This window comes from Oncorhynchus tshawytscha, linkage group LG16 (genome assembly GCF_018296145.1).
Source record: "Oncorhynchus tshawytscha isolate Ot180627B linkage group LG16, Otsh_v2.0, whole genome shotgun sequence".
Classification (NCBI taxonomy): domain Eukaryota; kingdom Metazoa; phylum Chordata; class Actinopteri; order Salmoniformes; family Salmonidae; genus Oncorhynchus; species Oncorhynchus tshawytscha.
Genome location: NC_056444.1, coordinates 77,995,314 through 78,269,617, shown reverse-complemented (window position 1 = coordinate 78,269,617; position 274,304 = coordinate 77,995,314). Strand labels below are relative to the sequence as shown.

At 42.5% G+C, this 274,304-nt stretch overlaps 7 protein-coding genes across 17 annotated transcripts; 4 read left to right on the top strand and 3 right to left on the bottom strand.

The window, feature by feature from the left end:
• Positions 1–19,603: 19,603 nt before the first annotated feature.
• LOC112235079 (SRSF protein kinase 3) lies at positions 19,604–32,951 on the top strand. Its single transcript, XM_024403473.2, has 13 exons — positions 19,604–19,636; positions 24,351–24,454; positions 26,049–26,157; positions 26,259–26,346; positions 26,633–26,720; positions 26,859–26,965; positions 27,098–27,257; positions 29,034–29,110; positions 29,583–29,690; positions 30,086–30,155; positions 30,266–30,358; positions 32,041–32,061; positions 32,406–32,951. The coding sequence occupies exons 2-13, from the start codon at positions 24,403–24,405 to the stop codon at positions 32,588–32,590; spliced, it is 1,158 nt and encodes a 385-aa protein (XP_024259241.2). The 5' UTR covers positions 19,604–19,636; positions 24,351–24,402; the 3' UTR covers positions 32,591–32,951.
• An 824-nt stretch (positions 32,952–33,775) lies between these two features.
• LOC112235078 (cytochrome P450 2K1) lies at positions 33,776–44,374 on the bottom strand. 3 transcript variants are annotated; one of them, XM_042299706.1, is made up of 8 exons: positions 44,069–44,374; positions 41,041–41,203; positions 39,170–39,319; positions 38,924–39,084; positions 38,620–38,799; positions 38,372–38,513; positions 36,255–36,581; positions 33,776–35,242 (listed from the first exon to the last, which is right to left on the bottom strand). In XM_042299706.1, exons 1-8 carry the CDS (start codon positions 44,273–44,275, stop codon positions 35,055–35,057), a joined length of 1,518 nt encoding a protein of 505 aa, XP_042155640.1. In that variant the 5' UTR covers positions 44,276–44,374; the 3' UTR covers positions 33,776–35,054. The 3 variants fall into 3 exon arrangements, with proteins under 3 accessions (XP_042155640.1, XP_042155641.1, XP_042155642.1); XM_042299707.1 differs by lacking the exon at positions 33,776–35,242 and adding an exon at positions 35,290–35,426; XM_042299708.1 differs by lacking the exon at positions 33,776–35,242 and adding an exon at positions 35,575–35,702.
• A 20,447-nt stretch (positions 44,375–64,821) lies between these two features.
• LOC112235069 (cytochrome P450 2K1) lies at positions 64,822–77,823 on the top strand. 3 transcript variants are annotated; one of them, XM_042299703.1, is made up of 8 exons: positions 64,822–65,115; positions 69,790–69,952; positions 71,735–71,884; positions 71,978–72,138; positions 72,263–72,442; positions 72,569–72,710; positions 74,466–74,792; positions 76,349–77,823. In XM_042299703.1, the coding sequence occupies exons 1-8, from the start codon at positions 64,909–64,911 to the stop codon at positions 76,534–76,536; spliced, it is 1,518 nt and encodes a 505-aa protein (XP_042155637.1). In that variant the 5' UTR covers positions 64,822–64,908; the 3' UTR covers positions 76,537–77,823. The 3 variants fall into 3 exon arrangements, with proteins under 3 accessions (XP_042155637.1, XP_042155638.1, XP_042155639.1); XM_042299704.1 differs by lacking the exon at positions 76,349–77,823 and adding an exon at positions 75,889–76,331; XM_042299705.1 differs by lacking the exon at positions 76,349–77,823 and adding an exon at positions 75,705–75,868.
• A 12,150-nt stretch (positions 77,824–89,973) lies between these two features.
• On the bottom strand, positions 89,974–108,085 carry LOC112235068 (LHFPL tetraspan subfamily member 4 protein). Of its 2 annotated transcripts, none has more exons than XM_024403459.2 (4): positions 106,924–108,085; positions 94,790–95,029; positions 93,999–94,027; positions 89,974–93,724 (listed from the first exon to the last, which is right to left on the bottom strand). In XM_024403459.2, exons 1-4 carry the CDS (start codon positions 107,327–107,329, stop codon positions 93,665–93,667), a joined length of 735 nt encoding a protein of 244 aa, XP_024259227.1. In that variant the 5' UTR covers positions 107,330–108,085; the 3' UTR covers positions 89,974–93,664. The 2 variants fall into 2 exon arrangements, with proteins under 2 accessions (XP_024259227.1, XP_024259228.1); XM_024403460.2 differs by having other exon boundaries at positions 94,011–94,027; positions 106,924–108,083.
• A 17,925-nt stretch (positions 108,086–126,010) lies between these two features.
• On the top strand, positions 126,011–202,469 carry LOC112235066 (copine-9). Of its 5 annotated transcripts, none has more exons than XR_006079120.1 (22): positions 126,011–126,343; positions 128,746–128,786; positions 141,842–141,888; positions 147,119–147,222; positions 149,036–149,075; positions 149,283–149,285; positions 150,297–150,373; positions 168,098–168,161; positions 181,263–181,366; positions 181,596–181,700; positions 182,447–182,488; positions 182,576–182,651; positions 184,461–184,514; positions 185,243–185,304; positions 185,568–185,614; positions 187,141–187,322; positions 193,003–193,130; positions 196,963–197,065; positions 197,188–197,245; positions 198,121–198,194; positions 198,414–200,627; positions 200,659–202,469. XR_006079120.1 is itself a non-coding variant. In XM_024403458.2 (21 exons), exons 1-21 carry the CDS (start codon positions 126,264–126,266, stop codon positions 198,594–198,596), a joined length of 1,674 nt encoding a protein of 557 aa, XP_024259226.1. In that variant the 5' UTR covers positions 126,011–126,263; the 3' UTR covers positions 198,597–202,469. The 5 variants fall into 5 exon arrangements, 2 of the variants coding, with proteins under 2 accessions (XP_024259226.1, XP_042155636.1); XR_006079122.1 differs by having other exon boundaries at positions 198,414–200,787; positions 200,933–202,469; XR_006079121.1 differs by having other exon boundaries at positions 198,414–200,906; positions 201,005–202,469.
• LOC112235077 (cilia- and flagella-associated protein 100-like) lies at positions 202,435–216,684 on the bottom strand. The gene is made up of 13 exons (XM_024403471.2): positions 216,613–216,684; positions 216,234–216,420; positions 213,570–213,634; positions 211,994–212,157; positions 211,721–211,801; positions 211,353–211,534; positions 211,156–211,249; positions 206,642–206,690; positions 206,393–206,544; positions 205,823–205,958; positions 205,380–205,582; positions 203,012–203,105; positions 202,435–202,862 (listed from the first exon to the last, which is right to left on the bottom strand). Exons 1-13 carry the CDS (start codon positions 216,682–216,684, stop codon positions 202,749–202,751), a joined length of 1,593 nt encoding a protein of 530 aa, XP_024259239.1. The 3' UTR covers positions 202,435–202,748.
• An 8,168-nt stretch (positions 216,685–224,852) lies between these two features.
• Positions 224,853–267,889, top strand: LOC112235065 (Krueppel-like factor 15). 2 transcript variants are annotated; one of them, XM_042299701.1, is made up of 3 exons: positions 224,853–225,018; positions 227,414–228,692; positions 265,006–267,889. In XM_042299701.1, the coding sequence occupies exons 2-3, from the start codon at positions 227,512–227,514 to the stop codon at positions 265,172–265,174; spliced, it is 1,350 nt and encodes a 449-aa protein (XP_042155635.1). In that variant the 5' UTR covers positions 224,853–225,018; positions 227,414–227,511; the 3' UTR covers positions 265,175–267,889. The 2 variants fall into 2 exon arrangements, with proteins under 2 accessions (XP_042155635.1, XP_042155634.1); XM_042299700.1 differs by having other exon boundaries at positions 224,853–225,051.
• The last annotated feature ends 6,415 nt before the right edge of the window (positions 267,890–274,304 follow it).

Sequence of the window (274,304 nt, the reverse complement as noted above, 5' to 3'; positions counted from 1 at the left end):
TCAGAGTGAAATTATGTTTTTCGAAAGCTGAAATGTCTTGAGTCGATAATTATTGAACCCCTTTGTTATGGCAAGCCTACATTTTCAGAAGAAAGTTCAGAAGTAAACATTTACTTATAAAAGTCACTCTGTGTCTCTCTGTACCCCACACATCTCTCTGTATCTCTGTACCCCACACATACAATTATCTGTAAGGTCCCTCAATCAACCACAAAGACCAGGGAGGTTTTCACAAAGAAGGGCACCTATTGGTAGATGGGTAAAAAAAATAGACATTGAATATCCCTTTGAGCATGGTGAGGTTATTAATTACATTTTGGATGTTCTTTCAATACATCCAGTCACTACAAAGATACAAGTGTCCTTACTTACTGAGTTGCCAGAGAGGAAGGAAACTGCTCAAGGGTTTTACGATGAGGCAAATAGTTACAGAGTTGAAATAATTGCTATGATTGGAGAAAACAGAGGATGGTTCAACAACATTGTAGTTACTCCACAATACTAACCTAATTGACAGAGTGAAAAGATGGAAGTCTGTACAGAATAAAAATATTCCAAAACATGCATCCTGTTTGCAACAAGGTACTAAAGTAATACTGTAAAGAATGTGGCAAAGCAATTAACTTTTTATCCTTAATACAAAGTTGTATGTTTGAGGCAAATCCAAAGCAATACATTCCTGAGTACCACTCTGTATTTTAAAGCATGGTGGTGGCTGCATCATATTATGGGTATGCATGTAATGGTTAACGACTTGGGAGTTTTTCAGGATAAAAACGAAACAGAATGGAGCTAAGCACAGACTAAGTCCTAGAGGAAAACCTGGTTCAGTCTGCTTTCCACCAGACACTGGGAGATTAATTCATCGTTCAGCAGGAAAATAACCTAAAACGCAAGTCCAAATCTACACTGAAGACAGTGAATGTTCCTGAGTGGGTGAGTTACAGTTTTGACTTATCTGCTTGAAAGACCTGAAAATGGTTATCTAGCAATGATCTACATACAGTTTGACAGAACTTGAAGAAGTTTGAAAAGAATAATGGGCAAATGTTGCACAATCCAGGTGTGTAAAGCTCTTAGAGACTTACCCAAACATACTCACAGCTGTAATCACTGCCAACGGTGCTTCTACAAAGCATGTGTAAATAGTTACACTACCACTCAAAAGTTTGGACACACATACTCATTCAAGGGTTGATATTTATTTTTACTATTTTCTACATTGTACAATAATAGAGAAGACGTCAAAACTATTAAATAACACATATGGAATAATGTAGTAACCAAAACGTATTAAACAAATTAAAATATATATTTTATATTTGAGATTCTTCAAAGTAGCCAACCTTTGCCTTGATGACAGCTTTGTACACTCTTGGCATTCTCTCAACCAGCTTCATGAGGTAGTCACCTGGTAAACATTTCAAATAACAGATGTGCCTTGTTAAAAGTTAATTGTGGAATTTCTATCATTCTTAATGCGTTTGAGTCAGTCAGTTGTGTTGTGACAAGGAAGTGGTGGTATACAGAAGATAGCCCTATTTGGTAAAAGACCAAGTCCATATTATGTCAAGAACATCTCAAATTAGCAAAGAGAAATGACAGTCCATCCTTTCTTTAAGACATGAAGGTCAGTCAATGCGGAACATTTCAAGAACTTTGAAAGTTTCTTCAAGTGCAGTCACAAAAACCATCTAGCGCTAGGATGAAACTGGCTCTCATGAGAACCGGCACAGGAAAGGAAGACCCAGAGTTACTGCAGAGGATAAGTTCATTAACGTTTGACTGCACCTCAGATTGCAGCCAAATAAATGCTTCACAGATTTCAAGTAACAGACACATCTCAACATAAACTGTTCAGGGGAGACTGCGTGAATCAGGCCGTCATCAAATCAAATCAAATGTATTTATATAGACCTTCGTACATCAGCTGATATCTCAAAATGCTATACAGAAACCCAGCCTAAAACCCCAAACAGCAAGCAATGCAGGTGTAGAAGCACGGTGGCTAGGAAAAACTCCAGAGAAAGGCCAAAACCTAGGAAGGAACCTAGAGAGGAACCAGGCTATGAGGGGTGGCCAGTCCTCATAGCCTGGAGATTATAACAGAACATGGCCAAGATGTTCAAATGTTCATAAATGAGCAGCATGATCAAATAATAATAATCACAGGCAGAACAGTTGAAACTGGAGCAGCAGCACGGCCAGGTGGACTGGGGACAGCAAGGAGTCATCATGCCAGGTAGTCCTGAGGCATGGTCCTAGGGCTCAGGTCCTACGAGAGAGAGAAAGAAAGAGAGAATTAGAGAGAGCATACTTGAATTCACACAGGACACCAGATAAGACAGGAGAAGTACTCCAGATATAACAAACTGACCATAGCCCCCCGACACAAACTACTGCAGCATAAATACTGGAGGCTGAGACAGGAGGGGTCAGGAGACACTGTGGCCCCATCCGATGACACCCCCGGACAGGGCCAAACAGGAAGGATATAACCCCACCCACTTTGCCAAAGCACAGGCCCCACACCACTGGAGGGATATCTTCAACCACCAACTTACCATCCTGAGACAAGGCCGAGTATAGCCCACAAAGATCTCCGCTACGGCACAACCTAAGGGGGGGCGCCAACTCAAATTGCTGCAAAGAAACCACTACTAAAGGACAACAATAAGAAGAAAAGACTTGCTTGGGCCAAGCAACATGAGCAATGGACATTAGACTGGTGAATATCTGTTCTTGGATCTGATGGGTCCAAATTTGAGATATTTGGTTCCAACCGCCGTGTCTCTGTGAGACGCAGAGTAGGGAAACGAATGATCTCCGCATGTGTGGTTCCCACCATGAAGCATTGAGAAGGAGGTGTGATGGTGTGGGGCTGCTTTGCTCGTGACAGTGTCAGTGATTTATTTAGAATTCACGGCCCACTTAACCAGCATGGCTACCACAGCAGCGATACGTCCTCCCATCTGGTTTGCACTTAGTCCCACTATCATTTGTTTTTCAACAGGACAATGTCCCAAAACCTCCAGGCTGTTTAAGGGCTATTTGATCAAGAAGGAGAGTGATGGAGTACTGCATCAGATGACCTGGCCTACACAATCACCCAGCCTCAACCCAATTGAGATGGTTTGAGATGAGTAGGACCGCATAGGGAAGGAAAAGCAGCCAACAAGTGCTCAGCATATGTGGGAACTCCTTCAAGACTGTTGGAAAAGCATTCCTCATGAAGCTGGTTGAGAGAATGACAAGAGTGTGCAAACCTCACGCCACAACGTCTCTCCCCCGTGTGACCTACTTGTTGTGTGTATGTACTGACATGTATGTGTAACTGATAGATGCAGACACAAGACATGTTCATGTTTTTAAATGTATGTAAATTATCAAGTATTTTGTCTGTAATGTCTTTTCGTTATTTGTCAGACCCCACTAAGACTAGCTGTCACATTTGAAAATAAGAGTAGCAAGGCTATATACAGACACCGGTTAGTCAGGCTTATTGACGTAGTATGTACATGTGGGTATGGTTAAAGTGACTATGCATATATGATGAATAGAGAGTAGCAGTAGCGTAAAAGAGGTGTTGGCGGGTGGTGGGACACAATGCAGACAGCCTGGTTAGCCAATGTGCGGGAGCACTGGTTGGTCAGGCCAATTGAGGTACTATGTACATGAATGTATAGTTAAAGTGACTATGCTTATAAGATAAACAGAGAGTATCAGCAGCGTAAAAGAGTGGTTGGGGGGGGGGGACACAATGCAAATAGTCCGGGTAACCATTTAGTTACCTGTTCAGGAGTCTTATGGCTTGGGGGTAAAAACTGTTGAGAATACTTTTTGTCCTAGACTTGGCACTCCAGTACCGCTTGCCATGCGGTTGTAGAGAGAACAGTCTATGACTGGGGTGGCTGGGGTCTTTGACAATTTTCAGGGCCTTCCTCTGACACCGCCTGTTGTAGAGGTCCTGGATGGCATGCAGCTTTGCCCCAGTGATGTACTGGGTCGTACGCACTACCCTCTGAAGTGCCTTGCGGTCGGAGGCCGAGCAATTGCCGTTCCAGGCAGTGATGCAACCAGTCAGGATGCTCTTGGTGCTGCAGCTGTAGAACCTTTTGAGGATCTCAGGGCTCGTGCCAAATCTTTTTAGTTTCCTGAGGGGGAATAGGCTTTGTCGTGCCCTCTTCACGACTGTGTTGGTGTGTTTGGACCATTCTTGGTAGATGTGGACACCAAGGAATTTGAAGCTCTCAACCTGCTCCACTACAGCCCCGTCGATGAGAATGGGGACGTGCTCGGTGCTCCTTTTCCTGTAGTCCACAATCATCTCCTTAGTCTTGATCATGTTGAGGGATAGGTTGTTATTCTGGCACCACCCGGCCAGGTCTCTGACCTCCTCCTATAGGCTGTCTCGTCGTTGTCCGTGATCAGGCCTACCACTGTTATGTCATCAGCAAACTTAGTGATGGTGTTGGAGTCGTGCCTAGCCATGCAGTCATGGATGAACAGGGAGAGCAGGAGGGGACTGAGCACGCACCCCTGGGGAGCTCCAGTGTTGAGGATCAGCGTGGCAGATGTGTTGCTACCTACTCTCACCACCTGGGGGCGGCCCGTCAGGAAGTCCAGGATCCAGTTGCAGAGGGAGGGGTTTAGTCCCAGGTTCCTTAGCTTAGTGATGAGCTTTGAGGGCACTATGGTGTTGAACGCTGAGCTGTAGTCAATGAATAGCATTCTCACATAGGTGTTCCTTTTGTCCAGGTGGGAAAGGGCAGTGTGGAGTGCAATAGAGATTGCATCATCTGTGGATCTGTTTGGGCAATATGCAAATTGGAGTGGGTCTAGGGTTTCTGGGATAATGGTGTTGATGTGAGCCATTACCAATCTTTCAAAGCACTTCATGGCTACGGACGTGAGTGCCACGGGTCTGTAGTCATTTAGGCAGTTTGCCTTTGTGTTCCTGGGCACAGGGACTATGGCGGTCTGCTTGAAGCATGTTGGTATTACAGACTCAATCAGGGACATGTTGAAAATGTCAGTGAAGACACCTGCCAGTTGGTCAGCATATGCCCGGAGCACACGTCCTGGTAATCCACCTGGCCCCGCAGCCTTGTGAATGTTGACCTGTTTAAAGGTTTTACTCAAGTCGGCTACGGAGAGCGTGATCACACAGTCGTCCGGAACAGCTGATGCTCTCATGCATGCCTCAGTGTTGCTTGCCTCGAAGCGAGCATAGAAGTGATTTAGCTCGTCTGGTAGGCTCGTGTCACTGGGCAGCTCGCGGCTGTGCTTCCCTTTGTAGTCTGTAACAGTTTGCAATCCCTGCCACATCCAACGAGCGTCGGAGCCGGTGTAGTATGATTCAATCTTAGCCCTGTATTGACGCTTTGCCTGTAATCCATGGCTTCTGGTTGGGGTATATACGTACAGTCACTGTGGGGACGACGTCCTCAATGCACTTGTTGATAAAGCCAGTGACGGATGTGGTGTATTCCTCAATGTCATCGAAAGAATCCTGGAACATGTTCCAGTCTGTGATAGCAAAACAGTCCTGTAGTTTAGCATCTGCTTCATCTGACCATTTTTTATAGACCCGAGTCACTGGTGCTTCCTGCTTTTAATTTTTGCATGTAAGCAGGAATCAGGAGGATCAAGTTGTGGTCGGATTTACCAAATTGGAGGGCGAGGGAGAGCTCTGTACGCATCTCTGTGTGTCGAGTACAGGTGATCTAGAATTTTTTTCCCTCTGGTTGCACATTTAACATGTTGATAGAGATTTGGTAGAACTGATTTAAGTTACCCTGCATTAAAGTCTCCGGCCACTAGGAGCGCCACCTCTGGGTGAGTGGTTTCCTGTTTGCTTATTTCCTTATACAGCTGGCTGAGTTCGGTCTTAGTGCTGGCATCTGTCTGTGGTGGTAAATAAGCAGCCACGAAAAGTATAGCTGAAAACTCTAGGCAAGTAGTGTGGCCTGCAATTTATCATAATATACTCTACTTCAGGCTAGCAAAATCGAGAGGCTTCCTTAGATTCCGTGCACCAGCTGTTGTTTACAAATATGCACAGACCGCCCCCCCTCGTCTTACGGAGTGTGCTGTTCTATCCTGCCGGTGCAGCGTGTATCCCGCTAGCTGAATATCCATGTCGTCATTCAGCCACGATTCCGTGAAACATAGGATATTACAGTTTTTGATGTCCCGTTGGTAGGATATTCGGGATCGTACCTCGTCTAGTTTATTGTCCAATGATTGCACGTTGGCGAGTAATATTGACGGTAACGGCAGCTTTCCTAGTTGCCTTCTGCAGGTCTGGACGAGGCATCCGGCTCTTCTTCCTCTGCGTCGCTTCCTTTTGTGAATAATTGGGATGTCTGCCCTGTGGGTTGTTTGGAGAATATCGTGTGAGTCCTGCTTGCTGCTGTTGTTGTTGTTGAAAAAATCTTTGTCTAATCCGAGGTGAGTGATCGCTGTCCTGATATCTAGAAGCTCTTTGTCTAGTCCGAGGTGAGTGATCGCTGTCCTGATATCCAGAAGCTCTTTGTCTAGTCCGAGGTAGTGATCTCTGTCCTGATATCCAGAAGCTCTTTGTCTAATCCGAGGTGAGTGATCGCTGTCCTGATATCCAGAAGCTCTTTGTCTAATCCGTGGTGACTGATCGCTGTCCTGATATCTAGAAGCTCTTTGTCTAATCCTAGGTGAGTGATCGCTGTCCTGATATCTAGAAGCTCTTTGTCTAATCCGAGGTGAGTGATCGCTGTCCTGATATCCAGAAGCTCTTTGTCTAATCCGAGGTGAGTGATCGCTGTCCTGAGTTCTAGAAGCTCTTTGTCTAATCCGTAGTGACTGATCGCTGTCCTGAGTTCTAGAAGCTCTTTGTCTAATCCGTGGTGACTGATCGCTGTCCTGAGTTCTAGAAGCTCTTTGTCTAATCCGAGGTGAGTGATCGCTGTCCTGAGTTCTAGAAGCTCTTTGTCTAATCCGTGGTGACTGATCGCTGTCCTGAGTTCTAGAAGCTCTTTGTCTAATCCGAGGTGACTGATCGCTGTCCTGAGATCTAGAAGCTCTTTGTCTAATCCGAGGTGACTGATCGCTGTCCTGATATCCAGAAGCTCTTTGTCTAATCCGAGGTGACTGATCGCTGTCCTGAGTTCTAGAAGCTGTTTGTCTAATCCGTGGTGACTGATCGCTGTCCTGAGATCTAGAAGCACTTTGTCTAATCCGTGGTGACTGATCGCTGTCCTGAGTTCTAGAAGCTCTTTGTCTAATCCGAGGTGAGTGATCGCTGTCCTGATATCCAGAAGCTCTTTGTCTAATCCGAGGTGAGTGATCGCTGTCCTGAGATCTAGAAGCTCTTTTTCTAATCCGAGGTGAGTGATCGCTGTCCTGAGTTCTAGAAGCTCTTTGTCTAATCTGAGGTGAGTGATTGCTGTCCTGAGTTCTAGAAGCTCTTTGTCTAATCCGTGGTGACTGATCGCTGTCCTGAGTTCTAGAAGCTCTTTGTCTAATCCGTGGTGACTGATCGCTGTCCTGAGTTCTAGAAGCTCTTTGTCTAATCCGAGGTGACTGATCGCTGTCCTGATATCCAGAAGCTCTTTGTCTAGTCCGAGGTAGTGATCTCTGTCCTGATATCCAGAAGCTCTTTGTCTAATCCGAGGTGAGTGATCGCTGTCCTGATATCCAGAAGCTCTTTGTCTAATCCGTGGTGACTGATCGCTGTCCTGATATCTAGAAGCTCTTTGTCTAATCCTAGGTGAGTGATCGCTGTCCTGATATCTAGAAGCTCTTTGTCTAATCCGAGGTGAGTGATCGCTGTCCTGATATCCAGAAGCTCTTTGTCTAATCCGTGGTGACTGATCGCTGTCCTGAGATCTAGAAGCTCTTTGTCTAATCCGTGGTGAGTGATCGCTGTCCTGATATCTAGAAGCTCTTTGTCTAATCCGAGGTGAGTGATCGCTGTCCTGATATCTAGAAGCTCTTTGTCTAATCCGTGGTGACTGATCGCTGTCCTGAGTTCTAGAAGCTCTTTGTCTAATCCGTAGTGACTGATCGCTGTCCTGAGATCTAGAAGCTCTTTGTCTAATCTGAGGTGAGTGATTGCTGTCCTGAGTTCTAGAAGCTCTTTGTCTAATCCGTGGTGACTGATCGCTGTCCTGAGTTCTAGAAGCTCTTTGTCTAATCCGTGGTGACTGATCGCTGTCCTGAGTTCTAGAAGCTCTTTGTCTAATCCGAGGTGACTGATTGCTGTCCTGAGTTCTAGAAGCTCTTTGTCTAATCCGAGGTGACTGATCGCTGTCCTGATATCCAGAAGCTCTTTGTCTAATCCGAGGTGAGTGATCGCTGTCCTGAGTTCTAGAAGCTCTTTGTCTAATCCGTGGTGACTGATCGCTGTCCTGAGATCTAGAAGCACTTTGTCTAATCCGTGGTGACTGATCGCTGTCCTGAGTTCTAGAAGCTCTTTGTCTAATCCGAGGTGAGTGATCGCTGTCCTGAGTTCTAGAAGCTCTTTGTCTAATCCGAGGTGAGTGATCGCTGTCCTGAGATCTAGAAGCTCTTTGTCTAATCCGAGGTGAGTGATCGCTGTCCTGAGTTCTAGAAGCTCTTTGTCTAATCCGAGGTGAGTGATCGCTGTCCTGAGTTCTAGAAGCTCTTTGTCTAATCCGTGGTGACTGATCGCTGTCCTGAGTTCTAGAAGCTCTTTGTCTAATCCGTGGTGACTGATCGCTGTCCTGAGTTCTAGAAGCTCTTTGTCTAATCCGAGGTGACTGATCGCTGTCCTGATATCCAGAAGCTCTTTGTCTAGTCCGAGGTAGTGATCTCTGTCCTGATATCCAGAAGCTCTTTGTCTAATCCGAGGTGAGTGATCGCTGTCCTGATATCTAGAAGCGCTTTGTCTAATCCGAGGTGAGTGATCGCTGTCCTGATATCTAGAAGCTCTTTGTCTAATCCGTGGTGACTGATCGCTGTCCTGAGTTCTAGAAGCTCTTTGTCTAATCCGAGGTGAGTGATCGCTGTCCTGATATCTAGAAGCTCTTTGTCTAATCCGTGGTGACTGATCGCTGTCCTGAGTTCTAGAAGCTCTTTGTCTAATCCGAGGTGAGTGATCGCTGTCCTGAGTTCTAGAAGCTCTTTGTCTAATCCGTGGTGACTGATCGCTGTCCTGAGATCTAGAAGCTCTTTGTCTAATCTGTGGTGACTGATCGCTGTCCTGAGTTCTAGAAGCTCTTTGTCTAATCCGAGGTGAGTGATCGCTGTCCTGAGTTCTAGAAGCTCTTTGTCTAATCCGTGGTGACTGATCGCTGTCCTGAGTTCTAGAAGCTCTTTGTCTAATCCGAGGTGACTGATCGCTGTCCTGAGATCTAGAAGCTCTTTGACTAATCCGAGGTGACTGATCGCTGTCCTGATATCCAGAAGCTCTTTGTCTAATCCGAGGTGAGTGATCGCTGTCCTGAGTTCTAGAAGCTCTTTGTCTAATCCGTGGTGACTGATCGCTGTCCTGAGATCTAGAAGCTCTTTGTCTAATCCGTGGTGACTGATCGCTGTCCTGAGTTCTAGAAGCTCTTTGTCTAATCCGAGGTGAGTGATCGCTGTCCTGAGTTCTAGAAGCTCTTTGTCTAATCCGAGGTGAGTGATCGCTGTCCTGAGATCTAGAAGCTCTTTGTCTAGTCCGAGGTAGTGATCTCTGTCCTGATATCCAGAAGCTCTTTGTCTAATCCGAGGTGAGTGATCGCTGTCCTGATATCCAGAAGCTCTTTGTCTAATCCGTGGTGACTGATCGCTGTCCTGATATCTAGAAGCTCTTTGTCTAATCCTAGGTGAGTGATCGCTGTCCTGATATCTAGAAGCTCTTTGTCTAATCCGAGGTGAGTGATCGCTGTCCTGATATCCAGAAGCTCTTTGTCTAATCCGTGGTGACTGATCGCTGTCCTGAGATCTAGAAGCTCTTTGTCTAATCCGAGGTGAGTGATCGCTGTCCTGATATCTAGAAGCTCTTTGTCTAATCCGAGGTGAGTGATCGCTGTCCTGATATCCAGAAGCTCTTTGTCTAATCCGAGGTGAGTGATCGCTGTCCTGAGTTCTAGAAGCTCTTTGTCTAATCCGTGGTGACTGATCGCTGTCCTGAGATCTAGAAGCTCTTTGTCTAATCCGTGGTGACTGATCGCTGTCCTGAGTTCTAGAAGCTCTTTGTCTAATCCGAGGTGAGTGATCGCTGTCCTGAGTTCTAGAAGCTCTTTGTCTAATCCGTGGTGACTGATCGCTGTCCTGAGTTCTAGAAGCTCTTTGTCTAATCCGAGGTGACTGATCGCTGTCCTGAGATCTAGAAGCTCTTTGACTAATCCGAGGTGACTGATCGCTGTCCTGATATCCAGAAGCTCTTTGTCTAATCCGAGGTGAGTGATCGCTGTCCTGAGTTCTAGAAGCTCTTTGTCTAATCCGTGGTGACTGATCGCTGTCCTGAGATCTAGAAGCTCTTTGTCTAATCCGTGGTGACTGATCGCTGTCCTGAGTTCTAGAAGCTCTTTGTCTAATCCGAGGTGAGTGATCGCTGTCCTGAGTTCTAGAAGCTCTTTGTCTAATCCGAGGTGAGTGATCGCTGTCCTGAGATCTAGAAGCTCTTTGTCTAATCCGAGGTGAGTGATCGCTGTCCTGAGTTCTAGAAGCTCTTTGTCTAATCCGAGGTGAGTGATCGCTGTCCTGAGTTCTAGAAGCTCTTTGTCTAATCCGAGGTGACTGATCGCTGTCCTGATATCCAGAAGCTCTTTGTCTAATCCGAGGTGAGTGATCGCTGTCCTGAGTTCTAGAAGCTCTTTGTCTAATCCGTGGTGACTGATCGCTGTCCTGAGTTCTAGAAGCTCTTTGTCTAATCCGAGGTGACTGATCGCTGTCCTGATATCCAGAAGCTCTTTGTCTAATCCGAGGTGAGTGATCGCTGTCCTGAGTTCTAGAAGCTCTTTGTCTAATCCGTGGTGACTGATCGCTGTCCTGAGTTCTAGAAGCTCTTTGTCTAATCCGAGGTGACTGATCGCTGTCCTGAGTTCTAGAAGCTCTTTGTCTAATCCGAGGTGAGTGATCTCTGTCCTGAGATCTAGAAGCTCTTTGTCTAATCCGTGGTGACTGATCGCTGTCCTGAGTTCTAGAAGCTCTTTGTCTAATCCGAGGTGAGTGATCGCTGTCCTGATATCTAGAAGCGCTTTGTCTAATCCGAGGTGAGTGATCGCTGTCCTGATATCTAGAAGCTCTTTGTCTAATCCGTGGTGACTGATCGCTGTCCTGAGTTCTAGAAGCTCTTTGTCTAATCCGTGGTGACTGATCGCTGTCCTGATATCTAGAAGCTCTTTGTCTAATCCGAGGTGAGTGATCGCTGTCCTGATATCTAGAAGCTCTTTGTCTAATCCGTGGTGACTGATCGCTGTCCTGAGTTCTAGAAGCTCTTTGTCTAATCCGAGGTGAGTGATCGCTGTCCTGAGATCTAGAAGCTCTTTGTCTAATCCGAGGTGAGTGATCGCTGTCCTGATATCTAGAAGCTCTTTGTCTAATCCGAGGTGAGTGATCGCTGTCCTGAGATCCAGAAGCTCTTTGTCTAATCCGAGGTGAGTGATCGCTATCCTGATATCCAGAAGCTCTTTGTCTAATCCGAGGTGAGTGATCGCTGTCCTGAGTTCTAGAAGCTCTTTGTCTAATCCGTGGTGACTGATCGCTGTCCTGAGTTCTAGAAGCTCTTTGTCTAATCCGAGGTGACTGATCGCTGTCCTGAGATCTAGAAGCTCTTTGTCTAATCCGAGGTGACTGATCGCTGTCCTGATATCCAGAAGCTCTTTGTCTAATCCGAGGTGAGTGATCGCTGTCCTGAGTTCTAGAAGCTCTTTGTCTAATCCGTGGTGACTGATCGCTGTCCTGAGATCTAGAAGCTCTTTGTCTAATCCGTGGTGACTGATCGCTGTCCTGAGTTCTAGAAGCTCTTTGTCTAATCCGAGGTGAGTGATCGCTGTCCTGAGTTCTAGAAGCTCTTTGTCTAATCCGTGGTGACTGATCGCTGTCCTGAGTTCTAGAAGCTCTTTGTCTAATCCGTGGTGACTGATCGCTGTCCTGAGTTCTAGACGCTCTTTGTCTAATCCGAGGTGAGTGATCGCTGTCCTGAGATCTAGAAGCTCTTTGTCTAATCCGTGGTGACTGATCGCTGTCCTGAGTTCTAGAAGCTCTTTGTCTAATCCGAGGTGAGTGATCGCTGTCCTGAGATCTAGAAGCTCTTTGTCTAATCCGAGGTGAGTGATCGCTGTCCTGATATCTAGAAGCTCTTTGTCTAATCCGAGGTGAGTGATCGCTGTCCTGAGATCCAGAAGCTCTTTGTCTAATCCGAGGTGAGTGATCGCTGTCCTGATATCCAGAAGCTCTTTGTCTAATCCGAGGTGAGTGATCGCTGTCCTGAGTTCTAGAAGCTCTTTGTCTAATCCGAGGTGACTGGTCGCTGTCCTGATATCCAGAAGCTCTTTGTCTAATCCGAGGTGAGTGATCGCTGTCCTGAGTTCTAGAAGCTCTTTGTCTAATCCGAGGTGAGTGATCGCTGTCCTGATATCCAGAAGCTCTTTGTCTAATCCGAGGTGAGTGATCGCTGTCCTGATATCCAGAAGCTCTTTTCTGTCGTAAGATACGGTTACAGAAACATTATGTACAAAATAATTTACAACTATCACGAAAAAAAGAAACATAATAGCACGATTGGTTACGAGACCGTAAAACGGGGGCCATCTCCTCCGGCGCCATTTTCAAAGGCCACCTGTCACTCACTCAATCGGTCATGAGAGTGGCTCTAATGTTCATAAGAAGCATCATCACATCATTAAGGGCCAATTTCTCTTACAGATTTTCCATTGGGCCTGCTAATTACTCCAGGAGCTGGCTTAATGTAAGTTTTGGAAAGTTGTTTCCCGGAGTGGATATGTTTGATGAAGGGAACCACAGGGTACGGCAGCACACTCCTTCTGCCGTTCTCTCAAAATGTGAAGTTTGTGGCTTCATGTGTTTTTTCAATAGCTTTCTGTTTTCTGATTGCTCTATTTGTCGTGCTGTACTTCCAGCCAATCAATCAGCTGTTGAAGCAAAGGTATTGTGACATATTCCATACCAGATGGCCTTTCAGTATGCCTGTCTGCTGACTGCTGTAATGAGGTGGTCTAAGCGGAGCTCATGAAAACCAGATAGCCTTGGCAGCATGTCCTCAGTGGCATGTGCTTCACTCCCCTCTAACAAGGGCCAGCAGGTTCATTGTGTTCAAAAGTGGAAAGGTCACATCAAATGAATGCAAGTAAGTGAGGTTGTGCTAATGAAGATTCTGGGTTATAGAGGGGAAGGTTGGTGGGTCTGGGTCGGATAAGTGAAAGTCAAGGGGTCCTGTCCTGTTGTTGCTGAGTGTTCAACTCCCTGCTGAGGTGTATGACAAGTAACCTTGACGTTCTGTTTTCTCTATGGTTGTCATAGCGTTTTTGGATTTAGTTCAGTTAGCATTTATAATGCAGTTACAGTACAGTAGCTGTGTTTATTTTTGGATTTAGTTCAGTTAGCATTTATAATGCAGTTACAGTACAGTAGCTGTGTTCATTTTTGCTTTTGCAATTGGCATACAGAAAGGCAGAAATTAGTTGAAATATGAAACGATTTTACCAGATATGAACCTTAAGTAAGTTTTAAATTGTAGTTACAGTATGTAGCCTGCCTATCTCAATGTCTACAGGGAACATTTTGGTTCCTGCTAAGTATTGAGGATCCCTCTCCTATCTTCATGGGAGATTCCTAGCAAACAGGGGATGTCTTGAGGACATTCGGTGATGTTCCTATTAGGTACCTTAAGGTTTTCGACTCCAGGTTATCCCATTGGCGTTCTGAGAATGCTCTAAGAACGTTGCTTGATGGTCCCAAGGGATCGTCCTCTGTCGGAACATTGTCTTGTTCCCTGTATGTTCCCAGGATGTCACTGAGGACCATGTCAGGACCTTTTTAGGATGTTCTCAGCACTTTCATTTTACTAGCCCCTAGGACGTTGCATGATGGTCCCAAGGGAATGTTCTCTGGGGGACAAAGGTCCCTCAGATGTCCCATGGTCGTCCCCTATGATGTTTTTAGGACATTCTTTGACAAGGAGGTTTTGTCTAGTTCCCGATGAGTTCCGGGGACGTCCCAAGGAAATGTTTAGGACTTTTCTTCAGATGTTGTGTCATGGTCCCGTGGAGGTTTTGTCTAGATCCCAGTTTGTCCCGAGGAAGTTTTTAGGACATTTCTTCAGATGTTGTGTCATGGTCCCATGGAGGTTTTGTCTAGATCCCAGTTTGTCCCGAGGAAGTTTTTAGGACATTTCTTCAGATGTTGTGTCATGGTCCCATGGAGGTTTTGTCTAGATCCCAGTTTGTCCCGAGGAAGTTTTTAGGACATTCTTGGAATGTTGTGTCATGGTCCCCTGAAGGACCCTGAATGTTCTTGGGAGATTGCATCATGGTCCCCTGGAAGTTTGTCACGTGATGGATCCAGGTGTCCCATACCATTATAGGTAAAGCAATGAAATGGTAAAGGGGTTTTAAAGCAATACTTCGGGATTTTGGCAGTATGAAGGAAGTTAGAGGTCATTTTGCCAGCCAATGCTAACTAGCGCTAGCGCAATGACTGGAAGTCCATGGGTATCTACTAGCATACTAGGGGTATCTACTAGGAGGCAAACATTTTGGGATGTCCCAGGGAATGTCTTAATGATTCATTATTGTTTGCAGGGTTCACATTTATCTCTGTTTATTTGTATCTTTTAACATGGCTAGTAAAGAGATTTATGTGATACCATGACACCCAACCAATATTTGATATGCTTCTGACCCAGTTTTCAAACACTCTGCATCACGCTTGGGTCTCAGTCAACATAGGCAGCTGAGTCCTGTGGGGCTGCTCCTCGTGTTACCACACATTGGAACAGCAGTCAGCTAATGACTGACTGAGGCTTAACAGCTGTATTCTGTGCCAAGATTAACCCGTAACTCACTCATACGGGCCACTGCTGGCCATAAATGAAGGCCAAAACTGTGGTAGCTGGTCTTTATAAAGACTGCATCAGAGGTTCATTGTATTTACAGTAGAACAATAATATTTAGCCTAAAGAAAATCCACCCTTAGTAACAGAATGCAACAAGATGATATGATGAACTCTCAAACAACTGAACAACTCTGTGTGGAGCTAAAAAGATTGTTCCTCAACTTAAAATTCCATCTATGTCCCTTGGCTGAAGGGCAACGTGAAACAATAACATTATCTTTAACTACTGCCTGGGAACCCTGAAGGCTCCGAACACTGTCAACAGGCCTGAGAAACCCACTCATCTTCCCAGCTAGCTGTCCTCCACCTCAACCACAAAAACACAAACTGCCGAAGGTGTCCATTCAACACCTTGTCGCGCATTGTGACTCTAGAGCACATTTTCTCCTATGCAAACTCTTTTTCAAGTTGCCTAAGACAGTCGGACATTTACACTTTATGCACTTCACTGAAAACATTTTGTAGAGTGTTTTCAGATGTTTGTTGCCCATAATGTCTAGTTGATTACGTGGATTTTGCAAAAGCGTTTGAAAGGCTTGGGAATGAGCGTATCCATTGTAGCCGCGGCAGTTTACTTTTGAGAAGAGTTTGTAATTCTCATAATACTTTTTATTGTCATGTTCTCTTTCCCTGATACATAACTGTTATCATTCAGGCACACATCTATGTATTGAGTCGTTTTCCCTGACAGTTATCAGTCAGGCACACATCTATGTATTGAGTCGTTTTCCCTGACAGTTATCAGTCAGGCACACATCTATGTATTGAGTCGTTTTCCCTGACAGTTATCATTCAGGCACACATCTATGTATTGAGTCGTTTTCCCTGACAGTTATCATTCAGGCACACATCTATGTATTGAGTCGTTTTCCCTGACAGTTATCATTCAGGCACACATCTATGTATTGAGTCGTTTTCCCTGACAGTTATCAGTCAGGCACACATCTATGTATTGAGTCGTTTTCCCTGACAGTTATCATTCAGGCACACATCTATGTATTGAGTCGTTTTCCCTGACAGTTATCATTCAGGCACACATCTATGTATTGAGTCGTTTTCCCTGACAGTTATCATTCAGGCACACATCTATGTATTGAGTCGTTTTCCCTGACAGTTATCAGTCAGGCACACATCTATGTATTGAGTCGTTTTCCCTGACAGTTATCATTCAGGCACACATCCAGGTAATGAGTCGTTTTCACTGACTGTTGTCATTCAGGCACACATCCAGGTAATGAGTCGTTTTCACTGACTGTTGTCATTCAGGCACACATCCAGGTAATGAGTCGTTTTCCCTGACTGTTATCATTCAGGCACACATCCATGTATTGAGTCGTTTTGTGACAACATGGTAATGTTAAAGGAAAGTGGGGATAACATAGGCCTACCTACCTGAATCCACCTGTTTATATAAGGGGGTAGTATGTTCCACTAGCGCAGGTTTCCTGACACAGAGGGTATTTAAATCATTTGGTTTCAGTCTTTCGGGTCGAGACTTAGGAGATGAGGGTATCAAGAGAAAGAAGAAGAAATTCGGCTTGTCACCAAAAGCACTCACAAACTTCTACAGATGCACAATCGAGAGCATCCTGTCGGGCTGTATCACCGCCTGGTATGGCAACTGCACCGCCCTCAACCGTAAGGCTCTCCAGAGGGTAGTGAGGTCTGCACAACGCATCACCGGGGGCAAACTACCTGCCCTCCAGGACACCTACACCACCCGATGCTACAGGAAGGCCATAAAGATCATCAAGGACATCAACCACCCGAGCCACTGCCTGTTCACCCCGCTGTCATCCAGAAGGCGAGGTCAGTACAGGTGCATCAAAGCTGGGACCGAGAGACTGAAAAACAGCTTCTATCTCAAGGCCATCAGACTGTTAAACAGCCACCACTAACATTGAGTGGCTACTGCCAACACACTGTCAATGACACTGACTCTACTCCAGCCACTTTAATCATGGGAATTGATGGGAAATGATGTAAATATATCACTAGCCACTTTAAACAATGCTACCTTATATAGTGTTGCTTACCCTACATTATTCATCTCATATGCATACGTAGATACTGTGCTCTATATCATCGACTGCATCCTTATGTAATACATGTATCACTAGCCACTTTAACTATGCCACTTGGTTTACATACTCATCTCATATGTATATACTGTACTCAATATCATCTACTGTATCTTGCCTATGCTGCTCTGTACCATCACTCATTCATATATCCTTATGTACATATTCTTTATCCCCTTACACTGTGTATAAGACAGTAGTTTTTTTGGGGGGGGGGGAATTGTTAGTTAGATTACTTGTTCGTTATTACTGCATTGTCGGAACTAGAAGCACAAGCATTTCGCTACACTCGCATTAACATCTGCTAACCATGTGTATGTGACAAATAAAATTTGATTTGATTTGATTTGATTTATCAGACCTGTGTGTGGGAGAGGAGGGTATCAGACCTGTGTGTGGGAGAGGAGGGTATCAGACCTGTGTGTGGGAGAGGAGGGTATCAGACCTGTGTGTGGGAGAGGAGGGTATCAGACCTGTGTGTGGGAGAGAAGGGTATCAGACCTGTGTGTGGGAGAGGAGGGTATCAGACCTGTGTGTGGGAGAGGAGGGTACCAGACCTGTGTGTGGGAGAGGAGGGTACCAGACCTGTGTGGGAGAGGAGGGTACCAGACCTGTGTGGGAGAGGAGGGTATCAGACGTGTGTATGGGATAGGAGGGTATCAGACGTGTGTATGGGAGAGGAGGGTATCAGACGTGTGGGGGAGAGGAGGGTACCAGACGTGTGGGGGAGAGGAGGGTACCAGATGTGTATATGGGAGAGGAGGGTACCAGACGTGTGTATGGGAGAGGAGGGTACCAGACGTGTGTATGGGAGAGGAGGGTATCAGACGTGTGGGGGGAGAGGAGGGTACCAGACGTGTGTGTGGGAGAGGAGGGTACCAGACGTGTGTATGGGAGAGGAGGGTATCAGACGTGTGGGGGAGAGGAGGGTACCAGACGTGTGTATGGGAGAGGAGGGTACCAGACGTGTGTATGGGAGAGGAGGGTATCAGACATGTTTGGGAGAGGAGGGTACCAGACGTATGGGGAGAGGAGGGTACCAGACGTGTGGGGGAGAGGAGGGTACCAAACGTATGGGGGAGAGGAGGGTACCAGACGTGTGGGGGAGAGGAGGGTACCACACGTATGGGGGAGAGGAGGGTACCAGACGTATGTATGTGAGAGGAGGGTATCAGATGTATGTGTGGGGAGAGGAGGGTACCAGACGTATGTGGGAGAGGAGGGTACCAGATGTGTGGGGGGGAGAGGAGGGTACCAGATGTATGTATGGGAAAGGAGGGTACCAGATGTGTGTGTGGGAGAGGAGGGTACCAGACGTGTGGGGAGAGGAGGGTACCAGACGTGTGGGGAGAGGAGGGTACCAGGCGTGTGGGGAGAGGAGGGTACCAGACGTATGTATGGGAGAGGAGGGTACCAGACGTGTGTGTGGGAGAGGAGGGTACCAGACGTGTGTGTGGGAGAGGAGGGTATCAGACGTGTGTGTGGGAGAGGAGGGTACCAAACGTATGGGGGAGAGGAGGGTACCAGACGTATGTATGGGAGAGGAGGGTATCAGACGTATGTATGGGAGAGGAGGGTATCAGACGTGTATATGGGAGAGGAGGGTATCAGACGTGTGTATGGGAGAGGAGGGTACCAAATGTATGGGGGAGAGGAGGGTACCAGACCTATGTATGGGAGAGGAGGGTATCAGACGTATGTATGGGAGAGGAGGGTATCAGACGTGTGTATGGGAGAGGAGGGTACCAAACGTATGGGGGAGAGGAGGGTACCAGACGTATGTATGGGAGAGGAGGGTATCAGACGTATGTATGGGAGAGGAGGGTATCAGACGTGTGTATGGGAGAGGAGGGTACCAGACGTGTATATGGGAGAGGAGGGTACCAGACGTATGTATTTGAGAGGAGGGTACCAGACGTGTATATGGGAGAGGAGGGTACCAAACGTATATGGGAGAGGAGGGTATCAGACGTGTGTATAGGAGAGGAGGGTATTAGACGTGTATGGGAGAGGAGGGTACCAAACGTATGGGGGAGAGGAGGGTATCAGACGTATGTATGGGAGAGGAGGGTATCAGACGTGTGTATGGGAGAGGAGGGTACCAGACGTGTGTATGGGAGAGGAGTGTACCAGACGTGTGTGTGGAAGAGGAGGGTACCAGACGTGTATGGGAGAGGACATGTGCAGTATAGCCTATGTTATGACCACAGAGATTATATTGACAATGCCTTTTGTTCAATCGTTTTTTATTTGGTCTTGAGTACATGGATGCAGTTGTCAGTCATTGCTCTCTGCACCTTTTTTAAGAAGTCCTCCGTCTATTAATTATCTCACCTGTGCTTATAATGTCTTGGCTAGGCCTATTGCAGTATTTTTAAGCTTATCTCACCCTAAGCCTGTTGCCCTGTTCTGATCTTGGCATACAGCAGAAGGAGACAGAAATGTCCCAGTAATGTCATCTGCGGACTTCTGTACAGGCAGCCCAGAAACCGTAAGTATAATTTATTCTCAACACTTTACACATGCTCCTTTCATAACAGTCCATTTGAATTACACTTGTTATGATCCATAGACTACAGATTGTAGAGGGACATTCTGTGCACAGATTATGACTTGTTCAAAGGTGCGTCTCTCTGATGCAGTGTCCTCATAATGGATTGAGCCTGTTACCTATTCACCACTCTGGATTGTGATTGATACTCACATGTATATACAGTTTTTGTCACAGAATACCTCCCTCCTGTATTATACTATTTTTTGATGCAGCATTGAGATTTAACCCTGTGGTTGAGCCTGCCTCAGTAAAAGGAAACAAAATTATATTTTTGCTTTAATCTTAAACTGACAATCCCCGAAATCGGGCGCTATAATTATTTATGTACCGTTGAAGTCAGAAATTTACATGCACCTTAACCAAAGAAATTTAAACTCAGTTTTTCACAATTCCTGATATTTAATTGTGGAAAGATTCCCTGTCTTAGGTCAGTTAGGATCACCACTTTATTTTAAGAATGTAAAATGTCAGCAGAGAGAATTATTTATTTCAGCTTTTATTTCTTTCAACAAATTCCCAGTGGGTCAGATGGCCACTCCAATACCTTGACTTTGTTGTCCTTAAGCCATTTTGACACAAATTCGGAAGTATGCTTGGGGTCATTGTCCATTTGGAAGACCCATTTGCGACCAAGCTTTAACTTCCTTACTGATGTCTTGAGATGTTGCTTCAATATATCCACATAATTTTCATGCCTCATGATGCTATCTATATTGTGAAGTGCACCAGTCCCTCCTGCAGCAAAAAAAAAACACAACATGATGCTGCCACCCCCGTGCAGCAAACCTGCAAAATCGGCAGTGTATCAAATACTTGTTCTCCCCACTGTATATATATATAGGGAGTGAGTAGGAGAATTAGAGGGAGAATACTTAAGTTCACACAGGACATCAAATAAGACAGGATAATTTCACCAGATCGGACAGACTGACCCTAGCCCCCTGGCACATATACTATTGCAGAATATATACTGGAGGCTGAGGACAGAGGGGGTCGGGGTAACTGTGGCCCTGTCCGTCAATACCCCTGGACAGGGCCAACCGGGCAGGGCCAACCAGGTAGGATATAACACCACCCACTTTGCCAAAGTACAGCCCCCTTGAGGGATATCAATAGACCACCAACTTACTGCCCTGAGTATAGCTGAGTTTAGCCCAAGAAAATCTCCTCCACCGAATGAGGCCGAGGGGGCGCAAAATCAGATAGGAAGATCACATCAGTGACTCAACCCACTCAAGTAACACACCTCTCTTAGGGACGGCATGGAAGAGCACTAGTAAGCCCCCGTAATAGGGCAGAGAATCCGAGTGGAGAGAGGGGAGCCGGCCAGGCAGAGACAGCAGAGGTGGTTCGTCACTCCAGTGCCTTTCCGTTCACCTTCACACCCCTTTGCCAGACTACACTCAATCATAGGACCGACATTCAGTAAAGACGTAAAAGTCAAGCCCATGTCTGCGTCTCTCACATGGATAGGCAGACCATTCCATAAAAATAAAGCTCTATAGGAAAAAACGCTGCCTCCAGCTGTTTGCTGTAGGGACAATAAGGAGGCCTGCATCTTGTGACTGTAGTGTACGTTTAGGTATGTATGGCAGGACCAAATCAGAGAGATAGGTAGGAGAAAGTCCATGTAATGCTTCGTAGGTTAGTAGTAAAACCTTGAAATCAGCCCTAGCCTTAACAGGAACCCAGGCTGGCACTGGAGTAATATGATACATTTTGGGGGTTTTAGTCAAGAAACACTACTACATTAATAAAATATTGCCCTCTTGCTAGATTGATGACTTAAACCATAGCGAAACAGTGCAAAATGGCTGTCAGCCAACTGATAACGTTTGTTTCCATGGCCATATAGGCAGGAGGTCCATGTTTATCTCGCCTGGCACACATTGGGAATATGTGGATTATTTTAGTGCCTGTGGAGGTGACGTTATTTCACTGGGTCTGTCACCGGGTCGAGGACCTGGGCCGATATCATCGCTCTAAACTGGAGCCAAAACATGCTGAGAGACAGTCCTGAAGAAGATAGTTGACTGTAAATAAATCTTTCAGAAAAGCTGTGATTTTTATAGATAGATCTGCACAAGACACACACCAAGGCAATATTTATAGTACACCAGTGGAGGCTGCTGAAGGGAGGACGGCTCATAATAATGGCTGTAATGGAGTCAATGGAGTGGTATCAACCACATAGAAACCACGTGTTTGATACCATTCCAGACATTATTATGAGCCGTCCTCCCCTTAGCAGCCTCCACGGTAGAACACTCACCTGATACAGCATATCCTGTTGAATTATTTATAGAACACCAACCTGATACAACATATCCTGTTGAAATATTTATAGAACACTAACCTGATACAGCATATCCTGTTGAATTATTTATAGAACACTAACCTGATACAGCATATCCTGTTGAATTATTTATAGAACACTCACCTGATACAACATATCCTGTTGAAATATTTATAGAACACTCACCTGATACAACATATCCTGTTTAATTATTTATAGAACACTCACCTGATACAGCATATCCTGTTGAATTATTTATAGAACACTCACCTGATACAACATATCCTGTTGAAATATTTATAGAACACTCACCTGATACAACATATCCTGTTGAAATATTTATAGAACACTAACCTGATACAGCATATCCTGTTGAATTATTTATAGAACACTAACCTGATACAGCATATCCTGTTGAATTATTTATAGAACACTCACCTGATACAACATATCCTGTTGAATTATTTATAGAACACTCACCTGATACAACATATCTTGTTGAATTATTTATAGAACACTTATTTGATACAACATATCCTGTTGAAATATTTATAGAACACTAACCTGATACAGCATATCCTGTTGAATTATTTATAGAACACTCACCTGATACAACATATCCTGTTTAATTATTTATAGAACACTCACCTGATACAGCATATCCTGTTGAATTATTTATAGAACACTCACCTGATACAACATATCCTGTTGAAATATTTATAGAACACTCACCTGATACAACATATCCTGTTTAATTATTTATAGAACACTCACCTGATACAGCATATCCTGTTGAATTATTTATAGAACACTCACCTGATACAGCATATCCTGTTGAATTATTTATAGAACACTAACCTGATACAACATATCCTGTTGAATTATTTATAGAACACTCACCTGATACAACATTTCCTGTTGAATTATTTATAGAACACTAACCTGATACAACATTTCCTGTTGAATTATTTATAGAACACTCACCTGATACAACATATCCTGTTGAATTATTTATAGAACACTAACCTGATACAACATATCCTGTTTAATTATTTATAGAACACCAACCTGATACAACATTTCCTGTTGAATTATTTATAGAACACTAACCTGATACAACATATCCTGTTGAATTATTTATAGAACACTTACCTGATACAGCATATCCTGTTGAATTATTTATAGAACACCAACCTGATACAACATATCCTGTTTAATTATTTATAGAACACTCACCTGATACAACATATCCTGTTTAATTATTTATAGAACACTCACCTGATACAACATATCCTGTTTAATTATTTATAGAACACCAACCTGATACAACATTTCCTGTTGAATTATTTATAGAACACTAACCTGATACAACATATCCTGTTGAATTATTTATAGAACACTTACCTGATACAGCATATCCTGTTGAATTATTTATAGAACACTAACCTGATACAGCATATCCTGTTGAAATATTTATAGAACACTAACCTGATACAGCATATCCTGTTGAATTATTTATAGAACACTTACCTGATACAGCATATCCTGTTGAATTATTTATAGAACACTAACCTGATACAGCATATCCTGTTGAAATATTTATAGAACACTAACCTGATACAACATATCCTGTTTACTTATTTATAGAACACTCACCTGATACAGCATATCTTGTTGAATTATTTATAGAACACTTATTTGATACAGCATATCCTGTTGAATTTTACCTCTGGCTGAAGACTATAGTTTAATGTCCAAATCCCATTCCGAGTCCTGCCGTCTCCCTGTGAACAGCCAGGGAAGTGTTCCTGTCTGCTCCCAGCAACCAGACTTTGACAGAGGGGTCACATCTCTGCCCTGTGTAGGATCAGACAGGCTGACAGAGGGGTCACATCTCTGCCCTGTGTAGGATCAGACAGGCTGACAGAGGGGTCACATCTCTGCCCTTTGTAGGATCAGACAGGCTGACAGAGGGGTCACATCTCTGCCCTGTGTAGGATCAGACAGGCTGACAGAGGGGTCACATCTCTGCCCTGTGTAGGATCAGACAGGCTGACAGAGGGGTCACATCTCTGCCTTGTGTAGGATCAGACAGGCTGACAGAGGGGTCACATCTCTGCCCTGTGTAGGATCAGACAGGCTGACAGAGGGGTCACATCTCTGCCCTGTGTAGGATCAGACAGGCTGACAGAGGGGTCACATCTCTACTCTGTGTAGGATCAGACAGGCTGACAGAGGAGTCATATCTCTGGCTGACAGTGCGTGTGTACAGTATTATGTGTACAGTATTGTGCGTACAGTATTGTGTGTACAGTAAGTTTGTACAGTATGTGTATTGGCATGTGTGTGTTACAGCAGTAAACCTGGGACATCGAATGGACTTAATAAGCTGAGTCGTTTGGAACAGATGGAGCAAGAGGAGTCACTGGACAGAGAGGACCCCAGAGAATACTGCCATGGTCCGTTATGGCTGTACATTTACATTTTGGTCATATAGCAGATGCTCTTATCCAGAGGGACTTACAGGAGCAATTAGGGTTAAGTGCTATTCTCAAGGGTATAGACAGATTTGTCACCTAGTCGGCTCAGGGATTCAAACCACCTTTCGTTTACTGGCCCAATGCTCTCATGAGCTAGGCTACCTGCTGCCCTACCGACCGCCATACTAACTCTGTTACTGGCCCAAAGCTCTTAAGAGCTAGGCTACCTACCTACCGCTATACTAACTCTGCTACTGGCCCAAAGCTCTTAAGAGCTAGGCTACCTACCTACCGCTATACTAACTCCGCTACTGGCCCAAAGCTCTTAAGAGCTAGGCTACCTACCTACCGCTATACTAACTCTGCTACTGGCCCAAAGCTCTTAAAACCTGTTTGGGAAAGGCGTGCCGCTAGCGGGACACCTCGACAACATCCGGTGAAATTGCAGAGCGCCATATTCAAATTAAATTACTATAAATATTTAACTTTCATAAAATCACAAGTGTAATAGATTAAAATAAAGCTGAACTTGTTGTTAATCCAGGCTCCATGTCAGATTTCACAAATACTTTACGGCGAAAGAATACCATGCGATTATCTGAGGACAGAGCCCCGCATACCAACACATGAAAAACATATTTCAACCAGGCAGGTGCGACACGAAAGTCAGAAATAGTGATGTAAAAAAATGCCTTACCTTTGATGATCTTCTTCTGTTGGCACTCCAAAAGGTCCTTTTGTTGGATAATGTCTTTCTTTATATCAATAAAAACTCAGTTTAGCTGGCACGCTTCAGTCAATAACATATCCAGATCCACTCAGTCAAAATGCATACAAAATGTATCCCAAACGTTACAAATAAACTTTTACAAAAAAGTCAAACAATGTTTATAATCAAACCTTAGGTATCCTAATACGCAAATAAAATTTACTCAAATAAAATTTAAGACGGAGAATAGTATGTTCATTACCGGAGATAAATGAGAAAGAATATGCTTTCTTCCAAGCGCTTGGAAACACTACAGCCAAAATGGGAGCCACCTAGAAAAAATACAATTTCTGGGTCATTTTTCCAAAAATCAGCCTGAAACGCTTTCTAAAGACTGTTGACATCTAGTGGAAGCCCTAGGAACTGCAATTTGGGAGGACTTATAATTATAATAAAGTACTATAATTATAATTATAGTACTAGCCATTGAAAATAATGGTACAATTTATTTTATTTTATGGTTTGTCCTCGGGGTTTCACCTGCCATATCAGCTCTGTTATACTCACAGACATAAGTTTAACAGTTTTATAAACTTTAGAGTGTTTTCTATCTAAATCCAAGTATATGCATATCATAGCTTCTGGGCCTGAGTAACAGGCAGTTTACTTTGGGCACGTGAAAATACTGCCCCATATCCCATGAGCTAGGCTACCTACCTACCGCTATACTAACTCTGTCTTTCTCCTTACATGTCTTTCTGTCCTATTCATTCCATTCCAGCATAGACATAGTCTGTTACCAGACAGGAAATACAGCAGTTGGAGGTATAACATCTATTGTTCTCATCCTGCATGTTTCAATAGGGGGGTACCATCCTGTTCACATTGGAGACACCTTCAACAGGAGATACCAGGTTGTGTCTAAGTTGGGCTGGGGATATTTCGCCACTGTTTGGCTCTGCTTGGATCTCAGGTACATTCACTATGTTGCAGTGTCAGCATATACTCAAATCTCCCCTTCTTGGCCTACAGTGAAAGCTGCAGTGTGATTAAAAGTCAACTCTATGTGTACAGGTTGGGCAGGCGAGTGGCCGTGAAGGTTTTGAAGAGTGGAGAAGGATTCACACAGGCTGGTCAAGATGAACTGACTCTGCTACGTTGTGTGAGTCTCTTCTTCTCTCTGATTTCTCACTTTAGGTTATTTATTGCTTCCTCAATCTCTTTCTCGTCCTCAACCCCTAAGGACAAACAGTAGTAACTATTTTTACTCTTAGTCCACCTCATGTTATTTATCTTTCTCTGACAGACTTATTCACAGCCATCCCATGTTTTCAAGGTTCATTATTTTTCTCCCTTGTCTCATACAGACCCATCTTTATCTTTCTATTTAAACAAGTTCTTGTCAGTATAGTCCGGACTCTAAAGTCTCCCCCCCTCTCCCCCCTCAGGCCAGTGGTCCCACGGCTCGTCACCCACACAGCCGGAGAATAGTCCAACTGCTGGATGAGTTTAAGATAGCTGGGGTCAACGGAGTCCGTATCCTTCCCTAGAATGCACAGTCATCACACACACACACACACACACACACACCTGTAGCAAAATCTGACAGTCTCACAATGAGGAGTCAAAGTTCAGAGTTCAGATGTGTTTGGTTCCTTGACCTCCTGTGTGCAGATGTATGCTTAGTGCTGGAGCTGTTAGGACCAGACCTCTGCTGTTGGCAGGTCTGTTTTGGGAGCCCAGGACTATCGCTTTCCTGGGTCAAACAGGTCATTGCTCAGGTCAGAGAGTGACGGAGTTCATAGAAGATGAGTAGAAACGGCATTATCGAAATCACCACACTGTCTGGATGCGTCTTTAGTTTGATGCAGGAGCTGTTTTGTGTTAACAGTGCCATCACCCTCTCCCTGTAGGTTCTTCAGGCGTTGGACTACCTGCACACTCAATGTAAAATCATCCACACAGACATCAAGCCTGAAAATATACTGCTTTGTTTGGAGGAGCAGAACCCAAAACAGACAGCAGGGGGCAGTGCATGTCCTCCATTCCCTGGGAAGTCGATGAGTAGAGCAGGTAGTGTTCACTGTTCAGCTACATAATAGAACCTCGCATTGGAGGTGTCATAATACCCATCAAACCTAGCGGTCAAACAGGGAAATGGTTCCAATCGTTTTTCCACCATTCATTATTCCCATGGGAGATTTTAGGAACACTTAAATTAAGGGCTGTGATTCGAGTAGGTTTACCCTGACGTGACGTTTTGCTACGCATGTAAATCTCCATCGTACAAAGTGACTTTATTAAATATTAGTGGCTCTGTAAGGTCAAATGACTGTTTAGCTACAGATGATCCAGAACTCTGTAAGGTCATATGACTGTTTTGCTTCAGATTTTCTAGAATTCTGTAAGGTCATATGATTGAGTACTGTTCAGGTAAAGATATTCTAGAACTCTGTAAGGTCATGTGACTGTTCAGCTGCAGATATTCTAGGACTCTAATGTCATGACTGTATAGCTACAGATATTCTAGACCTCTGTAAGGTCATATAACTGTTCAGCTACAGATATTCTAGAACTCTGTAAGGTCATGACTATTCAGTAACAGATATTCTAGAACTCTGTAAGGTCATGACTGTTCAGCTACAGATATTCTAGAACTATGTAATGTCATTTGACTGTTAAGCTACAGGTGTTCTAGAAGTCTGTAAGGTCATGTGACTGTTCATCTACAGTTACTCTAGAACTCTGTATAGTCATGAATGTTCAGCTACAGATATTCTAGAACTCTGTAAGATCATGACTGTTCAGCTACAGATATTCTTGAACTCTAAGGTCATGTGACTGTTCAGCTACAGATATTCTAGAACTCTGTAAGGTCATGTGACTGTTCAGCTACATATATTCTAGAACTCTGTAAGATCATGACTGTTCAGCTACAGATATTATAGAACTCTGTAAGGTCATGTGACTGATCAGCTACAGATATTCTAGAACTCTGTAAGGTCATGTGACTGATCAGCTACAGATATTCTAGAACTCTGTAAGGTCATGTGACTGTTCAGCTACATATATTCTTGATCTCTGAAAGGTCATGTGACTTCAGCTGCAGATATTGTAGAACTCTGTAAGATCATGACTGTATAGCTACAGATATTCTAGAACTCTGTAAGGTCATATAACTGTTCAGCTACAGATATTCTAGAACTCTGTAAGGTCATGTGACTGTTCAGCTACAGATATTCTAGAACTCTGTAAGATCATGACTGTTCAGCTACAGATATTATAGAACTCTGTAAGGTCATGTGACTGATCAGCTACAGATATTCTAGAACTCTGTAAGGTCATGTGACTGTTCAGCTACATATATTCTTGATCTCTGAAAGGTCATGTGACTTCAGCTGCAGATATTGTAGAACTCTGTAAGGTCATGACTGTTAAGCTGCAGATATTCTGGAACTATGTAATGTCATTTGACTGTTAAGCTACAGATGTTCTAGAACTCTGTAAGATCATGACTGTTCAGCTACAGATATTCTTGAACTCTGTAAGGTCATGTGACTGTTCATCTACAGTTACTCTAGAACTCTTTATAGTCATGACTGTTCAGCTACAGATATTCTAGAACTCTGTGATGTCATCACTGAGCGCACCAGATGATACATCTGTTTACTGCACATGACACTTTACTGAAGGCTAGTATTCTGTTTCTTTGTCACCTTTAGATGTAGATGTAATGTCTATTCTGCCAGTTTGTCACTTCAGATTGACTGTGTCCAGTATGCTGTTGAAGTGTTTCAATCAGATCATAACCCTCTACTGTTTGTTGTTCATCTCTTACTGTCTATCCAGAGAAGGACCTGGTGACTCCCAACAGTCTGGAGGAGGTCACAGTAAAGATTGCTGACCTGGGAAGCTCCTGTTGGGTGGTGGGTATTGATCAGTCAGTCAGCAATAGTGGAGGTGCATAAAATTGAGGGGCCCCATGTATTTATCACAAATACGTTTTTTTTTTTAAGTTTGCCGTATTTTACATTGATCAGTAGTTGTTTTTTTATTTATTTTTTATTTATTTATTTCACCTTTATTTAACCAGGTAGGCTAGTTGAGAACAAGTTCTCATTTACAACTGCGACCTGGCCAAGATAAAGCATAGCAGTGTGAACAGACAACAACACAGAGTTACACACGGAGTAAACAATAAACAAGTCAATAACACAGTAGAAAGAAATAAAGAGTCTATATACATTGTGTGCAAAAGGCATGAGGAGGTAGGCGGATAATTACAATTTTGCAGATTAACACTGGAGTGATTGCAAAATAAGAGGGACTATTGTGGAATACTGCGCTGGGATCAGAACCGTATTTTACTCTGTGCCTTTGCTCTGTGTGACATTCCAGTACAAACATTTCTGTGAGGAGATCCAGACCTGTCAGTACCGCTCACTAGAGGTTCTACTGGGCTCTGACTACGGCCCACCAGCAGACATCTGGAGTGTAGCCTGCTTGGTGAGAGAGTCAACGTCCACTCAACCACCATACAACCACCATACAACCACTATGCAACCACCATACAACCACTATACAACCACTATACAACCACCATACAACCACCATAAAAAACCCATACAACCACCATACAACCACCATACAACCACTATACAACCACTATACAACCACCATACAACCACCATACAACCACCATCACCAACAACACTTATGTCTGCATATGTTTGCAGCTTCACTGAAGTACAACCATGATCTCTCCGGTGCCCTCTGATTCACTTGGATCATTTAACTCCTGCTGTTAGGTTACTCTTCCAGTTCACCCCCCCCCCCCAAGCTAACTAGGTGCCGCTGCAGAATAGTTCCTGGCCATTCAACTTCTCTTCTTTTTATTCTAGGCGTTTGAGTTGGTCACTGGAGATTCATTGTTTGAGCCCAAAGCTGGGAAGACATTTTCCTTAGAGGAAGGTAGGCGTGGAAAATATTGACACAGGATTCGATGGAGATAACATTGTGTCCACTTTGTGACTTTTGCTTAGTTGTTTTATCCAGTGGGATTTTGGTTCTGTTCCCTCCAGACCACATCGCTCATATAATTGAACTCCTTGGCAAAATCCCAGCAGCAGTAGCCTTGTCTGGGAAATATTCAGTGGAGTACTTCAATCGCAGAGGTGAGTGAAGGACATTGCATTGAAAACAGTCAAATTGTTTGAACTTAGAGAAAGGACTTTTTGATGTGACAAATTATTGTGTTTAATTTAAGAAAAAACTACATCAAATACTTTTTCTCTCCAAGTCAAAAAGCTTCCTTCTATTCACCTCTCTCTTTCCCCTCCTCCCTCTGTTTCACCTCTACTCTCCTTCCTCTCCCTCCTCTCTGTTTCACCTCTACTCTCCTTCCTCTCCCTCCTCTCTGTTTCACCTCTACTCTCCTTCCTCTCCCTCCTCTCTGTTTCACCTCTACTCTCTTTCCCCTCCTCCCTCTGTTTCACCTCTACTCTCTTTCCCCTCCTCCCTCTGTTTCACCTCTACTCTCTTTCCCCTCCTCCCTCTGTTTCACCTCTACTCTCTTTCCCCTCCTCCCTCTGTTTCACCTCTACTCTCTTTCCCCTCCTCCCTCTGTTTCACCTCTACTCTCCTTCCTCTCCCTCCTCTCTGTTTCACCTCTACTCTCTTTCCCCTCCTCCCTCTGTTTCACCTCTACTCTCCTTCCTCTCCCTCCTCTCTGTTTCACCTCTACTCTCCTTCCTCTCCCTCCTCTCTTTCCTTTCCCTCCTCTCTCTTTCCTCTACTTCCTCTCCCCTCTACTTCCTCTCCCTCCTCTCTTTCCTCTCTTTCCTCTCCCTCCTCTCTTTCCTCTCCCTCCTCTCTTTCCTCTCTTTCCTCTCCCTCCTCTCTTTCCTCTCCCTCCTCTCTTTCCTTTACCTCCTCTCTCTTTCCTCTACCTCCTCTCCTTCCTCTCTCTTTAATCTCCCTCCTCTCTCTTTCCTCTACCTCCTCTCTCCTTACTCTCCCTCCTCTGTCTGTCCTCTACCTCCTATATGTTTTCACCCTCTCTCTTTTCTCTCCCTCCTCTCTGTTTCACCTCTTCTCTCCTTCCTCTCCTTCCTCTCTTTCCTCTCCTTCCTCTCTCTTTCCTCTCCCTCCCCTCTCCTTCCTCTCTCTGTCCTCTCCCTCCTCTCTCTTTCCTCTCCCTCTTCTCTGTTTCACCTCCTCTCTCTACTCTCCCTCCTCTGTCCTCTACCTCCTATATGTTTTCACCCTCTCTCTTTTCTCTCCCTCCTCTCTGTTTCACCTCTTCTCTCCTTCCTCTCCTTCCTCTCTTTCCTCTCCTTCCTCTCTCTTTCCTCTCCCTCCCCTCTCCTTCCTCTCATTCCTCTCTCTTACCTCTCCCTCCTCTCTCTTTCCTCTCCCTCCCCTCTCCTTCCTCTCATTCCTCTCTCTTACCTCTCCCTCCTCTCTCCTTCCTCTCTCTTTCCTCTCCCTCCCCTCTCCTTCCTCTCATTCCTCTCTCTTACCTCTCCCTCCTCTCTCCTTCCTCTCTCTTTCCTCTTCCTCCCCTCTCCTTCCTCTCCCTCCTCTCACTTTCCTCTCCCTCCTCTCTTTTTCACGTCTTCTCTCTGTCCTCTCCGTCTTTTTCATCTCCCTCCTTTCTGTTTTACCACCCCATCTCTTTCCTCTCCTCATCTCTGTTTCACCTCCTCTTTCTTTCATCTCCCTCCTCTCTTTCCTCTCCCTCCTCTCTTTCTTCTCCATCCTCTGTTTCACAATCTCTCTTTCCTCTCTCTCCCCTCTTTCCCCACGCTCCTCTCTGTTTCACCCTCTCTCTTTCTTCTTCCGGCTGTCCCCATAGGAGAACCCTTTCCGATTTCAGGTAGATCCCTTGTGGAAAGAGTTTTACATGGAACCAAAAAGGGTTCACCTCCTCTCTCTTTCCTCTCCGTCCTCTCTGTTTCACCTCCCCTCTCTTTCCTCTCCCTCCTCTCTCTTTCCTCTCCCTCCTCTCTGTTTCACCTCCCCTCTCTTTCCTCTCCCTCCTCTCTCCTTCCTCTCCTTCCTCTGTTTCACCTCCCCTCTCTTTCCTCTCCCTCCTCTCTCTTTCCTCTCCCTCCTCTCTGTTTCACCTCCTCTCTCCTTCCTCTCTGTTTCACCTCCTCTCTCCTTCCTCTCTGTTTTACCATCTCTCTTTCTTATCCCTCCTGTTGCGTGGTCTCCCAGGTGAAATGAATCGTATCGGGGTGCTGCGGTCCTGGGGTTTGTATGAGGTGCTAGTGGAGAAATACAACTTCCTGCTGAAGGAGGCCTCTCTGTTCTCTGACTTCCTGTTGTGCATGTTGGACTTCCAGCCCAAGAGGAGGGCCAATGCTGCCCAGTGTCTCCTGCACCCATGGCTTAGCTCCTGAGCCCTGGCCTTGGAGACCTGATAGCCCCTCCCGTGAGCCCCCCTCCCCCACCCCCCGTTGAGCCAAATTGATACGTAGTTAGTAGATACATGTGTTACAAGCATTTTGCTACACTCGCATTAACATCTGCTAACCATGTGTATGCAACAAATAAAATTTGATTTGATTCGTTAGTGTACCTGCAGAAACAAACTGAATGGTGCTCAGTCGCTAAGACTAGGAGAGGATATACGTAATCGTAGTAGGAATGGTTGTTGCAAATACATAAAGGGAACATAAAGGGAATTTAAATATTTAATATGTATATGCTTGTAAATTCAAAGTTATTATTATTTTTCCATTAAAAGTTCCCTCTGACATAGCCCTGAGGTTCATCTTCCATACCTAATACTGTCATCTAACATAACCTCTAGCTCAGGGGTGGGCAAACGTTATGGCTCGAGGGCCACATCGGGATTTTGAAATTCAACAGAGGGACGCATTTTTGGGGGGACCAATGTTTGTTAAGATAAATTTGTGGGGGCATCCTGAGTGGTGCAGCGGTCTAAGGCACTGCATTGCATTGCTTGAGCCATCATTACAGACCCAGGTTCGATCCCAGGCTGTGTCACAGCTGGCCGTGACTGGGAGACCCTTGAGGTGGCGCACAATTGGTCCAGCGTCGTCCGGGTTAGGAGAGGGTTTGGCAGGCAGAGATTTCCTTGTCCCATTGCGCTCTAGCGACTCCTGTGGCGGGCTGGGTGCATGCACGCTGACATTGTTGCCAGGTGTACGGTGTTTCCTCCGATACATTGGTGCGGCTGGCTTCCGGGTTAAGCGGGCGTTGTGTCAAGAAACAGTGGGGCTTGGCTGGGATGTGTTTCGGAGGATGAAACAGCTCTCAACCTTCACCTCTCCTTAGTTCGTATGGGAGATGCAGCGATGGGACAAGACTGTAACTACCAATTGGATACCACCAATTTGGGGAGAACTTTGCCCCTCCTGCTCAAGAATGACGTGCAAACCTATTCTGTCTTCCCTTTGAAGAACGCTTTTGGGTTCCAGGTAGAACCCCCATTTTGGGTTCCATGTAAAACTCTTTCCACAAGAGATCTACCTGAAATTGGAAAGGGTTCTCCTATGGGGACAGCCGAAGAAACCTTTTGGCACCCTTTTTTCTAAGAGTGCATAACATTTGAAATAAAGAAGATTTTCATGTATTTATTTATTTGATATTTGTATTGGATTTCTTTTCCTCCAGATAAATATACAGTAACAGCAATTGATTAGGTACTTTAAAAAACATACAGCTATTACATATATATATTTATATATTATAATATAATACAGTTTTCTGTGAATGATGGGGGAACGGGTGTGTAAGTATTTAAACTGGTTAATATATATCTCACATGAGAATGATGAGTGTAGGATGGCTCATAGTGATGACCGGAATGGGACAACTGGAACGACACCAAACACCTGGTTTCCCATGTTTGGATGTGATTGACACTGTTTCACCCACCCCACCCGAGCCCGTCCCTGATTGAAGTGACAAGTGACACTACTGATACATGAACAATCATCTGCATATACATCTACATAGCTACCTATTTTCATATTTTTAGAAAAGCTTTCAAAAAGTGCCAATGTGTCTACCTTTCCTTCACTAACACTTAGTATTTGTCATTCAATAAATTAATGACAGCACTAAAAAGTAAAAGAATATTAAACATTTGCATAATTTCCCCCTGATTGGTAAAACAAAATTGAAATGTCTGAGTTTCTTTGGTTAGAAGGACCTGTGGAAAAACACTGAGCTATAGGTCATACAGTTGTCCTGTAAAAAAGTGCCAAGTGTTGACGGTACAACTAGCAGTATAGAGGGCACTAGATTAGAGTTTACACTTTTTATTCATTTAGATGACAATTTTAGGCCATATTTTGGGGACTTTCAGATTACAAATGTGACTGTTCTTAGGACTATATTCTTGAATTCTTGAATTACAAACCAAGAATATTTTCCCTGGAGTGGTGGGTAAGGATATGACTTCTATGGACCTCAGTGGGGATAAGGGCACTTGCAGTCTAAGAAAAAGTTCCTAACGTCCAAGTTTGGACTCTCAATCATAACGTACACTTCCTGCGGACATTGACATTTTACTGAGGACCCCACCCAGGGTATCCCTAAAAGGTTGTTTGAGTGTTTGTCTCTAGATCAACATTGATGGTTTTAAACAAATGCCCTCAGACATCATAAAGGTGTCAGCATCTAGGACAGCAAAACCCCTCCGAATGGTTTACAAAAGCTGCTTCAGTTCATTTTGGTCCAATCAGCTTTAAACCTCAGATCCCTGTAGCCAGGTATATATTCATATCATTCATGTCCATGGGCAGTGACATAGTTTTTCAGCATATTCCTGCAGTATGTTTGTCTAAAGTTGAGAGTTTAGTGTGTAATATACATTGGACCCAGACTTTCATCTCAGACCCTGCTCACAGCACACAACTGGTGAGGTGAAGGACTGAGGGTGAACCCCAGGGATGGTGTGAGGTCCAGATCCTCCTCTCCTACCCCGGGAGGAGGAGAGAAACAAAAGCGCTGCAGGAGGGAGGTGAAGAAAAGGAAGAGCTCCATCCTGGCCAGACTCTCTCCTAGACACACCCTACGACCTGGAAGAGGAAGATGAGGAAGACAGCATGAGGACAATAGAAATGGAAGAGCTCCATCCTGGCCAGACTCTCTCCTAGACACAACATACGACCTGGAAGAGGAAGATGAGGAAGACAGCATGAGGACAATAGAAATGGAAGAGCTCCATCCTGGCCAGACTCTCTCCTAGACACACCCTACGACCTGGAAGAGGAAGATGAGGAAGACAGCATGAGGACAATAGAAATGGAAGAGCTCCATCCTGACCAGACTCTCTCCTAGACACAACATACGACCTGGAAGAGGAAGATGAGGAAGACAGCATGAGGACAATAGAAATGGAAGAGCTCCATCCTGACCAGACTCTCTCCTAGACACACCCTACGACCTGGAAGAGGAAGATGAGGAAGACAGCATGAGGACAATAGAAAGGGAAGAGCTCCATCCTGACCAGACTCTCTCCTAGACACACCCTACGACCTGTAAGAGGAAGATGAAGACAACATGAAGACAATAGATGTGTAGGTTCCTGTAATTGACAAATATCAATATTCCCACTGGGCACAGACGTCAATTCAATGTCTATTCCACATTGCTTCAATGTAATTTCCATCCCCTCAACTCTCTTTGAGCCAAAGCAATGAGGATATCAGATTTAGTTAATTGAGCACCATGGAAGGATATCAGATTTAGTTAATTCAGCAGCATAGAATTATATCAGAATTAGTTAATTGGCCAACATAGAAGGATATCAAAATGTGTTAATTGACCAACATAGAATGATATCAGAATTAGTTAATTGACCACCATAGAAGGATATCACAATTAGTTAATTGACCACCATAGAAGGATATCACAATTAGTTAATTGACCACCATAGAAGGATATCACAATTAGTTAATTGACCACCATAGAAGGATATCACAATTAGTTAATTGACCACCATAGAAGGATATCACAATTAGTTAATTGACCACCATAGAAGGATGTCAGAATGATAGTGTTAATAAGGAAACACACAGTGGGACTCACCTGCAGAGAAAGGCATGAAGGCATCCTTCTTGACGAATCGACCTTCCTCATCCAGAAAGTGGTCGGGGTTAAAGGTGTGAGGGCTCTTCCATTCGCTCTCATCTCGCAGGACAGACGTCAGCAGAGGTAACACACCAGTCCCCTTTTTGATGAAGTATCCCTGGAAGGTGACGTCTTGGCTGGTGGTGTGAGGGATGGACATGGGTACAATGTTGGCCAGTCTTTGGGTCTCATGGATCACTGCATCAGTGTAGGGCAGGTTCTTCCTGTCCTCTACCAAGGCCTGACGACTTCCTATGACTCTGCTTATCTCCTCCTGGACCCGGTCTGGAATAAAAAGGAAGAGGAGGGATAAAGTTACTATAAAATCTGAATGATCTTCAGTCTGTTTCTGTTAATTCACTTGGATTCAATTCAAAGACCTGTGGTTCAAGTGGGACATTTGCCAATGTTTACAGCGAGTAAAACCGTAATTGTCTTACATAACTGCAATCATACACTTTCTGTACAAAGGTCCTTCAAATCAGAATCACCTTTATTTGCCAAGTACATTTACAGATACTCAGAACTTTAATATGATGCTGCTAGTGACAGACAACATTTAGAGACAGAATACAGATAGAGGAGTTTGCACACATTATGCAAGTGAGCTATAAGGGGTTGAGTTGTGGATATACAGTGTATTCGGAAAGTATTCAGACCCCTTAACTTTTCCCACATTTTGTTACATTACAGCCTTATTCTAAAATTGATTAAATAAAAACATGTCCTCAATGTCCTCAATCTACACACAATACCCCATAATGACAAAGTGAAAACAGGTTTATAGATTTTTTTAATAAATGTATTAAAAAAAAAACAGGAATATCTTATTTACATAAGTAATCAGACCCTTTACTATGAGACTCGCAATTGAGCTCAGGTGCATCCTGTTTCACCCTTGAGATGTTTTTACAACTTGATTGGAGTCCACCTATGGTAAATTCAATTAATTGGACATAATTTGGAAAGGCACACACCTGTATATATAAGGTTCCACAGTTGACAGTGCATGTCAGAGCAAATACCAAGCCATGAGGTTAAAGGAATTGTCAGGGAGGTGACCAAGAACTGATGGTCACTCTGACAGAGCTCCAGAGTACCTCTGTGTAGATGGGAGAATGTTCCAGAAGGACAACCATATCTGCAACACTCCACCAATTCGGTCTTTATGGTAGAGTGGGCAGACGGAATCCACTCCTCGGTAAAAGGCACATGACAGCCTGCTTGGAGTTTGCCAAAAATGCACCTAAAGGACTCTCAGACCATGAGAAAAAAGATTCTCTGGTCTGATGAAACCAATAACTCTTTGACCTGAATGTGAAGTGTCACGTCTGGAGGAAAACAGACACCTCTCATCACCTGGCCAAAACCATCCCTACAGTGAAGCATGGTGGTGGCAGCGCCATGCTCTGGGGATGTTTTTGAGCGGCCGGGAAATTAGTCAGGATCGAGGCAAAGATGAATGGAGCAAAGTACAGAGAGATCCTTGATGAAAACCTGCTCCAGGGTGCTCAGGACCTCAGACTGGGGGCGAAGGTTCACCTTCCAACAGGACAACGGCCCAAAGCAGATAGCCAAGACAATGCAGATGTGGCTTCGCGACAAGTCTCTGAAAGTCCTTGATTGGCCCAGCCAGAGCCCGCACTTGAGGCCGATAGAACATCTCTGGAGAGACCTGAAAATAGCTGTGCACCGACGCTCCCCATCCAACCTGGCAGAGCTTGAGAGGATCTGCAGAGAAGAATGGAAGAAACTCCCAAAATACAGGTGTGCCAAGCTTGTAGCGTCATGCCCAAGAAGACTCAAGGCTGTAGCCACTGCCAAAGGTGCTTCAACTAAGTACAGAGCATAGTCTGTTATATTTCAGTTTTTTGCAATAATGTCTAAAAACCTGTTTTTGCTTTGTGATTATGGGGTATTTTGTGTAGATTGATGAGAAATAAAAACAATTTTATCAATTGTATAATAAGGTTGTAACGTAACAGAATGTGGAAAAAGTGAAGGGGTCTGAATACTTTCCAAATGCACTGTATGAGGTGTGTTTGTCAGGTGAGTGTGTGAGTATCAACCCTTACCTTGTATATCGGGGTACTTGGCCATGAGCAGCAGACCCCAGCGCAGGGTTGTCCCCGTGGTGTCGGTACCAGCAGCAAACAGGTTGGCCACAGTCTGTATGAGATTCTCAGTGTGGTAATGAGAGTTCATGTTGCCTGATTCCTTTTAATACATAAACAAACATGTTTCAGTAAACAAGAGTAGTTATTTCTAAATCATCTCCCACTCCAAGAAATGACATGCTTATAACTGTAATAACGCTTTATACCTCCAGGGTCTGTTTTCGGACAAGGAACGAGTCCACAAAGCCTCTACACATCTGCGGGTTGAGAGTCTCCTTCAGCCCCCTCACCAGCTCCTTCATCTCCCCCTTGTTGTCGGCAATATTTTTCAAGATAAGTGTCTTGTTCTTCAGCAAGGGGCCCAACCATGGGAACATGTTGTACAACTTTAAATAAAAAGCAAAGCAAAAATTAGCTTCTATTATGTCTGTATATATTATACTTGGACTAATTTAATCTAGTGTGTCTGTCATTGTTCTCAAAGTAAACATGATTAGCACGGTATCGTACCTGTATTGAAATAGATCCTCCGAGTCGGATGGACTCATTGGCTTGATCCACCGAGCGTCGGAACCGTGGATCAGAGTAGTCAAACCTGCTGCCGTACACAATGCAGCAGATGATATTGGAGACAGCGTAATTCATTGCCTGGGTTGTGTCAAATGCTTTACCTGTGACAAAGAACAAAAAACACAACCGAAATGAGAAAAACAGAAAGGACTTATTTTGATTGTGTTATTGATATAATAACTTTACCCTTGTGTTCTTCAAACACTTCAATCAAGTAGTGAACTTCCTCAATGATCTTCTCCTCGCTCGCTTTCTTGCCCATTCCAAAGTCCCTAAGGTTTGTCAGGGCAAAGCGTCTCATCTCTTTCCATGAATCTCCATTTGCAAATAGAATACCTGTTAAAAAGTACAGTAGAACAATATTGTTCTGATGTAGTAGTTGAGTGAAATTCATAAAGGAATACAAATCCATTTTAAGAAGCACAGATTAATGGAAGTAGGAGGTTTCAAACAAAATCAGGAGAAAATAAAATATTTGTAAGAAATTTGGGGTTGTTAGAGTCGGTTGAACACAGAGGAGCATCATGTACAGAACCAGTCAAAAGTTTGGACACACCTACTCATTCAACGTTTTTTCTTTATTTGTACTATTTTCGACATTGTAGAATAATAGTGAAGACATCAGAACTGTGAAATAACACATATGGAATCATGTAGTATCAAAAAAAGCGTTAAACAAATTAAAATACATTTTATATTTGAGATTCTTCAAAGTAGCCACCCTTTGCCTTGCTGACAGCTTTGCACACTCTTGGCATTCTCTCAACCAGCTTCATGAGGTAGTCACCTGGAATGCAATTCAATTAACAAGTGTGCCTTGTTAAAAGTTCATTTGTAGAATTTCTTTCCTTCTTAAAAAGTTTGAGCCAATCAGTTGTGTTGTGACATGGTATGGGTGGTATACAGAAGACAGCCCTATTTGGTGAAATACAGAGTCCTTATTATGGCAGGAACAGCTAAAATAAGCAAGGACAAATGACAGTCAATACGAAAACCATCAAGTGCTATGATCAAGTGCTATGATGAAACGGTCTCTCATAAGGACCGCCACAGGAAAGGAAGACCTAGAGTTACCACTGCTGCAGAGGTACCAGCCTCAGAAATTGCAGACCAAATAAATGCTCCACAGAGTTTATGTAACAGACACATCTAAACAGCAACTGTTCAGAGGAGACTGCCTGAATCAGCCCTTCATGGTTGAATTGCTGCAAAGAAACCACTACTAAAGGACACCAATAAGAAGAAGAGACTTGCTTGGGACAAGAAACACGAGCAATGGACATTAAACCAGTAGAAATCATTTCTTTGGTCTGATTCCAAATTTGAGATGTTTGGTTCCAGGTGAATGGATGATTTTCCACATGTCTGGTTCCCACTGTGAAGCATGGAGGAGGAGGTGTGAGTGTGTGTGGGTGCTTTGCTGGTGACACTGTCAGTGATTTATTTAGAATTCAAGGCACACGTAAACAGCATGGCTACCACAGCATTCTGCAGCGATACACCATCCCATCTGGTTTAAGCTTAGCGGGACTATCATTTGTTTTTCAACAGGACAATGACAAAACCCACTTCCAGGCTGTGTAAGCAGCCTCCACAGGCACCCGACCTCAACTCAATTGAGATGGTTTGGGATGAGTTGGACCGAAGAGTGAAGGAAAAGCAGCCAACAATTGCTCAACATATGTGGGAACTCCTTCAAGACTGTTGGAAAAGCATTCCAGGTGAAGCTGGTTGAGAGAATGCAAAGAATATGCAAAGCTGTCATCAAGGAAAAGGGTGGCTACTTTGAATAATCTCTTATATAAAATATATTTTGATTTTTTTGTAACACTTCTTTGGTTACTACATGATTCCATATGTGTTATTTCATAGTTTTGATGTCTTCACTACTATTCTACAATGTAGAACATAGTAAAAGAAATTAAGGAAAACTGTTGAAAGACTGGTACTGTTTACTGTTGTTGGTTTTTACAGTATGGCACCAAGCATGCCTGCTTAACTGTCCATTGTCAAGGTTTGCAACGTAGCAGGCCTGAGAATCAGTTATCTGACATTACCGTGTCCTTTGTTTAATTCACTAAACAAATGATCGATGCCCCTGTCCCCAAACTCCTCTGCATGGTTGACCAGTGCTTGCTTGACAGTCTTGTATCCTGCGAGAACGACCACTTTTCTGGGTCCAATGTGAACTGTGAAAACCGAGCCATATTTCTTGGACAGCTGTAGAACATAAAATAAGCCAAAAGACCAGGTTTAGACAGATCAAATCTTTTCCATTCAAATAAAAATGCCTCGTAAAATGTGAGCCTATGAACTTCTGAGGTCAGTGTTTGACAAACAAGATTATTGTGTTAACTTCCGGAAATGAATGACTGATCATGTAAATACCCAGCTAGCACATAATGTTCTGAGAACCATAGAGCTTGGTGAGAGCGTGGTTGTCATATGGTCATTTTTAAAACAACCTTCCACATATGTCTGGCAATGGTGCTGTATAGTTCCTTGGCTTTGGAACACTCTAAGCCCATTTAAGAAATGAGTTCCATGTTGGTAGTGTTCTAGGACCGTTCTCAAACTGGTTTAACATTGGGAATGTTCTCAAATAGTTTAGAGAACATTAAAGGAATAACATTCTTCATGGGAATTTCAGTACTTCAGCATAACATTTCCCATAGATATCCTCATGGTTCTATTAAAAATCATGTTCTTAAATTGTTCAAAGAGCGATAAGAAACAACGTTCTTCTGTGGGAATTTCAGTACTTCATCATATTGATTCGTACAGGTTTCCTCGTGGTTTTATTTAAAGTCATGTTCTCAAAATGTTCTGAGAACGTTTAGAAAACTTTCCATAAAAACCACAAGAAAACTTTAATAACATTCAGAGAAAGTTCTAAGAATGTTATTTAAAAACATACATTTAATTCTCAGCATCAACAAAACTCTCTCTATCCTCTATCTTGTTAAGTGTGTTCAGGTGTGATGGCTGCACCCACTAATTGACCACACCTGATCTTAATGAGTGCTTGTTTCCTTTGAAATGGGGTTTGTTTGAATACGCTACAATTAACAGATTTGTATGATTTTTAAAAACATGGCATGCTAGTGATGCTGTGAACTAATTCCATTGATTGAGAGCAGAGGGTTACAGGTTTGAATCTCACTGATGCTGTCACAATAAAAAATAAATGTGTTTCATTATTAATTAATGCCTTATGAAATGAAATTCCATGTGTCCTGTCTGTGCTCAAAAAGTTCAAGAAAGCAACAAAGTCTTATTGAAACTTTTAGCGAAATTTATACGAAAGTTATTAAAAAAACTAAAAATATTTTCTGCAAAATGTTCACTTCTCTTCTCAGGACGTTTAACCCTGTGTCGTCTTAAGGGTACAAAATGACCTGCCACTATGTTTAACAACAGAGAAAACTCCAACTTGAAATGTGATGACTTTTCCTAAAGTGATCCCAACATTAGAAAAATTGAAACATTGCTTTTGTTAATATTTCCATGATAGCTGTACACCACCTGGGCACAAAGATTGTCTTAGGGTCATTTTTGACCTGGCAGATATAAAATCATTTACACACCACAAAACCAACAAAGACAAACACAATGAGAAATTGAGATGATGTGTGCTACTGATTGAACTCAGCCAGCAGCTCCTGAAGAGGAAGATCACCATGGTTGGCACAGTTAGAAAGAACAAGCCTAAGCTCCACCCTGCACTTCTCGCAACAAGGGGAGGAGAGGCCTTCTACAAGCCTAAGCTCCACCCTGCACTTCTCGCAACAAGGGGAGGAGAGGCCTTCTACAAGCCTATTCTCCACCCTGCACTTCTCGCAACAAGGGGAGGAGAGGCCTTCTCATCAAAGTTTGCCTTCACCCCACCACCACTCTAGTTTCTTACCTCCCAAAGAGGAACAAGAATGTGGTCATCCTGAGCACAATGCACAAAACTGCTGAGATCAGTGATGGTGAGGACAGGAAGCCAGCCATCATCCTGGACTACAACTACAACAAAACTGCTGAGATCAGTGATCGTGAGGACAGGAAGCCAGCCATCATCCTGGACTACAACTACAACAAAGGAGGCGTGGACAACCTGGACAAGGTGATTGGAACTTACAGCTGCAGGAGGAGGACTGCCCGCTGGCCCCTGGTCTTCTTCCATAACATCATTGATGTGTCCTCATACAATGCCTTCGTGATATGAACAAGATCAACCCTTCCTGGATGCCTGATAAGCAGAACAAGAGGCGGGTGCTCCTGGAGCAGTTAGAGTTGATTGATTTATGTTCCTCATGTTTTTGTTTTGCATCTATGATATTATTTTGTTATTTATAATTGTTGTTGTTTATACACCTTGTGGGTGGGGGCAATGGTTAAACAAATGGGAGAAGACTAGTATTTTGTAGTTGAACTCCTCATTGTACAGAATATAAGAATATATCACTATGTTTCCAAAACAGTTCAAGACTGTTGTTGTTTCCCTTCAATAAAATGCATTCAAATCTACTTTCTGCACATTTCTGCTACTTTCTTAGACTATACAAGTTCTATCTCTTGCTAAACAAAATAAGTTAACACCTATGCAGTACCTTTAGCAAATAATAATAATAAAGCTCTACTTTAGTAAAGAAAACAATGATGACAGGTGTGTTGTAATAAAAATGAGTGGTGTCCACTGATCAGTCTTTCTGCATTGAGAAGAGGAAGAACCCAGATGTTCACAAAGTTTATGACGAATGACAGCTTGTTTCATCATGCAAAATAGATTTATGGTATAACATTTAATTGATCTGCTTTATTTTAGAGGTTTAGTGAAGATGGGTCCTTTTTTACCTTTAGGATAAGGGGAGTATACAGAATGTTAAGACTACACAAGGGTTAAAAAAACCCATTATTTTTACCAGTCAGGAAACGTATGGCTTCATTCCCACAAATAATGTGAAACAACAAACATACTTTCCACAACTTCCAATAAACCAAACGTGCTAGCTGGGTACTGTGAGTCAATATCTTGAAAGGAGGTACTTGAAATGGAATAGTTCAAGCAAGCAAACCTTTGACTTATTAATATCTCACCTCACAGAGGGTCTGGTAGGGCCTTTTGAGATCCAGCTGGAGCATGTTACCAAGCAGGGGCAGCGGCCTGGGTCCTGGAGGCTCCTTCCCATGTTCCTCAGAGCTGGAACTAGAGGAGAGGAGGTAGAGGATGAGCAGAAACAGCACAGCCCCCAGCAGTGTCACCGTGCTTGGAGCCTGGAGGAGAAGACCTTCCATAAGAGACATCTTCGATCGGAGCTCTTACACCTTACCCTGGGCTAAAAAGAGAGACCGCTTGTGCTCATACACAACAGTCACTCAACAGAGCTACCTGCCTATGGAGCTCTTCTTATGTAGAGGACAGGACCGCCTTGGGGGAGGAGCTAGGCATCTTGAGAAACAGAAGAATAGTAGCGCCAAGCCTGCACAACACATTCCCTGCAGATCATTGACTAAATTATAGCAAGGTCTGATCATAATTTAATTAAGGTCACTATGCCTGTCCTCATCCTGAGATATGTTCCTCTTTATTACACCCTCGTTATAACACTGAATAGAACTGCAGGCAAGGAGATAAAGAATGAGGAACAACCTGTTGGGGGGATTAGGCAATAGCTCTGTGTGTTTGCTTCGTCTGTAACAAGGTGCCTCCTACACCACTCTATGTGAATGCCAATGAGTATAGAAAGCTCTGAGCCAAACTAGTAGAGGCAGACCACAGTTTCCAAGCAAATGTTTTATTAAGGCGAGGCTGAGTGTTTTATTAAGGCGGGGCTGAGTGTTTTATTAAGGCGGGGCTGAGTGTTTTATTAAGGCGGGGCTGAGTGTGGTTTACCATTGTCACGCCCTGGTCGAAGTATTTTGTGTTTATCTTCATTTATTTGGTCAGGCCAGGGTGTGGCATGGGTTTTTGTATGTGGTGTGTATGTATTGGGATTGTAGCTTAGTGGGGTGTTCTAGTTAAGTCTATGGCTGTCTGAAGTGGTTCTCAATCAGAGGCAGGTGTTTATCGTTGTCTCTGATTGGGAACCATATTTAGGCAGCCATATTCTTTGAGTGTTTCGTGGGTGATTGTCCTTAGTGTCTTGATGTCCTTGTTCTGTGTGTATGTGCACCAGTATTAGGCTGTTTCGGTTTTCGTTACGTTTATTGTTTTGTAGTGTTTGTATTTAGATTCGTGTTACTTCAGTTTAATAAACATGGATCGCAATCTACACGCCGCATTTTGGTCCGACTCTCCTTCACCACAAGAGAACCGTTACAACCATAAATAATTCAGTTTCACCAGTTCAGTTAAATCATTTCCCATTCAATTAATTAATAGTGATCTGTTGATGAGGTTTAAAACAAAGTCAGCAAAGACCCAACACAGGAAGAGAGATAATCTGAATGATCTTTAGTCTGTGCCTTATACACTTGTGTGTATAAGGCAGTTGTTGTGAAATTGTTAGATTACTTGTTAGATATTACTGCATGGTTGGAACTAGAAGCACGAGCATTTCGCTACACTCGCATTAACATCTGCTAACTGTGTGTATGTGACCATTAAAATTTGATTTGGTATGAAGAACACAAATGTCAAAGTCTTCAATTAGAAACACAAATCTCAATCGCAATCCACAGTGCCCTTTCCTACCTGGACAAAAGCAACACCTACTGTATGTGAGAATGCTGTTCATTGACTTAAGCTCAGCGTTCAACACCATGGTGCCCACAAGACTCATCATTAAGCTAAGGACCCTGGGACTAAACACCTCCCAGCTGCCACGCTGATCCTCAACATGGGGGCCTCTCAGGGGTGCGTGCTCAGTCCCCTCCTGGACTTCCTGTTCACCCACGACTGCATGGCCAAGCACGACTCCAACACTGTCATTAGTTTGCTGATGACACAACGGTGGTAGGCCTGATCACGATGAGACAGCCACGTCAGAGACTTGGAAGTGTGGTGTCAGAACAACAACCTCTCCCTCAACGTAAGCAAGACAAAGGAGATGATTGCGGACTACAGGAAAAGTAAGGCCGATCACACCCCATTCACATCGAAGGGGCTGTAGTGGAGTGGGTCGAGAGTTTCAAGTTCTTTGGTGTCCACATCACCAACAAACTATCATGGTCCAAACACACCAAGAAAGTTGTGAAGTATGCATGACAACGCCTTTTCCCCCTCAGGAGACTGAAAAGATGTGGCATGGGTCCTCAGATCCTCAAAAAGTTCTACAGCTGCACCATCGAGAGCATCCTGACCGGTTGCATCACTGCCTGGTATAGCAACTGCTCCGCATCCGACCGTAGTACATCACTTGGGCCAAGCTTCCTGCCATCCAGGACCTATATACTAGGTGGTGTCAGAGGAAGGCCCAAAAAATTGTCAAAGACTTCAGTCACCTAAGTCATTGACTGTTCTCTCTAATACCACATGGCAAGTCTAGGTCCTAAAAGGCTCCTTAACAGCTTCTACCACCAAGAAATAAGACTGCTGAAGGATTAATCAAATGGTCCCCTGGACTATTTGCTTTGACCCCCCCCCCCATACACACCTTTGTTTTTACACCGCTGCAACTCACTGGTTATTATCTATGCATAGTCACTTACCTTACTCACCCCTACCTACATGTACAAATTACCTCGACTAACCGGTACCCCCGCACATTGACTCGGTACCGGTGCCCCGTTTATATAGTCTCATTCTTCTTTATTTTTGTTGTCTTACTTTAAGAAAAAAATTACTTTAGTTGATTTAGTCAATATTTTCATGAATCAATTTTCTTTAAACAGCATTGTTGGTTAAGGGCTTGTAAGAAAGCTTTTCATGTTAAGGTCTAAAAATGCAAACCTCTTGCATTCTATGCAAGTGACAAATAAAATGTGATTTGATGTGAAAACGGCATACATATTTAGAACATGATGGAGGTAATATATGCCATTTAGCAGATGCTGTTATCCAAAGTGACTTACAGCTCATTCACATATGTTATTCAAAAAACACTGTATCAATCTGCAATAACACATTTTTTTAAATGCAAACTCTTATAACACATAACATCAAAAGGGAACCGTTATGGTCAAAGATTCAGTATTGCCTTGGAAGATGACGTCTCGGCTGGTGGTGTGAAGGATGGACATGGGTACAATGTTGGCAAGTCTATGGGTCTCATTATATTAGATTAGATTCAACTTGACTCTCATTGAACAAGTACAGTATAACGAAATGTACTTAGCATCTGACCAGAAGTGCAAATAAAAGAGCACAACAAAATGGACAAGTGAAACAAGTAAGTACAATGTATGTTATTAAGTGGGATGTGTGAATGTGCATTGAAGGCAAATGGCAAGTACAAATGTCAAGTCTAAATGTTCAATGAAGGCTAATTGAAATTACAAGGAGGCATGGAACTGAAATGTAGGGATAGCAGCAATGAGGTTACCGAGGTAGACATGTATATACATGTACAACTGAAATGTAGGGATAGCAGCAATGAGGTTACCAAGGTAGACATGTATGTACATGTACAACTGAAATGCAGGGATAGCAGCAATGAGGTTACCACGGTAGACATGTATGTACATGTACAACTGAATAATGTCCTTACCAGACTTTGCAAAGCACTTTGCAAAGCAATGGATCACTGCATCAGTGTAGGGCAGGTTCTTCCTGTCCTTTACCAAGGCCTCGCTTTCTTGCCCATGCCAAAGTCCCTAAGGTCTGTAAGGGCAAAGCGTCTCATACCTTTCCATGAATCTCATTGGCAAATACAATACCTATTAAAAAGTACAGTAGAACAATATTGTTCTGATGTACTAGTTGAGTGAAATTCTCAAAGGAATACAAATCCATTTTAAGAAGCATAGATTAATGGAAGTAGGAGGTTTCAAACTAAATCTGTTTTTTTCTTCATATTTTTATGAAGTCAGGAGAAAATAAAATATTTGTAAGATATTTGGGGTTGTTAGAGTCGGTTGAACACAGAAGAGCATCATGTACAGAACCAGTCAAAAGTTTGGACACACCTACTCATTCAACGGTTTTTCTTTATTTGTACTATTTTCTACATTGTAGAATAATAGTGAAGACATCAAAACTGTGAAATAACACCAATGGAATCATGTAGGATCCAAAAAAGCGTGAAACAAATCAAAATACATTTTATATTTGGCCTCCACAATCACCCGACCTCAACTCAATTGAGATGGTTTGGGATGAGTTGGACCGAAGACTGAAGGAAAAGCAGCCAACAAGTGCTCAGCATATGTGGGAACTCCTTCAAGACTGTTGGAAAAGCATTCCAGGTGAAGCTGGTTGAGAGAATGCAAAGAATATGCAAAGCTGTCATCAAGGGAAAGGGTGGCTACTTTGAAGAATCTCTTATATAAAATATATTTGGATTTTTTTAAACACTTTTTTGGTTACTACATGATTCCATATGTGTTATTTCATAATTTTGATGTCTTCATTATTATTCTACAATGTAGAACATAGTAAAAAAAATAAGGAAACTGTTGAAAGACTGGTACTGTATACTGTTGTTGGTTTTTACAGTATGGCACCAAGCATGCCTGCTTAAATGTCCATTGTCAAGATTTGCAACGTAATAGGCCTGAGAATCAGTTATCTGACATTACCGTGTCCTTTGTTTAATAATTCACTAAACAAATGATTGATGCCCCTGTCCCCAAACTCCTCTGCATGGTTGACCAGTGCTTGCTTGACTGTCTTGTATCCTGTGAGAATGACTACTTTTCTGGGTCCAATGTGAACTGTGAACACCGAGCCATATTTCTTGGACAGCTGTAGAACATAAAATAAGCCAAAAGACCAGGTTTAGACAGATCAAATCCTTCCCATTCAAATAAAAATGCCTCGTAAAATGTGAGCCTATGAACTTCTGAGGTCAGTGTTTGACAAATAAGATTATTGTGTTACCTTCCAGAAATGAATGACTGATCATGTAAATACCCAGCTAGCACATAATGTTCTGAGAAACAGAGCTTGGTGAGAGCGTGGTTGTCATATGGTTATTTTTAAAACAACCTTCCACATATGTCTGGCAATGGTGCTGTATAGTTCCTTGGCTTTGGAACACTCTAAGCCCATTTAAGAAATGAGTTCCATGTTGGTAGTGTTCTAGGACCGTTCTCAAACTGGTTTAACATTGGGAATGTTCTCAAATAGTTTAGAGAACATTAAAGGAATAACGTTCTTCATGGGAATTTCAGTACTTCAGCATAACATTTCCCATAGATATCCTCATGGTTCTATTAAAAATCATGTTCTTAAATTGTTCAAAGAGCGATAAGAAACAACGTTCTTCTGTGGGAATTTCAGTACTTCAGCATAACATTTCCCATAGATATCCTCATGGTTCTATTAAAAATCATGTTCTCAAATTGTTCAAAGAGCATTAAGAAACAACGTTCTTCTGTGGGAATTTCAGTACTTCATCATATTGATTCGTACAGGTTTCCTCGTGGTTTTATTTAAAGTCATGTTCTCAAAATGTTCTGAGAACGTTTAGAAAACTTTCCATAAAAACCACAAGAAAACTTTAATAACATTCAGAGAAAGTTCTAAGAATGTTATTTAAAAACATACATTTAATTCTCAGCATCAACAAAACTCTCTCTATCCTCTATCTTGTTAAGTGTGTTCAGGTGTGATGGCTGCACCCACTAATTGGCTACACCTGATCTTAATGAGTGCTTGTTTCCTTTGAAATGGGGTTTGTTTGAATACGCTACAATTAACAGATTTGTATGATTTTTAAAAACATGGCATGCTAGTGATGCTGTGAACTAATTCCATTGATAGAGAGCAGAGGATTACAGGTTTGAATCTCACTGATGCTGTCACAATAAAAAATAAATGTGTTTCATTATTAATTAATGCCTTATGAAATGAAATTCCATGTGTCCTGTCTGTGCTCAAAAAGTTCAAGAAAGCAACAAAGTCTTATTGAAACTTTCAGCTAAATTTATATTAAAAAAACTAAAAATAACCAACATTTTCTGCAAAATGTCCACGTCTCTTCTCAGAACGTTTAACCCTGTGTCGTCTTAAGGGTAAAAAATGACCCTCCACTATGTTTAACAACAGAGAAAACTCCCTGAATGATGTTTTTTCAACTTGAAATGTGATGACTTTTCCTAAAGTGACCCCAACATTAGAAAAATTGAAACATTGCCTTTGTTAATATTTCCATGATAGCTGTACACCACCTGGGTACAAAGATTGTCTTAGGGTCATTTTTGACCAGGCAGATATAAAATAATTTACACACCACAAAACCAACAAAGACAAACACAATGACAAATTGAGATGATGTGTGCTACTGATTGAACTCAGCCAGCAGCTCCTGAAGAGGAAGATCACCATGGTTGGCACAGTTAGAAAGAACAAGCCTAAGCTCCACCCTGCACTCCTCACAACAAGGGGAGGAGAGGCCTTCTACAAGCCTAAGCTCCACCCTGCACTCCTCACAACAAGGGGGAGAGAGGCCTTCTACAAGCCTAAGCTCCACCCTGCACTCCTCACAACAAGAGGTAGAGAGGCCTTCTACAAGCCTAAGCTCCACCCTGCACTCCTCACAACAAGAGGTAGAGAGGCCTTCTACAAGCCTGAGTTCCCCCTGCACTCCTCACAACAAGGGGGAGAGAGGCCTTCTACAAGCCTAAGCTCCACCCTGCACTTCTCGCAACAAGGGGAGGAGAGGCCTTCTACAAGCCTAAGCTCCACCCTGCACTCCTCACAACAAGGGGGAGAGAGGCCTTCTACAAGCCTAAGCTCCACCCTGCACTCCTCACAACAAGGGGGAGAGAGGCCTTCTACAAGCCTAAGCTCCACCCTGCACTCCTCACAACAAGCGGAGGAGAGGCCTTCTACAAGCCTAAGCTCCACCCTGCACTCCTCACAACAAGGGGGAGAGAGGCCTTCTACAAGCCTAAGCTCCACCCTGCACTCCTCACAACAAGAGGTAGAGAGGCCTTCTACAAGCCTAAGCTCCACCCTGCACTCCTCACAACAAGAGGTAGAGGCCTTCTACAAGCCTGAGTTCCCCCCCCTGCACTCCTCACAACAAGGGGGAGAGAGGCCTTCTACAAGCCTAAGCTCCACCCTGCACTTCTCGCAACAAGGGGAGGAGAGGCCTTCTACAAGCCTAAGCTCCACCCTGCACTCCTCACAACAAGGGGGAGAGAGGCCTTCTACAAGCCTAAGCTCCACCCTGCACTCCTCACAACAAGGGGGAGAGAGGCCTTCTACAAGCCTAAGCTCCACCCTGCACTCCTCACAACAAGGGGGAGAGAGGCCTTCTACAAGCCTAAGCTCCACCCTGCACTTCTCGCAACAAGGGGAGGAGAGGCCTTCTACAAGCCTAAGCTCCACCCTACACTCCTCGCAACAAGGGGGAGAGAGGCCTTCTCATCAAAGTTTGCCTTCACCCCACCACCACTCTAGTTTCTTACCTCCAAAAGAGGAACAAGAATGTGGTCGTCCTGAGCATACTGCACAAAACTGCTGAGATCAGTGATCGTGAGGACAGGAAGCCAGCCATCATCCTGGACTACAACCACATCAAAGGAGGCGTGGACAACCTGGACAAGGTGATTGGAACTTACAGCTGCAGGAGGAGGACTGCCCGCTGGCCCCTGGTCTTCTTCCATAACATCATTGATGTGTCCTCATACAATGCCTTTGTGATATGGAACAAGATCAACCCTACCTGGATGCCTGATAAGCAGAACAAGAGGCGGGTGCTCCTGGAGCAGTTAGAGTTGATTGATTTATGTTCCTCATGTTTTTGTTTTGTATCTATTGTTGTTGTTTATACACCTTGTGGGTGGGGGCAATGGTTAAACAAATGGGAGAAGACTAGTATTTTGTAGTTGAACTCCTCATTGTACAGAATATAAGAATATATCACTATGTTTCCAAAATAGTTTGAGACTGTTGTTGTTTCCCTTCAATAAAATTCATTTAAAACTACATTCTGCACATTTCTGCTACTTTCTTAGACTATACAAGTTCTATCTCTTGCTAAACAAAATAAGTTAACACCTATGCAGTACCTTTAGCTAATAATAATAATAATAAAGCTCTACTTTAGTAAAGAAAACAATGATGACAGGTGTGTTGTAATAAAAATGAGTGGTGTCCACTGATCAGTCTTTCTGCATTGTGAAGAGGAAGAACCCAGATGTTCACAAAGTTTATGATGAATGACAGCTTGTTTCTTCATGCAAAATAGATTTATGGTATAACATTTTATATTTTACCTTTATTTTACTAGGCAAGTCAGTTAAGAACAAATTCTTATTTTCAATAACGGCCTAGGAACAGTGGGTTAACTGCCTGTTCAGGGGCAGAACGACAGATTTGTACCTTGTCAGCTCGGGGATTTGAACTTGCAACCTTTCGGTTACTAGTCCAACACTCTAACTCTAGGCTACTAGGCCGCCCCTGCTTTATTTTAGAGGTTTAGTGAAGATGGGTCCTTTTTTACCTTTAGGATAAGGGGAGTATACAGAATGTTTTAGACTACACAAGGGTTAATAAAAAAACATTATTTTTACCGGTCAGGAAACGTATGGCTTCATTCCCACAAATAATGTGAAACAACAAACATACTTTCCACAACTTCCAATAAACCAAACGTGCTAGCTGGGTACTGTGAGTCAATATCTTGAAAGGAGGTACTTGAAATGGAATAGTTCAAGCAAGCAAGCCTTTGACTTACTGATATAGATTTTTTCCGGATGCCCCAAACAATCGCAAAGGGTATTCATCAGAGAAAATGACTTTACCCCAGTCCTCAGCAGTCCAATCCCTGTACCTTTTGCACAATATCAGTCTGTCCCTGATGTTTTTCCAGGAGAGAAGTGGCTTCTTTGCTGCCCTTCCTTGACACCAGGCCATCCATTTTTGTTTCACTGTTTGTGCAGATTCATTCACACCTGCCTGCTACCATTCCTGAGCAAACTCTGTACTGGGGGTGCCCCAATCTCGCAGCTGAATCAACTTTAGGAGATGGTCCTGGGGCTTGCTGGACTTTCTTCGGTGCCCTGAAGTTTTCTTCACAACAATTGAACCGCTCTCCTTCAAGTTCTTGATGATCCGATAAATGGTTGATTTAGGTGCAATCTTACTAGCAGCATTATCCTTGCCTGTGAAGCCGTTTATGTGCAAAGCAATGATATAGCACGTGTTTCCTTGCAGGTAACCATGCTTGACAGAGGAAAAACAATGATTCCAAGCACCACCCTCCTTTTGAAGTTCCCAGTCTGTTATTCAAACTCAATCAGCATGACAGAGTGATCTCCAGCCTTGTCCTCGTCAACACACACCTGTGTTAATGAGAGAATCACTGACATGATGTCAACTGGTCCTTTTGTGGCAGGGCTGAAATGCAGTGAAAATGTTTTTGGGGGATTCAGTTAATTTTCATGGCAAAGAGGGACTTTGCAATTAATTGCATTTCATCTGATCACTCTTCATAACATTCTGGAGTATATGCAAATTGCCATCATACAAACTGAGGCAGCAGACTTTGTGAAAATTTATATTTGTGTCATTCTCAAAACCTTTGGCCACGACTGTACAACATGTTTCCATGGTTGGGCCCGTGGATAAACAGTCAAAAGCTTTATGCTGAAAAATGTTTATAGCAACCAGAAGAATGTAAAGGAGTTGGTTAGTGGAATGATGGAGACTCCCAACCAGAAGGATGTAAAGGAGTTGGTTAGTGGAATGATGGAGACTCCCAACCAGAAGGATGTAAAGGAGTTGATTAGTGGAATGATGGAGACTCCCAACCAGAAGGATGTAAAGGAGTTGGTTAGTGGAATGATGGAGACTCCCAACCAGAAGGATGTAAAGGAGTTGGTTAGTGGAATGATGGAGACTCCCAACCAGAAGGATGTAAAGGAGTTGGTTAGTGGAATGATGGAGACTCCCAACCAGAAGGATGTAAAGGAGTTGGTTAGTGGAATGATGGAGACTCCCAACCAGAAGGATGTAAAGGAGTTGATTAGTGGAATGATGGAGACTCCCAACCAGAAGGATGTAAAGGAGTTGGTTAGTGGAATGATGGAGACTCCCAACCAGAAGGATGTAAAGGAGTTGATTAGTGGAATGATGGAGACTCCCAACCAGAAGGATGTAAAGGAGTTGGTTAGTGGAATGATGGAGACTCCCAACCAGAAGGATGTAAAGGAGTTGGTTAGTGGAATGATGGAGACTCCCAACCAGAAGGATGTAAAGGAGTTGGTTAGTGGAATGATGGAGACTCCCAACCAGAAGGATGTAAAGGAGTTGATTAGTGGAATGATGGAGACTCCCAACCAGAAGGATGTAAAGGAGTTGGTTAGTGGAATGATGGAGACTCCCAACCAGAAGGATGTAAAGGAGTTGATTAGTGGAATGATGGAGACTCCCAACCAGAAGGATGTAAAGGAGTTGGTTAGTGGAATGATGGAGACTCCCAACCAGAAGGATGTAAAGGAGTTGATTAGTGGAATGATGGAGACTCCCAACCAGAAGGATGTAAAGGAGTTGGTTAGTGGAATGATGGAGACTCCCAACCAGAAGGATGTAAAGGAGTTGGTTAGTGGAATGATGGAGACTCCCAACCAGAAGGATGTAAAGGAGTTGATTAGTGGAATGATCATGACTCTCAACCTTCACATATAGAGGCACGTATAGAGGCTTTGTTCCTTGTTCAAAAGCAGAACGCAAAGGTATGACAAGGTATGAATTTCACCACTTATCAAACCTCATAGTCATTATCTCCAGCATCACAATAGTCTACTGATGAACTCGTGAATACCATTTTTATGTCTCTGTGTCACGTATGAAGGAAGTTCGAGGAAGTGTCGTGAGCCAATGCTAACTAGCATTAGCGCAATGACTGGAAGTCTATGGGTATCTATCGAGGCTTAACAGCTGTATGCTGTGCCAAGGTTAGGCCTTAACTTACTCATACAGGCCATTGCTGGACATAAATGAAGGCCAAAACTGTGGTAGCTGGAGTAATATCTACCTAGTGAGATATTAGGTGATATTAGGGATATCCAGGTGAAGCGGTAGGCAGTGCTCGTAAATGTGAAAGCTGCATAACGGAGGCCAAGGAAATAGGAATCTGCTCTTTAGTGCTTTCTAGACAGGATGCAAAACTCCGGAGTGGAGTTTGCCAAAATAAAGCAGATTCCTATTTCCTCTGCCTCCACTAGGTGTCATTCACATGCAGATATTTGTAAGCAAATACCCATAGACTTCCAGTCATTGAGCTAACGCTAGTTATCATTGGCTTGCAAAACTACCTCTGACTTCCTTCAAGTATGGAAATATGTAGCTATGATACGTCCCTACATGATTTCCTGAATTCACTGACAGACCACTTAGAAGTTAAATCATAGCTACAAATACATTTTTTACCCACTGATAGAACAGGCTTTCACCAAATTGACAGGAGTTTCATGGTTTTTATTTCTGGGGGTGGATTATCCCTTTAGGTACTTATATGTTACCCATGAGTCTGTGTCTTTCAGGAATCAGGAAATATGGACACTCACTATCAAGAAAACAACCTGATATCTTCTGTAACCTACCTGTTTGCTGCCGGTACTGACACCACAAGGACAACCCTTCGATGGGGTCTGATGCTTATGGACAAGTGTAACCATACATTGTAAGTTCACGTAGGGACCTTCATTTTACTTGACACCCAGTGTCATAACACATTAAGACACGATCATGACCTGTCATTATATGGTAATAACACTGTAATGACCCATATATTTACACCTGTTGTGACATATGCTGTGTTATTTTATGACTGGTTAACCCAAAATGACACTTTATATACATTATAGAAGGCTGAAATATAACAAAACCATTTGACATAAAAACACTGGACTTTCTGCGGATTTAAAAAAAATCCTATTTATTAATTATGAAATCATGAAAAATATTAAAAACATTCCAACCATGAGGCCACTAGGTCATTTGACTGCAGGAAAGGTCTACACTGCATGAAAACTGATCAAGACCTGTTACATAGTGACACAAAACACAGAGACACTTAAGGGGTTGTTATCCGTAAACATTGGCAAGAGGCCGACCTGTAACACAGGTCACTGAACAGATACCAGGGCAAAGACCATTCAGATTAATGTTTCACCTCTGGGTTATAGTAACATTGGCACTTCCTGTCTTTTTTCCAGACAGGTTCCCAAATGAGATGAGCAGGGTCATAAGAAGTCATCAGGCCTTCGTAGAACACAGGAAGAACCTGCCCTACACTGATGCAGTTATCCATGAGACCCAGAGACCGGCCAACATTGTACCCTTGTCCATCCCTCACACCACCAGCCGAGACATCACCTTCCAAGGCTCCATCAGGAAGTCCTGGTTGTCCATATTTTGGTCTGATTAGTCACCTATAGGGTACAGACATCCTGAATCAGCTTAAAGGTATAAACACAGAGAACAGAGAATTGTTTACCTTAACGGTTCCCTTCAGATGTTCAGTTATTTGAGTTGCATGCACTAGCATCACAGAGAAAAACCTTGGACCTGACAAAAAGCTGTCAGAGGTGATTACTGTTATTCTGAATAAACAAGTAACAGCTTCTGCAGAGGATGACTGAGATTCCTCTATGCCTTTTATGCAGGTGCACTGATTTTAACATGTTTTTGTTGCATGGAGTAGGGAAATTTAGGACAGCTTTCATATTATTAGAATATATTTTTTAAATTAATATAGAATTATTACATATTTTTTTCTAACTGGGGTCACCCTCGCATGTCGTATGTTGTGTCTAGGAGAGAGTCTGGCCAGGATGGAGCTCTTCCTTTTCTATTGTCCTCATGCTGTCTTCCTCATCTTCCTCTTCCAGGTCATAGGGTGTGTCTAGGAGAGAGTCTGGCCAGGATGGAGCTCTTCCCTTTCTATTGTCCTCATGCTGTCTTCCTCATCTTCCTCTTCCAGGTCGTAGGGTGTGTCTAGGAGAGAGTCTGGCCAGGATGGAGCTCTTCCCTTTCTATTGTCCTCATGCTGTCTTCCTCATCTTCCTCTTCCAGGTCGTAGGGTGTGTCTAGGAGAGAGTCTGGCCAGGATGGAGCTCTTCCCTTTCTATTGTCCTCATGCTGTCTTCCTCATCTTCCTCTTCCAGGTCGTAGGGTGTGTCTAGGAGAGAGTCTGGCCAGGATGGAGCTCTTCCATTTCTATTGTCCTCATGCTGTCTTCCTCATCTTCCTCTTACAGGTCGTAGGGTGTGTCTAGGAGAGAGTCTGGCCAGGATGGAGCTCTTCCCTTTCTTCACCTCCCTCCTGCAGCACTTTTGTTTCTCTCCTCCTCCCGGGGTAGGAGAGGAGGATCTGGACCTCACACCATCCCTGGGGTTTTCCCTCAGTCCTTCACCTCACCGGTAGTGTTCTGTCTGAGATGAGAGTCTGTGTCCAGTGTATATTACACATGGCTTTAGACCAACATAAAATGTTATTGTTATTGCAGATTGATACAGTGTTTTTTGAATAACATCTGTGAATGAGCTGCAAGTCCCATTGGATTAAAGCATCTGCTAAATGGCATATATTACCTCAGTCAAGTTGTACATATTAGGGGTAAAAATGTATGCCGTTTGATTTGTGCATTTAATTGTGATAATGTGCTCATATATGATTTTATGTGATGATATTTGCCTTGTACATATAATTGTTATAAAATACTGGTATGTGATTTTATGTGATTTTCAATTGGTTATGTATTTATTTATTTTATTTCCTTTTGTTTCTATAAAAGCCCATCAAGGAATGGGTGTTGAAAAATTGCATTTGCTAGAAACACTATAGTGCAGTTCATTGGATGATTGTTTGCTCAATGTGTCAATGTGGTTGTACTTGTCCCTATCTAAATAAACCAACAAACACATTGCATTCGGAAAGTATTCAGACCCCTTGACTTTTGCCGTCACATGTCGTCACATGTTGTCACATGAATTAGTCCTCCAGCCGCTAGAGAGTGTCTGAATTTAGGGGGTGTCCGATGTTTAGGGAAAATGAGCAATAACCCAGTGTTGAAACATTCATCTGAATGGTCTTTACCCTGGTATCTGTTCAGTGACCTGTGTTTCAGGTTGGCCTCCTGCCAATGTTTATTGCTAACAACACCTTAAGTGTCTCTGTGTTTTGTGTCACTATGTAACAGGTCTCGGGCGGGTTTTTATCAGTGCTGATCAGTGTCATTTAAGAGGAGGATGGCTGACTTTCTTAAATTCAAGTTTACAACATAGGTGCACACAGGTTGAGATACAATTTTGAGGTGACAGACCGTGACACATGGACAGACAGTGACACATTCAATACTGCATTGCACACTCTGATCTAGCGTGTAATCATTAGTCCAACAGTTGTAAACCAGAGTTTCTATTGGACAAATTCAGGTATGTTTATCCCCGTTTCATTCTGTTTGCTTCTGTTTAAGAAATGTTTTTGAACAGAATCGGGGGAATGAATACACCCCGGATCATGCTAAACACAGTTCACTTTCATAGCAGTCACGTTGTATTCTTTATCGCATCTATGTGCTCCCCTAATCTCAAATGTTCTCTTCGCTTGTGGACGTCAATGCACAACATATCAGCTGTATGTGACCAGGTGAAGAAAAAAATCCAAGCCAAACCATTTCATAACTGCTACACACAGCCTACATCGTTGTCACTATTTTAGCTAAAGTAACGTCATAGTCAAAATAGCTAATAGAACGAACGTGTTAGTAAACATGCTACAATCAAGCAGTAACGTGTAAGTGTAGCACTTACACCGGCGGTGTAAAACCAAAAGCTTTCCTTGACTTTAAAGAGTTTCAGTGTTGTGTTGGATAGTCATAGCCAGCTAGCTAATATAGCATCCTTCTGTTTGAGCAGCGTGTTTGAGTAGGCTAAACTAGCTAGCTGCATTAGCTAGCTACGGTAAGTAGCTAAGTGAAACTGAAAGTTTAAAAAAAAGACAATCTCACTATCTCTCTCTTTTTTCTTCGTTTTGGAAGAAATTAATTTGTTCTAAAATGTTGAACTATTGTCTTTTGCTTTCTTTGAGTCAACTACTTACCACAATTTATACACTGCAGTGCTAGCTAGCTGTAGCTTATGCTTTCTGGGTTATTGCTCATTTTCCGCCATCATCGGACACCCCCTAAATTCGGACACTCTCTAGCGGTTGGAGGACTAAATCACCTCGAGCTCAACATTTAAATGGACTGGAAAATAATGGTAAGATTTGCCACTAAAGACACCCTTCTAGCTAGCTGACCACCGATTTTCACTGCAATTTATGAAAGTTCTCAAAAAAGTAATATACATGCACATTTTGTGGGACATGGTGTATATTACGCGACAGACCACATATACTTGTTTACCTCTGAAATATAGCTAACCGATTTCAGGCAAGTAATTTTTGTTTTAACCCAAAGGCTAGCCAACTAGTCAACTATCTAGTAAACACTTCAGACATGAGGTTGGAGTCTGTTTTTTGAACAAAATTAAACGGATTTATCTTGCATTCGAACAAAATAGTAAGGTGGCAAATAACTGGGGACCGTATGCCTACAACATGGGACGCATTTCTTTTGCTAAACCGCTTATCAAAAAGCTGATACTAGTATATTTCCACTGAAATGTCAAGCATGCTAATCGGTAACCCGTTAGCTAACATTTTTACGACACCAATAATCACAAAACATTGACAGTTTCAGGGGACCATTTGATTAATCCTTCAGCAGTCTTCTTGCTTGGTGGTAGAAGCTGTTAAGGAGCCTTTTAGGACCTAGACTTGCCATGTGGTATTAGAGAGAACAGTCAATGACTTGGGTGACTGTGGTCTTTAACAATTATTTTGGCCTTCCTCTGACACCACCTAGTATATAGGTCCTGGATGGCAGGAAGCTTGGCCCAAGTGATGTACTACGGTCAGATGCGGAGCAGTTGCTATACCAGGCAGTGATGCAACCGGTCAGGATGCTCTCGATGGTGCAGCTGTAGAACTTTTTGAGGATCTGAGGACCCATGCCACATCTTTTCAGTCTCCTGAGGGGGAAAAGGCGTTGTCATGCATACTTCACAACTTTCTTGGTGTGTTTAGACCATGATAGTTTGTTGGTGATGTGGACACCAAAGAACTTGAAACTCTCGACCCACTCCACTACAGCCCCTTCGATGTGAATGGGGTGTGATTGGCCTTACTTTTCCTGTAGTCCGTAATCATCTCCTTTGTCTTGCTTAAGTTGAGGGAGAGGTTGTTGTTCTGACACCACACTTCCAAGTCTCTGACCTGGCTGTCTCATCGTGATCACGCCTACCACCGTTGTGTCATCAGCAAACTTAATGACGGTGTTGGAGCCGTGCTTGGCCATGCAGTCGTGGGTGAACAGGGAGTCCAGGAGAGGACTGAGCACGCACCCCTGAGAGGCCCCCATGTTGAGGATCAGCGTGGCAGCTGGGAGGTGTTTAGTCCCAGGGTCCTTAGCTTAATGATGAGCCTTGTGGGCACCATAGTGTTGAACACTGAGCTTAAGTCAATGAACAGCATTCTCACATACAGTAGGTTTTGCTTTTGTCTAGGTGGGAAAGGGCACTGTGGATTGCGATTGAGATTTGTGTCTCTAATTGAAGACTATGACATTTGTGTTGTTCATACCACATCAAATAAAATTTTAATGGTCACATACACACAGTTAGCAGATGTTAATGCGAGTGTAGCGAAATGCTTGTGCTTCTAGTTCCAACCATACAGTAATAGCATAAACATTATATAAGGTTGCATTGTTTAAAGTGACTAGTGATACATTTATTACATACAAATTATAATTATTAAAGTGGCTAGAGATGAGTCAGTATGTTGGCAGCAGCCACTCAATGTTAGTGGCTGTTTAACAGTCTGATGGCCTTGAGATAGAAGCTGTTTTTCAGTCCCAGCTTTGATGCACCTGTACTGAACTCGCCTTCTGGATGATAGCGGGGTGAATAGGCAGTGGCTCGGGTGGTTGTTGTCCGTGATGATCTTTTTGTTCTTCCTGTGACATCGGGTGGTGTAGGTGTCCTGGAGGGCAGGTAGTTTGACCCCGGGGAACTGCCTGTTCAGGGGCAGAACGACAGATTTGTACCTTGTCAGCTCGGGGGTTTGAACTTACAACCTAGTCCAACACTCTAACCACTAAGCTACCCTGCCACGCAGTCATGGGTGAACAGGGAGTACAGGAGAGGGCTGAGAAAGCAACTTTTTAGGGCCCCAGTGTTGAGGATCAGCAGGGTGGAGATGTTGTTTCCTACCCTCACGACCTGGGGGCGTCCCGTCAGAAAGTCCAGGGCCCAGTTGCACAGGGCGTGGTCGAGACCCAGGGTACTACCAGCTTAATGACGAGTGTTAAATGCTGTTAAATACTGAGCTGTAGTCAATGAATATCATTCTTACATTGGTATTCCTCTTGTCCAGATGGGTTAGGGTATTGTGCAGTGTGATTGTGAATGCGATTGCGTCATCAGTGGACTTATTGGGGCGGTAAGCGAATTGGAGTGGGTCTAGGGTGTCAGGTAGGGTGGAGGTGACATTATCCTTGACTAGTCTCTCAAAGCACTTCATGATGACAGAAGTGAGTGCTACGGGGTGATAGTCGTTTAGATCAGTCACCTTAGCTTTCTTGGGAACAGGAACCATGGTGATCCTCTTGAAGCATGTTGGAACAGCAGACTGGGATAGAGATTGATTGTATATGTCCATAAACACACCAGCCAGCTGGTCTGAGCATGCACTGAGGACGCAGCTAGGGATGCCATCTGGGCCGGCAGCCTTGCGAGGGTTAACACGTTTACATTTTTTACTTGCATTGGCTGCAGTGAAGGAGAGCCCACAGGTTTTGTCGGTGGCACTGTATTGTCCTCAAAGCGAGCAAAGAAGCTGTTTAGTTTGTCTGGGAGCAAGACATCGGGGTCTGCGACAGGGCTAGGTTTTTTTTGTAGTCCGTGATTGACTGGAGACCCTGCCACATACCTCTCATGTCTGAGCCGTAGAATTGCGACTCTACTTTGTCTCTATACTGACACTTAGTTTGTTTGATTGCCTTGCGGAGGGAATAGCTACACTATTTGTATTCGGTCATGTTTCCGGTCGCCTTGCACTGATTAAAAGCAGTGGTTCGCGCTTTCAGTTTTGCGCGAATGCTGCCATCAATCCACGGTTTCTGGTTGGGGAAGGTTTTAATATTCACCGTGGGTACAACATTACCAATGCATTTGCTAATAAACAAGCTCACTGAATCAGTGTATACATCAATGTTGTTGTTCAATGCTATCCGGAACATATCCCAGTCCACGTGATCGAAGCAATCTTAAAGCGTGGATTCAGATTGGTCGGACCAGACCTGAGCACGGGCGTTTCCTGTTTTAGTTTCTGTCTATAGGCTGGGAGCAACAAAATGGAGTCGTGGTCAGATTTGCCGAAAGGAGGGCGAGGGAGGGCTTTGTATGCGTCGCGGAAGTTAGAGTAACAATGATCCAGGATGCTGTCAGCCCGGGTCTCGCATTTGAAATGCTGATCAAATTTAGGGAGCCTTGTTTTCAAATTAGCCATGTTAATATCCCCAGCTACAATAAATGCAGCCTCGGGATGTGTGGTTTCCAGTTTACATAGAGTCCAATGAAGTTCTTTCAGGGCCGTCGAAGTGTCTGATTTGGAGAGATATACACGACTGTGATTATAATCGAACAGAATTCTCTTGGTAGATAATGCGGTAGGCATTTGATTGTAAGGAATTCTAGGTTAGGTGAACAAAAGGACTTGAGTTCCTGTATGTTGTTATGATCACACCACGACTCGTTAATCATAAGGCAAACACCCCAGCCCTTCTTCTTACCAGAGAGATGTTTGTTTCTGTCGGCGCGATGTGTGAAGATACCAGGTGGCTGTACTGTCTGTACCGATAACATATCCCGAGTGAGCCATGTTTCCGTGGAGCAGAGAATGTTACAATCACTGATGTTTCTCTGGAAGGCAACCCTTGCTCGGATTTTGTCTACCTTGTTGTCAAGAGACTGGACATTGGCGAGTAGTATACTTGCGAGCGGTGGGCGATGTGCCCGTCTACGCAGCCTGACCAGCTCCGTCTGCCCCTTCTGCGGCGCCATTGTTTTGGGTCGCCTGCTGGGATCCGATCCACTGTCCTGTGTGGTGGACCAAACAGAGGATCCGCTTCGGGAAAGTCGTATTCCTGGTCATAATGTTGGTAAGTTGACATTGCACTTATATCCAATAGTTTCTCTTGGCTGTATGTAATAAGACTCAAGATTTCCTGGGGTAACAGTGTATGAAATAATACATTTTAAAAAACGAACGCAAAGCGAGGCGGTCATCTCTGTCGGCGCCGGATGTAACAATACTATCAATTGTGATAATGTGCTCATATAAGTATGAATTCCTGCATATAGCAATGAACTATACATTTTTACAGTGTTTTGTCTTGCGTTACAACACAAGAGAGGAAATGTATGTCAGTTGAAGAGAACAAACCACTGACTCATTGGTTTAAATGTCAAATGTGCAGTTCAATGCTTTTTGCAGGAATGAAAACTTTATAGTGTAACGGTTTTCTTGAGTCGAAGGAGAGGCGCACCAAAACGCAGCGTGGTTATTATTCATGGTTCTTTAATAAAGAAACTATACATGAATAGACTAACAAAACAAGAAATGTGAAAAACCAAAACAGCCCTATCTGGTGCAAACACAGAGACAGGAACAATCACCCACAAAACCCAACACCAAACAGGCTACCTAAATATGGTTCCCAATCAGAGACAATGACTAACACCTGCCTCTGATTGAGAACCATATCAGGCCAAACATAGAAATAGACAAACTAGACATGTAACATCGAATGCCCACCCAGATCACACCCTGACCAAACAAAACATAGAAACATACAAAGCAAACTATGGTCAGGGTGTGACATATAGGGTATTGGCCAGTACGTGGGGAAGGACCAATAGAAACACGAAGCCTTTATGTAGTGAACATTACACTGCATAAAACTGTCCAAGACCTTTTGTACAGTGACACAAAACACAGTTACAGGTGTTGCCTACTGTAAACATTGGCAAGAGGCCAATCTGAAGCACAGGTCATTGAACCGATACCAGGCTAAAGATCATTCAGATTATCTCTCTGTTCCTGTGTTGGGTCTTTGCTGACTTTGTTTTAAATCTCATCAACAGATCAATATTAATTCATTGAATGGGAAATTATTTAACTGAACTGGTGAAACTGAATTATTTATGGTAAACCACACTCAGCCCCGCCTTAATAAAACACTCAGCCCCGCCTTAATAAAACACTCAGCCTCGCCTTAATAAAACATTTGCTTGGAAACTGTGGTCTGCCTCTACTAGTTTGGCTCAGAGCTTTCTATACTCATTGGCATTCACATAGAGTGGTGTAGGAGGCACCTTGTTACAGACGAAGCAAACACACAGAGCTATTGCCTAATCCCCCCAACAGGTTGTTCCTCATTCTTTATCTCCTTGCCTGCAGTTCTATTCAGTGTTATAACGAGGGTGTAATAAAGAGGAACATATCTCAGGATGAGGACAGGCATAGTGACCTTAATTAAATTATGATCAGACCATGCTATAATTTAGTCAATGATCTGCAGGGAATGTGTTGTGCAGGCTTGGCGCTACTATTCTTCTGTTTCTCAAGATGCCTAGCTCCTCCCCCAAGGCGGTCCTGTCCTCTACATAAGAAGAGCTCCATAGGCAGTTAGCTCTGTTGAGTGACTGTTGTGTATGAGCACAAGCGGTCTCTCTTTTTAGCCCAGGGTAAGGTGTAAGAGCTCCGATCGAAGATGTCTCTTATGGAAGGTCTTCTCCTCCAGGCTCCAAGCACGGTGACACTGCTGGGGGCTGTGCTGTTTCTGCTCGTCCTCTACCTCCTCTCCTCTAGTTCCAGCTCTGAGGAACATGGGAAGGAGCCTCCAGGACCCAGGCCGCTGCCCCTGCTTGGTAACATGCTCCAGCTGGATCTCAAAAGGCCCTACCAGACCCTCTGTGAGGTGAGATATTAATAAGTCAAAGGCTTGCTTGCTTGAACTATTCCATTTCAAGTACCTCCTTTCAAGATATTGACTCACAGTACCCAGCTAGCACGTTTGGTTTATTGGAAGTTGTGGAAAGTATGTTTGTTGTTTCACATTATTTGTGGGAATGAAGCCATACGTTTCCTGACCGGTAAAAATAATGTTTTTTTTAAACCCTTGTGTAGTCTAAAACATTCTGTATACTCCCCTTATCCTAAAGGTAAAAAAGGACCCATCTTCACTAAACCTCTAAAATAGAGCAGATCAATTAAATGTTATACCATAAATCTATTTTGCATGAAGAAACAAGCTGTCATTCGTCATAAACTTTGTGAACATCTGGGTTCTTCCTCTTCACAATGCAGAAAGACTGATCAGTGGACACCACTCATTTTTATTACAACACACCTGTCATCATTGTTTTCTTTACTAAAGTAGAGCTTTATTATTATTATTTGCTAAAGGTACTGCATAGGTGTTAACTTATTTTGTTTGGCAAGAGATAGAACTTGTATAGTCTAAGAAAGTAGCAGAAATGTGCAGAAAGTAGATTTGAATGCATTTTATTGAAGGGAAACAACAACAGTCTTGAACTGTTTTGGAAACATAGTGATATATTCTTATATTCTGTACAATGAGGAGTTCAACTACAAAATACTAGTCTTCTCCCATTTGTTTAACCATTGCCCCCACCCACAAGGTGTATAAACAACAACAATGATATAAAAAATAATAATAATAATATAATAGATACAAAACAAATACACTGCTCAAAAAAATAAAGGAAACACTTAAACAACACAATGTAACTCCAAGTCAATCACACTTCTGTGAAATCAAACTGTCCACTTAGGGAGCAACACTGATTGACAATAAATTTCACATGCTGTTGTGCAAATGGAACAGACAACAGGTGGAAATTATAGGCAATTAGCAAGACACCCCCAATAAAGTAGTGGTTCTGCAGGGGGTGATCACAGACCACTACTCAGTTCCTATGCTTCCTGGCTGATGTTTTGGTCACTTTTGAATGCTGGCGGTGCTTTCACTCTAGTGGTAGTATGAGACGGAGTCTACAACCCACACAAGTGCTCAGGTAGTGCAGCTCATCAAGGATGACACATCAATGCGAGCTGTGGCAAGGTTTTCTGTGTCTGTCAACGTAGTGTCCAGAGCATGGAGGCGCTACCAGGAGACAGGCCAGTACATCAGGAGACGTGGAGGAGGCCGTAGGAGGGCAACAACCCAGCAGCAGAACAGCTACCTCCGCCTTTGTGCAAGGAGGAGCAGGAGGAGCACTGCCAGAGCCCTGCAAAATGACCTCCAGCAGGCCACAAATGTGCATGTGTCTACTCAAATGGTCAGAAACAGACTCCATGAGGGTGGTATGAGGGCCCGACGTCCACAGGTGGGGGTTGTGCTTACAGCCCAGCACCGTGCAGGACGTTTGGCATTTGCCAGAGAACACCGAGGTTGGCAAATTCACCATTGGCGCCCTGTGCTCTTCACAGATGAAAGCAGGTTCACACTGAGCACATGTGACAGACGTGACAGAGTCTGGAGACGCCGTGGAGAACGTTCTGCTGCCTGCAACATCCTCCAGCATGACCGGTTTAGCGGTGGGTCAGTCATGGTGTGGGGTGGCATTTCTTTGGGGGGCCGCACAGCCCTCCATGTGCTCGCCAGAGGAAGCCTGACTGCCATTAGGTACCGAGATGAGATCCTCAGACCCCTTGTGAGACCATATGCTGGTGAGGTTGGCCCTGGGTTCCTCCTAATGCAAGACAATGCTAGACCTCATGTGGCTGAAGTGTGTCAGCAGTTCCTGCAAGAAGAAGGCATTGATGCTATGGACTGGCCCGCCCGTTACCCAGACCTGAATCCAATTGAGCACATCTGGGACATCATGTCTCGCTCCATCCACCAACGCCACGTTGCACCACAGACTGTCCAGGAGTTGGCAGATGCTTTAGTCCAGGTCTGAGAGGAGATCCCTCAGGAGACCTTCCGCCACCTCATCAGGAGCATGCCCAGGCATTGTAGGGAGGTCATACAGGCACGTGGAGGCCGCACACACTACTGAGCCTCATTTTGACTTGTTTTACGGACATTACATCAAAGTTGGATCAGCCTGTAGTGTGGTTTTCCACTTTAATTTTGAGTGTGACTCCAAATCCAGACCTCCATGGGTTGATACATTTGATTTCCATTGATCATTTTTATGTGATTTTGTTGTCAGCACATTCAACTATGTAAAGAAAAAAGTATTTAATAAGAATATTTCATTCATTCAGATCTAGGATGTGTTATTTTAGTGTTCCCTTTATTCTTTTGAGCAGTGTACATGAGGAACATAAATCAATCAACTCTAACTGCTCCAGGAGCACCCGCCTCTTGTTCTGCTTATCAGGCATCCAGGAAGGGTTGATCTTGTTCATATCACGAAGGCATTGTATGAGGACACATCAATGATGTTATGGAAGAAGACCAGGGGCCAGCGGGCAGTCCTCCTCCTGCAGCTGTAAGTTCCAATCACCTTGTCCAGGTTGTCCACGCCTCCTTTGTTGTAGTTGTAGTCCAGGATGATGGCTGGCTTCCTGTCCTTACGATCACTGATCTCAGCAGTTTTGTGCAGTATGCTCAGGACGACCACATTCTTGTTCCTCTTTGGGAGGTAAGAAACTAGAGTGGTGGTGGGGGTGAAGGCAAACTTTGATGAGAAGGCCTCTCCTCCCCTTGTTGCGAGGAGTGTAGGGTGGAGCTTAGGCTTGTAGAAGGCCTCTCCTCCCCTTGTTGTGAGGAGTGCAGGGTGGAGCTTAGGCTTGTAGAAGGCCTCTCTACCCCTTGTTGTGAGGAGTGCAGGGTGGAGCTTAGGCTTGTAGAAGGCCTCTCCTCCCCTTGTTGCGAGAAGTGCAGGGTGGAGCTTAGGCTTGTAGAAGGCCTCTCTCCCCCTTGTTGTGAGGAGTGCAGGGTGGAGCTTAGGCTTGTAGAAGGCCTCTCCTCCCCTTGTTGCGAGAAGTGCAGGGTGGAGCTTAGGCTTGTAGAAGGCCTCTCTCCCCCTTGTTGTGAGGAGTGCAGGGTGGAGCTTAGGCTTGTAGAAGGCCTCTCTCCCCCTTGTTGTGAGGAGTGCAGGGTGGAGCTTAGGCTTGTTCTTTCTAACTGTGCCAACCATGGTGATCTTCCTCTTCAGGAGCTGCTGGCTGAGTTCAATCAGTAGCACACATCATCTCAATTTCTCATTGTGTTTGTCTTTGTTGGTTTTGTGGTGTGTAAATTATTTTATATCTGCCGGGTCAAAAATGACCCTAAGACAATCTTTGTGCCCAGGTGGTGTACACCTTTCATGGAAATATTAACAAAGGCAATGTTTCAATTTTTCTAATGTTGGGGTCACTTTAGGAAAAGTCATCACATTTCAAGTTGAAAGAATATCATTCAGGGAGTTTTCTCTGTTGTTAAACATAGTGGAGGGTCATTTTGTACCCTTAAGACGACACAGGGTTAAACGTTCTGAGAAGAGAAGTGAACATTTTGCGGAAAATGTTGGTTATTTTTAGTTTTTTGAATAACTTCCGTATAAATTTAGTTGAATGTTTCAATAAGACTTTGTTGCTTTCTTGAACTTTTTGAGCACAGACAGGACACATGGAATTTCATTTCATAAGGCATTAATAATGAAACACATTTATTTTTTATTGTGACAGCATCAGTGAGATTTAAACCTGTAATCCTCTGCTCTCTATCAATGGAATTAGTTCACAGCATCACTAGCATGACATGTTTTTAAAAATCATACAAATCTGTTAATTGTAGCGTATTCAAACAAACCCCATTTCAAAGGAAACAAGCACTCATTAAGATCAGGTGTAGCCAATTAGTGGGTGCAGCCATCACACCTGAACACACTTAACAAGATAGAGGATAGAGAGAGTTTTGTTGATGCTGAGAATTAAATGTATGTTTTTAAATAACATTCTTAGAACATTCTCTGAATGTTATTAAAGTTTTCTTGTGGTTTTTATGGAAAGTTTTCTAAACGTTCTCAGAACATTTTGAGAACATGACTTTAAATAAAACCACGAGGAAACCTGTACGAATCAATATGATGAAGTACTGAAATTCCCACAGAAGAACGTTGTTTCTTAATGCTCTTTGAACAATTTAAGAACATGATTTTTAATAGAACCATGAGGATATCTATGGGAAATGTAATGCTGAAGTACTGAAATTCCCATGAAGAACGTTATTCCTTTAATGTTCTCTAAACTATTTGAGAACATTCCCAATGTTAAACCAGTTTGAGAACGGTCCTAGAACACTACCAACATGGAACTCATTTCTTAAATGGGCTTAGAGTGTTCCAAAGCCAAGGAACTATACAGCACCATTGCCAGACATATGTGGAAGGTTGTTTTAAAAATGACCATATGACAACCACGCTCTCACCAAGCTCTGTTTCTCAGAACATTATGTGCTAGCTGGGTATTTACATGATCAGTCATTCATTTCCAGAAGTTAACACAACAATCTTGTTTGTCAAACACTGACCTCAGAAGTTCATAGGCTCACATTTTACGAGGCATTTTTATTTGAATGGAAAGGATTTTATCTGTCTAAACCTGGTCTTTTGGCTTATTTTATGTTCTACAGCTGTCCAAGAAATATGGCTCGGTGTTCACAGTTCACATTGGACCCAGAAAAGTGGTCGTTCTCGCAGGATACAAGACTGTCAAGCAAGCACTGGTCAACCATGCAGAGGAGTTTGGGGACAGGGGCATCAATCATTTGTTTAGTGAATTAAACAAAGGACACGGTAATGTCAGATAACTGATTCTCAGGCCTACTACGTTGCAAACCTTGACAATGGACAGTTAAGCAGGCATGCTTGGTGCCATACTGTAAAAACCAACAACAGTATACAGTACCAGTCTTTCAACGTTTTTCCTTAATTTATTTTACTATGTTCTACATTGTAGAATAATAGTGAAGACATCAAAACTATGAAATAACACATATGGAATCATGTAGTAACCAAAAAAGTGTTTAAAAATCCTAATATATTTTTAGCCACCCTTTTCCTTGATGACAGCTTTGCATATTCTTTGCATTCTCTCAACCAGCTTCACCTGGAATGCTTTTCCAACAGTCTTGAAGGAGTTCCCACATATGCTGAGCAATTGTTGGCTGCTTTTCCTTCACTCTTCGGTCCAACTCATCCCAAACCATCTCAATTGAGTTGAGGTCGGGTGCCTGTGGAGGCCATGTGATGCGGCACTCCATCACTCTCCTTTTTGGTCAAATAGCCCTTACACAGCCTGGAAGTGGGTTTTGTCATTGTCCTGTTGAAAAACAAATGATAGTCCCGCTAAGCTTAAACCAGATGGGATGGCGTATCGCTGCAGAATGCTGTGGTAGCCATGCTGGTTAAGTGTGCCTTGAATTCTAAATAAATCACTGACAGTGTCACCAGCAAAGCATCCACACACACTCACACCTCCTCCTCCATGCTTCACGGTGGGAACCACACATGCGGAAAATCATCCATTCACCTGGATCCAAACATCTCAAATTTGGAATCAGACCAAAGAAATTATTTATACTGGTTTAATGTCCATTGCTCGTGTTTCTTGGCCCAAGCAAGTCTCTTCTTGTTATTGGTGTCCTTTAGTAGTGGTTTCTTTTCAGCAAATCGACCATGAAGGGCTGATTCAGGCAGTCTTCTCTGAACAGTTGATGTTTAGATGTGTCTGTTACATAAACTCTGTGGAGCATTTATTTGGTCTGCAATTTCTGCGGCTGGTACCTCTGCAGCAGTGGTAACTCTAGGTCTTCCTTTCCTGTGGCGGTCCTTATGAGAGACAGTTTCATCATAGCACTTGATGGTTTTTGCGACTGCACTTGAAGAAATTTTTCGTATTGACTGTCATTTCTCCTTTCTTATTTGAGCTGTTCCTGCCATAATAAGGACTCTGTATTTCACCAAATAGGGCTGTCTTCTGTATACCACCCATACCATGTCACAACACAACTGATTGGCTCAAACTTATTAAGAAGGAAAGAAATTCTACAAATGAACTTTTAACAAGGCACACTTGTTAATTGAATTGCATTCCAGGTGACTACCTCATGAAGCTGGTTGAGAGAATGCCAACAGTGTGCAAAGCTGTCAGCAAGGCAAAGGGTGGCTACTTTGAAGAATCTCAAATATAAAATTTATTTTGATTTGTTTAACACTTTTTTGGATCCTACATGATTCCATATGTGTTATTTCACAGTTTTGATGTCTTCACTATTATTCTACAATGTAGAAAATAGTACAAATAAAGAAAAACCGTTGAATGAGTAGGTGTGTCCAAACTTTTGACTGGTTCTGTACATGATGCTCTTCTGTGTTCAACCGACTCTAACAACCCCAAATATCTTACAAATATTTTATTTTCTCCTGACTTCATTAAAATATGAAGAGAAAAAACGATTTTGTTTGAAACCTCCTACTTCCATTAATCTGTGCTTCTTAAAATTGATTTCTATTCCTTTAAGAATTTCACTCAACTACTACATCAGAACAATATTGTTCTACTGTACTTTTTAATAGGTATTGTATTTGCCAATGGAGATTCATGGAAAGAGATGAGACGCTTTGCCCTGACAAACCTTAGGGACTTTGGAATGGGCAAGAAAGCAAGCGAGGAGAAGATCATTGAGGAAGTTCACTACTTGATTGAAGTGTTTGAAGAACACAAGGGTAAAGTTATTATATCAATAACACAATCAAAATAAGTCTTAATCTTTTCTCAGTTTTTCTCATTTCGGTTCTGTTCTTTGTTCTTTGTCACAGGTAAAGCATTTGACACAACCCAGGCAATGAATTACGCTGTCTCCAACATCATCTGCAGCATTGTGTACGGCAGCAGGTTTGACTACTCTGATCCACGGTTCCGACGCTCGGTGGATCAAGCCAATGAGTCCATCCGACTCGGAGGATCTATTTCAATACAGGTACGATACCGTGCTAATCATGTTTACTTTGAGAACAATGACAGACACACTAGATTAAATTAGTCCAAGTATAATATATACAGACAAAATAGAAGCTAATTTTTGCTTTGCTTTTTATTTAAAGTTGTACAACATGTTCCCATGGTTGGGCCCCTTGCTGAAGAACAAGACACTTATCTTGAAAAATATTGCCGACAACAAGGGGGAGATGAAGGAGCTGGTGAGGGGGCTGAAGGAGACTCTCAACCCGCAGATGTGTAGAGGCTTTGTGGACTCGTTCCTTGTCCGAAAACAGACCCTGGAGGTATAAAGCGTTATTACAGTTATTAGCATGTCATTTCTTGGAGTGAATAACTAGGGGGTCCAGGGGGAGATGATTTAGAAATAACTGCTCTTGTTTACTGAAACATGTTTGTTTATGTATTAAAAGGAATCAGGCAACATGAACTCTCATTACCACACTGAGAATCTCATACAGACTGTGGCCAACCTGTTTGCTGCTGGTACCGACACCACGGGGACAACCCTGCGCTGGGGTCTGCTGCTCATGGCCAAGTACCCCGATATACAGGGTAAGGGTTGATACTCACACACTCACCTGACAAACACACCTCATACAGTGCATTTGGAAAGTATTCAGACCCCTTCACTTTTTAAACATTTTGTTACGTTACAGCCTTATTATAAAATTGATTCAATTGTTTTTATTTCTCATCAATCTACACACAATACCCCATAATCACAAAGCAAGAACAGGTTTTTAGAAATTTTTGCAAAAAAATGAAATATCACAGACTATGCTCTGTACTTAGTTGAAGCACCTTTGGCAGCGGCTACAGCCTTGATTCTTCTTGGGTATGACGCTACAAGCTTGGCACACCTGTATTTTGGGAGTTTCTCCCATTCTTCTCTGCAGATCCTCTCAAGCTCTGCCAGGTTGGATGGGGAGCGTCGGTGCACAGCTATTTTCAGGTCTCTCCAGAGATGTTCTATCGGCCTCAAGTGCGGGCTCTGGCTGGGCCAATCAAGGACTTTCAGAGACTTGTCGCGAAGCCACATCTGCATTGTCTTGGCTGTCTGCTTTGGGCCGTTGTCCTGTTGGAAGGTGAACCTTCGCCCCCAGTCTGAGGTCCTGAGCACTCTGGAGCAGGTTTTCATCAAGGATCTCTCTGTACTTTGCTCCATTGCTCTTTTCCTCGATCCTGACTAATTTCCCGGCCGCTCAAAAACATCCCCACAGCATGGCGCTGCCACCACCATGCTTCACTGTAGGGATGGTTTTGGCCAGGTGATGAGAGGTTTCTGTTTTCCTCCAGACGTGACACTTCGCATTCAAGCCAAAGAGTTATTGGTTTCATCAGACCAGAGAATCTTGTTTCTCATGGTCTGAGAGTCCTTTAGGTGCATTTTTGGCAAACTCCAAGTCGGCTGCCACTCTACCATAAAGGCCGAATTGGTGGAGTGTTGTAGACATGGTTATCCTTCTGGAACGTTCTCCCATCTACACAGAGGTACTCTGGAGCTCTGTCAGAGTGACCATCAGTTCTTGGTCACCTCCCTGACAATTCCTTCAACCTCATGGCTTGGTATTTGCTCTGACATGCACTGTCAACTGTGGAACCTTATATATACAGGTGTGTGCCTTTCCAAATTATGTCCAATTAATTGAATTTACCATAGGTGGACCCCAATCAAGTTGTAAAAACATCTCAAGGGTGAAACAGGATGCACCTGAGCTCAATTGCGAGTCTCATAGTAAAGGGTCTGATTACTTATGTAAATGAGATATTCCTGTTGTAAATTTTTAATACATTTACAAAAAAATCTATAAACCTGTTTTCACTTTGTCATTATGGGGTATTGTGTGTAGATTGAGGACATTGAGGACATGTTTTTATTTAATCAATTTTAGAATAAGGCTGTAATGTAACAAAATGTGGAAAAAGTTAAGGGGTCTGAATACTTTCCGAATGCACTGTATATCCACAACTCAACCCATTATAGCTCACTTGCATAATGTGTGCAAACTCCTCTATCTGTATTCTGTCTCTAAATGTTGTTTGTCACTAGCAGCATCATATTAAAGTTCTGAGTATCTGTAAATGTACTTGGCAAATAAAGGTGATTCTGATTTGAAGGACCTTTGTACAGAAAGTGTATGATTACAGTTATGTAAGACAATTACGGTTTTACTCGCTGTAAACATTGGCAAATGTCCCACTTGAACCACAGGTCTTTGAATTGAATCCAAGTGAATTAACAGAAACAGACTGAAGATCATTCAGATTTTATAGTAACTTTATCCCTCCTCTTCCTTTTTATTCCAGACCGGGTCCAGGAGGAGATAAGCAGAGTCATAGGAAGTCGTCAGGCCTTGGTAGAGGACAGGAAGAACCTGCCCTACACTGATGCAGTGATCCATGAGACCCAAAGACTGGCCAACATTGTACCCATGTCCATCCCTCACACCACCAGCCAAGACGTCACCTTCCAGGGATACTTCATCAAAAAGGGGACTGATGTGTTACCTCTACTGACGTCTGTCCTGCGAGATGAGAGCGAATGGAAGAGCCCTCACACCTTTAACCCCGACCACTTTCTGGATGAGGAAGGTCGATTCGTCAAGAAGGATGCCTTCATGCCCTTCTCTGCAGGTGAGTCCCACTGTGTGTTTCCTTATTAACACTATCATTCTGACATCCTTCTATGGTGGTCAATTAACTAATTGTGATATCCTTCTATGGTGGTCAATTAACTAATTGTGATATCCTTCTATGGTGGTCAATTAACTAATTGTGATATCCTTCTATGGTGGTCAATTAACTAATTGTGATATCCTTCTATGGTGGTCAATTAACTAATTGTGATATCCTTCTATGGTGGTCAATTAACTAATTGTGATATCCTTCTATGGTGGTCAATTAACTAATTGTGATATCCTTCTATGGTGGTCAATTAACTAATTCTGATATCCTTCTATGGTGGTCAATTAACTAATTCGGATATCATTCTATGGTGGTCAATTAACTAATTCTGATATCCTTCTATGGTGGTCAATTAACTAATTCTGATATCCTTCTATGGTGCTCAATGAACTAAATCTGATATCCTTCTATGGTGGTCAATTAACTAAATCTGATATCCTTCTATGGTGGTCAATTAACTAAATCTGATATCCTTCTATGGTGGTCAATTAACTAAATCTGATATCATTCTATGGTGGTCAATTAACTAATTCTGATATAATTCTATGGTGCTGAATTAACTAAATCTGATGTCCTTCTATGGTGCTGAATTAACTAAATCTGATGTCCTTCTATGTTGATCAATTAACTAAATCTGATATGCTCATTGCTTTGGCTCAAAGAAAGTTGAGGGGATGGAAATGACGTTGAAGCAATGTGGAATAGACATTGAATTGATGTCTTTGCCCAGTGGGAATATTTATATTTGTCAATTATAGGAACCTACAGTCACACATCCATTGTCTAGGAGAGAGTCTGGCCAGGATGGAGCTCTTCCATTTCTATTGTCCTCATGCTGTCTTCCTCATCTTCCTCTTTCAGGTCGTAGGGTGTGTCTAGGAGAGAGTCTGGTCAGGATGGAGCTCTTCCTTTTCTATTGTCCTCATGCTGTCTTCCTCATCTTCCTCTTCCAGGTCGTAGGGTGTGTCTAGGAGAGAGTCTGGTCAGGATGGAGCTCTTCCTTTTCTATTGTCCTCATGCTGTCTTCCTCATCTTCCTCTTCCAGGTCGTAGGGTGTGTCTAGGAGAGAGTCTGGCCAGGATGGAGCTCTTCCCTTTCTATTGTCCTCATGCTGTCTTCCTCATCTTCCTCTTACAGGTCGTAGGGTGTGTCTAGGAGAGAGTCTGGTCAGGATGGAGCTCTTCCCTTTCTATTGTCCTCATGCTGTCTTCCTCATCTTCCTCTTACAGGTCGTAGGGTGTGTCTAGGAGAGAGTCTGGCCAGGATGGAGCTCTTCCCTTTCTATTGTCCTCATGCTGTCTTCCTCATCTTCCTCTTACAGGTCGTAGGGTGTGTCTAGGAGAGAGTCTGGTCAGGATGGAGCTCTTCCTTTTCTATTGTCCTCATGCTGTCTTCCTCATCTTCCTCTTCCAGGTCGTAGGGTGTGTCTAGGAGAGAGTCTGGTCAGGATGGAGCTCTTCCTTTTCTATTGTCCTCATGCTGTCTTCCTCATCTTCCTCTTCCAGGTCGTAGGGTGTGTCTAGGAGAGAGTCTGGCCAGGATGGAGCTCTTCCTTTTCTTCACCTCCCTCCTGCAGCGCTTTTGTTTCTCTCCTCCTCCCGGGGTAGGAGAGGAGGATCTGGACCTCACACCATCCCTGGGGTTCACCCTCAGTCCTTCACCTCACCAGTTGTGTGCTGTGAGCAGAGTCTGAGATGAAAGTCTGGGTCCAATGTATATTACACACTAAACTCTCAACTTTAGACAAACATACTGCAGGAATATGCTGAAAAACTATGTTGTCACTGCCCATGGACATGAATGATATGAATATATACCTGGCTACAGGGATCTGAGGTTTAAAGCTGATTGGACCAAAATGAACTGAAGCAGCTTTTGTAAACCATTCGGAGGGGTTTTGCTGTCCTAGATGCTGACACCTTTATGATGTCTGAGGGGCATTTGTTTAAAACCATCAATGTTGATCTAGAGACAAACACTCAAACAACCTTTTAGGGATACCCTGGGTGGGGTCCTCAGTAAAATGTCAATGTCCGCAGGAAGTGTACGTTATGATTGAGAGTCCAAACTTGGACGTTAGGAACTTTTTCTTAGACTGCAAGTGCCCTTATCCCCACTGAGGTCCATAGAAGTCATATCCTTACCCACCACTCCAGGAAAAATATTCTTGGTTTGTAATTCAAGAATTCAAGAATACAGTCCTAAGAACAGTCACATTTGTAATCTGAAAGTCCCCAAAATATGGCCTAAAATTGTCATCTAAATGAATAAAAAGTGTAAACTCTAATCTAGTGCCCTCTATACTGCTAGTTGTACCGTCAACACTTGGCACTTTTTTACAGGACAACTGTATGACCTATAGCTCAGTGTTTTTCCACAGGTCCTTCTGACCAAAGAAACTCAGACATTTCAATTTTGTTTTACCAATCAGGGGGAAATTATGCAAATGTTTAATATTCTTTTACTTTTTGTGCTGTCATTAATTTATTGAACGACAAATACTAAGTGCTAGTGAAGGAAAGGTAGACACATTGGCACTTTTTGAAAGCTTTTCTAAAAATATGAAAATAGGTAGCTATGTAGATGTATATGCAGATGATTGTTCATGTATCAGTAGTGTCACTTGTCACTTCAATCAGGGAAGGGCTGGGGTGGGGTGGGTGAAACAGTGTCAATCACATCCAAACATGGGAAACCAGGTGTTTGGTGTCGTTCCAGTTGTCCCATTCCGGTCATCACTATGAGCCATCCTACACTCATCATTCTCATGTGAGATATATATTAACCAGTTTAAATACTTACACACCCGTTCCCCCATCATTCACAGAAAACTGTATTATATTATAATATATAAATATATATGTGTAATAGCTATATGTTTTTTAAAGTACCTACTCCATTGCTGATGCTGTCTATTCATCTGGAGGAAAAGAAATCCAATACAAATATCAAATAAATAAATACATGAAAATCTTCTTTATTTCAAATGTTATGCACTCTTAGAAAAAAGGGTGCCAAAAGGTTTCTTCGGCTGTCCCCATAGGAGAACCCTTTCCAATTTCAGGTAGATCTCTTGTGGAAAGAGTTTTACATGGAACCCAAAATGGGGGTTCTACCTGGAACCCAAAAGCGTTCTTCAAAGGGAAGACAGAATAGGTTTGAATGTCATTCTTGAGCAGGAGGGGCAAAGTTCTCCCCAAATTGGTGGTATCCAATTGGTAGTTACAGTCTTGTCCCATCGCTGCATCTCCCATACGAACTAAGGAGAGGCGAAGGTTGAGAGCCGTTTCATCCTCCGAAACACATCCCAGCCAAGCCCCACTGTTTCTTGACACAATGCCCGCTTAACCCGGAAGCCAGCCGCACCAATGTATCGGAGGAAACACCGTACACCTGGCAACCGTGTCAGCGTGCATGCACCCAGCCCGCCGCAGGAGTCGCTAGAGCACGATGGGACAAGGAAATCTCTGCCTGCCAAACCCTCTCCTATCCCGGACGACGCTGGGCCAATTGTGGGCCGCCTTATGGGTCTCCCAGTCACGGCCAGCTGTGACACAGCCTGGGATCGAACCTGGGTCTGTAGGGACGCCTCAAGCAATGCAATGCAGTGCCTTAGACCACTGCACCACTCAGGATGCCCCCACAAATTGATTTTAACAAACATTGGTCCCCCCAAAAATGCGTCCCTCTGTTGAATTTCAAATTCCCGATGTAGCCCTCGAGCCATAACGTTTGCCCACCCCTGAGCTAGAGGTTATGTTAGATGACAGTAGTAGGTATGGAAGATGAACCTCAGGGCTATGTCAGAGGGAACTTTTAATGGAAAAATAATCATAACTTTGAATTTACACGCATATATATATATATATATATATATATTAAATATTTTATTCCCTTTATGTATTTGCAACAACCATTCAATAGCAATCTCATTATTGAGTGAGCATTAATAATTGAACAAAGCCTTTGGGTGTGAACATCAGAACAGATAAGATCACTATCTAAATAAACTTACTCGATATTGAACACAATATACGGGAACTGAATGCAAGTACAGCATTTAAATAGGTTGAGGAAGAAAATAAATATCTGACACTTATTTAATTAGGAAAATATCAATGCGAAGCTGTACCGTAGATTGTCCATCTCTAAAGTGATAATGACAGTTCTTGCTGGCTATATCCTTTTACTGCAGTGGGCTAAATCAGGGTCACATGGTCACTCCGAGTGTTCCTTGGTAGTCTTAAACAAATCTACTTTGCAATAAAAGTATACACCTCACACACATGGTTATGGCTTTTTAAAAAATAAGACACTTGTACCATGTCAGATATAGAGTTGAAATGTATTACATTTAGAGTTTGCATCCCAATATTACACTTTTTATACATCACAGAACACTGATATATATATATATATATATATATATATATATATATATATATATATATATATATATATATATATATATATATATATATATATATAACAAAACTGTTTGACATAGAAACCCCAGATTTTCAAAATATTTTAAATGTGTTTTTATTAATTATGAAACTTTGACAAATATGAATAACATTCCAACCATGAAGCCACTTTGGTCATTCGACAGCAGGAAAGGGCTACATTGTGCAGACAGAGGCATAGAGGTGCCGACACTAGCTCTGGGTTGTGCTGGTAGACCATCCTGCCGCTGACACTTACTAGGCCACGACATGGACTTATTACAGACCAGACACAAGAGACATGAGGTCTTTATGCAACAATAACATGCTGGTGTGATAAACAATTTTTCAAAATTATTGATCCCTTCAAATGGACAATTATGACCACATTTTAATGATTTGGCACAGTTTTACTCACGAAAAGCAGAAGATGTACTGTAATGTACTGTATTAGGCATTGAAATGTCGCTTTGGCGCTATTCCTTTGGCTGTCCTTCTCATGGCATACTATGGTTCAACATAGAGACTATTTCCATTATGGGAATTATTGGTCTTTCTGTCTGTTTTTCTCTACCTCTCGGTCTTTCTGTCTGTTTTTCTCTTTCGCTCTGTCTTTCTGTCTGTCTGTCTTTCCCTACTGTCTTTCTCTTTGTCTTCCTCTCGGTCTTTCTTTCTCTTCCTCTCTGTCTTTCTGTCTTTCTTTCTCTTCCTCTCTGTCTTTCTGTCTGTTTTTCTCTTCCTCTCTGTCTTTCTGTCTGTTTTTCTCTTCCTCTCTGTCTTTCTGTCTGTTTTTCTCTTCCTCTCTGTCTTTCTGTCTGTTTTTCTCTTCCTCTCTGTCTTTCTGTCTGTTTTTCTCTTCCTCTCTGTCTTTCTGTCTGTTTTTCTCTTTCGCTCTGTCTTTCTGTCTGTCTGTCTTTCCCTACTGTCTTTCTCTTTGTCTTCCTCTCTGTCTTTCTGTCTGTTTTTCTCTTCCTCTCTGTCTTTCTGTCTGTTTTTCTCTTCCTCTCTGTCTTTCTGTCTGTCTGTCTTTCCCTACTGTCTTTCTGTCTGTTTTTCTCTTCCTCTCTGTCTTTCTGTCTGTCTGTCTTTCCCTACTGTCTTTCTCTTTGTCTTCCTCTCTGTCTTTCTTTCTCTTCCTCTGTCTTTCTGTCTGTTTTTCTCTTTCGCTCTGTCTTTCTGTCTGTCTGTCTTTCCCTACTGTCTTTCTCTTTGTCTTCCTCTCTGTCTTTCTGTCTGTTTTTCTCTTCCTCTCTGTCTTTCTGTCTGTTTTTCTCTTCCTCTCTGTCTTTCTGTCTGTTTTTCTCTTCCTCTCTGTCTTTCTGTCTGTTTTTCTCTTCCTCTCTGTCTTTCTGTCTGTTTTTCTCTTCCTCTCTGTCTTTCTGTCTGTTTTTCTCTTCCTCTCTGTCTTTCTGTCTGTTTTTCTCTTCCTCTCTGTCTTTCTGTCTGTTTTTCTCTTCCTCTCTGTCTTTCTGTCTGTTTTTCTCTTTCGCTCTGTCTTTCTGTCTGTCTGTCTTTCCCTACTGTCTTTCTCTTTGTCTTCCTCTCTGTCTTTCTTTGTCTTCCTCTCTGTCTTTCTGTCTGTTTTTCTCTTTCGCTCTGTCTTTCTGTCTGTCTGTCTTTCCCTAATGTCTTTCTCTTTGTCTTCCTCTCTGTCTTTCTTTCTCTTCCTCTCTGTCTTTCTGTCTGTTTTTCTCTTTCGCTCTGTCTTTCTGTCTGTCTGTCTTTCCCTACTGTCTTTCTCTTTGTCTTCCTCTCTGTCTTTCTGTCTGTTTTTCTCTTCCTCTCTGTCTTTCTGTCTGTTTTTCTCTTCTCTCTTTCTCTCTGTCTTTCTGTCTGTTTTTCTCTTCCTCTCTGTCTTTCTGTCTGTTTTTCTCTTCCTCTCTGTCTTTCTGTCTGTTTTTCTCTTCCTCTCTGTCTTTCTGTCTGTTTTTCTCTTCCTCTCTGTCTTTCTGTCTGTTTTTCTCTTCCTCTCTGTCTTTCTGTCTGTTTTTCTCTTCCTCTCTGTCTTTCTGTCTGTTTTTCTCTTCCTCTCTGTCTTTCTGTCTGTTTTTCTCTTCCTCTCTGTCTTTCTGTCTGTTTTCTCTTCCTCTCTGTCTTTCTGTCTGTTTTTCTCTTCCTCTCTGTCTTTCTGTCTGTTTTTCTCTTTCGCTCTGTCTTTCTGTCTGTCTGTCTTTCCCTACTGTCTTTCTCTTTGTCTTCCTCTCTGTCTTTCTGTCTGTTTTTCTCTTTCGCTCTGTCTTTCTGTCTGTCTGTCTTTCCCTAATGTCTTTCTCTTTGTCTTCCTCTCTGTCTTTCTTTCTCTTCCTCTCTGTCTTTCTGTCTGTTTTTCTCTTTCGCTCTGTCTTTCTGTTGGTCTGTCTTTCCCTACTGTCTTTCTCTTTCTCTCCGTCTTTCTCGTTTACTCTGTCTTTCTTTCTGTCTGTCTTTATCTCTCTTTCTTTCTTTCTTTGTCTGTCTTGCTTTCTCTCTGTCTTTCATTCTTTCTGTCAAACTTTCTCTTTCTGTCTGTCTGTCTGTCTCTCTTTCTTGGTATTTCTGTCTGTCTGTCTTCCTGTCTTTTTCTCTCTCTTTCCCTCTCTCTTGTACACACACAGCACACACAAACCACACAAATAGACAAATACACACACACAGCACACACATTACACCCACACTGTAGGTAAATCATTATGACTTGGTGACAGAGGCAGCCTGCATAGGTCATTCTCAATGAGAATGTCTCGAGTCATTATGTTTAATTACACAGACAAGATGTCTGGGAGTGAAGTCAGGACTTTGTTGAGGAGAGACTGGGTTATGTTGTTGAGGGAAACGAATCAATGGTCATGGATTCTGAGGGTGTTTAGTCACATTTAAGAAATGGGTGCTATGTGAAACAGTTCAACTGTCAGGAAGTCATAGAGCTGAGTTGAACTTATTACAGTAATTGTACTGTAATTGTACTGTTCCTGGAGTGCCACAGGTACAGCTAGGTACCACACTTGGCCACACTTGTTCCAGCTAGGTACCACACTTGAACAACTGAGCTAATTGATCAGTTCAGTTCAGCACACCTTATCTTCCAGGTCGATTTAAATCAAAAACATGAAGTGCCTGCGGCACTCCAGGACCAGAGTTACCTACCTCTACGGCACTCCAGGACCAGAGTTACCTACCTCTACGGCACTCCAGGACCAGAGTTACCTACCTCTACGGCACTCCAGGACCAGAGTTACCTACCTCTACGGCACTCCAGGACCAGAGTTACCTACCTCTACGGCACTCCAGGACCAGAGTTACCTACCTCTACGGCACTCCAGGACCAGAGTTACCTACCTCTACGGCACTCCAGGACCAGAGTTACCTACCTCTACGGCACTCCAGGACCAGAGTTACCTACCTCTACGGCACTCCAGGACCAGTTACCTACCTCTACGGCACCACTCCAGGACCAGAGTTACCTACCTCTACGGCACTCCAGGACCAGAGTTACCTACCTCTACGGCACTCCAGGACCAGAGTTACCTACCTCTACGGCACTCCAGGACCAGGGTCCTCTGGCATGCCTCACCCCTGACCAACCCACCCCTTATCCCAGACAAACTCACTCCTCATCCCCAGACCAACCCACCCCTCATCCCAGACAAACCCACCCCTCATCCCAGACAAACCCACCCCTCATCCCAGACAAACCCACTCCTCATCCCAGACAAACCCACCCCTTACCCAAGACCCACCCACCTCTCACCACCAGACACCCCTTAACCCAGACCAACCCACCCCTCATCCCAGACAAACCCACCCCTCATCCCAGACAAACCCACCCCTCATCCCAGACAAACCCACCTCTCGCCACCAGACACCCCTTAACCCAAACCAACCCACCCCTCATCCCAGACAAACCCACCCCTCATCCCAGACAAACCCACCCCTTACCCAAGACCCACCCACCTCTCACCACCAGACACCCCTTAACCCAGACCAACCCACCACACAACCGCTAAGACAACTGCTGTGGTCACATCAACATCAGGTTGGTGTTTTTTGTCATCAGATCATGCTGGAATGTGAGGCAAACATAGTGTTGTTCTTGCCCATGGATGTACATTTGAAGTCAGAAATGTACATACACCTTCGTCAAATACATTTAAACTCAGTTTTTCACAATTCCTGACATTTAATCCTAGTACAAATTCCCTGTCTTAGGTATAAGAATGTAAAATGTCAGAATAATATTAGAGAGAATGATTTATTTCAGATTTGAATTCTTTCATCACATTCCCAGTGGGTCAGAAGTTTACATACTCTCAATTCGTATTTGGTAGCATTGTCTTTAAATTGTTTAACTTGGGTCAAACTTTTCGGGCAGCCATCCACAAGCTTCCCACAAAGAGTTGGGTGAATTTTGGCCCATTCCTCCTGACAGAGCTGGTGTAACTGAGTCAGTATTGAAGACCTCCTTGCTCGCACACGCTTTTTCAGTTCTGCCCACAAATTTTCTATAGGATTGAGGCCAGGGCTTTGTGATGGCCACTCTTAATACCATGATGTTGTTGTCCTTAAGCCCTTTTGCCACAACTTTGGAAGTATGCTTGGGGTCATTGTCCATTTGGAAGACCCACCAAGCTTTAACTTCCTGACTGATGTCTTGAGATGTTGCTTCAATATATCCACAGAATTTTCCTGCCTCATGATGCCATATATTTTGTGATGTGCACCAGTCCCTCCTGCAGCAAAGCACCCCCACAACATGATGCTGCCACCCCCGTGCTTCACGGTTGGGATGTGGTTCTTCGGCTTGCAAGCCTCCCACTTTTTCCTCCAACCATAACAATGGTCATTATGGCCAAACAATTCTATTTTTGTTTCATAAGACAAGAGGACATTTCTCCAAAAAGTACAATCTTTGTCCCCATGTGCAGTTGCAAACCGTAGTCTGGCTTTTTTATGGCGATTTTGGAGCAGTGGCTTCTTCCTTACTGAGCGGCGTTTCAGGTTATGTCGATATAGGACTCGTTTTACTGTGGATATAGATACTTCTGTACCTGTTTCCATCAGCATCGTCACAAGGTCCTTTGCTGTTGTTCTGGGATTGATTTGCACTTTTCGCACCAAAGTACATTCATCTCTAGGAAACAGAACGCGTCTCCTTCCTGAGCGGTATAACAGCTGCGTGGTCCCATGGTGTTTATACTTGCGTACTATTGTTTGTACAGATGAACGTGGTACCTTCAGGCGTTTGGAAATTGCTCCCAAGGATGAACCAGACTTGTGGAGGTCTACAATTTCTTTCTGGGGTCTTGGCTGATTTCTTTTGATTTACCCATGATGTCAAGCAAAGAGGCACTTAGTTTGAAAGTAGGCCTTGAAATACATCTGCAGGTACACCTCCAATTGACTCAAATGATGTCAATAAGCCTATCAGATGCTTCTAAAGCCATGACATCATTTTCTGGAATTTTCCAAGCTGTTTAAAGGCACAGTCAATTAAGTGAATGTAAACTTCTGACCCGCTGGAATTGTGATACAGTGAATTATAAGTGAAATAATCTGTCTGTAAACAATTCTTGGAAAAATGACTTGTGTCATGCACAAAGTAGATGTCCTAACCGACTTGCCAAAACTGTAGTTTGTTAACAAGACATTTGTGGATTGGTTGGAAAACGAGTTTTAACTGTAACTACAATTCCTCTGCTTCCATCTTTTTGTAATTTACGCTTTGGTTATGATAATCTACCTGTTTATCATTCGAATGGAATGTCAATCTGGTACAAACCTTTATTCCCTTAAAACATAGCTCTTCTTGTGTGTAATTGCCAATATTGATGGGAGGAGGTGAAAGAAACGACCACACATTGAAGCGCAAACTGATGTGACAGAGTGACCATTTATGAGGCTTTCTTCCTATTGCCGCACTTCTCCATGGCCTTGACTTACTCCTTGGTGACTCACTTCCTGTTGGAGTGGCACAGGCTGCTCTATACACTGTCCCTGTCTAACACTGTCCCTGTCCAACATTGTCCCTGTCCAAAGCATGTCATCAGGATAAGGATTACCAGCTCCACTATATACTCCAAAACTTTAAAACAGTCAGATGGTGAATTTGATCTACAGGTAACTGCCAAAAAAAGGAAAAACTTGAGTAAATGAGGGATAAAAAGTATGTTGAAAGCAGCTGCTTCCACACAGGTGTGATTCCTCAGTTAATTAAGTGATTAATACTGAACAAAAATATAAACGCAACATGTGAAGTGTTGGTCCCATGTTTCATGAGCTGAAGTAAAATATCTCAGAAATGTTCAATTTGCAGAAAAAGCTTATTTCTCAACATCAAAACATTGCACACATTTCTTTGCATCCCTGTTAGTGAGCATTTCTTCTTTGCCAAGATAATCCATCCACCTGACAGGTGTGGCATATCAAGACGCTGATTAAACAGTATGATCATTATATGGTGGCAGGAAGCCTAGTGGTTAGAGCGTTGGTCAAGGTTGCAAGATCGAATCCCCGAGCTGACAAGGTAAAAATCTGTTGTTCTGCCCCTGAACAAGGCAGTTAAACCACTGTTCCTAGGCCGTCATTGAAAATAAGAATTTGTTCTTAACTGACTTGCCTAGTAAAATAAGCAGGTGCATCTTGTGCTGGGGACAATAAAAGGCCCCTCTAAAATGTGCAGTTTTTTCATGCCACATATGTCTAAGGTTTTGAGGGAGCCCACAATTTGCATGCTGACTACAGGAATGCCCACCAGAGCTGTTGCCAGAGAATTGAATGTTCACTTCTCTACCATTTTATTTGAACTTTATTTAACTAGGCAAGTCAGTTAAGAACCAATTCTTATTTTCAATGACAGCCTAGGAACAGTGGGTTAACTGCCTGTTCAGGGGCAGAACGACAGATTTGTACCTTGTCAGCTTGGGGGTTTGAACTTGCAACCTTCCAGTTACTAGTACAACACTCTAACTTGACTTGGCAACCGGTCAGGATGCTTTCGATGGTGCAGCTATAGAACACATGCCAAATCTTTTCAGTCACCTGAGGGGGAAAAGGTGTTGTCGTGGCCTCGTCACGACTGTCTTGGTGTCTTTGGACCATGATAGTTTGTTAGTGATGTGGCCACCAAGGAACTTGAAGCTCTCGATCCGCTCCATAAGAGGCCCATGTTAATGGGGGATTGTTCGGCACCCTTTTCCTGTAGTTCACAATCAGTTCCTTTGTCTTGCTCACATTGAGGGGGAGGTTGTTGTCCTGGTACCACACTGCCAGGTCTCTGACCTGCTCCCTATAGACCTGCTCCCTAAAGTCTCATCATTGTCGGTGATCAGGCCTAACACTGTTTTGTCATCAACAAACTTAATGATGGTGTTTGAGTCGTGCTTGGCCATGCAGTCATGGGTGAACAGGGAGTACCTGAGGGGACTAAGCACTCACCCCTGAGGGGCCCCAGTGTTGTGTTGTTGCCTACCCTTACCACCTGAGGGTGGCCCATCAGGAAGTCCAGTTGCAGAGGGAGGTGTTTAGTCCCAGGATCCTTAGCTTAGTGATGAGCTTTGTGGGCACTATGGTGTTGAATGCTGAGCTGTAGTCAATGAATAGCATTCTCACATAGGATTTCCTTTCGTCCAGGTGGGAAAGAGCAGTATGGAGTGCAATTGAGATTGCTTCATCTGTGGATCTGTTGGGGCGGTATACGAATTGGAGTGGGTCTAGGGTTTCCGGGATGATGATGCTGATGTAAGTCATGACCAGCCTTTCAAAACACTTCATGGCTACCGATGTGAGTGCTACAGGGCAGTAGTCATTTAGGCAGGTTGCCTTTGCTTCCTTGGGCACAGGGACTATTGTGGTCTGCTTGAAACATGTAGATATTACAGACTCAGTCAGGGAGAGGTTGAAAATGCCAGTTGTTCTGTGCATCCTGGTAATCTGTCTGGCCCCGTGGCCTTGTGAATATTGACCTGTTTAAAGGTCTTGATCACACAGCCATCTCCTCATGTTTCAGCATGATAATGCATGGCCCCATGTCACAAGGATCTGTACATAATTACTGGAAGCTGAAAATGTCCTAGTTCTTCCATGGCCTGCATACTTACCAGACATGTCACCCATTGAGCATGTTTGGGATGCTCTGGATCAATGTGTACGACAGCGTGTTCCAGTTCCCGCCAATATCCAGCAACTTCGCATAGCCATTCAAGAGGAGTGGGACAACATTCCACAGGCCACAATCAACAGCCTGATCAACTCTATGCGAAGGAGATGTATCATGCTGCATGAGGCAAATGGTGGTCACACCAGATACTGACTGCTTTTCTGATCCACACCCTACTTTTTTTAAGGTATCTGTGACCAACAGATGCATATCTGTCTCAGGTATGTGAAATCTATAGATTAAGGCCTAATGCATTTATTTCAATTAACTGATTTCCTTATAAACTGTAACTCAGTAAATCTTTGAAATTGTTGTATGTTGCATTTATATTTTTTATTCAGTGTACATCCCATCATGATTAGGGTATTGTATAAAAATGCCCAGTTGCCCATTATTTGGGCTAGCATGGCTAGAAGAAGAGCTCTCTGACTTTTTAAGAGGAGTCTCAAAGAAGCAGAGGGGGTTTAAAGGGTGTGTTTGTGTAGTAGTGTGTGTGCGTGCGTGTACGTGTCCGTGTGTGCGCACGTGCGTGTGTGTCTCAGTCACTTATGGGAGATTCTAGAGAGGTGCCTGAGACAGCATTTTCCACCACCATCAACAAACATTAGACAATGGAATTTCTCATGAAAGAATGGTGTCAAATCTTTCCAGTAGAGTTCCAGACACTTCCAGACAGTCAAATCTAGGACTGTTCTGGTGGCTCGTGGTGGCCCAACTCCTATAAATACACTTTATGTTGCCATTTTCATTATTATACAGTTACCTGTATATTCACACATTTGACTTGAACATTTCAGAGAATCCTCAATAAACGTCAACACAGTCAGAAAATGGTACAACATTTGGACACGTTTATGTCTTTGGACACACATTAAACAATGGTAAAATGTTACTTGATTAGTTGATATTGTTGTTGTTTTGTTGTAGTTGCTGAACCAACACTCTTACCAATTCATTTAGCCTTTGTAGGTTTAAGACATTTTACAAAGTGAGAGAATGAATGATCATCATTACACTTCCAGTGAAAATCTCACAATACATTACTGCTTCATTCCATAACACAGACAACTAAAATGTCATCAGAAAATCTCAACAATATTGTATACGGTCAGGTATTCCCAAACTGGGGTATGCAATGCCGTCGCCAAATAGAAATGTGATTCAGATTTATTTTCCAACAGGGCTATACATCTGGGTGTTTTTCTCTCTCACCTGTGTAGCCTTGTTTCACTGCCAAAAATAAAATGAAACCATCTAGTGTTCAGCAAAATAACAACACAATATCAAATACAGGTAGTGTAGTCGAATAATGAACTTCCAATCAAATTAACTGTTACTCTCTCGCGGGACGTAGCTGCTGCTCATGTTGGTATCTGTACTGATGGCGCAGAAGTCATGACAGGGACAGTGTTGTGGTAATGTACGTACAAGCAGTTGGCTACACTGCAGCATCCACCGAGAGGCTCTTGCTGCCAAGTGAACGCCTGACAGCTTGAAAGATGTTTTGGACATTACAGTGAAAATTGTTAACTTTGTTTTCTGCATTATGTAATGCAGCGACCATGTAACACTTTTACAACATACAGAGAAGTGCGCTGGTTATCAAGGGGCAAAGTATTGACACGTTTTTTTTGAGTTGAGAAACGAGCTTAAAGTTTTCTTTACTGACCATAATTTTCACTTGTTTGACCGCTTGCATGAGGATGAGTTTCTCACACGACTGGCCTATCTGGGTGAGAGAGACCTCAAGCTTACGGACAAAGTCAAATGTGAAAAAGCGAAGCATCTGAGTGAGTTGAGTGTGCAATTACGCAGGTACTTTCCCGAAACAAATGACACAAACAACTGGATTCGTTATCCCTTTCATGCCCTGCCTCCAGTCCACTTACCGATATCTGAACAATGAGCCTCATCAAAATTGCAACAAGCCGTTCTGTGTAAATTTAATTGAATTAGAAGCCACTGACAGATTTCTGGATTGGGCTGCGCTCAGAGATCCCTGCCTTGCCAAATCGCGCTGTTAAAACACTGATTTCCTTTACAACCAAGTAGGTATGTGAGAGTGGAATCTCGGCCCTCACTAGCATGAAAACTAAATACAGGCACAGACTGTGTGTGGAAATTGATTTAAGACTGAGACTCTCTCCAATTACAACCCAACATTGCAGAGTTATGTGCATCCTTTCAAGCACACCCTTCTCATTAACCTGTGGTAAGTTATTCACAATTTTCGATGAAAAAATAAGGTTTTATATGTAAGATGGTTAAATAAAGAGAAAAATTATTATTATTATTTGTTCCCTGGTCTTATAAGAGCTTCCCATGAGCCGGGTTGTGACAAACACTCATTCTTATGTTTAATAAATGTATTGTATAGTGTGTGTGTGGGGCAGGCTTACAATAATGGCAAAAAACAACATTTGAGAGTGCGCTGACCCTGGTGCTAGAGGGGGTACAGCTGACCCTGGTGCTAGAGGGGGTACTATACTATACTAACTAGCACCAGGGTCAGCGCACTCTCAAATGTTGTTTTTTGCCATTATTGTAAGCCTGCCACACACGCACTATACGATACAATACGATGCAGCTGGAGGTTGAACGTTTGAAGGGGTACGGGACTATAAAAAGTTTGGGAACCACTGGTATACAGTATTATAGTTCAATATACAACAAATCCACAGATTGTCATTAATACATTTTTCAGATGATGCCAACATATTGTCAACATTTTTGTTGGTAAGATATATTTTAAAAAGTACAAACTGATATCTAAAATATCGTAAGAATTTTTGGGGTTGAAATGATATATCTGTAATATACACTCACCGGCCAGTATATTAGACACCACCCTTTTCACCAAAATTGATTGCTCCTACACACAGTGAGTCACGTTGCCGTGGCTTGTTATATAAAGCAGGTAGACAGGCATCGAGGCATTCAGGTACTGTTCAGTTGAACGTTAGAATTGGCAAAACTAGTGACCTAAGCAACTTTGAATGTGGTATGATCATCGGTGCCAGGCGCACCGGATCCAGTATAATAGAAATGACCGCACTCCTGGGCTTTTCATGCATGACAGTGTCTATGGTTTATCGAGAATAGTAGCGATTAAAAAAAATAACATCTAGTCAGCGGCAGTCCTGTTGGCGAAGACAGCTCGTTGATGAGAGGTCGAAGGAGAATGGCAAGAATCGTGCAAGCTAACAGGCGGGCCACAAACAGACAAATAACGGTGCAGTACAACAGTGGGGTGCAGAGCGGCATCTCAAAATGCCCAACTCGTTGATCCTTGTCATGGATGGGCTATTGCAGACGATCACACCGGGTTCCACTCCTATCAGCTGAAAACAAGGAGAAGCGGCTCCATTTGGCACTTGATCACTAACACTGGACAATTGAGGAGTGTAAAAATATGGCCTGGAACATGACAGTGAGTTCAGTTTGAGTGGCCTGGTCACTCAGTCCCCAGACCTCCACCCAATAGAGCAGAATATCCTTGGGATGAGATGGAATTAACGTATCGCCGTCCAATCCGCAGCAACTGCGTGATGCCATCACGTCTGCAAGGACAAACATCCCTGTGGAACTCTTCTGACGCCATGTAGAATGCCCCAAATAATTCAGGCCATTCTGGATCCAAAGGGGGTGTCCGACCCGGTACTAGATGGTAAATAATAGACTGGCCAGTGACTGTATATTCCAGTGTTTCTTTATGTGTGCTTGTGTTGAAGCCCACTGTTCTCCTTGACTCTGTTAATTGACTGTAATTCAAAGAGGCCTCCCACTGAGTTGAGTGATGGGGCAAAGACAGCACTCAGAGCTCAACCTTACTTTGGAGCCAGAAGAAAAAAAAGAGTTGTTGTTTATGTAACCCATCTATGGTTATGTAAACCGTCTCTGGTTGTGTAACCCATCTGTAGGTACAGTAGTGTGCTCATTAAGTTAAGGAAAACAAGTTGTCAAGCTCTCAAAATAACAACACAAAGGAGAGAAACAGATATTTACAAAAGCAATGTTTTGTCCAATCAGACCAAAGGCTCTATTCTGGAGTAACAGTAGTGTTTGATTTAGTGTCTTACAGTAGTGGAGAGCGGGGTATGTTGGGATCTTTTACATTTAACATCACTACGTCAAATGAAATATTGTTTTTTTATTTCTAATAAAGATATATGCATATATTTCCAGATGTTGTGACATAATCAGAATTCACGTAGCCATAATAATTTTGAAAACATAGCTTGTCCTAAAACAGTGTTCTCTTGGTATGGCGTAAACAGAGCATAGGAACAGGGTAAGCATAGGGACATATTTCTTGGTATGACACTTGGTACTTTTTAAAGCACTTTTAACATAGGCTCAGACCCTGGTGTAACCTCATATGCCTTGCATTACGTCTGAGAAGAAAACACTTCAATTGTGGCCTAGAGGTGGCCGAACCCAACTGATGAAGGCATTTTTCATCATTTGAAAATCACATGAATATGAAGTCTCTTCAAAATACTATGTATATTATGCATAAAACTTACAAAATGTAATCATCATTTGTATTGGCTCAACTTACCCCTGGTAAAATGGCACAATTTACCCCAAAGCAACACTTTTTACTATATTAGCTCACATTGCTACAAAGATGCACTTTCATGCAAAATTTAGGACCACATATTGTAGCTTCTATGGACCCCAACTGATGTATAAAACAGTTTTAAAATGACCTACTTTGGTTTAGATACAAGCATCATGAAACCTGTAAGACAATACATTTATTTGACTTTGTGAAAATCTGTAATTTTTTGGGACCTAACTTGCTTACCATTTTTTCCATGTGGTTTCTTCCTTCACACAGACTTCCTACATATTTAGTAACATGATTTATTTTGTGTATGGTTTCCTAGACATACCTCACTCTCCCCTACAGTACAGCTTCCTGGGAATTGGCTGCCACCTAATAACATAGCATTTAGCTTCTCAATTTACAACAACTCTGTACAGTGTAGCAAGGATTATGAACAAGAAGTAAACATGTAGTTCTTCACTAGATGCTATTTGATATATATATATTTTTTTAAGTTGGTAGAAATACTGCCTCTACATAGATGATGATTTTTCCCAGTATTCTTTCCCCATTGTGGGGTTAACAGGTTAAATCCACACAGGCCCAGTGCGTGTTGGTCACTGCAATGTGCAGTAGAAAGCCTGCTAGGATGGTGTGGTGGAGACATGTGGCCCCAGTGTCTCGGTGCTGAGGGACCTGAGGGGAATGCAGCAGACAGGGCTTCCTTCTGAGAGGACTAATATCTCAAATATGTTTTCCTGACATCTACTGTATCTAGTGTACCAGATCATTTCTTTAGCTTACCCTGTTTCAGATGAATCATTTATTTAGTCTACCCTGTTTCTTTAGTCTACACTGTTTCTCTATTCTACCCTGTTTCAGATGAATCATTTCTTTAGTCGACCCTGTTTCGGGTTAATCATTTATTTAGTCTACCCTGTTTCTTTAGTCTACACTGTTTCTCTATTCTACCCTGTTTCAGATGAATCATTTCTTTAGCCTACCCTGTTTCAGATGAATCATTTCTTTAGCCTACCCTGTTTCAGATGAATCATTTCTTTAGCCTACCCTGTTTCAGATGAATCATTTCAGAAAATATTCTCTACTTTTAATTGCTTGACAGTAAATACCTTTAAAAAGACTCCAAACGCTTCAGATTTATGGGGTCTATTAAATGTTTACAAAATGTTTGTTTTGTTCTGCTTTATTCTACTTTTTGTACTCAAATCATTTTGCCAAGGGTAGAAATACACTGAACACATTTCCATTGAAGGGTTATATAGTTTGCTGCTCATTGTATCGTTCCAAATATATACATTGCCTTGTATGTACAGTATCTAAATTCCCAGAGGTCTATTTCTGTAAAGCTGCAAAGTATAGTTCCATTTGGACACATTTTATATGCAAATATAGTCTTTTTTTTATAGTAGTGTTAATGAACTTTACAACATAATACTATGTAAAATATAGTTTCTCCCAGTTTTATATTACAGAATGTTGTACATGTGGTCTGCACATGGAGCCAGGTTGGATATTAGCCTGATGACTGGATGAGAGGGAGTAGAGGAGAGGGGGGTCATCCAAGGCAAGGATCCCCTCACAGGGGGGTCATCCAAGGCAGGGATCCTCTAAGAGGGGGGTCACCCAAGGCAAGGAGGCTCTCAGGGTGCGGTCATCCAAGGCAAGGAGCTCCTCAGTGGAACCTCTGGACTGCAACATACCTTGGGTCACGTCTTCTGTCCCGGACCTCAATCTAAAGGCAAGAAAAAAGTATCCCAGCAGTACATCATGTAAGGATATTGAAATAATACACATTATATATAAACCTTTTACAATAAACAACAAGATAGTGCTTGGAGCTTATTCTGACAAACATATATTGTACAAGATGGGAGTAATGGGGCTAACACACTTATCCATAGAGACAAACACTGCCAAGGATACCTCTACAACACTACACAACAGCCCTGCACAACAACCAAAGACCACGGTGTACAAAGTCATGACACTGTTAACTGTTTACTTACAAAGTCACTTACCTTGGACACAGCGAAATCTGCAAGAACAAAGTCAAATATTATTGTACGCAGGATGTAATTAATTGTACAGAACTCAACATATTACACATGGTATAATCTCTATCAGTGAGTTAGTGCAAGGTTAATCAGATGAGCGATGAGAGAGACACGGCAGAGTAGGCTATATCCCACTGGAGTCTGGTGAGTAACCATGGAAACCACTCCAGAGAGCATGGTACAAAGAAATCCTATTTTCCAACCAAATGATGTAATCCTCTGATCTGACAGTTGACAACATCATGAGGGGTCTATTACATTTCTGTAAGAATGAGTTAGAAGACTTCTAACAATGTTCTGACGTCAGTCTCTTCAAAAGTCCCCTGAATGAACATCTCCCTGTTCTGATCAGTCAATATGGACAGACCAGTCTGATGCAATCCTGTGCAAACAGTGAGAACAGACTTTGGGTGGACATTCCTACCCTCTTTCATGCAGTTCCATGGTGAGTGCAATAGGCTACACTAACTGAATTACAATACCAGATCCTATTTTATCATTACGACAATATGTCAACTACGAGGGCTGGTTGTGCAATCTCTTGTCTATATAGAGGAAAACACATCTGACTTTGGAAATCAACGTCCATTTAGTGTTGATTAATTATAGATGGGTTTTGGTGATTGCTTGTGTGTGTCTGAAATGACACCATATTCCTGAGTGCACTACTTTTGACAAGAACCCAATGTATAGAGAAAAGAGAGCCATTTCACACATAGACTTGGTCTAAAACCATCCTTCACCTTTATTGTTGTCAGCCTTGAGTTCCTCCAGGAACATGTCGTTCTGCCTGTTCCCCAAAACGAAGGCCAGGAAGGACAGGATCAGGGCGTCCAGGATGCCCATAATAGCCAGGATATAAGCCCAGCGGACAGAGCAGTTACCCAGCGTATACTTCCCCGTCTCCTCCCCACACAGGTCCCGCACCACCTCCGCATCCCAGCCGCTCGGAAAGATTATACAGCCCAACACCAGGCATACAGCTGGGGGAGACAGAAGAGAGAGAGAGAGAGAGAGAGTACGTTGGAAGCTGTAGTCTATGGAAAACAAAGATACATGATTCAAATTAAGGTAAGTTAAACTTTATTCTATAATTGAAATCAAAAGGCCAGTCACAGCAAGTACAAATACAGCGTAGGCAATGGGTGTTGGATAACAAAACGCAACTGTAATTGCAATAATGTTTTATAACAGACATGGTGGAGACATAGTGGAGACATGGTGGAGACATAGTGGAGACATGGTGGAGACATAGTGGAGACATGGTGGAGACATGGTGGAGACATGGTGGAGACATGGTGGAGGTGGAGACATGGTGGAGACATGGTGGGGACATGGTGGAGACATAGTGGAGACATGGTGGAGACATAGTGGAGACATGGTGGAGACATGGTGGAGACATGGTGGGGACATGGTGGAGACATGGTGGGGACATGGTGGAGACATGGTGGGGACATGGTGGAGACATAGTGGAGACATGGTGGAGACATGGTGGGGACATAGTGGAGACATAGTGGAGACATGGTGGAGACATGGTGGAGACATAGTGGAGACATGGTGGAGACATGGTGGAGACATAGTGGAGACATGGTGGGGACATGGTGGAGACATAGTGGAGACATGGTGGAGACATGGTGGGGACATGGTGGAGACATGGTGGAGACATGGTGGAGACATAGTGGAGACATGGTGGAGACATGGTGGAGACATGGTGGAGACATGGTGGAGACATGGTGGGGACATGGTGGAGACATGGTGGGGACATGGTGGAGACATAGTGGAGACATGGTGGAGACATAGTGGAGACATGGTGGAGACATGGTGGAGACATGGTGGAGACATGGTGGAGGTGGAGACATGGTGGAGACATGGTGGGGACATGGTGGAGACATACATGGAGACATGGTGGAGACATGGTGGAGACATGGTGGAGACATGGTGGAGACATGGTGGAGGTGGAGACATAGTGGAGACATGGTGGAGACATAGTGGAGACATAGTGGGGACATGGTGGAGGTGGAGACATGGTGGAGACATAGTGGAGACATGGTGGAGACATGGTGGAGGTGGAGACATAGTGGAGACATGGTGGAGGTGGAGACATGGTGGAGACATGGTGGAGACATAGTGGAGACATGGTGGAGACATAGTGGAGACATGGTGGAGACATGGTGGAGACATGGTGGAGACATGGTGGAGGTGGAGACATGGTGGATACATGGTGGAGACATGTTGGAGACATAGTGGAGACATGGTGGAGACATGGTGGAGACATATTGGAGATATAGTGGAGACATGGTGGAGACATAGTGGGGACATGGTGGAGGTGGAGACATAGTGGGGACATGGTGGAGGTGGAGACATAGTGGAGACATGGTGGAGACATGGTGGAGACATATTGGAGACATGGTGGAGACATGATGGAGACATAATGGAGACATAGTGGAGACATGGTGGAGACATGGTGGAGACATGGTGGAGACATGGTGGAGACATGGTGGAGACATAGTGGAGACATGGTGGAGACATGGTGGAGACATGGTGGAAACATAGTGGACACATAGTGGAGACATAGTGGAGACATGGTGGAGACATGGTGGAGACATGGTGGAGACATGGTGGAGATATAGTGGAGACATGGTGGAGACATGGTGGAGACATGGTGGAGATATAGTGGAGACATGGTGGAGACATGGTAGAGACATGGTGGAGACATAATGGAGACATGGTGGAAACATAACCATCCACATCGCTCCAGCCAAATGCCAAGCCCACTATCATTTCTTCTCCACCATGATTCTGGATTTGCCTCCTTCCCTGACGACTTCTAAAATGCGAACACATTCTGACCATTCTGATTGGTCCCAGAAACCGATGACGTTATCAGCTTCAAAACTCTTCAAAACTTCAAAATCGCTGATTAATTTGTGTTGTACAACGCCTGTAATTTTGATGTCACGCAAACGACTTCTAAGAAAACAGATTTAGACTGAATGTATGCATCTATCGACAGAGCAGCAGATTCAGGATATATTCAGGATGAGTCGTCAGAAAAGAAGACATAAGCCTTGACATTATGAAGCCATGAGTCACTATTCCTTGAGTGAGAGAGTAAGTAAGATCCCTGTTCTTGGCTCTCAGGGAGTTGGTGGGGTGGAACAGGATATTTTCTGCTGATGTTCCTACTGCTTTTTATCTTTCAGCTCTGGGTCTCTGAGTCCCCACCTCTCTCTCATTCTCCTGTCCCTCAGTCCCTGAATCGCCCGCCCCTGCCTTGCTGCTGCTGCTTCCACTGCTGAGCTCACTCCAATCTCTCTGCTGATGTCATAGTAGTGAGCCTGTAAGACAGCCTCTTATATGCACAATACTGCTGAGCAGAGCCAAACACTGGGCCTCCCATCATTACCAAACACACAGCCTCCCATATGCACAATACTGCTGAGCAGAGCCAAACACTGGGCCTCCCATCATTATCAAACACTGGGCCTCCCATCATTACCAAACACACAGCTTCCCATATGCAAAATACTGCTGAGCAGAGCCAAACACTGGGCCTCCCATCATTACCAAACACTGCGCCTCCCATATGCACAATACTGCTGAGCAGAGCCAAATACTGGGCCTCCCATCATTACCAAACACTGGGCCTCCCATCATTACCAAACACACGGCCTCCCGTCATTACCAAACACACGCCCTCCCGTCATTACCAAACACTGGGCCTCCCATATGCACAATACTGCTGAGCAGAGACAAACATTACCAAACACACGGCCTCCCGTCATTACCAAACACAAGGCCTCCCGTCATTACCAAACACACGGCCTCCCATCATTACCAAATACAAGGCCTCCCGTCATTACCAAACACAAGGCCTCCCGTCATTACCAAACACACGGCCTCCCGTTATTACCAAATACAAGGCCTCCCGTCATTACCAAACACTGGGCCTCCCGTCATTACCAAACACTGGGCCTCCCATCATTACCAAATACACAGCCTCCCATCATTACCAAATACACAGCCTCCCGTCATTACCAAACACACGGCCTCCTGTCATTAGCTCCCATCATTAGCTCCCGAGTGGTGCAGTAGTCTAAGACAATGCATCTCAGTGCAAGAGGCGTCACTGCAGTACCTGGTTTGAATCAAGACTGCATCACATCTGGCTGTGATTGGGAGTCCCATAGGGTGGCGCACAATTGGCCCAGCGTCGTCTGAGTTTGACCGGGGTAGGCCGTCATTGTGAATAAGAATTTGTTCTTAACTGACTTGCCTGGTTAAATAAAATTACCAAACAGCTCATCCATCAATGGAAAATTCTGGTTGATAAAGATGGCATTATGCAACCGCAGACAAATGCACAGAAAGACAGACAGACAGAGAGATGAAAAGACACGACTGAAACTCTCCAATAATAACTTTGCTAAATGTAGACAAGCCTGTACTAAATTTTGACTATAATAGATATTCTAATTTACACCCCCTCCCCTCTCCCGGTGTGCATTCTCAAGGGCTCTTCTTTTCCCAACATGTTTGGATAACAGTCATTTGCTGCCTGTAGAGAGGATGCCTTTGAGGTGAAACAATACCCTTTTTCTCTGATGCTGTTGTGTTACTAGGACTTGGTGTGTTTCTGGGACTTGGGGTGTTTCTAGGGCTTGGTGTGTTTCTGGGGCTTGGGGTGTTTCTGGGACTTGGTGTGTTTCTGGGGCTTGGGGTGTTTCTAGGGCTTGGTGTGTTTCTGGGGCTTGGTGTGTTTCTGGGGCTTGGTGTGTTTCTGGGGCTTGGGGTGTTTCTAGGGCTTGGTGTGTTTCTGGGGCTTGGGGTGTTTCTAGGGCTTGGTGTGTTTCTAGGGCTTGGTGTGTTTCTAGGGCTTGGTGTGTTTCTAGGGCTTTGTGTGTTTCTGGGGCTTGGTGTGTTTCTGGGACTTGGTGTGTTTCTGGGGCTTGGGGTGTTTCTAGGGCTTGGTGTGTTTCTGGGGCTTGGTGTGTTTCTGGGGCTTGGTGTGTTTCTGGGGCTTGGTGTGTTTCTGGGGCTTGGGGTGTTTCTAGGGCTTGGTGTGTTTCTAGGGCTTGGTGTGTTTCTGGGACTTGGGTGTTTCTAGGGCTTGGGATGTTTTTGGGGCTTGGGGTGTTTTGGGGGCTTGGTGTGTTTCTAGGGCTTGGTGTGTTTCTAGGGCTTGGTGTGTTTCTGGGGCTTGGTGTGTTTCTAGGGCTTGGTGTGTTTCTGGGGCTTGGTGTGTTTTTGGGGCTTGGTGTGTTTTTGGGGCATGGTGTGTTTTTGGGGCTTGGTGTGTTTCTAGGGCTTGGGATGTTTTTGGGGCTTGGGGTGTTTTGGGGGCTTGGTGTGTTTCTAGGGCTTGGTGTGTTTCTAGGGCTTGGTGTGTTTCTGGGGCTTGGTGTGTTTTTGGGGCTTGGTGTGTTTTTGGGGCATGGTGTGTTTTTGGGGCTTCTGTGTTTCTAGGGCTTGGTGTGTTTCTGGGGCTTGGTGTGTTTCTGGGGCTTGGGGTGTTTTTGGGGCTTGGGGTGTTTTTGGGGCTTGGTGGGTTACTAGGGCTTGGTGTGTTTCTAGAGCTTGGTGTGTTTTGGGGCATGGTGTGTTTTTGGGGCTCTGTTCTATAGGAATTGTCTTTCTCCTCCTCGGTCAGCCCTGTAAAGCTTCTCCTGAGGTTTGGTTCACTAGTGAGTAACACTTAGCAGTGTACTAGATCCCTCCCTAGCCTCACCAGGCTGGCTCCCTGGCCTCACGAGCCTCCCTGGCCTCCCCAGCCCCCACCGGCCACTCTGGCCTCCCCAGCCACTCTGGCCTCCCCAGCCCCTCCAGCCCCTTTGGCCTCCCTAGCTCCCCCAGCCTTCATGGCATGCTGGTCTCCACAGTCTCCCTGGCCTACGAGGTCTACCCTGGTCTCCCCAGCCTCCCTGGGAAATGTTGAGTGATTTGAATGTTAAGTAAACGAGCTACAGTTTTGACTTAAATCAGCTTAAAAATCAATGGCAAGATTTTAAAATGGCTTGTATAATTTAAGAATAATGTGCAAGTATTGAACAATCCAGGTGTGCAAAGCTCTTAAGAGACTTACCCAGAAAGATTCACAACTGTAATCACTGCCAAAGGTGATTCTAACAGGTAATGACTCAGGGGTGAGATATGAGATATTTCTGTATTTCATTTTCAATAAAAATGCAAACATTTCTAAAAACATGTTTTCACTTTGTCATTATGGGGTATTGTGTGTAGAGGAGTATGAATAATTTCTAAATGCATTGTAAGTTGCTCTGGATAAGAGCATCTGCAAAATGACTCTAATTTAAATGTAATCCCCCGGCATAAACTCTCCTCTTTTTATTTCTATGTAAACTAACTCTTACAACACCTCCCTTTGCAACCTTATGGAAAACACTTTCACCTGCATGCACTTATACAGAGCAAACCTTCCATAACAAAACCATCAGCTAAAGAGAGATGAACCTGGAGAAGAGTCCCCTAAGTAAGCTGGTGCTGGGGCTCTGTTTACAAACACAAAACAGACCGCCGTAGGCAGACTTGGCTCTCAAGAGAAGACAGGTTATGTGCACACTGCCCACAAAATGCGGTGGAAACTGAGCTGCACTTCCTAACCTCCTGCCAAATGTACGACCATATTAGAAACACATATTTCCTCAGATTACACAGACCCACAAAGAATTAGAAAACAAATCCAATTTTGAGAAACTCCTATACCTATTGGGTGAAATACCTTCACAGCAGCAAGACTGGTGACCTGTCGCCACAAGAAAAGAGCAACCAGTATTTATTTTCCCTTTTGCACTTTAACTACTTACGGATAATATGATATTTGAAATGTATTTATTCTTTTGGAACTTCTGTGAGTGTAATACTTACTTTTAATTGTTTTATTCTTTATTTCACTTTGTTTATTATCTACTTCACTTGCTTAGCCAATGTAAACATGTGTCCCATGCTAATAGAGCCTTAAATGGAAATTGAAAGAGAGCAAGAGAGAGGGAAAGAAAAAGAGAGATAGATGGGGAGAGCGAGAGCGAGAGGAACAGGGGGAACGGGAGATACACATGGGCTATGTTGCTAACGCAGTGGTACAGCGCCATTCTCAAACACACACCCCTTGGGAGCATCCAGCTCTTGTCCATGAAGGGTCCACTGGTGAAGGGAATCCCATTGTACAACAAGCTCTGTTGGTTCAGAGCTTCTCCTCTCATTCAGGCTATGTGAAAGCTGATCCACATTTAGTTTCATTCTATTCCATTCCCCATTGTGTCGACTTGGACTTGTTTTCTATCTGATTAGAGGTCAACCCAAACATGAAACAATTTTCACAGCTCTGCTACCTTCGCCTTAAAGTTTGATCATCCCCTGTCTATTGTCAGGCCTTGTGTGATCAATAAAATACTACAATATACACATCCTGTAGAAACTGCTGCTTCCTTTTCTCTTCTCTCTCTGAAGGCCATGATATATTGGCAACTTTGAGAGGAAATATTGCTGAGTAATTTTGCCAGCAATGGTCAACAGTGTGCAACTGCAGCCCACAATTCGTGGCATTCCTGCATGTGGGCATTCCTGCATCTTCAGGAACACAACCCCCTAAAGCATCCCATTGTTTTCTTCACGAACAATCCCTCCTCGAGAATCCCATTGGTTCCTGCATGAACGACCCCTCGAGCACCCCGTTGGTTCCTATATGAACGCTAGTTAGCGACTCCGCAAGCTAGCACAAGCTAGCACAAGCTAGCACACGGTGTCGACCACAGCCTTCCATCTGTTGTGTCCCGGAGAACTCCTCAGGACTAGATGGCTAAGCTAGCACACAGTGTGCTTTACTCCCACCCTATCCCTTGTATAAGTCTACCAATAATCACTATGTGTGATCCTGATTTAGCCCACTGCAGTAAAATGTTATTTACTGCCGAAAATATCCGTGGTGGTGCGCATGCTAATCTATTACCATGCTAGCCACAACCTATGCTAAGTCAATGGGACAAATAGGCTAATTCGCTAGCTAGCTAGCCATGATTTACAATTAGTTTTAGATTGTTTTTGTATGTTTAACTAGCTGGCTAGCCTGACGAATACCATTTATACTTCCTAGATTAGATTTGTGATGTAAAACGTTTTCTTAATCTAGTTATCTTTATGTCTGCGTTGCCATTGACTTGACTGGCAGTAGGTTGAATGGATGCCCAGGGCAGCGGCAACACCTCTTTGTTGCTTGTTTGCTAGCTGATACATTTCAGTACCGATGTGTCAGTCAACTGGCAACAACAAGCTATAGTAGATTAGTAAATAAATAGGGAAATTGATATGTGCTTCTTCATATGAAATCTATTATTCATGTCCATGTGTACATTGCTCATCATTGCTACAGTGTCTCACCTCACTCCGTTGCCAGCAATATTGCTCATCAATATTACCGCAATGAATTGCCAGTGTATCATGGCCTTAGATGTCAGTTTCAGGACCTTGTTCAGTGCCAGAAACAGGAGTAAGACCCTGAAGTAACTGAACAGGCATATGGTATGCTGCTACATGAATAGCTAGTAGTACACCGAGCAGAGTTCAATTTTTTAGAGAAACAGGGTCAGGAAATCAGTGGAGGGATGAGTTGATGGAGGGAGATGGGAAATAGAGTTGGAAACCACCAGCCCATAGAAATCAGGCTATCCTTTTGTAATTATGTACTGTAGTGGAAATATTACTTCTACTACGCTATTTTTTACTACACTTTCATGGCTCTATGATTTTGTCTGTTTCTATTTTTGTCCGTATGCTCTCCATCCCTGTCGATGTGTTTGGAATGGAATGTGTGATTTCTCCTGCTGCCATCTAACACAGTTGCAGGGCACCCGTGGAAAGACTTAAGGGAGCGGTTGCCGGCTCTGCTGTTCTAGAGCGCTGCTCGGAGAGCGAGAGAGTGGAGCAGGACAGACAGTGCAGAGATCATGTCATATCAACTCACTGAGAAAGAGAGAAAGAAAAGCTGAGTCATTATGTTCTGTCTTGTCGTCTAACTTCTCTGTCCACGATGTAGCTGCAAAGGGAGAATGGGAGAACAGTACAGTTTATGGTTTTGTATATATAACATTGACCTCTCCTGACTAAAGAGGAGAACCATGGGGTATGATGGTAGTCTCAATGGGCACTGGGAGGAGAATCATGGGGTATGATGGTAGTCTCAATGGGCACTGGGAGGAGAATCATGGGGTATGATGGTAGTCTCAATGGGCACTGGGAGGAGAACCATGGGGTATGATGATAGTCCCAATGGGCACTGGGAGGAGAACCATGGGGTATGATGGTAGTCTCAATGGGCACTGGGAGGAGAATCATGGGGTATGATGGTAGTCTCAATGGGCACTGGGAGGAGAACCATGGGGTATGATGGTAGTCTCAATGGGCACTGGGAGGAGAATCATGGGGTATGATGGTAGTCTCAATGGGAACTGGGAGGAGAATCATGGGGTATGATGGTAGTCCCCATGCACATTGGGAGGAGAACCATGGGGTATGATGGTAGTCTCAATGGGAACTGGGAGGAGAATCATGGGGTATGATGGTAGTCCCCATGCACATTGGGAGGAGAATCATGGGGTATGATGGTAGTCTCAATGGGAACTGGGAGGAGAATCATGGGGTATGATGGTAGTCTCAATGGGAACTGGGAGGAGAATCATGGGGTATGATGGTAGTCCCCATGCACATTGGGAGGAGAATCATGGGGTATGATGGTAGTCTCAATGGGAACTGGGAGGAGAATCATGGGGTATGATGGTAGTCTCAATGGGAACTGGGAGGAGAATCATGGGGTATGATGGTAGTCCCCATGCACATTGGGAGGAGAATCATGGGGTATGATGGTAGTCCCCATGCACATTGGGAGGAGAATCATGGGGTATGATGGTAGTCCCAATGGGAACTGGGAGGAGAATCATGGGGTATGATGGTAGTCTCAATGGGAACTGGGAGGAGAATCATGGGGTATGATGGTAGTCCCCATGCACATTGGGAGGAGAATCATGGGGTATGATGGTAGTCCCCATGCACATTGGGAGGAGAACCATGGGGTATGATGGTAGTCCCAATGGGCACTGGGAGGAGAATCATGGGGTATGATGGTAGTCCCAATGGGAACTGGGAGGAGAATCATGGGGTATGATGGTAGTCCCAATGGGCACTGGGAGGAGAATCATGGGGTATGATGGTAGTCCCAATGGGAACTGGGAGGAGAATCATGGGGTATGATGGTAGTCCCAATGGGCACTGGGAGGAGAATCATGGGGTATGATGGTAGTCCCAATGGGAACTGGGAGGAGAATCATGGGGTATGATGGTAGTCCCAATGGGAACTGGGAGGAGAATCATGGGGTATGATGGTAGTCCCCATGCACATTGGGAGGAGAATCATGGGGTATGATGGTAGTCCCCATGCACATTGGGAGGAGAATCATGGGGTATGATGGTAGTCCCCATGCACATTGGGAGGAGAATCATGGGGTATGATGGTAGTCTCAATGGGAACTGGGAGGAGAATCATGGGGTATGATGGTAGTCCCCATGCACATTGGGAGGAGAATCATGGGGTATGATGGTAGTCCCAATGGGCACTGGGAGAAGCAGGTGATCCTCTTATTCCTCTGCCCAGCTCCAGCCCGCTGTTGGCACCACACACTGCCACGGCCCAAACAGCTTATTAAACTAGCATCTCCTCAGTAGTGAGAGAGCATTAGGCCCATAACCAACATTATCAGGCCTCCCATAAGCAACACTATGAGGGCTCTCATAGCCAACACCATCAGGCGTCTCATAGCCAATACCGTCAGGTCTCTCATAGCAAACACTATCAAGCCTCTCATAGCCAACAGTATCAGGCCTTTCATAGCCAACACCATCAGGCCTCTCATAGCCAATACCGTCAGGTCTCTCATAGCAAACACTATCAAACCTCTCATAGCCAACAGTATCAGGCCTTTCATAGCCAACACCATCAGGCCTCCCATAGCCAACAGTATCAGGCCTTTCATAGCCAACACCATCAGGCCTCCCATAGCCAACAGTACCAGGCCTTTCATAGCCAACACCATCAGGCCTCCCATAGCAAACAGTATCAGGCCTTTCATAGCCAACACCATCAGGCCTCCCATTGCCAACAGTATCAGGCCTTTCATAGCCAACACCATCAGGCCTCCCATAGCAAACAGTATCAGGCCTTTCATAGCCAACACCATCAGGCCTCCCATTGCCAACAGTACCAGGCCTTTCATAGCCAACACCATCAGGCCTCCCATAGCAAACAGTATCAGGCCTTTCATAGCCAACACCATCAGGCCTCCCATAGCCAACAGTACCAGGCCTTTCATAGCCAACACCATCAGGCCTCCCATAGCAAACAGTATCAGGCCTTTCATAGCCAACGCCACCAGGCCTCCCATTGCCAACAGTATCAGGCCTCTCATAGCCAACACCATCAGGCCTCTCACCTGTACACAAGGCAGCCTCATCACAAGGCTATACACTGTACCGAAATAGAGTTGATCCATCAGAAAATGGGAATGGGAAAGGGACTCAATGGCAAACACAGAGATGGTCAGATAAATAGACCCAGGAGTGTGCACTTGCTTTGTGACTCCCAGCATTGATGTCTTCATGCATGTTTTTGGTCTCATTTCATAAGAGTGCATACAGTGAGTGTTCCGGCATCCTAAGAGAAAAGAGTATGTCATGGAAACTGTTTCTCCATCTTGCTGATTGATCGTTGTTCCAACCTGCGAAACTGACTCTGCAGATCAGAAAGGAGAGTGGGCAGATAAAGAAAACAACAATAGAAAGTGAATAAACTGCTGATATTTCTCTTCTCTCAGTTTGCTGACTGTTGTGGTAATCTTACTCCCACACGTTGGTGTATATCACACTGATCAAGTTATACCTGCCCTGGAAGCTCCTAGATGTATAGATCTGAGTGGGAGTGAGTGAATTTAGTTCCATATAGACACACCCAATTTTCATATCCCGGAAAATGATAACTCTCATTTAGTTTTTTTCCTTCTATTTATGAGAAGGGCAGCTCTCTGTGGTTAGGTTCTGTTTGAAGGAATACATCTACCCCAACACAAGGAGGCCTTTTGTTGTGTGTTGCCTGTTTTTGAGATCGATTTGTTGAGCAAATGAATGCTTCATCTGCAATCTCATGAGCTCAATGTGGATGATTGTAGCAGCCTATAGGAATTCTGTCTTCCTCCCACAGCTCCATGACTCATGACTGAGAGACAATGGTACCGCAGACGGATTCTACATGATGAGACACAACTTCCAGTAAGCCAGCTGAGCCTGGATCTGTGTAGAAATGTGAAGTAACATTTTCTTTTTGTGGCAAGGTGAATCTAATCTGCCTCTAGATCCAACCCAACATCCTTAGCAATAGTAACAGTACAAGCAGTATGTTTTGACAAGGTTGTTTGCATGTAACATGTAACCAGTGTTGCAGATCCATGTGTTTTCAGTCATCTGTGGACATACCAGTGAAAATCATATCCCCAAATATAATTTAAAAACACATTAACACATTGTAATCTCATCAACCCAAATCCCCCACAATCCAATAGGTCACCTGGAGATTTGGCACTAGAACACTATCTAACTGATTGAATTGATGAATGAATCAAACATAGCCTACATCCTATCTGCAGATACAGATAATCCTCTTTAGAATGCAACGAGAATGTGATAAATATCCAATTGCAGGGGCAGTTTATCATCAGGCAATGATATTTCCTTAAATTAAATCAGTGCCTGCATGAACGTCTGTGATTAAATGCGCTGGAACAAGATTGTGTAACTGAATTTCCATTGGTTTTATACATACCACATAGGAGCTGCATCCAGGCACAGGTCTTGTAGACGCTGGCGGTGTTGCAGAAGAAGAAGAGCGCCATACAGGCGATGCAGCCCAGAATCAGAATCATGGACATCAGTACAAAGAACGAGGCCGCTTTGAAGGCACCGGAGGGGATGGAGCTGAACTCAGTAAAGCTGCCCGTGCAGTCGAGCTCTCGGTTGGGCGGTCCACTCCCAACGCACTGGTGAAACAAACCGAAGTAACCCACCTGCGGCGTGCTCACGCTGTCCCCGATCCAGTAGGGCTGAATGAAGACCACCACGTTGATGATGGCAAAGCATATGGTGAATATCGCCCAGAGTACTCCGATGGCACGGGAGTTCCGCATGTAGTTGTCATGGTAAATCTTGGCCGCTTCTTGTGAAGGCAACATGTTTTCCACTATAGGTTTCTTTAGTTTATTTCAGTGACTCACTCACAGTTTTTGCTCGTCTCTGGTTGTTTCCACGAGTTCCCAAAGGTGTGCTTGTCATTTGGTAGCAATGTAGCTTTTCAGAAGAAATCCATTTCAAAGACGTTGATTTATTATTATTATTATTGTTGTTATTATTATTAACTAGCCTTTATTTTAATTTACCAAAACATTGTACATTCAACCTGCGAACCTACATGGTTACACATTGTTGAAATGAGACATGAATAGATATACTGTTAATTAATCATTTATAATGCCTAACATTTCCTTTTTGGAAAAAACAAGTGGAGTCCAAAATACAATATTTCACAGTAAAACGGTCAATGGTTTTGTAATCTACTCAACCAATGCTACCTTCAAAATATGTCCTTTAGTATTCTAATTCAAGCCCACCAGAATTGATAAACCGTTGCCTAGTGCCAGTGGTGGATCCCCCGTTTACATGTAGCATTTGCTGCATCTGTGGAGGGCTTCTTGAGCTAGGTGAGCTAGGCTACTGGAGATATCGGCGCACAGCCCGTTAAAACAGAATTTAGATTCAATTTACAGAAAATGTAAATGTCAAATATGAAGAGTCCGAGCTCGCGAAACCAACCTCTTCCGCCGCCACTCCATTATTGTGATTTCCCCTGTTTGTCTTGCGCCCTTTCCCCGTCTCTCCCCCTCTTCCTCCTCTTCTCTCCCTCGCGCAGCTCTCAGAAGATGCTGAGCACTGTTGATGACGGCGCGTGCACTGTACCGCACAATATATGGATTTGCATGAAAAACATTCCCCACTCCTACTTATTATTTTAATATAATTGTAAGTATGTTGTTAGTATGCAGAAAGAAGCGTAATTTTATTTTATTTCAGGTTTAGGTTGACCATTTTTGATTAGACAAAGGCCGGACTACAGAAGGCAGAATATGTATTTTTCTAATGATGGTAATCAAGACGATCCATTGTCAGGTGTCCATCAGCAAGTAGAATGGGAAGTGGTTGGATTTAATATGTTGTTTGAATCTTGTTAAGTATTGTTAGGGAGAGGGGAAAGGGGGATAACCAGGTCAGTTGTACAACTGAATGCATTCAACTGAAATGTGTCATTTAACCCAACCACTGAATCCTTAATAGCTCTCAAAGCTATTAAGGAAAATTCATCTGGCACTGCCATTGCCATGAATATCTAGGACAAGAGGTCATGCCTCAGTAGGCCTACATATTGTTTTACGAATGGAGGCATGCTTCATATATGTTGATAAGAGAATAACAGGAGGATCAGAATCATCTGTGCATTAGGAAAAGCCTAGAATGTCTAAAATTGGTCAGAGGCTTCTACCTGAGACTGCACACACGTTTTATCCACATGGTTTAACAAACAAACAGGACATAGCCAATGGAGTTCCACTGCACCCCCACCATGTTGTCTGACACACACACAGAGAGAGAGGCTATACATACACAGAGACACATGTACACAGACACTCTCTCATTCTCTCTCTCACACACACACACACAGAGAGAGAGAGGCTATACATACACAGAGACACATGTACATAGACACTCTCTCATTCTCTCTCTCACACACACACACAGAGAGAGAGGCTATACATACACAGAGACACATGTACATAGACACTCTCTCATTCTCTCTCACACACACACACACAGAGAGAGAGGCTATACATACACAGAGACACATGTACACAGACACTCTCTCATTCTCTCTCACACACACACACACAGAGAGAGAGGCTATACATACACACAGACACATGTACATAGACACTCTCTCATTCTCTCTCTCACACACACACACACAGAGAGAGAGGCTATACATACACAGAGACACATGTACACAGACACTCTCTCATTCTCTCTCTCACACACACACACACAGAGAGAGAGGCTATACATACACACAGACACATGTACATAGACACTCTCTCATTCTCTCTCTCACACACACACACACAGAGAGAGAGGCTATACATACACACAGACACATGTACATAGACACTCTCTCATTCTCTCTCTCACACACACAGAGAGAGAGGCTATACATACACACAGACACATGTACATAGACACTCTCTCATTCTCTCTCTCACACACACAGAGAGAGAGGCTATACATACACACAGACACATGTACATAGACACTCTCTCATTCTCTCTCTCACACACACAGAGAGAGAGGCTATACATACACACAGACACATGTACACAGACACTCTCTCATTCTCTCTCTCACACACACACAGAGAGAGGCTATACATACACACAGACACATGTACATAGACACTCTCTCATTCTCTCTCTCACACACACATAGAGAGAGGCTATACATACACACAGACACATGTACATAGACACTCTCTCATTCTCTCTCTCACACACACACACATAGAGAGGGGCTATACATACACACAGACACATGTACATAGACACTCTCTCATTCTCTCTCTCACACACACACAGAGAGAGGCTATACATACACAGAGACACATGTACACAGACACTCTCTCATTCTCTCTCTCACACACACACACACAGAGAGGGGCTATACATACACACAGACACATGTACATAGACACTCTCTCATTCTCTCTCTCACACACACACAGAGAGAGGCTATACATACACAGAGACACATGTACACAGACACTCTCTCATTCTCTCTCTCACACACACACACACAGAGAGGGGCTATACATACACAGAGACACATGTACACAGACACTCTCTCATTCTCTCTCTCACACACATAGAGAGAGGCTATACATACACACAGACACATGTACATAGACACTCTCTCATTCTCTCTCTCACACACACAGAGAGAGGCTATACATACACACAGACACATGTACACAGACACTCTCTCATTCTCTCTCTCACACACACAGAGAGGGGCTATACATACACACAGACACATGTACATAGACACTCTCTCATTCTCTCTCTCACACACACACACACAGAGAGAGGCTATACATACACACAGACACATGTACATAGACACTCTCTCATTCTCTCTCTCACACACACAGAGAGGGGCTATACATACACAGAGACACATGCACACAGACACTCTCTCATTCTCTCTCTCTCACACACACACACAGAGAGATGCTATACATACACAGAGACACATGTACACAGACACTCTCATTCTCTCTCTCACACACACATAGAGAGAGAGAGGCTATACATACACACAGACACATGTACAGAGACACATGCACACAGACACTCTCTCATTCTCTCTCTCACACACACACACACACAACTTTGATTTGATTTGACACACACCACACACACACAAACAAACACACTGGGGAATAGCAGGGGAGTTTCCAGCGTGATGCAGCACAGTCAGTTTGAGAGAGGCATGCAGTGCAGCAGTTGACATATGGACAGGATACATACAGTGGTGGGATGCCTTCAGCCTTCAGCTTTCACAGACACATACAGTAGTGGGATACCTTCAGCCTTCACAGATACATACAGCCGTGGGATGCCTTCAGCCTTCAGCTTTCACAGACACATACAGTAGTGGGATACCTTCAGCCTTCACAGATACATACAGCCGTGGGATGCCTTCAGCCTTCAGCTTTCACAGACACATACAGTAGTGGGATACCTTCAGCCTTCACAGATACATACAGCCGTGGGATGCCTTCAGCCTTCACAGACACATACAGTGGTGGGATGCCTCCATCCTTCACAGACACATACAGTGGTGGGATGCCTCCATCCTTCACAGACACATACAGTGGTGGGATGCCTCCATCCTTCACAGACACAGACAGTGGTGGGATGCCTTCAGCCTTAACAGACACATTCAGTGGTGGAATGCCTTCAGCCTTCACAGACACATTCAGTGGTGGAATGCCTTCAGCCTTCACAGACACATTCAGTGGTGGAATGCCTTCACAGACACATACAGTGGTGGGATGTCTTCAGCCTTAACAGACACATTCAGTGGTGGAATGCCTTCAGCCTTCACAGACACATTCAGTGGTGGAATGCCTTCAGCCTTCACAGACACATACAGTGTTGGGATACATTCAGCCTTCACAGAGGTTGTTACTATTTCTGTGCTCAGCATGCACCGAGAGATGCAACCGCAACACCCACTTGTGTTTCTATGCCACAGAGTGTATATCTCTGTATGTTGTGCTCAGGTTTCTGTCTAGTGTTAGTGTTAAATAATATGTATCTGTCAGTGTTAATATGTCTGTGTTAGTGTTAATATGTCTGTGTTAGTGTTAATATGTCTGTGTTAGTGTTAATATGTGTTAATATGTATGTGTTTGTGTTAATATGTATGTGCACAGTTATGCTTGACCCTTTTGAGTGGCTTTATGATTGTCTGGTCTGTCGCTACTCTAGGGACTAATTCTCAACATATTTTCGTGCTAAAACTAGCTACATCTGAAACAACGGTTCCCTCTGTGTGAATTCACACTAGTCTTATCATATGCTTCCACCTGCTGGATGGAGAAGGAACTGCAAGAATATTGTGCCTGCTAGAGATACAAAAAAGGGGCACTTCTGTTTAGTAAAACCAGGGGGCAGTATTTCATTACATCTATTTCAGGCCATGTCTGGAAACAAGTTGTCTAATCTCAGCACAAAGAACCAAATCAGCAACTCGGGCAGTGGTAGAATAAGTGCCAAATTGTCATACTTGAGTAAAAGTAAAGATACCTTAGTAGACTCAAGTAAAAGTCAGTCACCAAGTGAAATACTACTGTGTAAAAGTCTCAAAGTATCTGGTTTTAAATATACTTAAGTATCAAAATTCATATTAAATGTTAAAATATACTTAAGTATCCCAACTAAATGCTATAAATCAGTAAGTACATCAGAAAGCATGATTTCCTTGTTTATTTATTGACGGTATAGCCATGGGCACGATTTAACACTAAGGCATCAATTCAAACAATACCTTTGTGTTGAAGACACCCTCCAGCGTTGTTTTTACTTTTAATGTTGGAAAGCGACATCCCAAGTATAAACAGAGTAAAGTACATATTCTTTTTTAGACACAACTGCACACTTCAAGCAGTTGGTTTGATGGGAATTTGTGATGTCATCGTTCTCCCCTCTTGCATGAGGAGCAACAGAGAACAAAAGAGTAATGGCCCCTTCCCCACTTGTGCTATGTCATAACATACCTGGACCACCTATTGAGATGTCCGTTTTGTTAAGTAAATCAGGTGTTAAATGAGGTGTAAAGGAGACTGGAGTACCACTTTAAGTGGGTCCACCAGATCAGAAGGGAAGACCACAAGTGTGTGAAATGGGCCATTTTTTCCTGTCCTGCTAAGCATTCAAAATGTAACAAGTACTTTTGGGTGTCAGGGAAAATGTATGGAGTATAAAGTACATATTTTCTTAAGGAATGTAGTGGAGTAAAAGTAAAATAGTAAAGAAAAGTACAGACACCCCAAAAAACTACTAAATTCCTTTGAGTCTTAGACGTTATTTGATAAAATATTGATTTTGGCCTTGAATACTAATCCTATTGAAACACATTGAAAAACACATTCATAAATGGCAAAATGGAAAGTAAAAAAATGTATCATATGTTTTGAAGTTTCTGTCCTAAATCTAGAGATATAAAAAAAAACATGTACACATATTTAACCCCTTTTTTTCCCGGTAGGCATAAAACTACCTTCATACATCCATTATTAAATAAAAAAAACCTGTACAGATTACCTTCAGACGAGGCCCAACACTTGTGGGGGTCGTAACCATCAGACCGTTTTTGTGAGAAGACCGAATTTGGAGATGTCTTATGGTCTGACAAACACCGCTCTAGCTCTGCCACCTTTCACCGCAGATGCGGAGGTGCGACCCTGGTGGAGGTGCGACCCTGGCGGAGGTGCGACCCTGGCGGAGGTTCGACCCTGGCGGAGGTGAGACCCTGCGGAGGTTCGACCCTGGCGGAGGTGCGACCCTGGCGGAGGTGCGACCCTGGCGGAGGTTCGACCCTGGCAGAGGTGCGACCCTGGCGGAGGTGCGACCCTGGCGGAGGTGCGACCCTGGCGGAGGTGGGACCCTGGCGGAGGTGCGACCCTGGCGGAGGTGCTGGATTGAAACGCATCCAATTCATATAGACAGATATCAGTAGCTTAAACTGATGGATTTGTTGTTGTTGTTGTTGTTGTTATGTAACAGAGATTGATGCACAAGTGCATCAATCGACTTTAGGGGTTAAGTAGTACTTGAAAGGCCCAGAGCAGTATTTATATTTAGTTACACACGATAAGGTTGGATAATATTGTGAAATGATGATAATGCCCTTTTAGTGTAGGAGCTGTTTGAAAAGACTCAGCTCAATTTCAGCCTGTTTTGGTGGGATGGTGTTTTGGCCTGCCTGGTGACATCAACAGGCAGTACATTAGTTAATAGACCAATAATAAGAGTTCCAAACCTCTCTGCCAATAAAAAGAGTACCAAACCTCTTAGCCAACCAGAAATAATTTGATATTGAGGTAAAAACGGTTGCATTGGACCTTTAAAGGTATTTTTACTAAGTCAGGCTACTTTACACTGTCACATCTGCTCCAACTATGCCCTCTGGTGTCAACCTAACCTGTATTTCTCTCTCTCTCTCTCTCTCTCTCTCTCTCTCTCTCTCTCTCTGTGATTGTGTGGTTGGAGACAGGTGTGCTGGAGTCAGAGCCGATCCCTACCAGCTGTAAATCGTCCCATAAATCAAAACCTCTATATATACTCATTCCTTCCACCTCCACTCTGCCAGATCGTAATATCTGCTCAGTCAGTTGTTATCCTAGCCTTTTGTCAGTTCTCAAGAACCTGAACCCTGCTGTGCTGTTTTCCTGCTTTACACCGTTTTGTCCTCTCGTTGCAGTACTGCTCCCTGGTTCCTGTCTCCTGTACCACGTCTCACTTACCCAACCACCTTGCTCTGGACTTCACTCACCACCACCACCTTGGATTCCCCTCAGGACCTGTTTACCCTGTTCAACTCAGTCAACTACAACCTCACTCTACACTTTTTCTGCAACTCATCTGAGCTACCCCGGTTCTGCACTCCATATCTCTCTGTGTACAATAAACATTTTGGTTCATTCATCCCTGCTTCTGCATCTGAGTCCGCTCTTGGGTTCCCCTGTGTTCGCTCCGCGTAACATATACCACTAACTCAGTTTTGTTAAGACTGTGACCAGAGACTACAATTTTTTAGGTGTCTTTGAGACTGAACTACATTTGGATATTCCATCTCTTCCATCTCAGCTCTAAAAACTATCAGTGACATTTCAACTACAGTTGAAGTCGGAAGTTTTCATACATTTAGGTTGGAGTCATTAACTTGTTTTTCAACCACTCCACAAATGTATTGTTAACAAACTATAGATTTGGCAAGTTGGTTAGAACATCTACTTTGTGCATGACAAGTCATTGTTCCAACAATTGTTTACAGACAGATTATTTCACTTATCATTCACTGTATCACAATTCCAGTGGGTCAGAAGTTTACATACACTAAGTTGACTGCCTTTAAACAGCTTGGAAAATTCCAGAAAATTATGTCATGGCTTTAGAAGCTTCTGATAGGCTATTTGACATCATTTGAGTCAATTGGAGGTGTGGATGTATTTCAAGGCCTACCTTCGTGCCTCCTTGCTTGACATCATTGGAAAATCAAAAGAAATTCTCAAGGTACCACGTTCATCTGTACAAACAATAGTACGCAAGAATAAACACCATGGGACCACGCAGTCATCATACCGTTCAGGAATGAGACACGTTCTGTCTCCTGGAGATGAACGTACTTTGGTGCGAAAAGTGCAAATCAATCCCAGAACAACAGGACCTTGTGAAGATGCTGGAGGAAACGAGTACAAAAGTATCTATATCCACAGTAAACCGAGTCCTATATCGACATAACCTGAAAGGCCGCTCAGCAAGGAAGAAGCCACTGCTCTAAAACCGCCATAAAAAATACAGACTATGGTTTGCAACTGCACATGGGGACAAAGATTGTACTTTTTGGATGTCTTCTGGTCTGATGAAACAAAAATGGAACTGTTTGGCCATAATGACCATCATGTTTGGAGGAAAAAGGGGGAGTCTTGCAAGCCGAAGAACACCATCTCAACCGTGAAGCACGGGCGTGGCAGCATCATGTTGTGGGGGTGCTTTGCTGCAGGAGGGACTGGTGCACTTCACAAAATAGATGGCATCATGAGGCTGGGAAAATTATGTGGATATATTCAAGCAACATCTCAAAACATCAGTCAGGAAGTTAAAGCTTGGTCAGAGTAGTGGTTAGAGTAGGTTGCAAGTTCAAACCCCTGAGCTGACAAGGTACAAATCTGTCGTTCTACCCTTGAACAGGCAGTTAACCCACTGTTCTTAGGCTGTCATGGAAAATAAGAATTTGTTCTTAACTGACTTGCCTAAAGGTAAAATAAGAAATGGGTTGGGCTGGGCCAATTAAGTTTGTCGATTTTCTAAATAGAAATAAAATATAAAGGTGATTCTGGAAGTAGTCTTAGGGGATGTTTATTAGGTTGCATAAACATGAGGAGTACTCCCCCGGACACACACACAATTTTGTCCAGATGTTTTTTTTTGTTGTAAACGTCAATAAGGATAATAGGTTGCTGCTGCTGGTCAGTCTGTGAGAGAGGCATGCTGCCTCTGACTGGGGAGAGTAACAGGCTGCCTGAGATTCAGAGAAACAGCCTTTCTCTAATTCCTTGCCCTGCTACAAATCAGTTGGTGCAAAGTTTACATACTACCAAAGTTGTCTTTGAACTCACAAAATTGAGCCCAGTATAACCGTTACCATAGATACCACTTACACGCGAGATGCAGGTCACACTTTACTTGACACACCACGGTCATAACCATGTCATAATATGGCATAACAGCTGACATAACCTGTCATAATATGGTCATAACACTGTCATGACATATATTTAGACCTGTTGTGACATATATTATGTTATTTTATGGCTGGTTATGACACCTACATAAGGGTGTCAAAACCCCCAAAACCTACCACACAAGGCAAAACATTCCATTACACCGTAGCCTCCGTGTCAACAGTATGTTTGTTATAAAACATTTTCTGTTCATTGACCATATAAAATTTTCATTGTAATTGCACACACATTGATGTCAGTCATACACCTACCCCAATGTTCTGTTACTGATGACTGGGATGAATGCAGGAGCAGATTTCAGGAACAGGACAAGACACCCTCTTTTTGTCTGATGACTGACATAAGGGTCATGTATGTACGTGATGGTTATGATGGTCATAATGCTTCTTCACAGTGTCATAAAGTCTATTTTCGATAAGTTATTTAAAATATGATGAAAAAAACGTGTCAATAATTCATTACAACAACAAAGTTTTTTTAAGAAACAAACTTTGAAACGAAAGGAAACATCTTGTGGGTTTTGACACTGTTATGTAGGTGTCATAACCAGCTATAAAATAACAATACATGTCACAATAGGTGTAAACATAAGGGTCATGACAGTGTTATGACAGTGTTTTGACCATATTATGACAGGTTATGACAAGAATGTCAGATGTTATGACATATTATGACTGTGTCATAACAGGGTGTCAAGTAAAGTGTTACCGAGATACGCATATCCTCACTTTGAAAAACATTCATTTCTATATAATTCTTATTCTTTGATGAATTGACCATGTTAAATGTGACTACTTCTTTATTTGTTACAAGTTAGCTCACAGAATGAAGTGTTTATTATGAAGAGAGAGGAGAGAAAGACAGAAGCTATTGCTTCGTTCTCCTTACAAGCCTTGCACAACTTTTTTTCCCTCCACAAACCACGGCCTCTGAGGACCGGGCCAAACCAAAATCATAATTGGCGGCGGGTGGATCAAATCATAAAATGAGGAATTTAATAGACATGTGTAGTTTAAAGCCACATGAAGCCAGTAGCTACGGTTGGAAAATAATTTCTAATCCCTCAAATTCATCATGGTATATTATTGAGGGGGTAAAATTGGCCTCTCTTTTCCCCTGAAAGTTGCACGCCTGCATCATACACTGCCAACTTTCCTCAAAATCACAGTGAATTTTTAAAGTTTGCCCTAAAGGAGCCATGGTAATTCTTTGTTATCCTTGTGTTTGACTTTGCCAGTCCAGGGCAAGTATCCACAAGGCATAACATAGTAGGAGTTCTGATCTAGAATCAGTTTAGTCTTAAAACATAATGAATAAGATTATATGGACAGATCCTAGATCAGCAATCCTACTCTGAGAGGCTTTGTGGATACGAGCCCAGGTGTTGTCTGTGAGGATGTTGATGCTGGTGATAAAGAATCTGAAGATGTAAGCACACTATCAGAGACGTATTTTATTATTTTGATGTATTATTTCTTACATTGTTAGCCTAGAAAATCTTAAGCGTTATGACATACAGCTGTGAAGAACTATTGGATATCAGAGCGACGTCAATTTACCAGCACTACATCCAGGAATACGACTTCCCCGAAGCGGATCCTTTGTCTGCACCACCCAGGGCATTTGAACTGATCCCAGAGGCCGACCAAAAACAACGCCGCTGGTGAAGAGGTAGATGGAGCGGTCTTCTGGTCAGGCTTTTGAGGCTCGCACACCACCCACCGCTTCTGAGTATATTACTCGCTAATGTCCAGTCCCTAGATAACAAGGTCGACGAAATTAGGGCAAGGGTTGCTTTCCAGAGAGACATCAGGGATACTCTGACATACTCTGATTCACAGAAACATGGCCTCTCGGGATATGCTGTCGGAGTCGGTAAAGCCACCCGGATTCTTGGTGCGTCGCACCGACAGGAATACACATCTCCCCGGGAAGAAGAAGGGCGGGGTTGTATATTTCATGATTAATGACTCATGTTGTAATTGTAACAAAATACAGGAACTCAAGTCCTTTTGTTCACCTGACCTTGAAATCCTCACAATCAAATGCCGACCGTATTTTCTATTCTAAGAGAATTCTCTTCCCTTATTGTCACAGCCGTGCATATCCCCCCTCAAAGCGATACCACAACGGCTCTCAATGAACTTCACTGGACTTTATGCAAACTGGAAACCATATATCCTGAGGCTGCATTTATTGTAGCTGGGGACTTCAACAAAGCTAATTTGAGAACAAGGCTACCTAAATTCTATCAGCATATTGTCTGTAGTACTCACACTGGAAAAACACTGGACCACTATTACCTCCCCCGCCCTCCTTTCGACAAATCTGACCACGACTCCATTTTGCTCCTCCCTTCCTATAGGCAGAAACTCAAACAGGTAGCACCCATTCTAAGGACTATTCAATGCTGGTCTGACCAATCAGAATCAACACTTCAAGATACTAATATCATAGTATGAGGAGTATAGAGACTGGTTTTTACATCAGAAGTTAATGGTTATCTGTAGGAGCCAGATGGCTTTGGAATGTGCTGGGTAGAGGTGAGGCAGTCATGGGAGTGCTATAGGTGATACGGGTGGAGAGCTTTTGATTAGGCACCTTAACGGAGGAGGAGCGGTTTATTAACCATCACTTCATCTCGAAGTGTGGTGTCAGGAACTTAACCTCTCACTGAATGTCAACAAATCAAAGAAGATGATTGTGGACTTCAGGAAACAGCTAAGGGAGCACCCCCCCCCCCTCCTTATCCACATCGACGGGACAGCAGTGGAGAAGGTGGAAAATTTCAAGTTCCTCGGGGCACACATCACGGACAAACTGAAATGGTCCACCCACACAGACAGTGTGGTGAAGAAGGCGCAACAGTACCTCTTCAACCTCAGGAGGCTGAAGAAAGTTGGCTTGTCACCTAAAACCCTCACACACTTTTACAGATGCACAATTGAGAGCATCCTGTATCACTGCCTGGTACGGCAACTCTCCAAGGTGTGGGGGGAGGGGGATTACAGCCTTGAGTCTTCTTGGGTATGATGCTACAAGCTTGGCACACCTGTATTTGGAGAATTTCTCCCATTCTTCGCTGCAGATTCTCTCAAGCTCTGTCAGGTTTTGTTATTGGCCAAATACTTATTTTCTACCATTATTTGCAAATAAATTTATGAAAAATCCTACAATGTGATTTTCTGGATTTTTTTTCTCATTTTGTCTGTCATCGTTGAAGTGTACCTATGATGAAAATTACAGGCCTCTCTCATCTTTTTAAGTGGGAGAACTTGCACAATTGGTGGCTGACTAAATACTTTTTTGCCCCACTGTATATGTATATATTCTTATTCCATTCCTTTACTTAGATGTGTGTGTATTAGGTATCTGTTGTGGAATTGTTAGTACTTATTAGATATTGCTGCACTGTCAAATCAAATCAAATGTATTCATGAAGCCCTTCTTACATCAGCTGATATTTCAAAGTGCTGTACAGAAACCCAGCCTAAAACCCCATACAGCAAGCAATGCAGGTGTAGAAGCATGAGTTGTGAGACTCTGCTGGAGAGCTCGTCACTCTGTCGGAACTAGAAGCACAAGCATTTCGCTACACTCGCAATAACATCTGATAAACATGTGTATGTGGCCAATAACATTGGATTTGATTTGTCTTGTCGGCTCATTCCCATGCAGTCCCCTCCAGCTCTTCTGTGTCCTAGAACTGGTGCCTTCATAAGCAACCCACAGTAGATCTGAGATCTTCTAGACCCCTGGGCTGTCTGAACTCCTCCCCAGAGATGTGCAGTGCTTGCATGGAATGGAACACCAATGTAAAAAAAAAAAGTATTTGATTATACAGTGCATTTGGAAAGTTTTCAGACACCTTGACTTTTTCCACATTTTGTTACATTACTAAATTGGATTACAATTTTTTAAAATCATAAATCTGTCAGGTTGGATGGGGAGCATCGCTGCACAGCTATTTTCAGGCCTCCCCAGTGATGTTTGATCAGGTTCATGTCTGGGCTCTGGCTGGACCAACTCAAGGAAATTCAGAGACTTGTTCCAAAGCCACTCCTGCGTTGTCTTGGCTGTGTGGCTAGTGTTGTTGTCCTTTTGGAGGACCCCAGTCTGAGGTCCTGAGCAGGTTTTCATCAAAATATTTCTGTACTTTGCTCCGTTCATCTTTCCTTCGATCCTGACTAGTCTCCCAGTCACTGCCGCTGAAAAGCATCCGTACAGAATGATGCTGGCACCACCATGCTTCACCGTAGGTATGGTGCCAGGTTTCCTCCAGACGCAACGCTTGGCATTCGGGCCAAAGAGTTCAATCTTGGTTTCATCAGACCCGAGAATCTTGTTTTTCTTGGTCTGAGAGTTCTTTAGGTGCCTTTTGGCAAATTCCAAGCGGCCTGTCACATACCTTTTACTGAGAAGTGGCTACCCTCTGGCCACTCTACCATAAAGGCTTGATTTGTGGAGTGCTGCAGAGATGGTTGTCCTTCTGGAAGGTTCTCCCATCTCCACAAAGGAACTCTGGAGCTCTGTCAGAGTGATCATCGGGTTCTTGGTCACGTCCCTGACCAAGGCCCTTCTCCCCCAATTGCTCAGTTTGGCCGGGCGGCCAGCTGTAGGAAGAGTCTTGGTGGTTCCAAACTTCTTCCATTTAAGAATGATGGAGGCCATCATGTTCTTCGGGACCTTCAATACTGCAGACATTTTTTTTTACCCTTCCCCAGATCTGTGCCCCGACACAATCCTGTCTCGGAGTTCTACGGATAATTCCTTCAACCCCATGGCTTGGTTTTTGCTCTGACTTGCACTGTCAACTGTGGGATCTTATATAGACAGGTGTGTGCCTTTCGAAATCAGGTCCAATCAATTGAATTTACCACAGGTGAACATCAAACAAGTTGCAGAAACATCGCAAAGATGATGAATGGAAACAGGATGCACCTGAGCTCAATATTGAGTTTCATAGCAAATGGTCTGAATACTTATGTAAATATGGTATTTCTGTTTTTATTTTTAATACATTTGTAAACATGTCTAAAAACCTATTTTCACTTTGTCATTATGTGGTATTGTGTGTAGATTGATGAGGATTAAAAAAAAATTTAATCCATTTTAGAATAAGGCTGTAACGTAACATTACAGCCTTATAATGTGGAAAAAGGTAAGAGGTCTGAATAATTTCTGAATGCACTGTAGATAGATATACCATCAAAGGTTTCACACTCCAGTATCATGCTGTGAATGGCATCAAATCATTATAATGCAATAAATTGCTAACTTATTTCAGCATAGAATACTTGAAAATGTGGGTGTGTGTGGGATTGACACTTGATTTAGGAATCGGCGCTAGTTTTGCTTTGCTAAACGCACACAATGTTGTCAGTGATGGGGGTGGGGGTGGGTGGGGGGGGTTGAGACGGTTCTTAAAGGATTATGGAATCTAGGTTCTGTGTGGGAGTGCCTGTCCCTCTGGGCACAGATGTAATTTCAACATCTAATTTAGGTTTACATTTGGTTGAGATGTCAACTAACGTGAATTCAACCAACAAATGTCACTGCGTCATTGGATTTAGGTTAACAGTTGGGAGAAAAGCGTAATATTTGTTGTTGAAATTATGTGGAAACTATGATGATGCAACCAGTTTTTGCCTAGTGGGGTGGCACTATCTTATGAATAACTAGAGTAAGCCAGAAATACCCCCGCCCACCAATAGAACTCAGTGCAGCCAATAGAACTCAGTGCAGCCAATAGAACCCAGTGCAGCCAACAGAACCCAGTGCAGCCAACAGAACCCAGTGCAGCCAACAGAACCCAGTGCAGCCAACAGAACCCAGTGCAGCCAACAGAACCCAGTGCAGCCAACAGAACCCAGTGCAGCCAACAGAACCCAGTGCAGCCAACAGAACCCAGTGCAGCCAATAGAACCCAGTGCAGCCAACAGAACCCAGTGCAGCCAACAGAACCCAGTGCAGCCAACAGAACCCAGTGCAGCCAATAGAACTTTGCAGTTGTACATTGCTTCATTAATTCTGACTCACAAGCTCCACTCTCTATCTCAGTCCTGCCCATTATACACTTCATGCCTGATTGCACCTTACCTTGTTGTGTGGGGGTGTGTGTGTGGGGGGGGTGTACTTCAGTATCTACCCTGTGGAGATTGTAGTGGAGTGCCCTATTTTGAGCATCCAAACTGGCCTAATCGGTACTAGACATTTAGCTGGATTGAAGCCTTAAAATATCTGTGGGTTGGTGTTTGGGAACAGATATATGATATAACGTGATGAATAGTGACTTTAACTGATGAGAACTCCAGGCTATTCTCTGAGCTGACAACTGCCCATGTGGCCAGTATGAATTTGACTCCAGCAAGACTTCTGTTATGGATGCGGTTGCATTGTAAGAGTGCATAGGATGATGAGGACAATAAGGACCAGGGATAGTCTTTCTCCCTGCAGTGTTCATAGGGAATTAGGCCACTGTGGAACATTGTTTACCTCCTCTGTCAGGGCTAAGAACTAGCTGGTGCACTGGCATCTCAAGGGTATAAGAACCCCACCAGCCCTTTGTTGGCAGGTGTACTGACAATAACTTAACGCCTGGGTTCTCTCTTCCCTTGCTAGCCCCTGGTCTGTGAGAGGAAACAGGAATCCACCCAGAGGACAATTAAATCTCCCAGCAGACAGATGTAGCCAGTGAGGCCAAAGCAGAGTTTATCATTCTGTCACCCTGCAAGATATAGATGCTCCCAAAAAAGAGAAAAGTGGAAAATGGGCAGGTAACTATGTCCTCTCCCTCTTTTACTACCCTACCGTAATCTGTCGTTCTCTCTCTCCCCCTCTCTCTTTCTCTCTTTCTCCCTCAGTTAATTTTTTTGGCGTGAAGAATTTCAATTTTTGCATGATCAGCTGCCAAATTGAGTGTGCACACAGCCAGCAGGTATAAATAACATCTATCCGTCTTCATTTACTCACGTCAGCGACCGGAGCAAAGATACCATCACATTCACTGTCAATTAGAGCTGAAGTGGACTAAGGATGAGGGAGTGTATTATTATTCTATTCAATATAACAATATGTCATCTTGTTTGTGTATGTCATTAAATGGGTCCGGGTGGTCAGAGGTTTATCTTCCGTCTCGTATTTTCCTATTTTAGTGAAGTCTAATTGATTATGTCTGTCTGATTGCTTGTAGCAGTGAATCATCTCAACAACACTGCTCACTACACCTCTCTGTAATTGATTAAGTGAGAACTAAATTGTTTTCGTGTTCCTTGTTTGAACACTCGGCTACTTCAAAAATAAATAACTCATACAGGGAAACGCATCATCTCTAATGATGGATGTGATTAGTTTTTTCCCCCTACTGCAGCCAGTGCTTCTGGAAAACTTTATTTTCATCCTCAAACCTTCCCTTTATCTTTGGGGTGGCAGGTAGCCTAGTGGTTAGAGTGTTGGGCCAATAACCAAAAGAGTTGTTGGATTGACTCCCCGAGCTGACACAGATAAAAATCTGTCGTTCTGCCCCTGAACAAGGCAGAAAACCCACTGGTCCCCAGTGGGCCGTCATTGTAAATAAGAATTTGTTCTTAACCAACTTTCCTAGTTAAAAAAAATGATCCTGAGACTTACCATTTATTTTCATCCTCAAACCTTCCCTTTACCTTCATCCTCAAAACCCATTTTAGCTGGGGTGGCAGGTAGCCTGGTGGTTAGAGCATTGGACTAGTAATCAATAGTTTACAAGCTCAAATCCCTGAACTGCCAAGGTAAAATCTGTTGTTCTGCCCCTGAACAAGGCAGTTAACCCACTGTTCCAAGGCCATAATTGAAAATAATAATTTGTTCTTAACTGACTTGCCAAGTTAAATAAAAGGTTAAAAAATAATAATCCTCAGACTTACCCTTTATTTTCACCCTCAAACCTTCCCTTAATTTTCATCCTCAAACCTTCCCTTTATTTTCATCCTCAAACCTTCCCTTTACCTTCATCCTCAAACCTTCCCTTTATCTTCATCCTCAAACCTTCCATTAATCTTCATCCTCAAACCTTCCCTTTATCTTCATCCTCAAACCTTCCCTTTATCTTCATCCTCAAATCTTCCCTTTATTTTCATCCTCAAACCTTCCCTTTATTTTCATCCTCAAACCTTCCCTTTACCTTCATCCTCAAACCTTCCCTTTATCTTCATCCTCAAACCTTCCCTTTTGGGTTCCATTGGGGAAAAGGATGTGGTAAGAAGAGAACACACACAACTGGGCCTTCTCTCTGCCTCTCTCAGTTGAAGCTCCATCCCCTCCCAGTGTCAGTACTTATAATGGACCCCAAGTCAGGTGGGTTTCCATTCTAAAGGTTTGCTGTCCCTGAAGCAATCTTACCCGATTATCAAAACAACCTACTTTCAAAAAAGTGGCTGGATTCAATTAAACCGTCTTACATGTTTATGTATTTGTTTATCAACAATTTGGTGTAAGCAGAAAAAAGGCAAACATGATCATAGTAAATTCCACTGTGATCCATAACTCTAACTACCTCTGAGACTAGGTTGCCTTAGCCCCAGAATGTACTCTGAAGGAATTTAGGCAAGCCTTCTGTTCATTCACAAGGTCCAATGACTTTATATCCCACTGGGCACAGATGTCAATTCAACGTCTATTCCACGTTGGTTCAACTCAAATTTGTTCAAATGATGTGGAAACAACATTGATTCAACCAGTGTGTGCCCAGTGGGATGTTATTTTCAGAGTTAGACTGGCTCTGGGAGTCAAAACAGCCAAATACTCCATCTAAACGCAAATCGATTCTCAATTGTGATATGGTTCTAGAAACATACTTTCATATCACATCAAAATAATTTCACAAATGCAAAATAAACATTTACTGTAGACTGTTTTAACAGGTGTTTGGAGCATGCTAGATAGCTAATTAGCACAGGTAGTCAATCACCTCTGTCTTCCGTGTGTCTTCTGTCTGTCTTCGGTAAACACACAATGTAACATGGAGATATGGCCGTGAGTGAACACTAACCCTATACAAACAACCCACTGGGCACCGACATCCATTCAACGTCTATTTCACGTTGGTTCAACCTAATTTAATTGAAATGACGTGGAAACAACATTGATTCAACCAGTGTGTGCCCAGTGGGAAAACGCACAGTCTGCATTACTGGGGCTACATTTACACAGGCAGCCCAATTCTGATTTTTTTTCGTTCACTAGTTGGTCTTTTGACCAACCAGATCAGCTCTGTAAAGGATCTCAAGTGAAAAGATCTGATGTGATTGGTTAAAAGACCAATTAGTGGGAATAAGATCAGAACAGGGCTTGCCTGTATAAACACAGACTAGGTGGCCTGTTTTGGTAGAGGGAAATTATAAATTATTCATGCTACTAAATAATAAGTTCTCAGATGAACAAATGTGTTTCAGAATTAGACTTATTTTAGTTCTGTATCCAGGACAAAAATAACCAACATTTGAATATGCCTTTGTTGCTTAATTATACAGGATACAATGACGACTGTCTGTTCGTGTCAATCAACGCAATAATTTTAAAATGTGTGAAACAACAAATATATCAAATAAACAAACCATTCAAGGTTGAAATGATATCAGCGAAAGAAACAAATACAATATTTTCCAAAGAAATACCTTGAGCAAAAGTGCATACCGTGCTTCTAACACCACCTGTCGAAAGCACTGGAGGAATATAAATTGAGGGGAATCCATCGGTACCGAGAGGCACGCGCTTCAGTCCTCCTCTAAACTACACGGTGGCGTAAAGGATAAATTGCTTTTCTCTCCAATGCAATGTCTTTAATCTACGACGCGCTTCTTTCCAAAACTCAATGAAGACAGATATGTCTCTACCGCTAACTTGTGGTCTGATTTAAAGTTAATGGTCGATAATATTCTTGAGATATTTCACCAGAATAGCTTGACACGTGCAAATTTAAAGAGATAAACTTCAGAGTCGCGATGATGGCATCAATAGGGGAGTTCGATCCGCTGAACAACATCGTTCCTGCTACTAAAATAGAAGTTACCGTGTCATGCAGGTAAGGACATGAATGTATGATGAAATGTAAAATTACAGGACGATGTCTTCTATACAGTGAAAGGTCTTGTATCGAAATTATTTCACAACATGCAGATGAGATGTGTGCTAATATTTGATTATCATTATTTAGAGCACATTTTCTGTGTTAACAAGTTACTTAAGTTTGCATACCAAGTTAGATATCGCTTAATTTAGTCAACATTTTTAGAATCTCAAGCATCCAGTAGAAGTATGATAAAACTATTGTTTCACCTCTTGCATACCTATTAACCTCTTTCCTGATACACCTTCGAAGGTGTGCCAAGATGTGACTGACTGTACATCAGCCCTGTGTAGTCAGTGATAGAGGTGCCAGGCACCAAGACTGGATAATGTTGTGGTGTGGCCATTGATTAATCACCTCAAGCAGGTATAGCCTAAAACCATAAATACAATAGAGCTTGGCTACTCTACATGTGTGGAATGTATATACCCACATTTTGCACCTAATTGTCTTCATGAACATGTCTGCCATTATATCCTCTAAATACAGTACCTCAATAATAAGCAAGCTCCTCTACATACCTCTGCACACGGCCCGCAATAGCATATTTTGCCTGTTGCCCCCTTGGCATCCTTTTCACAGTAAAATGTTTAATCACATCAGTTTGCAGTGTGCATTAGTGCCCTGGCACTGTATATAATCTGAAAATCGTTGGGTTATTTATCAATCGATTTAGAAATAAATTCATACAATGGCAGGTCCAATATGATCTATACAGGTAAGTACCGTATGTTATAGCTCAGGAAACAAATGGACTAACTGTTTTTGGGAGACAAAATGTGAAAAATGTTCAGCTCTCTAGGTCTCAGCCGTTCCAGTGTTTTCCACAGTAGTACGTGTTTGTTTTCAGACATGTTATTTCCCGGAAAGGTCAGTGGCGAATCACACTGAGACAGATAAATGTTGATGTTGCGTAACCTACAGTACTACTGTACAAAACCAACAGCACATATAGAGGTTTCACAAGGCATCTGACAAACTAACTTGAGTTTACAAGGGGCCTCTAACACTATGACCAGTGCCGTGTGTTCATGAACTGTCAAGTAAGTCTATATCCTACATGAAAAAAGAGATGTAGACTGTTAGCAGGTATCTATACTGTATTGTCCCTTCAGGCTGTTCAATGGTCCCTGAGACCCCTGTCACTAACCTGTAGCAACTCATCCTACTGGCCAGGTTACATTCCTCATATCTAATACAGACAGAGAATGTCATACTGTAGTAGTATTTCAAGTCTCACATTTGTTGATCAAAATTGAGAATGTGGATCTGGGATTGTGGTGGCTGTCCGTTTCTCTGTTGGAGAGCGAATTAAGAACATTTCCTCATATCCTGTGCGATTATACACTATTGGCTGAGTGGTCTTTGTGTCGTCTGTCCTAAAAAAAAATATGTCTCTGATGGTCAGAAATCCATGGTCACAACCCCAGCCACCACTGGCACCAAACAATAATCCTCCCTGACCCTGAATAATGAATGGATCGGCTGCTGGTGCCTCCTAGGAGATTACTAAGCCTTAATTTTGGATTTCCTCCATGCTTAGAAACAAGGATCGTTCTCTGTGAGACACATCTGCAACGTCTCCTCTTATCATATCTAATAGAACATTGCTAGGAGAATACACAATCAGGCACAGCATTGATTTAATTTGTCTGCCTCTCAACAACCCATTTCCTTTATGTGTTTTTTGCACCTGGCAAACTGCCAACCTAAAAGGAAGACCTTTGGAAAACATGCCAGCTGTGGGGCAAATGTACCTTAGCTCACTGGTCCAGAGCTCAACAGAGACCCTGTGTCTTTGTCATTTCTTTCATGGGGAATAGTTGTTTCCCCCTTTGATATAATATGAACCATGAACCCAATGGCAGTCACTCAAATAACGACTATATAGAAATTGTCCCAGGAGGCTGTCCTCATCTGCGGAGGAAAGAGTTGGTTACTATGACTGATAATGTTACAAAACACCAAATGATGGAATTTCTCGTGGGAGAATGGTGTCGCATCCCTCCAATAGAGTTCCAGACACTTGGAGAATCTATGATGCCAAGGTGCATTGAGGCTGTTCTGGCGGATCGTGGTGGCCCAATGTCCTATTACGACTCTGTATGTTGGTTTTTCCATTATTTTGGCAGTTACCTGTATGTAATACATTTTGTTTTGATGAGGGAAAATAACAGGTGTTTAATGTCAAGGTGTTTTCCATGAGAAATGATGTACTAACAAGCAAACAAAGTCTTCATAGAAAAATGTTCAAGTGGATGCTGTAGTGACATTGAATAGATTTTATGAGAAAGAAATGTCTGATTTAATAGTTATTTCCCCCCCTCTTCTCTTTCCCCTGTATGTTATTTCCATAGGGATCTTCTGCATGTGGACACATTCTCCAAGTCTGATCCTGGTATGTGTCCTTCCACTTCATCTTTTTGAGTGAATGTTGATAAGACTGTGTGGAATTCCATGCGTATGTTCTGTCTTTCCAGAATATACTCAAGTAAATTGATTTGGTTTTGTTCAGAGTTAGTTCAGGGACTGGATGTTATGAACATTCCATTAAGCACATTCTTTTATAAAGCCGTTTGTTTTATCCAGATACAGGGCTTGTACAGTTACTGTATTTCTGTGTAACTGTGTAACCAACAGTTCTAGATGAAGACTGTCATGAAAATAAAACTCCCATCATAACCATTTAAAACAGCTGATTGAAGACTGAGGAGCAGAGAACATTTGCGTCTTTTGCTATTCGAATGGTTACACACGTCATTTCTGAGATTTGAAATATGACATTGGAAAAATGACAGAGATTACACGTCACAGGTTCATAGTCAGTTTTAACATCTGTTTTACTCATCATTCACTCCTATCTGTTGGTCTTCAAAGTCAGATAGGTTAACTGTAATGGGTTGCGTGTTGGTGGCAGGGAAGTCAGGCGCAGGAGAACGAACTTAGTATAAACGGAGTTGTTTAATCAGTGCTTCACAAAACTCCAAAACCCAATTGACAAAATAATAAAAAAGTGAGTACAAAACCCGTCGCGCATCAACACATAATACACAAAACGTACAATCAAACAATCTCCGACAAGGACATGACGGGAAACAGAGGGTTAAATACACAACATGTCATTGATGGGATTGGAACCAGGTGTGTAGGAAGACAAGACAAAACCAATGGAAAATGAAAAATGGATCTGTGATGGCTAGAAGGTCGGTGACGTCGACCGCAAAAACACCGCCCGAACAAGGAGAGGGACCGACTTTGGCGGAAGTCGACGACATTACCTTATCTGTTCCCTACATCTCAGTTTTTCACTAGTTTCTGCTTGACTCAAAGATGTGGTCTCAGAAACACAACCACAGTTGCAGTGTTATCTGTTTGACTGAAGAGTTTCTGATCAAGAGCCATGTATTTAGAGAGTTGGGACCATAGCGATCCTATTGAATTACAATTATTCTGGTTAGGACATTGGTGTTTCTGCATTATAATGGATTTACATGACACTACAACATTCTATGGCAGCCATGTTAGCTCCACTAACATTACATGGGGGATATTTAAACAATGCTATGTAACTAAATGTCTAAAATTAGAACAATATTCAAAATTCTACAAGTTGGCCCAACTCTATAATTACATGGCTGTGATCTATTTCATGTTTAAACATTTGTTTTTACTCCTGTTCATGGCCTATCATTTCACTTTGTTTTGAGTGTCGGATTGCTCTTTGCGGTGGGACTCGACTTAAACTGTACAGGTCACTTTGGAACTCAGGAATGAAATAACCCTCTACTTGGCCTATATTTTGTTCGGTTTTTCAAATGCTTGATACAATGCAGAAATTATTCCTGCTCTAGTGTTGCTTGGTGAACGCTACTATATGTTGGTCAACAGTCTGTCAGGTTGGGGTCAGAACAGGGTGACGGCTTTGAGCTGACAGGACAGGGCTCATGGGGCTGGATGTCACCACAGCAATCCCACAGAATCAGAGACACCATGGGGCTCTGATGAAGGTGCACATTAGCAACAGGAACAGCCCCGCCAAGGTACTCAGAGATTGGGGTCTTTGATTATGAGTTTAGTGGTCCTTAATTGATTTAGGCCGCTGGTGCAGGTGCTCTGCCTAATCTCCAACTAGTTGAGAATGTGAAATGTGATATGGATGTTTTTCCTCTTCTAGTTTGTGCTATCAACAAACCAATCACATAGATTACACTTGCTGTGTGTTTGTGCATGTGTGCATGTGTGTTTGTGTGCATGTGTGTTTGTGTGCATGCTTTGTGTAAATAGAAGAATATGCTCTGAACTCATAGTAATAGATGGCTCAGACATAATAACTTTGTTCTTGTACCAATTCTTTGCCGGGGCTCTCTTTGCTATGAGAAGTTAAATAGATTGTTGCCTGCGTGTGTGTCCATGATTGAATTACCTTATGCTTTGTCTATGTACCTGTGCAATTACCCATGTGTGTCTAAGTGCTTTATGTTGTGTGTGTGTGTGTGTGTGTGTTTTATGCTATTTAAATTTTATGTTAATTTTTGGCTGACCCCAATTATTTGAATGGTCGATTGTTTGGTCGACAGCCTGTTCATCGATCAAGATTTCTTTTAGTCGAGCAGTAGCATATCTACAGTGCATTGGGAAAGTATTCAGACCTCTTGAGGTTTTGTTATGTTGCAGCCCTATTCTAAAATGGATTAAATAAAACATTTCCTCAGCAATCTACACACAAAACCCCATAATGACAAAGCAAAACAAAATTTAGGGAAATTTTTGCAAATGTATAAAAAAAAACATAAATATCTTATTTACTTAAGTATTCAGACCCCTTGCTATGAGACTCGAAATTGAGCTCAGGTGCATCTTGTTTCCATTGATCATCCTTGAAATGTTTCTATAACTTAATTGGAGTCACTTGTGGTAAATTCAATTGACTGGACATGATTTGGAATGGCACACACCTATCTATATAAGGTCCCACAGTTGACAGTGCATGTCAGAGCAAAAGCCATGAGGTTGAAGAAATTGTCCGTAGAGCTCCAAGACAGGATTATGCTGAGGCACAGATCTGGGGAAGGGTACCTGACAGTTCTTAACTATGTTGACACCATTTAGCAGAATGCAGAAGCCACTACTCTCTTGATGCTGTCTACCATAGCTTTATTACAGGTGACAAATATTTGTATTTTACTTTTGTTGGTACCTTCTACCCCTTTTTCTCCCCAATTTCCTGATGTCCAATTGGTAGTTAGTCTTGTCCTAACGCTGAAACACCTGTACGGACATAGGAGAGGCAGAGATCCATGCATCCTCCAAAACACGACCCTGCCAAGCCGCACTGCTTCTTGACACACTGCTCACTTAACCCGGAAGCCTCGCACACCAATGTCTCAGAAGAAACAACATATATTTGGCGACTGAAGTCAGCGTGCGTGTGCCCAGCAACCACAATGAGTCACTAGAGCGCGATGGTACAAGGACATCCTGGCCGGCCAAACCCTCCCCTAACCTGGACGATGCTGGGCAAGTTGTGCGTCGCCTCATGGGTCTCCCAGTCACGGCCAGCTGCGACACAGCCTGGGATCAAACCTGGGTGTGTAGTGTATCCTCTAGCATTGCGATGCAGTACTTTAGACTGCTGCACCACTCGGGAGGCCTGTGCAGATGTTTTTCATCGGCAGGAACTGGGGGACTAGTCAGGGTTGAGGGAAAGATGAATGGAGCAAAGTACAGAGATCCTTGATGAAACCTGCTCCAGAGCGCCCAGGACCTCGGACTTGGGCGAAGGTTCACCTTCCAACAGAGCAACGACCTTAAGCACACAGCCATGACAACACAGGAGTGGCTTCGGGAAATATCTCTGAATGTCCTTGAGTGGCCCAGCCAAACCCCAGACTTGAACCCAATTGAACATCTCTGGATAGACCTGATGAAAGTTGTGCAGCAATGCACCCATCCAACCTGACAGAGCTTGAGAGGATCTGCAGTGAAGAATGGAAGAAACTTCCCAAATACAGGTGGGCCAAGCTTGTAGCATCATACCCAAGAAGACTTGAGGTTGTAATCGCTACCAAAGGTGCTTCAACAAGTACTAAGAAAAGGGTCTGAATACTTATGTAAATGTGATATTCCAGTTTTTTATTTTTAATACATTTAATAAACCTGTTTTTTGTTTTGTCATTGGGGGTATTGTGGGTAGATTGATGAGGATTTAAACAAATCAATTTTAGAATAAGGCTGTAACGTAGCAAAATGTGGAAAAAGTCAAGGGTCTGAATAGTTTCCGAAAGCCCTGTAAATTGGCATTCCACACGAGGTTGCCAAATCATCGCCTATTACCAGCAACTTCAGGAGAGCAACGGTAGAATCTGCTAAAGCCAGCAGGAGCGAGAGGAGGACGGTCGGGTCAGGTTAAGGTTTTTCTCTTCTGGTTATCTTGGTCTCTGCCTTCCTCTTGAGTCCTTTGCGTCTTATTTCATCAGTGTGCTTTAAGCATCAGACAAGCTCAATACATATATTTTATTTTTATTATAACACAACAAAAAAACACACCTTATGGGAAAAAAATACAAATTTAAAAATGTTGACCAATCGATTTGTCGAAAGAATAGACGACTTTCGGTTGACCTTTTTTCTTTTAGTCGGGGACAGCCCTAGTGTTCATGAATCTATTTTAGAAACCAGAAATTGTTTCAGTTATTGAGAATACAGTATGTTATTGGCCATGGCCTTTTTTTTGTCATGGACTTTAGTCTGTCATGGACAGTGCTGTCAAAGTGTTGTATGAATTCCACCAAGATGCTCATGAATTTGTATGGAGGTTGATTAACTTAACTAGGGGTTTGGTGGAGAGGACGTTTCCCATTGACTCATAGTCACTCTTTATATCCGTATGATCCAGGCTAACCTAAATATATTCTAGGCATGTGTGACCTTTAACCCAAGCATGGACTACCCTTGAGGAGAAACTGCTCTCACAAATTCGTCTCGCTGAAATCCATTCCGTATTGTGATTGCTTCTTAGAGTTGCATCCTGAAAAGAAAATTTGAGTTCCGAGCATAATCTCTTTGATTGGCATGCGATATACATAATGTGATGTATGAGATATGTCCTTTGTTTTAGAGCACTTCACTGTTCTGTATACTGCACTTCTTTGCAGTTTGGAGGTCCTTGTGTGGCTCAGTTGGTAGAGCATGTTGCTTGCAACTCTAGAGTTGTGGGTTCGATTCCAATAGGGGACTAGTACAAAAATGTATGTACTCATTACTGTAAGTCGCTGTAGATAAGAGTATCTACTAAATGTAAAAAATTATAATGCTTTAATCTCTCTAAAATAGTTAAACGTCAGTCTCATTTTGCATAATAGTACATTTGTCAGAATGAGACAATTGCTTTCCATAGCTTACAATAGCTGATCTGTATGACTCAAGTAGTTGAACTCCCACACCGATGCAGAACCACCAGACTACTCAATATGAAGTAGTAAGTGGTTAAGAGCATTGAGTCAATAACCGAACGGTCGTTGGTTCAAATCCCCGAACCGATTAGTTAACTAATCTGTCAATGTGACCTTAAGCAAGGCATGTAACTGTAAGTTGCTCTGGATAAGAGAAAAATGTAGGCAGTGTGGAAAAAAACTATTTCCTCCGATGTGCATAACCTTCTCAGTCTATTTTAGAAAGGAAGGTACTCAAGGACTGCTTCCCTGCTGAGATTATTCCCCGAAAAGTAATTTAAGCAGGTCTAATACCTACCACAAACCTATTATTCCATCCATTAAGTTATACTCCCTGATTGAGGCTTGGAAACGCCAGTCCCTGCCGTGGGTGTAATTAAGATCCTAATGTTGTACGTTCGTTTATTAAATCTTATTAAGCCACTCAAGGAGCTTTTCAAAAAGGTCATATTTTAATAGGAGTTGTATAGGTCTCCCCAGCAGATTAATATAAAAGCTGCAATTTCACCCACACTGACTATCATTAATCATTGTTTACCATGGCTCTTTTAAGTAAGAATTTCTCCTCTTTTAGAATCATGACACAGCTAAAATGTACCCTTTCTAGCTACCTAAGCCACCATCTCATTGGCAGCCGTATATATGCATACTACACACAGAACTACCTAACAGGTGACACACAACATTACTGCCATCAGCAATGTGGTTTATGATATAAAAGAAGTTGGGCTACTGGTTATTTTACTGGTCCTTTACAACACATGTTATCTAACAGGTTTTAAAGAACTGACATTGACTGTAGACCAAGATATCCGTCTATACTCCCAGTCCATTTCCAACACGATGCCTTGACCTGGGATATTGACGTCGATGTATCTTCTCAGTTGCGCATTTGTTATAAAATTATATAATTTTTTATTAGTGTTTGTTTACGTAATATAACCATATACAATTTCAGTAGCACATGTCTTAGACTGATGGGGTGTGCCATACCCACAGCCTCCACAATGGATCAGTCCACTCAGACAGGTCTCCACAATGGATCAGTCCACTCAGACAGGTCTCCACAATGGATCAGTCCACTCAGACAGGTCTCCACAATGGATCAGTCCACTCAGACAGGCCTCCACAATGGATCAGTCCACTCAGACAGGCCTCCACAATGGATCAGTCCACTCAGACAGGCCTCCACAATGGATCAGTCCACTCAGACAGGCCTCCACAATGGATCAGTCCACTCAGACAGGCCTCCACAATGAATCAGTCCACTCAGACAGGCCTCCACAATGGATCAGTCCACTCAGACAGGAGCCACATCAGACAGGTCTTGTACACTGTGATTTTTATTTTATGCTACTGCTCGACTAAAGAAATCTCAGTCGACCAACAGCCTATCGAACAAACAATGGACCAGTCAACTAAATGGAGTCAGCCCTAGTGTGTGTCTCCTCTGTTTCAAGGTTGTGATGTGTCAACTATAAGGACTCAGAAGTGTCACTCATAGCTGCCATTGTCCCTATGTGTGCAGACTGGTGGTGTTTCTATGTGACCTTGTTAAAACAGACCCTGCTAGGGTTTAGGGGGTTCCACACTTGATTCATTCAGGGTCAGCCCACCCCCCCTCTCCCCAATAGATTAGCCGGGATCTAAACCCTATCCTCCCTCCTAAATTGCTGTGAGAGAGATTTAGGGGGGATTTCTCACAGTCGAGTCCTGAAACCTGCAGCGTAGCCCTCAATCCGTGACCGGCTTGATGTGTTTGAGTGAATAATTTCTCCCTCTGTCTGCCAAGCAAACATATTCCTCCTCTCTTTGGTTCCTCACTCCATCTTCCTGTGTTCCTCATAGCAAGCAGCTTTTATGCAATGCCCACAAGCAAGGAGGTTTTAGGCCTGATCCAGTGTGATTATTTTTGCAAGGCAAATCCAAAACCCAGCCTATGGCAATCAACAGTGTAATAAAACATCCATGTGACTATGTAAGATCATTCATCATAGACCACAAAAGTACCCTCTGCTTACTTCAACTTGATTCACACTCTGATAAATTAACAGTGTGAAGAATATTGTCTGGTATTTTGCCCTTTTGCATGCATTTTAGACAGGATGATGTAATGCACTGTCCAGCCTAATGTAATGCACTGTCAGCCTAATGTAATGCACTGTCAGCCGAATGTAATGCACTGTCCAGCCTAATGTAATGCACTGTCCTGCCTAATGTAATGCACTGTCCTGCCTAATGTAATGCACTGTCAGCCTAATGTAATGCACTGTCCTGCCTAATGTAATGCACTGTCCAGCCTAATGTAATGCACTGTCCAGCCTAATGTAATGCACTGTCCAGCCTAATGTAATGCACCGTCCAGCCTAATGTAATGCACCGTCCAGCCTAATGTAATGCACCGTCCAGCCTAATGTAATGCACCGTCCAGCCTAATGTAATGCACCGTCCTGCCTAATGTAATGCACCGTCCAGCCTAATGTAATGCACCGTCCAGCCTAATGTAATGCACTGTCCAGCCTAATGTAATGCACTGTCCAGCCTAATGTAATGCACTGTCCAGCCTAATGTAATGCACTGTCCTGCCTAATGTAATGCACTGTCCTGCCTAATGTAATGCACTGTCCTGCCTAATGTAATGCACTGTCCAGCCTAATGTAATGCACTGTCCAGCCTAATGTAATGCACTGTCCAGCCTAATGTAATGCACTGTCCAGCCTAATGTAATGCACTGTCCAGCCTAATGTAATGCACTGTCCAGCCTAATGTAATGCACTGTCCAGCCTAATGTAATGCACTGTCCAGCCTAATGTAATGCACTGTCCAGCCTAATGTAATGCACTGTCCAGCCTAATGTTATGCACTGTCCAGCCTAATGTTATGCACTGTCCAGCCTAATGTAATGCACTGTCCAGCCTAATGTAATGCACTGTCCTGCCTAATGTAATGCACTGTCCTGCCTAATGTAATGCACTGTCCTGCCTAATGTAATGCACTGTCCAGCCTAATGTAATGCACTGTCCAGCCTAATGTAATGCACTGTCCAGCCTAATGTAATGCACTGTCCTGCCTAATGTAATGCACTGTCCTGCCTAATGTAATGCACTGTCCTGCCTAATGTAATGCACTGTCTGCCTAATGTAATGCACTGTCCAGCCTAATGTAATGCACTGTCAGCCTAATGTAATGCACTGTCAGCTAGACTTGTGATGGGTGTCTTTTCAGATCTAATAGGAAGTCTGCATGTCTGCATGTATTTTTGTATTACTTTGCCAACCTATTTTCTACACGACAATAAGCTCTGTTGTACAATAGATAGAATTGTGAACTTTTCAATTTTTTTTTTATTGGCTACCTCAACACTCAGCATAATGGATTCAATAGTAAGGCTGATTGAATTGAAGTTCTGTTCACCTGGTTACCTGATCCTGAAGCCAAAGGAAAAAAGTTGGCATGCAGCTCCTTTGGATTTGGCTCTGCTGTATCCCACCAGATGGGCTGTCCTCTCCCAGTCACCTTCCATAAAGCAAACAATCAATCTGCTGCTGGGAGTTAGGTTAAGGGTTGGGCGATATCCAGATGTTCATACCGTTTCTGTACCTACCGGCGGTATACGGTATAAACGATATATCGTCCAAGCCTACTTAGGCTGTGGGCTTCTCTCATCTTTCCTCAAAAGTAGAATAATCTAAAGGAGTACTAGTTTCTGGAATCCTACTGTATATCACAGTACATATTCTTTATCCCCTTACACTGTGTATAAGACAGTAGTTTTTTTGGAATTGTTAGTTAGATTACTTGTTCGTTATTACTGCATTGTCGGAACTAGAAGCACAAGCATTTCGCTACACTCGCATTAACATCTGCTAACCATGTGTATGTGACAAATAAAATTTGATTTGATTTGAGGTCAAGGAAGCACTTCTTATCTCCTTTGAATGATTCGCTCCATGCTGTTGTTCAAATGCTGTTTCTGCAAGGCACCCCCGATAGCTGTTTACTTTGTTGACCAACCAGAGTTCCATATTTTAATGGGCTGCACTGCTAGGAGCTAACTATGGCTCCAGCACACCCTGTTAGCTTTTAGAATTAGACTACAGGGCACTACTGTGAGCTCTCATAGCTCTGCCTTGACTAAATCTGTCTCAATCTCACTTACTGTCCTCTGACATACTTACAAACACAGAGGCAACTTGGGTAGACAGATTATTCTTTGCATCTTGACTGTCTGGATCAACCCTTGGTATGGAAAATGCACCGCCCTTGGCCACAAAGCGCTACAGAGGGTGGTGCGGACGGCACAGTACATCACTGGGGCAGAGCTCGCTGCCATCCAGGACCTCTGTATCAGGCGGTGTTTAAGGAAGGCTCAAAAAATCGGCAAAGACTCCAGCCACGCAGGTCATAGACTGTTCACTCTGCCAAGGTCTGACAAACCGTACTGGCGCATAGGCTCTCAGACCAACAGGCTCTGAGACAGCTTCGACCCCCAAGCCATAGACTGTTCACTCTGCCAAGCTCTGACAAACCGTACTGGTGCATTGGCTCTCAGACCAACAGGCTCTGAGACAGCTTCGACTCCCAAGCCATAAGACTGCTAAATAGCCAGACCGTTAAATAGTCAATTATGGGACCCAAACCATCTGTACCAACTATCTTGCACTGACCCTACGCACACTCACTAGACTTTATAGACACCATGCACACACACACAGACACACGCGCGCACACACACATACACACATACATACATACATAGACGGTCCCATACAAAACCAACAAACATTCACATTTACCACACACACACACACACCGACATGACACACACATGCGCGCGCACACACAAACACACACACACTTACACTCATCATATGCTGGTGCTACTCTTATTATTATCTAACCTGATGTCTAGTTATTTTACCCTGCCTTCATGTTCATACAGTTGAAGTCAGGAGTTTACATAAAACTCAGTTGTGCACAATTCCTGACATTTAATCCTAGTAAAAAATCCCTGTCTTAGGTCAGTTAGGATCACCACTTTATTTTAAGAATGTCAAATGTCAGAATAATAGTAGAGAATTATTTATTAAGATTTTATTTCCTTCATCACATTCCCAGTGGTTCAGAAGTTTACTTTCACTCTATTAGTATTTGGTAGCATTGCCTTTAAATTGTTTAACTTGGGTCAAACATTTCGGGTAGTCTTCCACGAGCTTCCCACAAAAAGTTAGGAAAATTTTGTCTCATTCCTCCTGACAGAGCTGGTGTAACTGAGTCAGGTTTGTAGGCCTCGTGGCTCGCACACGCTTTTTCAGTTCTGCCCTCAAATTGTCTATAGGATTGAGGTCAGGGCTTTGATGGCCACTTCAATACCTTGACATTGTTGTCCTTAAGCCGTTTTGCCACAACTTTGGAAGTATGCTTGGGGTCATTGTCCATTTGGAAGACCCATTTGCGACCAAGCTTTAACTTCCTGACTGATGTCTTGAGATGTTGCTTCAATATATCCACATAATTGTCCTGCCTCATGATGCCATCTATTTTGTGAAGAGCACCAGTCCCTCCTGCAGCAAAGCAACCACACAACATGATGCTGCCACCCCGTGCTTCACGGTTGGGATGGTGTTCTTTGGCTTGCAAGTCTCCCCCTTTTTCCTCCAAACATTGCGCTGGGCGTTATCAGACCAGAGGACATTTATCCAAAAAGTACAATCTTTGTCCCCATGTGTAGTTGCAAACTGCAGTCTGGCTTTTTTTATGGCAGTTTTGGAGCAGTGGCTTCTTCCTTTGCCGAGCGGCCTTTTAGGTTATATCGATATAGGACTTGTTTTACTGTGGATATAGATACTTTTGTACCTGTTTCCTCCAGCATCTTCACAAGGTCCTTTGCTGTTGTGCTGGGATTGATTTGCGCTTTTCGCCCCAAAGTACATTCATCTCTAGGAGACAGAACGCTTCTCCTTCCTGAGCGGTATGATGGCTGCGTGGTCCCATGGTGTTTATATTTACGTACTATTGTTTGTACAGATGAATGTGGTACCTTCAGGAGTTTGGAAATTGCTCCCAAAGATGAACCAGATTTGTGGAGGTCTACAAAATGTTTTCTGAGGTCTTGGCTGATTTCTTTTGAATTTCCCATGATGTCAAGCAAAGAGGCACTGAGTTTGAAGGTAGTCCTTAAAATACATCCACAGGTACACCTCCATTTGACTCAAATTTTTTCAATTAGCCTATCAGAAGCTTCTAGAGCCATGACATCATTTTCTGGAATTTTCCAAGCTGTTTAAAGGCACATTCAATTTTGTGTATGCAAACTTTGACCCACTGGAATAGAGATACAATGAATTATAAGTGAAATAATCTGTCTGTAAACAATTGTTGGAAAAATGACTTATGTCATGCACAAAGTAGATGTCCTAACCAACTTGCCAAAACTATAGTTTGTTAACAAGAAATTTGTGGAGTGGTTGAAAAGAGTTTTAATGACTCCAACCTAAGTGTATACCTTTTTATCTATCCTGATGCCTAGTCACTTGGCCCAGCCTTCATGTACATATCTACCTCAAATACCTTATTATTATCTATCCTGATGCCTAGTCACTTTACCCAGCCTTCATGTATATATCTACCTCAAATACCTTATTATTATTATCTATCCTGATGCCTAGTCACTTTACCAGGCCTTCATGTGCATATCTACCTCAAATGCCTTGTACCTCTGTACATTGATCTGGTACTGGTACTCCCTGTATATAGCTCCACAATGATCTGGTACTGGTACTCCCTGTATATAGCTCCACATTGATCTGGTACTGGTACTCCCTGTATATAGCTCCACATTGATCTGGTACTGGTACTCCCTGTATATAGCTCCACATTGATCTGGTACTGGTACTCCCTGTATATAGCTCCACATTGATCTGGTACTGGTACTCCTGTATATAGCTCCACATTGATCTGGTACTGGTACTCCCTGTATATAGCTCCACATTGATCTGATCTGGTGATCTGGTACTCCCTGTATATAGCTCCACATTGATCTGGTACTCCCTGTGTATAGCTCCACATTGATCTGGTACTGGTACTCCCTGTATATAGCTCCACATTGATCTGGTACTGGTACTCCCTGTATATAGCTCCACATTGATCTGGTACTGGTACTCCCTGTATATAGCTCCACATTGATCTGGTACTCCCTGTGTATAGCTCCACATTGATCTGGTACTCCCTGTATATAGCTCCACATTGATCTGGTACTCCCTGTGTATAGCTCCACATTGATCTGGTACTGGTACTCCCTGTATATAGCTCCACATTGATCTGGTACTGGTACTCCCTGTATATAGCTCCACATTGATCTGGTACTGGTACTCCCTGTATATAGCTCCACATTGATCTGGTACTGGTACTCCCTGTGTATAGCTCCACATTGATCTGGTACTGGTACTCCCTGTGTATAGCTCCACATTGATCTGGGACTTGTTCTCCCTGTATATAGCTCCATTCTTGTGTTACTATTTTAGATCTGCTATGAGCAGCAATTGCCAATGCAGTAATGTTGCCAAGGTGCCCAGACACTTGCTCCAATGCTGTTTTCTCAACGTTCCTAATTGGTCTTTAGAAGAGAGAACATATTTTTAATTGCCTGCACGAAGCCAGAGTGAAGTGCATTACTGCTGATGCCCAACATTCAACCGTTGTGTTTAAATGGCTGTGTCAACGGTTGACCAACCTGAACTGAATCAACAAGTGTTTTTTTTTCTGAATACTTATTAGAGAAATATGTTTTCAGGGAGAATTTAATGACTGTCATATACTATGCTACCAAATTAGATCTCTATTAGTTTCAATGTTGTGACCTTTTTAAAGCATTTTTATTTTAATAGTTGCTCTACAATGTAGAGAGCTTTGTGATTTTATGTCTGTAAATGAAAAACACTCTACAAATGCAATTGGCCCCATGTTCTATAGCCTTCTGTCTTCTCTCTTTGTCTCTCTGCAGTGGTTGTGCTGTATGTGCAGGGTATCGGCACCAAAGAGTGGAGGGAGGTGAGTTGAAAATGAAATTCTGTTTTCAGCCTTTTTTTCATTTGCGTCTTGACTCGCTGTTCTGTTAAAGGTACTTATTCATACGATTCGGGGAAACGTAAGAACCTTCCAGACTGAGACTCATGTTGTTCCATCTTCTTCTTTGGTTTTTGGAGCTTATCCACCATCACTGAAATTAAGGGGCTGTGACGGTCATGGAATTTTGGATGACGGTTGTTGGCCAGCCAAATGACCGCAGTCACTTTAATAACCGTTCAAATAACCTTTTTTTTTTAAAGACGCACATGTTCTCTTCTCCTCTTCTGCTGACTGCATGTGCTGCCATAGAAATAGAATGGTCATCCCCATTCAAGTCAATGATAGCAGGATGTAAAAGCAGGAAATGTCCCCAACAATATGTGCTGTTATTGTTACAATTCAACTCAATTGAGAGGGAACAAGACAGGATAAGATAGGTTCAGGTAGTAAGATGGTGAACAAGATGAGCCAAAGTTTCCCCAGAGGTCTACATTAATCCCAGAGGGATTCATTAAATATTCACACCTACACCATAGCTGATGGGAGACCTCTCTCTTTCTGTCTCTCTTTCTCTCGGCCTACCCGATATTGTCCTTTTCTAGTCTGTCGGCTTTCTGCCCTTCTCTGTCGGCTATCGGCCCTTCTCTGTCGGCTATCGGCCCTTCTCTGTCGGCTATCGGCTCCTCTCTGTCGGCTATCGGCTCCTCTCTGTCGGCTATCGGCTCCTCTCTGTCGGCTATCGGCTCCTCTCTGTCGGCTATCGGCTCCTCTCTGTCGGCTATCGGCTCCTCTCTGTCGGCTATCGGCTCCTCTCTGTCGGCTATCGGCTCCTCTCTGTCGGCTATCGGCTCCTCTCTGTCGGCTATCGGCCCTTCTCTGTCGGCTATCGGCCCTTCTCTGTCGACTTTGCCGATAGTCCCTCTACATAGCAAAACTGCTGCTATGCCAGCCGCCACAGCCTAAGCCATGAGCACTGCACAATGCAGAGGAATGTCTAGCTGGGAATATCATCATCAGCAGCAAGCTAGCTCATTCTCAAAGTGCTCTCTCTCTTTCTCTCTCAATCTGTATCTCTATCTTTGTCTTTTTCTCTCCCTCTATCTCTCTCAATCTCTATCGCTCCCTCTACCTCTCTTGAATATCCTCTTCTTGCATTTCTTTTGAGAGAACCTTTATCCTAAAGTGCAGAACCAATTTAATCTCTGCCACAGTGCTGACGGTTTTTGTTTGTTTATATATTTAATAAGTCAACACTGCTTGACTAAAGAATGTCATTAAGGGCTTTGTCTGAGTCGATCCCCTTACAGCAAGACGTCTTCCACTACCTTTTTCATTGCGACAGGGCTAATCAAAGAGAGGGCATAATTATAGGGTGGTAGGTAGCCTAGCGGTCAGTGTTGGGCCAGAAACTGCTGGTTCGAAGACCCGAGCCGACTAGGTGAAAAATCGATATGCTCTTGAACAAGGCACTTAACCCTAATTTGCTCCAGGGGCACTGTCCTATGGCTGACCCTGTAAAACAACACATTGCACAGCAGCTATCCGGTGTATGTGCCAAATAAAATACAGTACCAGTCAAAAGGTTGGACACACCTACTCATTCAAGGGTTTCTCTTTATTTTTACTATTTTCTACATTGTAGAAAAATAGTGAAGACATCTACTATGAAATAACACATATGGAATCATGTAGTAACCAAAAAAGTGTTAAACAAATCAAAATATATTTTCAATTGAGATTCTTCAAAGCAGCCACCCTTTGCCTTGATGACAGCTTTGCAGACTCTTGGCATTCTCTCAACCAGCTTCATGAGGTAGTCACATGGAATGCATTTCAATTAACAGTTGTGATAATTTGTGAAATGTCTTTCCTTCTTAATGCGTTTGAGCCAAACAGTTGTGTTGGGATAAAGTAGGGTGGTATACGAAAGCCCTATTTGGTAAAAGACCAAGTCCATATTATGGCAAGAACAGCTCAAATAAACAAAAAGAAACGACAGTCCATCATTACTTTAAGACATGAAGGTCAGTCAATCCGGAACATTTCAAGAACTTTGAAAGTTTCTTCAAGTGCAGTTGCAAAAACCATCAAGCACTATGATGAAACTGGATCTCGTGAGGACCGCTACAGGAAAGTTCAAAGTTCATTAGAGTTAACTGCTCCTCAGAAATTGCAGCCCAAATAAATGCTTCACAGAGTTCAAGTAACCGACACATCTCAACATCAACTGTTCAGAGGAGACTGAGGGTATCAAGCCTTCATGGTCGAATTGCTACAAAAAAAAAACTACTAAAGGACACCAATAAGAAGAGACTTGCTTGGGCCAAGAAACACGACCAATGGACATTAGACTGCTGGAAATCTGTCCTTTGGCCCAATTTTTTTATTTTTGGTTCTGTTTCTTTGTGAGACGCAGAGTAGCTGAACGGATGATCTCCGCATGTGTGGTTCCCACAGTGAAGCATGGAGGAGGAGGTGTGATGGTGTGCGAGTGCTTTTCAGGTGACTTATTTAGAATTCAAGGCTCCCTTAACCAGCATGGCTACCACAGCATTCTGCAGCGATATGCCATCCCATCTGGTTTGCGCTTAGTGGAACTGTCATTTGTTTTTCAACAAGACAATGACAAAACACACCTCCAGGCTGTGTAAGGGCTATTTGACCAAGAAGAAGAGTGATGGAGTACTGCATCAGATGCCCTGGCCTCCACAATCACCCGACCTCAACCCAATTGAAATGGTTTGGAATGAGTTGGACCGCAGAGTGAAGGAAAAGCAGCCAACAAGTGCTCAGTGTATGTAGGAACTCCTTCAAGACTGTTGGAAAAGCATTCCTCATGAAGCTGGTTGAGAGAATGCCAAGAGTGTGCAAAGCTGTCATCAAGGCAAAGGGTGACTACTTTGAAGATGATATATTTTGATTTGTTTAACACTTTTTTGGGGGGGGTTACTACAGGATTCCTGTAACGGTCGTCGTTGCATGAAGGATCGGACCAAAGCACAGCATGGTAAGTGTTCATGCTTTTTATTTAAACTGAACACTATAACAAAATAACAAAGAGAATAAACTCATCCGAAACAGTCCTGTCAGGTGCAGAAAACACTAAACATAAAATAACTACCACAAAACATAGGTAGCTTTTTCCCACCTGAGTATGGTTCCCAATCAGAGACAACGATAGTCAGCTGTCCCTGATTGAGAACCATACCCGGCCAAAACAAAGAAATACAAAACATAGAAAAAAGAACATAGAATGCCCACCCCAAATCACACCCTGACCAAACCAAAATAGAGACATAAAAAGGGCGTGACAGGGTGTGACAATTCCATATGTGTTATTTCATAGTTTTGATGTCTTCACTATTATTCTATAATGTAGAAAAAAGTAAGAAACCCATGAATGAGTAAGTGTGTCCCAACTTTTAACTGGTGCTGTATATATTTTATATAATCAGCACAGTTAACTTTCAATCCCCAACTACAGACATACGTATGTGTACCATTCATTGAGTGAAGACTCACAAGCCAAATCATATTCCCTCACTTCCCATCTCTCTATTTCTGATCACCACCACATACACTGAGACAAGGGTTGATAAACAATATACACTTATGTGTTGGTGTAAACTAAAAGTAAAATGTTAAGAGTAAATCTAACTGTAACATTGACACACTATAGTGCTGTGCCCTCTTAGTTTCAGTCACTTCACAGCAATTTCAATCTCTTTACGTTTTATACACAAACATTCCCCACAACGCTCCACTACCCATTAACTAATCGTATCTCAGAAAACAATGCCCCAAAATAGAACAGGTGGAAGTGTCTCAGGTGACGACAGATGGTTCCTTAGTCGATGGATGCCAGGTAGGTAGGGTTCCAATAAACTCCCCTCCCAGGCCGGATAATGGATTGGGAGGGACAGAGTTGATAGCTGGGATTATGTGCGCTGGGCGCTAAGGTCATGAGCCGGGTATTAAAGCAGTGCAGGGATCAATAGCTCATTACTCTGTGCTGTTGGACCATACCAGCCAGGCCCTCTGCCCAATGGGGAATCGTGTCTGGTAGATACAAATGGAGCTCCAGCCCTGGGGCCGGCCGGCTGAGACAGAATCACTCAGACACTCTCACTCCGTTGGTTTTGTTCTGTCTGAGGAGCCAGCCATTAGAACACAACACTCCCTTGGTTTTGTTCTGATTAGAACACAACACTCCCTTGGTTCTGTTCTGTCTGAGTAGCCAGCCATTAGAACACAACACTCCCTTGGTTATGTTCTGTCTGAGTAGCCAGCAATTAGAACACAACACTCCCTTGGTTCGGTTCTGGCTGAGGAGCCAGCCATTAGAACACAACACTCGCTTGGTTCTGTTCTGTCTGAGGAGCCAGCCATTAGAACACAACACAACCTTGGTTCTGTTCTGTCTGAGGAGCCAGCCATTAGAACACAACACTCCCTTGGTTCTGTTCTGGCTGAGGAGCCAGCCATTAGAACACAACACTCCATTGGTTTAAACCCAGTGGTGATTCTAACTTACTAAGGATGTAGATTAGATCACAGGCTGTATTGGTAATGGCTGTGGCTCTGTGCTGATTATTTCATTTAGAGTACTCGGGATTTGCTGATCATTGTTTTTGAGTTGATCCCAATGTTACGGTTGATGTATGTGGATAATATTGCTAGTGATGTTAAACTTTCATATACTTAGATTTAGAGTGACATTGTGTCATTGATTATCTTATGGCTCATACTGATATCAATTATGGAGTTGATGTTTCCATAGAGGTTCTGTTAGATGAAGTATCACTCTGTAACCCGTGTTTCCATAGAGGTTCTGTTAGATGAAGTATCACTCTGTAACCCGTGTTTCCATAGAGGTTCTGTTAGATGAAGTATCACTCTGTAACCCGTGTTTCCATAGAGGTTCTGTTAGATGAAGTATCACTCTGTAACCCGTGTTTCCATAGAGGTTCTGTTAGATGAAGTATCACTCTGTAACCCGTGTTTCCATAGAGGTTCTGTTAGATGGAGTATCACTCTGTAACCCGTGTTTCCATAGAGGTTCTGTTAGATGAAGTATCACTCTGTAACCCGTGTTTCCATAGAGGTTCTGTTAGATGAAGTATCACTCTGTAACCCGTGTTTCCATAGAGGTTCTGTTAGATGAAGTATCACTCTGTAACCCGTGTTTTCCTTTTCCTGTCTACTGTTTCAGTTTGGCAGAACAGAGGTTATTGACAACACACTGAATCCAAACTTTGTGCGGAAGTTTTTCCTGGACTTCTTCTTCGAAGAGAAGCAGAACCTCCGCTTTGACGTGTAAGTGACCAACCTATCTGTCTCCAACTGGGAAATACCTACCGCTAGGCTAAAAGCCTAAATAAACATTTTTAGTTTTATACATAGGACCAATTTCTAAGTAGTTTCAAGAATTTTCTTTGCTCCCTTGTTAGTATTTCGGGTCGCAGAGCAGGCCTTCACTCACGGAAGAGTGAGGGGGCCACCAAGAGTGAGGGGGCCACCACCAACTTTTTGTCACTATTGGCCTCATGGTGAAATCCCTGAGTGGTTTCCTTCCTCTCCTGGCAACTGAGTTAGAAAGTACTCCTGTATCTTTTTTAGAAACTGGGTGTATTGGTACACCATCCAAAGTGTAATTTATAACATCAACATGTTCAAAAGGATATTCAATATCTGCTTTTGACATTTTTACCCATCTACCAATAGGTGCCCTTCTTTGCAAGGCATTGGAAAACCTCCTGGCCTCTGTGGTTAAATCTGTGTTTGAAATGCACTGCTCGACTGAGAGACCTGACAGATAATTGTATGTGTGGGGTACAGAGATGAGGTAGTCATTCAAAAATCATGTTAAACACATGCAACTTATTATGTTACTTTTTTACTCCTGAACTTATTTAGGCTTTTCCATAACAAAAGGGTTGAATACTTATTGACTAAAGACATTTCAGCTTTTCATTTGTAATTCATTTGTAAAAATTTGGAAAAACATAATTCCACTTTGACATTCGGATATTGTGTGTAGACCAGTGACACAAAATCTATGTTAAATCAATTTTAAATTCAGGCTGTAACACAACAAAATGTGTAAAAAAGTCAAGGGGTGTAAATACTTTCTGAAGAACAAGCCTTTTCATTTATCACTGTGATTTAAGTGCTATCTCTATGTCCACTTGGTTATTCTGGTCAGCCACCACACCTCTTAGTCCAGATCAATACCAGAGAAAGATCAGTATAGCTTTTTAATGTAGTCAGTGATACACAGTAGGTTTGGTTGAGCAGTCTTATTCATTATAGACTGTTCTATCTGCTCTTCAAAGTCAGGTAATATGCAACTGCAAAATTCTAGTGTTAAACTGCGAAAAGTATTTTATTTTAATAACTATTTGTGGCTACATGTTAGACGTTTGTATCATAGGGATGTGGGAAGAAAATAACGTTTTACATAACTACTGTTAAAGATTGAATTATGCCCTTTAAATAGGTTGTTATCAAGCTATTACTGTGTAGAGCCCTTGCTCCGACTGTTTCAGGTGCTATTATTTAAGCTCTGGAAAATCAATCAAGAATCAATTGCAATGGTTTTGCACTGTGACAAAGCTCTTAGAAACAATCAGTGTGGTTCAGGTGTTAGCAAGGCCAATATTCATTTTTAACAAACTGCAAATAATCAATCAGTCTACTCCAGCATAACAGACACCCTACAGACAGACAGAACTCCCAAATGATGAGACAAAATACATGTTATGAACCAATGAGCTATTTGACCAAGGAAAAAGTTAAGCAAGCATCACAGCCCTGAGGCCCGAGGTAGAGGATTGGCTTCATATCCACAGTGAATAGGACTCAGAGACAGTCTGTCAGCAGTATAGTCCAACAGTCAGTGGATGTTCTAATGTTAGCAAACAGGGAGTATATTCTCAACCCTTCTACCCTGTTTCCCTCCTCCCTCCTGCAGAAACATCCCTGTTCAATTCAAGGTTATTTTAGAGATAATTAGATTTGCCCATTTAGTTCGTAAGGCGCAAACTTATCTAATACCTGAACTGGCTATTCACACTGATATAGTTTGTCATTTGGAGTGATTTATACCTAACTGTTTGGTTTCTTGCAGATACAATGTGGACTCCAGAAGTTCAAATATTTCCAAATTTGTAAGTGTCTCCCATCAGTATATAATGCATCATGTTGTTAATGTTATGTTGTTAATTATGCAATGTTATGCCAATACTGACAGTACAGAGGAAGGATAGTTATCAGAAGGAAGCTTGTTGTCTTTGGATGAATGCAATATTGTATTTTAGATTTGACCTCTGACTGTGTTCTCTTCCCTTTGACCTCAACCAAATACGGGAGAGCAGAAGGTTAGTATCGATGCACCTAGTAAAGACATTTATTGTTGTAATGTCAGTCATTATGGCATGTCATGTAACGTCTACTGATTTGTATTTCACCACACACATTCATGATGTGAGGTGTGTTTTTTTGCACTCCTGTTTTCACTTGTCCAATGTGATGTCTGTGGGGTGTTTTTTCTGTTGGCTCAAAACCAAGCAGTCATGTCAACCATAGTCTCATTCAGACATTCCCACTATATCAAAATCTCAGGTAAAGCACTTTGAGAGGAGACTTCAAAGCCAGAGCTACAGTAGGCTAGTTGTTTTTTTAAACAGAATAATGTAGTGCAGGGCTCTCCTACCCTGTTCCTGGAGAGCTACCGTCCTGTGGGTTTTCACTCCAGCCCTGTTCCTGGAGAGCTCACTATACTGAGAGTATAAAAGGATGTATTTTAATGTTTTTGTAACATTTGCTAATATTTTATCATTGCCCCGATACTGCAGAATGAGCCTGAGGAAGTATATTTCTGGTACGTTTCTCACAACTAAGTGAAATCAAGAAAAAAGTGTCTGGACACTTCTATAAGATGGCATTTACATTTAAAAAAAATAGAGATTTGGTTTAAAAGAAATAAGTGATCTTGTTCTTTTAGCCTTTTTGATAACGTACCGTATGTCCAGATTATAAAATGAATAGTTTTTATTGTCACAATGGCTCCCAATGTCTTCAACCACTTTGAATAACTTCGGTTTCAACATGGCATGTGGGATGTCCTAGCTGTATTACATCTTACTCACCACCATCTGAAAGCACTGCACGTACTGTGAACTGCCTTGCTGTTAGAAACAGGGTTGGGGTCAATTCCATTTCCACTCAGGAAGAACACTGAAGTTCTACCTCAAATTCCAATTCTCTTCAATGCTTTTCAATTAGGAAAATTTGGAATTGGAATTTGGTTTACTTCATGAATTTAAATGGATTTGACCCCAAACCTGATCAGACGGGTCATAAGACTGACCCCAGGCTCTCTCCACCAGGACTTCCTGGGTCAGACCTTCTGCACTCTGGGGGAGATCATTGGATCCACTGGCGGGCGGCTGGAGAACAGCTTATCGTAAGTCAAACCCTCTCCCCCATTATCCATCACACCATTACAGGCCTAATGAAGGGACAACTCTGGAATGAGTCTGACCCGTAGTTGACTCTCAATTTAGAGCAATGGTACCTCTCTGGCTGGCTGGAAGTGATGGGTCATGTGAATGGTAAAAGGAGCTCGGTCTTGAGGAGGACTATCTGTTTGTGGATTGGAAATGGAGCACAGCAATTTAGATTAACTGTAAATGAAACAACGTTGAGATTTTAATATGCTAATCATCCAAGCCTATTGCATCACTAAGAGACAGAAGCGTGGATTCCCGATGTTCCCCCCGTGCTCAACATCAAATCATCTTGTAATCAACTTCTTGATAGGGTAATTTGGCATTTTCTAATACTTTCAGCAATCAACAATAAGGTGCCGTTTGTGCAGAGTGCATTTATTTTATGAGTTAATCAGATGGAAAAATGGTAATTGCAGAGTAGAAGCTAAGTTGTTCAGTGCACATTTCTTTCAGACTTAGCGTTTCTCAGCTCTTTGTCTGTGTAGTCATGTAGATGTTCTGTATTTTTGGAGGCATTTGGAGAGACACATACACAACATGTGTAAATACCAATCATGTTTTCTTCATCAGGAACAGACCTCTTAAAAACAGAGGCCAGTCATTGACTTCACTCCATCACAATGAAAGGTCTCTCTGGCCGTCTTGACCCAATTCTCTATGTATTTGTTTCAAGCTGATCAAAAAAACACAAACCACTGTTTTCACATGTTGAGTTTAAATTTAGCATGTGAAACAATTTTTTCACATATGTTCAATTCAGTAGCGGTGCGTGGATAAAATCACTGAGGAAGACCAGCCAAGCCAGTAAAAGAAAAGCCATATTACAACCTGTGTTTTGATAATTGTGTTGTTTGCTCTATAACCTGTTAGTTCATACAACACCGTGGCCAAAAGTTTTGAGAATGACACAAATATGAATTTTCACAGTCTGCTGCCCCAGTTTGTATGATGGCAATTTACATATACTCCAGAATGTTATGAAAAGTGATCAGATGGATTGCAATTAATTGCCCCTCTGAGTCCCTCTTTGCCATGCAAATCAACTGAATCCCCAAAAAACATTTCAACTGCATTTCAGCCCTGCCACAAAAGGACCAGCTGACATCATCTCAGTGATTCTCTCGTTAACACAGGTGTGAGTGTTGACGAGGACAAGGCTGGAGATCACTCTGTCATGCTGATTGAGTTTGAATAACAGACTGGAAGCTTCAAAAGAAGGGTGGTGCTTGAAATCATTGTTCTTCCTTTGTCAACCATGGTTACCTGCAAGGAAACACGTGCTGTCATCATTACTTTACACAAAAAGGGCTTCACAGGCAAGGATATTGCTGCCAGTAAGATTTCACCTAAATCAACCATTTATCGGATTCTCAAGAACTTCAAGGAGAGCGGTTCAATTGTTGTAAAGAAGGCTTCAGGGTGCCCAAGAAAGTCCAGAAAGCGCCAGGACCGTCGCCTAAAGTTGATTCAGCTGCGGGATCTGGGCACCACCAGTACAGAGCTTGCTCAGGAATGGCAGCAGGCAGGTGTGAGTGCATCTGCATGCACAGTGAGGCATAGACTTTTGGAGGATGGCCTGGTGTCAAGAAGGGAAGCAAAGAAGCCACTTCTCTCCAGGAAAAACATCAGGGACAGACTGATATTCTGCAAAAGGTACAGGGATTGGACTGCTGAGGACTGGGGTATTTTCTCTGAATCCCCTTTCCGATTGTTTGGGGCATCCGGAAAAAAGCTTGTCCGGAGAAGACAAGGTGAGCATCCTGAGACCATTCATGTGTGGGGTTGCTTCTCAGCCAAGGGAATGGGCTCACTCACAATTTTGCCTAAGAACACAGCCATGAATAAAAAATGGTACCAACACATCCTCCGAGAGCAACTTCTCCCAACCATCCAGGAACAGTTTGGTGACGAACAATGCCTTTTCCAACATGATGGAGCACCTTGCCATAAGGCAAAAGTGATAATTAAGTGGCTCGGGGAGCAAAACATCGATATTTTGTGTCCATGGCCAGGAAACTCCCCAGACGTTAATCCCATTGAGAACTTGTGGTCAATCCTCAAGAGGCGGGTGGACAAACAAAAACCCACAAATTCTGACAAACTCCAAGCATTGATTATGCAAGAATGGACTGCCATCAGTCAGGATGTTGCCCAGAAGTTAATTGACAGCATGCCAGGGCGGATTGCAGAGGTCTTGAAAAAGAAGGGTCAACACTGCAAATATTGACTCTTTGCATCAACTTCATGTAATTGTCACAAAAGCCTTTGACACTTGTGAAATGCTTGTAATTATACTTCAGTATTCCATTGTAACATCTGACAAAAATATCTAAAGACACTGATGCAGCAAACTTTGTGGAAATTAATATTTGTGTCATTCTCAACTTTTGGCCACGACTGTACAATAAGGCCATGACAACAAAAAGACAACAGTCACACAGTGGCAGAGTAAATTGAACTACAAATGCGTTTCTTTCATAAAAGAAAACTGAGAACAACATCTGTCCGGTGAAGTCCACGAAGCAAATATTGCAAGTAAAATAAGAAATGTTGACTTGCGCTACTTGTAGACTAGTTGAACGCCAATGCCATCCTCCTCTCTTTCATTTTGGCATAACAGTCCATGGCTCTGTCATACAGTACTAGGCTACTTATTGAACTTCAGTCATCTCAGGCCAGTGGCACAATATATACATTTATGGCTATAACAAATCACCATCATAATCCTTGGCCTGTACAGAGAATTAAGTCAAAACCACAAGTCCAAATCCCCATCTCCATCCATGTCTTAGGAAAAGTCAGATTTAGCCAGCTAGCTACTGCACGATATCAACACAAGTACACTACAGACATGTTTTCTGACAACAATGACATTTTGCTTAGGATGGGATTGATTGGTGTGAAGCCAAAATCCATTTTGTTGCAACAGGACAAGCCACAGTTGAGCTAAGCTCAACGCTGATTGGATATATATTTTATAATTTTGTTTATCATGGGAGGCTGGCATCAATCAGTCAAATGAAACATGCCATACTCTTTTGGTCCAGACATGTTCCAATACATGGGCAACACGTACTGAGACAGCTCTGATACGTGGGCAACGCGTACTGAGACAGCTCTGATACGTGGGCAACGCGTACTGAGACAGCTCTGATACGTGGGCAACGCGTACTGAGACAGCTCTGATACGTGGGCAACGCGTACTGAGACAGCTCTGATACGTGGGCAACGCGTACTGAGACAGCTCTGATACGTGGGCAACGCGTACTGAGACAGCTCTGATACGTGGGCAACGCGTACTGAGAGCTCTGATACGTGGGCAACGCGTACTGAGACAGCTCTGATACGTGGGCAACGCGTACTGAGACAGCTCTGATACGTGGGCAACGCGTACTGAGACAGCTCTGATACGTGGGCAACGCGTACTGAGACAGCTCTGATACGTGGGCAACGCGTACTGAGACAGCTCTGATACGTGGGCAACGCGTACTGCGACAGCTCTGATACGTGGGCAACGCGTACTGAGACAGCTCTGATACGTGGGCAACACGTACTGAGACAGCTCTGATACGTGGGCAACGCGTACTGAGACAGCTCTGATTATTTCTCCAGTGAGATTCAGCCACTTGCGAATTGACAGAAAATTATGATAACACAGAGAGAGACAAAATAAACAATTTGATCATTATTATTGGTAAAATATTTGGGGAACCCTGGCTTCCTTTGGCACAATGAATACACACTGCTGATTTAAATTTAGAGTTCACATGTTAACACATCCTTTTGGTCACCAATTATTAAGGAACTCTCCTCAGCTGGTTGTCTAGGTCTTAATTGAAGCCACTAGGCCCACTGTGGAATGAATATGGTTTTGTAATATACTTTTTGTATTAAGATTCCTTTCCAGCAGCATAGCACCCTGCATCCCACTGCTGGTTTACCTCTGAAGTTAAACAGGGTTGGTTCTGGTTGGTCCCTGGATGGGAGACCAGATGTAGCTGAAAGTAGTGAACAAAAAACATGTGAAACTTCATGTGTCCAAAAACCATGTCTGTCTGTCTTAAATAAGGGATTCCCATACAGCCATCGTGTGTGTGTGTGTGTGTGTGTGTGTGTGTGTGTGTGTGTGTGTGTGTGTGTGTGTGTGTGTGTGTGTGTTTTACATGTCTGTTAAAACAGCCTCAAACACACATCCTCTCAGTGTTGACTTTATGCCACACACTCCCCTCAGTGAGAGGAGGAGAAGAGCCTGGCCATGGCCTCTGCGCGGCAGTGGGCGTATGTTTGTAGGTCACTGTTTTTAGAACGGGGTAGCACGCTGTGGAGGAAGAAGCACTTCTCTACCACTTACCTGTTGGTTTCTATGGTAACCGAGGGTGACTGTTAGCTTCCCTAAAAGGATGATTGGGCAAATACACCTCATTTTCCCATTTTAGAAGATAAGTGCTTTACAGGTCAATGCAAACTGGTTGTATTTTTATTTGTAAAATGTGGTGTGGAGAGCATACCCCATGCTTCACACCTGCTGTGAGTTTGCATCCACGTGATCACTCGCTCTCGCACACACAATTTTGGAGATAATTGCACGCCAATGCAGACGCATTAGATTAGTGGATATGATGCAGTCCATATATAGCTAAATAATAATATCCTAATCATGTAGGTGCAGACCTGACCACTGTAATTGAGGTATCGCTGTGGATTATTATTTATATATTTTACACTTTACACCAAGAATAACACTCCCCTATGTATTCATTTGGACAGTGAAACTAAAATGTATAATTTGCCTCAACTTCAGCATTTGGGATTTTGAGATTATTAAAATGTTTTCATTTGAGGCAACAGTACAGAATGTCACCTTTTTTAATTGAGGGTATTTTCGTACATATCTGTTTTACTGTTTAGCACTTATGTATCTAGTGAAGGTGTGTAGGTGAAGATGTCATAAGTATTTGGACAAATTCACTTATTTGTATTAATGTAGTCAATAGTTTAGTATTTTGCTTGTGTCAATACAAACTTGTTGGTTGCATTTGCAGTTTGTTTTGATTGTGTTTCAGATTATTTTGTGCCCAATAGAAATTCATGATAAATATTGTATTGCGTCATTTTGGAGTCACTGTTATTGTAAATAAGAATATAATATGTTTCTGAACACATGAATGTGGATGCTACAATGATTACAGATAATCACGCATTGTGGAACGGGTATAGGGGGTATGTGAAGTGTGGAGGGGGTATGTGAAGTGTGGAGGGGGTATGTGAAGTGTGGAGGGGGTATGTGAAGTGTGGAGGGGGATAGGAGGCATTGGATGATAAGGGCCGCCACTTGTTACTAAGAGGACACCACCTGTCTGTCTCATGCACAAACATGCTGAGTCATGCCAGCCAAGTTATTATGTCTACAGCTCGTCTTTGTGGCTTACTTTAACTACAGCTCGTCTTTGTGACTTACTTTAACTACAGCTCATCTTTGTGACGTACTTTAACTACAGCTCATCTTTGTGGCTTACTTTAACTACAGCTCATCTTTGTGACTTACTTTAACTACAGCTCATCTTTGTGACTTACTTTAACTACAGCTCGTCTTTGTGGCGTACTTTAACTACAGCTCATCTTTGTGGCTTACTTTAACTACAGCTCATCTTTGTGGCTTACTTTAACTACAGCTCATCTTTGTGACGCACTTTAACTACAGCTCGTCTTTGTGACTTACTTTAACTACAGCTCGTCTTTGTGGCGTACTTTAACTACAGCTCATCTTTGTGGCGTACTTTAACTACAGCTCGTCTTTGTGGCGTACTTTAACTACAGCTCATCTTTGTGACTTACTTTAACTACAGCTCGTCTTTGGCGTACTTTAACTACAGCTCATCTTTGTGGCTTACTTTAACTACAGCTCATCTTTGTGACGTACTTTAACTACAGCTCGTCTTTGTGACTTACTTTAACTACAGCTCGTCTTTGTGGCGTACTTTAACTACAGCTCGTCTTTGGCGTACTTTAACTACAGCTCATCTTTGTGGCTTACTTTAACTACAGCTCATCTTTGTGACGTACTTTAACTACAGCTCGTCTTTGTGACTTACTTTAACTACAGCTCGTCTTTGTGGCGTACTTTAACTACAGCTCATCTTTGTGGCGTACTTTAACTACAGCTCGTCTTTGTGGCGTACTTTAACTACAGCTCATCTTTGTGGCTTACTTTAACTACAGCTCGTCTTTGTGGCGTACTTTAACTACAGCTCATCTTTGTGGCTTACTTTAACTACAGCTCGTCTTTGTGGCGTACTTTAACTACAGCTCATCTTTGTGGCTTACTTTAACTACAGCTCGTCTTTGTGGCGTACTTTAACTACAGCTCATCTTTGTGGCTTACTTTAACTACAGCTCGTCTTTGTGGCGTACTTTAACTACAGCTCATCTTTGTGGCTTACTTTAACTACAGCTCGTCTTTGTGGCGTACTTTAACTACAGCTCATCTTTGTGGCTTACTTTAACTACAGCTCGTCTTTGTGGCGTACTTTAACTACAGCTCATCTTTGTGGCTTACTTTAACTACAGCTCGTCTTTGTGACGTACTTTAACTACAGCTCGTCTTTGTGGCGTACTTTAACTACAGCTCATCTTTGTCTAATTACTTTGGACATTTTTGGGGATTTCATTTTCAACATTTACGTGGCAGACTTTTCAGGACCGTAAGTCCAGTCTATAAATGCAGACCGTACAATAGTGCTAGGTAAAGTTGGATTGACTTTTCTCATAAATCATTCCTCAGTTGTTAATGTGCCATGTACATGGAAGTTAGGGAACTCTGTTCTCCCTAAGTGCGCCACAGACATCCCACTGTCTCCTTGTCAGCCACAGAATGCAGGGACCATCTCTGATTCAGTTGGCAGAGAAAAGAGCAGTCTCATAAAGATGTGCCAGTATTCTGCTTCATCCCACCGTCTGAATCTGGGGCATGGTCCTGAAATATTGAGGACTGTTGACTCTAGACGGGCTCACACATCCTAAAGTTTGTATTCGACTCCTTTGGGTAAGGCCAGCTGCAAAGATGGAACAAGGCAGGCAAATACATGCATAATGAACTAGGTGTTCTTTCATCTTTTAATGGCTACCTTGTAATGCGTCCACATATGTCATTCTCTACTTCTTGTGGAATGCAATTCAAAATACATAGGGTTTTGTTTCGCCATAATTGTAAGTGTATTGTTAATACAAATACATGTTTTGGACTTTGATCTGCGTAGTACAGTGTAGACAATACGTTGCAATAGAAACAGCTCAGACATAGATATCTATGGGATCAGCTTAAGAGTATACAGAAGCTCAGAGAGGACATGAATTAAAAAAAGAATTCCCTCGTTATGTCGATCACAACTTTCTACCTCATGATCACGACATAACAAAATATGTTTTGTCGAGATCACAAGATAAACTCTATAAATAGGAGTGTACGTATTGATGATAGATAGACAGTATGGCTGAGGCGGCAGAGCCCACGATGGATCGGTTCCCACGTTTTTATTGATTGTTACACTAAGGGATGGTACATTTCATGCTGACATGATTCATTCATTTGTGTTTGGAGCTCATTATCTGTTAATAAGTTAGAATGTAAGCAAGTTAAATGTCATTTACAGTGCCTTGCGAAAGTATTCGGCCCCCTTGAACTTTGCGACCTTTTGCCACATTTCAGGCTTCAAACATAAAGATATAAAACTATTTTTTTGTGAAGAATCAACAACAAGTGGGACACAATCATGAAGTGGAACGACATTTATTGGATATTTCAAACTTTTTTAACAAATCAAAAACTGAAAAATTGGGCGTGCAAAATTATTCAGCACCCTTAAGTTAATACTTTGTAGCGCCACCTTTTGCTCCGATTACAGCTGTAAGTCGCTTGGGGTATGTCTCTATCAGTTTTGCACATCGAGAGACTGAAATTTTTTCCCATTCCTCCTTGCAAAACAGCTCGAGCTCAGTGAGGTTGGATGGAGAGCATTTGTGAACAGCAGTTTTCAGTTCTTTACAAAGATTCTCAATTGGATTCAGGTCTGGACTTTGACTTGGCCATTCTAACACCTGGATATGTTTATTTTTGAACCATTCCATTGTAGATTTTGCTTTATGTTTTGGATCATTGTCTTGTTGGAAGACAAATCTCCGTCCCAGTCTCAGGTCTTTTGCAGACTCCATCAGGTTTTCTTCCAGAATGGTCCTGTATTTGGCTCCATCCATCTTCCCATCAATTTTAACCATCTTCCCTGTCCCTGCTGAAGAAAAGCAGGCCCAAACCATGATGCTGCCACCACCATGTTTGACAGTGGGGATGGTGTGTTCAGGGTGATGAGCTGTGTTGCTTTTACGCCAAACATAACGTTTTGCATTGTTGCCAAAAAGTTCAATTTTGGTTTCATCTGACCAGAGCACCTTCTTCCACATGTTTGGTGTGTCTCCCAGGTGGCTTGTGGCAAACTTTAAACGACACTTTTTATGGATATCTTTAAGAAATGGCTTTCTTCTTGCCACTCTTCCATAAAGGACAGATTTGTGCAATATACGACTGATTGTTGTCCTATGGACAGAGTCTCCCACCTCAGCTGTAGATCTCTGCAGTTCATCCAGAGTGATCATGGGCCTCTTGGCTGCATCTCTGATCAGTCTTCTCCTTGTATGAGCTGAAAGTTTAGAGGGACGGCCAGGTCTTGGTAGATTTGCAGTGGTCTGATACTCCTTCCATTTCAATATTATCGCTTGCACAGTGCTCCTTGGGATGTTTAAAGCTTGGGAAATCTTTTTGTATCCAAATCCAGCTTTAAACTTCTTCACAACAGTATCTCGGACCTGCCTGGTGTGTTCCTTGTTCTTCATGATGCTCTCTGCACTTTTAACGGACCTCTGAGACTATCACAGTGTAGGTGCATTCATACGGAGACTTGATTACACACAGGTGGATTGTATTTATCATCATTAGTCATTTAGGTCAACATTGGATCATTCAGAGATCCTCACTGAACTTCTGGAGAGAGTTTGCTGCACTGAAAGTAAAGGGGCTGAATAATTTTGCACGCCCAATTTTTCAGTTTTTGATTTGTTAAAAAAGTTTGAAATATCCAATAAATGTCGTTCCACTTCATGATTGTGTCCCACTTGTTGTTGATTCTTCACAAAAAAATACAGTTTTATATCTTTATGTTTGAAGCCTGAAATGTGGCAAAAGTTTGCAAAGTTCAAGGGGGCCGAATACTTTCGCAAGGCACTGTACCTTGAGCTAAGAGCTCTTGGGAGAGCTAAGCCCTCGTGGGGCATTTAAGCCCTAAACGATGCCTGACAGGCAGTTCTGTCTCCCAGGCTGTGTGCCACCCCCAAGACCACAGCCAATGACATGCAAGCCACAACACAGCTAACTTGGCTGGTCTTGTGAGCGAGTGAGCTAGCTAGGTAGTCTTGTTAGCTAGCTAGCTTGTTGGTTATGCTGTTTGTTATCTTGCATAACTGATAAATACAGTATATATTTGTATGGGACACTTTATGGATAATATTTACATTTACAGAGTGGGTGAGCTCCATTCCTGACAGGCTGATAAGATTCCGTTTTAGCCTCAGACCTGGATCAGATTCAGTAGCAGCCTCAGAGGCTGAAAAGTCAGGATTGTTTCATAGAAAAAGCTCCTTGCAGGCAGTCAGTGAAGTTTTAAGAAAGTTAAAGCTCATTTACGGGCATTTCTATACTATTTAAAAACTCTAAAATTGTATTTGGAGAACTGAAAAAACAAGCAAAACTGACCCCAGTCATTATCACATTGACTGAGGTGAATGAAGTTACAGCAACCAATCTATAACACATAGCCTATTAGCTATACAATTAGCCACTACACATTTACTCACATTAACTCAACATTGGAAATTTAAAAACTATAATTTAAATTGTGCAGAGGTATCTGTTAGCAGAAAAAGTATTGTAATTAAGGTCCGATTCAGCTGTTTTTATCTCAATATCAAATCATTTAAATGTTGCTAAGACTGTCTGGGAGTGGTCTGAAAACTAGCTGTTATTGGAAGAGCGGTTTGGAACTCTTTTTCTTATTCGTCTATTGACTAATTTACTGCTTGGTGATGTCACAAGGCAGGCCAAAACTCCATCCCACCAAACAGGTTGAAATTTCAGGCAGCCTTTTTAAAACAGCTCTAGAAGAGCATTATCACTACACTAGAAGAGCATTATCATAAAAACATGAGTTTGCTTTACAGAACTGTTTTGGTGTTGCAGTTTTAACAGCTAATTTGCTGCTATTCTACACGTTTTGCCATGGGGTGGGTATACTTTTTTTGCAGTGTTAAAGCTAATTTAATACAATTGTACACATTTTCCTTGACTTATGCCATGTTAATATAATATCTGAGTAAGAGTGACTAACTAAATCAATGGGGGCCCCCTGGAGGTCAGGGCTCCTGGACACATGCCCCGTGTGTCTGGTCAGTAACTCAGCCAAGATTACAACAAGTTTAGATAGCTGGTTAGACTAACTAGACTCATTTACCAATCTAAAATGTTTTTACTGATATGGGCTAATTGAGTGACTGTCAGTGAGTGACGAGAGGAAAACTACTGATGTACAACTATAGTCATCATGGTATCTCGGTGCATTCAATCTGCCATTAATAAAATCAGTGGGGTAAAAAGTACCTAGTGTCATACTTGAGTAAATGTAAAGATGCCTTAATAGTTAATAGAAAATAACTTGAGCAAAAGTGAAAATCACACAGTAAAATACTACTTGAGTAAAAGTATTTGGTTTCAAATATACTTAAGTATTAAAAGTAAAAGTACAACTCTTTTTTTATTATTTTATTTAAGGATAGCCAGGGGCACACTCCAACACTCAGATTACATTTTTGCAGTTTATCACAGTGCCATCCGTTTTGTTACTAAAGCACCTTATACCACCCACCACTGCGACCTGTATGCTCTAGTCGGCTGGCCCTCGCTACATATTCGTCGCCAGACCCACTGGCTCCAGGTCATCTACAAATCCATGCTAGGTAAAGCTCCGCCTTATCTCAGTTCACTGGTCACGATGGCAACACCCACCCGTAGCACGCGCTCCAGCAGGTGTATCTCACTGATCATCCCTAAAGCCAACACCTCATTTGGCCGCCTTTCGTTCCAGTTCTCTGCTGCCTGTGACTGGAACGAATTGCAAAAATCGCTGAAGTTGGAGACTTATCTCCCTCACCAACTTCAAACATCTGCTATCTGAGCAGGTAACCGATCGCTGCAGCTGTACATAGTCTATCGGTAAATAGCCCACCCAATTTTACCTACCTCATCCCCATACTGTTTATATATATTTTTTTTACTTTTTTGCCCACCAATATCTCTACCTGTACATGACCATCTGATAATTTATCACTCCAGTGTTAATCTGCAAAATTGTAATTATTTGCCTACCTCTTCATGCCTTTTGCACACAATGTATATGGACTCTTTTTTTTCTACAGTGTTATTGACTTGTTAATTGTTTACTCCATGTGTAACTCTGTGTTGTCTGTTCACACTGCTACGCTTTATCTTGGCCAGGTCGTAGTTGCAAATGAGAACTTGTTCTCAACTAGCCTACCTGGTTAAATAAAGGTGAAATAAAATAAAAAAATTTAATAAAAAAATTACAAACAAAGCGTGTATCTTTACTGAGTCCTCCAGATCAGAGTCAGTAGGGATGACCAGGGATGTTCTCTTGATAAGTGTGTGAATTGGACAATTTTTCTGTCCTGCTAAGTACTTTTGGGTGTCAGGAAAAATGTATGTAGTAAAAAGTACATTATTTTCTTTAGGAATGTAGTTGAGTAAAATTAAAAGTTGTAAAAAAAGTAAACAGTACATATACACCAAATAACTACTTAAGTAGTACTTTAAAGTATTTTTACTTAAGTACTTTACACCACTGGATAAAATGCAATTGTGTTCGTTGTTTGTAGATTATGATTATGCCGGTAGGTTGTTCTACAATATGTAGCCTAGTACTGTATGACAGAGCCATGGACTGTTATGCCAAAATGAAAGAGAGGAGGATGGCATTGGCGTTCAACTAGTCTACAAGTAGCGCAAGTCAACATTTCTTATTTTGCTTGCAATATTTGCTTCTTGGACTTCACTGGACAGATGTTGTTCTCAGTGTTTCTTATGAAAGAAACACATTTGTAGTTCAATTTACTCTGCCACTGTGTGACTGTTGTCTTTTTGTTGTCATGGCCTTATTGTACAGTCGTGGCCAAAAGTTGAGAATGACACAAATATTAATTTCCACAAAGTTTGCTGCTTCATTGTCTTTAGGCCATGAAACTTAGCCCATGAAAAACAGCCCCAGCCTCCTCCACCAAACTTTACAGTTGGCACTATGCATTCGGGCAAATAGCGTTCTCCTGGCATCTGCTAAACCCAGATTCATCCGTTGGACTGCCAGATGGCGAAGCGTCGTTCATCACTCCTGAGACCGTGTTTCCACTTCTCCAGAGTCCAATAGTGGCGAGCTTTACACCACTCCAGCCGATGCTTGGCATTGCGCATGGTGATCCTAGGCTTGTTTGTGGCTGCTTGGCCATGGAAACTCATTTCATGAAGCTCCCGGTGAACAGTTTTTGTGCTGACGTTGCTTGCAGAGACAGTTTGGAACTCGGTAGTGAGTATTGCAACCAAGGACAGACCATTTTTACTCTCTACGCGCTTCAGCATTCGGCGGACCCGTTCTGAGAGCTTGTGTGGCTTACCACTTTGCGGCTGAGCCGTTGTTGCTCCTAGACGTTTCCACTTCATAATACCAGCACTTACAGTTGACCGGGGCAGCTCTTGCAGGAAAGAAATTTGACGAACTGACTTGTTGGAAAGGTGGCATCCTATGAAGATGCCATGTTGAAAGTCACTGAGCTCTTCAGTGAGGTCATTCTACTGCCAATGTTTGTCAATGAAGATTGCATGGGTGTGTGCTCAATTGTATACACATGTCAGCAATGGGTGTGGCTGAAATAGCCAAATCCACTAAATTTGAATAGTGTAGCATGCTAGATAGCTCATAAAACTAGCCATGTTAGCTGTGTTTTTCCTTGCATGCGATTGGCTGTGTTCTTTGGGGCGGTACACAGCCTGGGAGACAGAACTGCCTGTCAGGCATCGTTCAGGGCTTAAATGCCCCACGAGGGCATTGCGATCACATGGCTCCTTGATGATGTGGTTATCGTGCATCTGAACAAATGAATGGATTGTACTTTCGACCAAACAACTATTGTTATGTAGTGATCATGAGAAATACTGTAAGTCGTGATCTCGACATAACGATGCATTTGTATTTATTTATTCATATGTCCTCTCTGGTCTTCCGTAATAATAGGTTGCCTACCTGTTGCTACTCTTGCCATTCCATTTGCCTTCAGACTGGGGATGGGAGTGACAGGGAGGAGATTATGTTTCTGAAGGACATTCTCTCCCAGGTCTAATCACATTGAGACGTGGTGGGCCTTTAGCTAACAGGATTTCTGCCCCGGGGCTCTGTTGTCTGCTATGACATAGTTAGACGATGTGTCCTGTTTCTGCTGCTGCTGCTATGACTTCCGTTACCAAGGAAACTTACGGTCATTTGTTATTTCCTCCTCATATCCAGATACCATCAGGATGGTGGAGACAGAACGCTCTGTTTTTCACTAACTGTTCTATTTCCTCCACAATTTACTGCCATTACTCACCATGTGTTATACAGTGCCTTCAAAAATGATGTATACCTCTTGACTTATTCTACATTTTGTTTTGTTACAGAGTTCTAAATGGATTAAATAGATGTTTTTGCTCACCCATCTACACACAAATGTTTACAAATACATTGAAAATTAAATACAGAAATATATTTTTTGCACACCTGGATTGTACAATATTTTCCCATTATTCTTTTTTAAATTCTTCAAACTCTGTCATGTTGATTGTTATTCATTGCTAGACAGCCATTTGCAAGTCTTGCCATAGATTTTCAAGCGGATATAAGTCAAACTGTAACTAGACCACTCAGGAACATTCAATATCATCTTGGTAAGCAACCCCAGTATAGATTTGACCTTGTGTTTTTAGGTTATTGTCATCCTGAAAGGAACATTTTGTCTCCCAGTGTCTTTTGGAAAGCAGACTGAACCAGGCTTCCTCTAAGATTTTGCTTGTGGTGTGTATTCGTGGATGCCTAGGGAAGCCAGGCTTCCCCAAAATATTTTCCAAAAAATGAAAAATACATTTCATTACTCTCTCTGTGTTTTATCATTTTCCTGCAATTCGCAAGAGGTTGAATGTAGCTCACCAGAGAGAGCGAAACAGCGCCCCTCAGGCCTAGATGAGTTACACATACAGAGACTATCTGATGCTGTCTGGTCAAAAAGAGTATGACATTGTTGCCGACCGTCTTATTGAATGCAAGGGAAGCCAGCCAGCGAGCATTTGGCTTCCCTTGATACATTTTTTTAATTAAATAATAGCCAATCTGCGTTGAGCTGAACTGTGATTATTTTAGCCAGGTAGCCTATTACAACAAAAACATAGATAATTTCGTCAACATGAAGGAGAGGAGGATGGCATTGGCGTTTCCCTACAAGTAGGCTGAGTCAATATGTTTTCTATAGTATTTGCACGAACGCACACAGACACACACAGACACACAAAGACAGACACAGTGAAATCAGAACCATGGACAGCCAAATCATATTTAGCTTAAACTAAATTGTTTTTGGTGTCTTAGTTGTCGCTGAATTAGACTAAGCAGAGGTGATTTGATGATGTTGAAATAGTGTTGAAATAGTGGAGGCAGAGCCTGTTGTCTTTGTGGTAACTCTCCCTGGGTCTAAATCATAGTTGATAATTAGTCCAAAAAATCAAAAACATTAACTTGCTTGACCATGCTGTAGGTCATGTAACTGTTTGTTACATGCAATATGCTTTGTGGACTTCACTGGACAGAGGTTGCTCTCTGGTTTAGGCCTATATATCACGGTCGCAAGGCATATGAACTAACAGGTTATAGAGCAAACAATGCAATTATCTTATAGGTTGTAATATGGCTTTTTTTTCTGGCTTGACTTCCCCACTGATAATACCCACACACCGCTGCTGCTATGTTTATAGCTATATTCCATTTAATTTTGTCCTAAAAAAAAACTCCCTCATCCTTGCCAATGATAAGCATACCCATACATGATGCAGCCACCACCATGCTTGAAAACAATCCATGTTGTTTTGGATTTGCCCCAAACATAACACTTTGTATTCAGGACAAGAAGTTAATTTCTTTGCCACATTTTTTGCAGTATTCCTTTAAGTGCCTTGTTGCAAACAGGATGCATGTTGTTGAATATTTTGAATCTGTGCTTGAAATTCACTACTCAATTGAGGGACCTTACAGATAATTGCATCTGTGGGGTACAAAGATGGGGTAGTCATTCTAAAATCATATTAACCGCTGTTGTTGAACACGGAACGAGTCCATGCAACTTATTATGCGATTTGTCAAGCACATTGTTACTGTTGAACTTGTTTATGCTTGCCATAATAAAGGGGTTGAATACTTATTGACTCAAGATATTTCAGCCTAACAAAATTCCACTTTGACATTTTGGTGTATTGTGTGTTGATCAGTGACACAAAATTTCAATTTTATACATTTGAAATTCAGGCTATAACACAACAACGTTTGGAAAAATGAAAAAGAGGTGTGAATACTTTCTGAAGGCACTGTATAACACCTCATAGTTAAAACAGAGGTTTATAATTATAATGAGGGGTGTCCATTCTCGGTCAGAATTGCAGACTGGAATAGTATTGCACTGTGTCACCTCTTTAACTCAGTGAGGACTCTCTGAGATGTGGTGAGAGGATGAGCTGCACCAGGGGAGAGTCTCAATAGCATTTCCTTAATTCCTCTCATCCTTCTCAAAATCCATTTGATGAGAAAGTCAGAGGTCCCTACTAATGACTGGAGGAGAGGAGTGGAGAGCTGTGGAGTGAGATGCAGCTAGCCCAGAGTGACCCAGGTTTATTCAGCAGTCCACCTTCACTGCACAGTAATTGACCAGCTTGCAGGGTTGACCTTGCAAGCCCCTAACTGTCGCATAGCCTCTCGCTTATCTTCTCTCAAACGCTTTCACGCTTCATCCCATTCTTACACTTCTCTCCTCTCATCTGCTCTGGCTTTCATTATCCTCGCTCTCATTCACTTGGTGAATCCACTGAGTTGAATGGAAGTAAAAAACAAAGCATTAACCTTGATGTGTGGCAACTTCATTAAAGCAGAACAAAAAAGAAAAAACAGCTGTGTGAATGTGCTATGCAGTATGGGTTGAATGCAGTCAGACTTTTCATCCCAGCGTCTGGAATTAAAGTCTGAAGGAGTTCCTTCTAAACTCCCCTGTGGTATTTATGCTCCATACTGTTGTCAAACAGTTTCGTTTAATAAGACCACGAGTCGGGCTTTTATCGCTCAATCTAATTCATACTGATTGATAAACAACATCATCCATAGGCACTTTTGATAGACTTAAAACAGCTGAAAATGATTGAGATATTAAACTGTCACCAACAAAAACTTAAACAATTGGCCTATAGCAAATGGCATTCATTTTCACATGCAAATAGCACAGTATAGTGCTCAAAGCATGCCATTCCATGAGAGCAGCATTTATTTTCCAACTCAACCTATGAGCCCAATCAATATGCTCCGTGACCACAAAATGATAAACAACAGCGTAGGTTAATACGTTTTTCGTTTTTGGGTTATGCTCAGGTAAAACAATTTGGCTAATCTATGCTGAACGAAAATATAAACACCATGTTAAAGTGTTAGTCCTATGTTTCATGACCTGAAATAAAATGCCCCAGACCTGCTGTTTTCGACTCTCTCTCTCTACCGCACCTGCTGTCTCCAACTCTGAATTCTCGGCTATGAAAAGCCAACTGACATTTACTCCTGAGGTGCTCACCTTTAGCACCCTCTACAACCACTGTGATTATTATTATTTGACCCTGCTGGTCATCTATGAACATTTGAACACCTTTTGCCACTGTTATAATCTCCACCCGACACAGCCAGAAGAGGACTGGCCACCCATCAGCGTGTTCCAGTTCTCGCCAATATCCAGCAACTTCGCACAGCCATTGGAGAGGAGTGGGACAACATTCCACAGGCCACAATCAACAGCCTGATCAGCTCTTTGCAAAGGGGATGTGCCTATTCTTGCAGATCGAGGGTTATTAAATGCATTGGGAATGAGTGAAAATCTGCCAGACTTTTATTTTATTTTATGTAAAGATATAGCCTAAACATATTATTATCTGTAGCAGAAAGCGATGGGTTAGAATAAGCCTACATAACCAACCCATAAAATACAATGAAAAATCCATTTATGGCCGGCTATGTAAACTCTAACATTGATTTACATGCAGTAGATGTTGTTCAAATGGTAATATAAATGTTTGTCTTCTTCTAATGCCACTTAGGGGGAAGTAATCTAAAAATAACGGAAAGGTATGCCTGTGACTATATGACTATGTATGGTAATGTCATTCATATTTAAACATCTCTTTCTGTCTCTCTCTCTGTTTCCATCACTCTCTCTCCCTCTCCTTCTCTTTCTCTCTTTTACAGTGGGATTCCTGGGAAGAAGTTAGGGGCCATTATCTTCACGGCGGAGGAGCTCAGTAACTGTAGGGTCAGTATCTGACATGTCACCCTTTGAGGGTGTCACCCTCTGACATATTCCCCTCTGAGCCGGAGGACACGAGTCAGCCAATGTTTCAGCCATTGTTGTGGAGAAGCGTGCCAGTAAACCCCACCTCAAGAAGCATTATATGGATCCATAATGTCTAAGATACTTCTTCTTCTGTATCTCTTTGCCATTCACATACTGTAGTTGACTTTCAGGAGGGTGGCAAACTCTTTTTTTTTTAAATTATGATTTTTTATCCCGTCTATTTATATTTTCTATATTTTTAAAATTGGCTTGCTGTTCCCTCTTCTGTTAAATGTTTCACTTCGTCATTTGAACATTTTCCTTTGTAGTGCTCCCCTCGACACACACACACACACACACACACACACACACACACACGCAACTATCCCTAACTCCCCTGTCTAAACCCTCCAGTATTAATAAGATTCCTTCATTCCTAACTCTGAGCATCTCATCCATTTGGTGACAAGTTTTAGATATTTATTAGTATACCCATTAGCTGACACCAATAGCGAAAGCTAACCCTACAAGCTAACCACCCATTAGCTGACACCAATAGCGAAAGCTAACCCTACAAGCTAACCACCCATTAGCTGACATCAATAGTGAAAGCTAACCCTACAAGCTAACCACCCATTAGCTGACACCAATAGCGAAAGCTAACCCTACAAGCTAACCACCCATTAGCTGACATCAATAGCCAAAGCTAACCTTACATGCGTCCGACACATAATGAAAAATACGTTACAGACAAAATACTTCACAATGAATTCACATACATTTAAAAACATTAATGTGTGTGTGTTATCAGTTACACATACAGTACCAGTCAAAAGTTTGGACACACCTACTCATTCAAGGGTTTTTCTTTATTTTTACTATTTTCTACATTATAGAATAATAGTGGACATCAAAATTATGAAGACATCAAAACTATGAAATAACACATATGGAATAATGTAGTAACCAAAAAGGTGTTAAACAAATCAAAACATATTTTATATTTGAGATTCTTCAAAGTAGCCACCCATTGCCTTGATGACAGCTTTGCATACTCTTGGCATTCTCTCAACCAGCTTCATGAGGTAGTCACCTGGAATGCATTTCAATTAACAGTTAAAAGTTCATTTGTGGAATTTCCTTAATGCGTTTGAGCCAATCAGTTGTGTTGCAACAAGGTATGGGTGGTATACGAAGAAAGCCCTATTTGGTAAAAGACCAAGTCCATATTATTGCAAGAACAACCCAAATAAGCAAAGAGAAATTACAGTCCATCATTACCTTAACTTCTTGACGCACCCATCCCGTTAGCGGGATCATTTTCATCAACATCCGCTGAATTGCACAGCGCCAAATTCAAATTAAATGACTAAAAATGTAATTTTCATGAAATCACAAGTGCAATATAGCAAAACATAGCTTAGCTTGTTGTTAATCCACCTGGCGTGTCAGATTTCAATAAAGCTTTTCAGCGAAAGCATAACAAGCGTTTATGTAAGAACATCTCTCTCAGTAAACAAAATATTACAAACCGCTAGCAGCCAAGTAGATTGGTCACGAAAGTCAGAAAAGCAATAAATTAAATCGCTTACCTTTGATTATCTTCGGCTGTTTGCACTCACAAGACTCCCAGTTACACAATAAATGTTCCTTTTGTTCCATAAAGATTATTTTTATATCCAAAATACCTCCATTTGTTTGGCACGTTATGTTCAGAAATCCACAGACTCGAGCGGTCACGACATCGCAGACACAAATTCCAAATAGTATCCGTAAAGTGCGTAGAAAGATGTCAAATGTTTTTTATAATCAATCCTCAGGTTGTTTTTACAATATATAATTGTTAATATGTCAACCGGAATGTAGCTTCTTCCATAGGCGAGAGAGAGAAAATGGCTGTTGCGCATGAAAAACTCTGCTGGCACCCAGCCATCCACTGACGCGATGGGTTCTTTCTCGCTCATTTTTCAAAATAAAAGCTTGAAACTATGTCTAAACACTGTTCACAGCTTGAGGAAGCCATAGGAAAAGGAATCTGGTTGATATCCCTTTAAATGGAGGCAAGGCATCCAATGGAACAGAGAGCTTTCAGGAAAAACAGCACTTCCTTGTTGGATTTTCCTCAGGTTTTCGCCTGCAATACCATCTGGACAAGAGGAATACCTATGTGAGAATGCTGTTCATCGACTACAGCTCGGCATTTAACACCATAGTACCCTCCAAGCTCGTCATCAACTCGAGACCCTGGGTCTCGACCCCGCCCTGTGCAACTGGGTACTGGACTTCCTGACATGCCGCCCCCAGGTGGTAAGGGTAGGCAACAACATCTCCACCCCGCTGATCCTCAACACTGGGGCCCCACAAGGGTGCGTTCTGAGCCCTCTCCTGTACTCCCTGTTCACCCACGACTGCATGGCCACGCACGCCTCCAACACAATCATCAAGTTTGCGGACGACACAACAGTGGTAGGCTTGATTACCAACAACGACGAGACGGCCTACAGGGAGGAGGTGAGGGCCCTCGGAGTGTGGTGTCAGGAAAATAACCTCACACTCAACGTCAACAAAACTAATGAGATGATTGTGGACTTCAGGAAACAGCAGAGGGAACACCCCCCTATCCACATCGATGGAAGTGGAGTGGAGAGGGTAGTAGTGGAGAGGGTAGTAAGTTTTAAGTTCCTTGGCATACACATCACAGACAAACTGAATTGGTCCACCCACACAGACAGCATCGTGAAGAAGGCACAGCAGCGCCTCTTCAATGTCAGGAGGCTGAAGAAATTCGGCTTGTCACCAAAAGCACTCACAAACTTCTACAGATGCACAATCGAGAGCATCCTGGCGGGCTGTATCACCGCCTTGTACGGCAACTGCTCCGCCCACAACCGTAAGGCTCTCCAGAGGGTAGTGAGGTCTGCACAACGCATCACCGGGGGCAAACTACCTGCCCTCCAGGACACCTACACCACCCGATGTTACAGGAAGGCCATAAAGATCATCAAGGACAACAACCACCCGAGCCACTGCCTGTTCACCCCGCTATCATCCAGAAGGCGAGGTCAGTACAGGTGCATCAAAGCTGGGACCGAGAGACTGAAAAACAGCTTCTATCTCAAGGCCATCAGACTGTTAAACAGCCACCACTAACATTGAGTGGCTGCTGCCAACACACTGACTCAACTCCAGCCACTTTAATAATGGGAATTGATGGGAAATGATGTAAAATATATCACTAGCCACTTTAAACAATGCTACCTAATATAATGTTTACATACCCTACATTATTCATCTCATATGTATACGTATATACTGTACTCTATATCATCTACTGCATCTTTATGTAATACATGTATCACTAGCCACTTTAACTATGCCACTTTGTTTACATACTCATCTCATATGTATATACTGTACTCGATACCATCTACTGTATCTTGCCTATGCCGCTCTGTACCATCACTCATTCATATATCTTTATGTACATATTCTTTATCCCCTTACACTTGTGTGTATAAGACAGTAGTTTTGGAATTGTTAGTTAGATTACTTGTTGGTTATTACTGCATTGTCGGAACTAGAAGCACAAGCATTTCGCTACACTCGCATTAACATCTGCTAACCATGTGTATGTGACAAATAAAATTTGATTTGATTTGGTTATACTCACAGTATTTTCTATCCCAATCTGACAATTATATGCATATTCTAGCTTCTGGGCCTGAACAATTGGCCGTTTCAAATGGGTATGTTTTTAGCCAAAAAAACGAAAATACTGCCCCCTACACTCAAGAAGTTTTCAGACATGAAGGTCAGTCAATCTGGAAAATTTCAAGAACTTTGAAAGTTTCTTCAAGTGCAGTTGCAAAAAAAACATCAAGCGCTATAATGAAACTGGCTCATGAGAACCGCCACAGGAAAGGAAGACCCAGAGTTACCTCTGCTGCAGAGGTTAAGTTTATTAGAGTTAACTGCTCCTCAGATTGCAGCCCAAATAAATGCTTCACAGAGTTCAAGTAACAGACACATCTCAACATCAACTGCTCAGAAGAGACTGCGTGAATCAGGCTTTCATCGTCTAATTGCTGCAAAGAAACCACTCCTAAAGGACACCAATAAGAAGAGACTTGCTTGGGCCAAGAAACATGAGCAATGGACATTAGACCATTGGAAATGTATCCTTTTGGTTTGATGAATCCTGTCCAAATTTGAGATTTTTGGTTCCAACTGCCGTGTCTTGGTGAGACGCAGAGTAGGTGAATGGAGAATCTCTGCATGTGTGGTTCCCACTGTGAAGCATGGAGGAGCAGGTGTGACGGTGTGGGGGTGCTTTGCTGGTGACACTCAGTGATTTATTTAGAATTCAAGGTCACTTAACCAGCATGGCTACCACAGCATTCTGCAGCGATACGCCATCCCATCTGGTTTGAGCATAGTGGAACTGTCATTTGTTTTTAAACAGGACAATGACCCAAAACACACCTCCAGGGTGTATAAGAGCTATTTGACCAAGGAGAGTGATGGAGTGCTGCGTCAGATGACCTGGCCTCCACAATCATCTGATCTCAACCCAATTGAGATTTTTTTGGGATGAGTTGAACCGCAGAGTGAAGGAAAAGCAGCCAACAAGTGCTCAGCATATGTGGCAACTCCTTCAAGACTGTTGGAAAAGCATTCCTCATGAAGCTGGTTGAGAGAATGCCAAGAGTGTGCAAAGCTGTCAAGGCAAAAAGTGGCTACTTTGAAGAATCTCAAATATAAAATATATTTTGATTTAACACTTTTTTTTGATACTACATGATTCCATATGTGTTATTTCATAGTTTTAACGTCTTCCCTATTATTCTACAATGTAGAAAATAGTACAAAATAAAGAAAAACCCTTGATTGAGTAAGTGTGTCCAAACTTTTGACTGGTACTGTACATGTCAGTACATACACACAACAAGTAGGTCACATGGAGAAGAGGCGGTGTGCCATGAGCTGTCGCTTCTTCTTTGTTTTTTGAAACCAGGTTTGCTGTTCACTTGAGCAACATGAGATGGAAGGGAGTTCCTTGCAATAATGGCTCTGTATAATACTGTACGTTTCCTTGAATTTGTTCTGGACCAGGAGACTTGGGAAAAAACCCTCTGCTGTCATGTCTGGTGGGGTAATTGTGTGTTTCAGTGCTGTGTGTAATTTGGCTATGAAAACAATTTGGAATTTCCTATACATTGTTGCTTATAAAAACAAGACTCTCTTAGCCAAGAGAGTCTCTCTTGGCTCAGAGTTGAGGAAAGACTGACTGCATCACTTCTTGTTTATATAAGCAACAATGTATTGGAAATGCATAGTATTGATATTAGCCCTCTGATTACAATGAAGAGCAAGTCGTGCCGCTCTGTTCTGGGCCAGCTGCATCTTAACTAGGTATTTTTTTGCAGCACCTGACCATATCACTGGACAATAATCAAGTTAAGATACAATTATAGCCTGCAAGACTTGCTTTGTGGAGTGTGGTGTCAAAAAAGCAGAGCATCTCTTTATCGCGGACAGCACTCTCCCTATCTTTACAACCATTGAATCAATATATATAAATATATAAATAAAGGTTTAAAAAATATATATGTATTTTGACCATGACGGCTTACAATCTAAGGTAACACCAAGTAATTTAGTCTCCTCAACTTGCTCAAGAGCCATACCATTCACAGATTCAGCTGAGGTCTAGGACTTAGGGAATGATTTGTACCAAATACAAATCTCTTCGTTTTTGAGATTTTCAGGACCCAGTTTATTACCGGCCACTCATTCAAAAACTGACTCCGACTCCTTCTTACGTGTTTCAGTGACTTCATTATCTGTGGTTGCTGACCTGTATAGTGTTGAATCATCAGCATACATGGACACACAGGTTTTGTTTAATGCCAGTGGCAGGTCATTGGTAAAAATATAAAAGAGTAGAGGGCCTAGAGAGCTGCCCTGCGGTACACCAGACTTTAAATGTTTAACATTAGAGAAGTTTCCATTAAAGAAAACCCTACATGTTCTATTAGATAATTGCCATATCGTGGATTCACGGCTGAAGTTGAAAGCCATAACACTTAAGGTTTTTCAACAATAAGTTATGGTCAATAATATCAAGGGTTGCACTGAAATCTAACAGTACAGCTCCCACAATCTTCTTAGTATACATTTATTTTAACCAATCATCAGTCATTTGTGTCAATGCAGTACATGTTGAGTGCCCTTCTATATGCATGCTGAAAGTCTGTTCATTTGTTTACAGAGAAATAGCATTGTATTTGGTCAAACACAATTTTTTCCAACAGTTTACTAACAGCTAGCAGCAAGCTGATAGGTCGGCTGTTAGAACCAGTAAAGGCTGCTTTACAATTCTTGGGTTGCGGAATGACTTTGGCTTCCCTCTAGACCTGAGGACTAACACGTTCCTCTAGACTTAGATTAAAGATATGACAGATAAGAGTGGCCATAGTCAGCTACCATCCTCAGTAGATTTCCATCTAAGTTGTCAATGCCAGGAGGTTTGTCATTATCAATCGATAACAATAATCGACTCACTGCTCATTGTAGGTATTTCCTGCCTTCATAATACAGTTTCTTCTTGTTTTTGTTGAGTTTAGTCATATCATTTCAAAAGTTGCAGTTAGTCAGCCAGTCAGATGTGCAGCCAGACTTATTATAAGACAGACAGACAGACAGACAGTTTAGAAATGTAGAGGAGCGTGGGCGGAGCTCACTACTCTGTCAGTGAGAAACTGGCTGCTAAGGGATTTCCCATGATGCCCTCTCTTGCTGTCAGACCCCTCTGCCTCTGCTCATTACGGTGGCTCCACACGTCATGCTTCAGTCCCGTTGCATCTCCCCAGGGATCTGTCCTACTCCCCAAAACAGAGCAGTGTACCGATCAACGCATACACCACCACCGACAGACCATAAACAGCCATACATATTGATGAGCCTCAAGCTAAATAAATAGTCTCCATGCAATGTGATTAATTCTGTACACTCTTAGAAGAAAAGGTTGCTTATAGAAACAAATAAGGGTTCCATCTCTTGTTTCATAAATGGAACCCCTGAAGATTCTATATAGATCCCTTTTATACCTAGGGGTTCTTGACTGAACTTGAATGGTTCCATATAGAACCCTGCATGGTGCCATTTATGAATTATGGCTACTACTATTAAATAGTAATACTTTGAGCTAAGAACATAATTGAATAAACAATTGAATAATGGACTATGAATATCAGCATTGTTTTTAGAATTTATTATTATATTATGCAAACATACAGTAGTTTAGAAATATGAACTGGTGGCCAGGGAGGCATCTCTTTGTTTGAATGATAACCCACGTCAACACTGGCTGACTTCTTTACAATACAATATACTGCCCATTAGTTACACTTAGTTACAATTCTATAGCAATTTAGAGTGGTAAAGCTGCTGCGCGTTTGGACAATTAATAGACACTGCCATAAATAAAACCTAATAAAAACGTATGTTTTGTCCAAGACACAGGCCAGTGCGCCATAGCCAATCAGAGCTACAATAGGCCTATGTGCACACACGGCCCTGCCATCATACACTTTGAACTGGACTGTGTGTTTCCAGGCAGTAGGGCCTGCCATCATTCACTATGAACTGGACTGTGTGTTTCCAGGCAGTAGGGCCTGCCATCATTCACTATGAACTGGACTGTGTGTTTCCAGGCAGTAGGGCCTGCCATCATACACTTTGAACTGGACTGTGTGTTTCCAGGCAGTAGGGCCTGCCATCATTCACTATGAACTGGACTGTGTGTTTCCAGGCAGTAGGGCCTGCCATCATTCACTATGAACTGGACTGTGTGTTTCCAGACAGTAGGGCCTGTCATCATTCACTATGAACTGGACTGTTTCCAGGCAGTAGGGCCTGCCATCATTCACTATGAACTGGACTGTGTGTTTCCAGACAGTAGGGCCTGCCATCATTCACTATGAACTGGACTGTGTGTTTCCAGGCAGTAGGGCCTGCCATCATTCACTATGAACTGGACTGTGTGTTTCCAGGCAGTAGGGCCTGCCATCATTCACTATGAACTGGACTGTGTGTTTCCAGGCAGTAGGGCATGCCATCATTCACTATGAACTGGACTGTGTGTTTCCAGGCAGTAGGGCCTGCCATCATTCACTATGAACTGGACTGTGAGTTTCCAGGCAGTAGGGCCTGACATCATTCACTTTGAACTGGACTGTGTGTTTCCAGGCAGTAGGGCCTGCCATCATTCACTTTGAACTGGACTGTGTGTTTCCAGGCAGTAGGGCCTGCCATCATTCACTATGAACTGGACTGTGTGTTTCCAGGCAGTAGGGCCTGCCATCATTCACTTTGAACTGGACTGTGTGTTTCCAGGCAGTAGGGCCTGCCATCATTCACTATGAACTGGACTGTGTGTTTCCAGGCAGTAGCCACAGCACGACTTCAGATCATTACAACACATTCACCAAAAGCCACAACACCTGAATGGATTTCTGTAAATATGTAAATACCACAGGAGTCCAATTACATTTGGGAACTTCACATTCCTATTGAATAAACAATCATGAAAAGGTAGGCTCTCTCTCACATCAACAACAACAAGATCAACAACTAATGTTAGCCAGAGCAAGATGAGCTAAAAATCTAATGAGGGAATATTAGATAAACCCTCTCAAAATGTTTAAGCTAGTTTGCCGTCCAAATTGCACTGAAACAAAAGGGAATAGTAGGCTGCTTGTCCTTCTGCAGCTTGCCTGCCAATGTATGCTTGTCCCACCCACTTTTTAACAACTGAATGGGAACTTGCCTGCCCGCCCATGCCAAATACGCAAGCCAAGGGGTGTCAAACTCAATCAACGCACAGACCATATTGAAATAACACAATGAATTTGCAGGCCAGACAAACACAATTTAAAACATTTTAAAGGGGCAAATGCGACCCAAACTGGTAATTGTTTTATTTGAAGTCCGCTGATGTACATGGGATGCTGTATTCAGCGTTTTAACATATTAAAACAAAAGAAGAGATAAGTAATATTTGTCCAGCCTTTGCTGCTATGCTTGCAGATGTGCATAATATACTGCGACCCTAATCAAAAAGTATTTAGTAACTAACAAACATTGCTGTAGGTTGTTGTAACATTTAAACGTAAACATGTTTACTTTTGTTTTGCACTGCAGGGATTTTTAATTGTCTTTTTTTCACCTTTATTTAACCAGGTAGGCTAGTTAAGAACAAGTTCTCATTTGCAACTGCGATCTGGCCAAGATAAAGCATAGCAATTCGACACATACAACAGCACAGAGTTACCAATGGAATAAACAAAACATACAGTCAATAATACAGTAGAAAAACAGAAAACAAAAAGTCTATATACAGTGAGTGCAAATGAGGTAAGATAAGGGAGTTAAGGCAATAAATAGGCCATGGTGGTGAAGTAATTACAATACAGCAATTAAACACTGGAATGGTAGATGTGCAGAAGATGAATGTGCAAGTAGAGATACTGGGGTGCAAAGGAGCAAGATAAATAAATAAATACTGTATGGGGATGAGGTAGATAGTTGGGCTGTTTCCAGATGGGCTGTGTACAGGTGCAGTGATCTGTGAGCTGCTCTTGCAGCTGGTGCTTAAAGTTAGTGAGGGAGATATTGGTCTCCAGCTTCAGTGATTTTTGCAGTTCGTTGCAGTCATTGGCAGCAGAGAACTGGAAGGAAAGGCGACCAAAGGAGGAATTGGCTTTGGGGGTGACCAGTGAGATATACCTGCTGGAGCGCGTGCTACGAGTGGTTGCTGCTATGGTGACCAATGAGCTGAGATAAGTCGGGGCTTTACCTAGCAGAAACTTGTAGATAACCTGTAGCCAGTGGGTTTGGCGACGAGTATGAAGCGAGGGCCAACCAACGAGAGCGTACAGGTCGCAGTGGTGGGTAGTATATGAGGCGTTGGTGACAGAACGGATGGCACTGTGATAGACTGCATCCAATTTGTTGAGTAGAGTGTTGGAGGCTATTTTGTAGATGACGCCGAAGTCGAGGATCGGTAGGATGGTCAGTTTTACGAGGGCATGTTTGGCAGCATGAGGGAAGGATGCTTTGTTGCGATATAGGAAGTGGAGATGCTTAATGTGAGTCTGGATGGAAAGTTTACAGTCTAGCCAAACACCTAGGTATTTGTAGTTGTCCACATATTCTAAGTCAGAGCCGTCCGGAGTAGTGATGCTGGATGGGCGGGCGGGTGCAGGCAGCGATCGGTTGAAACGCATGCATTTAGTTTAACTTGCATTTAAGAGCAGTTGGAGGCCACGAAAGGAGAGTTGTATGGCATTGAAGCTCGTCTCTGGAGGTTAGTTAACACAGTGTCCAAAGAGGGGCCAGAAGTATACAGAATGGTGTCGTCTGCGTAGAGGTGTATCAAATAATCACCAGCAGCAAGAGCGGTATCATTGATGTATACAGAGAAGAGTCGGCCCGAGAATTGAACCCTATGGCACCCCCATAGAAACTGCCAGAGATCCGGACACAGGCCCAATCTTTGGGAATCTCAGACGATACGAAAGAGAGGTTGAACAGGCTAGTAATAGGGGTTGCAACAATTTCTGCAGATAATTTTAGAAAGAAAGGGTCCAGATTGTCTAGCCCGGCTGATTTGTAGGGATCACCGGTGCCGTTGAATTCAGCATTGCTGTATGGTGCACTCAAAATATATTGTAGTTGAGTAGCCAGCCGAGGCTACTGCTCAAATGTCTTGTAGTTGAGTAGCCAGCCAAGGCTACTGCTCAAATGTCTTGTAGTTGAGTAGCCAGCCGAGGCTACTGCTCAAATGTCTTGTAGTTGAGTAGCCAGCCTAGGCTACTGCTCAAATGTCTTGTAGTTGAGTAGCCAGCCTAGGCTACTGCTCAAATGTCTTGTAGTTGAGTAGCCAGCCGAGGCTACTGCTCAAATGTCTTGTAGTTGAGTAGCCAGCCGAGGCTACTGCTCAAATGTCTTGTAGTTGAGTAGCCAGCCAAGGCTACTGCTCAAATGTCTTGTAGTTGAGTAGCCAGCCTAGGCTACTGCTCAAATGTCTTGTAGTTGAGTAGCCAGCCGAGGCTACTGCTCAAATGTCTTGTAGTTGAGTAGCCAGCCAAGGCTACTGCTCAAATGTCTTGTAGTTGAGTAGCCAGCCTAGGCTACTGCTCAAATGTCTTGTAGTTGAGTAGCCAGCCGAGGCTACTGCTCAAATGTCTTGTAGTTGAGTAGCCAGCCGAGGCTACTGCTCAAATGTCTTGTAGTTGAGTAGCCAGCCGAGGCTACTGCTCAAATGTTGCTGTAATTGGCCTACACGTTTCTGCTTTGCATGGTGTTTTGTTGCAGATTTAGTCATTTGGTTATTCGTTGTCAAGCTTTAAAAACTGATGCCAGACTGCAACATTATAGTAGCCTTTCACTCGAACACACAAAAGCGGCGCAATTGAAGTTGAATTCAATGCATTTTTTGTCAAATATAACATTTTTAACTTCTTATAAAGTTTGTTTTGAAGCGTAAACTGGGAATTTGTTATTTTTTACTGATATTATGATTCTGTTTGTTTCATATATGCAAAGTAGATAAAACGCTGTCAGTTCCACTTTAATACCTTGAAAAATAATGTGCTTATTGATAGGCTACTTGCAAGTTGGTTCAACCACCGTTATTTTCTCCTGCTAATAGCTTTTAATTTGCAACAGCACAGGTTTTTATGAACCTTGCTGTTTTCATCTCAGACCTTGGCAACAATGTTTAAAAATCTGAATTTGATCTTCCTCCTGCCATAGAACTCTAACGGTGTCGGACGTCGTTTTTATGACCAGGCGAAATCATGCAGCAGCATTATTAATATGGACATAAATGTCAAACAAATTAAAAGGGAATGTTAGCTGTCATTTGAGCTTGATGTGACTGGGTTAGCTTTTGTTTGCTGTTGATTTCTAAAATATCCATTACACTCTAGGGTACACTCTTGGAAAAAAGGGTTCCGAAGGGTGCTTTGGCTGTCCCTATAGGAGAACCCTTTTTGGTTCCAGGTAGAACCATTTTTTTTGTTTCCATGTGGATCCCTCTGTAAAAATGATTCTACATGCAACCCAAAAGGGTTGTACCTGCAACCAGAAAGGGTTCTTCAAAGGGTTCTCCTATTGGGACAGCCGAAAACCCTTTAAGGTTCTAGATAGAACCTTTTTTTCCTAAGAGTGTAGGGATAGAACACTCAACGTTCTTTGGCTTCACTGGGTATGTATACAGTATATACTGTTGTAAAACCTGTTTTAGTAAAGGGTTCTTTAATCTCACCAAAAGAACCAAAAGGTTCTATATAGAACCCCAAATAATATTTTTTTCTAAGAGTGTATGGTGTTGCTTTTTCATTTCCACTTAAAGTGGAGGTTGGATCGGAGTCACAATTAAAGCTAAACGTGTTTCCTGTGGTTATTATGCTGTCCGACTAGCTTTAAATGTTGAAGATCAGAACATTTGTTGTACTTTAGAGCTGTTGTCCAGAAGGCTATTCTTTAGGGTTATACTTGACCCATGAGATATATCCCAACGGGCACAGACGTCAATTCAATGTACAGTTGAAGTCGGAAGTTTACATACACTTAGGTTGGAGTCATTAAAACTTGTTTTTCAACCACTCCACAAATTTCTTGTTAACAAACTATAGTTTTGTCAAGGTTAGGGCATCTACTTTGTGCATGACAAGTAATTTTTCCAACAGTTGTTTACAGACAGATTAACATTATTGTTATTTTATTATAGACAATTTTTTACTTTAGTTTATTTAGTAAATATTTCTTAACTGCATTGTTGGTTAACGTCTAAGTAAGCATTTCACTGTAAGGTCTACACCTGTTGTCTTCGGGGCATGTGACAAATCAAATTGTATTTTATTTGATGTTCCACATTGGTTCAACGTAATTTCATTGAAATGATGTGGAAACAACATTGATTCAACAAGTACAGTATGTGCCCAGGTGGCTGTTTATGGTGTGCTACGGTGAGATGCTATGCAAAGGTTCTCTGTTGATGTTCTTCTCCAGGACATTGCTACCATGCAGCTGTGTGCCAACAAGCTGGACAAGAAAGACTTTTTTGGGAAGTCTGACCCCTTCCTGGTCTTCTACAGAAGTAACGAGGATGGAACGTGAGTGTAGCTTCCGAGGAAATGTCCTAGTTTCCTAGTAATGTCTAGTTTCATCTACATCTTCATCTTTCCTATGCTTTACCACAGTATGTAATGTAGTCTGTGGGTTCGGTTGTAGCTCTGAGTATCATTTGTCCTCATCTTGGGATTGTCTCTAGTGATTGCTAGTGATATCACCTAAGTACATTGTGAGTTCCTCTCTGTAACGTTCTCTTCAACTCTGTTCCAGGTTCACTATCTGTCATAAGACGGAGGTGGTTAAGAACACACTGAATCCTGTGTGGCAGCCCTTCACCATCCCAGTGAGGGCCCTCTGTAATGGGGACTATGACAGGTTAGAGTGGAGAGGACAGAGGGACAGTATGCTTTGGTTTGCATGACCAATGATAGTCACACCCCCAGCCTGAAGGACAATCTATGACTATGTTGTGTGAAAGGATTGTGGTCATACGCACGTCCATAAAAAACGTGTATGAATATGCTCCCAGTTACCTTTATTGACAGCGTTTCAATACACAAGGACCTTTGTCAGGTCAGGTATGTTGTAGGATATCAATAACGTTGAAACATTGGGACACTTTCTGGGGGAACCAATGGGGGACCTCTACAGTACGAGCAGCAGAATGATGACTTCAACTGTCAGTCACTGGGGGCGATCAGAATAATGCCAGCAGTCGGCCCTAGTTTCCTAGGGGCCAGCACTAGTGTTATTGGGATTGACTCAGAGTATTCACACCACGTTATCATACCATTCACTGTCAACGATGCTGATGGAGTCTCTGTGAGTCAGTGTTGTGTTGACAAGACAGAAGCCTACCTCTCATGAACATCTATCAGAATGTCACCTTTTTCTTTAGAAGGAATAGATCTATGGTGGTTGTGTCAAAGGTCATGTTGAACAAATGAAATACTGTGAGCTCTGAAAGTATTGGGACAGTGACACATTTTGTTGTTGTTTTGGCTCTGTACTCCAGCACTTTGTATTTGAAATGATACAATGACTATGAGGTGAAAGTGCAGACTGTCAGCTTTCATTTTAGGGTATTTCCAATATATATTTTTTTCTGTTTCCCGTCCTAGAACAGTGAAGGTGGATGTGTATGACTGGGACAGAGATGGAAGGTATTTTTTGGTGTGCTTTTTGATTTCCACATGAATATCTAATGCTTTGTGAATGTGTCTCATGCCGTCAGTTATTCTTCCCTACAGCCATGATTTCATTGGTGAGTTCACCACAAGTTACAGAGATTTCTCACGTGGACAAAACCAGTTTAATGTCTATGAGGTGAGCCACATATGTTTGTTCATTTTCAGTAGCATACAGTGCATTCGGAAAGTATTCAGACCCCTTGACTTTTCCCACATTGTGTTACATTAGACTTTTTCTAAAATGGATTAAATAAAACAATTTCCTCATCAATCGACACACAATACCCCATAATGACAAATCGAAAACAGGTTTTTTGAATGTTTGGCAAATGTATTAACTTTAAAACAGAAATACCTTATTTACATAAGTATTCAGACCCTTTGCTATGAGACTCGAAATTGTGCTCGGGTGCATCATGTTTCCATTGATCATCCTTGATGTTTCTACAACTTGATTGGAGTCCACCTATGGTAAATTCAATTGATTTGGAAAGGCACACTCCTGTGTATATAAGGTCAGACAGTTGACAGTGCATGTCAGAGCAAAATCCAAGGCATGAGGTCGAAGGAATTGTCTGTAGAGCTCCGAGACAGGATTGTGTCGAGGCACAGATCTGGCGAAGGGTACCAAAAAATGTCTGCAGCATTGACGGTCGCCAGGAACACTGACCTCCATCATTCTTAAATGGAAGAAGTTTGGAACCACCAAGACTCTTCCTAGAGCTGTCTGCCCAGCCAAACTGAGCAATTGGGGGAGAAGGGCCTTGGTCAGGGAGGTGACCAAGAATCCGATGGTCACTTTAACGGAGCTCCAGAGTTCCTCAGTGGAGATGGTTGTCCTTCTGGAAGGTTCTCCCATCTCTGCAGCACTCCACCAATCAGGCCTTTATGGTAGAGCGGCCAGACAGAAACCACTCCTCAGTAAAAGGCACATGATAGCCCGCATGGAGTTTGCCAAAGGGCACCTAAAGACTCTGACCATGAGAAACAAGATTCTCTGGTCTGATGAAACCATGATTGAACTCTTTGACCTGAAGGCCAAGTGTCACGTCTGGAGGAAACCTGGCACCATGCCTACAGTGAGCATGGTGGTGGCAGCATCATGTGTGGGAATGTTTTTTTAGCAGCAGGGACTGGGAGACTAGTCAGGATCAAGGGAAAGATAAACGGAGCAAAATAGAATGAGATCATTGATGAAAACCTGTTCCAGAGCGCTCAGGACCTCAGACTGGGGCGAAGGTTCACCATCCAACAGGACAGCAACTCCAAGCAAACAGCCAAGACAACGCAGGAGTGGCTTCTGGACAAGTCTCTGAATGTCCTTAACTGGCCCAGCCAGAGCCTGGACTTGAACCCGAACATCTCTGGAGAGACCTGAAAAGCTCTGTCATCCAAACTGACAGAACTTTGGATGTTCAACCGAGAAGAATGGGAGAAACTCCCCAAATACAGGTGGCCCAAGCTTGTAGCGTCATACCCAAGAAGACCTTTGGCTGTAATCGCTGCCAAAGGTGCGTCAATAAAGTACTGAGTAAAGGGTCTGAATACATATTGACATGTTATATTTTATTGGATTATTTAAAAAGAAATTTGCAAAAATTCATAACCTGTTTTTGCTTTGTCATTATGAGGTATTTTGTGTAGATTGAGGGACAAATACTTTTTAATACATTTTAGAATAAGGCTGTAACGTAAAAAAAAAAGTGGAAAAAGTCGAGGGGTTTGATTACTTTTCTAATGCGCTGTATACCAGTATTTGCATATGTGGTTACTATTGTCATGAATATCCTTTCAGTTTTGTTTGTTATGTTGTACCTTGAATAGATGTGTACATCCATGTACACATTATGAAAAATATCTACCACAAGCATTTTAAGTTCATATTGCTTTTGAAATAACTACTTACTGTGTTTTCTTATCCATGCTTTTATTTTTCATAAACCAGGTTCTAAATCCGAAAAAGAAGGGCAAGAAAAAGAAATACATTAACTCTGGCACGGTAAGTACTTATCTGGTACGGTAAGTACTTATCTGGTACGGTAAGTACTTATCTGGCACGGTAAGTACTTATCTGGTACGGTAAGTACTTATCTGGCACGGTAAGTACTTATCTGGCACGGTAAGTACTTATCTGGGACGGTAAGTACTCATCTGGCACGGTAAGTACTTATCTGGTACGGTAAGTACTTATCTCATCTGGTACGGTAAGTACTTATCTGGCACGGTAAGTACTTATCTGGCACGGTAAGTACTTATCTGGTACGGTAAGTACTTATCTGGCACGGTAAGTACTTATCTGGCACGGTAAGTACTTATCTGGGACGGTAAGTACTCATCTGGCACGGTAAGTACTTATCTGGCACGGTAAGTACTTATCTTATACTTATCTGGCACGGTAAGTACTTATCTGGCACGGTAAGTACCTATCTGGCACGGTAAGTACTTATCTGGCACGGTAAGTACTTATCTGGCACGGTAAGTACTTATCTGGCACGGTAAGTACCTATCTGGCACGGTAAGTACTTATCTGGCACGGTAAGTACTTATCTGGCACGGTAAGTACTTATCTGGCACGGTAAGTACTTATCTGGCACGGTAAGTACTTATCTGGCACGGTAAGTACCTTCTGCTTATCTGCCTGTCAGCTTCAACATTGTAATGATTTATATGGGTCACTATTGTCATCATACTATCCCCCCCCCCTGCCCCCATCACTACTATCATCAGGTAACACTGCTGTCCTTCAAAGTGGAGTCGGAATATACGTTTGTGGATTTCATCCGAGGCGGGTGAGTGGAATGTTAATTAGCCCAATTAAGCCTATGCCTGTGTGGATAAACAGCTTGGGAACCCCCGTGATTACAGGCCTTGGACTTACATTGCTTCATCTAACCAGTTAGTCAATTAGGGTCATGGCAAGAGTAATATAACAACTACTCAATAAACTATTGATCAACGTCCTGGTTGAAGAGGTTTGGTCCTCAGAGGGCAGTATTCTAATTTGGATCAAGTTTATCTTTTTAATGATTTTCAACCCCTTCTTTCCCAACAGGACACAACTCAACTTCACAGTAGCCATCGACTTCACTGCTTCTAATGGTAAGTGGAGCTCAGGGCGGTCATTGGCCATCTAAAACATTTAAACACACAGTAGATGAATTTCAAATGCAAATGCATACTAATTACACTACATGACCAAAGGAATGGACAACTGCTTGTCGAACATCTCATCCCAAAATCATGGGCATTAATATGGAGTTGGTCCGCCCTTTGCTGCTATAACAGCCTCCACTCTTCTGTGAAGGCTTTCCACTAGATGTTGGAACATTTCTGCATGGACTTGCTTCCATTCAGCCACAAGAGCATTAGTGAGGTTGGGCACTGATGTTGGACGATTAGGGCTGGCTTGCAGTCGGCATTCATATTCATCCCAAAGGTGTTTGATGGAATTGAGGTCAGGGCTCTGTGTAGGCAAGTCAAGTTCTTCCACACCAATCTCAACAAACCATTTTTGTATGGACGTCGCTTTGTGCACGGGGCATTGTCATGCTGAAACAGGAAAGGGCCTTCCCAACACTGTTGCCACAAAGTTGGAAGCACATATTCATCTGGAATGTCAGTGTATGCTGTAGCGTTAAGATTTCCCTTCACTGGAACTAAGGGGCCTGAACCATGAAAAACAGCCCCAGACCATTATTTCTTCTCCACCAAACTTTACACTATGCATTGGGGCAGGTATTGTCGTTGGCACTGCCAGATGGTAAAGAGTGATTCATCACTCCAGAGAATGCATTTCCACTGCTACAATGTCCAATGGCGGCAAGCTTTACACCACTCCAGCCGATGCTTGGCATTGCGCATGGTGATCTTAGGCTTGTGTACGGCTGCTCTGACATGGAAACCCAATTTTATGAAGCTCCCGACGAACAGTTCTTATGCTGACGTAGCTTCCAGAGGCAGTTTGGAACTCGGTAGTGAGCGTTGCAACTGAGGACAGACGATTTTTACACGCCACGCACTTCAGGCGGTCCCGTTCTGTGAGCTTGAAGTGGCCTACCACTTTGCGGTTGAGCCGTTGTTGCTCCAATATGTTTCCACTTCACAATAACGGCACTTACAGTTGACCGGGGCAGTTCTATCAGGGCAGAAATTTGACGAGCTGACTTGTTGGGAAGTTGGCATCCTATGATGGTGCCATGTTGAAAGTCACTGAGCTCTTCAGTAAGGCCATTCTAATACCAATGTTTGTCAATGGAGATTGCATGGCTGTTTGCTCGAATGTATATACCTGTCAGTAACGGGTGTGGCTGAAATAGCAGGATCCACTAACTTTAAGTGGTCTCCACATAAGTTTGTGTATACAGTATATTTAGGTAATTTATGCACATATTAAATACCAGGGGTATACTGTAGGTCACTACATGCATCAGCAGGGATTAGACATGGATCTAGCTTCATTTCAGTTGTAGCTATGTGTGTGTCTGTTTTAACTAGCCACTGTGGCTTTGTACTGCTTGCTCTTTGGGGTTTTAAGCTGGGTATCTGTAAAGCACTATGAAAATTGCTGGTGGTAAAAATGGCTTTATAAAATAATTTTGATTCGTTGAATTTGTGCTGTGTGACAGGTGACCCGTCTCAGCCCACCTCCCTCCACTACATGAACCCGTACCAGATGAATGCATACGCCATGGCCCTGAAGGCTGTAGGGGACATCATCCAGGACTATGACAGTGACAAGCTCTTTCCTGCCTACGGCTTCGGAGCCAAGCTACCTCCCGATGGAAAGATATCCCACGCATTCCCTCTGGTTAGACACACACACACTGCTATGATTAGACACACTGTCAGTCCCAAACCCAGAAGGACGTACACATCATGTATCAGATTAGAGTAAAACACCTCTTGTATCATGAATCAGATTACCGGTAGAGTAAAACACCTCTAGTATCATATATCAGATTCGAGTAAAACACCTCTAGTATCATGTATCAGATTAGAGTAAAACACCTCTAGTATCATGTATCAGATTCTAGTAAAACACCTCTAGTATCATGCATCAGATTCTAGTAAAACACTTCAGAGAGCAGGCCTCTCTAATCGACCTGGCCCGGGTATCCTGGAAGGATATTGACCTCATTCCGTCAGTAGAAGATGCCTGGTTAATCTTTAAAAGTGCTTTCCTCACAATCTTAAATAAGAATGCCCCATTCAAAAAATGTAGAACCAGGAACAGATATAGCCCGTGGTTCACTCCAGACCTGACTGCCCTTGGCCAGCACAAAAACATCCTGCAACTTTTCAGGGAAGTTAGGAACCAGCATACACAGGCAGTTAGGAAAGCAAAGGCTAGCTTTTTCAAACAGAAATTTGCATCCTGCAGCACAAACTCCCAAAGGTTCTGGGACTGTAAAGTCCATGGAGAATAAGAGCACCTCCTCCCAGCTGCCCATGGCACTGAGGCTAGGAAACACTGTCCCCACCAATAAATCCACAATAATTGAGAATTTCAATAAGCATTTTTCTATGGCTGGCCATGCTTTCCACCTGGCCACCCTCACCCTTGTTCAACAGCCCTGCACACTCCACAGCAACATGCCCAAGCCTCCCCCATTTCTCCTTCACCCAAATCCAGATAGCTGATGTTCTGAAAGAGCTGCAACATCTGGACCCCTAAAAATCAGCAGGGCTAGACAATCTGGACACTCTCTTTTCTAAAAAATTATCAGCCGAAATTGTTGAAACCCCTATTTACTAGCCTGTTCAACCTCTCTTCCGCATCGTCTGAGATCCCCAAAGATTCGGAAGCTGCCACGGTCATCCCCCTCTTCAAAGGGGGAGACACTCTAGACCCAAACTGCTACAGACCTATAATCTATCCTACCCTGCCTTTCTAAGGTCTTCGAAAGCCAAGTTAACAAACAGATCACCGACCATTTCGAATCCCACAGTACCTTCTCCTCTATGCAATCTAGTTTCCGAGCAGGTCATAGGTGTACCTCATCCACGCTCAAGGTTCTAAATGATACCATTACCGCCATCGGTAAGAGACAATACTGTGCAGCCGTATTCATTGCCCTGGCCATGGCTTTTGACTCTGTCAATCACCACATTCTTATCAGCAGACTAAACAGCCTTGGTTTCTCAAATGACTGCCTCGCCTGGTTTACCAACTACTTCTCTGATAGAGTTCAGTGTCTCAAATCGGAGGGCCGTTGTCCGGATCTCTGGCAGCCTCTATGGGGGTGCCACAGGGTTCAATTCTCGGGCCGACTCTCTTCTCTGTATACATCAATGATGTCGATCTTGCTGCTGGTGATTCTCTGATCCACCTCTACGCAGGTGACACCATTCTGTATACTTCTGGCCCCTCTTTGGACACTGAGTTAACTAACCTCCAGACGAGCTTCAATGCCATACAACTATCCTTCCGTGGCCTCCAACTGCTCTTAAATGCAAGAAAAACCAGCTCCGTCGCGGACCACAATGTCTTGCTCCCAGACAAACTAAACCACACTCAATGTCAACAAAACAAAGGAGATGATCGTGGACTTCAGGAAACAGCAGAGGGAGCAGCCCCATATCCACATCGACGGGACAGTAGTGGAGAAGGTGGAACGTTTTAAGTTCCTCGGCGTACACATCACAGACAAACTGAAATGGTCCATCCACACAGACATTATGTTGAAGAAGACGCAGCAGCGCCTCTTCAACCTCAGGAGGCTGAAGAAATTTGGCTTGTCACCAAAAACACTCACAAACTTTGACAGATGCACAATCGAGAGCATCCTGTCGGGCTGTATCACCGCCTGGTACGGCAACTGCTCCGCCCACAACCGTAAGGCTCTCCAGAGGGTAGTGAGGTCTGCACAACGCATCACCGGGGGCAAACTACCTGCCCTCCGGGACACCTACACCACCCGATGTCACAGGAAGGCCAAAAAGATCATCAAGGACAACAACCACCCGAGCCACTGCCTGTTCACCCCGCTATCATCCAGAAGGCGAGGTCAGTACAGGTGCATCAAAGCGAGGACCGAGAGACAAAAGCTGTTTTTCAATCTCAAGGCCATCAGACTGTTAAACAGCCATCACTAACATTGAGTGGCTGCTGCCAACACACTGACTCTTCTCTAGCCACTTTAATAATAAAAAAATGTATGTAATAAATGTATCACTAGCCACTTTAAACAATGCCACTTTATATAATGTTTACATACCCTACATTACCCATCTCATATGTATATACTGTACTCTATACCATCTCCTGCATCTTGCCTATGCTGTTCGGCCATCACTCATTCATATATTTTTATGTGCATATTCTTATTTATTCATTTTCACTTGTCTGTATAAGGTAGTTGTTGTGAAATTGTTGGGTTAGATTACTTGTTAGATATTACTGCATGGTCGGCACTAGAAGCACAAGCATTTCACTACACTCGCATTAACATCTGCTAACCATGTGTATGTGACAAATAAGATTTTATTTGATATCAGATGAGAGTAAAACACCTCCAGTATCATGTATCAGATTAGAGTAAAAAACCTCTAGTATCATGTATCAGATTAGAGTAAAACACCTCTGGTATCCTGTATCAGATTAGAGTAAAACACCTCTAGTATCATATATCAGATCCTCATACTGTACTTCTCCTATTAGCACCTTCAATACACCTATAGTAGTAGGTAGGTGTTTGTGTTTTAGTGTTTAGGTGTGTGTGTGTGTGTGTGTGTGTGTGTGTGTGTGTGTGTGTGTGTGTGTGTGTGTGTGTGTGTGTGTGTGTGTGTGTGTGTGTGTGTGTGTGTGTGTGTGTGTGTGCGTGCGTGCGTGTGTGTGTGTGTGTGTGTGTGGAGGGAGTGGGGGTGAGTCGGTGTGTGTGTGTTAATGTGTGTAGTTGTTAGTGTGTGTATGTGTGAGTGTGTGCTATAATCTGTGTTTCATGTGTGGGAGAGGCAGGAAAAGGAGGCAGGGAAGGAAAGTGGGAGGAAATGCCAGAGAGAACACTGTCTCAGGGCCATATTCAATCAAATTGGCTACTCGGTTTCAGGATAAGAGTGGCGTTTTAAAGGGATGGGGCTGATTGTGCTGCCAATCATGCCCTTGTTTGGCCTAAGAGCCTCAGCTGGGTTCAATCACGGGCTGGGAAGGTGCTGGAATGTGTCTGACAGGGTGCAGAGAGGTTTTAGGCCATTGCAGCATACAGTGAAGTATATCGAGAGAAAAAAGAATGATGAAAAAACAAATAGAGTGAGAGACTGGCAGACAAATAAAAGTTACTCTTCCACTCTTTTCCATCTTCCACTCGTGTACATTTCCATTGTTTGGCTTTAAATACTTTCTCTCCACTTAAACGTTTACGTAAAATAAATTATTTCTCAGATAATTCAGATTCAGAAGAAAAGGACATTGTGACAATGTACACTGAACAAAAATCTAAACGCCACATGTAAAGTGCTGGTCCCATGTTTCATGAGCCTGAAATAAAAGATCCCATAAATGTTCCATACGTACAAAAAGCTTATTTCTCTCAAAATTTGTGCACAAATTTGTTTACATCCCTATTAGTGAGCATTTCTCCTTTGCCAAGATAATCCATCCAACTGACAGGTGTGGAATATCAAGAACCTGATTAAACAGCATGATCATTACACAGGTGCACCTTGTGCTGGGGGACAATAAACGGCCACTCTAAAGTGCGTCACACAACACAAAGCCACAGATGTCTCTTGCTTTGAGGCAGTGTGCAATTGGCATGCTGACTGCAGGAATGTCCACCAGAGCTGTTGCCATAGAATTGAATGTTAATTTCTCTGTCATAAATTGCCTCCAATTTCATTTTATTTTATTTATAAAAATAAAAAAAATGTTTACCTCTTTTTCTCCCCAATTCCGTGGTATCCAATTGGTAGTTACAGTGTTGTCTCATTGCTACAGCTACTGTACGGACTCGCGAGAGGCAAAGGTCGAGAGCCATGCGTCCTCCGAAACACAACCCAACCAAGCTGTACTGCTTCTTGACACAATGCCCCCTTAACCCGGAAGCCAGCTGCAACAATATGTCGGAGGAAACACCGTACACCTGGTTAGCGTGCACTGTGTTAGCACATGTCACTGTGTTAACACATGTTAGCGTGCACTGTGCCCGGCCCACCACAGGAGTGTGCGATGGGACAAGGACATCCCTACCGGCCAAACCCCGATGATGCTGGGCCAATTGTGCGCCGCCCCATGGGTCCCCCGGACACGGTCGACTGCGACAGAACCTGGACTCAAACCAGAATCACTAGTGGCACAACTAGCACAGCGATGCAGTGCCTTAGACCACTGTGCCACTTGGGAGGCCCCCTCCAATGTCATTTTAGAGAATTTGGCAGTACTTCCAACCGGTGAGCGGTTTGCTGATGTTAACATTGTGAACAGATTGCCCCATGGTGGCGGTGGGGTTATGGTATAGGTAGGCATAAGCTATGGACAACAAACACAATCGCATCTTATCGATGGCAATTTGAATGCACAAAAATACCATGATGAGATCCTGAGGCCCATTATGAGGGTATATGTTACCATGTGGCGTTTATTTTTGTTCAGTGTACATTGTCACAATGTCTTTTTCTTCTGAAACTGAATTATCTGAGAAATAATTTATTTTAGGTAAACGTTTAAGATTAGGCCCTAATGCATTTATTTTAATTGACTGATTTCCCAATATGAAGATTAACCCAGTAAAATCTTTGAAATTATTGTATGTTGCGTTTATATTTTTGTTTGGTGTATATACTGTAAGTGAACGTCTCAAGGGTCACCCCTGAAGGTGTATGTCTGTAGGATCAGATATCTTCACCACCAGCAGTAAGCGTGCCCAGACATTGTCTCAATGCAGCTGTGAGAGCGCTCAGCTCGCTGAGAGAGGACCTGAGTGAGGACAGGGTGTGGCGCAGGGACCAAACATCATCGCCTCGGTGACAGCTGGCCACACGCGCTCAGCAGCCGGCTCATCTCCCAACCTTGCGGGGGACTCCCAGCATCCTCTCACTTCCTCCTGAGGAGCCTCTCCAATCACAGGCTCTGTTCCGCTGGCTGCTGTTGTCAAGCCAACAGCTTTCTGTCTCTCTCTGACCTGCAGAATTACTTCCCAAACAACAACAACAACAACAACAAGCACAGGAGCTCCGTGAACAGGGCTGGTCGCTCTCCAGTGGCTAGTGGAATATTAACGTCCCATATTAATTATAAATAGAACCTTATTTATTATTTAAATTTTTTTTGTGGCAGGCACTTGACTTTTTATTGTTATTACCACAATGCACATTTAGATCTTACTTATCCTGAGCCTTGTCTTTGAAAGAAGTGGATGTGTAAAAAGTGGGTTGATGGTTGAGGTTTGGATTAACGGTGAAACAATTTACCATGGCGTTATTGATAACTGAATGTCTTGAAGTACGTAAAGGCTGACATGGTGACGTGCATCTCTTCCTGTTCCTTGCAGAGTGGCGACAATGAAAACCCAAACTGTGTGGGGATAGAGGGAGTATTGGAGGCGTACTTCCAGAGCCTCAGGACGGTCCAACTCTACGGACCCACCAACTTCTCTCCAGTCATCAACCAGGTGGCACGGTAAGGAGATTACAATGGGCTAGACCTCTGGTGATCTCTGACCCACTATATATGTTCATTATGATCTCAGGAGACAATACAGAACACTGCTGCCTAATGGTTCGCATAGCAGCACATTCATACATACTAGGGTAGAAACAAACATCCCCTGGAGTTGCAAGGCTAAACTATGTACTTGAAGCTGTGTTCTCTGCCAGACTTTTTCACCCCTAGGCAACAATGCTCTCCCTTTCTGACTAGCAGACTGATGTTTTCCCCTCTCTTGCAAGACTGCTGCTCTCCCTCTAGCAGACTGCTGCTCTCACTCTCCCTCTAGCAGACTGCTGCTCTCCCTCTAGCAGACTGCTGCTCTCCCTCTAGCAGACTGCTGCTCTCCCTCTAGCAGACTGCTGCTCTCCCTCTCCCTCTAGCAGACTGATGCTCTCCCTCTAGCAGACTGCTGTTCTCACTCTAGCAGACTGCTGCTCTCCCTCTCCTTCTAGCAGACTGCTGCTCTCACTCTCCCTCTAGCAGACTGCTGCTCTCCCTCTAGCAGACTGCTGCTCTCCCTCTAGTAGACTGCTGTTCTCCCTCTAGCAGACTGCTGCTCTCCCTCTCCCTCTAGAGAGGAGTCTAGCAGTCTAGCAGACTGCTGCAGCAAAAGTACAATGTGGAGGTGTCTGGAGAAATGTTTCAAGAATGTGTATTTCAGACTAGTTATGTTATTCTGTAGCTTCTGCTCAGAGTAGTCTTCATGTGTGCTGAGAGCATTTGATTCCTCAAGTGTCATTAAGAAGTTTCTGGTAGTTCTGAAACAGGGAGGCAGGGAGTAATTTTATGGGATCTTTTTTTGGGAATAAACAAAACAACTGGTTTAGAAGTTTTTGGTGCTTCTCAAGTCGTGTAAGCAGTCATTTCAAGAGAGCCCTGGTTAAGATTTATTTTTTGAATTGCATTCAGGTTACTGACCATGTGATGGGAAATTGAAGACGACATGGCATTGGAAGGCCATTCTAGCAGATGTGTAAATTTACCAGAATAATTACAATGAACCTTTTAGTCATTTGGCAGACTTACCAGAGTAACTTACAGCTAGTGCATTCATCTTAAAGGGGCAATCAGCAGTTGCTAAATCCATTTTTGAACTTAGAAATGAAGGGTTCTGAACAGTCATTCTGAAAAATATATTTTCCTCGTGGCTAACTACCAGTACATTTGTAAAGACCGGCTGAAAGGGTGGGGAGCTTACATTCATGAGCATGCCTTGACTGACAGCTCTTTGAAACGCCTATGTCAAGCAACTTGGATGCATTGAGCAGTGTTGCAGTCAAATCATCTCAAGCTAATTTGGTGAAACACAAAGCAACTCAAACATTGACATTTGCGTCAGTGATATCATTTTTTTTATACAAGCCGACACTTATTTAAATTAAATTAGATAAGAGAATATCATGTTACCGTTGGTGTATTAAAATGAGAGGTAAGGTGATGTCACCTAGTCCCCTTAATAATGAATCCAAGTGTTTGACATGGGGGAGGTAACCTGACTTGATCAATGTACAGTGGGGAGAACAAGTATTTGATACACTGCCGATTTTGCAGGTTTTCCTACTTACAAAGCATGTAGAAGTCTGTAATTTTTATCATAGGTACACTTCAACTGTGAGAGACGGAATCTAAAACAAGAATCCAGAAAATCACATTGTATGATTTTTAAGTAATTAATTTGCATTTTATTGCATGACATAAGTATTTGATCACCTACCAACCAGTAAGAATTCTGGCTCTCACAGACCTGTTAGTTTTTCTTTAAGAATCCCTCCTGTTCTCCACTCATTACCTGTATTAACTGCACCTGTTTGAACCCGTTACCTGTATAAAAGACACCTGTCCACACAATCAAACAGTCTCCAACCTCTCCACAATGGCCAAAACGAGAAAGCTGTGTAAGGACATCAGGGACATCAGGGATAAAATTCCGTCTCTCACAGTTGAAGTGTACCTATAATAAAAGTTACAGACCTCTACATGCTTTGTAAGTAGGAAAACCTGCAAAATCAGCAGTGTATCAAATACTTGTTCTCCCCACTGTAGAAGCAACAGTCATTTTTCATGCTTTGGTCATCATAATTTGATCTAGGTTTCCTTCATTCAAATATCATCCAATTTCATGAAAAACATGATTTTTCATGCTAATGGCCTTTAATGTTATGTACCCATTGATTCTTGAAGATTATAACTTATAAATGCCTCATGAACTTTATTCAACTGTCGTACCACATCAGAATCCAAAATATTTGCTTGTTTTACTCCAATGTTTGTAAACAAAGTAAATGTAAACAAACAATATATGGTTAGATCTAACTTTTTTTTTTGAACCTAAAACAGAATAATAAAACATACACATGTGTACAAAACAATATAATTCATCACACAATAACAAAATAAACATATTTAAGCAATCACATTCAACTACATAAAGGCCTTTTCATACTAACTAGCTTTCATACTAACTACTTGTCTTTTCATACTAACTGTGGCTCAGTTGGTACAGCATGGCACATGCAATGCCAGGGTTGTGGGTTTGATTCCTACTGGGGACCAGAATAAAAAATGTAAAAAGTATAAAAATGTATGCACTAAGTCGCTCTGTATAGGAGCGTCTGCTAAATTACTAAAATGTAAAAAATGCCTTGACTTTGCTGATAGCTGCTTTATTGAGGGGAGAAAATGTTTACTATGTGGTGGACTCACCTAGCTATCTTAAAGCGTCAATCAGCAGTATAAATAATAACAAGGCATTATCCCCTCACCTGTTTGGTAAACAGCTGATGGATGGGCCTGGAGAAATGTAACCACTGTCAAATTCATAGACATAGCTATGGATGGATGCAAGGACTGACCATCCATGACACAGTATCACTCAGGGGGCTCCTGAGTAGCGCAGCGGTCTAAGGCAATGCATCAGAGTGCGAGAGGTGTCACCACAGTCCCCGGTTCAAATCCAGGCTGTTTCACTTCTGTCCGTGATTGGGAATCCCATAGGGCGGCGCGCAATTGGCCCAGCGTCGTCCAGGTTTGGCTGGGGTAGGCAGTCATTGTAAATAAGAATTTGTTCTTGACTGACTTGCCTAGTTAAATAAAGGTTCAATATGAAAGGCAAGGGGTTTGTTTTTTAATTCTTCTGTGTGCTGTATTAACCAGCCCTGTGTCACAGCCCCTGTGTCTCATCCCTAGACCCTCACAGCACACTGCTACCTGGCTCTTAGATATGTCAGAGCACTGCAAAGCCCTCATTCAGCCAAGGTCTCAGACAAGGATCCATGCTACACTCAGTTAAGTGGAACACCTTAATTCCATGTTTATTAGGGGTGTATTTTGCCTAAACCAGGTGAAGGAAAGTCCAGGGAGGACTTTGTCGATAGCCTACAGACAAACAACTGTGACACACGTCTTGGAGCTTGTCTAACATAATAACAGATTGGACCTGAAATGTATCTAGTCTCTCTGTTGTTCATTTTGTTTCTTGCAGTGCATGTGGCTCTCTTGATGAAAATTGTTTTGGAAAAAAACTACCACGTGACATTTTTCTCTTGTATTCTTTTATATATTAATTTTTTTGAAGGGGGGGTCGATCCTCTCGTTCTGAGATGAGAGGTGACTGCTGGGTAATGACAGAGGGCAAAGGGTCAAGGCTCACTGGAAAACGGTCCTTCGTTTAGTCTCTAGTGAGAGGCTGTAAACATTTGCCATGACATAAATTGACGTTAACACACATACTCTCAATCCCATTTAGGCACACAGTCCTCCCTGAGTTTGAACTCTCCAGTGTGTGCGTGCGTGTTCCCCTCAGGTCTGCGCAGGATGTGACGGATGGCTCCCAGTATTTTGTGTTGTTGATGATCACAGACGGAGTTATCTCTGACATGCTGCAGACCAAGGAGGCTGTAGTCAATGTGAGTACAGTACAGTTCATCTTATCTGTGGACAGTGCATTGTTCTGAGTTGCGGCTGTCTGCAAACCAAGCATAGCCTACTACTGTCTGTCTGTAACTCCTAGTTATTTCTCTCCCTACAGGCAGCTGCTCTCCCCATGTCCATCATCATCATCGGGGTCGGACCTGCAGAGTTTGACGGTGAGCATGGTGCCCCTAGAGTAGAACAGAGGAGCAAACTCTCCTGTCAGCTGTTATTGGACTACTTATAAGGAGCTTTTCTCCTTTGAGGGTTCCTTTAGAAAATCAGTGTTGCAGTGTCAAGTATCCTGGCCCTCTTCAGATCAATGTCTCCTTAACGAAGGGAGGGAGGGGAGTCTCCATTCCAGCCCACCGAGGCATAATCCTAGGCATCATCTGCGCTCGATTTGGCTAAATGTTCCCCTTGGTTAGACAATCGAACGCATTGAAGTCAGCCAAGAATTGCTCGGGTCACACGGTCAGACTGCCTGTTAGCAGCACAGGGAAGCCACTCTTCACCAGTAGCTTTGTGAGAAAATGTGTGTCTATGTGTGCTTGTCTGGTTTATTTGTCCGATCCTGTGTGTATCTGGGAATTGTGTGCGGTTATGAATACTTCATGTCAGGGTTGATCTGTCTCAGTATCAGACTCAATGAGATGTTCTGTAAGACCATTAGAATTACCCTTCTTTTCATTTGACATTTTAGTGTTATCCAGACGCTCTTATCCAGAGCAACTTACAGTAGTGTGTATACATTTTTATATTTGTTCATACTGGTCCTCCATGGGAGTCGAACACACAACCCTGGCGTTATGCTCCACCAACTGAGCCACGCAGTATCAATGGGTCGACAGTCCTTTAACTGGTTAGTCTGATTTTAAATAACTGCTAGCAGCACTTAACAGTCCCATTCTAGTATCTGCAGAAGGTTTGACTTGAGCAGTTCCCAGGAGTGCTAGTCTGAAAACTTGTCATGTATCGTGTCAAACTGACTTGTGTTCCCTATCTTTGTTTTTCTATTATTTGCTTGGACCTTACCCCCCTCTCTGTCTAGCCATGGAGGAGCTAGATGGTGATGAGGTCAGAGTGTCCTTCAGTGGACACTTTGCTGAAAGAGACATTGTACAGGTAGGTTGTGGCCAGACAACCGAGAAATGTTAAACATTTATGTATGTGCAATAACGTTATATTTGACAGAAGGAAAACCACACGCTGTAGTAGTTCTGATACAGTCATGTATTTATTCACAAGAACCAACAAGTTTATTCTCCCAGACGTTAGGGAGGACTTCCCGTGCTCTACTACAGTGTGTCCTGTCCCTGTCATTGTCCCCCAACCCCCCTACAGTTCGTTCCTTTCCGGGACTACATGGACCGGTCGGGGAACCAGGTCCTGAGCATGGCCCGGCTGGCTAAGGACGTGCTGGCTGAGATCCCTGAGCAGCTGCTGGGGTTCATGAAGACCAGAGGCATCGAGCCCCGGCCCGCCCTCACCACCTCAGACCTGCCCGACCTCCACAGGCACATCTGACACCCCCACTGTAGTGGGACAGCACCTTTCAACCCCCCTTGGGTCTACACATATTTGATGCTCACACACACACACTTGACATCTCTCTCATCTCTTTTAACCCTATGCCATTGCCATTTCATTGCAAGCCGATGTCGCCTCCCCCTACAACTGCGCATGCTTAACACAGTTTATATCTACACATAGAATGAATGTATTCATACATTGTGCCATTGAACACGTAGGGGTGGGTAGATTGAGCACCCAATGCAATAGCCACTAGCACCGTCACTTCTGAAGAGAAGGGAGAAATATAACTGACTATGCCGTGATGCCATGCTGTACACTTATAACGTTCACAAGCATATGCAGAGGGAGGAGTTTACGGTCTGTGAAAGTTATCGATGTAGAAAATACAAAAAGCAAAAATATAAACGCAACATGCAACAATTTCAAAGATTTCACTGAGTTACAGTTCAAATAAGGAAATCAGTCAATTGAAATAAATAAATCAAATAAAAAATGACAATTAAATCCATTTTAACCCCACTTTGTAACACAACAAAATGTGGAAAAATAATTTCTGAGGGCACTGTATATGCAAAGCAGCTTAGCCATCAACTGGAGAGAACAGGTAAAAAAAACTTCAATCAATGATCATTGCTGATTTATTGATTTGGTAAACAAACTTGACATATTGCTTTCAGCCCACACCTCCACACAAAATCTTCTTCAATTACTGTATCCACTCCCTCTCTCTGAGTGTCATGTTATAATGCACAATGGGTTTTCTGTTGCCTTTCATTTGATTTTCATTTGAGTGATTTATAAAAACCAAGCACCAAAACACATGTGCAGTTGACTGTCTTTGGGGAGGTGAATGAAGTGGTTATCCTGGGCAAACTTTATTATGTGTTTGTTTTGTTGATGATTGATCTGAAGCGGGTCTTGTGTCATGAACTAGGGGTCGGTTCAGCAGGACACAGCGTTTTGGAACGTTCGGATAGAAATATGTTATGTAGAACAAGCATGCCTTTCCGACATGTAAAACAAGCAATCATGTTGGCTCTATTGAAGGCATTTCTATCTGAAACGTTTGGCAACTGAACATGTGGCCCTGGAGAGTGTTGACACGGCTGGCATGGGGCCCAGGTCACATGTTCGTTAGCACCAGTCATTCTCACCCCCCTGTCTATCATACCATCCTGCCCAGCATGGGATGATGCTGGGCGCAGATTACACCCTGCTGGAACAGAAATGCCAGTCTCAGTGCCCTCCTGCAGTGAGGGAGAGGGAGACCGAGGAGGTAGGGGGAGGTTGAGGAGAGATAGAGAGGGGAGGTTAAGGGCTGTGACAGTAGGGCTCCAGCGGTTTGGTTGATGTTTTTATTTTTTGTGTGTTTGTCAGAAATGAAAGGAGAAAGAGAGAGGAAAGATTTCTTGGATTTCTTGTCATAATACATTGGAGAAATCAGGTTAGCAACCCTGTTGCCACCTGAAGCTCCAGGCTTAGTTCTGATCATAGTTTCTATGGTTCTGATTCTGACATAAAAGCATTACAATCAATTATACACTGTCATTAAATCTCCTTTTTGTGACCTCATTAAAAAGCATGTCAGAAAAAACTCGCAGGATACTAGAATCCCCATCTCAAAATGTTCACCAACCTAAAATGTATACAGCAAAGCATTTTTTTTACACCAGTAGGAGTTGACCACCCCTCACGTTGCCAATGTTGAGATAACACTGTACATCCTACTTTCAATGTTATTTGCACAGTATCAGATGGAATGGAAACTGAGGTAATCACTAAGATACAGCAATAATTCAAGAATGTTTTCAACTGTCTGTTCTGTAGAGTGGCTCAGCTCTACCACCTAGCGGTCACTGCTAATTGAGGCTCTTCTGAGCTCAGTACAGTATGAGGATGCTACAGACTGACATGATTTCCTGGTAGATGTGTTGAGCTGATAACGCTCCTGTACGGTGAGGTGAGGTTGACCCTGGCTCCTGTACGGTGAGGTGAGGTTGACCCTGGCTCCTGTACGGTGAGGTGAGGTTGACCCTGGCTCCTGTACGGTGAGGTTAGGTTGACCCTGGCTCCTGTACGGTGAGGTGAGGTTAGGTTGACCCTGGCTCCTGTATGGTGAGGTTAGGTTGACCCTGGCTCCTGTATGGTGAGGTTAGGTTGACCCAGGCTCCTGTACGGTGAGGTGAGGTTGACCCTGGCTCCTGTACGGTGAGGTGAGGTTAGGTTGACCCTGGCTCCTGTATGGTGAGGTTGGGTTGACCCAGGCTCTTGTACGGTGAGTTTTGGTTGAGGTGAGGTTAGGTTGACCCTGGCTCCTGTATGGTGAGGTGAGGTTGACCCTGGCTCCTGTACGGTGAGGTGAGGTTAGGTTTCCCCTGGCTCCTGTATGGTGAGGTGAGGTTGACCCTGGCTCCTGTACGGTGAGGTTAGGTTGACCCTGGCTCCTGTACGGTGAGGTGAGGTTGACCCTGGCTCCTGTATGGTGAGGTGAGGTTGACCCTGGCTCCTATATGGTGAGGTGAGGTTGACCCTGGCTCCTGTACGCTGAGGTTGGGTTGACCCAGGCTCATGCTATACTGGTTAACTGAATATGTGGACTGTTGTGTGGCCTTACAATCCCTCACTTTGCAAAGCCATGTCTTGTCAGTGTGGCTAGGGAAGTATGTGTGTGTGCCACAGTTAGTTGTGCGTCTCTTGATCATACCTTGTCTTGTGCAGTGAAGAGGAGAGTTCGCATGCTGTGACTTATACTATACAATCCTTGTTCTTGGTGTTTGATGATGATGTTTGGTCACTGTCCACTACAGCTGAAAATATATATATATCTTAATATGCATTTCACTTGTGTTACTTAACATTCTCCTTTTGATCAACTTAATTTCCTTCAAACAGAGAATGCTAAATGTTTTACGCCATGGGATTTAGTTAGTGTTTAGAACAACACGTGTGAATAGATACATTAATGTAAATACTATGTTGTCTCTCTATGCAGATGTATAATGCAACAGATATGATTTGAATGTCCATCCATTGTAAATAGGAACATCAAATGAAGAGTTTGTTACAGTACTACGCTAGGAAGTAGAAGGTTACTTTTTCTATCAGGATGTCTTCACATCTTGATGTGTTATGAATGTAAACGTAAACCTATAGTAATCCGTTGTTATTTGTGTCAAATGGATTGTGCATTTATCCATTTCCGGTATTTCAAAAAAGGACAGCCAACTCATGTATTTCAACCAAGGACAGCCAACTCATGTATTTCAACCAAGGACAGCCAACTCATGTGAATAACGTTAGTGTACCATATTGGATATGATTCAATCATCTTGATTTAATTTGAGCGATTATTACACATTTATAGGCTACAGAAGGTGGGAGGGAGCTCTATCAAAAGAGAGCCCTTAGTAATGTAAAATGCTAAATGAATGCACATAAAATAAACCTTTTTGTAAACCCATCATGTCTGTGAGTTGGCGGTCTGGTTAAGATGTTGAAATTCACACAGTATGCATGCCTTGAGATCCATTCCCGTGGTCTTCAGATACCTAAGGCTGGGATTCAAACCGATCTTGGGATTTTAGGCATTGTGGGTTTTTAAAGGCAATGTTCCCACGTTCGTAGAGATCCCATTCACAGTAAACGCTGCGTATGCCGGCTCAATCGGAAATTGCCTTTAAAAGCCACAATGTCTATAACATATGTATTGGATTGTAAATGACCATAACATATGTCTTGGATTGTAAATGACCATAACATATGTCTTGGATTGTAAATGACCATAACATATGTCTTGGATTGAATCCTGGCCCAACTCAGCTTTACGTGAACGCATCAGGTGACATTAAAGCACTTTAAAACAGAGTTCCAAAGTGTGTGGTAGTATTTGTGTTCAGTATTTCTGGAGGTCTGTACTTTCAGTCTACAGGACCGTTCATGATGTCTTCTTCTTTAGCCTCTACACATACTCCTGATCTCAGGATCTTGATGCCATCATGTGGCAGTGAAAATGTACTGGCAAAGTGTCAACTCTCCAAAGTATAATCTGCACATACCGACAATTGAATTTGGATTTAACATTAACATACAGAACACATCAACTACTGAAGATCCATCAGGGACCATGGTCTAGGCTGGAGGGGTTCAGGTGAAGAAGTAGAGCTGCTTCTCCTTCTCCATGTCAGTGTCTCTGTCATCATTGTTCACTAACTGCTCAGTCACCGGAGGTAGTGAGCGAGGCATCAGCTTCTTCCCCTTCTGAAATCACAAAATTAATATTAGTGTCTGTGTCGATATGTCTATACACTGACATCTGGTAAGGGTTGTCATGTATGATGCTTTCTTTTGTAAGGTCTGTCACCAACATTTAGTGTGTTGTGTTTTGTATTGTTGGGTGTTTGATTCACAGGTCTCTTGGTGTTAGCCTGAGCTCTCTCCAGGGCTTTACGCAGGCGCTCCTCTTGCTGCATCTTCTGCACACGAACCTTCTCCTCCCTTAGCCTGGAAACACAGACAGATACAGTTTATTAGGTACACCACCCCATTCATTCCTACAGACAGTGAATCAAGTGGCCGTGGATTGCTATATAAAGCAGACAAACAGAGACCGAGGAATTCAGGTACTGTTCAATTGAACGTTAGAATGGGCAAAACTAGTGACCTAAGCAACTTTGAGCTTGGTATGATCATTGTGATCATAAATGACCCTGGAGCAGTGGAAACGCACTCTCTGGAGTGATGAATCATCACGCTTCACCATCTGGAAGTCCGACGGACTAATCTGGGTTTGGCAGAGACCTGGAGAACGCTACCTGCCCCAATGCATAGTGCCAAATGTAAAGTTTGGTGGATGACGAATAATGGTCTGAGGCTGTTTTTCATGGTTCGGGCTAGGCCCCTTAGTTCCAGTGAAGGGAAATCTTAATGCTGCAGCATACTATGACATTTTAGACAAATATGTGCTTCCAACTTTGTGGCAACAGTTTGGGGAAGGCCTTTCCTGTTTCAGCATGACAATGCTCCTGTGCACAAAGAGATGTTCATACAGAAATATTTTGCCGAGATCGGTGTGGAAGAACTTGACTGGCCGGCACAGAGCCCTGACCTCATCCCCATCGACCAACTTCTGGATAAATTGGAACGCCGACTGCGAGCCAAGCCTAACCGGCCAACATTAGTGCCCGACCTCACTAATGTTCTTGTGGCTGAATGGAAGCAAGTCCCCGCAGCAATGTTCCAACATCTAGTGGAAAGCCTTCCCAGAAGAGTGGAGGCTGTTATAGCAGCAAAGGGGGGACCAGTTCCATATTAATGCCCATGATTTTGGAATGAGATGTTCGACGAGCAGGTGTCCACATACTTTTTGTAATGTAGTATGTTACCCAACTGACTGACTACTGATATGTCAGCTAACTGACTGACTACTGATATGTCAGCTAACTGACTGACTACTGATATGTCAGCTAACTGACTGACTACTGATATGTCAGCTAACTGACTGACTACTGATATGTCAGCTAACTGATGACTACTGATATGTCAGCTAACTGATGACTACTGATATGTTACCCAACTGACTGACTACTGATATGTCAGCTAACTGACTGACTACTGATATGTCAGCTAACTGACTGACTACTGATATGTCAGCTAACTGACTGACTACTGATATGTCAGCTAACTGACTGACTACTGATATGTCAGCTAACTGACTGACATGTCAGCTAACTGATGACTACTGATATGTTACCCAACTGACTGACTACTGATATGTCAGCTAACTGACTGACTACTGATATGTCAGCTAACTGACTGACTACTGATATGTTAGCTAACTGACTGACTACTGAAATGTTACCCAACTGACTGACTACTGAAATGTTACCCAACTGACTGACTACTGATATGTCACCTAACTGACTGACTACTGATATGTTAGCTAACTGACTGACTACTGAAATGTTACCCAACTGACTGACTACTGAAATGTTACCCAACTGACTGACTACTGATATGTCAGCTAACTGACTGACTACTGATATGTTAGCTAACTGACTGACTACTGAAATGTTACCCAACTGACTGACTACTGAAATGTTACCCAACTGACTGACTACTGATATGTCACCTAACTGACTGACTACTGATATGTCACCTAACTGACTGACTACTGAAATGTTAGCTAACTGACTGACTACTGATATGTCAGCTAACTGACTGACTACTGATATGTTAGCTAACTGACAACTACTGATATGTTAGCTAACTGACTGACTATTGATATGTCAGCTAACTGACTGACTACTGATATGTCAGCTAACTGACTGACTACTGAAATGTTAGCTAACTGACTGACTACTGATATGTCAGCTAACTGACTGACTACTGATATGTCAGCTAACTGACGACTACTGATATGTTAGCTAACTGACTGACTATTGATATGTTAGCTAACTGACTGACTACTGATATGTCAGCTAACTGACTGACTACTGAAATGTTAGCTAACTGACTGACTACTGATATGTCATCTAACTGACTGACTACTGAAATGTTAGCTAACTGACTGACTACTGATATGTCATCTAACTGACTGACTACTGATATGTTAGCTAACTGACTGACTACTGATATGTTAGCTAACTGACTGACTACTGATATGTTAGCTGACTGACTGACTACTGATATGTTAGCTAACTGACTGACTACTGATATGTTAGCTAACTGACTGACTACTGATATGTTAGCTAACTGACTGTACTCTTGATGACCCACCTGAGTCTCCTCTCCTTCTCCTTGGCCCTCTCGGCCATGAGCACACGGTCCTTGGGAACCAGCTCCACGTTCTCCAGCAATTCCCCCAGGCGGCCCTCGATGTTGGTCAGCATCTGTAGCGTGGTCAGGTTGGCCCCACTCTCCCCCGCATAGCTCCTGTACACCTCGGCCACCTTCCTGCCCAGGGCCTCCAGCATCACATCCTGTACAGAGGGATAATGGAAGTCAGTCAGTCAGTCAGTGTAAGAGCCATTTGAGGGTGATCAAGTTCAACTTCACTGCTTCACACTCCCACTGTACCACATTTTCTCTATATTAGGTCTGTATGGTGACTTTGCCCAAGTAGAGTTCACTCCGTGTACTGTATGTGTGTATACATATGAATGCAAGCAGTTGTGTGTGCTGTCTGTTTGTCTGTCTGTCTGTGAACAGTTCATGTTTACCTGGTCCTCTGCCTTGTATTTCCCAAAGGAGAAGAGTCGTGATTTGAGCTCCAGCTCAGCAGCAGTGTCCTTCTCTCTCTGGATAGCATGGGTAATTATGTCAATCTGCTGGGTCAGCTGCTCTGTCTCCTGGTCCCTGGATACACACACAATGTTTAAAATTTGACCAATTTTGAATGCTTTGCATTCATGCATTCTTGACAGTATGCTTCTTCAGGTGTTCTTTGAAGATTGTTCTTGTAAAAACAGGAGAATGCACAGTATTTTTAATAAACGCCAACAGATTATGCTACTCCGAGGTAATGGCAGTTTGAATACAGGTAGTTCAATCACTATCGCCACTACAATGGTTCTTCCTTCAAAGGTGTTGGCATACTGCAGCACAGCTTGCGAGGTGCCACAGAATAATATGGCACGTTATACGTTGTGTCAGACATTGTTGCCAGAATGACGCAATTTACCACAATCTGACACCATCTACCACAAACGATCGCGGCATAAGATCCAACATTTTAAAGGAAGGACCACTGTATGTAGATGTCAGGACATAAAGTCACTGGGCTCTCTAACATCTTGTTACGAGTGTTGTCCAAAGTGTGTTTGAACTCCTCCATGGTCTCCTCTGTCTCTCTGGAGTTCTGGATCAGAGTCAGGTTCTGCTTCTCCAGGTCTGTCAGCAGGTCCAACAGCTGCTGAGGGTCAGTGAAGAACAGCTCCGGCTCCTGTGGGGTAATACATACACACAGTGAACCTTTACTTAGGTCAACGTTAAGGCTACTTTGACACCAGGTGAATGATATAGCATAAAACGTATCTGACCTCATATTCAGGCAGTTTGCTCTCATCCACCGGTACTGTAACCTTCTTCCTAAAACACAACCAACATGTGAAATAAACTAAAAATAAATAAAACCTTTTATTTAACCAGGTAAGCCAGTTGAGAACAAGTTCTCATTTACAACTCATTTACAACTTACAACTGCCAAGATAAAGCAAAGCAGTGTGGCACAAACAACAGAGTTACACATGGAATTAACAAACATACAGTCAATAATACAGTAGAGAAAGTCTATATACAGTGTGTGCAAATGAGGTAGGATAAGGGGGTTGAGGCAATAAATAGGCCATAGTGGCGAAATTATTACAGTATGTCAAATTAATCACTGGGGTGACAGATGTGCAGAAGATGAGTGTGCAAGTAGCGGTACTGGGGTGCAAAGAAGCAAAATAAATAACAATATGGTGATGAGGTAGTTGGATGGGCTATTTACAGATGGGCTATGTACAGGTGCAGTGATCTGTGAGCTGCTCTGACAGCTGGTGCTTAAAGCCAGTGAGGGAGATATGAGTCTCCAGCTTCAGTGATTTTTGCAATTGGCAGCAGAGAACTGGAAGGAAAGGCGAATGAAGGAGGAATTGGCTTTGGGGGTGACCAGTGAAATATACCTGCTGGAGCGCGTGCTGCGGGTGGGTGCTGCTATGGTGACCAATGAGCTGAGATAAGTCGGGGCTTTACCTAGCAGAGACTTATAGATAACCTGGATCCAGTGGGTTTGGCGACGGATATGAAGCGAGGGCCAGCCAACAAGAGCATACAGGTCGCAGTGGTGGGTAGTATATGGGCTTTGGTGACAAAACGGATGGCACTGTGATAGACTGCATCCAATTTGCTGAGTAGAGTGTTGGAGGCTATTTTGTAAATGACATCGCCGAAGTCCAGGATCTGCAGGATAGTCAGTTTTACGAGGCTATGTTTGGCATTATGAGTGAAGGATGCTTTGTTGCGAAATAGGAAGCCGATTCTATATTTAATTTTGGAATGGAGATGCTTAATGTGAGTCTGGAAGGAGAGTTTACAGTCTAACCAGACACCTAGGTATTTATAGTTTTCCACATAGTCTAAGTCAGAACCGTCCAGAGTAGTGATGCTGGACGGGTGGGTAGGTGTGGGCAGCGATCGGTTGAAGAGCATGCATTTAGTTTTGCTTGCATTTAAGAACAGTTCGAGGCCACAGAAGGAGAGTTGTATGGCATTGAAGCTTATCTGGAGGTTAGTTAACACAGTGTCCAAAGAAGGGCCAGAAGTATACAGAATGGTGTCGTCTGCGTAGAGGTGGATCAGAGAATCACCAGCAGCAAGAGCAACCTCATTGATGTATACAGAGAAAAGAGTCGGCCTGAGAATTGAACCCTGTGGCACCCCTATAGAGACTGCCAGAGGTCCGGACAACAGGCCCTCCGATTTGACACACTGAACTCTGTCAGAGGAGTAGTTGGTGAACCAGGCGAGGCAGTCATTTGAGAAACCAAGGCTGTTGAGTCTGCCGATAAGAATGTGGTGATTGACAGAGTCGAATGCCTTGGCCAGGTCGATGAATACAGCTGCACAGTATTGTCTCTTATCGATGGCGGTTATGATGTCGTTCAGGACCTTGAGCGTGGCTGACGTGCACCCATGACCAGCTCGGAAACCAGATTGCATAGCGGAGAAGGTACGGTGGGATTCGAAATGGTCGGTGACCTGTTTGTTAACTTGGATTTTGAAGACCTTAGAAAGGCAGGGTAGGAAATATAGGTCTGTAGCAGTTTGGGTCTAGAGTGTCTCCCCCTGCCCACTGCACTGAGGCTAGGAAACACTGTCACCACCGATAAATCCGCGATGATTGAGAGGTGCTCTTATTCTCCATGTACTTTACAGTGTCCCAGAACTTTTTGGAGTTTGTGCTACAGGATGCAAATACCTGTTTGTAAAAGCTAGCCTTTGCTTTCCTAACTGCCTGTGTATATTGGTTCCTAACTTCCCTGAAAAGTTGCATATCACGGGGGTTCTTCGATGCTAATGCAGAACGCCACAGGATGTTTTTGTGCTGGTCAAGGGCAGTCAGGTCTGGAGTGAACCAAGGGCTATATCTGTTCCTGGTTCAATTTCTTTTTTTAATGAGGCATGCTTATTAACATGGTGAGGAAAGCACTTTTAAAGAATAACTAGGAATCCTCGACTGACGGAATGAGGTCAATATCATTCCAGGATACCCGGGCCAGGTCGTTAGAAAGGCCTGCTCGCTGAAGTGTTTTAGGGAGCGTTTGACAGTGATGAGGGGTGGTCGCTTGACCGCAGACCCATTACAGACACAGGCAAAGAGGCAGTGATCGCTGAGATCCTGGTTGAAGACAGCAGAGGTGTATTTGGATGGCAGGTTGGTTAGGATGATATCTATGAGAGTGCCCATGTTTACGGATTTGGGGTTGTACCTGGTGGGTTCATTGATAATTTGTGTGAGATTGAGAGCATCAAGCTTAGATTGTAGGATGGCCGGGGTGTTAAGCATGCCCCAGTTTAGGTCACCTAACAGCACAAGCCCTGAAGATAGATGGGGGGCAATCAATTCACATATGGTGTCCAGGGCACAGCTGGGTGCAGAAGGTGGTCTATAGCAAGCGACAACGGTAAGAGACTTGTTTCTGGAGAGGTGGATTTTTAAAAGTAGAAGCTCAAATTTTTTGGGCACAGACCTGGATAGTAAGATAGTAGATTGCAACTCCGCCCCCTTTGGCAGTTCTATTTTGTCGGAAAATGTTATAGTTAGGGATGGAAATTTCAGGGTTTTTGGTAGTCTTCCTAAACCAGGATTCAGACATGGCTAGGACATCTGGGTTGGCAGTGTGCTAGGGCAGTGAATAAAACAAACTTAGGGAGGAGGCTTCTAATGTTAACATGCATGAAACCAAGGCTTTTACGGTTACAGAAGTCAACAAATTAGAGCGCCTGGGGAATGGGAGTGGAGCTAGGCACTGCAGGGCCTGGATTAACCTTCACATAACCAGAGGAACAGAAGAGGAGTAGGATAAGGGTACGGCTAAAAGCTAAAAGAACTGGCCATCTAGTACGTTCAGAACAGAGAGTAAAAGGAGCAGATTTCTGGGCGCGGTAGAATAGATTCAAGGCATAATGTACAGACAAAGGTATGGTAGGATGTGAATACAGTGGGGGTAAACCTGTGCATAGAGTGACGATGAAAGAGAGATTGTCTGTTGAAATATCATTTAAACCAGGTGATGTCACCGCATGTGTGGGAGGTGGAACTAAAGTGTTAACTAAGGCGTATTGAGCAGGGCAGGAGGCTCTACAGTGAAATAAGGCAATAATTACTAACCAAAATAGCAATGGACAAGGCATATTGACATTGGGGAGAGGCATGCGTAGCCAAGTGATCATAGGAGTCCAGTGAGTGGCTGCAGGCAGCTAGCGGGCCGGGGATAGCAAGTTAGCAGAAAGGCCTTTGAGGGACGTTGCGACGGAAGAAAGTCTGTTGTGGCCCCCTCGTGCTGTGACATTGGCAGACGGATCAATAGGGCTCCGTGTGGTAAACCAGGCCAATTGGCAAAATAGATATAGTGGCCAAAGAATTTGTCCGTTGGACCTCTTAAGCGAACAGTCCGATGTGCTCTAGACAGCTAGCGGGCTAGCCGGGAGATGCGCTTAGCAGATGGGCCTAGCAATGGTTAACTGACTACAAGCTAGTAGCCAGTTAGCTGGCTAACTTTTGATGGGGGTTCCGGTTCTTAAGTATAAAAAAATAGCAGAACCCTACCACATTGGGTGAGGCGGGTTGCAGGAGAATATATTCAGTCCGTAGTTGGAAAGTGATATTAAAATATATATACGAAATATATATGGAAAAAAACAAGGAAAAACTATATTTACACGGGACAAGACAAAACACACGTCCAACTACTATGCCATCTTGGCTAGAGACATAAGGACATAGGCATCAGTGGAGGCTGCTGAGGGGAGGACGGCTCATAATAATGGCTGGAACAGGGTTAATGGAATGGCATCAAACATATGGAAGCCATGTGTTTGATGTATTTGATACCATTCCACCTATTCCGCTCCAGCCATTCCCACGAGCCCATCCTCCCCAACTAAGGTGCTACCAACCTCGTGACAGGGATACAGTTAAACGATGCAACAGAGACATCTCAACAACACTCTTGAACAGGGCTCTCCAACCCTGTTTCTGGGGAGCTACCGTCCTGTAGGTTCAGTCCAACCCTGTTCCCGGAGAGCTACCGTCCTGTAGGTTCACTCCAACCCTGTTTCTGGAGAGCTACTGTCCTGTAGGTTCACTCCAACCCTGTTTCTGGAGAGCTACTGTCCTGTAGATTTTAACTCCAACCCTAATCTAGCGCACCTGATTCTAATAATTAGCTGGTTGACAAGCTGAATCAGGTTACAACTGGAGTTGTAGGGAACAGGGGGATATCTCTCCAGGAACAAGGTTGGCGAGCCCTGCTCTGGAGTAATAATCCTGTACTGGGGCTCCACTCACGGCTTGATGCTCTCTCTGGTTCCCATCATACTCTGTCTCTGGGGAGTCCTGGGGTCACATACAGGAGGCAGGTCCCTGGCCATACTCTCTTTACCTGAACAGAGAGAACGTAGATCTCTAATGAACAAGACCCATAATCACAGTCTGTCAAATGTGACTGGTGTGATATGATGTGACAACTACTGTAATTGACATACGTCTGCCGGGTTTGGCTGGCTCGGCTAGCTGAGCCTCCCTCTCCTTGATGGCAGCTTTGATCTTGTCCACCATGGCCCTGCGAGCCTGCTGTCTCTCCTGCCACTCTGTAGGGGACAGCTTCAGCAGGAAGCCATCGTACAGGGTGTACTCCTTCAGGATCTCCTCGTTCTTGGAGATGTCACTGTGGACACGTATGAACATGTGCCATCATGCTCAATTCCATGTACGCAATAACATTTGTAAAGCTTACACCCACCACAAACAATGGCACACATCCAGAAGCCATCACACAAAGTATGTCAACTTATGCATAACTCATGCACAGTACATAGTAAAAGAAAGGACCCTTTACTGTCTGCCATACTACCTTTTTACTGCCACCATTTTGCCCGAGATCCTCTTGATCTCTGCAACCTTCTCCAGTTTGGCTTTGGTCTCCTGTTCAGCACTACAACAGTCAACACGAATGATGATTTAAAGGAAGCACATGGAGGGAAATGCAGTCTTCTGGTTGGTTCAGTCATTCAAAAGATATCTTATTGTTATTATTCATAATAATCATTATACCCATAAAACAAACACTGTGAAATCACACAATATGAAAACTGTTTTGTAGCGACAGTGGACTGTAGTCTGGTACATTTTGATTGCCTCCACTGAGTTCTTGTCATTCTCCTCGAGGAACTCGTCAAACATGGCCGTGTCCTCGTCCAGAAATGTCTCCGCCTGCTGCAGCCTGTTCTCTTCCTTGGTGGCCACCTCAGCCAGCTTGTGAATCACCTCCCTCTTCACAGCCAGGGAGTACTGGGGAGAAAGGGTTAAAGGTCAGTGACCACAGGAAGGAAGGAGAGGAGAGACTTTGCGTTCAAAACAGAGAACAGGTCCAAGTAAGAACGGAGACGGAGAGTGTTTATATTGTTTTGTTGGTATAGCAATGGAAAGGCACAACAGGAAAGGTGTAACGGCTCTCCTCTTCGTCTGATGATGAGGAATAGGAATCATCGGACCAACACGCAGCGTGGTAAGAGTTCATAGTAAATTTAATTAAATAAACTGAACACTGAATGACCAAAAAACAACAACGAGAGTGAATGACACGAAACAGTCCTGTAAGGTGAAAAAATACAAAACAGGAAACAAACACCCACGAAATACAGGTGGAAAAAGGCTACCTAAGTATGATTCTCAATCAGAGACAACTAACGACACCTGCCTCTGATTAAGAACCATACCAGGCTAAACGCAAAAACACAACATATAAAACGGAACATAGACAACCAACTGACCCACCCAACTTACGCCCTGACCATACTAAAACAAAGACATAACAAAGGAACTAAGGTCAGAACGTGACAAAAGGTCACATTTGAAGAGATGATTTGCGTCTTCTCCATGCTGTGATATGCTAATACTGTACATGTAATAAGTTAAAGAGCTGCCTCTCCCTTGAGGCAAACAGACTCCTCAGTGAAGGAACTGACTGGAGTTTTGTACAGTCTGGAGAGTGAGTAATCTCAGGAAATGTAAATGTCTGCGGCTCTGGGACTTAAGAGGGTGAAATGTGATGCCAGGGGACCTATTAGACATGCAGCTTGAGACCTGGGGATTGATGCCTTTCAAGTAAGCTATTGCCTCAAAGTGTTTTCATGTTCATGTAGCTATTTACTTTCTCTGAAATGGTTAGGACTGGACAACAACAAGCATATCCTGATGTAATTGTGCCCTTTTTCCTTATTTTGTTTTTTTACATCTTTTTATGAGGCTGTGGAAAGAATTAAGGGACGAAAATGTGTGTTTTTAAAGGAACAATGCAGGTTTTGTCAGAGCTTGGGTAATAGGTCAGACAAGCTTAGCTCAGGGAAACTTTGGGCAAATATAAACGGAGCCTTCAAGCAAAAAGGGGACGCACACGAAGCTGAACCAAGCCATGCGCTGTGTTACCAATAACAGCAATCGCGCCTTTCTGTTTTTCCACTTACCTCATCTCTGAACTGATTTACGTATAAAACAGCTTTTGTTGTTGTTATTAACTCTGAAGCTAAGAAGCCTGGTTTGAATGATTAGAAAATATATACTCCAATGGTGAAAACAACAATGCCGTGTTAACTTCTGGAAGTGCATTGATATGTCTTTTGGGTTTTGTGAGTGTGAGACAGTAATCATTCATAACTGGACAGTGGTTGGTTTGGTGTACTTAGCATTATGTAATTTCTTACCTCAATAAGAAACATCTCTCTCTTCTTAGTGATGTACTCACTAATATTCTCCCTGTCATTGGAGTCTGATGAGGGAACAAACTCTCATTGATTACTGCCTGTCCTTTCAGCAAACTTTTATGCTAACTCAAATACTTTAACACTAACGCAAATACTTTAATTAATGCTAACACAAATACTTTAATGCTAACTCAAATACTTTAACACTAACGCAAATACTTTAATGCTAACACAAATACTTTAACGCTAACTCAAATACTTTAACGCTAACTCAAATACTTTAATGCTAACTCAAATACTTTAATGCTAACTCAAATACTTTAATGCTAACTCAAATACTTTAATGCTAACTCAAATACTTTAATGCTAACTCAAATACTTTAATGCTAACTCAAATACTTTAATGCTTACTCAAATACTTTAATGCTAACTCAAGATTGAATACATATGAAATCCCTTTTACTTTAGATACAGGACCGTCTTTGTTCTCTTCTCTAAATGTTTAGGATTAGAATTAGGAGAGCAGGTCCACTATGAGAGGACACGTTTTCTCTGGAGCATCATCACTACAGTAACACAAAACACTTTTTGTCTTGGAAAATAGCAATAGCTAAGTAATCCTGATGAGTGAGGAAACGTATCAATTAAAGAGAAATTTGCAGAAAGGCAGAATGGAAGTGGAGAAAGTCAGAGTTGCACATCCATTATGATATTCTGAGAGAGCAACTTGGCATATATAAGGCAATTAGAAATGCCAGGCGGGCTTAGTTAAAGTGGTAAATGATCTTAGAGCCAACACAGATGCCAAACAGCTCTCTGTCCTTGTACTCTTGGATTTAAGTGCTGCATTCGACACTGTTAATCATGATGTCCTTCTGAAAAGACTGGAGAGGTGGGTGTGCCTCTCTGCTCGAGTTCTAAATTGGTTTAGGACCTATTTAACCTGTCAAGAGTTTTTTGTCAACCTTGCTGAACACAATTCAGAGAAAATATATATCACATGTGGCGTTCCACAAGGTTCGATTTTGGGTCCGGTACTGGTCAGTTTATACTGTATATGTTAGCCCTTGGCAGCGTTATCAGAAAGCACAGCATTGATTTTCATTGTTACGCAGACTATACACAACTTTACATTTGTGTCACCAGAGGATTTTAGTTCCACAGATAAATTGTATTATAAACTGTATTAGTGATTTAAATACTTGGATGGCTCACAACTTCCTCCAGCTAAATCAAGACAAGACCAGGGTATTTATTGTTGGAGCCAAAGCACAGTGAGAGAATTTGGCTTCACATTTTACTTCACTGGCAATAAAGATAAAACACCAGGTAAAAAACCTAAGTGTCATTTTAGATTCTGAACTCAATTTTGAAAACACACATTAGGAATGTGACCAAAATAGCTTTTTACCACCTGATAAACATTGCAAATGTGTGTCCATTTTTCTCTCAGGTTGATATAGAGAGACTCATCCATGCTTTTATTACAAGCAGGCTTGACTACTGTAATGGTCTCATGTCTGGTCTACTCAAGAAAGCCATTGGTCAACTGCAAAACATACAGAATGCTGCAGCACAGGTACTGACCAAGACCAGATGGAGAGCACACATTAAACCAGTTTTAAGATCTCTGCACTGGCTGCCAGTGAGTTTTAGAATTAGTTTTAAGATTCTTCTTTTGGTTTTTAAATCAATCCATGATTGTGCACCCCAAAGCATGTCAGACATGCTTTTGAGTTATGTACCTAGTAGGTTCCTCGGGTCCTCTGGCAATGGCCTTTTTAACTATCCCAAAGCCTTGGACCAAGACACATGAAGAGACCGCCTTTAGTTATTATGCCCTCAGCCTCTGGAATAGCCTGCCAGAGAACACGAGGGGGGCCAAAACTATGGTCATATTTAAAAGAGATCTTGAAACAAACCTTTTTAGGTTTGCTTTTCCTTAGGGTGCTTCTTAATCTCTCTGTTTTTATTGTTATTCTTTTGTTTTTTTATCCTCTTCTGTTTGCTGTGTAGTAAATATCTCTGTTTTTATCTTCATTGTTTTTTTGTGTTCTTTTTCCTGTGAAACACATTGCGTTGCGTTCTGAAACGTCCTGTATAAATAAAGCTTGATTTGATTTGATGATTTGATTTGGTCTTGGAAAACAACAGAGCATACATAATTTCATTATGCGTCAATAGTCAGATTCAGTAACTTGTCAAGTTATCAACTTATCCTCAATGTCTCTGGGGATAATCCTAGCTTCCACTTAGTCATGCACTGATGTCAATTGGAGAATAAGTGAAGATTTGACTTCAGTGGAAGTTAGGATTCACCCCCCTGAGACTACAGTAAAATGACTCAGAAGCATCATAATATACTGGTCATCAGAGCCATGTATTCAAGAGTTAGGATTTTGAGGTCTCTGCATTATGATGCATTTATATTAGCTACATTCCATGACAGCCATGTTAGCTCCCCATGGGCAATATTGACCTATAGCAGTTCACAGAATCTTATAAATGTCAAACAATGCTATGTACAAGATTCCAAATACTGATAATGAATGGAGGAATTAAGGGAAATGCTCAAAGGTGCTAACATGGCCTCTGTTCTAAAAGTTGTCCAAACTCTCTAAATAAATGGCTCTGGTGGTCATGAAAGGCCTGACGGGCACTTACTCAGGATGGCAGCTTTCCTCCATGCCGGATCATCCCTGAGGGTGGACACAGCCTTGCTGCAGGAGGTGGAGTACACCTCATTCTGCCCCTGCCTCAGCTCCTGCCTCAGGTTAGCCTGCTTGGCCTGTATCCTCCCAGCATAGGTGGACTTCTCATGGACCTTCAGCGTCTTCTGTCGCTGGCGCTCCTATGGTTCATCACACAAATGAGCATGGTCAAGATGGCATGTTGAAAGATGGCACTGAGGATCAGAGTTTGATCAAATATTATGGTCAGGTACACAGTCACAGTGGAAAAGGATCACGAATGCAATGAAACCCTGATAGAGTCAAACAGAGAATGTTCAAACACTACAGACGACACAACATGACTTCTTCACCAGCTTCCTTTGTTCATTTTCCTTGTTTCTCAGGAGGAAGATGTTGTCTGCCGGGAGTTTGAAGGGATTCATCCTCGCTGTCCTCACTTCTCTCTGTCTCTCTGCATAAACATTTCCATACTTTACACAACCGTACTGAACACTGGTTGTTGAAAGGTAAATACCAGAGAGCTGTATCTCCATATATCTCTAGTTGTCTATAGACACTAATGCACCAGGATGTCAGGTCACCTGAGACTGGAGGCTTGGTGTCACTGCAGGAGATGAGAGGACCTGCTAATCTGAAGGCTGTTTGTTTCTCTATAGATAGTGTGGGTTAGAGTGGGGGTTAGAAACAAAAATAATTGTATCTGTCACATGCGCCGATTATAATTGGTGTAGACTTTACAGTGAAATTCTTGTTAAAATAAAATAGTAACATGAGGAATTCAATAAAATACACAAGAATGGAGCTATATACAGGGAGTACCAGTACCAGATCAATGTGGAGCTATACACAGGGAGTACCAGTACCAGATCAATGTGGAGCTATATACAGGGAGTACCAGTACCAGATCAATGTGGAGCTATATACAGGGAGTACCAGTGCCAGATCAATGTGGAGCTATATACAGGGAGTACCAGTACCAGATCAATGTGGAGCTATATACAGGGAGTACCAGTACCAGATCAATGTGGAGCTATATACAGGGAGTACCAGTACCAGATCAATGTGGAGCTATATACAGGGAGTACCAGTACCAGATCAATGTGGAGCTATACACAGGGAGTACCAGATCAACGTGGAGCTATATACAGGGAGTACCAGATCAATGTGGAGCTATATACAGGGAGTACCAGATCAAGGTGGAGCTATATACAGGGAGTACCAGTACCAGATCAATGTGGAGCTATACACAGGGAGTACCAGTACCAGATCAATGTGGAGCTATACACAGGGAGTACCAGTACCAGATCAATGTGGAGCTATACACAGGGAGTACCAGTACCAGATCAATGTGGAGCTATATACAGGGAGTACCAGTACCAGATCAATGTGGAGCTATATACAGGGAGTACCAGTACCAGATCAATGTGGAGCTATATACAGGGAGTACCAGTACCAGATCAATGTGGAGCTATATACAGGGAGTACCAGTACAAGATCAATGTGGAGCTATATACAGGGAGTACCAGTACCAGATCAATGTGGAGCTATATACAGGGAGTACCAGTACCAGATCAATGTGGAGCTATATACAGGGAGTACCAGTACCAGATCAATGTGGAGCTATATACAGGGAGTACCAGTACCAGATCAATGTGGAGCTATATACAGGGAGTACCAGTACCAGATCAATGTGGAGCTATATACAGGGAGTACCAGTACCAGATCAATGTGGAGCTATATACAGGAGTACCAGTACCAGATCAATGTGGAGCTATATACAGGAGTACCAGTACCAGATCAATGTGGAGCTATACACAGGGAGTACCAGATCAACGTGGAGCTATATACAGGGAGTACCAGATCAATGTGGAGCTATATACAGGGAGTACCAGATCAAGGTGGAGCTATATACAGGGAGTACCAGTACCAGATCAATGTGGAGCTATATACAGGGAGTACCAGTACCAGATCAATGTGGAGCTATATACAGGGAGTACCAGTACCAGATCAATGTGGAGCTATATACAGGGAGTACCAGTACCGGATCAATGTGGAGCTATATACAGGGAGTAACTGTACCAGATCAATGTGCAGAGGTACCAGGTGTTTGAGTTAGATACGTACATGAAGGCAGGGTAAAATGACTAGGCATCGGGAGAGATCATAATAAGGTATTTAAGGTAGATATGTACATGAAGGCAGGGTAAAGTGACTAGGCATCAGGATAGATCATAATAAAGTATTTGAGGTAGATATGTACATGAAGGCAGAGTAAAGTGACTAGGCATCAAGATAGATCATAATAAGAAGACAAATAAAGAGTAGCAGCATGTAATGAGTCTACAAGTGTGTGTGAGTGTCTGTAAGTGAGGTTTTGGTTGATCAATAGCAGCATAGGGAATAGTGTAATTTCAGTGTTACAAAGTAGCTTACCATTGTGCCTACCTGTTTGTGCAAACTGAAATGTAAACCATAACAAAGCTGCCACCCTCTACTGTTTGGGTAAAAAGCTCAGGGATGGGGCTGGAGAAATGTAGTTCATAGAGATCCATGAGATCAAACTGATGGTTTTAACCATGTTTTGAAGGTAGGCCTACCATACACAGTGTGTGTTTACAATTACATTGTTTACAAACATTGGAGTAAAACAAACTTATATTTTCGGTTCTAATGGGGTAAGACAATTGAACTGCACCATCTAGACCTCTCTTCACCCTAGAATTATATTATATTGTATTCTACAGTCATCGCGCATATTGCCTACTGCAGTGACACTGAGCGTCAGACCCAGTATACGGCTTTCTCACTTACTATAAATTGCTGGGGGTCTGTCTTCGATGCTGTCCGGGGACTCAGCTCCCGCGGTATCCTTCACAGACATCTCTTCTTGAGCATCCATTAAGAAAAATAAATTACATTGGCCAGTATGGATCCTAATCGTTCGAGTCCAATTATGCAAATATTCTACTGCTAGGCTGTCATCCTATGTTGCACAGCCTCAATTGTGGCCTTTTTCTTTAAATAGGCTAATGATTCATTTAAAATGATAGCCTACCTTACTTTGTGAAGTTGTTGTTATAGCTATGCTCCTATAAACAATAATATATTTTTTTTTTAAGTACACTATTTAGTAAATGTCTTCATAGACTAAGGCTATCTGTAGGGTATTGATTATGACGCATCTCACCGGCGACTTGCAATATATGTAAACATTTTGATTATGGATTTGGCAATCGCCGTGACATGGCTGGAGCGTCACAATTGATCAAGATGTAGAGCTACGTGAGCTAACCCGACATCAACAGATCCGATAGATGGCAGTGAACCTGTCTGGCATAGGCCGTTTACAATGAATAAATTGGATGTTGGCTACCTATTGAATGAGAATTGGGCCTAAAATCAAATGCTATCAAATGCTATTTGTCACATGCGCCGAATACAACAGACCTTACAGTGAAATGCTTAGTTTACAGTGAAATGTTTACAAAGCAATAAAAAATATATACAATTTACTACATATAATATTGAGGTAAAACTGTTCGCAACAACAGGATAGGATTAGCCCTAGGTGTAGGGCTACAGTGGAGAAGGAATTATGAAAATTGAGCATTCAAGAATGCAGTCGCACTTTATCGAACGTTAGGCTATAGTTCAATACATAATAGTAGTCAATAATGGTTTATTTTTCCCATGATAATGTATTTGAATATTCACTCAAGCCCTCCCTGGTATGAAATATTTACCCCAGTTTTGTGTTTGCCCACAACATCGAATTCTAGTGTTGCCTTCCTCGTTTCAAATGGCAATTCTAGAACGTTCTGCATTCTTGAATGCTCAATTTTCATAATTACTTCTCCACTGTAGCCCTATGCCTAGGGCTAATCCTATCCTGCTGTTGCAAATACCTCAATATTATATGTAGTAAATATTACCGTTTTTTTTTATCGCTTATTTTCACAAGTAGGTCTACTGTATGTGGTACATTTTCACAACTCTTAGTACAGCACTCCAAACTGGTCACACTTGTTATGAAGCCAGTCTTTCATTCAAAATCTGTCATTTTGCATTCATTTGGATTGTATAAACATCTCTCACCACACAACCATTGATTAAAAATATGTTTATTGCGAAATGTAATGAGAACATTGGTTTAATCACCAAAACACAACATAATGATATATTTTCAATTTAGTCGTTTTAACTACCAGTTAATCCAATAGCAAACATTGCAAGGTACTTGTTTCAAATCACTCTTAGAAGTGAATAATACAATAATTAAAAAAATATATTATAATTTAAAAAAAAGTGAATAATATCATATGCTAATATGTGACTAGACTCCTGGGGTAACTGCCTGGGGTAACATTTAAACCACAAGATGTCATCAAATTATTTTCTCCAAACTTTCCCTGGCTGCCACTGGTCTTGCTCAACAAAACATTTCACAGCTTTTGGTGATATTTCAACCAAACGAGTGTGTGGTAAATGTATATATTCCAATGAAGTTAGATCTATAATTGTTTTTAAAATATGCAAGTAGGAAAGCCTTAAGATAAATAATACAAAATATAGATACTTTTTTGAAAGTAGTAATATGTTGGATGAGTGTGTTGGGGCAACTCCCCCTCCTAGGGGGTAACTGGCCCTTTATGGTTATGAATGTGTTTCTACCTGTCATTTAGACAATGACTAGCCCAGTTTGCGCTAGTCTATGCTACCTTGTTAGCTAGCAACTTCACTAGCAGTAAATGCTAGCCAGCTAGCTAATTAGCATAAGCTGCTAGGAGTGCTAGCTAGAAACCTTACTACCAGACTTTATAGCCTTTTAGCTATTTTACACAGCATTTGTGTCATATAGCTAGATAGCTAGCTACATTATTAATAGCGAGCTTTTCAATTTCCATTTCTCCCCCTTTTTTCAGTCCCCCTGTTTCAGTGGGGACTGGATTAGGTGTGAGCAGTGCAAGAGGTGTGCTCATGAGTTGTGCTACAATTTTACTGGGGATAGCTTAATTTATGATTTACTGTATGTACAAATTAGAATCGTGCAATAGCAGAACATAAGAGAATTGCCACATCAATGTTACACTGAGTTAATTATTTAAGTTATTGTTATTAAATGTTATATTCCAATGTTATTTCATGTTATTAGTTATATTCCATTCCAATTTATATTCCAATTAATATATATTTTATATGAATTAAAAATAACAATTGAAAACCTTTTGCTCCTGAATGTTATTTTAAAGACTGCTGGGATTTGGTGGTAAAATTTCACAACTCTTAGTACAAAATTCAAAACAGATCATCAAGAAAGCTTTTTTTCCAAAACTTGATTTGTTGATTTGTTGATGTAGCTTGTCCTATTGACATGTCCCAAATACCTGCTAATAATAGTAGCCTAGATGTGTTATATGGCATTTGGCAAGCAGCAACAACCAAACAAGTTCCCTCCCTTAAAGACAAAAACATAATGATCTCAGTTTTCTCAAGTAAGGTCACTGCTGGTCACAACTGTTGATTTTCTCTAGCAGTTCACCATAGCAACTAAAGCTTGTTTACTCACAGGTCTGTTCTTTCCAGTTTTTTTGGAGCTGTGTTTTGCAGCTTGATCCTTGAACATGTGTCTAAAATCTAAATCACAAACATTTCCCCGTACCATGTTCTTTTCCTGGGTGCTCAACTGAGGGGAAAACACGGTTGACGTCCACAACATTGGAATCATGCCCTTTAGATGGTGAGGATCTTAGAATGTTCTTCTAGGTTCAAACAATGAAAAGGGGGGAAGTGAAAACAACCCGCCAGACTGTGAGGTTGGAGCTTAGTCCAGGGATGGACTCCAGAGGATATTTTTTTTACCTTTATTTAACTAGGCATGTCAGTTAAGAACAAATTCTTATTTACAATGATGGCCTACCCCGGATTCGAACCAGGGACAGCACTCTGTTTCTCTCTCTCTCTCTCTCTCTCTCTCTCTCTCTCTCTCTCTCTCTCTCTCTCTCTCTCTCTCTCTCTCTCTCTCTCTCTCTCTCTCTCTCTCTCTCTCTCTCTCTCTCTCTCTCTCTGCTCTCTCTCTCTCTCTCTCTGCTCTCTCTCTCTCTCTCTCTCTCTCTCTGCTCTCTCTCTCTCTCTCTCTCTCTCTCTCTCTCACACTCCCTCCCTCCCGATCTCTCCTGACCTATGGACAGGGTTCTGTTCCAGAGACTTGAGAAACACTCCAGAGTCCAATTCTCCTCTCCCCGAGTGTCTCCCTCACACTTCCAGGAAAACCCCACGTGTGTGTGTGTAAATTGATTTGACTTTATTTCAAATGCCTTTTATACTGTACACACATTTCAATGTCCATTCATTAAGTAAATGCATTCATCCATTCAATTACAATAACACATTTTCACAAATCCAATCGTGTAAAAGTGAACACAGGGTCGGTGAAAAGATATATCCCCCACCAACATGTGTGGAAGTAGGCAAAAGGCGAGGGCCTAATCCACTGAAGAGGATGAGACAGTCCGATGTAACAAAAGCCCACTAAGCTGTCTAATAAGTGTATTAGACTGAGGGGGCAGAGAGGAGAACCAGGATGGGCTGTGTTGTGTTTATATGTGCATTAGACAGATGGGTGCAGAGAGGAGAACCAGGATGGGCTGTGTTGTGTTTATATGTGCATTAGACAGAGGGGGCAGAGAGGAGAACCAGGATGGGCTGTGTTGTGTTTAGATGTGCATTAGACAGAGGGGGCAGAGAGGAGAGCCAGGATGGGCTGTGTTGTGTTTATATGTGCATTAGACAGAGGGGGCAGAGAGGAGAACCAGGATGGGCTGTGTTGTGTTTATATGTACATTAGACAGAGGGGGCAGAGAGGAGAGCCAGGATGGGCTGTGTTGTGTTTATATGTGCATTAGACAGAGGGGGCAGAGAGGAGAGCCAGGATGGGCTGTGTTGTGTTTATATGTACATTAGACAGAGGGGGCAGAGAGGAGAGCCAGGATGGGCTGTGTTGTGTTTATATGTGCATTAGACAGAGGGGGCAGAGAGGAGAACCAGGATGGGCTGTGTTGTGTTTATATGTGCATTAGACAGAGGGGGCAGAGAGGAGAGCCAGGATGGGCTGTGTTGTGTTTATATGTGCATTAGACAGAGGGGGCAGAGAGGAGAGCCAGGATGGGCTGTGTTGTGTTTATATGTGCATTAGACAGAGGGGGCAGAGAGGAGAACCAGGATGGGCTGTGTTTATATGTGCATTAGACAGAGGGGGCAGAGAGGAGAGCCAGGATGGGCTGTGTTGTGTTTATATGTGCATTAGACAGAGGGGGCAGAGAGGAGAGCCAGGATGGGCTGTGTTGTGTTTATATGTGCATTAGACAGAGGGGGCAGAGAGGAGAACCAGGATGGGCTGTGTTTATATGTGCATTAGACAGAGGGGGCAGAGAGGAGAGCCAGGATGGGCTGTGTTGTGTTTATATGTGCATTAGACAGAGGGGGCAGAGAGGAGAACCAGGATGGGCTGTGTTGTGTTTATATGTGCATTAGACAGATGGGGGCAGAGAGGAGAACCAGGATGGGCTGTGTTGTGTTTAGATGTGCATTAGACAGAGGGGGGCAGAGAGGAGAGCCAGGATGGGCTGTGTTGTGTTTAGATGTGCATTAGACAGATGGGGGCAGAGAGGAGAGCCAGGATGGGCTGTGTTGTGTTTATATGTGCGTTAGAGAGAACGTTGCATAATTCTCAAGGGCTCTCGGTCTCCCTAGAGATGTTTTGGTACTACATTTGACACTGCTTTGTTGGTAGTGAGACCTCTTGACAGCAATCCGTCCTAGAGCTGGAGTGTCTGTTCCAGGGTGAAATCAAGTGTCCTGCTACCCCTAACTGTCCTCTAGTTCCTAGAAAAATTCCTCCTGTGCCTTAATTTAGCAGCTTAGAGACCAACACCTCAGCCTGGCCTGGCAACAACAGGCGAAAGCTTCCCTCGGCCTGGCCTGGCAACAACAGGCGAAAGCTTCCCTCAGCCTGGCCTGGCAACAACAGGCGAAAGCTTCCCTCAGCCTGGCCTGGCAACAACAGGCAAAAGCTTCCCTCAGCCTGGCCTGGCATCAACAGGCTAAAGCCTGTATAGACAGGCCTCTGCGGAGTGTAACCTGCCTCATACGCTTCCTTTAGTGTTATACCTTTGGACTGAGCTTTAGGCTGTCTCTGAGTAGTCAGGGAGCACTTTAAAAGGTACTAATGACCCATGACCATATCTGCTAGATTACATTGATTTTATGGAGCACAAACATTTTAGACACAAACACACATGTCATATTCTAATATAAAATGTTATACTATAATTAAATCAATTTCTATGAATGTGGCATTCACTATGATTGCATCAAAGTTACCCTGTCTCCATTGCATTTTAGCTACAGGAGGATGAGAGGGAATTTATGTAATTGCAGTGTCTGTCTGTCTGTCTGTCTGTCTTTAGTGAGTCCATAAACGACAAAACATCGAGTCCAGCCTCCAAATGTTGTCAGCCAATACAAAGCGCAGAGCAGACGAGCCTTCATAACCCAACCCCTAATTACTTATAAACTACACAGCACCAATCATGTGACGGTATTGTACTGCTACTACTACTACTACTACTACTACGGTAGGTCGTAGCACCCGCCCTATGGATTGGCATTGCGGTGAGAAGCTCGTCTCAAGGGCTAATCCACAACGCTATTGACTATTGACATCATCTCACCAACGGATCATTTTTCACTTACTTCAGGTGAAAGGACTAACATTCTCTCGATACATAAAGGTTGGTGCATAAACTATACCGTGTAAAGTGTTTCACAACGGAAGCGACGGCAGAAAAGAATTGGTGCGTGCGCCCAGTTGCGCGCTCCCTCCGGCAGCACACTGCACAATAACATGTTTACGTCGATTGGACGCATGGTGCGACATGCTTTCTGCATACAGCGCAAACAGTTGGGGGAAAACTGCTACAATAAATAGGCTGATGACGATATATTCTCATATAATTCTAATAATAATTAGAATTCTCATATTATGTATAGCATAGGCACGTATTTTCACAGTGGATATGCACACCAAAGGGGCACTGTTTTGGATATATTTTAGTTGCATAAATTATTGGATGAAACTAAAAACCGTGTTCACAGAGAGGGAAATGAGAGAGACCGTTACATGTTATCAATGTGATTACAATGTAAATCTCTTTGAAATTGCCTACACCGTAGTTGTCGATTTGTTAACATTTTATCTGCTACGTACTTTTAAATGTTTTTTTATTTCATCCACACTCTGTGTGGTATGACAGTAGTTAATGCTCCCAGCCCGATCTTCTCAAACTGTGTCTAGCATAGTGAGTCAACGCTTTTTCATGTTCAGGTTATTCTCCGTCAAATCAATGAAAACTGAGGGGGCGCACAACTAGTTTATGCATTCAAGCATCCACATGTTTTACAATGTAATACACGTACGTTTTTATAACGATATAAACCAATGGAAGATAATCAATGCCAAGAAAATCTCTTCGATTTTACAAACATTTTTTTCCTACATCTTACCAAGGAAAATCCCAAGCGAATATTACTTGGAAGATAAAATACACCATGTGAATCCTTACTTCTCATGTCCCTTAATCTTATTGAAGGAATCACATGATAATAAAATGCACTGAAATATGTGGTTAAGCCTATTACTTGAAGCCGATGACGGGTTAGGTCGACAGCAGCTGTTGCCTGCCTTGTTGCCCATAGGAATTAGTCTTACTTTTACAGTATTATTGAATGATAAATATCTAGACGAAAAACGTTGATAATTGCAGTCGGTCATCTATTTTCGACATTAGTTTATGACGGTAAATCGAAGTGAATTGGAAACGCACTCTTGAAATTCCTCCTTCACACGTGATGCCCCAGAGCTACTATACATTTTAAAGTGAAATAAAATAACGAATGGCATTCATTGGCTAGGCTACTTCTTTATCCAAAACGATTATAGGTAGTTACAATAGATTCGTGCTGACCATGAGTTACATATTGACAGTTATTCTCCTTCTCCAGAAGTTGAGTGGCAGTACTTGCATGCCCAAACTGAAGGGTTCAAGAATGCAATTTAACCCCCTGCAAGCCAAAATGGTATTTACTGTTTAAACCCTCAGGCAGGCTCGTGCTTTGGAGCAGGGGGCAGTGTTATATAACTGTTTTTATTTTGTTTTAACCTCTTGACTCGAGTTATTTTGAGTTATTTATTATCTTATAATGGAGGATAACATTACCTCTCTCTCTTACTCTCTCTCTCTTTCTCTCTCTCTTACTCTCTTTCTCTCTCTCTCTCTTACACTATTTCTCACTCTCCCCTCTCTCTTACTCTCTCTCTCACTCTCTCTCTCTCTTACTCTCTCTCCCTTTTTATCTCTTTCTCTCTCTCTTACACACTCTGCTCTCTTACCCTCTCTCTCTTACCCTCTCTCTCTTACTCTCTCTCTCTCTTACTATCTCTCCATCTCTTTCTCTCTCTCTTATTCTTTCCCTCTCTCCCTCTTTCTCCCTCTCTCTCTCTTTTGCTCTTACTCTCTCTCTTTTGCTCTTACTCTCTCTCTCTCTTGCTCTTACTCTCTCTCTCTTTTGCTCTTACTCTCCCTCTTTCTCTCTCTTACTCTCTCTCTCTTTCTCTCTCTTACTCTCTCTCTCTTTCTCTCTCTTACTCTCTCTCTCTTTCTCTCTCTTACTCTCCCTCTCTTACTCTCTCAATTCAACTCAAGGGGCTTTATTGGCATGGGAAACATATATTAACATTGCCAAAGCAAGTGAGGTAGATAATATACAAAAGTGAAATAAACAATAAAAATGAACAGTAGACACTCAGAAAAGTTTACACTCACAGAAGTTACAAAAGAATAAATACATTACAAATGTCATATTATGTGTGTGTGTGTATATATATGTATATATATATATATATATATTGTTGTAACAATGTGCAATGTACATTTCTCTCTCTCTCTCATTTCTCTCTCTCTCTCTTGCTCTCACTCTCTCTCTTACTCTCTCTCCCTCTCTTATTCTCTTTCCCTCTCATACTCTCTTTCATTATTTTCTCTATTGCCATGCCATTTCTTGCAAACATGTTTGACATCTATTTCTGTTTTCTAGGGAGAAGAGGAGAAACTGAGTCATACACTCATAACTTCTAGCAATCAAGTGGAGCTAGCAGAGCTGTGACTGGCTCAGGTGATTGGCTCAGGTCAGGAATGGTGGATAACTTGCCGGTAGGAGAGGAGACCTTCCTGTATTACGCCAGCTTTCCCTCAGAACATCACGAATCGGACATGGTGATAGACACAGGTGTCTACCAGGCGGTGCCCTCTCCGTTTTCAGAGGACGACCTGAGTGACTCGTCCAGCCCTTGCTCCTGCTCCAGCCCTGAGTCCCAGGTGCTGGGTTCCAGCTACGGCAGCAGCAGCTCCAGTGGAGAGAGCCAGGATGGCCTCCTCGACTTCCTGCTCTCCCAGGCCACCCTTGGAAGTGGAGTTACTCCCACTCTATCTCCCTCAGTACCACCCATCCTCCCCAGGGGTCTAGCATGGGAGTCGAAGACGGACCGCCTGTTTCAGCCAACCAAAGAGGAGTGCTTTGAGTTCCCTGTGTTCCCAGTGGACCTGGAGGATCATGTGGGGCTGCTGTTTCAGCCCACCCTGGAGGAGATAGAGGAGTTCCTGGAGGAGAATATGGAGGTGGTAACGTCGAAGAAGGAGGCTAGTGAGCGAGGGATGTTGGATGTAGACAGTCAGGTGGCAGGGTTAGAACCTGGGCTAGAGCAGTCAGTGCCTGTTGCCAGGGCTACTGTCCCCACCACAGTGACCAAATACACAGCAACATCCACAATAACACATTCCAACGGTTGTAGTGGGATTAAACAGGAGGAACCTGCTGAAACACCAGCCTCAGGGGAGGGGTCTGGCTTGACGCCTGTCATCTTGCAGATTCAACCAATCCAGATTAAGCAAGAGCCCAGCCCAGGTGTGATACCAACACCAGTACCACCGCAGTCCACCCTGCCCTCCTCAGACATAAAAATCGCCCAGCTCCTGGTCAACATCCAGGGCCAGACGTTTGCCCTGGTGCCCCAGCTGGTGTCTCCAGCTAATCTCAATGGTACGTCTTCCAAATTTGTGCGCATCGCGCCCGTACCCATCGCCGCCAAGCCCCTGGGTCTCAGGGAGGGTGGGCTTGCAGGTGGCCAGGCTGCAGGAATCCTGGTGGGAGGACAGAAGTTCCAGAAGAGCTCGGTTACGGACCTTATAAAAATGCATAAGTGCACTTTCCCTGGCTGTGCCAAGATGTACACCAAGAGCAGCCACCTGAAGGCCCACCTGAGGAGGCACACGGGGGAAAAGCCCTTCGCCTGCACCTGGCCTGGCTGTGGATGGAGGTGAGTAGGTTCAAGACACTGTGTAGGTCGTGTTAGAGCCAGACTTCACGGGTGGAGCTCATAGGTCTACTAAATGTGTGGTTATTCATGTGACTACATACACGGCAGTGACAGTCAGTGAGTGCAACAGGGGATGTTTAGCTGTGATGGTCCAACAATGTATGACAATTTAGCGATACCAGTCCATGTTTTAGTTGGAGAAGCCACAGAGTATACAACTATCTCTGTTGACTGTGGTTGGATTATCTGAGATGCGTTGATTCCTTCCAGAGGTTAACAGGGTTATCAACGTCCTTCGCTGGCTGATATTATCACAGAGAGATCCAAAGCCATTCAAAGCCAATCCCACCAGCTGCTCTGCAAAACACAGATATTAATTTTATGAGAAAAATATAATTAATTTTCCAAGTTGTGCGTCAGCTCAATTAGACGTGATGGAGAACTAAAATGATTTGTGTCCCTCATAATGAATGCTCTCCTCCCCTCTCATGCTCTCTCATTGGCTCCATATCTCTGTGTTTTCTTCTATTGCAGAGTTTGAGATTAGATAAGGCCTTTGAAGTGTGGGCAGACTTTGCCCCCTCTAGCTGCCTCTCTGTTTGCTCTCCATCTGTACTCAGTTACACTCTTGCAGAATCAAGTTCAAAGTTTTGGTAGCAGCACTAACTTTATGGCATAATGAATGACTTTACGGCATACTAATTTGATTATTATCCATGATATATTAGTGTGCCAAAGGAGTTTGTTTCTCTGTTTCCACTTACTCAGCAAGCATAAAGCATAGATTTGTCCCATATTATTCACTCCCCATCTCCCTGACTTCTCCATCCAATGGTGTTGCACAACTAAACATAAAAAGCTCAGTGTGCCCGTGGGAACAGCTGGTGAGAAGGTCTCGAATACGATAAGATTGGCAGTGCTCAGCAGTCCTGTGGTCTTATCACAGTGACCTGGGTTAGCCCCAACACATGACTGCCCCGGGCATGTGGTATCCCCCCTCGCCATCCCACAGGGCACAGTGTGGCCTTCAGAAACTGCTCTCTGTCTGAGGGACCCTCACTCCTCCTCCCTCCTCTGCCTCCACCTCCTCCTTTCATCCTTGTCAGGAAATGGAAGTGAGCTTGGGAAATATGCACCTCCAGCCATCTGTCATTTGAGTGCCTTGTGTTGTAACAAAATAAAGTGTTTTTGACATTCCTCTGATTCTCATAATGCCCATAAAAACCAAATGACACATGTACTGTACAGCTGGCATTCGTCTGGCATCTCCATTCTCCTCACACATGTAATGCATACCTACATGTACACAATACATACACAATGCATACCCACATCACATGCATGCATACAGGCAAGTGTAGGTAGACACAAACACATTCAAACTGGGTAAGGACTTAAATGTAAACATTGATATGGGGTTTCTAGTGGACTGTAGATTTGAACACAAGCAGTTTATTGTGAAAACACCATGATGTTCTGAAATAAGGGTATGTCTTGTTTTTGAACAAGATATAATGATATTCCTTAGTGTCCATTCTTCGAACTGGGAACTTCAAGTGCTTTATGATTGCTGCTTACTGTATTCTGTAATAGTAGCTTCATGAAAGTCCAAAGAGCTGGATCGTTGTGTGGAATTGGAAGCTCTTATGCAGTAACACTGTCGCTACCTGTTGACTGACATTAGTTACAGTAACACTGTCACTACCTGTTGACTGACATTAGTTACAGTAACACTGTCCTCCCTATTGACTGACATTAGTTACAGTAACACTGTCCTTCCCTGTTGACTGACATTAGTTACAGTAACACTGTCCTCCCTATTGACTGACATTAGTTACAGTAACACTGTCCTTCCCTGTTGACTGACATTAGTTACAGTAACACTGTCCTCCCTATTGACTGACATTAGTTACAGTAACACTGTCCTCCCTATTGACTGACATTAGTTACAGTAACACTGTCCTTCCCTATTGACTGACATTAGTTACAGTAACACATTAGTTGTCCTTCCCTATTGACTGACATTAGTTACAGTAACACTGTCCTTCCCTGTTGACTGACATTAGTTACAGTAACACTGTCCTTCCCTATTGACTGACATTAGTTACAGTAACACTGTCCTTCCCTATTGACTGACATTAGTTACAGTAACACTGTCCTTCCCTATTGACTGACATTAGTTACAGTAAGTAACTGACTGTTACAGTAACACTGTCCTTCCCTATTGACTGACATTAGTTACAGTAACACTGTCCTTCCCTATTGACTGACATTAGTTACAGTAACACTGTCCTTCCCTGTTGACTGACATTAGTTACAGTAACACTGTGACATTAGTTACAGTAACACTGTCCTTCCTATTGACTGACATTAGTTACAGTAACACTGTCCTCCCTATTGACTGACATTAGTTACAGTAACACTGTCCTTCCCTGTTGACTGACATTAGTTACAGTAACACTGTCCTCCCTATTGACTGACATTAGTTACAGTAACACTGTCCTTCCTGTTGACTGACATTAGTTACAGTAACACTGTCGCTACCTGTTGACTGACATTAGTTACAGTAACACTGTCCTTCCCTATTGACTGACATTAGTTACAGTAACAGTAACACTGTTCAGTAACACTGTCCCCCTATTGACTGACATTAGTTACAGTAACACTGTCCTTCCCTGTTGACTGACATTAGTTACAGTAACACCCTATTGACTGACATTAGTTACAGTAACACTGTCCTTCCCTATTGACTGACATTAGTTACAGTAACACTGTCTTCCCTGTTGACTGACATTAGTTACAGTAACACTGTCCTTCCCTATTGACTGACATTAGTTACAGTAACACTGTCCTTCCCTGTTGACTGACATTAGTTACAGTAACACTGTCCTCCCTATTGACTGACATTAGTTACAGTAACACTGTCCTTCCCTATTGACTGACATTAGTTACAGTAACACTGTACAGTAACATTGTCCTCCCTATTGACTGACATTAGTTACAGTAACACTGTCCTTCCCTATTGACTGACATTAGTTACAGTAACACTGTCCTCCCTGTTGACTGACATTAGTTACAGTAACACTGTCCTTCCCTATTGACTGACATTAGTTACAGTAACACTGTCCTTCCCTATTGACTGACATTAGTTACAGTAACACTGTCCTTCCCTATTGACTGACATTAGTTACAGTAACACTGTCCTAACACTGTCCTGTTGACTGACATTAGTTACAGTAACACTGTCTTACCTGTTGACTGACATTAGTTACAGTAACACTGTCGCTACCTGTTGACTGACATTAGTTACAGTAACACTGTTCTTCCCTATTGACTGACATTAGTTACAGTAACACTCTCGCTACCTGTTGACTGACATTAGTTACAGTAACACTGTCCTTCCCTTTTGACTGACATTAGTTACAGTAACACTGTCCTTCCCTGTTGACTGACATTAGTTACAGTAACACTGTCCTTCCCTATTGACTGACATTAGTTACAGTAACACTGTCCTTCCCTATTGACTGACATTAGTTACAGTAACACTGTCCTTCCCTATTGACTGACATTAGTTACAGTAACACTGTCGCTACCTGTTGACTGACATTAGTTACAGTAACACTGTCCTTCCCTGTTGACTGACATTAGTTACAGTAACACTGTCCTCCCTATTGACTGACATTAGTTACAGTAACACTGTCCTTCCTGTTGACTGACATTAGTTACAGTAACACTGTCCTTCCCTATTGACTGACATTAGTTACAGTAACACTGTCCTTCCCTGTTGACTGACATTAGTTACAATAACACTGTCCTTCCCTATTGACTGACATTAGTTACAGTAACACTGTCCTTCCCTGTTGACTGACATTAGTTACAGTAACACTGTCGCTACCTGTTGACTGACATTAGTTACAGTAACACTGTCCTTCCCTATTGACTGACATTAGTTACAGTAACACTGTCCTTCCCTGTTGACTGACATTAGTTACAGTAACACTGTCCTTCCCTATTGACTGACATTAGTTACAGTAACACTGTCCTTCCCTGTTGACTGACATTAGTTACAGTAACACTGTCCTTCCCTATTGACTGACATTAGTTACAGTAACACTGTCCTTCCCTATTGACTGACATTAGTTACAGTAACACTGTCCTTCCCTATTGACTGACATTAGTTACAGTAACACTATCCTCCCTGTTGACTGACATTAGTTACAGTAACACTGTCCTTCCCTTTTGACTGACATTAGTTACAGTAACACTGTCCTTCCCTTTTGACTGACATTAGTTACAGTAACACTGTCCTTCCCTATTGACTGACATTAGTTACAGTAACACTGTCCTTCCCTATTGACTGACATTAGTTACAGTAACACTGTCCTTCCCTATTGACTGACATTAGTTACAGTAACACTGTCCTCCCTATTGACTGACATTAGTTACAGTAACACTAGTTACAGTAACTGTCCTTCCCTATTGACTGACATTAGTTACAGTAACACTGTCCTCCCTATTGACTGACATTAGTTACAGTAACACTGTCCTTCCCTGTTGACTGACATTAGTTACAGTAACACTGTCCTTCCCTATTGACTGACATTAGTTACAGTAACACTGTCCTTCCCTATTGACTGACATTAGTTACAGTAACACTGTCCTCCCTATTGACTGACATTAGTTACAGTAACACTGTCCTTCCCTGTTGACTGACATTAGTTACAGTAACACTGTCGCTACCTGTTGACTGACATTAGTTACAGTAACACTGTCCTCCCTATTGACTGACATTAGTTACAGTAACACTTGACTGACATTAGTTACAGTTGACTGACATTAGTTACAATAACACTGTCCTCCCTATTGACTGACATTAGTTACAGTAACACTGTTCTTCCCTATTGACTGACATTAGTTACAGTAACACTGTCCTTCCCTGTTGACTGACATTAGTTACAGTAACACTGTCCTTCCCTATTGACTGACATTAGTTACAGTAACACTGTCGCTACCTGTTGACTGACATTAGTTACAGTAACACTGTCCTCCCTATTGACTGACATTAGTTACAGTAACACTGTCCTTCCCTATTGACTGACATTAGTTACAGTAACACTGTCCTCCCTATTGACTGACATTAGTTACAGTAACACTGTCCTTCCCTGTTGACTGACATTAGTTACAGTAACACTGTCCTTCCCTATTGACTGACATTAGTTACAGTAACACTGTCCCTCCCTGTTGACTGACATTAGTTACAGTAACACTGTCCTTCCCTATTGACTGACATTAGTTACAGTAACACTGTCCTTCCCTGTTGACTGACATTAGTTACAGTAACACTGTCCTTCCCTGTTGACTGACATTAGTTACAGTAACACTGTCCTTCCCTCTTCCCTTGACTGACATTAGTTACAGTAACACTGTCCTCCCTATTGACTGACATTAGTTACAGTAACACTGTCCTTCCCTGTTGACTGACATTAGTTACAGTAACACTGTCGCTACCTGTTAACTGACATTAGTTACAATAACACTGTCCTCCCTATTGACTGACATTAGTTACAGTAACACTGTCCTTCCCTATTGACTGACATTAGTTACAGTAACACTGTCGCTACCTGTTGACTGACATTAGTTACAGTAACACTGTCCTTCCCTATTGACTGACATTAGTTACAGTAACACTGTCCTTCCCTATTGACTGACATTAGTTACAGTAACACTGTCCTCCCTATTGACTGACATTAGTTACAGTAACACTGTCGCTACCTGTTGACTGACATTAGTTACAGTAACACTGTCCTTCCCTATTGACTGACATTAGTTACAGTAACACTGTCCTTCCCTGTTGACTGACATTAGTTACAGTAACACTGTCTGACTTCAGTAACCTGTTGACTGACATTAGTTACAGTAACACTGTCCTTCCCTATTGACTGACATTAGTTACAGTAACACTGTCGCTACCTGTTGACTGACATTAGTTACAGTAACACTGTCCTTCCCTATTGACTGACATTAGTTACAGTAACACTGTCCTTCCCTGTTGACTGACATTAGTTACAGTAACACTGTCCTTCCCTATTGACTGACATTAGTTACAGTAACACTGTCCTCCCATTGACTGACATTAGTTACAGTAACACTGTCGCTTCCCTGTTGACTGACATTAGTTACAATAACACTGTCCTCCCTATTGACTGACATTAGTTACAGTAACACTGTCCTTCCCTATTGACTGACATTAGTTACAGTAACACTGTCGCTACCTGTTGACTGACATTAGTTACAATAACACTGTCCTTCCCTATTGACTGACTTTAGTTACAGTAACACTGTCCTCCCTATTGACTGACATTAGTTACAGTAACACTGTCCTCCCTATTGACTGACATTAGTTACAGTAACACTATCCTCCCTATTGACTGACATTAGTTACAGTAACACTGTACTTCCCTATTGACTGACATTAGTTACAGTAACACTCTCGCTACCTGTTGACTGACATTAGTTACAGTAACACTGTCCTTCCCTTTTGACTGATATTAGTTACAGTAACACTGTCCTTCCCTGTTGATTGACATTAGTTACAGTAACACTGTCCTTCCCTATTGACTGACATTAGTTACAGTAACACTGTCCTTCCCTATTGACTGACATTAGTTACAGTAACACTGTCCTTCCCTATTGACTGACATTAGTTACAGTAACACTGTCCTTCCCTATTGACTGACATTAGTTACAGTAACACATTCGCTACCTGTTGACTGACATTAGTTACAGTAACACTGTCCTTCCCTATTGACTGACATTAGTTACAGTAACACTGTCCTCCCTATTGACTGACATTAGTTACAGTAACACTGTCCTTCCCTGTTGACTGACATTAGTTACAGTAACACTGTCCTTCCCTATTGACTGACATTAGTTACAGTAACACTGTCTTCCCTGTTGACTGACATTAGTTACAGTAACACTGTCCTTCCCTATTGACTGACATTAGTTACAGTAACACTGTCCTTCCCTATTGACTGACATTAGTTACAGTAACACTGTCCTTCTCTATTGACTGACATTAGTTACAGTAACACTGTTCTTCCCTATTGACTGACATTAGTTACAGTAACACTGTCCTTCCCTATTGACTGACATTAGTTACAGTAACACTGTCCTTCTCTATTGACTGACATTAGTTACAGTAACACTGTCCTTCCCTGTTGACTGACCTTAGTTACAGTAACACTGTCCTTCCCTATTGACTGACATTAGTTACAGTAACACTGTCGCTACCTGTTGACTGACATTAGTTACAGTAACACTGTTGCTACCTGTTGACTGACATTAGTTACAGTAACACTGTTCTTCCCTATTGACTGACATTATTTACAGTAACAGTGTCCTTCCCTGTTGACTGACATTAGTTACAGTAACACTGTCCTTCCCTGTTGACTGACATTAGTTACAGTAACACTGTCGCTACCTGTTGACTGACATTAGTTACAGTAACACTGTCGCTACCTGTTGACTGACATTAGTTACAGTAACACTGTCGCTACCTGTTGACTGACATTAGTTACAGTAACACTCTCGCTACCTGTTGACTGACATTAGTTACAGTAACACTGTCCTTCCCTTTTGACTGACATTAGTTACAGTAACACTGTCCTTCCCTATTGACTGACATTAGTTACAGTAACACTGTCCTTCCCTATTGACTGACATTAGTTACAGTAACACTGTCGCTACCTGTTGACTGACATTAGTTACAGTAACACTGTCCTTCCCTATTGACTGACATTAGTTACAGTAACACTGTCCTTCCCTATTGACTGACATTAGTTACAGTAACACTGTCGCTACCTGTTGACTGACATTAGTTACAGTAACACTGTCCTTCCCTATTGACTGACATTAGTTACAGTAACACTGTCCTTCCCTGTTGACTGACATTAGTTACAGTAACACTGTCCTTCCCTATTGACTGACATTAGTTACAGTAACACTGTCCTTCCTGTTGACTGACATTAGTTACAGTAACACTGTCTGACTACCCTGTTGACTGACATTAGTTACAGTAACACTGTCCTTCCCTATTGACTGACATTAGTTACAGTAACACTGTCCTTCCCTGTTGACTGACATTAGTTACAGTAACACTGTCCTTCCCTGTTGACTGACATTAGTTACAGTAACACTGTCCTTCCCTGTTGACTGACATTAGTTACAGTAACACTGTCCTCCCTGTTGACTGACATTAGTTACAGTAACACTGTCGCTTCCCTGTTGACTGACATTAGTTACAGTAACACTGTCCTTCCCTATTGACTGACATTAGTTACAGTAACACTGTCCTTCCCTATTGACTGACATTAGTTACAGTAACACTGTCCTTCCCTATTGACTGACATTAGTTACAGTAACACTGTCCTTCCCTATTGACTGACATTAGTTACAGTAACACTGTCCTTCCCTATTGACTGACATTAGTTACAGTAACACTGTCCTTCCCTATTGACTGACATTAGTTACAGTAACACTGTCCTCCCTATTGACTGACATTAGTTACAGTAACACTGTCGCTACCTGTTGACTGACATTAGTTACAGTAACACTGTCCTTCCCTATTGACTGACATTAGTTACAGTAACACTGTCCTACCTGTTGACTGACATTAGTTACAGTAACACTGTGCTACCTGTTGACTGACATTAGTTACAGTAACACTGTTCTTCCCTATTGACTGACATTAGTTACAGTAACAGTGTCCTTCCCTGTTGACTGACATTAGTTACAGTAACACTGTCCTTCCCTGTTGACTGACATTAGTTACAGTAACACTGTCCTTCCCTATTGACTGACATTAGTTACAGTAACACTGTCGCTACCTGTTGACTGACATTAGTTACAGTAACACTGTCCTCCCTATTGACTGACATTAGTTACATTAACACTGTCCTCCCTATTGACTGACATTAGTTACAGTAACACTGTCCTTCCCTGTTGACTGACATTAGTTACAGTAACACTGTCCTTCCCTATTGACTGACATTAGTTACAGTAACACTGTCCTTCCCTGTTGACTGACATTAGTTACAGTAACACTGTCCTTCCCTATTGACTGACATTAGTTACAGTAAACACTATTCCTCCCTATTGACTGACATTAGTTACAGTAACACTGTCCTTCCCTGTTGACTGACATTAGTTACAGTAACACTGTCCTTCCTATTGACTGACATTAGTTACAGTAACACTGTACTCCCTATTGACTGACATTAGTTACAGTAACACTGTCCTTCCCTATTGACTGACATTAGTTACAGTAACACTGTCCTTCCCTATTGACTGACATTAGTTACAGTAACACTGTCGCTACCTGTTGACTGACATTAGTTACAGTAACACTGTCCTTCCCTGTTGACTGACATTAGTTACAATAACACTGTCCTTCCCTATTGACTGACATTAGTTACAGTAACACTGTCCTTCCCTGTTGACTGACATTAGTTACAGTAACACTGTCCTTCCCTATTGAGTAAGTTACAGTCACTTCCCTGTTGACTGACATTAGTTACAGTAACACTGTCCTTCCCTATTGACTGACATTAGTTACAGTAACACTGTCCTTCCCTATTGACTGACATTAGTTACAGTAACACTGTCCTTCCCTATTGACTGACATTAGTTACAGTAACACTGTCCTTCCCTATTGACTGACATTAGTTACAGTAACACTGTCCTTCCCTATTGACTGACATTAGTTACAGTAACACTGTCCTTCCCTATTGACTGACATTAGTTACAGTAACACTGTCCTTCCCTATTGACTGACATTAGTTACAGTAACACTGTCCTTCCCTGTTGACTGACATTAGTTACAGTAACACTGTCCTTCCCTGACATTAGTTGACTGACATTAGTTACAGTAACACTGTCCTTCCCTGTTGACTGACATTAGTTACAGTAACACTGTCCTTCCCTGTTGACTGACATTAGTTACAGTAACACTGTCCTTCCCTGTTGACTGACATTAGTTACAGTAACACTGTCTCCCTATTGACTGACATTAGTTACAGTAACACTGTCCTTCCCTAGTGACTGACATTAGTTACAGTAACACTGTCCTTCCCTATTGACTGACATTAGTTACAGTAACACTGTCCTTCCCTGTTGACTGACATTAGTTACAGTAACACTGTCCTTCCCTATTGACTGACATTAGTTACAGTAACACTGTCCTTCCCTGTTGACTGACATTAGTTACAGTAACACTGTCGCTACCTGTTGACTGACATTAGTTACAGTAACACTGTCCTTCCCTGTTGACTGACATTAGTTACAATAACACTGTCCTTCCCTATTGACTGACATTAGTTACAGTAACACTGTCCTTCCCTGTTGACTGACATTAGTTACAGTAACACTGTCACTACCTGTTAACTGACATTAGTTACAGTAACACTGTCGCTACCTGTTGACTGACATTAGTTACAGTAACACTGTCGCTACCTGTTGACTGACATTAGTTACAGTAACACTGTCGCTACCTGTTGACTGACATTAGTTACAGTAACACTGTTCTTCCCTATTGACTGACATTAGTTACATTAACAGTGTCCTTCCCTGTTGACTGACATTAGTTACAGTAACACTGTCCTTCCCTATTGACTGACATTAGTTACAGAAACACTGTCGCTACCTGTTGACTGACATTAGTTACAATAACACTGTCCTTCTCTATTGACTGACATTAGTTACATTAACACTGTCCTCCCTATTGACTGACATTAGTTACATTAACACTGTCCTCCCTATTGACTGACATTAGTTACAGTAACACTGTCCTTCCCTGTTGACTGACATTAGTTACAGTAACACTGTCCTTCCCTGTTGACTGACATTAGTTACAGTAACACTGTCCTTCCCTATTGACTGACATTAGTTACAGTAACACTGTTGACTGACATTAGTTACAGTAACACTGTTCTTCCCTATTGACTGACATTAGTTACAGTAACACTGTCCTTCCCTATTGACTGACATTAGTTACAGTAACACTGTCCTTCCCTATTGACTGACATTAGTTACAGTAACACTGTCCTTCCTGTTGACTGACATTAGTTACAGTAACACTGTCCTTCCTGTTGACTGACTAACACTGTCCTTCCCTGTTGACTGACATTAGTTACAGTAACACTGTCCTTCCCTGTTGACTGACATTAGTTACAGTAACACTGTCGCTCCCTGTTGACTGACATTAGTTACAGTAACACTGTCCTTCCCTATTGACTGACATTAGTTACAGTAACACTGTCCTTCCCTGTTGACTGACATTAGTTACAGTAACACTGTTCTTCCCTATTGACTGACATTAGTTACAGTAACACTGTCTTCCCTATTGACTGACATTAGTTACAGTAACACTGTCCTTCCCTGTTGACTGACATTAGTTACAGTAACACTGTCGCTACCTGTTGACTGACATTAGTTACAGTAACACTGTTCTTCCCTATTGACTGACATTAGTTACAGTAACACTGTCCTTCCCTATTGACTGACATTAGTTACAGTAACACTGTCGCTACCTGTTGACTGACATTAGTTACAGTAACACTGTCCTTCCCTATTGACTGACATTAGTTACAGTAACACTGTCCTTCCCTATTGACTGACATTAGTTACAGTAACACTGTCGCTACCTGTTGACTGACATTAGTTACAGTAACACTGTCCTCCCTATTGACTGACATTAGTTACAGTAACACTGTCTTCCCTGTTGACTGACATTAGTTACAGTAACACTGTCCTTCCCTATTGACTGACATTAGTTACAGTAACACTGTCCTTCCCTATTGACTGACATTAGTTACAGTAACACTGTCCTTCCCTATTGACTGACATTAGTTACAGTAACACTGTCCTTCCCTATTGACTGACATTAGTTACAGTAACACTGTCCTTCCCTATTGACTGACATTAGTTACAGTAACACTGTCCTTCCCTATTGACTGACATTAGTTACAGTAACACTGTCCCTCCCTGTTGACTGACATTAGTTACAGTAACACTGTCCTTCCCTATTGACTGACATTAGTTACAGTAACACTGTCGCTACCTGTTGACTGACATTAGTTACAGTAACACTGTCGCTACCTGTTGACTGACATTAGTTACAGTAACACTGTTCTTCCCTATTGACTGACATTAGTTACAGTAACACTGTCCTTCCCTGTTGACTGACATTAGTTACAGTAACACTGTCCTTCCCTATTGACTGACATTAGTTACAGTAACACTGTCGCTACCTGTTGACTGACATTAGTTACAGTAACACTGTCCTCCCTATTGACTGACATTAGTTACAGTAACACTGTCCTTCCCTGTTGACTGACATTAGTTACAGTAACACTGTCCTTCCCTATTGACTGACATTAGTTACAGTAACACTGTCCTTCCCTATTGACTGACATTAGTTACAGTAACACTGTCGCTATTGACCTTGTTGACCTATTGACTGACATTAGTTACAGTAACACTGTCCTCCCTATTGACTGACATTAGTTACAGTAACACTGTCGCTACCTGTTGACTGACATTAGTTACAGTAACACTGTCCTTCCCTGTTGACTAGTTACAGTAACACTGTCGCTACCTGTTGACTGACATTAGTTACAGTAACACTGTCCTCCCTATTGACTGACATTAGTTACAGTAACACTGTCCTTCCCTATTGACTGACATTAGTTACAGTAACACTATCCTCCCTATTGACTGACATTAGTTACAGTAACACTGTCGCTACCTGTTGACTGACATTAGTTACAGTAACACTGTCCTTCCCTGTTGACTGACATTAGTTACAGTAACACTGTCACTACCTGTTAACTGACATTAGTTACAGTAACACTGTCGCTACCTGTTGACTGACATTAGTTACAGTAACACTGTCCTCCCTATTGACTGACATTAGTTACAGTAACACTGTCGCTACCTGTTGACTGACATTAGTTACAGTAACACTGTCCTTCCCTATTGACTGACATTAGTTACAGTAACACTGTCCTTCCCTGTTGACTGACATTAGTTACAGTAACACTGTCCTTCCCTATTGACTGACATTATTTACAGTAACACTGTCCTTCCCTATTGACTGACATTAGTTACAGTAACACTGTCCTTCCCTGTTGACTGACATTAGTTACAGTAACACTGTCGCTACCTGTTGACTGACATTAGTTACAGTAACACTGTTCCCTATTGACTGACATTAGTTACAGTAACACTGTCCTTCCCTTTTGACTGACATTAGTTACAGTAACACTGTCCTTCCCTGTTGATTGACATTAGTTACAGTAACACTGTCCTTCCCTATTGACTGACATTAGTTACAATAACACTGTCCTCCCTATTGACTGACATTAGTTACATTAACACTGTCCTCCCTATTGACTGACATTAGTTACAGTAACACTGTCCTTCCCTGTTGACTGACATTAGTTACAGTAACACTGTCGCTACCTGTTGACTGACATTAGTTACAGTAACACTGTCCTTCCCTATTGACTGACATTAGTTACAGTAACACTGTCCTTCCCTGTTGACTGACATTAGTTACAGTAACACTGTCCTTCCCTGTTGACTGACATTAGTTACAGTAACACCGTCCTTCCCTATTGACTGACATTAGTTACAGTAACACCGTCCTTCCCTATTGACTGACATTAGTTACAGTAACACTGTCCTTCCCTGTTGACTGACATTAGTTACAGTAACACTGTCGCTTCCCTATTGACTGACATTAGTTACAGTAACACTGTCGCTTCCTGTTGACTGACATTAGTTACAGTAACACTGTCCTCCCTGTTGACTGACATTAGTTACAATAACACTGTCCTCCCTATTGACTGACATTAGTTACAGTAACACTGTCCTCCCTATTGACTGACATTAGTTACAGTAACACTGTCCTTCCCTGTTGACTGACATTAATTACAGTAACACTGTCCTTCCTATTGACTGACATTAGTTACAGTAACACTGTACTCCCTATTGACTGACATTAGTTACAGTAACACTGTCCTTCCCTATTGACTGACATTAGTTACAGTAACACTGTCCTTCCCTATTGACTGACATTAGTTACAGTAACACTATCCTCCATATTGACTGACATTAGTTACAGTAACACTGTCGCTACCTGTTGACTGACATTAGTTACAGTAACACTGTCCTTCCCTGTTGACTGACATTAGTTACAATAACACTGTCCTTCCCTATTGACTGACATTAGTTACAGTAACACTGTCCTTCCCTGTTGACTGACATTAGTTACAGTAACACTGTCCTCCCTGTTGACTGACATTAGTTACAGTAACACTGTCACTACCTGTTGACTGACATTAGTTACAGTAACACTGTCCTTCCCTGTTGACTGACATTAGTTACAGTAACACTGTCCTTCCCTGTTGACTGACATTAGTTACAGTAACACTGTCCTCCCTATTGACTGACATTAGTTACAGTAACACTGTCCTTCCCTATTGACTGACATTAGTTACAGTAACACTGTCGCTACCTGTTGACTGACATTAGTTACAGTAACACTGTCCTTCCCTATTGACTGACATTAGTTACAGTAACACTGTCCTCCCTATTGACTGACATTAGTTACAGTAACACTGTCGCTACCTGTTGACTGACATTAGTTACAGTAACACTGTCCTTCCCTATTGACTGACATTAGTTACAGTAACAGTGTCTTTCCCTGTTTATTGACATTAGTTACAGTAACACTGTCCTTCCCTATTGACTGACATTAGTTACAGTAACACTGTCCTTCCCTATTGACTGACATTAGTTACAGTAACACTGTCCTTCTCTATTGACTGACATTAGTTACAGTAACACTGTTCTTCCCTATTGACTGACATTAGTTACAGTAACACTGTCCTTCCCTATTGACTGACATTAGTTACAGTAACACTGTCCTTCTCTATTGACTGACATTAGTTACAGTAACAGTGTCCGTCCCTGTTGACTGACCTTAGTTACAGTAACACTGTCCTTCCCTATTGACTGACATTAGTTACAGTAACACTGTCGCTACCTGTTGACTGACATTAGTTACAGTAACACTGTTGCTACCTGTTGACTGACATTAGTTACAGTAACACTGTTCTTCCCTATTGACTGACATTAGTTACAGTAACAGTGTCCTTCCCTGTTGACTGACATTAGTTACAGTAACACTGTCGCTACCTGTTGACTGACATTAGTTACAGTAACACTGTCGCTACCTGTTGACTGACATTAGTTACAGTAACACTGTCGCTACCTGTTGACTGACATTAGTTACAGTAACACTGTCGCTACCTGTTGACTGACATTAGTTACAGTAACACTGTCCTTCCCTGTTGACTGACATTAGTTACAGTAACACTGTCCTTCCCTTTGACTGACATTAGTTACAGTAACACTGTCCTTCCCTGTTGACTGACATTAGTTACAGTAACACTGTCCTTCCCTATTGACTGACATTAGTTACAGTAACACTGTCCTTCCCTATTGACTGACATTAGTTACAGTAACACTGTCCTTCCCTATTGACTGACATTAGTTACAGTAACACTGTCGCTACCTGTTGACTGACATTAGTTACAGTAACACTGTCCTCCCTATTGACTGACATTAGTTACAGTAACACTGTCCTCCCTGTTGACTGACATTAGTTACAGTAACACTGTCCTTCACTGTTGACTGACATTAATTACAGTAACACTGTCCTTCCTATTGACTGACATTAGTTACAGTAACACTGTCCTCCCTATTGACTGACATTAGTTACAGTAACACTGTCCTTCCCTATTGACTGACATTAGTTACAGTAACACTGTCCTTCCCTATTGACTGACATTAGTTACAGTAACACTGTCCTTCCCTATTGACTGACATTAGTTACAGTAACACTGTCCTCCCTATTGACTGACATTAGTTACAGTAACACTGTCGCTACCTGTTGACTGACATTAGTTACAGTAACACTGTCGCTACCTGTTGACTGACATTAGTTACAGTAACACTGTTCTTCCCTATTGACTGACATTAGTTACAGTAACAGTGTCCTTCCCTGTTGACTGACATTAGTTACAGTAACACTGTCGCTACCTGTTGACTGACATTAGTTACAGTAACACTGTCCTTCCCTATTGACTGACATTAGTTACAGTAACACTGTCCTTCCCTATTGACTGACATTAGTTACAGTAACACTGTCCTTCCCTGTTGACTGACATTAGTTACAGTAACACTGTCCTTCCCTGTTGATTGACATTAGTTACAGTAACACTGTCCTTCCCTAGTGACTGACATTAGTTACAGTAACACTGTCCTTCCCTATTGACTGACATTAGTTACAGTAACACTGTCCTTCCCTGTTGACTGACATTAGTTACAGTAACACTGTCCTTCCCTATTGACTGACATTAGTTACAGTAACACTGTCCTTCCCTGTTTACTGACATTAGTTACAGTAACACTGTCACTACCTGTTAACTGACATTAGTTACAGTAACACTGTCGCTACCTGTTGACTGACATTAGTTACAGTAACACTGTCCTTCCCTGTTGACTGACATTAGTTACAGTAACACTGTCCTGACCTGTTGACTGACATTAGTTACAGTAACACTGTCCTTCCCTATTGACTGACATTAGTTACAGTAACACTGTCCTTCCCTGTTGACTGACATTAGTTACAGTAACACTGTCCTTCCCTATTGACTGACATTAGTTACAGTAACACTGTCCTCCTGTTGACTGACATTAGTTACAGTAACACTGTCCTTCCCTATTGACTGACATTAGTTACAGTAACACTGTCCTTCCCTATTGACTGACATTAGTTACAGTAACACTGTCCTTCCCTATTGACTGACATTAGTTACAGTAACACTGTCCTTCCCTGTTGACTGACATTAGTTACAGTAACACTGTCCTTCCCTGTTGACTGACATTAGTTACAGTAACACTGTCCTTCCCTATTGACTGACATTAGTTACAGTAACACTGTCGCTACCTGTTGACTGACATTAGTTACAGTAACACTGTGACTGACTTCCCTATTGACTGACATTAGTTACAGTAACACTGTACTTCCCTATTGACTGACATTAGTTACAGTAACACTGTCCTTACCTGTTGACTGACATTAGTTACAGTAACACTGTCCTTCCCTATTGACTGACATTAGTTACAGTAACACTGTCCTTCCCTGTTGACTGACATTAGTTACAGTAACACTGTTACAGTAACACTGTCCTTCCCTATTGACTGACATTAGTTACAGTAACACTGTCCTTCCCTATTGACTGACATTAGTTACAGTAACACTGTCCTTCCCTATTGACTGACATTAGTTACAGTAACACTGTCCTTCCCTATTGACTGACATTAGTTACAGTAACACTGTCCTTCCCTATTGACTGACATTAGTTACAGTAACACTGTCCTTCCTATTGACTGACATTAGTTACAGTAACACTGTCCTTCCCTGTTGACTGACATTAGTTACAGTAACACTGTCCTTCCCTATTGACTGACATTAGTTACAGTAACACTGTTCGCTACCTGTTGACTGACATTAGTTACAGTAACACTGTGCTACCTGTTGACTGACATTAGTTACAGTAACACTGTTCTTCCCTATTGACTGACATTAGTTACAGTAACACTGTCCTTCCCTGTTGACTGACATTAGTTACAGTAACACTGTCCTTCCCTTTTGACTGACATTAGTTACAGTAACACTGTCGCTATCTGTTGACTGACATTAGTTACAATAACACTGTCCTCCCTATTGACTGACATTAGTTACAGTAACACTGTCGCTACCTGTTGACTGACATTAGTTACAGTAACACTGTCCTTCCCTATTGACTGACATTAGTTACAGTAACAGTGTCTTTCCCTGTTGATTGACATTAGTTACAGTAACACTGTCCTTCCCTATTGACTGACATTAGTTACAGTAACACTGTCCTTCCCTATTGACTGACATTAGTTACAGTAACACTGTCCTTCCCTATTGACTGACATTAGTTACAGTAACACTGTCCTTCCCTATTGACTGACATTAGTTACAGTAACACTGTCGCTACCTGTTGACTGACATTAGTTACAGTAACACTGTCCTCCCTATTGACTGACATTAGTTACAGTAACACTGTCCTTCCCTGTTGACTGACATTAGTTACAGTAACACTGTCGCTACATGTTGACTGACATTAGTTACAGTAACACTGTCCTTCCCTATTGACTGACATTAGTTACAGTAACACTGTCCTCCCTATTGACTGACATTAGTTACAGTAACACTGTCCTTCCCTATTGACTGACATTAGTTACAGTAACACTGTCCTTCCCTATTGACTGACATTAGTTACAGTAACACTGTCCTTCCCTGTTGACTGACATTAGTTACAGTAACACTGTTCTGACTACCTGTTGACTGACATTAGTTACAGTAACACTGTCCTTCCCTGTTGACTGACATTAGTTACAGTAACACTGTCCTATTTCCATTAGTTACTGTTGACTGACATTAGTTACAGTAACACTGTCGCTACCTGTTGACTGACATTAGTTACAGTAACACTGTCCTCCCTATTGACTGACATTAGTTACAGTAACACTGTCCTTCCCTGTTGACTGACATTAGTTACAGTAACACTGTCCTTCCCTTGACTGACATTAGTTACAGTAACACTGTCCTTCCCTATTGACTGACATTAGTTACAGTAACACTGTCCTTCCCTATTGACTGACATTAGTTACAGTAAACACTGACATTAGTTACAGTAACACTGTCTCCTACCTGTTGACTGACATTAGTTACAGTAACACTGTCCTCCCTATTGACTGACATTAGTTACAGTAACACTGTCCTCCCTATTGACTGACATTAGTTACAGTAACACTGTCCTTCCCTGTTGACTGACATTAGTTACAGTAACACTGACATTATTGTTGACATTAGTTACATTAACACTGTCCTCCCTATTGACTGACATTAGTTACATTAACACTGTCCTCCCTATTGACTGACATTAGTTACAGTAACACTGTCCTTCCCTGTTGACTGACATTAGTTACAGTAACACTGTCGCTACCTGTTGACTGACATTAGTTACAGTAACACTGATCTTCCCTATTGACTGACATTAGTTACAGTAACACTGTCGCTACCTGTTGACTGACATTAGTTACAGTAACACTGTCCTTCCCTATTGACTGACATTAGTTACAGTAACACTGTCCTTCCCTGTTGACTGACATTAGTTACAGTAACACTGTCCTTCCCTATTGACTGACATTAGTTACAGTAACACTGTCCTTCCCTATTGACTGACATTAGTTACAGTAACACTGTCCTTCCCTATTGACTGACATTAGTTACAGTAACACTGTCGCTACCTGTTGACTGACATTAGTTACAGTAACACTGTCCTTCCCTATTGACTGACATTAGTTACAGTAACACTGTCCTCCCTATTGACTGACATTAGTTACAGTAACACTGTCCTTCCCTGTTGACTGACATTAGTTACAGTAACACTGTCCTTCCCTGTTGACTGACATTAGTTACAGTAACACTGTCCTACCTATTGACTGACATTAGTTACAGTAACACTGTACTCCCTATTGACTGACATTAGTTACAGTAACACTGTCCTTCCCTATTGACTGACATTAGTTACAGTAACACTGTCCTTCCCTATTGACTGACATTAGTTACAGTAACACTGTCCTTCCCTGTTGACTGACATTAGTTACAGTAACACTGTCCTTCCCTATTGACTGACATTAGTTACAGTAACACTGTCCTCCCTATTGACTGACATTAGTTACAGTAACACTGTCCTTCCCTATTGACTGACATTAGTTACAGTAACACTGTCCTTCCCTGTTGACTGACATTAGTTACAGTAACACTGTCGCTACCTGTTGACTGACATTAGTTACAGTAACACTGTCCTTCACTGTTGACTGACATTAGTTAAAGTAACACTGTCATCCCTATTGACTGACATTAGTTACATTAACACTGTCCTACCTGTTGACTGACATTAGTTACAGTAACACTGTTCTTCCCTATTGACTGACATTAGTTACATTAACAGTGTCCTTCCCTGTTGACTGACATTAGTTACAGTAACACTGTCCTTCCCTATTGACTGACATTAGTTACAGAAACACTGTCGCTACCTGTTGACTGACATTAGTTACAATAACACTGTCCTTCTCTATTGACTGACATTAGTTACATTAACACTGTCCTCCCTATTGACTGACATTAGTTACAGTAACACTGTCCTTCCCTGTTGACTGACATTAGTTACAGTAACACTGTCGTTACCTGTTGACTGACATTAGTTACAGTAACACTGTTCTTCCCTATTGACTGACATTAGTTACAGTAACACTGTCGCTACCTGTTGACTGACATTAGTTACAGTAACACTGTTCTTCCCTATTGACTGACATTAGTTACAGTAACACTGTCCTTCCCTGTTGACTGACATTAGTTACAGTAACACTGTCGCTACCTGTTGACTGACATTAGTTACAGTAACACTGTCCTTCCCTATTGACTGACATTAGTATTGACTGACATTAGTTACAGTAACACTGTCCTTCCCTATTGACTGACATTAGTTACAGTAACACTGTCCTTCCCTGTTGACTGACATTAGTTACAGTAACACTGTCGCTCCCTGTTGACTGACATTAGTTACAGTAACACTGTCCTTCCCTTTTGACTGACATTAGTTACAGTAACACTGTCCTTCCCTGTTGATTGACATTAGTTACAGTAACACTGTCCTTCCCTGTTGACTGACATTAGTTACAGTAACACTGTCCTTCCCTATTGACTGACATTAGTTACAGTAACACTGTCCTTCCCTATTGACTGACATTAGTTACAGTAACACTGTCCTTCCCTATTGACTGACATTAGTTACAGTAACACTGTCGCTACCTGTTGACTGACATTAGTTACAGTAACACTGTTCTTCCCTATTGACTGACATTAGTTACAGTAACACTGTCGCTTCCTGTTGACTGACATTAGTTACAGTAACACTCTCGCTACCTGTTGACTGACATTAGTTACAGTAACACTGTCCTTCCCTTTTGACTGACATTAGTTACAGTAACACTGTCGCTATCTGTTGACTGACATTAGTTACAGTAACACTGTTCTTCCCTTTTGACTGACATTAGTTACAGTAACACTGTCCTTCCCTATTGACTGACATTAGTTACAGTAACACTGTCCTTCCCTGTTGACTGACATTAGTTACAGTAACACTGTCCTTCCCTGTTGACTGACATTAGTTACAGTAACACTGTCCTTCCCTATTGACTGACATTAGTTACAGTAACACTGTCCTTCCCTATTGACTGACATTAGTTACAGTAACACTGTCGCTACCTGTTGACTGACATTAGTTACAGTAACACTGTCCTCCCTATTGACTGACATTAGTTACAGTAACACTGTCCTTCCCTATTGACTGACATTAGTTACAGTAACACTGTCCTTCCCTATTGACTGACATTAGTTACAGTAACACTGTCGCTACCTGTTGACTGACATTAGTTACAGTAACACTGTCCTTCCCTATTGACTGACATTAGTTACAGTAACACTGTCCTTCCCTGTTGACTGACATTAGTTACAGTAACACTGTCCTTCCCTGTTGACTGACATTAGTTACAGTAACACTGTCCTTCCCTATTGACTGACATTAGTTACAGTAACACTGTCCTTCCCTGTTGACTGACATTAGTTACAGTAACACTGTCCTTCCCTATTGACTGACATTAGTTACAGTAACACTGTCCTTCCCTATTGACTGACATTAGTTACAGTAACACTGTCCTTCCCTATTGACTGACATTAGTTACAGTAACACTGTCCTTCCCTGTTGACTGACATTAGTTACAGTAACACTGTCCTTCCCTATTGACTGACATTAGTTACAGTAACACTGTCCTTCCCTATTGACTGACATTAGTTACAGTAACACTGTGACTGACATTAGTTACAGTAACACTACCTGTTGACTGACATTAGTTACAGTAACACTGTCCTTCCCTATTGACTGACATTAGTTACAGTAACAGTGTCTTCCCTGTTTATTGACATTAGTTACAGTAACACTGTCCTTCCCTATTGACTGACATTAGTTACAGTAACACTGTCCTTCCCTATTGACTGACATTAGTTACAGTAACACTGTCCTTCTCTATTGACTGACATTAGTTACAGTAACACTGTTCTTCCCTATTGACTGACATTAGTTACAGTAACACTGTCCTTCCCTATTGACTGACATTAGTTACAGTAACACTGTCCTTCTCTATTGACTGACATTAGTTACAGTAACAGTGTCCGTCCCTGTTGACTGACCTTAGTTACAGTAACACTGTCCTTCCCTATTGACTGACATTAGTTACAGTAACACTGTCGCTACCTGTTGACTGACATTAGTTACAGTAACACTGTTGCTACCTGTTGACTGACATTAGTTACAGTAACACTGTTCTTCCCTATTGACTGACATTATTTACAGTAACAGTGTCCTTCCCTGTTGACTGACATTAGTTACAGTAACACTGTCCTTCCCTATTGACTGACATTAGTTACAGTAACACTGTCGCTACCTGTTGACTGACATTAGTTACAGTAACACTGTCGCTACCTGTTGACTGACATTAGTTACAGTAACACTGTCGCTACCTGTTGACTGACATTAGTTACAGTAACACTCTCGCTACCTGTTGACTGACATTAGTTACAGTAACACTGTCCTTCCCTTTTGACTGACATTAGTTACAGTAACACTGTCCTTCCCTGTTGATTGACATTAGTTACAGTAACACTGTCCTTCCCTATTGACTGACATTAGTTACAGTAACACTGTCCTTCCCTATTGACTGACATTAGTTACAGTAACACTGTCCTTCCCTATTGACTGACATTAGTTACAGTAACACTGTCCTCCCTATTGACTGACATTAGTTACAGTAACACTGTCGCTACCTGTTGACTGACATTAGTTACAGTAACACTGTCCTTCCCTATTGACTGACATTAGTTACAGTAACACTGTCCTTCCCTGTTGACTGACATTAGTTACAGTAACACTGTTACAGTTCCCTATTGACTGACATTAGTTACAGTAACACTGTCCTTCCCTGTTGACTGACATTAGTTACAGTAACACTGTCCTTCCCTGTTGACTGACATTAGTTACAGTAACACTGTCCTCCCTATTGACTGACATTAGTTACAGTAACACTGTCCTTCCCTATTGACTGACATTAGTTACAGTAACACTGTCCTTCCCTGTTGACTGACATTAGTTACAGTAACACTGTCCTTCCCTATTGACTGACATTAGTTACAGTAACACTGTCCTTCCCTGTTGACTGACATTAGTTACAGTAACACTCTCGCTACCTGTTGACTGACATTAGTTACAGTAACACTGTCCTTCCCTTTTGACTGACATTAGTTACAGTAACACTGTCCTTCCCTTTTGACTGACATTAGTTACAGTAACACTGTCCTTCCCTATTGACTGACATTAGTTACAGTAACACTGTCCTTCCCTATTGACTGACATTAGTTACAGTAACACTGTCCTTCTCTATTGACTGACATTAGTTACAGTAACACTGTTCTTCCCTATTGACTGACATTAGTTACAGTAACACTGTCCTTCCCTATTGACTGACATTAGTTACAGTAACACTGTCCTTCCTATTGACTGACATTAGTTACAGTAACACTGTCCTTCCCTGTTGACTGACATTAGTTACAGTAACACTGTCCTTCCCTATTGACTGACATTAGTTACAGTAACACTGTCCTTCCCTGTTGACTGACATTAGTTACAGTAACACTGTGCTCCCTGTTGACTGACATTAGTTACAGTAACACTGTTCTTCCCTATTGACTGACATTAGTTACAGTAACACTGTCCTTCCCTGTTGACTGACATTAGTTACAGTAACACTGTCCTTCCCTGTTGACTGACATTAGTTACAGTAACACTGTCCTTCCCTATTGACTGACATTAGTTACAGTAACACTGTACCTGTTGACTGACATTAGCTAACACTGTCCTTCCCTGTTGACTGACATTAGTTACAGTAACACTGTCCTTCCCTATTGACTGACATTAGTTACAGTAACACTGTCCTCCCTATTGACTGACATTAGTTACAGTAACACTGTCCTTCCCTGTTGACTGACATTAGTTACAGTAACACTGTCCTTCCCTATTGACTGACATTAGTTACAGTAACACTGTCGCTACCTGTTGACTGACATTAGTTACAGTAACACTGTCCTCCCTATTGACTGACATTAGTTACAGTAACACTATCCTCCCTATTGACTGACATTAGTTACAATAACACTGTCCTTCCCTGTTGACTGACATTAGTTACAGTAACACTTCCCTCCCTATTGACTGACATTAGTTACAATAACACTGTCTTTCCCTATTGACTGACATTAGTTACATTAACACTGTCCTCCCTATTGACTGACATTAGTTACAGTAACACTGTCCTTCCCTGTTGACTGACATTAGTTACAGTAACACTGTCGCTACATGTTGACTGACATTAGTTACAGTAACACTGTCCTTCCCTATTGACTGACATTAGTTACAGTAACACTGTCCTTCCCTATTGACTGACATTAGTTACAGTAACACTGTCCTTCCCTGTTGACTGACGTTAGTTACAGTAACACTGTCCTTCCCTGTTGACTGACATTAGTTACAGTAACACCGTCCTTCCCTATTGACTGACATTAGTTACAGTAACACCGTCCTTCCCTATTGACTGACATTAGTTACAGTAACACTGTCCTTCCCTGTTGACTGACATTAGTTACAGTAACACTGTCCTTCCCTATTGACTGACATTAGTTACAGTAACACTGTCCTTCCCTATTGACTGACATTAGTTACAGTAACACTGTCCTTCCCTGTTGACTGACATTAGTTACAGTAACACTGCCTTCCCTATTGACTGACATTAGTTACAGTAACACTGTCGCTACCTGTTGACTGACATTAGTTACAGTAACACTGTCCTTCCCTATTGACTGACATTAGTTACAGTAACACTGTCCTCCCTATTGACTGACATTAGTTACAGTAACACTGTCACTACCTGTTGACTGACATTAGTTACAGTAACACTGTCCTTCCCTGTTGACTGACATTAATTACAGTAACACTGTCCTTCCTATTGACTGACATTAGTTACAGTAACACTGTACTCCCTATTGACTGACATTAGTTACAGTAACACTGTCCTTCCCTATTGACTGACATTAGTTACAGTAACACTGTCCTTCCCTATTGACTGACATTAGTTACAGTAACACTGTCCTTCCCTATTGACTGACATTAGTTACAGTAACACTATCCTCCCTATTGACTGACATTAGTTACAGTAACACTGTCCTTCCCTGTTGACTGACATTAGTTACAGTAACACTGTCCTTCCCTGTTGACTGACATTAGTTACAGTAACACTGTCGCTACCTGTTGACTGACATTAGTTACAGTAACACTGTCGCTTCCCTGTTGACTGACATTAGTTACAGTAACACTGTCGCTACCTGTTGACTGACATTAGTTACAGTAACACTGTCCTTCCCTTTTGACTGACATTAGTTACAGTAACACTGTCCTTCCCTGTTGACTGACATTAGTTACAGTAACACTGTCCTTCCCTATTGACTGACATTAGTTACAGTAACACTGTCCTTCCCTATTGACTGACATTAGTTACAGTAACACTGTCCTCCCTATTGACTGACATTAGTTACAGTAACACTGTCCTTCCCTGTTGACTGACATTAGTTACAGTAACACTGTCGCTACCTGTTGACTGACATTAGTTACAGTAACACTGTTCTTCCCTATTGACTGACATTAGTTACAGTAACACTGTCGCTACCTGTTGACTGACATTAGTTACAGTAACACTGTTCTTCCCTATTGACTGACATTAGTTACAGTAACACTGTCCTTCCCTATTGACTGACATTAGTTACAGTAACACCGTCCTTCCCTATTGACTGACATTAGTTACAGTAACACTGTCGCTACCTGTTGACTGACATTAGTTACAGTAACACTGTTCTTCCCTATTGACTGACATTAGTTACAGTAACACTGTCCTTCCCTATTGACTGACATTAGTTACAGTAACACCGTCCTTCCCTATTGACTGACATTAGTTACAGTAACACCGTCCTTCCCTATTGACTGACATTAGTTACAGTAACACTGTCCTTCCCTGTTGACTGACATTAGTTACAGTAACACTGTCGCTTCCTGTTGACTGACATTAGTTACAGTAACACTCTCGCTACCTGTTGACTGACATTAGTTACAGTAACACTGTCCTTCCCTTTTGACTGACATTAGTTACAGTAACACTGTCCTTCCCTGTTGACTGACATTAGTTACAGTAACACTGTTCTTCCCTTTTGACTGACATTAGTTACAGTAACACTGTCCTCCCTATTGACTGACATTAGTTACAGTAACACTGTCCTTCCCTGTTGACTGACATTAGTTACAGTAACACTGTCGCTACCTGTTAACTGACATTAGTTACAATAACACTGTCCTCCCTATTGACTGACATTAGTTACAGTAACACTGTCCTTCCCTATTGACTGACATTAGTTACAGTAACACTGTCGCTACCTGTTGACTGACATTAGTTACAGTAACACTGTCCTTCCCTATTGACTGACATTAGTTACAGTAACACTGTCCTCCCTATTGACTGACATTAGTTACAGTAACACTGTCACTACCTGTTGACTGACATTAGTTACAGTAACACTGTTCTTCCCTATTGACTGACATTAGTTACAGTAACAGTGTCTTTCCCTGTTTATTGACATTAGTTACAGTAACACTGTCCTTCCCTATTGACTGACATTAGTTACAGTAACACTGTCCTTCCCTATTGACTGACATTAGTTACAGTAACACTGTCCTTCTCTATTGACTGACATTAGTTACAGTAACACTGTTCTTCCCTATTGACTGACATTAGTTACAGTAACACTGTCCTTCCCTATTGACTGACATTAGTTACAGTAACACTGTCCTTCTCTATTGACTGACATTAGTTACAGTAACAGTGTCCGTCCCTGTTGACTGACCTTAGTTACAGTAACACTGTCCTTCCCTATTGACTGACATTAGTTACAGTAACACTGTCGCTACCTGTTGACTGACATTAGTTACAGTAACACTGTCGCTACCTGTTGACTGACATTAGTTACAGTAACACTGTTCTTCCCTATTGACTGACATTAGTTACAGTAACAGTGTCCTTCCCTGTTGACTGACATTAGTTACAGTAACACTGTCCTTCCCTATTGACTGACATTAGTTACAGTAACACTGTCGCTACCTGTTGACTGACATTAGTTACAGTAACACTGTCGCTACCTGTTGACTGACATTAGTTACAGTAACACTGTCGCTACCTGTTGACTGACATTAGTTACAGTAACACTGTCCTTCCCTTTTGACTGACATTAGTTACAGTAACACTGTCCTTCCCTATTGACTGACATTAGTTACAGTAACACTGTCGCTACCTGTTGACCAACATTAGTTACAGTAACACTATCCTCCCTATTGACTGACATTAGTTACAGTAACACTGTCGCTACCTGTTGACTGACATTAGTTACAGTAACACTGTCCTTCACTGTTGACTGACATTAGTTAAAGTAACACTGTCATCCCTATTGACTGACATTAGTTACATTAACACTGTCCTCCCTATTGACTGACATTAGTTACAATAACACTGTCCTTCCCTATTGACTGACATTAGTTACATTAACACTGTCCTCCCTATTGACTGACATTAGTTACAGTAACACTGTCCTTCCCTGTTGACTGACATTAGTTACAGTAACACTGTCGCTACCTGTTAACTGACATTAGTTACAGTAACACTGTCGCTACCTGTGGACTGACATTAGTTACAGTAACACTGTCGCTACCTGTTGACTGACATTAGTTACAGTAACACTGTTCTTCCCTATTGACTGACATTAGTTACAGTAACACTGTCGCTACCTGTTGACTGACATTAGTTACAGTAACACTGTCCTCCCTATTGACCGATATTAGTTACAGTAACACTGTCCTTCCCTGTTGATTGACATTAGTTACAGTAACACTGTCCTTCCCTAGTGACTGACATTAGTTACAGTAACACTGTCCTTCCCTATTGACTGACATTAGTTACAGTAACACTGTCCTTCCCTATTGACTGACATTAGTTACAGTAACACTGTCGCTACCTGTTGACTGACATTAGTTACAGTAACACTGTCCTCCCTATTGACTGACATTAGTTACAGTAACACTATCCTCCCTATTGACTGACATTAGTTACAATAACACTGTCCTTCCCTGTTGACTGACATTAGTTACAGTAACACTTCCCTCCCTATTGACTGACATTAGTTACAATAACACTGTCCTTCCCTATTGACTGACATTAGTTACATTAACACTGTCCTCCCTATTGACTGACATTAGTTACAGTAACACTGTTGACTGACATTAGTTACAGTAACACTGTCCTATGTTGACTGACATTAGTTACAGTAACACTGTCCTTCCCTATTGACTGACATTAGTTACAGTAACACTGTCCTTCCCTGTTGACTGACGTTAGTTACAGTAACACTGTCCTTCCCTGTTGACTGACATTAGTTACAGTAACACCGTCCTTCCCTATTGACTGACATTAGTTACAGTAACACCGTCCTTCCCTATTGACTGACATTAGTTACAGTAACACTGTCCTTCCCTGTTGACTGACATTAGTTACAGTAACACTGGCTTCCCTATTGACTGACATTAGTTACAGTAACACTGTCGCTACCTGTTGACTGACATTAGTTACAGTAACACTGTCCTTCCCTATTGACTGACATTAGTTACAGTAACACTATCCTCCCTATTGACTGACATTAGTTACAGTAACACTGTCGCTACCTGTTGACTGACATTAGTTACAGTAACACTGTCCTTCCCTGTTGACTGACATTAGTTACAGTAACACTGTCCTCCCTATTGACTGACATTAGTTACAGTAACACTGTCCTTCCCTGTTGACTGACATTAGTTACAGTAACACTGTCCTTCCCTAGTGACTGACATTAGTTACAGTAACACTGTCCTTCCCTATTGACTGACATTAGTTACAGTAACACTGTCCTTCCCTATTGACTGACATTAGTTACAGTAACACTGTCCTTCCCTGTTGACTGACATTAGTTACAGTAACACTGTCCTTCCCTGTTGACTGACATTAGTTACAGTAACACTGTCCTTCCCTGTTGACTGACATTAGTTACAGTAACACTGTCGCTACCTGTTAACTGACATTAGTTACAGTAACACTGTCGCTACCTGTTGACTGACATTAGTTACAGTAACACTGTCGCTACCTGTTGACTGACATTAGTTACAGTAACACTGTTCTTCCCTTTTGACTGACATTAGTTACAGTAACACTGTCCTCCCTATTGACTGACATTAGTTACAGTAACACTGTCGCTACCTGTTGACTGACATTAGTTACAGTAACACTGTCCTCCCTATTGACTGACATTAGTTACAGTAACACTGTCCTTCCCTATTGACTGACATTAGTTACAGTAACACTGTCCTTCCCTGTTGACTGACATTAGTTACAGTAACACTGTCCTTCCCTATTGACTGACATTAGTTACAGTAACACTGTCCTTCCCTGTTTACTGACATTAGTTACAGTAACACTGTCTTCCCTGTTGACTGACATTAGTTACAGTAACACTGTTCTTCCCTATTGACTGACATTAGTTACAGTAACACTGTCTTCCCTATTGACTGACATTAGTTACAGTAACACTGTCCTTCCCTATTGACTGACATTAGTTACAGTAACACTGTCCTTCCCTATTGACTGACATTAGTTACAGTAACACTGTCCTTCCCTATTGACTGACATTAGTTACAGTAACACTGTTCTTCCCTATTGACTGACATTAGTTACAGTAACACTGTCCTTCCCTATTGACTGACATTAGTTACAGTAACACTGTCCTTCCCTATTGACTGACATTAGTTACAGTAACACTGTCCTTCCCTGTTGACTGACATTAGTTACAGTAACACTGTCCTTCCCTGACATTAGTTTGACTGACATTAGTTACAGTAACACTGTCCTTACCTGTTGACTGACATTAGTTACAGTAACACTGTCCTCCCTGTTGACTGACATTAGTTACAGTAACACTGTCCTTCCCTGTTGACTGACATTAGTTACAGTAACACTGTCCTCCCTGTTGACTGACATTAGTTACAGTAACACTGTCCTTCCCTGTTGACTGACATTAGTTACAGTAACACTGTCCTTCCCTATTGACTGACATTAGTTACAGTAACACTGTCCTTCCCTATTGACTGACATTAGTTACAGTAACACTGTCCTTCCCTAGTTGACTGACATTAGTTACAGTAACACTGTCCTTCCCTATTGACTGACATTAGTTACAGTAACACTGTCCTCCCTGTTGACTGACATTAGTTACAGTAACACTGTCCTTCCCTGTTGACTGACATTAGTTACAGTAACACTGTCCTGACATTAGTTACCTCCCTATTGACTGACATTAGTTACAGTAAACACTGTGACTGACATTAGTTACAGTAACCCTGTTGACTGACATTAGTTACAGTAACACTGTCCTTCCCTGTTGACTGACATTAGTTACAGTAACACTGTCACTGTCCCCTATTGACTGACATTAGTTACAGTAACACTGTCCTTCCCTATTGACTGACATTAGTTACAGTAACACTGTCCTCCCTGTTGACTGACATTAGTTACAGTAACACTGTCCTTCCCTATTGACTGACATTAGTTACAGTAACACTGTCCTTCCCTATTGACTGACATTAGTTACAGTAACACTGTCCTTCCCTATTGACTGACATTAGTTACAGTAACACTGTCCTTCCTATTGACTGACATTAGTTACAGTAACACTGTCCTCCCTGTTGACTGACATTAGTTACAGTAACACTGTCCTCCCTATTGACTGACATTAGTTACAGTAACACTGTCCTCCCTAACACTGTCCTTAACACCTATTGACTGACATTAGTTACAGTAACACTGTCCTTCCCTATTGACTGACATTAGTTACAGTAACACTGTCCTTCCCTGTTGACTGACATTAGTTACCTGTTGACTGACATTAGTTACAGTAACACTGTCCTTCCCTATTGACTGACATTAGTTACAGTAACACTGTCCCTATTGACTGACATTAGTTACAGTAACACTGTCCTTCCCTATTGACTGACATTAGTTACATTAACACTGTCCTCCCTATTGACTGACATTAGTTACAGTAACACTGTCCTCCCTATTGACTGACATTAGTTACAGTAACACTGTCCTCCCTATTGACTGACATTAGTTACAATAACACTGTCCTTCCCTATTGACTGACATTAGTTACAGTAACACTGTCCTTCCCTATTGACTGACATTAGTTACAGTAACACTGTCTGACATTAACCCACTGTCCTTTGACTGACATTAGTTACAGTAACACTGTCCTTCCCTATTGACTGACATTAGTTACAGTAACACTGTCCTTCCCTATTGACTGACATTAGTTACAGTAACACTGTCAGGCTACCTGTTGACTGACATAACAGTAACTGTCCTTCCCTATTGACTGACATTAGTTACAGTAACACTGTCCTTGACCCTAGTTGACTGACATTAGTTACAGTAACACTGTCCTCCCTATTGACTGACATTAGTTACAGTAACACTGTCCTTCCCTATTGACTGACATTAGTTACAGTAACACTGTCCTTCCCTATTGACTGACATTAGTTACAGTAACACTGTGCTATCCTGTTTGACTGACATTGTTTACAGTAACATCGCAAGACTCACTGGTTGATGACATTAGTTTAGTAACACTGTCCTTCCTATGCCTGACTGACATTATCTACAGTAACACTGTCCTTCCCTGTCCTTCTCTCAGCACATATCAAAACTGCACTGTTAAATCTATACTTGGTTTCCTCAGTCGCTCTTCTTTTACCCCAATGCCAAACTAACCCTGATTCAGATGAACATCCTACCCATTCTAGAATACGGAGACATCATTTATAGATCAGCAGCTAAGGGTGGGTGCTCTTGCAGCTGTTCTTTAACATTCGGCCATCAGATTTGCCACATGCCCCTTATAGGACAATCACTGCACTCTATACACTCTTCTCTGTTTGGCATCTTGTTTACCCATCGCAAGACTCATTGATGCTTATTTATAAAACCCTCTTAGGCCTTCTCCCCTCTTCTGAGATATCTACTGCAGTCGTTCTGCCAGCCTGTTAAAGGTCCCCAATGTACACATGTTTTTGCTGCTACCATGTTGTTCTACCATGTTTTGTTGTATTGCTACCATGCTGGAACGAGCTGCAACAAACACTGAACAGTTTTATTTGCATTTATTGTCTTGGTCACTCTACATGACAGTGTTGTGTTGTCTCTCTTGTTGTGATGTGTTTTTGTCCTATATTTATATTGTATTTATTTATTTACTGACATTTAGTTACAGTAAACTGGAACTGAAAAGTTTTATCTCTACATTCAAAGACTCAATCATGGACACTCTTACTGACAGTTGTGGCTGCTTTGTGTGATGTATTGTTCTCTCTACCTTCTTGCTCTTTGTGCTGTTGTCTGTGCCTAATAATATTTGTACCATGTTTTGTGCTGCTACCATGTTGTGCTGCTACCATGTTGTTATGTTGTGTTGCTACCATGCTGTGTTGTCATGTGTTGATGCCTTGCTATGTTATTGTCTTAGGTCTCTCTTCATGTAGTGTTGTGTTGTCTCTCTTGTTGTGATGTGTTTTTTTGTCCTATATTTATATTGTATTTATTTATTTATTTAAATCCCTGGCCACGGTCACCACAGGAGGCCTTTTGGTAGGCCGTCATTGTAAATAAGAATTTGTTCTTAACTGACTTGCCTAGTTAAATAAAGGTTTAATTAATTAATTAAAAAATATATATTTTGACTTACATGAGTTACAATAACACTGTCCTTTCCTGTTGACTTACATCTATCTGTAAGTGATCATCCATTAGTGTTGTTGTACATTATGTTTACAGGAAAGAGTTTAGGATACATTTAGTTCTTGTAATTCACTACAGTAAGTCCCACCGCCCATTCTTTTGGTCCTTGCCAGCGTCTTGTCAGTGATTACCGTGTACTTCAGGGCTGAGTTCAGGAACAAGCTTGAACAGAGCCAGAGTGTAGCCTAACTAAGCTGTGGAGGCTGTAGCTGGGGCATCAAGGCTCCCCTCCACACACCTGGGCATCCCACCCTGCCCAACAATGGCTCCACAAACAGCCTTACCCAGGCTCTCATAAGCCTAACCTCCGTCATCCCCTAACCGCTGCGTATAACACAGTGCCATATATTACAGCCATATAACATAGCCTAACAGTGCCATATAACAGCCATATAACAAAGCCTAACAGTGCCATATAACATAGCCTAACAGTGCCATATAACAGCCATATAACATAGGCTATGTTATATGGCACTGTTAGGCTAACCGTTTCATATAACAGCCATATAACATTGCCTAACAGTGCCATATAACAGCCATATAACATAGCCTAACAGTGCCATATAACAGCCATGTAACAGCCTAACAGTGCCATATAACATAGCCTAACAGTTTCATTTAACAGCCATATAAGAAGGCCTAACAGTTTCATATAACAGCCATATAACATAGCCTAACAGTGCCATATAACAGCCATATAACATAGCCTAACAGTTCCATATAACAGCCATATAACATAGCCTAACAGTTTCATTTAACAGCCATATAACATAGCCTAACAGTGCCATATAACAGCCATATAACATAGCCTAACAGTGCCATATAACAGCCATATAACATAGCCTAACAGTGCCATATAACAGCCATATAACATAGCCTAACAGTTCCATATAACAGCCATATAACATAGCCTAACAGTTTCATTTAACAGCCATATAACATAGCCTAACAGTTTCATTTAACAGCCATATAACATAGCCTAACAGTGCCATATAACAGCCATATAACATAGCCTAACAGTGCCATATAACAGCCATATAACATAGCCTAACAGTGCCATATAACAGCCATATAACAAGGCCTAACAGTTTCATTTAACAGCCATATAACATAGCCTAACAGTTTCATATAACAGCCATATAACATAGCCTAACAGTTTCATATAACAGCCATATAACAAGGCCTAACAGTTTCATATAACAGCCATATAACAAAGCCTAACAGTGCCATATAACCGCCATATAACAAGGCCTAACAGTTTCATTTAACAGCCATATAACAAAGCCTAACAGTGCCATATAACAGCCATATAACAAGGCCTAACAGTTTCATATAACAGTCATATAACATAGTCTAACAATTTTATACAGGGAAATACTTCATATCAACTTCCAGGGAGAGATAGTAGTAGTGTGTCAGGATGTTAACATAGCAGAGACAATTAGTTCAGTTAATCTTGTCCCGCATGTATTGCTTATTGGCTTAGACAAGGATAGGGTGAGGCTGTTTCAGTCAGAGATGAACTGTAGCCATCTTGTCTCAACATGAAGGAGTTATATCACAGTTTCAGCTTGGGGGTATAGCGAGTGCTGACACATCATGTATAGTACGGCACAGCTTTGGTTTCAGAAGTGGTGTGGGGGGGGGATATAAACTCCAAACAGCCTTCCCGACCGCTTGGAGACATCCCTATGGTCCTAAAGCATACCGTTGCCTCGTTTTGTATCCCATTTCAATGATAAAACATTCCAATGATAAATGCAATTTCAGAATGTAGGGGGGACATGCCCCCTCTGTCCCCAGTGAAAATTGCACCCCTGGAATGGAAGTAGCATAGTATGTAACACAGATTGAATAGAGTCCTACATGTCTTGCAAATATCTTTTCTTTCTTTTTGGGGGGGGGGGGGTTCTCTCATAAAAATGTTTAAGATACGATTTCAGAATATAAAAGAGGTTTTGTTATGTAAAGTATTTTTACACTTTGAGGTTTGAATGAATTGTTGTTGATGTACCTGCCTATCATTAACGCATCAACAGTCCTTCTGCTGTATATAGAAATGATCTTCTCATCACCGAGGGAGTTTTTACGATGTACTTCTTCAAACCAAAAAATTACTATTTATACTCAAACGTTCATGTTGAACTACTGATAATTTCGCTACACCCAAATAACATCGGCTTATTATGTGTATGTGACCAATAAAATGTGATTTGCTGTGATTTTGAGTCATGCCATTCTAAGATACTGGCAACATGTTATAGCACACCATCAGCTTGGGGCTGTAACGAGTGCTGTGTAGTACTGATGTAGAATACTATGTAATATTACAATAGAGGTAGATGAGGTTTCCTAATGTCTGAGTAACATCCCCAGAACCAGTTCGTTTTAAATACAGTGGCAGAATCGTTTTTTTTTTGGTTCACTTCTGGCCATACAGGAAAATCCTCTGTTGATAATGAGGCCTAGTAATACTTAACCATTTCACTACCATGTTATGCATGTTTAGCACCTGTTGTCCCATGTGTGTACTGCATGTGTGTACTGCATGTGTGTACTGCATGTGTGTACTGCATGTGTGTACTGCATGTGTGTACTGCATGATGAAAGGCCATGTTACCATGCAGGGATTCTATCCATTCATCTCAATAGCACAGTTGCTTCATGATTCATGATGAGTGTGTATGGAATGAATGTTTCAAGATGACTTTACATGACTTTAATCAATGTGTTACCATTGGGAATTAACACCTCAGTAATGAGTTAACCATTCAGTTCTGACTGGACACCTTACCAACAGAAAGCTACCCAGGAGTCAGAGTGAAGACCAGAAATAGATATGTTGGACATTACTGTGCACATGTGTTAAAATCAAATATGGGTAGAGATATAATATGGATAGAGTGTACTGGTGTAGTCAGACAGAGAGAGGGGGCATTTTACCTCAGGGTGTTATGGGAAACCGTGGCTCTGATATAGGTTGTCTGATGTGCTCTGGGTCTGTCTGTCTCAGGTTCTCGAGGTCAGACGAACTCTCCAGACACCGGCGCTCTCACTCTGGAGTGAAGCCTTATCAGTGTCCCATCTGCGAGAAGAAGTTTGCCCGCAGCGATCATCTTTCCAAACACATCAAAGTCCACCGCTTTCCAAGAAACAGCAGGACAGTGCGATCTGCAAACTGAGCACATTGACCTCCAGGTCCTGCTAGGCTGAGGCCACGCCACAGGACACATGGAGAGACAGAGAGAGAATGTTTGTGAGAGAGAGTGAATGAATGTGGGAGATTGCTAATAGCAGAGGGGACAGTGGGACAGACAGAATGAATGTGGGAGATTGCTAATAGCAGAGGGGACAGTGGGACAGACACAATTAATGTAGGAGATTGCTAATAGCAGAGGGGACAGTGGGACGGACAGAATTAATGTGGGAGATTGCTAATAGCAGAGGGGACAGTGGGACAGACACAATTAATGTAGGAGATTGCTAATAGCAGAGGGGACAGTGGGACAGACACAATTAATGTAGGAGATTGCTAATAGCAGAGGGGACAGTGGGACAGACAGAATGAATGTGGGAGATTGCTAATAGCAGAGGGGACAGTGGGACAGGCAGAATGAATGTGGGAGATTGCTAATAGCAGAGGGGACAGTGGGACAGGCAGAATGAACTTTCAAACAACAGTTAATGGAGAGAGTGTTTGAATGTTTTGTTTGTTTATGTGTGTGTGTGTGTGTGTGTGACGCACGTTGGTGGTACTGTGATAATTTATTGAGTAATGCAGAGACTCAAAAGAGAAAACATTTAGAAAAAACAAGAACTGTTACATAACATGACATCTTCACTGGTGCATGATGGGAAGTTCAGTGCTTTAGCGGGATTTACACTTAAAGCAATGTTCCCGTGTTCGCAGATACTGCATTTACAGTAAACGCTGCATATGCCGGCTCAATCGGAAATTACTTTTAAATTGCAATGTCGCTATAGCGCTGAACTTCAGCAGCACAGATTGAATCGAGTCCTAAGTTTCTTGTAAATAGCTTTTCTTAATTTTTGTAGGTTTTTTTTTCATAAAAATGTTTAAGATACGATTTGAGAATATAAAAGAGGTTTTGTTATGCAAAGTATTTTTACACTTTGAGGTTTGAATGAATTGTTGTTGATGTACCTGCCTATCATTAACACATCAACATTCCTTCTGCTGTATATAGAAATGATCTTCTCATCACCGAGGGAGTTTTTACGATGTACTTCTTCAAACCAAAAAATTACAGTTAGTATTCAAACGTTCATGTTGAACTACTGATCATGATCAGAATCATGCCATTATAAGCTACCGGCAACATGTGGAGGCTGTCTCCTATTTTCACTACAGGAGCAATATGACGACTCATGCCTGGTAAAGGCTGGATCAGCTAACAGTGAACTGCCAACTGCAAAACAACGAGGTGCAGCAAAAAATATTTTATGTTTTATGGTGTGTTGTTTATATGTGAACCGACTGGCTTTCTGATCACTATTGAAGACATTGAAGAACTTTTCCTTTTGTATATTTGTATACATTAGCTGGAGGAGCTGTTATTGTCATTTTCTTTCATTTTGTGTTATGTCATTGGCGCTTAAAGCTGGCCTTCTCTGGGGCCAATATGTCAACTGAGTAGGCCTACGTAGTATCTGTTTGAATATAATGATAACACTTAACCCGTTGGTGACTGTATTAAATCTTCATAGCACATAAGCATTGAATGCCTAGCCTGCCATGTTGTATACAGCGTGTGGATGTCAGTGACAGTCAATCAATGTACAGTTTCAAACAGTGCTGGTAGGAGCTACAGTATGAAGGACTCAAACCATACACTTCAATGTCAGTCTAATCAATGCTTTCAGTAAAATAGTTGAACTATATTTTTTAGGGATTCTTGAAAAACTGCAGCTACAGTAGCTTGAGGTAAGTCTCCTCGATATCAGCACAATCGTCTGCCTCGTGTCATCAATGCATGTTGCTGAAGCACCCTACAGTGTTTCAGAAGTGACCTCTGTTTCAAACTGGAACAACCCCCAAAAGCCTTTTTAGCAGACACACAGCAGTGCCAACCTAGCCAAGCTTCCTGGGCTATTACATTTCATCTGGAGGAGCTGGAATTGCATGGTGCTATATTTGGGTGGCAGGGAGCCTAGTGGTTAGAGCATTGGACTAGTAACCGGAAGGTTGCAAGATCAAATCCCTGAGCTGACAAGGTAAAAATCTGTTGTTCTGCCCCTGAACAACCCACTGTTCCTAGGCTGTTCTTGAAAATAAGAATGGGTTCTTAACTGACTTGCCTAGTTAAATAAAAATAAATGTAGTTACCTCCTCTGGAACATGTGAAGAAGTAAATGGTGGTAGAAATCTTAGCCTCCATACACAAGTTCTACAGTCACCTTCCTGATCTACAGATGACATCACAGGAAGACACACGATTGGTTTAGTGAAATACAGTACTCAAATACTGTAACGTTTAGGAATGTTTTTATTTTTATAATGCTTTCTTTTCCCTGTACGAAACTGCACTGTCTATGATGGCCATGTCCTTTCTGTGTTAACGTTGTCTGAACCTGAGGGGTCTAGAGAGGGCAGTAAAACTTATACTGTAGCAATGCATTCCTTAAATCCCATTTTAAATGTTTTTAAAAACAGGTTATTTTAACCCATGAATGTATGTAAATACTGCAACTACACCTAAAAGGAACGGAAATATTATTGTAATTATTTCTGTGATTGCGTACAATTCTAGTGCATGTGTATATAATGACAATTCATTATATGTTGTTATAAATATTATATACTATTATAAATATTATATATTTTTCTTTGTTCTACATACGATGCATTTACAAATTAAACAAATCCAAAAGATGGAGTGATTATGGTTGGGGTCTTCTTTGCCTATCACATTTGGTCAAGTTAGGGCTTTGTTGTCCAGACAATCAGTGGCCATTCATACAAGATCCATTGTTGTCATTTCATCTCTGCATGACCGCCTACTCTCTTTCACTGTCACTGCTACCCTTTATCATTAGCATTCATCATGTTACAACACTACCAACAGGGGACAAACAGTCAAACAACACAATATGCTCGTATTGCATTATGGCCATGCGTGTCTCCAGTGGACCATTTGGATACTCAAACAAGAGTATGTTTTTCCAGTTTGTTTGATTTCCCTGCTCATGAGTTGGTTGGAAAACATTTTTTAAAGCGAGACATGAAAAACCTTACTAAGTTGGAAAACTTGCAGAATGCCAGGGTAAGATGTATACCATATGGTTAGCACTCATGGGGCACTCCCTTGTTTTCTCCTCTCGTGCTCTCTCCTTGTCTCTATGTACATTAAACTACTTCTTTAATGGGAGCAGCATTGGTCTCACTGCTGCCACGCTTGGCTGGATGGGTCTCACTGCTGCCACGCTTGGCTGGATGGGTCTCACTGCTGCCACGCTTGGCTGGACAGGTCTCACTGCTGCCACGCTTGGCTGGACAGGTCTCACTGCTGCCACGCTTGGCTGGATGGGTCTCACTGTTGCCACGCTTGGCTGGATGGGTCTCACTGTTGCCACGCTTGGCTGGACAGGTCTCACTGCTGCCACGCTTGGCTGGATGGGTCTCACTGTTGCCACGCTTGGCTGGATGGGTCTCACTGCTGCCACGCTTGGCTGGATGGGTCTCACTGCTGCCACGCTTGGCTGGATGGGTCTCACTGCTGCCACGCTTGGCTGGACGGGTCTCACTGCTGCCACGCTTGGCTGGACAGGTCTCACTGATGACAGGTTTGGCTGGACGGGTCTCACTGCTGCCACGCTTGGCTGGATGGGTCTCACTGCTGCCACACTTGGCTGGACAGGTCTCACTGCTGCCACGCTTAAATAGAACAGACCTGACTACATGATGTTATATAGAACAGACCTGACTACATGATGATGTTATATATAACAGACCTGACTACATGATGTCATATAGAACAGACCTGACTACATGATGTTATATAGAACAGACCTGACTACATGATGTCATATAGAACAGACCTGACTACATGATGTTATATAGAACAGACCTGACTACATGATGTTATATAGAACAGACCTGACTACATGATGTTATATAGAACAGACCTGACTACATGATGTTATATAGAACAGACCTGACTACATGATGTTATATAGAACAGACCTGACTACATGATGTTATATAGAACAGACCTGACTACATGATGTTATATAGAACAGACCTGACTACATGATGTTATATAGAACAGACCTGACTACATTATGTTATATAGAACAGACCTGACTACATGATGTTATATAGAACAGACCTGACTACATGATGATGTTATATATAACAGACCTGACTACATGATGTTATATAGAACAGACCTGACTACATGATGTTATATAGAACAGACCTGACTACATGATGATGTTATATAGAACAGACCTGACTACATGATGTTATATATAACAGACCTGACTACATGATGTTATATAGAACAGACCTGACTACATGATGTTATATAGAACAGACCTGACTACATGATGTTATATAGAACAGACCTGACTACATGATGTTATATAGAACAGACCTGACTACATGATGATGTTATATATAACAGACCTGACTACATGATGTCATATAGAACAGACCTGACTACATGATGTTACATAGAACAGACCTGACTACATGATGTTATATAGAACAGACCTGACTACATGATGTTACATAGAACAGACCTGACTACATGATGTTATATATAACAGACCTGACTACATGATGTTATATGTAACAGACCTGACTACATGATGTTACATAGAACAGACCTGACTACATGATGTTACATGATGTTATATAGAACAGACCTGACTACATGATGTTATATAGAACAGACCTGACTACATGATGTTACATAGAACAGACCTGACTACATGATGTTATATATAACAGACCTGACTACATGATGTTATATATAACAGACCTGACTACATGATGTTATATAGAACAGACCTGACTACATGATGTTATATAGAACAGACCTGACTACATGATGTTATATAGAACAGACCTGACTACATGATGTTATATAGAACAGACCTGACTACATGATGATGAACAGACCTGACTACATGATGTTACATATAACAGACCTGACTACATGATGTTATATATAACAGACCTGACTACATGATGTTATATAGAACAGACCTGACTACATGATGATGTTATATAGAACAGACCTGACTACATGATGTCATATAGAACAGACCTGACTACATGATGTTATATAGAACAGACCTGACTACATGATGTTATATAGAACAGACCTGACTACATGATGTTATATAGAACAGACCTGACTACATGATGATGTTATATATAACAGACCTGACTACATGATGTTATATATAACAGACCTGACTACATGATGTTATATAGAACAGACCTGACTACATGATGTTATATAGAACAGACCTGACTACATGATGTCATATAGAACAGACCTGACTACATGATGTCATATAGAACAGACCTGACTACATGATGAACCACTATGTTTTTGCGGCCTTCTGGGATGCAGTAGGACTTTATTCCAGACATCGGTTCGGGGCCATTCTGGTTCCAGGCCTGTTATCTTCAGCCTTGTTCCTGTGTTCAGGATATGCAGATGTGTTTTTGTTCTGCTTGATGTTCAGACACCACTGTGTTGAGGCACAGGAAACCTTTACATCAATGACAATGACAATATACACAGCTGTTATTTCTCTCATGTCATTTGTATTTAGTTGTGTGTCAGATTCTTCATACCCAGTCTGGAGTGTATATGTATTAGTCTCATTGGTCTTCTGTAGATCAGGTGGTAGAGCATAGTGCTGCTAATGCCAGGTGAGTGGGTTTGATTCATGCGACCACCCGTACGTAAAATGTACACATGCATGATTGTAAGTCGCTTTGGATAAAAGTGTCTGCTGAATGACATGTGTTATTTGATATATGTACAGTATATCACAAAAGTGAGTACACCCCTCACATTTTTGTAAATATTTGAGTATATCTTTTCATGTGACACAACTGAAGAAATGACACTTTGCTACAATGTAAAGTTGTGAGTGTGCAGCTTGTATAACAGTGTAAATTTGCCGTCCCCTCAAAATAACTCAACACACAGCCATTAATGTCTAAACCGCTGTCAACAAAAGTGAGTACACCCCTATGTGAAAATGTCCAAATTGGGCCCAATTAGCCTTTTTCCCTCCCCGGTGTCATGTGACTCGTTAGTGTTACAAGGTCTCAGGTGTGAATGGGGAGCAGGTGTGTTAAATTTGGTGTCATCGCGCACACACTCCCTCATACTGACTGGTCACTGGAAGTTCAACATGGCACCTCATGGCAAAGAACTCTCTGAGGATCTGAAAAAAAGAATTGTTGCTCTACATAAAGATGGCCTGGGCTATAAGAAGATTGCCAAGACCCTGAAACTGAGCTGCAGCACGGTGGCCAAGACCATACAGCGGTTTAACTGGACAGGTTCCACTCAGAACAGGCCTCACCATGATCGACCAAAGAAGTTGAGTGCACGTGTTCAGCGTCATATCCAGAAGTTGTCTTTGGGAAATAGACGTATGAGTGCTGCCAGCATTGCTGCAGAGGTTGAAGGGGTGGGGGGTCAGCCTGTCAGTGCTCAGACCATACGCCGTACACTGCATCAAATTGGTCTGCATGGCTGTCATCCCAGAAGGAAGCTTCTTCTAAAAAATGATGCACAAGAAAGCCCGCAAACAGTTTGCTGAAGACAAGCAGACTAAGGACATGGATTACTGGAACCATGTCCTGTGGTCTGATGAGACCAAGATAAACTTATTTGGTTCAGATGGTGTCAAGCGTGTGTGGCGGCAACCAGGTGAGGAGTACAAAGACAAGTGTGTCTTGCCTACAGTCAAGCATGGTGGTGGGAGTGTCATGGTCTGGGGCTGCATGAGTGCTGCTGGCACTGGGGAGCTACAGTTCATTGAGGGAACCATGAATGCCAACATGTACTGTGACATACTGAAGCAGAGCATGATCCCCTCCCTTCGGAGACTGGGCCGCAGGGCAGTATTCCAACATGATAACGACCCCAAACACACCTCCAAGACGACCACTGCCTTGCTAAAGAAGCTGAGGGTAAAGGTGATGGACTGGCCAAGCATGTCTCCAGACCTAAATCCTATTGAGCATCTGTGGGGCATCCTCAAAAGGAAGGTGGAGGAGTGCAAGGTCTCTAACATCCACCAGCTCCGTGATGTCGTCATGGAGGAGGACTCCAGTGGCAACCTGTGAAGCTCTGGTGAACACCATGCCCAAGAGGGTTAAGGCAGTGCTGGAAAATGATGGTGGCCACACAAAATATTGACACTTTGGGCCCAATTTGGACATTTTCACTTAGGGGTGTACTCACTTTTGTGATATACTGTATGTGATAATGCCGTTACATGTGGACCAAATGCTGTATTTAGTTGACTAACTTCATAATTAGACTGTTGCTACCAAAAAGATATAGAGGTCCTATCATTTAATCCAGTGTTGGGTCTAGGTTTAGACTGTGGTGGTGTTCTGTAATATAATCCAGTGTTGGGTCTAGGATTAGACTGTGGTGGTGTTCTGTAATATAATCCAGTGTTGGGTCTAGGTTTAGACTGTGGTGGTGTCCTATAATTTAATCCAGTGTTGGGTCTAGGATTAGACTGTGGTGGTGTTCTGTAATATAATCCAGTGTTGGGTCTAGGATTAGACTGTGGTGGTGTTCTGTAATATAATCCAGTGTTGGGTCTAGGTTTAGACTGTGGTGGTGTTCTATAATATAATCCAGTGTTGGGTCTAGGTTTAGACTGTGGTGGTGTTCTATAATATAATCCAGTGTTGGGTCTAGGTTTAGACTGTGGTGGTGTTCTATAATATAATCCAGTTTTGGATCTAGGTTTAGACTGTGGTGGTGTTCTGTAATATAATCCAGTGTTGGGTCTAGGTTTAGACTGTGGTGGTGTTCTGTAATATAATCCAGTGTTGGGTCTAGGTTTAGACTGTGGTGGTGTTCTGTAATATAATCCAGTGTTGGGTCTAGGTTTAGACTGTGGTGGTGTTCTATAATATAATCCAGTGTTGGGTCTAGGAATAGACTGTGGTGGTGTTCTATAATATAATCCAGTGTTGGGTCTAGGATTAGACTGTGGTGGTGTTCTATAATATAATCCAGTGTTGGGTCTAGGTTTACACTGTGGTGGTGTTCTATAATATAATCCAGTTTTGGATCTAGGTTTAGACTGTGGTGGTGTTCTGTAATATAATCCAGTGTTGGGTCTAGGAATAGACTGTGGTGGTGTTCTATAATATAATCCAGTGTTGGGTCTAGGTTTAGACTGTGGTGGTGTTCTATAATCTAATCCAGTGTTGGGTCTAGGATTAGACTGTGGTGGTGTTCTATAATATAATCCAGTGTTGGGTCTAGGATTAGACTGTGGTGGTGTTCTATAATATAATCCAGTGTTGGGTCTAGGATTAGACTGTGGTGGTGTTCTATAATATAATCCAGTGTTGGGTCTAGGATTAGACTGTGGTGGTGTTCTATAATATAATCCAGTGTTGGGTCTAGGATTAGACTGTGGTGGTGTTCTGTAATATAATCCAGTGTTGGGTCTAGGTTTAGACTATGGTGGTGTTCTATAATATAATCCAGTGTTGGGTCTAGGATTAGACTGCGGTGGTGTGCTAACAAGACACACAGAGACAGATGAGTAGCTGGGGGCCTTAAACAGAGAGCAATATTAATCCCTTTTCAGAAATAGAAATCTGAATAGTAGGATGTTCTTCTTTCAAATATGAAGAGCTATTTTACAAAGTTGTTAATCCCTTAATGAAGCGTTAGTCATCACGGTCCCTTTCGAATGAGGGATTTTTGCATGTCAACTAAGGCACAATGGTGTCACTGGACTCTGTTAGATGCATAATGTGATGTAGTTGTTGAGAGGCTTCACTGCAAGTATACTGTATGTTTTAAATATGAAATAAAAAACATTCAGAAAAGGCACATTGGTTACATGTGGGACAGAAAGGCAGAGAGGGGATGTAGTGGTAAAATGACCTCTGTCCCAGCTGACCAGATACACGTCCAGATGAATAGGAGAAAGAGATAGATGGTGGAAGAGATTGTGGGGGAAAAACTATTACAGGATACATTGAGTTCCTTGGTAATTCCAAACCATCTGGGGTTCTGCCCAAGACTCCCTTTGGTATTCAATGTGCTTAGGAAC

Bases quoted from the DNA above. Each gene is read 5' to 3' on its own strand.
- LOC112235079 (XM_024403473.2), top strand. From the start codon at position 24,403: ATGGAGCAAGAGGAGTCACTGGACAGAGAGGACCCCAGAGAATACTGC. The intron at 24,455-26,048 runs GTCCGTTATGGC...ATGTTTCAATAG, and splicing joins CCCCAGAGAATACTGCCATG to GGGGGTACCATCCTGTTCAC. The intron at 30,359-32,040 runs GTGAGTGAAGGA...CTGTCCCCATAG, and splicing joins GGAGTACTTCAATCGCAGAG to GAGAACCCTTTCCGATTTCA.
- LOC112235078 (XM_042299706.1), bottom strand. From the start codon at position 44,275: ATGTCTCTTATGGAAGGTCTTCTCCTCCAGGCTCCAAGCACGGTGACA. The intron at 38,800-38,923 runs GTACGATACCGT...TTTTATTTAAAG, and splicing joins GAGGATCTATTTCAATACAG to TTGTACAACATGTTCCCATG. The intron at 36,582-38,371 runs GTAAGGGTTGAT...TTTTTATTCCAG, and splicing joins CAAGTACCCCGATATACAAG to ACCGGGTCCAGGAGGAGATA.
- LOC112235069 (XM_042299703.1), top strand. From the start codon at position 64,909: ATGTCTCTTATGGAAGGTCTTCTCCTCCAGGCTCCAAGCACGGTGACA. The intron at 72,443-72,568 runs GTATAAAGCGTT...ATGTATTAAAAG, and splicing joins TCCGAAAACAGACCCTGGAG to GAATCAGGCAACATGAACTC. The intron at 74,793-76,348 runs GTGAGTCCCACT...TTCCTCTTCCAG, and splicing joins CTTCATGCCCTTCTCTGCAG to GTCGTAGGGTGTGTCTAGGA.
- LOC112235068 (XM_024403459.2), bottom strand. From the start codon at position 107,329: ATGTTGCCTTCACAAGAAGCGGCCAAGATTTACCATGACAACTACATG. The intron at 95,030-106,923 runs GTATGTATAAAA...TGTCTCCCCCAG, and splicing joins CTGGATGCAGCTCCTATGTG to CTGTATGCCTGGTGTTGGGC. The intron at 93,725-93,998 runs GTAAGTAAACAG...TCTTGCCTTTAG, and splicing joins TGTCCAAGGTAAGTGACTTT to ATTGAGGTCCGGGACAGAAG.
- LOC112235066 (XM_024403458.2), top strand. From the start codon at position 126,264: ATGATGGCATCAATAGGGGAGTTCGATCCGCTGAACAACATCGTTCCT. The intron at 150,374-168,097 runs GTAAGTCAAACC...TCTCTTTTACAG, and splicing joins CGGCTGGAGAACAGCTTATC to TGGGATTCCTGGGAAGAAGT. The intron at 185,305-185,567 runs GTGAGTGGAATG...CTTTCCCAACAG, and splicing joins GTGGATTTCATCCGAGGCGG to GACACAACTCAACTTCACAG.
- LOC112235077 (XM_024403471.2), bottom strand. From the start codon at position 216,684: ATGAATCCCTTCAAACTCCCGGCAGACAACATCTTCCTCCTGAGAAAC. The intron at 211,802-211,993 runs GTACCAGACTAC...TGACTGTTGTAG, and splicing joins TCAGTGGAGGCAATCAAAAT to TGCTGAACAGGAGACCAAAG. The intron at 205,583-205,822 runs GTAAACATGAAC...CCCTCTGTACAG, and splicing joins AATACAAGGCAGAGGACCAG to GATGTGATGCTGGAGGCCCT.
- LOC112235065 (XM_042299701.1), top strand. From the start codon at position 227,512: ATGGTGGATAACTTGCCGGTAGGAGAGGAGACCTTCCTGTATTACGCC. The intron at 228,693-265,005 runs GTGAGTAGGTTC...TGTCTGTCTCAG, and splicing joins TGGCCTGGCTGTGGATGGAG to GTTCTCGAGGTCAGACGAAC.